Here is a 288358-nt window from a genome sequence, read left to right as displayed (position 1 = left end):
ATTTTTTTTTATTAATTTATCAATGTTTTGTTTTGAGAGAAGTTTCAAGGATATTGGGGGTTTCTTAACTTTATATATATATATATATATATATATATATATATATATATATATATATATATATATATATATATATATATATATACATATATATACATATATATACATATATATATATATATACATATATATATATATACATATATATATATATATACATATATATATATATATATATATATATATATATATATATATATATATATATATATATATATATATGCATAAAAAAGAAAACTGGTCACTGATTCAACATATTTTCTATCTAAGAAATAAAATAGCACTAAGTTTGGTGAACTGAACAATTTAAGTATAGTCTACAAAACTGGCAAGTTAAATGAACTTAAATAAGCACGCTTTGGGAGACTCCATTACTTAATTAAATTGAGGCAATGAGTTTACTCAATTAATTTAGTTCAGTCAACTTATTAGGGTTTTCAGTGTGTAATTTTAAAGTGAGGAGGTTTAATTTGCAGAGTAATAGCCCTGTTTTCCTTACAATATTGCAATGCACACGACTTTATGTGTAACATAACAGAGTTCAAAAGAGGACAAATGTTGATGTGCGTCTCGCTGGCACATCTGTGATCAAGAGAGCAAGTCTTTGTGATTATCAAGAACCAAAGTATTGATGGCATGGGTTTTTAAAGAATGTCCGCTCTAGACCATATGATGACCTTAGTGTCATCCCACTACAGAGCAAAACTGGAATAATATGCATGTCACTGATTTTTCTGTATGCCAAATGATTTGTTTCATCAGGATCTATCCAGCCAGGTCAGAGGTCATGTAGACCTCTTGAGTGGACTCTTGAAGTACTGGAAACAACTGTTTCCTGAGTTATTTGCCATTGTATTCGTTAAATCTTTTCAAGTTTATTCCTTTGTATGTAAGCTGCCAGTTTGGATGTAGAATGTACCAGTTTTTAACCAGTTTTGATAAGGCTGCTAAGAGTACACTCAGCCATGGGTAAGAAACAGGTTGTACTTTGTATGTGTGTGTGTTTTATAAATTTTTGGATTTGTTCACAGGTCTGGGGTGGCTGTCTGACTTTCGTATGCTCGAGATATTGTATACATGCACATGGAAATTTTTTAAGTATATCTGTGTTTTATTAAACTTCAACAGTTGAAGTCTGAATTATTAGCGCCCCTGAATTATTAGCCACCCTGTTAATTTTTTCCCCCGATTTCAGTTTAACGGAGAGATTTCTTTCAACATATTTCTGAACATAATATTTTTAATATCTAATTTCTAATAACTGATTTATTTTATCTTTGCCATGATGACAGTAAATAATATTTTTACTAGATATTTTTAAGACACTTCTATACAGCTTAAAGTGACATTTAGGAGCTTAACTAGCTTAATTAGGTTAACTAGGCAGATTAGGGTAATTAGGCAAATCAATGAATAACAGTGGTTTGCTCTGTAGAATATTAATAAAAAATATATATAGCTTAAAGGGGCTAATAATTTTGTTTTAATAAACCTTAATTTTTTTTTTTATTATTAAAAACTGCTTTTATTCTAGCCAAAATAATTCAAATAAGGCTTAAAAAGTATTATCAGACATACTGTGAAAATGTCCTTGCTCTGTTAAACATTATTTGGGAAATATTTAAAAAAGGAAAAAAAATTCAAAGGTTGCTAATAATTCTGACTTCAACTGTATAAATATGATCCAGTTAATGACGTTATGTAAGAGTACAACTGTTGTTTGAAGATTGTAAGCAGAGCGAGTGGGAGTGTTGCGAGTGTTGAAACTGGCTTCTGCTGATGAATCTGCAAACTATCTTCAGCAAACTTCCTTTTTGAATTGAATCTCTGACTCTGGCCCTCCTCATATGACAAACTGGTCATTTTTGGCTTAAAACTGTAAATTATCCCAACAGTATCCAGAGTAATGTCAGCATACCACCAATAAGGATGGACCACATACAACAGGAGTAACTGCACACAAAAGCAAGCTGTCTGAAAGGGATGTCCGGATGCTGTCTGGGTTGTATTAAAAAAAAAAAATAAATAAATAAAAAAAACACAGCTGCCTCTCTTGTTTCCACCAAAACTGTTTGTTGGAAACACCACAGGATCAGTATACATAGTCGGGCTGCTTCAGCTATAGCCAATTCTTTGGTCACCAGGGGAAATATTGGGCTGTGGATAAAATAGTGCATGTATTTTTTTTTTGTCCACTTTCACAGACCTTCCTACATCCAGAAGAGTTACAGTGTGGACAAGCCCCAAAGAAGTGTACCACCCAGACTTTTGCATGCCCAGAGTGATCAGTTATGGTTTTGGTTGCAATATCATAACATTCCAAAGGCCCAATACTTGTGTTAGATGTGTGCATCACTGCAAAGGACTACCCAACCATTCTGTAAGATCATGTGCACCCAATAGTTCATTAGTTCAAACATTGTATCCTGAAGGCAGTGCCATATAATCTACAATTAACCACACTGTAACAGTATCAAAGAACATCAAAATCACTGTATTTTAATCCTAATTAGTACTTTAATTCTAAACTTAATTCACATTCAGAATTATATCCTGCTTGTTGTTCATAATAAACTCGAATTCATTTTAAACTCAGGGGCTGAATTGGAATTTAAAAGCTTTTTAAGTCAGATTATGAAATCTCTCTCTCACACAGAGCATGTCTCTAACCTGTTTGAAAGATTAATGGCTGACTGCAGTTTAGCGGACATGCACAGAATAAAATAACTGATGTTGCAGGGATGATTTGCAAACTGTCCATATATGGGAGAGCATACATATCATACATATCTATATCTATATCTATATCTATATATATCTATATATATATATATATATATATATATATATATATATATATATATATATATATGTTTCCACATCAATCTATACCCATATCTACTGCATGTGTCAGTGTGTGTTTCCACAGACAGGGCCATCAAACTGTATAGGCATAATGTGTGTGTGTGTGTGTGTGTGTGTGTGTGTGTGTGTGTGTGTGTGTGTGTGTGTGTGTGTGTGTGTGTGTGTGTGTTCAATGTCCCGGGACTGTTGAGTTTCCTTGGCAACCACAGGGGATTAAATATGTGATAACACTTATCATTTAAGAAAAGCCTGTGCGGTGGTGGCAAACGTGGGATGAGAAATGAAAAAAAATAAATAAATAAAAAAGTGAGAAGGAAAGTGAGACCATATTGCCAATCCCATGAAACATACAGTGGACTGAATACAATAACAGCAGTTTAAAATAATGACTGTAAGACTTAGCTTTCACAGTCTTGTGAACGTGCAGAGTAGAACAGGAAGCAGAGAGCATTGGTAATTAAAACATGTATACTTTATATAAAATAATATTTTATTTTTCATTTTCTTTGTTTATTTTTTATAAATGAAAATGTTATGGTCCTTTATTTTGCTGAAGAAAATGGTCTACACTGAGCCTCTTTCCCTTATATTTTAAGGAAATAATCTAGAAAAGTTTTCCTCCATTACATGTCTTACTGTAAAACAAATATTAATAAAACATAAATACAATTTAGCAGTTTTTATTCTTAAAATATTAAAAGTATACTGTCATTTTTTTAAATTGATAATAATAAATAAATCACTCTTTTGGCAAAATAGAGTGGTCAAATTATTAAGACAATTATTATTTTTTTAAACAGTTCTGATACATAAAGATAGTTCACTCTTAAAAAAAAAAAAACAAGTAAGTTTCTTAAAGTGCTGACGTGCGATGCGCCTTCGCCGTTTGCAATGCAATCAGCGATGGTTTTTCAGCGGCAGCCGCACTTCTTTTTGGCTGCGGCTGGAAAACAATGTTTTAAAGAGCCCATATTATGGGTTTTTGAAAATTCCCCTCCATGTAGTGTGTAACACAGCTCTAAGTGAAGTGAAGTATCCAGCTAAGGCTTAAATCTGTTAGTGTACAGTGTTTAAAACTGTTGATTCATCTATAAAAGAGTCGACTCATAGTGCTTCAAACGAGTCGCCTTGATACCGATTCATTAGGTGTTTCGCCATGACGTATGAACGAAACCAAGTTATTCACGTGCACGCGCAAACCCGGGAGATTTGAAACCTGAGGCCCCGCCCTCTGACGCAGAAACCCACACACACACACACACACACACACACCCACAAACACACACACACACACACAAACATGCCGGTCGATCGAAGTCACACTGCAGATGGATATATTGAGTCTCTACCCAAAGATGAAACCTCAGCATTATAGCCAAGCAGTTGGAAACTACTGGAAACTTCTGGAAACTACATGCTACAAAGAATACTTCATCAGCGTTTGTTAAAGGAAGGATCAGTAAAGAGTAACTTACTGATGGACATCAGGATGGATTTTTCTTCCTCCATTTCTCAAGTGTAAGTACGTGCGATTAAAGTGGCCTCGTTGACTCTAGCTTGCAAATGTATTTAGTTGTGATTTGTTACTTGTAACCGCGTGTACTGTCTCAGGTTAACTCGCTATATTCTCTTATCGCGTGCAAAGCCACGTTAAAAACGCGACGCGTGCTGCTTTGTTAACGGAGCTCCGTGGACGAGGAGTAGTGTGTGTGTGTCTGTGTGTGCGTGTGCGCGCGCTGTCGTCTGGAGGTGTGTGTGCTTGTGTGTGTGTGTGTGTGCGCGCGCGCGTTGTCGTCCGGAGCAGGGTTAAGTGCGTGTGTGTGTGTGTGTGTGTGTGCAATATGTGTGTGTGTCTGTGAAAAGAGCAGAGTGAGAAGCTAGGAGATCTCCTCAACTGCTTTTGGAGTTTTTGCTCAATAAAATAGTTAGTCGTCTGAATTTTCAAGTCCATAGTCTGTATTTACATTGACCCACTGGCAGCTAAAATCCACGCCTTACACTATCGAGCGTGTATGAACTGTGATTACTTTTATATTGCTGATTAGCTGTTTGGCATTTCACTCTCTGACTGAAGGCAGTCGACCAATCGCAACAGACTGTCATTGGTCCAATCAGCGCAGATTAGCTTCGCGCTAAGGAGGGGTTTGGGAACAAATGAGTCACTGAACGATTCATACGGGAGTCGCTGGGATAATTAGGTAAAAATAAATGCAGATTATAAGACCACGAAAGTGTTTTTTGACCTTGCATGCATATTAAACTGTTGTTGGAGACCCTTACAACCAAGATATGACCCTATTTCATGTATAATATGGGCTCTTTAATGCATTGCAATTGGCGAAGGTGCATCGCACATCATTTCAGGAGGAGACGTGAATTATCCAGAGCATGATAATGTGTAAAATGGCCATAAATGAGGTTGGTGTTGTGATTTTATTCTTTTTAAGCGCATGCACATTAGCTTGGGCACCCTAAAAAAAGGCAGATTCTGTTTGATAAACACGGTTGTTTAATTTTACCGATGATTCCTAATTTGTAATGTATTCGTAAGCTTTGCTAACAGTTTTGAAGAATTTCATGCTTCCCCAATGAGAAAGAATGCCTGAGCATACTGCTCGAGAGGTGTTACAAAGATGGCCACCGAGTGAAATGACTTGCATTAAAGGGACTTTGTTATTACACTGAAATGAGACATACTGACCTAGAACGTAGCAACTTTTAATTTTCCGTTGGTGTTAGTACTTATTGTAACTGCAGAACAGTCAAGCATTAAAAAGGAAAAGTGATCAAATCTCTTATTAGTTTTTATTTTGAGATGCTAATGGTCTAATCCGATTTAATGATCTATGCTAAGCTAAGCTAAAAGTGCTTCTGCCAGACCCAGAAATCGTCTGAATGGCTTCAAAAATGGTAAAACTCGACTGTAAAACTTTATACGAGTTGAAAAATGTGCCTTTTTCTAAATAAAGTAGAGTGTTGATTTTAATAATGTGTAATCTAGTTTGGCTCAAAACAATGTTTTGTGTCTATTTTTTTTAATTTTGTGACTAGTTGCCATGCAATACTCAAAGGAATTTTAAAATGTTTCCAAAAACAGTGGAGGGTGGCTTTTAAGTATGAAAATATGAGCAAACAACTGATGAAAGACTAGAAGTTCCACTCGCTTACATTTAATTTAGCTGGACATCCTGAGGCTGAAATTGTCTGAAGGTCAAGCATTGTCCATTTACTGACTATTTGTTTAAAAAAAAAAAGAAAAAAGAAAGTTGGCCTCCTCTGTGAAATGTGCATTGACCACTTTATCTTTCTGAGAGAAAAAGAGAGTGAACAAGAGAGAGGGAGAGAGAAAGAGCGAGAGAGCTAAAGAATAAACAGAATACGTGGAAAGTGTAAAAAAAAAAAAGGGGATGAGAGCAAAGACGATATCAAAGTGGCTGCAGTAAAGTGAAGTGTAGGATTTAAGCTGGGACAGGAGAGGGAGAGAGAGAGAGAGAGAGAGAAGGAACAAGTTGAGAAATAAAAAAGTGGAAAAAAAATTCTGTGAAAAAAAAATTAGTGTAGAGAGTTGAGTTGGGCTCGCAGTAATGCAATGACCTGAGGCTGCATCAGACCTCAAAACCCTCACACACACACTCACACACAAACAGCGCTTGAGGACACAGTGTGTGTTGACTGCTGATATTACAACCCTGGTGAAGGCAAAAAAAGAAGAAAGGGTGAGGAAAAACTTTCCGGAACAAAGTGGAAAAATAAAAGGTTGAATCTGTTCTTAAGTTTTTGCTTCAGACTAGCATTTATATAAAAAGATGCTCTTGCTTAAAAAAAGTGACTTACCCATCAGCATGATTTTTTATTTTATGTATTTTTGATAGTGGAGGTCATGCAAGTGTTTTTCCAATTCCATTCAGTGCATAAATAACATGGCACAGCATTAAATTAAAACTAATTATTATTATTATTATTATTATTATTATTATTACTATTATTATTATTTTATTATTATTATTATTATTATTATTATCAATTTTCCTTCGGCTTAGTCTTTATTTCAGAGGTTACCACAGCAGATTGAACCGCCAACTATTCCAGCATATGTTTTATGCAGAGGATGCCCTTCCAACTGCAACTCATTACTTGGAAACACCCATACACACTCCTTCACACACACTCATACACTATAGACAATTTATTTAACCCAATTTACCAACATTCACCGGCCACTTCATTATGGACACCTGTCTAACAGCTCATTAACGCAATTTTGTAATCAGCCAATCACATAGCAGCAACTCAATGCGTTTAGGCATATAGACATGGTCAAGACAATCAGTTACAGTTCAAATCGAACATCAGAATGGGGAAGAAAAGATGATTTAAGTGACTTTGAACCTGGTATGGTTGTTGGTGACAAATGGGCAGATCTGAGTATTTCAGAAACCTCTGATCTACTGAGATTTTCAAGTCACAACCATCTCTAGGGTTTACAGAAAATGGTCAGAAAAAGAGAAAATATCCAGTGAGCGGCAGTTCTGTGAATGCAAATGCTTTGTTGATGCCAGAGGTCAGAGGAGAATGGCCAGACTGGTTCATGCTCATAGAAAAGCAACAGCAACTCAAATAAGCACTCGTTACAACCGGGGTATGCAGAAGAGCATCTCTGAACGCACAACACGTCCAACCTTGAGGCAGATAGGCTACAGCAGCAGAAGACCACACCGGGTGCCACTCCTGTCAGCTGAGAACAGGAAACTGAGGCAACAATTCACACAGGCTCACCAAAATTGGACAATAGCAGATTCGAAAAACTTGCTTGGTCTGATGAGTCTCGAATTCTGCTGTGACATTCTGATGGTAGGGTCAGAATTTGGCATCGACAATATGAAAGCATGGATTCAATTCAATTCAATTCAGCTTTATTGCGCCTTTACATTGTAGATTGTGTCAAAGCAGCTTCACATAAATGGTCATAGTAACTGGATCAGGGTAGTTCAGTTTTTAGTGTTTAAGTTCAGTTCAGTTTAGCTCAGTTCAGTGGGGTTTAAATCATTACTGAGAGTCCAAACACTGAAGAGCAAATTCATCGATGCGTAGCTCTACCGATCCTGAACCATGCAAGCCAGTGGCGACAGCGGAGAGGGAACAAAAACTTCTCTGATAGGATGGATTCATCTTGCCTTGTATCGACCGTTCAGGCTGGTGGTGTAATGGTGTGGGGGATATCTTCTTGGCACACTTTGGGCCCATTAATATTAATTAAGCATCGTGTCAACCCCACAGTCTACCTGAGTATTGTTGCTGACCATGTCCATTCCTTTATGACCTCAGTGTATTCTCCTTCTGATGGCTACTTCACGCAGGATAACCCACCATGTCATTAAGAACGAATCATCTCAGACTGGTTTCTTGAACATGACAATGAGTTCACTGTACTCAAATGACCTCCACAGTCACCCTATTAATTCAAGAGCACCTTTGGGATGTGGTGGAATGAGAGATTCACATCATAGATAGCCGACATATCTGCAGCAACTACGTTATGCCATCACGTCAATATGGACCAAAATCTCTGAGGAATATTTTCAGTACCTTGTTGAATCGATGCCTCACAGGATTAATGCAGTTCTGGAGGAAGAAGAGGGCCCAAACCGATACTAGTAAGGTGTACCTAATAAAGTGGCCGGTCAGTGTATAGCGCATGTCCTTAGGCTGTGGGGGGAAAACAGAGCACCCAGAGAAAACTCCACCAGCACAAAGAGAACATGCAAACTCCACTCAGAAATGCCAACTGATCCAGCCAGAACTTGAACCAGAGACCTTTCTTGCTGTGAGGCTTGCCACCGTGCCACCCCTATTATCATTATTTGCTTATTTATTTATTTATTTATTTATTTATTAACCCTAAGGCATCGTAACCACCTGGTCGACCTTTTCTCCATAGGCCATCATTATTATTTTAATTGCTTATTACATTTATCAGAGTTGTTCAGTATATTTATTCAGTATATTATCCAATGCAAGGGTGGGCCAAAAAAATGTCTTCACAGAGTGCACCTTAAAAGGTTAAAGAGAAAACTCGTAGGCCTCCTGTGAAATTGTAACACTTTTTCAAATACTTTCCAAATGCTGTCTAATGGAAATGTGTTTTACACTTCCCGGAGAAGAAAGAAATTCAAATAGGTTTGGAACACGTACAGGATGAGTAAATGACAGAATTTTTATTTCCGGATAAACCACCTCTTTAATAGGACGTATACTGAGCTGCATGAACTACTTTTATAGTGTTTTGTCATCTTTTTTAAGCGCGACAGATGGCCATCATCCCCTTTCATTTCTTTTCGCAGAATTTCATTTCAGTTTTCTCAGGAGAGTAAAACTGCCTTCAGTCGCATCGTCTAATGAAAGATGCAGAAGCATCATTGTTGTGCGTGTGTCATACAACGGTGATGCTTCTACATTTTTTATTAGATGTGTGTGTGTGTGTGTGTGTGTGTGTCTATCGACAGGCTGATTTTACCACTCTCTCTCAAACGCTGATTAGAATCTGGCCATGGAGGCGTTGCAGAAACACTCTGATGTAAGATAGGAGACAGAGGAATCCAGTGTGCATTTAAATGACAAACACACACACACACACACACACACTTTACATGCCCTAAACACACTCACAAACACCACACTTTTCTTCCGTTTCCTTGTTGTCTCTTTCCTCGTCTCAGTTTTTCATTTCCTTTTATTTCTTCCTCTTTATCCCCTTTTTCTTTGTTTTTTATTTGATTTCATTGTATTGTATTTGCTTTCATTGTAATTTCTGCTTCAATCGCTGTTTTCTTACCTTTCACTTCCTCATTTCTGTCATTTATTTTCCTTGATCTTCCTTCTTTCTTTCGATGGCACCCCATTTTTTTTCTTTACTCAATAATTGCTTTCTGCTCTCATCTTTTCTCCTTTATTTTTCATTTCATTTTCATTTCTCCCACTTTTACTTCTCCTTTCTCTTCACTTCTTCCTTCATTTGTGTTTCACTTACCCTTTTACTTCCTCTTTCCACATTAACCTTTTTTCATTTGTTTTTCTTTTGCCTTCTTGTCATTATCTTTTCACTTCCTCCATGTACCCATTCATGTGTTCATTTTCTGTTTTCAATCTCGTCCCTTTCCAAATTGTTTCAATTTGGATTCAATTCATACTTGCTTTATTAGTAGTATCACATATAATAGTTTATCATTGTATATTTTACCTGTCTCTTTTCTTCTGTTTTACTTCTACTTTTTACTAGCCTTTCGTTTCGTTATCTTTCCTTTTATAACATTTTACTGATGTTTTCTTTCTCTTTTCTGTATTTCAGACCTTTCTTTTGTCTTTAACCCTTTTGCTTTTATTTACTTTGTTTCTTTCTTTCTCTTCATTTGTTCTTCCTTTTTTCTTCCTTTCTCTTTCCTTTTTTAATCTCTACTCATATTTCTCAGTGTTTTAATCCAGTCTTTATTCATTTTCCTTTATTCGTTTTTCATTTCTCTTCCCTTCCCATCTCTTATATATTGCTTCCTTTTTTATTCTTAATTTCTCCTTTTCCTTTCAAAACTAAAAACAAACAACAACAACAACAACAATAATAATAATAATAATAATAATTCCTTGATTTTATGTAGAGTTCTGCTGGACATTCAAAGAACTTTACACATTTTTACGGAGGAAACTCCTCATCCACTACCAGTGTGCAGCATCCACCTGAATCACACAACAGCAGCCATATTGCACCAGACTGCACACCAGGAGACCGAGCGATAAGGTCAATTAGGATACGGGGGTGGTTAGGAGGCCATGATGGACAGAGGCCAGTGGGCAAATTTGGCCAGGATGCCGGGGTTAAACCCCTACTCTTTTTGGAAGGACATCATGGAATTTTTAAAGACCACAGAAAGTCGGGACCTCAGTTTAACATCTGAATGACGGCGCTCACTGAGCAGTATAGAGTCTATTACACTATGCACAAAATGGCAGGTTGACCGCCCCCGCTGGTCTCACTAACACCACCTCCAGCAGCAATCTAGCTTTCCCAGGCGGTCTCCCACCAGGTACTGACCGAGCGCAGCCCTGCTTAGCTTCAGTGGGCGACATTGTGAGGGTTGCAGGGAGCTAGCTTTCTTCATATCAGCATATTTCTTCATGTCTTTTTCTTTAATAATTTCCTTCCTCATCTCTTTCATTTCCAGTTTTTGTTTAATTTCTTTATAGCTGCATCATTTCTGTCCACTGTTTCCATTGTTCTTCCCCAGTCCCTTGCCTTTTTAAAAATCCTTCTTTTCCCTTGTTTTTGTTATGTTGTCTTTCTTTCTTTCTTTCTTTCTTTTTTTCTTTCTTTCTTTCTTTCTTTCTCTACCTTTCTTTCTCTCGTTCTCTTTCTTTCTCTAGGAATGTACATGCTTGACACAGTTGTTTGATATATTAAGCAGAGTTTTCCTTAAATGTGGAGAGAATTTTACTCAATGCAAGTTTATTCTGGGTGCTGGATATAGTCAGAAACAAAATGAAATGGCAGTTAATTAACTTTTTAGTTGGTCAAGCAAAACTTGCAATGCTTGTAACAAGAAGAAACAAAATAAATAATGTACATGGTCAAGAGATTTCGAATGCTTTTTTTTAAAGCATTTGTTGGGTCCAGAATTACAATAGATTTTAAGTATTACAAAGCCATAAATGATGTTTAAACCTTTGAACAACAGTGGTGTTATAAGGATGCTGTCTGTAATGTGGTGGAAAAAGAGTTGTTTTTTGATTTGCTGCGGAGTTAAAAATTTGTGAAATGAAAAATGGATGTAATTAAGTATTTTTGGTAAAAATAATAAAAAAAATCTGTGTCTCTTCTTTCTTTCTCACATTCTCTTTTTAACTTTCTTTTTCTTTCTTTCTTGTCTTTTATTTTTTCTTTTTCTTTTTTCTCTTTTTCTTTCTCTCTTTTTCTTTATTGTCTTTCCTTCTTTCTGTCTTTCTTTCTCTCTTTCCTTCTCCTCGATCCTTTCCCTTTCAAATCTCCACTCGTATTTATTCTCCCTTTATTTATTTCCATTCTCTTCCTTTTCAATTCCCTTTTTTGTTTGATTTCGATATTTTCTTAATATTTTCCCTCAACACTTTTTTACATTAACTTTCCCTAGTACCTTGGCTTTCAAAATCCTCCTTCTCCTCCTTTTCCTTTTCTCATTCTCTTCCTTTCTAACTTTCGTTTTTCTTTCCTCAACCCGTTCCCTTTTGAAATCTCTTCTCTTATTTATCTATGTCTTCTCTCTTTTTATTAATTCCCTTCCTCTTCCCTTTCATTTCCCTTTGTTTAATATCTTTATCTTTTCACTGTCCACTGTTTCCATTATCCTTCCCAGTCGCTTTCCTTTCAAAATCCTTTTCCTAATTATTTCTTCTTCTCTATTTTCTTTCTTTCTTTCTCTTTCTTTCTTTCTTTCTTTCTTTCTTTCTTTCTTTCTTTCTTTCTTTCTTTCTTTCTTTCTTTCTTTCTCTTCCATTGTTCCTTCCTGCCTTTATTTCTCTCCACTTCATTTGACTTCCCTCTTTGTCTCTTCCCTTAATCCTCTTCTTTCCAATCCCCATGTCCTATTTGTTCCACTTCCCTCTGCTTCTCCTCTGTGGTCTCAGTGCTGATGGAGAGTGTTGTTGATTGTTTGCCTCTCGACTCAAGAGGAACAGAGAGAGAGAGAAGGCCACACGCATCACAGCAGCCGCTGAGCCACATCTGCTATCAAAAAGCCACTCTCTCAACTTCTCAAACTCATAACAACTTGAAGAACTTTTAATTAGCTCCAGACTGCGTGTCGGAGGGTGTGGCAAATCATAAACGTGAGATGAGAGCACATGCAAACATAAAAACATGAACAAGAGGAGACAACAAAGAGATGAGCACCTTCAATTCACAACATCCATCCAATGCTTTTCACAATAGCCATGCTAGGAAAACAAAAGGAGGAACTAGATGAGTAACACACACTTTTATTGTTCCACGTAAATGCATGAGCAGTCATTGGAACTGTAATGGCTTGTGACTTCCATTCTCATTCACTTACATTGATTTTAAGCAAAAAATAAATAATTAAATTAAAATAAAAGCTTGTTATTGCCGATTGATGTTGCAAACTATACTTTCGGATAATACTATTATTAGTTTTTTTTCACAAATGCACTTGTTCGAGAGCAGATACTCTGACTGTTTATTGTCATTTGGTATTTGTAATAATTTCCTCCCATTGGTAAAGAAATTAAAATGTAAAAAAATTACAGAGATGAAAAAATGCTTTTTTTAAAGAAATGGTAGATATTTTTAGAGGCTAAATTCTAATCAATACAACCAAACTTCCTATACTACTTTAGAATTTTACATCTACATTAAAAATATTGTCAAAAGCATGAAATAAATACAGTTCATATTTCTCAAAACATAGTGGGTGCTCTTTGTAATACACAATGAAAACTGGATGTCACCTGATGGCAATATTTGGAACTGCGGCCAATCTAAATCTTTTTGAAAGCTTTTTTTTTTTTTGACATATCAAATTCAAATTTGGAATATAATTTGTTTAAATATTTAGCTTTGGTATTCTGTCAATTTCAGGCTAGGTTTTATAAAATACATATTTTACATTTAGTTTTATTTAACCGTTTAAATTTTAAAATTACACCAATCTCAAATCTATGCACCAAAGCCCTTAAGATATTCATTTAAGTTGTAAGTGTAATTTTTATGTCTGTGTTCAAAAAAGTGGGGGCAACATTTTAGGGGTTAAAAGAATGACATGACATGAAAGCAAATCAGCATTGTAAAATAATAATAAATCCTGTAGATTTTACAGTTAAAATACAATAGAAACTATAAAAAGAAATCCCTAAATTTACCACAAAACTATGAAACAACGCAATCTAAGTCACATTTGGAGAAAGGTCTGGCTGCAGAGTTGAACTTGCATCTTCAAGCTTGCACTCTCGAGCTTGAACGCTCAGGCACCCATGCTTCCTATGCAAGTGATGTTATTTACAATCGACGACAAACAGGTACACATCATGAACTTACAGCAATGATTCTTGAACGACTTGGAAAACTATTCTTTATAACTATTCTTGATAATTTTGCAGGTCTGCGCAGGAGTGCATCCATATGAACTCACAGTAGCAGCGCAGCTTTAACAGTCTCTACATGATCCCAGCCCAGTGTTATAGGTCCTCCACACATATTGTTAAGATCGACTTGATAAGCGAACGCATCGACTCGCTTTATGGAAAGAAAGTGACACAAATGATGTGTAACATTACTGCAGAGCTGTTGTAAGGCAAGCATTTGTAGTTTGTTACAATCTGTTTACGTACATATAGCGATTGTGGCGCTCGTCGCCGTATGTTGCCAGAAACCAAAATGAAACGCTTAAAAAAAGGGAACTTAAGTAAAGGTGACCGATAAGAAGTTTGTTGCAACGATCTTAATGAAATCCCTTACCTCAGAGATGTTTCCGCCTCAGGGACACCCTTAACTACCAAAGGACTTTCATGCAAGCGGACGCAGGTGGCAATTGTAAATGACGTCAATTGCAGAGAAAGTGCGGTTGCCTGAGCGTCCAAGTCCGAGAGTGCAAGCCTGGAGGTGCAAGTGCAAATCTGCAGCCAGACTCTTTTTCAAATTTGCCTCAACCTTCTCCATCATGCTCAAATCAAATCAAAGGTTACAGCGAGCCAACTTTGGACGCAGGCCCAAATTTAGGCATTTTTGCTCTAAACATTAAACTTTTCTTACCTAACATCTTCCTCTTGTATTCCCCCACATTCCACTCTTTTACATTTTTTAATGTTTGCATCCAGTGTTTGTTTACTATGGGTTGTTTAAAGACATCTCTGAAAGGGTTGTGAGGGTTGCAGAGAGCAAGCTGCTGGCATATTTTTTCATGTCTTCATGTATTTAAAAAAATACATATTTTATATTTTGTTTTATTGAACTGGTTGAACTTTAAAATGAAACCAAGATTAAATCTATGCACCAATGCTTGGAAGATTGATATTCGTTTAAGTTGTACATGTCATTTTTATGTCTGTGTTCAAAAAAGTTGGGGCGACAATTTAGGGGTTAAAAGAATGACGTGACATGAATGCAAGTCAGCACTCTAAAAAATTATAATAACACCTGTAAAATGTACAGTAAAAGCATTTTAAGTATTTTAAAAGAATTTTACAGTTGAAAATACAATAGAAACTGTAAAAATCCCTGAATTTACTACAAAACTACGATGCAATCTAAGTCACATAATGAGCCAAAGCTAATCACAAACAGCATTTCCACAAGCTAAGAAACAAACTTGTATATCTTTCACACAAATACTAAACAACATCATAATAACACAGATTACAGTATAGTAGGGGTGTTGAACTCTGTCGAGTTTCTGGGCTGCGGCTCTGCACAGTTTAGTTCCAACCCTGGTCCATCACACTTACATGTAGGTTTCAAACAAGCTTAAAGGACTCGGTTAGTTTGATCAGGTGTGTATAATTAGGTTTAGAACTAAACTGTGCAGAGCTGTGGCCCCTTCAGGAAATTGGTTTGACACCTCTGCAGTATAGTAATGCAATAAATATTATTATACAACAACAACAACAAAATAAAACATAAAAAAGAAATAAAAAAAATGTCATGCAATGAATTGTAAGTCAATTTACAGGTATTCACCATATAAACATACTGCTAACCTTGTTAACTAGTTGACTTGTGCTACAGTGTTTTACGGTTAAAATCATGACAATATTTACACGATAGTAACTGTTCTGTAATGCACTGGTAATTGGTGTTATATTCTTTTTGTACAGCATAACTGTGAAGTTGCATGCTTGTAATTTTCTTCTTGCACTCTATTAATAACAAAGTGATATCCAGCTGCAAAGCTGTACTTGAATATGCATTTAAAGAGCGTCAGTATGAGCTGTGGGTTATAGGAAAGCAGTTTTTTTTTTTTTTTTCTGAGGGAAGGCATATTTTATTTCTTAAACATAAATGAAATTAGCATCAGAAGAGTGACACGAACATACACTACCTGACAAAAGTCTTGTCGCCTATCTAAGTTTTAAGAACAACAAATAATAACTTGACTTCATTTGATCATTAGGTATCAGAAGTGGCTTATATCAAAGGCAAAGGACTCTAGATTATGCTAATTTTATCAAAATAAAATATGATCTTGATTTATTTTAATTATTAAATTAGGACAGTAAGGTCTGACTGTGCTTAGACAGAAGTCTTGTCTCTTAACAGAAACAATGTACAGTATAAAATATAATAGAATATAAAGTCATGGTGCAGTGGAGAAAGAATGAATATTGTCTATGACTCCATCATGAGCTTGGAAGACTGCATTCATACATCTCTGCAATGACTCAAATAACTTATCAATAAAGTCATCTGGAATGGCTAGGGTTCTTGCAGGACTCCCAAAGTTCATCAAAATTCTTTGGATTCAATGCCTCCTTAATCTTACCCCAGACATGCTCAATAATGTTTATATCTGGGATTGGGCTGGCCAATCCTGGAGCACCTTGACCTCCTTTGCTTTCACGAACTTCGATGTGGAGGCTGAAGTATGTGTAGGAGCGCTATCCTGCTGAAGAATCTGCCTTCTCCTGTGGTTTGTAATGTAATGGGCAGCACAAATGTCTTGATACCTCAGGCTCTTAAAGTTGCCATCCACTCTGCAGATCTCTCACACACCCCCATATTAAATGTAACCCCAAACCATGATTTTTCCTTCACCAAACCTGACTGATTTCTATGACAATCTTGGGTCCATGAGTTCCAATAGGTCTTCTGCAGTATTAGTGATTACCTTCTGCCACTTTTCCAAATGATCAACTAGAAATCAAGTTATTATTTGTTGCTCCTACAACTGGGATCACAGACAAGACTTTTATCAGATACTGTTTTGCTGGAATCATCTTATCTGACCGCTGATGCTAAATTAAGATGACATTTACTTAAACTGGGTCTGACAGAAGTGTCAACACCTTTAAAGCATCAATAAAACACTTCACACAACATTCATCCAATGCCATTCCTGTAAGGTTTGCAAGTAAAACACAGAAGAAACCAAAAGGCATGCCCTAGGAAAAGAGAAAGGGGAAACCAGTTTAGAAACTCACACTTTCAACCCTGGTCTTACCATTCATGTCACAAATTAAACACAGGGGCTTGCTCTGCTCAGACAGATAGCTAAAGCAGGCTTCAGCCGAGCTTATACAACACCCAGCTGTTGATCGGCCACAATAGATGTCTTTGTTCACCTCTATCTGTCAGGCTTTCTGGAATAAAGACGCTATTTCGAAGCTCATCGGATCGCTTCCACATGTGTTTTGAACTGTTAACAAAATAAACCGCTATTAATCAGCGGTTCTAATAGCACACGTAACTTAGGAATAATGCGGAGCGACCGCTTGTTGTAAACATTTGAATGTTGATTGATTCTTGGTCCATCCTCCTCCTGTTAAGCTTTTACACATGCCAGTATTCACTGTGTCTGTGGTGGGATGCTCGCTTCTATGAAAGCTATTCTGACACACATTCAAAATGCAATTCATTCATTAAGTAAATGCTGAACTGTTTCAACACAAACTTTGGTAAATCATAGTCAAACCCAACTGTCGAGTTGTTCTGTATCTTTTTTTTTATTTACCCAAATTAGAGTGTATAGAATAGGAATGCATCTGTAATTTGATGATTTTTTTTAGTTTTTTTTACAGCTGAACAAAAATCATGTTAACTGGTAGGCACCAATAGCCTAGTGGTTAGTGTGGCACTAAGTGTGGCACTAAGGTGCTCACGGCGACCCGAGTTTGATTGCCGGCTCGTGGTCTTTTGCCGATCCTTCCCCTATCTCTGCTCCCAACACTTTCCTGTCAGTAAAATCTCCACTGTCCTATCCCAATAAAGATGAAAACCCTAAAAAAAATAATATTAATAAAATAAAAAATCATATTACCTGTGTGGTTAAAAGAAAAAATAATAATATGTGCAACATTAAAAATCAACTTAAAATGGAAAAATACACTGCCATAAAAATATGATGATTATTATATAAGACACAATTAGTTTGATCAAGTGTGTTTAATTAGGATTTCCACATGAGATCAGGCTGTATATACTGTTTTTAACAACACATTATAACAACTGCCAACAAAACTTAACTTAATTTATGTATACCACATTTAAAATGTAAATTAATGCAGTTCTTTTTAACTTATATCACAAAGAAATGTTATGGTTTGCACAAAATAATCATGAAAAACTGTTTTGCTATTTTGGTAAAAAAAAAAAAAAAAAATATATATATATATATAATATATATATATATATATATATATATATATATATATATATAATAAAAATACAGTAAAATATTTGACCTTAGACCATTGCTGCCAATGTCACTTTGAAAAGCTGTAAAACATTTTTAGAATTTTGTTTGTAGTTTCTTTGCAGGTGTCTTGTTTTTTTCTGAACGCCACCTTAATGGACAAGTAGCTAAAAACTCTCATTCAGAGACGGGAACTGGCAGACGTGCAACAACATTAATCATATGGTAAACACAAAACAAAAGTTTTCATCTGGAGCTCCTTCACAGGAGTCGACACTTCTAAGCACTCATTCCATCGGGCGCTACCAAGCCGATCAATCACAGAACTTGCGCTATGCATCATTGCAACATGTAGTTACAATTTTTGAGAGTTTCACATCAGCGTTGACAAGGGCTATGTGACCGTGCAAAAGCTGCGATGGACCATTTACGCGTGCGCTTGGCGCAGAAGCATAAATCAGCCTTAAGTGTCTTTGTCTTGGAAGTTGAATCAATGAGTTGTGTTACGACAAAAAAAACACGTTATAACAACTGCCAACAAAACTAAACTTAATTTATGTTTATTGAGCATCCAACAGTGTGCACATTCAGTGCTACAATACACGATTGTTGTTTGGATTATCACATACTCAATAAGAAGTATATTATAGTGTCTTGAAATGAACTTTTACGCTTAGTTTACCCTGATACCTTTATGTTGTTCTTTTCAAAAACTGACTTGCATGTGAAATGTACGTACGTTCAAAATGCAGTCTCATTAATGCTTTTTTTCCTAATCACACAGATCTGTTTCTCCACCGTTCATTGGGCGCAGCAGTAATCTTGCTTCTGTTTTAAACACAAACGCACCTCAGCAATCAACTAACAATCAGTGAAATCTATGGAAGTGCTGCCAATCGTGGCGTCGTGAAGCTCTGGCACGGCTGTCTGTGTTTATCTTTACTGTGGGATCCTCCATTTCCAACATCTGTCTGCGTTTCACTCTACAAGTAGCTTGTTCCTAATATTTATTTTGCTCCTGGTGATGTTTAAGTTCTTTAGGTGATTTCTGAGCATTTCTTTACGAGCTGTTTCATTTCCTAGGATTTGTTATGGGGTACGAGGGTTCAGATGTGACCCTGTTGAGCCTCAGAAAGCTCATCCACAGAGCGATACAGTTAAAAAAAAGAAAATCTAGATCAGTGGTTCCCAAAGAGGCCGTCAGGACAATGAAAAGAGTTGCTTGTTGATTTCCAATTATTTTTTTTTCTTTTTAATAAACTATTAAGAATTTTAAATAATAGTTAATATTAATTACATTAAAAGAACAGCCTTTTGATTTTATTTTCCATTGTATTGCGACCCCTGAGATGATTACATTATATTAAAGATACAGCAATAGTGTCAGATGCAGCAGATTGATTTTATGGCACCAGGTTAAACTTTCTGACACCTTGAAGGCACTCACTTATATTAAAAAAAAAAAATAAATAAAAGAAGAATAGATTTTGGCCTATTGGTGTTTATGCACCATTTCATGTAAGGTTTGTATATTTATAACCATTTTAAAGATATTGGAGGTCGTGAGTCACTGACATTGTTATTTTGAGGCTCATAGGCAGAAAGGTTTGGTAACCCCTGATCTAGATTAGTGTACACAATAAATTTAGCTGCTTTTTCAAACAATACTTGCTTAAACGAGCTGAAACAACACAATTATTGTAATTTATTTAGACAATGTATTTGTTTCATCCTCAATCCATTTATTTACATTATATCTGTAAACATTAAGTTAACTGTTATGTGTTGGGATAAAAACATGAAAGGATTGTGTTGGTGTAACCACCTGGTTAGTGCATATGAATTTAGCTCGTGAGCTTTATTTGCCTAAATTAAGTTGAAATTTCATAATTCAAATAAGCTGAAATAACACAATTAATATGAGTTGTCATCGTTAAATTACTTTACACCAACAAATAATTTTCTGTGTATTGTGTGCTCATAGTTCCATGCACACTGCAAAAAATGCTTTTCTTACTTAGATTTTTTTGTCTTGGTACTAGTCCAAATATCTTAAAGTTCTTAAATCAAGAAGCATTTTCTTGAAAAGCAAAACATATTGTCGTGTTTTAAGAAATATTTTGCCAAAATGAAGTGAGTTTTTCCAAAATAATCTGCCAATGGGGTAAGCAAAATAATCTTATCACAAACTGAAAAACAAGATTATTTTGCTTGATTTAAGGAAAAACTCACTTCATTTAGGCATAATATTTCTTAAAACAAGACAATATGTTTTGCTTGTCTAGAAAATGCTTCTTGATTTAAGAATTTGTAGATATTTGGACTAAAAACAATACAAAAAAAATCTAAGTAAAAAAAGCATTTTTGCAGTGCATTACTTATTAAGTGGAGGCGATCACACATATAAATATTTTATAATTTAGTAAGATAAAATATAAATATACAGTGATAATTATACTCATAATTATAACTCAAGACTTATTATTAAAAAAAAAAATCTGTGAATGTATTAAACTCAAGTTTATTTGTATAGACCATTTTGAGGGATGTAAACAAAAACAATGGTCCCAACATATTTCCTGTTTTACATTTTTTACTTTTATAGCTTTTGAGAATACTAAAAGAGCCAGATACAGTATTGATAAATAATGTTATGATAGCTGTTTTAACATTGAGATAAGATTGAATCGCCTCTTGTGTTATAAAATAGTTTGATATGCAGGAAATATTCATGGGCCAATGACATGACCACATGGAAATGGTCTATAGCGCTTTTTACAATAATGGTCAATATGTTAAAGATTTTTTTTCAATATATTGTATTTTTCCGCTACTACTTCACATTCAGAGAAGCCAGATGAGCAGGCTCGGGCATCTTTTTCAGATGCCTCCCGGATGAGTAGTGTAACAGGCTTGTCCCACCGGGAGGAGGCCCAGGGAAAGGCCAAAGTTTCAGGTTTTCACTTCAAGTTAAATTATGTGTAAACAAAAAAATAATGTTTTAGGTTAGTCTAACTGCTGTAAATTGAGAAAAAAAAAGTAATTTGATTTCCTTAAAATAAAAAATAATTTGTAATCAATTTACTCTAATCAAAATTTTATGAAAAATTTTAAGTGAAATCCAGTGTGTGCCACTGCATTTGCATCAAAAGCTTTCACAGATCTTTTAAAATAAGTTGTAAATCACGAAAACCCTCTACAACCCACTCGAAACCTAAGCATTATAATTAACAAGTCCTTAACAACCAAAAACAACAATGGTGGGATACGGGACTTCAATTACAGGCCTCACAATCATAAAACAGCATTTCTGTATTGTTTTTACACATTTGTGCGAACAAGGATTGTTTTAAAGACGCTGCCATCTCTATGCAAAACTTTTAAATTCATTCAAGAGAAAACCAGTGTCAGATCGCTGGAGAACTACGGAGCTGCTACTTCACCGAACTACAAATCCCATCATGCCCAGCACTTACACACCAGTTCCAGATCACCACTTGATTTCACAGACACAGCTGCAGATCATCCTTACTGATCGCTTGGACTATTTGAGCACCACAGACACATGCTACGTCCCAATTCACATACTATCCATCCTAAATAGCATTCAAAAATAAAATGAGTACATCCCAAACTATGGTGTGTAAAAAAAAAAAAAAAGAAAGAAAAAAAAAGTATGCCAAAGAAAAAAAATTGAAAGCGTAGAAGCGTCCATACTCTAACCGCTAACATTGTCCACAATACAAGGCATGTTGGAAGTGAATTTGATTAGAACTACACAAACTCGGATAAAAAGTGTAAACAAACTACAAACATGGCGGATATATGAGACTGTCACAGTTAATCAATATCTAGCCGACTGGAAAATATTCAAACTGTGTTTTCAGTGTTATACTGTATTTCATCTGCAACAACAAAACTGAACTCATATAAAGACGTGTTTGGACATTAACGTCTGAATGCATAATCATTCAAAGACCTGAAAAAAATTTCTTTGCATGAAAGACTTGTGAGTAGCAGATTAACCTGCTGCTGTTTCTCCGATAAGGTAGGAATATAAATACGACAGAAATGTGGATAATTGACAGGGCTCATAACTAAGCAACACAACTAACTTTTAATGCAGAAGTAGCATGTCCCAAAGCCTGCATCCTCTGCTGTTACACACTCAAAAGTATGAACTTTTCCTTTAAAAAAAAAAAAAAAACTACATACCTTTAGAGCACTCAATTCCTGGAGGGCCGCAGCCCTGCACAGTTTAGTTCCAACCCTGCTCCAACACACTTACCTGTTGGTTTCAAACAAGCCTGAAGGACTCAATTAGTATGATTAGGTGTGTTTAATTAGGGTTGGAACTAAACTGTCCTTTTGGAACTGAGTTTGACACCTGTGCTTTAGAGTGTAGGATGAGTATGTGAATTGGGACATTCTTTGCTGAGTATTGTTCCTTGTTCCATGTTCTTGTTTCCCATGTTTTGCTCTGTCTGGCTTTTGATTCTCGGATTGTTTTTTGGATTGTGTTCATTTTCTGCCTGCCCTGACCTTTACCAGTCTCTTAGATTACTCTTTGGATTGCCTTTGCTATTAAAGTTTTGCTCCTGTTTTTGACCCCTGCCTGTTGACCGTTCTCTTAAAATAACGCTGCACGTGGAACTCCATATCTGTTGCCACCTGACCTATCATTACACAGCGCTATGATACCCTTAGTTTGAAAAAATAAATCGCTAAGAAGTCACAAGTAAGTTTAATAAATTAACACACATGCCATTTAGCCCTTTCAATTAAGTCTGACATGTTAAAGTCTGAAAGTCTGAAATAGGAGATGCATTAACACTACAATATAATTATGATAATTGTGAGATTATAGCTCGTAAAAAGCTTTCACGTCCACATAAAGCTTGTAATTACAGCTTACAAATGGAGATTTTCTCAGAGCTACAAGTTGTACCACTACACTTTTAGATGCTATATATTTAGCCACTATTTTTTTGCAAGAGAAAAGCATAATTCTGTGTTGTCACGTTGAAATTATGGTAATTATGACATGGTGCAAATGCAGCTGTTATTCCCTCAGAAAATCAACTGCAATCGTTTTTGACAAGACATTTTTGGTGTATTTGATATTGCTCACAAAAATATGTAGTTTTAACACAATGGTTAACTTCACCAGGTATACAGAATCATAATTTAGGAGGTTTGCCTGGATGGAAAACAAACAAATGACTGGATTTTCTCCAACCTTCAATATTTGTTCTTCCCTGTTTAATGTTAAAGATTTACTAAAAATAAATTGAATGCAGCATGAAAACACGTCTTCTAAAATGAGGATCTTCTATTCCTCAAAACCATTGTTTAAAGAAAATCTAAATATTAATTTGTACAAATCAATGAAACATATTTAATATAATTTCATTAGAAAATTTAACTACTTAAATATTTAACTACTTTTACGTGTTATTTTAAGATAATCAGCCTCTCAATGAACTACATTTATTTTTGTTTCATTTTTTTTATATTTACAATACCTTGATACATAAATGAATACATACAATTGTAAACCTAACATTACATTACTTTGGGATGGACTTGTACTGTAGTTTAGCATTTAATGTATTACATTTTATTCACTGGATAAAAAAATAAAGATTTTTATTTCATATTTAATTTAGTATCTTCCAATGTTTCATTGGATTACAGATAGAAATAAAAAAGAAGGTAGATCCAGCTTAAGTCAAAATTGTTCACCCTCCTATGATTTTTTTCGTCTTGTTTTTTGTTTTACAGAGCAAGGGTATTTTACACAGTATTTCCTATAATAAGTTTTCCTCTGGAGAAAGTCTTATTTCGGCAAGAATAAAAGCAGGTTTTATTTTTTTTATCAATTTAAGGTCAATTTTATTAGCCCCCTTAAGCAGTATTTATTTTTAATTGTCTACAGAACAAACCACTGTTATACAATGACTTGCCTAATTACACTCATTTAACCTAGTGAAACCTTTAAATGTCACTTTAAGCTGAATACTAGTGTCTTGAAAAAATCTAGTAAAACATTATGCACTGTCATCATGCCAAATACAAAATAAATCAGTTATTAGAAATAAGCTATTAAAACTATTATGTTTAGAAATGTGTATATATATATTTTATTTTCATTAAACAGGAATGGGGGGAAATAGAGAGGGCTAAACATTCAGGAGGGCTAATAATTCTGACTTCAACTGTAGAAACAATAGTAAATGCCATATTTTTAAACTTTTCACATATTTTGACTCATAATTTTTTAGATGCCATTTACTATATCATTTAGTTAAACAGATAAATCCCACCTGTAAATGACACTTTAAAATGCACCTATGATGAAAATCGAACAGAACTGTGTGCAGGTTTAGTGTGTCCACAGTCATATTGGTATATTTAGTATATTTTTAGGTATATTTAAAATAGTATCCAAATCCCAGTGATTTTGAGGCCCACCACAATGTTCCGACTCTCTTTGACCAGCTGCTTCTTAATAATTAGTTATATCAGTTTAAAACTGCATGTTTGTAATAAAGAGAGTAAAATTGCCATGTAATTCTTAACCGCTATAATCACCACGACCGCATGGCATGAGTAAATGTGTGTGTACTGCTAGCATTTGTGTGAGACTCATCATTTCAGAAAGGCTTGAATAAACTTCATCACAAATACATCAAATAAACTTAGTTTGTATTTTGACTAGTGACCATTTCAGCTTTATCCGTGTCCTTCTTGGTCACTGACTGCTGTTTATCTGATGTAACTCATGAGAAACAGACATGCACGTGGGAACGTGGGCGGGGAGAAGCAGCTCATTTGCTTTTAAAGCCACATAAACAGCTTTACTGTCTTCAGACACCAAAATGTGCAGACTCTACATTACATAATGAATAATCTGATGGGTATTTTAAGCTGAAACTTTACAGACACATTCTGAAGACACAAAAGTCTTATCTTACATCTTGTGAAAGAAGTAAAATATGTGCCCTTTCAAAAAAACTAAGCAGCTAAATTACTCTGAATGGTCCCTTACTCGTATCTTGTCTAATCTAGCAGCTGAACTTTATCTGATTGGATTACATAAAGTCTACTGAACAACAAAATGCATTTCTGCCTCTTTCTAAAAGTGTTTTTGTTACAGCATTTGAGGATGAGTGTGTCCTTTTTCCACCTCCCACTCCAGGTATACTGATTTCCTGCTACGGAGATGTTCATCAGCAGCTGTGCCGTATTACAGCACATTAAAGCGGCCGTTTGCTGCTCATTTCAATAAGAGCTCCTTTAATGAGGAAACATCGATTCTCTCTGGTCCGAGCGAGGTCGTAATGAAATCAGAGAGCGGGATGGAGAAGAGCTGGAAATGCTGATGAATGTGTCGACTCATTGGAGGTGACGTGCTGAAAAGGCACGAGCCCCCCTTGCCAATCAGCCCTCATTAGCGGTGACACAAACAACTTCATGCTGTTTTTCCTACAGGTCATCCGGAAATGAGCGATGACACAAATCTGTGCACTACGGGTCACCGGTGATTTTAACAACAGCCATCAACTCATCAGTGAGTCAAGTACAGCCGCAGGGGCTCTACTGCTGGTCTGCAGGTGGACTAGAGTCAATGCTGGGGTTCATGATTAGGACTTACTGAAAATTCTTGTAAATAGTGTTCAGTTTCTTGACTGATCATTTTCCTCAATGCATCATTGTGCAACAGGGTAGTGTTTCATTTAGGGCTGCACAATATATCGTTTCAGCTTTGTGTGCCTTGAAATATGTGTTTGATGGATAGTGCAGAGCTGTGTTTCTGTGAAGATTGTGACTTGTGAGATTTAAGAAATGTCTTGCTTTCCATTTGTGATTTTTGATCTACCGGCTAATTTGACACTTTTGCCTGTTTGACACTGATTCTTGGATTGTCCCTCAAATGTGGTACTAATAAATTGTGTTAAATGTTTATCCCTCAACAAACATTAAAGTCAAGAAATAGAAAAAAATGATAAAATAATATTTTAGATATACAGTGTAAAACCCAGAAGGTTAAGATAACTCAATCCATTCGAGGAAACCGATTACAACAAACCATTTAAGTTCATAAACAAATCCTAATGAGTACTGTGAACGAAACAATTTGAGAAATGAAGAGAACTCAAACCAACTGAGTACTGTAAAACTCAAGTTAAATCAACTCAAACCGTGAGGAAACCAACTGCTACAAACCATTTGAGTTAAAATAATCTATATGAGTACTATGAACTTACTCTATTTAAGTTATAGTAAGGAGATATTTATTTAACTCATTACCTCCAACACTGAATTCAAACTTTTCAAATGAGTAGAATTAATTTTCAGTCAATTTTGAGTTAGCTACACTCATTTCATTTGATCAGGTTGACTGTTGAGTTTTACAGTATATATACTGTACTGCCACTTTGTATAAATAGCAAATGAGTTGCGCTACTTTGTGGACTCTGGCTGTGCTGGTCTATAAAGGAGGTGTGTTGAGGCGCATTGTTGGTGGAACTGAAATAGACTGCGCAGTTGACCAGCTGAAAGCGTTTATTGTGTTTATTGTGTGCCTTAAACTCTTACACGTTGCTTAATACAAACAGGATGACAGCAATACAGAAATATATTTACGCATGAAGAAGAATTAAAGTCTTAAAATATTACATGAATGATTATTTTCTAAATAAATATAAAAACCACTACCTCAATGCCTCATCTCGGGGGGCTTTTTTTAAAGTTTATTCTTGACAATTTGCTTTGGATAATGTGATTATTTTCCACAGTATTATTTATTGTGTGCATATTTATATTTGTTTTAATAAAAACAAGTTTAGATTTGTCCATCTGTCTGGTTTTGGAAACGTCTGCCTCAACATAGGGCATAAGAACAGGACGTGCGTTTGGATATAACTCAATTGTTTGACCTCACTTCATTATTATTGTTCATTAATTAGTTTACTGGAAATTAAAACTGAAATTAGAAATATTTTTGAAACAAATAGTTGTGCTTAACAAACAAAATATGTAGGCTAATGGATGTCTTTAGTGCAGTGTGTACAACACCGTTTCCTTATCCACAAAAGTAAAAAAGTAAAGGTAAAAAGTAAAGGGTAAATAAAAAGTAAAGGGTAAAAGTTTCATCACATTTCTAATCATAAAAATTTTAATAATTAATTTCTATTAACTGATTTATTTGATCTTTGCCATGATGACAGTAAATAATATTTGACTAGATATTTTTCAAGACACTTCTATACAGCTTAAAGTGACATATAAAGGCTTAACTGGGTTAATCAGGTTAACTAGGCAGGTTAGGGTAATTAGGCAAGTTTTTGTATAATGAGGGTTTGTTCTGTAGACTATCGAAAAAATATATAGCTGAAAGGGGCTAATAATTTAGATTTAAAAAAAATAAAAAACGAAATAAAACATATAATAATTTCTCCAGAAGAAAAAAGTATTATCAGACATAATGTGAAAATGTCCTTACTTTCCTTATTACTTAAACATCATTTGGGAAATATTTAAAAAATAATAATAATAAAAGGGGGCTAATTATTCTGACTTCAACTTTATGTAAATAGCAAACGCACCAAGGTCACTGACTCTTAAAGGGAACGGGAGATGAGATTGATTGGTTAAATGCACGTAATGCTCAAAACACACCCAGAACTCATTCAGAGAATAAGCACAATCCTGTTAGACCATGCGCCAGGGCGCAGAGCATATTTGTCAGTCCTTAAAACAGCAAAAGTAGATTCAGACACACCCTTAATGCTTTTGCGCCATACGCTTTAGACTTTGTGCCTTGATCATTAAAATAGAATCCTAGAAGTCATAGGTCGAGTGAACCATAGTGCACAATGTAATTCACTCATTGTTCTCCTTTGTTAAATGCACATTGTAAGCAATAGTCGTTCAACATATTCTGTTCATGAAGAACATGTTTATTTACTCCACATAAATAACATCTGTTGGTCGTGCAATGATAACAACTGCAACCTGTCCTATGAGCCACCAAAGGATGATGGTGGACTTTAAGGAAAGGTCAGCGCTGTACTGAGAGTCAGATGAGGGCTGTGGAGGACTTTAAACTACAGCTTGTTCCCTTTGGCAACATGAGAGGCAATAAAAATCAAGGCAAAAACAAGATAAACAGCCTAAGATGTAGTAGCCTCCTCAGGCCACACACACACATACAACGTTTTCGAGGTAAATCAGGTCTGTTTAATGGCTGTGTGTCTCAGTGGGAAGACTGTGGTATATTTAATTTATCTCACAGATTTATCCTTCTATTCGTGAGTGTGAGTGAGAGAGAGATGACATCACCATTGACAATTTATCCCTCTATATATATATATATGTGCGTGTGTGTGTGTGTGTGTGTGTGTGTGTGTGTGTGTGTGTGTGTGTTAGAGGGAGAGAAAGAATGCAGAATGTACCGAATTTATACAGTTGTTTTTTTTAATAATTGTTAGTTGTTTGTATTTTGTGTATGTGATTAATTTTATGCATTATATAATCATTAATATTTAGTGTTTAATGTAATATCCAAAGCTTTGACAATACATGTCAGCAAGTCAATAAAGACAATTTCGATTTAATTGTGAATGAATGAATGCTGTAAGTTGAGGACTAGAAAAGTTAATTTGGTTAAACTACTAAATTAAGAGCAATAATGTTTTTTTTTCAGTGCAGCATTTCATTGCATGTGATTCCACACATTTACTTCAATATACAATTATTACAAATTCTTCAATACTGCTCAAAAAAGAATGTATTAGTTTTGTGTGAGTGTGAGCGTGTGTGTTTCCATGTGTATATATATAAATCAAGTGTGTGCCCAAATTTAGCCCTGCCCGTCTGCTACCAGATTCTTATCTTCAAGCTCATCTGTCATTATTGAAGTGTGTTTTGCACTGTTTATACATTTCAGTTAGAGAGAGAGGGGGGGGGGGGGTGAGAGAGAGAGAGTGAGTGTGTGCGTGCATGTGTGTCTATGAAGATAAAATACTAAAAGCAGACAATACTGACCTCCAGCTACAAGAGCTAAAAGACCAAACATGAAGCGCACACAGAAACACATCCTCCCTTCATTCGTGGGTGGAAAGAGGTTAAACATCTAAATTACCCACAAAGACTAATACTAAAATCTCTCTAAAATCAGCATGACCAGACTGTAATAGCAGAAATCCAGTAAGCTGACTATATGTTAGATTGTTCAGCAGTACTGTGTATGTGCATGTGTGTGTGTTCTCATTGTTCATTTGCCCACACATATGCTTGTCATCAAATGATGAAACTATTTGAAACTTTTTGCAAGAAACTCATTTAAACAATGCAGTTCATCAGCACATTTACCTTCTGCTTTAGCTTAAACTAAAAGACAAAAAAAGTTGTAATTATAATTCAGACAAAAATGATAAATAAGTTAAATTGTAAGCAATTAATGACAAAATGTTCAATTTTTGGGTAAACTATCCCAATGAAGAGCCATTTTTTAAAGAGGACATCAACAATACTGTTAAAAACCAACCTTCCTGCTTTTAACAGCACTCAAACAAGTAATTTCAGTGTACAGCTAAAAAATATCCCGCCTCTGCCAGATTATGCTTAAAAACAATTGCCAGTAAATGGGAACACAACACTGGCATGGGAGGCGGGCACTCTATCGCCTATGTGAGATTGACCCACATATAACTTATTAGCTGATCTCTGCAACACTGGGATATGTGTGAAGACAGGGAACAGCTTCAGAAGTCGAGATAAGTTCAAACTATTTAATTCACACGCTTGAACCAGCAACCTTCTTGCTGAGGTGACAGTGCTAACCACTGAGCCATTGTGTCGTCCAACTGATTTTGGTTGTAATGCAATAATGGGTCACACTTTACAATAAGATTCATTAGTTAATGTTAATTAATGCATTTACTAATGGGAACAAACAATGAACAATACATTTACTACTGTATTTGTTCATGTTAGTTAATGTTAGTTAATGAAAATACAGTAGTTCAATATTAGTTCATGTTAACTCATGGTGCATTAACTAATGTTAACAAGCATGGACTTAGATGTTAATAATGCATTAATAAATGTTCAATTATGATTATTAAATGCTGTACATGTGTTGTTTATGATTAGTTCATGTTAGTAAATGCATTAACTAATGAACCTTATTGTAAAGTGTTACCCAATAATGTGCACATTTTGAAAAGCTGTTTTTAAACAATAATTATTGTGAAAAGCGTTATACAAATACACTTGAATTGAATTGTAGGCATCATTATTGGTCAAGCTGGTAAAATTATCATTGCAACATAGCAATCATCGAAAAATGCTTTGAAAAGGGCATCACATTTATTAAAGAGAAATTATCCATTTGCCTTGTGTTTAAAGGAATAGTTCATCCAAAAAAAAAAATGCAGTTAAAGGGGTTGAAAATGTACTGACCATTATCTCAGTTGGTTTCATGAGGAATTCATAAGCAAAAAGGACTCAAGAGGTAATCAGGCACTTTGATTTCCATTTAACTCCATGAGTGGCAACAACTGTGAAAGCAATTATTGGTTTCAAATGGACAAAACAGTTTTAGTGAAAAAAATAGTCCACCCGATCTGTTAGCAGTTCACAAGAAAAACACATAGCAGCAGGGAACAGTGAATACATGGAAAAGTAAAGGTAGGATCTTTCTAACTATCCATCCATCCATCCATCCATCCATCCATCCATCCATCCATCCATCCATCCATCTATCTATCTATCTATCTATCTATCTATCTGTCCATTCGTTTGTCCTTCAATGCATCCAGCTATCTATCTGTCTATCTGTCTGTTTGTCCATCTATCCATCCATTCATCTGTTGGTCTGTCCATCCATCTATCCGTCCTTCAATGCATCCAGCTATCAATCTATTTATCTGTCCATCTGTCCATCCGTCTATCTATCTATCTATCTATCTATCTATCTATCTATCTGTCTGTCTGTCTGTCTGTCTGTCTGTCTGTCTGTCCGTCTGTCCGTCCGTCTGTCTGTCTATCCATCCATCCATCCATCCATCCGTTAGTCCATCCATCCATTTGTTAGTCTATCCATCTAACCATTCATCCTTCAATGTATCTATCAATAAACATTTTATTTATACAGTTGAAGTCGCAGTAGGTAGTGCTATCACCTCACAGCAAGAAGGTCGCTGGTTCGAGCCTAGGCTCAGTTGGTGTTTCGGTGTGGAGTTTGCATGTTCTCCCTGCGTTCGCGTGGGTTTCCTCCGGGTGCTCCAAGACCAGGCTGGAAATGGCTGGAAACCAGCTTGGAAATGGCCAAAAACCCTCTAAAACCAGGCTGGTCAACAAGCTAAAACCAGCCAACCAGCCTACACTGGTTTAAGCTGAATTTTTCAGCAGGGTTATCAAGAATAGTTCTAAAGAATAGTTTCCCAAGTTGTTCAAGAATCATTGCTGTAAGTCCATTGTAAGTCCATAATGTAAAAAAATATTCCCTACAAATGTATTTTTGTCGCATGTTAGCAGACCACGGTAATCCACGCGAGTCCATGTGTGCTTTCATAGCGGGGTAATGAAAACAAAACCTTTTTGCAGCACATTTCTAAATGCAACACAGACGACCCATGTCTCCAAACAATTCTTCTCCTTCCACTTGTTTTAATTACGCTTGGCAACACAACTTGGCATCTCTCTGCCATCTGAACATTGTAACAGGTAAAAACGAAACCATATCATGCATATTTATGAAGTTGCACCTTGTACACTATAAAGCGCGCTGATGGGTTTAAATCAAGTATGTCTCTTGAATTAATGCTGAAAGAAGTCATGCTGTACCCCATGGTACAGACAGCCAGTTTAAACATTAGAATTTACAAAAGTATCTAATCGCCCTGATGTAGCTTCAAAGTTTCTTTTAAAACTGAAAGAACAAATTTGCTCGAAATAACTCAAAAATTGTAATCATTTTAATAAAACAAATTTTCACTTTTTTGTGAAATACATGTGTTCTAATTGTGCTTTTAGCAGCGGGGGACACATATATGGCTGTCAACATCTCAAAAAATGTGTTTTGATGTTTCTTGACCCTTTAAACTTAAGTTAGATCTGTTCACCTCGCAGTTTTTAAACATTTCTTTTTTGTTGTTATAAATAAAAATAAAAATAAAAAAATGACAAGGAGGTAGTTTCCCATGATACAAATACGTAAGTCAGTGAAGGGGGTTGAATCTCTGGTGACACCAGAGATTCATATTGAATCTTTTTAAAGTGACATAAAATGTCAATTTTATTTATTTTAGTTAATTTCAGCTGTTTTTATTATAGTATTAAAATTATTAGATTTGAAAACATTTTTTAAATAATCCTGGTATATGGTAGGGAAAAAAAGAAAGACGCAACAGTTATTTATTATTCCTGTTTATATTTTTTCACAGCAAAACAACACAAGAAATTCTGAAAATTTGGAGTAAATCACCAGCAAAAATAGTAATTTTAGCCCATTCTTGAAGGACTAATAAAATTAGGAATTTTTTTGATTTAATAATAATCCAACCCCACTGATCAGTATTTCAAACCAAACCACTCAGATGAGACTGCAAGATTGAAGAGCAACAAACTATTTCACCACTTCAGCAATTCTACATTACCAGATGTCATCAGTTATGGAAACTTCACCTCTTTATGAAAGCACACCAACTCTAAACAGCGATGCTCCTCTAAGCTCAAACAATTACTCTGATTACGGTCAACGTAGAGAAAAGATCATACCTTTAATAATATTTACCATTGAGATCCCCGTTTTTCTATTTTTGCTGTTTGCGCACTCATCGTCAAATCTAAGTAAACTACACCAGTCTTTGTTATAAATCTACTAATTGCAGATCTCATTCAGATTGGTTTGACATTGATGCTTTTATTGAAGATGAACATTATCAAAGTGAAAACTTTCGCCATCATATATATTTGGCTTCATGTCACACATCTGTATTTCATGGTCTGTATTGCCGCAGAGAGATACATATTAATCAGGTTATCCAATTGGCAAAGATTTCATCACTCTGTTAAATACCATGTGTGTACTTCACTGATTGGTTGGATTATACCTATACTTATTGAATTTGACATGTATCTACCTTCTCTGGTACACGCGGTGCCCTTCATGCCCTATGTACTGATGAATGTGTCGTTTGTGTTAGCCTGCAGATTTTCTTCTGTTCAAAATCTCTCACTCTCTGTTCTTCTGTTCTTTATGCTGATGAGATACACTTTCCTCATCCTTCCACTGCAAATTTCATTTTATCTGAAAATACAATTTAACATATCCCTAGGATAATGGATGGCTCCAATGGATGAGTTCATTCGTACTCTATATCTGTTAAACCCGCTTGTGGACTGTTTGCTGTATGTGTTCATGAGGTCTGATGTGGAGAACATCATCACGACCCCATATTGCTGTTGCAACTCCAAGACAAACCTGAGTGAAACACAAAACTTGATGATAACTAATGATGAACAGAGAGATTTGCATGTGAGTGCTGATGCTGTTCATTCAAATAGCTCATCACAGCCTGTTTAACCAAATGAAAAGGTAATGACTTCTGTCGCATGGGCTATTTTTAGGAATGTCATCGAAATTTAAAAGCAAGACAGTGAAAACCTTTCTGCTCTATAGGGGTGTCAAAAGTACCAACTTCAGTACCAATTGGTAGAGCAATTTTAAAAACACAGGCACTGTAGCATTTGAAAGTTGTGTCTATCAGCTGATCCTTCAGTGGATCACTCATATACCTGCTCATCATCTGATAGACACGGCTTCAAACCCTTCAGTGTTCATGTCTCAGCATGAGTGTTCTGTGTATAGCAGTGAAGCAATGACCGCTGTAGCCAATCACATTCATATCTGTTGAGCCTGTGAACACAGCGGCCAATTAGAATTCGAATCCTCAGTCCAAGGCACTCAAAAAAAAGTTATTAAGCTTTGTGATTGTGTCATGTGAAATTATTTAAATGAACCAATTGTTGAGAATGTATATATGGTTACCCTGAAGAAGAGTTAGTCACAACAATTTGGTGCACATGCATGCTATTTTTAATAACATTTTGTTTTACTATTTTTCAATTGCCTTAAACTGTTGATTTGTTTGCCATTTAAAAATAATCCATCTTTCAAAAAGCACCAGTATAAATCTGTATGTCTTTTGAAGGTCTATCAGAAATCAGTACTTTTGACAACTCTACCCTATTGTACCAGGACAACGCATTACCATTGATGTGCAACTTTCAAATACTCCAGAGTGTTTCTTCGTTTGAGTGCTGTGATGATCATGCAGATTGTCTAGAGGTTTGCCAGGTTTTTGAAGAAAAAAAAAAAAGTAGCACAATAGGCAATCATAAGTACCTCAAATGGACCAAAATTTGAACTGCTTACAATTGTGGCTGTCTAAGGAGGATGAGGGAGCTCTCGGATTCATCTAAAATATCTTAAAGGTCCCCATAAAGGTCTATGGGGATTGGAGTTAAATTCATTTTTGGGTGAACTTTGAGTAAAATAATTTAACAAAACCATATATACATAATTGATGAAATAGTCAACCTTGAAATCTATGGAATAACTGGCAACCCTAATTGTGTGGTGTGACTCAATAAATAAATGACAAGATGCATGTTCTGTTAACGTGTGTGTTATTCTGCTTTTTCAGTACTTTTAATTGTTCATTGATAGATCAGCATGATAGTCGTACTTGAACATGAAGGATTTCTAAAACACAATTGTTTGTAGCAGAAAAACAGCCTTAAATGTATTATCTATGCATGAAAGGTGAGACAACCCTTAGAATGTACAATAGAATGTACAATAAATTAGGATTTAAACTCATTCATGTGTCTGTTATCATTATGCCTCTGTAATAGTTGACTACTGATCACTATTGGATTGTGGTTCATTTTCAGTTGGGGTTTAAATTTTGTCTAACTGTTGCAACAATGGAATGGGTGAAAAAATATATTTCTGAAAGGGAAAGTTCACCCCAAAAAAAGGTAAACATTGCTCACCATTTACTTACCATCAAGTGGTTCCAAACCTTTATGAGTAAATTTTTTCTGCCGATTGTAAAAGAAGATTAAAAAAAGGGCTGAAAACAACTGGCATACATTACATAGTAGGAAATCAAATTCTATGGAAGTCAATAGTTACAGGTTTCCAACATTCATCAAAAAAAAACCTTTATGTTCAGAACAAAAATTATAAATAAGTCAAATGGTGAGAAATTAATAAGATGTTGTTAATTTTTGGGTAAACTATCCCAATGAAGAGCCATTTTAAAGAGGACATCAACAGTCCTGATAAAAACCCTACCTGGCATTGGAATCTTTTTGGCTCTATACTTCTGGTCTCAGTCACTTCTATGGATTTTCAGACAGTAAAAACCAGTAGTTAAGCTACTTGCATAACAAATTGATCTTTTCCTCGTACATTACTCTACTTTTCTTATGCATAGTCAAATAGTTTGACCGTTTTGACCAAGTCATTTCTCCCATAGGTAACTGAATCGTAAGCTCTAAAATAAATGACAAAAACGAGCACACTTCTGCATTGCAAAATAAGAACAGTACCCAACTCCTTAATTATTTTGATTTTACTTGTAATGAAATAATAGGCCATTTTTTAAAGCTGCTTTGATACAATAATTATTATGAAAAGCGTTATACAAATACACTTGAATTGAATTGTAGGCATCACTATTGGTCAAGCTGGTAAAATTATTATGGCAACATAGCAGTCATTGAAAAATGCTTTGAAAAAAGGCATCACATTTATTAAAGAGAAATAATCCATTTGCCTTGTGTTTAAAGGAATAGTTCATTTTAAGTTCCATTTAACTCTATCTACTTGATGCATAAAGGAGTGGCAATAACGGTGAAAGCATTTAGTGGTTTCAAATGGATCACATCATCAACGAAAAAATCATCTCGATTACATTTTATGGAACTGCTAGTAGTTCAAAAAGACAAAAGCACGGCAGCAGGAAGGAACAGATGGACGAGTGAAGGTAGGATCTATCTATCTATCTATCTATCTATCTATCTATCTATGCTTACATCCATCTATTTAATTGTCCACCCATATGTATGTTGACTTCAATCTATCTAGCTGTCTACCCATATGCATGTTGACTTAAATCTGTCTATTCATCCATCCATTAATCAATCTGTCCATCTATTTATACGTTGGAATGTTCACCAGTCCATCTGTTTATGTATCCATCCATTTGTCTGTTGATCTTTCCATCCATCCATCCATTTATCCATCCATCCATGAGTCCTTCAATGCATCCTATCTATGCTTCCATGCATTAATTAATCTATCCATCCATTCATCTGTTGGTCTGTCCATCCATCGACTTATCTAGGCTTCCATCCATCCATCAATCTGTCCATCCATCCATATATCTGTCAGTCCATATGTCTTTTGGTCTGTCCATTTTTCTATCCATCCATTCATCTGTCTGTCTATCCGTCTATCAATCTATTTCATGTAAAGAATGTTGTTAATTAGTATTCCAAAAAAAAAGCAACTTTTTTTGGTATGCATGTTGTTTGTTTGTATGTGAAGAATTTCAGAGAAATAAGCTTTTTTTTTTTTTTTTGAATGAGTGGCGAAGTCAAAAAAGCCACATAAAATTAATTCACGAATGAATCGTTCCTATAGCAAATATTAATCTACGCAAAAGAAACAATCATCAAATATAAAGCTAAACCTTATGCACTATACTGCTGTCTTCAATGACTGATCTGAATATGTTGATTTTAGAGGATTCTACTGCCAGAAAAAAAAAGTTTCCAGATAATATAATACCTCATTATGAACTTAGCATCTATAACTGTAATTTAAACTAAATATTAGACCAAACCATGTGTTTTTATTTTAAACTTTCTAACTGTAGGTCTGGTGAAATTCAGTGCCGACAGGAATATAAGAGAGAGGTGAAGAAGATACTGCTCGAATCTACAAGTCCTTAATTTCATGGGTTCACAGATGGAAACTACAAAATCTTCATTATTGCCATCTGACAGTGATCTTTACAACAGCACAGATGAGCTCAAAACATCAAACGCTTCCAATCCAAACAGCATGGACAAAACTGGTGTCTACCCAGCCTTCCTGAATGGAGGGCAAGTCTACATATTCATTATCACTATAATTGAGGTCCCCATGATCTGTTTGGCTATTTCTGCTGTTTTCACTCTCATCAAATCAAATCAATCTACATCGGTTTTTGTCATAAATCTACTCACTGCGGATCTCATTCAGATCGTTGGTCTATTACTCCTCACTATTCCATCTAAATGGACATCAGCTATTTCCTATGGCACAACAATATGGATTGATTACACACGTTGTTATTTCATGACCTGCATAGCTGTTGAGAGATATATAATGATCGCTCATCCCGTTTGGCACAGGACTCATCGCTCTGTTAAATGTCTTGTGTGTACATCACTGACCGGTTGGCTTCTACCTTTAGCTTTAGTTCCAGTTAACATGATACATCCTATTGAATACATCATGCCCTTTATCCCCTTTGTAGTGATCATTGTGTGTTTTGCTCTAGTGTGCAGGTCTCTTTCCCGTTCAATCTCTCTCACTCCTCTGAAGAAGCAGTTAGTTTTGGCTCCTCTGTTTTTTGTGCTGATGAGTTACACCTTTCTTACCCTCTCTCCTACTATTTTTCCGCTATTGTTGCATTGGAGTAAGTCTTTACGTAGTCTGGTGACTTTTGTCGACTCTCTTTATCTGTTAAACCCACTTGTGGACAGTTTGCTGTATGTGTTCATGAGGTCTGATGCAGAAAACATCATTAGGATGCCTTGGTGCTGCTGCAGTTCGAAGAGAAGCCAGAGTAAAACCCAAAGTACAGTGATTACCGATGATGGGCAGACAGATTCACACCAAACTGCATGATGCTACAAAATGAAAGATTCACATATAGTACCTGAAAAATCTGGTACAAAATTGTAAGGTTTGGTGAAGGGGGGATTAGTCGTTTTTTAGGGGTTTGCCCTAGACCATGGGTGGGCAATCTCGATCCTGGAGGGCCGATGTCCTGCACAGTTTAGCTCCAACCCTATTCAAACAGACCTTCCTATAGAGTTCAAGTGATCTTGAAGACACTGATTAGTTTGTTTAGGTGTGTTTGACTAGTGTGAAAACAAAACTCTGCAGGGACACCGGCCCTCGAGGATCAAGTTTGCCCATCCCTGCCCTAGACCCTTAATTTCATTCAAGAGAACTCTTAATGCTTCAGAATACCAAGACATTTTGTGCAATTTTATGCCCCAACTTTGCGGGAATAGATTACAGATAGTGTGAACATGACTTAACAGCAAAAGATGAGTGGAGGAACTTGATTGGCCTGACTTCAACCCTACTGAACACCTTTGAAGTGAATCAGCGCGGAGACCACAAGCCAGGATTTCAAGTCCAAAATTAGTGGTTGATCTCGCAAATGTGTATCAAGAAGAATGGTCAAATATTCCCACAAACACAATCCTAAACATTGTGGAAATTCTACCCAGATAAGTGGAAGCTGATTTACCTCGTGCAAAAGGTGGGCCAGCTAACCCAATGGATTAAGAGTGGGGTGTCATTAAAGTTGATGTGTATGTAAAGGAAGATGTTCTATATATACGTGTATGCATGTATATATTAAATATATATTATTTGCATAGAAAAATTATGATTATGCTAAAGGAAAGGAAGGAATATTGGGAAAGACTGCCACTTTTTTCCAATAAACTCCATTTACTTGATGCATAAAGGAGTGGCAACAACTGTGGCAACAAATTAATGCTTCCAAATGGCTTTACTGAACAAAACTCAAACCTCTTATGCCAAGGCTTTTAGAACAGTCAAGACACGGACGAGTGAAGGTAGGACCAAGATTCTTTGTACATACAAAAATGCTTTATTAGCAAATGTATGCAGGATTTGTCTAGTCCAGATTCCTGGTTATTAATATTGTATGTGTATCATCTTGTTTTAATTATTTTGTTAATCCAAACATAATTTTATGTGCTCTTACATTCAATTTAAAGACTTAAAATAATTAGACAAAAAAGTTCACACGGCAAAACCAAGTGTGTTGAATATACTTGTTACAGTGTTTTCACAACCAAAGATTTGAAAGTTAATAAACAAATAGTAATAAACAAACAAATAAATAAATAAATAGTAATAAATGAAATATAAAGCAGGCAAAAATACACTTACAAGCAAACACTTAAAAGCAAAATAAACAGACCCTATATACACTCAAAAAAATAACTTATTGGGTGAGCTCGATTTAAATAAGGGCAGGATTTCCATCCAGTAAATTTGTTTAGCATCAAGTTAAAAAAAAAAAAATTTATTTACACAATTAAATGCAATTTAAATGCAATGCATGATTTTATCAAATAAAAGTGTAAATAGATTTGTCTTTTATTTAACTTAAACTCAAAGGTCTGGTAATATCATGCATATCTATTATGTGTTGTACATTTCACAGTCTCTTATTCATTACTCTTAGTTTACTTAGTTTAGAGTTATCCTAAATTAACTAAAGGAGTTAAATATAGAGTTAATTTAGACTGATCACAGAACCAATTCTAGGACAGTTACTGCTCCCCGAGCAAAGCAACAAACAGCAGTTTTGCTAATTAAGCTGCCAACACCCAAAGCAAGCGTGCTTCTGCAACATGGTGATCTCAAACTCAAAGCATTTCATGAAAATCTTTTTTTAAAATAATCCTCTAAATCTTCCAACTAATGTGAAAATTAAACTATTTTTTGATCAACTTTAAACACCTAAGATTACTTTGATTGTCAACATTTCCCTCTCTTAATTCAATCCCACGCAAAGCATGCCGGGATCTACAAATCCCCTAACTAGGTAGTTAGGCCAACACAATTTCTTTATGTTGTCCCAACCCAAAAAGGTTAGGTTAACTTAATCGTTTACAAATTTAAGTGGAATGCGCATAAAACAAAGAAATTTGCCAAAGAAATAATAAGAATGGTGTTGTTTCAGCTCATTTTAAACGGGTAGTTTGAACACACAGCAGAAATATTTTTTTTTTTGGAGTGTACCACCATCTTCACTGAAGAGACTGCTTTTTAATCTCACATTTCAACACAATATTTTGTGCATAGGCATAAAATTATATAATAAAAAATAAAACAAGGACACTAATGCCTAAGTATGAGCTTTTACTTCTAATACTTCATATTAAATCTTAATCGTGTGTCTTTATAACCTCAAATTGCAGATCTGGTGTTGACTATTGGTGGTGATAACAAAAAAAGAGGGGAAGGAGATACTGCTTAAATCCACCAGTCCTACAATTCACAGATGGAAACGACAAAACCTCCATTAATGCCATCTGGCATCAATCTTCAGACCACAAACGAGTCGAAAACCTCCAACGCTTCCAATCCAAACAGCTATTATGACTATAATGGCTTAAGGGTTGGAGATCTTGTCTACACTTCCATTATCACTATAGTTGAGGTCCCCATGATCTGTTTGGCTATTTCTGCTGTTTTCACTCTCATCAAATCAAACCAATCTACACCAGTTTTTGTCATAAATTTACTCATTGCCGATCTCATGCAGATCCTTTGTCTGATTCTCTACATCATACCTTCTGAATGGACATCAGCCACTTCCTATGGCACAACAAGGTGGCTTGCTTACACACGTTGTTATTTCATGACCTGCATAGCTGTTGAAAGATATATACTGATCGCTCATCCCGTTTGGCACAGGACTCATCGCTCTGTTAAATGCCTTGTTTGTGCTTCACTGTCTGGTTGGCTTCTACCTTTAATCGCTGTTCCACCCTGCATTTATATACCTCATCTGCAATACATCATGCCCTTCATCCCCTATGTAGTGATCATTGTGTGTTTTGCACTAGTGTGCAGGTCTCTTTCCCGTTCAATCTCTCTCACTCCTCTGAAGAAGCAGTTAGTTTTGGCTCCTCTGTTCTTTGTGCTGATGAGTTACACTTTTCTAAGCCTTCCTAGTAATATTCTTTTCATGTTGCTTGCATATAAAAATGTGGATACGTCTCTAATTCATCTGTGGATTTTCACTGAATATTTGTACATGTTAAACCCGCTTGTGGACTGTTTGCTGTATGTGTTCATGAGGTCTGATGCGGAGAACATCATCTGGACCCCTCACTGCTGCTGCAAACCCAAGAGAAGCAGGAATGAAACCCAAAGCATGATGGTGGTGACTGATTGAGAATGAGAGACTGTTGATGTCAGCAATGCATTAATGAATGAACAGAGACTCATCTTCGTTCTCATTACAGCATGTACTGTATGCATAAATGAATATGTGCTTGAGACATAAACTGTTTACTGTGATTTGATCATAAGAAGATGCATGTTCTGTAAAATGTGCTTGTATTGTTGTTATAGTGACAAAGTATTGTTCATAAATATGTCAGCATGCTTATTATACTAGTACTATGAACGAATGATCAGATTCACTCAATCCCTGCCAACAATAAAAACGTGAGATGACTTTGAGATTTGAATAGTAATATTTCTATTTTTTCCTTTCAATTTATTAGGTTGATTGCACTGTGTTTTTGACTCACCAGAAAGAATCAGTTCTCAGTTATTTGATTCAGCAAACTAAAATGAGTGACCTGCTTTTTTTCTTCTTCTTTTTTTTTGACTTTACAGAAAAAAAACAGCTTGTTATAGAGCAGAGATGCCCAAAGTAGGGCCAACAGGTCAAAGTTGGCCCATGGTAACTTTTGATTCGGCCTGCCATCTCATGTGAGGAAAGATTTAGAAGGTTGTGGCAAAAGCCTTCATCAGAGATTGTCTTTTTTTTTATTCAAAGAGCCCCTATTATGGTCTTTTGAAAATTACCTTCCATGCAGTGTGTAACTCAACTAGTGAATAAAAACATCCAGTTGAGGTTTAAAGGTTTAAAGTGCAGCATGTTTAAAACTTTTAATTCTTTAGCAAAATATTTGACTCAGAGTTAAAAAAAAAAAAAGAATCAAGTTGGGTTCAGATCTTTTGTTTGATCGCATCGATACGAAACATCACCAAATATGTACTTACAGTTCCGTTAAAATGTGCACGTGCTTTCCCAATACACACTAGTGCAGGATTAGGGGACTGATCATGACGCTAAGATAATGATTACTGACAAATAGAGATTCGGTTGCGGGGAATAAAGGGTTAAAGTTAATTTTCACAACAATACCACAATATAGCCAACCTAGTGCTGTGTTTGTTCCTGTCATTTTTCCGATTTTTGATAAAATTCCTACACTGCAACGGAGGGTTTGTTGATTGTTTGCTATCTAAGGAGCAGCAGAAACTATGGGACTTTGTCAGACTTTGACAGGGACTTTGTCAGTAACTTTTACAGTTCATATGGACCAGTTTCTTCTTCCTCCGGATCATAACATGTGTCATTAAAATTGTTGCCTCGTTTTGTGTAGTTTGCAAAATATGTGTTTAATTGTAAGGTATAAGTAAGTAATCGCATATCTATTCTAGATCAGTGCTTGTACTGTATCTCTAATGTTTAATCTGTTTGGGGCTTGTCACATATCGCGTCTAAAACCACGTTAAAAACGTGACGTGCTTCTTCCTTCATCAATTTTAGGTGCGTTTCTGAACTGGCGATCATCTGCTGTTTGCCTTTGCCATGGCCACCATCAGTCATTCCTACACACACACGGCATGGTCAATTTTTAGAAATAGAAATTTAATAGAAATTTGCCACTGTGCGGATTAACACTGAATGTGTGTCGCTGTTATTACTTGGGGTTAGGTTTAGGAGTAGAGTAATATGCTGGTGTTTAACTGCAGTGATTTATTGCATTCCTGCATTGGGCTCTCACATACTTTCTGGCTGCTCTTTCATAGCAGTGGTGGGCTTTTCTCTCTGTCTTGTGCTGAATGCAGTCGACCAACTGCAACAGACTGGGTCATCAGACCAATCAGTAACCAATCAGATTATGCTATTGCGCTAACAAGGGGTTTAGGAAAGATAAACACGTATTATAAGACAATGAAAGTGAACTTGCAGCATGTTGTTGGAGACCCTTTAAACCAACCTTTTAAACGTAACCTTTTGTTTGTTTTGTTTAATTGTTGAGCTACAAAAAAAGTCAACTAAAATGAAATGTTTCAATTAATTGTTGTGCATGAATCAAATTTTAAAAAAGTAAATACTGTCACTCGAAGATAGATGACAATACACAAGATATCGATGAGCAAATCAAGGCAAAGGTAGGTTCAGCTTGACTCATGTATATAACATTGAACACCATTGTGTTATAAATGTGTTTATATTTTTATTGTAAGAAGTTCATTTTAACATATCAAAAAGATAAAAGATTTAATATAATTGAAGCATTTTTTTTTTCAATTTATTTTTTAACATAAATTAATTAGGAAATTACCATGGCAGCTTTAGTGTAATAGTTTGGTATATTTACTTTGGGCCCACCCCATCAGGGTGATTTCACATCTGTAGTTCGTTTCATTTGGTCTGGAACAAGGGCAATAAATGATACATTGTTGCGTTTTCTGCTGTCTTTGGGTCGTTTTCACACACCACTGCAGGCTTTGGACTGAACCAGTTGAAATGAACCAAAATGCAGTCATCTGACAAAATCCACATCTCTCACTGGCCAAATGTTGTTGAACATAGTTTGTAAACTGCTTATCGATTGGTCATAATTCACCTGCAGTAAAACGCCAATGAACGACGCAAGTAAACAAACCGGCAGACACAAAATGTTGTTTTTACTATGGAGGGATGGCTGCGCTGACTGATCTTATCCCTGCTTCAGACAAACTATATATTTCGAGAATGAAGCACGGCTGCGGCTGGAAAACAATGTTTTAATGCATCGTACGTCACTTCAGGAGGAGGCGTGAATTCATTTATCTAAACTACGACCTGGTTGTCTTGCGGAAATACTACCAACGATCCACAAGGTAATGTTTTCCCCCTCTCTCTCTCCTAGTTGGTAAATCGCTGTCAACAAATATTTTTCCTCCATATCCCATAATGCACATCGCATCAGCCTACGGCAGCTGGATTAGTCCAAAAGGCACAGTACATTTTGCAGTTGGGTCTGTTTTAGTTCGGATCATATTCTCACCACAAACGAACCGCTCCAGGGTTTGTTTGAAAGTGGAACGAGACCACATCTTCAAGCAGGTCTCGGTACGCTTTTTTGGTCAGCTTTTGGTGTGCACTCGAGTATGATTGCTGCATTCTCACCTGCCTAAACTAACTGCACCAAGAGGAAAAACGAACTCTAGTGCAATTCAACCGAACTAAATAAGGCAAGTGTGAAAGCACCCTTAATCAAGTTTGGTTTTTGGTCCTTCACAAGAAAAAGTTTGGGCACCCCTGATTTATGTCAGTAAACTTGGCTGAACAAATAGTGCCGTGTTTTTTGTCTTAATAGACATAATCAGTTTACATTGAGTCATTTGAGGCAGACAAAAGTGAGCAATACTGATTGCATGCACACCAGATCTGCAGGCCTACATATCAGAGGTCAACAGATCGAAACTACAAAACCTCCATTAATGCGATCTGACAGAGGTCTTTACAACACCACAGATGAGCTCAAAACATCAAACACTTTCAATCCAAACTGCATGGATAACACTGGTGTCTACCAAGGCTTCTATAGTAGACAAAGTAAATCGTAAGATTTGGCGGCGGTGGATTAGGATGGGGAGCTGTTTTAGGGGTTGGGCTTGGACTCTTAGTTTCTATTAATGTTTCAGCATACCAAGACATTTTGAACAATTTTATGCCCCCAAGTTTATGGGAATAGTTTAGAGATGGTCCTTTCCTGTGAAAACATGACTCCACAGCACAAATTAAGGTCAACAAAGACATGGATGAATGATTTTAGTGTGAAGGATCTTGACTGGTCTGCACAGAGTCCCAACTTCAACCCCACTGAAAACTTTTGGGGAAAAAATTAGTGTGGAGACCACAAGCCAGAATTTCACATCCAACCATGGTGCTTTATCTTACAAATGTTTATCTAGAAGAATGGTCAAAAATGCAATCCTAAACATTGTGGAAAGTCTTTACAGAAGAGTTGAAGCTGATATACCTGCAGAGGGTGTGCCAGCTAACCCAAATGGATTAAGATTGGGGTGCCATTAAAGCAAAGAAAAATGATGAATATGTTAATCAAAAGAAAAGTAAGGAATATTCAGGAAGACTCGTAATTAAGCACTTTTATTTCCATTAAACTCAATTAACTTGATGCATAAAGGAGTGGCAACAAGTTAATGCTTCCGAATGGACAAAAAAAGCTTTACTGAACAAAACTCAAACCTCTCGCATATCAGTTACAAACACAAGGCTTTCAGAACAGCCAAGACACGGACGAGTGAAGGTAGGACCAAGATTCTTTGTACACACAAAAATACTTTATTAGCAAATTTATCCAGGATTTGTCTCATTGACACTTATTTTTTATAACATTTAATGTGTATTATCTTGTGTATGAAATTTTTTGTTAATCCAAACATAATTGTTTACATTGTAATAAAATGCAGGGTTACACATTATTAATTCATGTTGTCCCAACACATATTGATTAAGTTAACTTAACATTTTTAACAAATGTATGTGGCTTGAACATAAAAAAATAAGTTGTCCCAATGAAATCTTAAGAATTGTGTTGATTCGGCTTATTTTAAATAAGTAGTTTAAACAGCAAAAAAAAAAAAAAATTCTTTGAGTGTATGTGCTCTTACACTTAATTTGAAGACTAAAATGTACAATGTCACATAACAAAAAGTGTGTTCCTTAACATCCTTATGTTACAGTATTTTCACAAACAAAGGTTTGTGAGTTTATAAAAAAACAATGTAAAACAAAATGTAAAGTGGTCAAAATAGGCTGGAAAATTAAAATAAACATATAAGGCAGCTGCAATTTTCAGAAAGTGTACAGTCTGTTGTAAGTGCCGTGTTTTCAGAGACATTTACTGCAATAAAAAGCCAAGTCCTAGATAAAATTAAAAACTAACAGAATCTATTCAACCAGCAAATACTAATAAGCTAAACAAACAAGCATCTACAGAAAACTGAAGAGACTGTTTCCCTTAATGTCATGATTTAACAGAATAATTTGTGTGTATGGGCCTCAACTGACAAAAAATGTGTTCAAATATGAACATCTACAGTACAATATAGTTTTATCACTGTATATTAGACAAAACAGTATGTTTTTATCATCTCAAATTGCAGATCTAGTGTTGACTTTCAGTGGAGCTTAAGAGCGAGGTGAAGGAGATACTTCTTGAATTCACCAGTCCTACATTTCACACTTTCACAGATGGAAAAGATAAAACCTCTACTCATGCCATTTGACGTTGATCTTCACACCAGAAACGAGTCGAAAACTTCCAACTCTTCCAATCTGCACCACAATAATGGCTATTATGGCTTCATGGATGGAGGACAAGTCTACACATTCATTATCACTATAGTTGAGGTCCCCATGATCTGTTTGGCTATTTCTGCTGTTGTCACTCTAATCAAATCAAACCAATCTACACCAGTTTTTGTCATAAATCTACTCATTGCCGATCTCATGCAGATCGTTTGCCAGTTTCTCTTTACCATTCCTTCTGAATGGTTGGGAATCATTTCAGATTACACAACAACGTGGCTTGCTTACACACGTTGTTATTTCATGACCTGCATAGCTGTTGAGAGATATATACTGATCGCTCATCCCGTTTGGCACAGGACTCATCGCTCTGTTAAATGTCTTGTTTGTGCTTCACTGTCTGGTTGGCTTCTACCTTTAATCGCTGTTCCACCCTGCATTTATATACCTCATCTGCAATACATCATGCCCTTCATCCCCTATGTAGTGATCATTGTGTGTTTTGCACTAGTGTGCAGGTCTCTTTCCCATTCAATCTCTCTCACTCCTCTGAAGAAGCAGTTAGTTTTGGCTCCTCTGTTCTTTGTGCTGATGAGTTACACTTTTCTAAGCCTTCCTAGTAATATTCTTGTAATGTTGCTTGTATATACAAATATGGATAAGTCTCGAATTCATCTGTGGATTTTCACTGAATATCTGTACATGTTAAACCCGCTTGTGGACTGTTTGCTGTATGTGTTCATGAGGTCTGATGCGGAGAACATCATCTGGACCCCTCACTGCTGCTGCAAACCCAAGAGAAGCCAGAATGAAACCCAAATCACGATGGTGGTGACTGATTGAGAATGAGAGACTGTTGATGTCAGCAATGCATTAATGAATGCACAGAGATTCATCATTGTTTATGCTGTGTATGCATGGATGAAATGAGCTTAAGACATATACTGTTTACTGTGAGTTGATCATAAAAAGATGCATGTTCAGTAAAATGTGATTGTATTGTTGTTATAGTGACAAGGAATTGTTTACAAATGGTTACTATAAATGAATAAATGATTTAGTCATTAAAGGGACAAAACAAATTATTTCTCTGAGATTTATTTAATAACCAATACTAATCAGCCAATGTTAATGCATGAATTTCTTTTAGATTTAAATCTTAATTTTTAATTTTTTTTATGAATGGGATAGATTTTTTTCTGATTAATTAGGGTGATGTTTTTGACTCACTAGATAGAATTTTTATTTATTTATTTGACATGGACATCACAGTTGCACTGGACAACCAAACGCATTTGTTTCAGTGTTATAGCAAACTTGCTAATTCTTAAAATCTTTCCACAGGAGGCTTGACAAAATTGACAAAATGAAAATATAATAAAAACATATACACAACATAACTCTTTACATAAAATTACTGAAGGCAAAAGCAAAGGCGACATGATCCAACAAACTAACAGTAGACTATTTGTGCCAACACTGCTCTTTTGTTTTTAACCACTTTTTAAGAACACTACTAAAAAATTTTATATTACTTTCAGATTTTAGGCTAACAGGTAAAACATTTCACAATTTGGCTCCCTTTACAAAGAAGACAGATTGACCAAATGAGGTCTTACATTTTGGCGCTAGACAGTTACCATTAGCAGTTGCCCGTGTAACTCTGTGAGAGGTTTGATGCCTGCTGATTAGATCAGAAAACAGGACTGAAACATGATTATTTAAACATTTAAAAAACTATTTAATATAATTAAATTTAATAAAACTGTCAAAACTAAAAGGTTATGTTTAAATAAAACTTCACAATGATGCAATTGCATAGGCTTTAAGTGCATAATTTTAACTGCTTGTTTATATATTGAGTCAATAGGCTTCAATGTAGTTAAAGAGGCTTGTGACCAAGATGTAATGCAATACGTCAAGTGAGAGAATATCATTGTGTGCATGTATAATTTTGCAGTTTGATATGTTAAAAACCTTCTAATAAAACGAAAACAGTTTAGACTTGGCTTAAATTTCTTACTCATATTTTTAACATGACTATCAAACTTTAAATTAACGTCTAGAGTTATGCCAAGACGCTTAAATTTATTCACTTCTTTATTTTTAATCAGCAATTCAATTGTATCTAGTACAGGCCTATTTTGTATAGAGAAGCACATAGAAACTGTTTTCTTGACATTCAACGTTAAATAAGACAGCTCAAGCCATCTTGAAATGTGTTGTAAAGCCTGGGTCAGTTGCTCACCTGCCCGGCACGCTGTTTTAGCTGACACCTAGATAACTGTGTCATCTGCATATAACTGGCAGTTTACCCCTGGGCAGCAATCTGGAAGATCAGGTATGTACATTGTAAACAACAATAGGCCAAGAACAGACCCTTGAGGTACTCCAATATTGTTAGAACGCACAGATGACTTCAGCCCATTGACCCTCACACATTGCTGTCTCCCACCCAAAGAAGACCAAAACCACTTTAAGGCTTCTACAGTCATTTGAGTCATCAGCTGGGCTGAAATGAGTGACATGTTTTTGTTGTTGGTTTGTTTTTTGCTTCTTCACTCAACAGAAAAGAATTATTAATAATACAAATAAATAAATAAATAAATAGCTTCATATAGAGTAATTTAAGTCAACTAGACTGGGCTTGTGGTGTTGTGTGCTTTAGTTTTAATAGAATGAACCTGTTCAGAGAGTTATTTGAGTCTGGGCTATACTGATCACATGTTGTTGTTTTTTTTCCCTCAAACAAAATGAATCGCTTCACAAAGAGTCATTGGAGTGGGCTGCACTGATTGTGCTGTGTGTTGACTCACAAGAATCAATTCATAAAGAATTCTTTGAAACAATAGAACTAAGCCATGCATGTGGACTCGCATGTGTGGATTAGAGTGGTCTGCTAAAATGCGACAAAAATATGTTTGTAAGAATGTTTTTACCCGAGAGCTTTTCGCATCTGGAAATGGTAAAATTTGGATTTGCCACTTCAGTTCGGTTCCAGTTCGCGTTGATTGTCCTGTCTCTACAGATTTGGTACATTTGTGATCAGTGTTCTTTGGTTATGCTTAATCAGATGGCAGAGTTGGTTAGTATCATCAGCAATACTCTTTCAGTTTTTAAATACAGTCGAAATGATTTAGTTAATAAGTTTACAGTAATATAACTACAATACATGGTAAAAAGTGAAAACATAAACAAATTACTTTGACTTGTTACAATTAAACGAATTAAGTTTGACAAACTTAATATATAACAGTTTTCAGTAATAAATAAAGTAAATCAAGTTTTAGTAAATTATTTATGGCAAGTATAAGTATTTTTCAATATTAATAGTGAGCAATACTTGCACTTGTCACAAAACATAAAAGCATTATTATAATAATAATAATAATTATTATTATTATTATTATTTTAACATGAAGGAAATTATTTGTACTGTAATAAAAGTATTTTACCATTAATATTATTATATTAATATAATTATATCAAATTATTTGTGCTGTACTATATGTTTTGTTCCATTCTTGTTTTCTTAAATAAATTTATAAAACTTGTACACATAAAATAACTAACTTGTACTATTACTGAAAACTGTCATAAATTAAGTTTGTCAAACTTAATTCATTTAATTGTAACAAGTCAAAGTAATTTGTTTAAGCTTTTACTTTTTACTAGGGATGTAACGGTATCAGAATTTCACGGTACGGTAATACCTCGGTATGAATGTCACGGTACGGTATTTATTGAATCATTTACAGGAAAAAACAAAACTTATGAAAATACTCCAAAAAAGTGCCAAAAGTGTCAATGACATACAAATTAGCATCTATCTGTAAGCTTTGAAACAGGAACTTCAATTTTAATAACAAAAAATGATTAAACCATGTAAAAAAATAAAGTTTCAATTTAGTATTGTTGAAAACTCATCACATTCAACATTTAATCACACTCAGCCCATCTACCCAGATGAGAGCTCTGCTAGTCGGACTTCTCATCAAGCATCTCCCGCTGGATCTAATCTCACTATATTTATTAAACGGGATATTTCATTCATCTTGTTGTCTTTATCTAACGACATATTCCCTGACTTTGGGCATTGGAATCTATTACTTGTTCTCAGGTAACGTGTTTTGGCTGAGCGCAAAGATAAGTTAATGATTAATGTAACCACGTACATTCTGTATATTGACTGATCGCCTTTATTTCCTATAATGTAAAAACTTATTGTATGTTATACTTTTAAAATGGCCATTATCGATTCTTAAAACTGATACTCAGCAAAAGAGAGGCTGTGTTTTGTATTTTCACTGAAATTGAAAGGAGGCAGTTGTTATCGGCTCCGTTTTGTTATAATTATCCACACAGTGAAGATGACGCTCATGCAGCACGGCGCCTCAACATTTCTGCTGTCTAAGTTGCTAATATTAAAATGAAAATAGGCAGTTCCTTAAATCATGTTTACATTTTAAACGTCGCCCGGCGACGGCTCAGGACGCAGTTCATTTTTCAGCCGCGCCACAGAGCGCCATCTGATTAGTTTCATGTTAAATATCATTCGAATGTGCGCGTCTGGTGTGCGATACTTTAATCTGTCATGTACGCGCCGTGTCGCGGCGCCGAGCGGCGCTTCTGGTGTGCGACCTGCTTTAGAGTTTTCCAGCTCTTTTCATCCCCGCTTCTAGCAGCACACTCCATTTCCGCATTACTGGATCTGTAGCAACAACAGACCGCAAGGGATGATGGTCAAGCATGGGCTGATGGCAATTGTAGTTTTCGTTACCTTCCGTTCGCTTCATTCGCCTGAGCAAATTTTCTCAGAAGACCTATAGTTTTACCGAGTCATGCGACTTCGGTAATATCGAAAAAAATTTATATTGCGGTATGACGGTATTTACAATACCGTTACATCCCTACTTTTTACAGTTTATTATGGACTGAAAATCCACTATAAATGCTGCTTTCTGAATGTAAACACCTTAACTAAACTATTGCCGCCGTTTAAGATTTTGTGACAGGATAATCTATACGCACACGGCTGTTTGACACAATTTTCTGCACCTACCTAGTCTCTATATCAAGAAATGGGGAGGTTTTTTCTCCCATACACCGTGCGGTATCAAACATTCCATTAAAACTACACTCTTCCAGCAGTTCCTCGCATTTAATATCTCAATTGTCATGGGGTGCATGCATGAAATATTCCTGAATGAAAGTTAAAGTGCCAAACTACAGTTAAAGTCGATAAATTAAGAATAAAACACCCAAAATTACATAAAATTCTGGAGGAAATGTTGATAGCGTGGTGACGTAATACTGTTAATGGAATTATGTGCTATGACATGTAAAACTGGATAATGAAAGGAATATTCAGAAAGCAGCTCATGTAAAACACCTTATTCATATTATTGTCTTGTTCAGATTAAAGCAAATCATTTGAATACTGATGTCCATGTAAATGTAGTCACTGTCTATCTCCCCTGTGTCTGTGTTTGTTTTGTCTCTGTGTAAATCAGCGAGTGCTTGAACTGAAACTCCCCTTTTCATGCAAACCCTTCCCTCTTTCGCCACTCGATACTCCCACCTAAACAAAGCTGGACTCACTCACTTACCTCACTTTTTTTCTACTAAAGGTGTTAAAACACTGCTGAGAGGGGGGGGGGGGGGGGTGTTCATGGCCCTTTAAATATAGTATCTACTGTAAATAATTTCAGTTCAGTGCTAATACAAAAGCTCAGTATATTTGCTCAGTTAACCAAACTGAAAGATACAAACCGAGTGTGAGTTAGTGTACTTCTTCATCTCTTCTTGAGTACTCTCAGGCATTGTATAAAGCAAAATCCCTGCTCTTAGCATAAGTGCTTTTTACGCATTTAAAAGCACACACTTGTTGACCTCTAAACCCACCAGCGTGGTCTTTCAGGGTGTTATTATCATCAGGTTTAAATAATGAATCGGCTCACGGTGACAATCTAACAGGCGAAACACTGCAAGGCGTTTAATGAACCATTACGATAATACACACCTGACAAGCTGCTTTGAGACACGCTTTAATATTCCATGTGCACATGTGTGTGAGAAAGACAGGTTGCTTGACGCCCATCAATTATGAATGCAGACATGATTAATTAAGCAACTTTTGGAGGAGAGGAAGCTGAGGCAGAAAGGACCGGTATCTTGTGTCTTCTGTTTTTCATCAAAGCTGATGTATTGTCATGGTTTTCTGACACCGGCGGGTCTCTCAGGCTTTGAGGAAGAATAATATGATCCGGGCATCATTGGAAAATATTGAAGACACACACTCTATAGCAGGGGTGTCAAACTCAATTCCTGAAGGGCCGCAGCCCTGCACAGTTTAGTTCCAACCCCGCTCCAACACACTTACCTGTAGGTTTCAAACAAGCCTGAAGGACTCAATTAGTTTGATCAGGTGTGCTTAATTAGGGTTGGAACTAAACTGTGCAGGGCTGCGGCCCTTTTGGAACTGAGTTTGACACCTGTGCTCTATAGGCATGGACGTCTGCACAGCAGTAAAGCAGATAATGCTGTGAAGCCATTTATTTCAAAGGAGACGATGCTAATAAAACCAAGCTATGAAGTCATTGGGCTCAATGCAAATGGGTTATACTTGTTGGTCTGTCTGCTTCTGAACCACCAAAAAGAATCATTTTATATGGAGTCATTTGAAACAACAGAGCCAGACTATACTGATCTAACCATACCAAATCTGTTCTTTTGTCTCAGTGCAACTGTGGGCAATACTGATTTGTGTGTTTTAGAGTCATTTGATACACTAGAATCGGGCAATACTGATCTAACAGTATGTTTTAGATGTAAATGACACACACTCTATAGGTATGGATGTCTACAGTCAACAGTAAAGCATATAATGCTGTGAAGCCATTTATTTCAAAGGAGATGATGCTAAGCAAAGATGTAGAAAAAAATAGAAGACTTTGAGGAAGAGATGGTCTGTCCTACAACCAAAAAACTGCAATGACTGTTATCAAACACTTCCAGAATACAACATGTCCATCATGTTGACTTCTCAACTTCCAGAAATGATTAGATGTGCTCCAACATTAGGTACATTCAAATCAAGACTGAAAACACATCTGTTTAGCTGTGCCTTTACTCAATGGGCACTGTGCTACGTTTGAGAGATCACACTGTTATGTCTTTCTTTTCTTTTTCATTCATTTAAAACCTGTTTTAACACATTTTAATATCTTTTAATAATTTTAATTGCTTGTTGTTGTTTTTATTTTCTTATACTTGTTTCTTTTATTCCTGTTTATGCAAAGCACTTTTAATTACCGTTGCGTATGAAATGTGCTATAAATAAACTTGCCTTGTCTCACATTAAAATTGTGTGGTGACTTACATATGCCAAAGATTTTTCCTTCTAAAAATAATGTTTTTTTCATCAGCAATTTAATGAGTTTATTCGCAAAAAATAAAAATAAAATAAAAAGTGCACAAGAGCAAGCACATCACTCTAAAATATTTTCAAAAGGCAGCAATGGCAAACCTCAAAAACAAAAACAACCATTTCATAAATATAAAGCCTAACACAAAGCTATTTTTTTTTCTTTGAAAATCAGAACTTTTTTTCTCTGAATTTGACAATTTTACACATTTTATTTGAAAAATGTTTAAAATGTAATGTTTTGTTCTCAAAAAAAAAAAAATAAGGACTTTTTTGTCTACATTTAATGTTTATTCTAAACATTTCATTTTGAACGTTTGAGAATTTTGAGAATTTGAGGAAAGGTAAATAAATTAAGTTTTTTTTTATTGTTTATTCCCTTTTACATGTTTTTTTTTAACTTAAAGCTTCTTTTAATATATTCAATAAATGTGCTGTTATAGAGTACTGTAGAATTATATACAGTACAATAATGTAGCATACTGTAATTTACTGTAAAACCCATTCAGAAAAAAAACATGTTTATCGTATACATTTTTCATGTTAATATCGTCTGGAGATTACATCAGGTTTAAAATTTCAATTTTATTATTTCTCAGAATTGAATGATTTTATTTTCAACATTTTATTTCATTTTTTTCTAGAAATTAAATGTGTTTTTTTTCTTTAAAAATAACTTTACCCAAAATATAATGAGTTTATACTCAACATTTTGTTTTGACAATGAACAAATAACAAATATTAAAATAAGTTAGTTTTTGTTCTTACATTGGCTTTTTCCATTAGCATAGTTTTTGATTTTATTTATTTATGCATAAGCAAACTTTCATGTCCATCAATTGCCATTTGAAAATAGAAATATTCTAGTAATCAAGAAAGACATGAAAGAAATGAACACATGAAAACTGTACTGAAAAGCGTCCATGATGCAAAGTTTGCAGCATTCAGCTCACAGAGGTGTCATTGAGATGAATGGGAATGCTGAGGGACAGCTCTTCATGAGCAGGCTTATATTAAACCCTCTAGGCCACATCACAGATTCAAAGGGCAGATCCTTCAGAAATTCATTTCTATTTTCCTGATGGACAGATGAATTCAGAATCACTTCATGTTTTTTATATTCAGTGCGGTGGTCAGTTTACAACAGTGACAAAACTTTTCTTTTTTCACTCTTGTACTCAATATCTATTGCAGGAAAACATCATATCAATGTCTCATGTAACAAAATCATGTGATTTACATGAATCTGCTCACAGTATTACACTGTAAATAATGTAGGAATTGTAAAAAAATCAGTGCAACATGCAGAAAACAAATGTATTGTTAGAAAAAAAAAAAAAAAAACATTATTCTAAAAAATCTCATAAAAAAAAAAAACCTCTTAAATATAGAGCTTAGCACGGTTGCCTCACAGTAAGAAGGTCGCTGGTTCAATTTTGTATGCAAGAACAAAACCAGAGATCGGTTGATGAGTGCATGTGCATCTGATCACATATATACACAGAAGCTTTCTCTCCATATCTTGCATCTGTGCATCAACATTTTTTCTGAAATTGTATTGAAACTTTTTTTCTCACAGTTTATTCTAAACATTTTACTTTGACATTTTTTTTCTTTTTTTGAGTTTTGCTTTCAAAAAAATAAGTTTAATAGCGATATTTAATTAGTTTATTCTAATTTCGTAACATTTATTGAGTTCAATCTCAACATTTTAAAAATGTATCACCATGGTTTCCGCTACATTCATTCTTCCATGGACGTAAGTGAATTAAAACAGCGCAAACTTTTCTGTAACCGTAGTAGTGCCGTGCCTTATTTGTTTAACCCTTTAAGATTATGCTGACAGACTGACTGACTGACAGGTGCGTGATGCATGAGGCCAGTAAACATGACGTATAGCCAATTCACGTTACTTCAGGACGCATTAATGACGCTCTGTGGGTTTATTGAAGACATTCATAAATATTCCTAGCAAATCTAATAAATGTTGGAGACATACTTGTTACATAATCGCACTTCAGCCGCGGAAGGAGGAAAATAAGTGAATGAATTTTATTGAAATGAAATTAAATGAAAAAGATCAATATTTCTTAATTTTGTTAAAGTGAATACAGTATAGTGCGAAGCAGTGGCACAGTAGTTAGTGCTGTCGCCTCACAGCAAGAAGGTCGCTGGGTCGAGCCTCGGCTCAGTTGGTGTTTCTGTGTGGAGTTTGCATGTTCTCCCTGCTTTCGTGTGGGTTTCCTCCGGGTGCTGCGGTTTCCCCCACAGTCCAAAGACATGCGGTACAGGTGAAATGGGTAGGCTAAATTGCCTGTAGTGTATAAGTGTGTGTGAATGTTTGTGTGGATGTTTCCCAGAGATGGGTTGCGGCTGGAAGGTCATCCTCTGCGTAAAAACTTGCTGGATAAGTTGCCGGTTCATTCCGCTGTGGCGACCCCGGATTAATAAAGGGACTAAGCCGACAAGAAAATGAATGAATGAATGAATACAGTATACAGGTATACCTTAACCATTCTGTATTTTGTTCATGGGTGTTTAGTAGTCATTTGTTTTGCCTGAGCTCTGTCTTTGGTCTCTGGCTACTTTGTATTCCACTTAAATTACACAAATGCAGAAACAGACCAGTTCATGTCTATCTGATAAATCAAACACAGATGCTTTTTCTCTCTATGCCGTGCACCTTGCGCTTCCCATTTCCCTACATTATTGATTTATCCACATCCCTTCTGCATTCATTCTGCTATCTTCTTAGCTATAATCTTTGTGATTTGGTGTCTGGTTGCGAATCAGTTCCTATTTCCAGAGTCCATCCAGAGACTTGTGTGATCAGAGAGTTAAACAGCAAAACAGAGCACGTGACCGCCATACATTGGCCATTGATTTGGAGCCAAGGCGAGGTCCTTCAATTGATAGATTTTACCAGTAATGGAAATATCAGCACTATAAATAAAAGCAAACAATTTATATGGGCTGAATTTAAATGAACAAATTAAATTTAGCAATGTTCAACTTAATTTGTTTGTTTAAATTCAGCCCATATATACGGTGGCCGGGAAGTGCAAAACAACATTACAAAGTGTGAAACACTTTTAACGTTCTTTAACGTTTAACACTTTAACGTTCGAGACAAATTTACATTTTGGAAAATATTTTTACTTATCATCAGACACAATTACATAGGAAAAACTATTTTACCAAGGACAAAACAAATGTACATTTTCGAAAACAAATTAACAAGACGCAAAACACTTTTACAAATCCCGAAACAAATTTACATATACAGATTCCCTACGGAAAGGGCATGTACCACACACCGAAAGTGACGTGAATGTACCACACCGGGAGTGACGCGAGGGAAATTTGTTGTTGTTGGTGAGCGCGGTAAATTCGCGCTGTGGAGTACATGGTGTAAACAAGGTTTATGGTGACCGAACATGGTCAGCGGTCGAGGGTTGTTTTGCCCGTTTTGTGGCAAACACATGAGCAGCTTAACACAGTTTTGCTTTACGTGTGGTCGGTGTTTAGAGTTTATAAGGGACGCGGAGCAGACGGAAACATCAGACATACTGCATCAATGTGTTTAATATTTTAACGAGAGCCACTCGTACGCTGTAATCTGGGACATGATGTCAAGTCTACACGGTGTAAACCTCTGCTTGAGGACTCTTAACAATAAACTGAAGGAAGCCTGTGTTACGGTTTAACTGGTGTCCGTGTTAACTGAGGCCCCTTTTCAGATGTGAACTATTCACCTTTGCAGATTGGCAGATTCGTCACTTTTCAACGGCAACAAAACATGCCCATACCAAATAAAGATTCTTATTACTTGGTGTCAGTGTAAACATTATTGATTTTAATACCTGTGTAGCAGAACAGTATAAACCAAAATGAATGCAAAGAAATGATTTTAATTGACATGTCATCAACGGGATTCGAACCCAAGCCAAAAGGTTCTGCGTAAGTAACAACCAACCTATCTAACTGAGCTATTCGTGTCTACAGGTTAGGGTATGTTTTGATATCTTTATCAGTGACTTGTGCTGTGCTATGATTGTTTTTACACTCTCAAGCTGACATTTTCTCAGAATAGCTCTAATATGTTTTTATCGCAGTTGGTCAAACCGTGATTTTTATAGTTGTAGACTCGTAAAAACCTTGTGTGTCTACACAAGTCACACACGAGCTGGATATTATTGATATTTTCCAGTGTGTGTGGTACATTCACGTCACTTCTGGTGTGTGGTACATGCCCTTTCCGTAGGGAATCTGTAATTGTAAATTTGTTTCGGGATTTGTAAAAGTGTTTTGCGTCTTGTTAATTTGTTTTCTAAAATGTAAATTTGTTTTGTCCTTGGTAAAATAGTTTTTCCTCTGTAATTGTGTCTGATGATAAGTAAAAATGTTTTTCAAAATGTAAATTTGTCTCGAGCTTTGTAAAAGTGTTTCACACTTGTAATGTTGTTTTGCACTTCCCGGCCACCGTACATATAAACTGTTTGCAACCAAATACATAAAAAAAAAAATGTTGTTAATCCAATGACTATTTTTCAGTGCAGTGTAGCCACCATTACGGCTCATTGTTTTTTTGTCCGTCGGGTCTCCGCACAGTGACTGAAAACTCTCAGTGGCCGGCGTAATGCAAAAGGCAAATTAATCACACTCGTACCTGTTGGTAAAGCACTGGAGCGACAGAGAAAGCATTGATACACAACACAGCACTTATGCAAAACTTCAGCGCCAGTCTTTTCATCACAGTCACTCTTCCAATAAAAGAGGCCATTCATCAAGCAATAGAGCAGACAGCAGAATCCTTTAACCGTCTGTGTACTAAATAAGGATTGATCTCCTCGCATTCATCACAAGGTACCTCTGAGCCAAAAAAAAAGTGCGTTCGCGTCTTCGTTAAAAGATAAATGATAATCTGACACACTGGCGCAGCCGAGGAGTCTATAATAACCAGAGAAAGAGAGAGAGAGATGCATCCGTTATCATTTCCATTCATCAGAACCGCTGCGCCGAGCTGCCAGAAGACCCTCGAGGATTCAAAGTGCGATTCAAATTTGGTAGCCAATCAGAAGAGATGTTGATGACATGTGACTAATGGGATTAAAACTGCATGGTGATGATGTCATTTTGACATTTACATAAAGGGGACCTATTATGAATCTTTTTACATGATGTAAAATAAGTCTCTGATGTCCCTGGAGTGTGTATGTGAAGTTTCAGCTCAAAATACCACACGGATAATGTTTTATAACTTGTTAAAACTGTCCCTTTTAGGCTTTGATGCTAATTGTGCCGTTTTTTGGTGACTTTCACTCTAAATTCAAATGAGATTGTGCTCTTTTCAAAAAAGGGCGGAGCTACTAATGCCAGTGTTAGCAAAGTGTTAAATTTAAACCGGCTACTTTTAACTCAGTGCTGTTTATGCAATTGAGGGACAGATTTTTGTAAATGGGCAGGGCTTTTCCCCATCTGATGACATGTACGAAGGGAGAATGTCATTTTCAATAAAGTGTTTTGATGAAGTGTGATTATAAAAAAAAAAAAACTCCTTAGTTTTGACTTATTCTATGTATTATGTATTAGTATTAGTAATATTATGTATTAGTTATTTTAAAATGTCATTGTTTAATCTACAAGTTTGTTTTAAATTAACTGTTTTGTTTTGGGTTTATTATTTTATTTTAAAATATATTTTTTAGGGGGTTCATTTTATTATTAGTCAACTGCTTTAATGTGACTTATTATTATTATTATTATTATTATTATTATTTACATTCTCCATTATCTATGCTTTTTACATTTATATTTACTCCTTACATTATTATTAATTATTATTATTATATATTATTAACAACTTGGTTTTGTCTTTCAGATTTTTTATTGTTTTTTTTTTTATTTACATTGCTTTGTCTTTTTATTATAAATCTTAAATTAGCGGTTTTATTTTGTTGTTTACATGTATTGTTTTATTTTTGTATTATTTATTTCTATCAACAGACACATTTTGTTAGGTTAAATTAAACGTTGCATATGATCAATCAAAGTACGCATGAACATAAACCTGTTTAAAAACAGTCAGAATAAAGATATGAAAATGTATATCTAAACTTTAATGTTTGGTGCATAAAGTGAAATGGCTCAGTGCAATTTTTTAAAAACTGTTTTTAAATTCTACAGACATAAATTGATGAAATGCAATGAAAGAAAAACTTCCATTTGTAGTCAAACTAAAAAGGACCCAAATCTTATTACTGAAAGGTGAATGAAACAGTATTTTAGACAAAGAAAGGTCTAAATCACACAATCGAATGTTAAATGAAGTATTTTAGACAAAAAAAATTCCAAATTTCATAACTGAAAGGTAAATGAAACTGTATTTCAGACTAAAAATGACTGAATCTCATAATTGAAAGATGAATGAAATCATATTGTAGACTAAAAAGGCCCAAATCTCATGGTTAAAAGGTGAACGAAACCGTATTTTAGAATAAAAATGCCCAAATAAAACAACGAAAAGGTGAATGAAACAATATTTTATACAAAAAAAGGCCCAAATCTCACAATCGAAAGATGAATGAACCATATTTTGGACTAAACATTTCCAAATCTCACAATTTAAATGTAAATGAAAACATATTTTAGACTAAAAAGGCTCAAATCTCACAATGGAAAGGTGAATGAAACTGTATTTTAGACTAAAAAGGCAGAAATCTCACAATCGAAAAGTGAATGAAACCGTATTTTGGACTAAAATGCCCAAATCTAACAATGGAAAGGGGGTTGAAACCATATTTTGGAATAAAATTGCCCGAATCTAACAATGGAAAGGTAAATGAAACCATATTTTGGACTAAAATGACCAAATCTAACAATGGAAAGGTGAATGAAACCATGTATTAGCCTGTCTGTTTTTAACCTGTCTAAAGTGTGTTTCTGCTCATTCAGTGACGTCAGCAAGCTTTTCTGTGTCTCTGTCCGCGGTGCTGAATCCACTTAATCTCCAAAAGCAGCTTCAACATGTCAGATAGTAATTCTTGGCTCAAGTGACGGACATTCAGCCTCAGATTAAACAGAGAGGTCAGCGGTCAACGCTCTGCAGCTCAAGACTTAGTTAGCACTTAATTCACACAATCTAACATGACACTCTGTAAAGGGTAAAAAGGCCATTCTACTTAGTCTGCACTGACAGAACATAAAAAAGTCATGTCACACAGAGCTGTGCAAGGAGAAAGGAGTTTAGATTATGACTTTTATAAGCTGCATCTCTATATATATCATATATCATTGTGTATTACTGACTGTAACGGCGGGTTAACTATTTTTATATATTATATAATCTGTAACACGGAGGCTCAGTAACACTGCTGCCTCACAGTAAGAAGGTTGTTGGTTCGAGTCCCAGCTGTGTCAGTTGGCATTTCTGTGTGGAGTTTGCATGTTCTCACTGTGTTGGCGTGGGTTTCTTTCGGTGGATCCGGTTTCCCCCATACTCTAAAGACATGCGCTATAGGTGAATTGAATAAACTAAATTGGCCGAAGTGTATGTGTGTGTGCAAGTGAGAGTGTATGGATGTTTTCCAGCACTGGGCAGAAAACATGCTGAAAAAGTTGGTGGTTCATTCCGCAGTGGCAATTCCTGATGAATAAAGGGACTAAGCCAATGGAAAATGAACTAAACTATACAACCTGTACACAACTCCTTAATGTTCTAATTTGGATTGTATAATGTCATGTTATGCACCATTTGGTAAAGCTGCTTTGGAATGATAATTGTTGTGACAATTGCTATAGGCCTACATAACATCAGATGGAGAGAAAAATAGTCACAAATGTTAAGTCTGCAAAAATGATTTAACATCGAAATGTTTATTATTTACATTAACTCTTATGTTTTATGTAACTCTTATTTTTAAATTCTGTACTAGATAAATAAACATTGACATTTTAATAAGGTCAATTTATTATTATTTTAAATCAACTGCTTTGTTTTGTCCTTTAGATTTATTTTTAATTATTTATTTATTATGAATAAATTGCTTTGTCTTTCACTCTTATTATGGTTTTATTATTTTTAAATCCAATGGGTTTTGGCTTTTCCTTTTGTTTTTTAATTATAAATCTTAAACTAGCTGTTTTATATTGTTGTTTACATGTATCGCTTTGAACATCTGCGTATACACACACATTTGTACTTTTATTGTTTTATTATTTATTAACACTTATTACTATAAACAGCCTGATCTTATGTTTTTAAATAAATAAATAAAATGTATTAAATATTGTATATAATCAGTCAAAGTATGCATTAACATTACAGTGTTAGAAAAACAGTTTTCAGAATATAGATATGAATAAAACTGTATAATTTATTGTTTTATTATTTTTAAATTGACTTTGTTTTGACTTGTCCATTTCTTTTAATCTTGAATTAGCTGTTTCGTTTTGTTGTTTATATTTATGGTTTTGTTTATTTATTTATTAATTCCTATCAACAGAAAGAGTTTTGTTTTAGTAAATTAAATATTAAATTGGGGCCAAAGCAGTGGCGCAGTAGGTGGTGCTGTCGCCTTACAGCAAGAAGGTCGCTGGGTCGCTGGTTCGAGCCTAAGCCGACAAGAAAATGAAGGAATAAAAATATATTGAATCAATCAGTTTAGGGGGCGGCATGGTGGTGCAGTGGGTAGCACTGGTTCACAGCAAGAAAGTTGCTGGTTCGAACTCCAGCTTGGTCAGTTGGCATTTCTGTGTGGAGTTTGCATGTTCTTCCCGTGTTCATGCGGGTTTTCTACAGGTGCTCTGGTTTCCCCAACACATGTCCTATAGATGCATTGGGTAAGCTAAATTGTCCATAGTTAGTGTGTGTATGTCATGGTCATCCAGACTGGGAGTTAAGCATTGGGCTAAAGACCCACCTCGTAAAAATTAGATGTTCGGAAACACCAAGATTGTGCGGCTAAATATCCACTTTGATATAAATATATATTGATCAATATAGTCAATATATTGAATTTAAAATGTAAAAGTTATCTAATACACGTACATATTTTGTGTAAATATAATTTGATATACAGTGCTCAGCATATATAAGTACACCCCTCACAAATCGATCTTTTAAATTCATATTTTTAATAGGAAGCTATACAATACTATATTTGTGCATATACTTTAGATTAGTCAGTACTGAAGCCAAATCTGGAGTTTATCTAACAAAATAACTTACGACAATGGTCAAATAACTAGCACACCCACATTAATATGTTTTAGAAAAAAAAAATCAAGAAGCAAAAAATGTTTAAAAATTGTTTTAATTGTGTAGGTGCAATATTTTGCTTGAATTTAATTATACTATCTTTCAATTTCTAAAAATGCTCGGTGACTAAAATTGTTCTAATAAATATATCTGTTCAATAAACCTGTTTAAATGCACCAATATATATATATATATATATATATATATATATATATATATATATATATATATATATATATATATATATATATATATATATATATACATATATATATATATATATATCGTACAATCACTGAGAAATGGATAAAAATCAAAATGGTGTGTGTCTCTATGCTGAGCACTGTACATATATACACTTAATACTTATAGTTAAATATATTCAAAATGACACTGAATATTTTTATTTGTACGTAACATAAATTCATTCATTCATTTTCTTGTCGGCTTAGTCCTTTTATTAATTCCGGGTCGGAAATTTGTCGGAAACAGTGGAATAAACCGCAACTGCAACTTATCCAGCAAGTTTTTACGCAGCGGATGCCCTTCCAGCCACAACCCATCTCTGGGAAATATCCACACACTCATTCATACACATACTTATACTCTACAGACAATTTAGCCTACCCAAATCACCTGTACCGCATGTCTTTGGACTGTGGGGGAAACCAGAGTACCCAGAGGAAACCCACGCGAACGCAGGGAGAACATGCAAACTCCACACAGAAACGCCAACTGAGCCAAGCCGAGCTTCGAACCAGCAACCCAGCGACCTTCTTGCAATGAGGCGACAGCATTACAGACTGTGCCACTGCGTCGCTGCGTAACATAAATATATATACACATTTTAAAATTGTACCATTTTGTTTTTTATTTTCAAAAATGTATTTAACTAAAACTATTCTTGCTTTACTTTTTATTTACTACTCAAATATTATTGTTTTAGAACAACACAGTAACATCACTTGTTTATATATTTACAGTGTTTCTGTTGTTTGCTGTATAAACACACCTCTGCTGAGTCAGTATTGTGACAGATCTTGAGCCTTTAAGTAAAAAAAGGAACTCTTGGCATCTCAAAAGTAATTGAAAACACACACACACACACACACACACACACACACACACACACACACACACACACACACACACACACACACACACACACACACAAGGTAGGGTGGATGATGGTTACAGGACCATATCCAAGTCACTGAATATCCCGTGGAGGACAGTTCAATCAATAATTAACTCTGGCAGAGCTATAAGTCTATCTGGAGCAGCCCGTCCTCAAAAACTAGGAGAGAAAAAGAGCCAGGCCAACAAGACAGTGATGACAAGCTTAGAGCAGAAACGAGCTTTAATCTGCAGGCGAGATGATGATCTGATGAGACGACACACACCAGCAAAAACTTCCAAACAACCTTGAGCTTCTGAAACTCTAGACGATGCATGGATTATTTCTCTAAAGACAATCTAACAAGCAGGAGATTTAGTATCAATTTCCTCTACAATTAACCTCATTGCTGCACTTCCTTAATGATTCCATTAACGATTCTTTCATTAAGCCGACGTGAAGAATAGCTGAGCAACACTATATGCTTATTAAATGCGCTGAACAAAACAAAGCAGGCTTTTAAAGATCCGTTTACTGTACATCACAAAACACTTTCAGTTTCTTAATATCTGAAGAATTGGTTCAAATCTGCACTAGTCGATTTGAAATGTCAGCCACTTCGAATGTTATCAATCGATTGAATGGGTATTATCTGTGGTTCCCCTTCGGGGGGAACTTCAGCACTATAAGTGGATTTGATTTGTAAAATCCACGCATTGGGAGGATTCGGATCAGAAGCCGCTTGTCTGGAGAGTATTGAACGGGCCAATGAATGAAATTAATTGGCAGCGTAAGCTTGCGCAGGTGTGCGACATCTGCAATTATCTCAGCATATAAGCACACCTGAAGCCAGCAGACGCCATCCTTTTCGCTTCAGATCCTTTCTGAGTGAGTCGATGAGGGTTCCTCTTGCTGATCAGCACTTCAGAGCGAACGAGTGTGTCTCCCGGTCCAGAGTGGGTCTTCGCGGTGGCAGACGGTCGAGCTGGGTTACTCCCTTGCCTGCGGTTCTTTGGGTCCGGTCCTCCAGAGCGGTGCGTATAGTTGCAACTTTCCTAAAAGAGCAACACAGTCGTGCAGCACGTCCCTTTCAGGATGGCGCTCCGACTGTGCGTTTCTGGATGCGGGGGTTTCCTGTCTCCGGATGATGGACACGATCACTGCATTGCATGTTTGGGGGTCCAGCATGTTAATGCGGTGCTCGCGGGCGGTTCATGTCGTCATTGCGATGCCATGACCGTTGCACAGCTAAGATCGCGGCTAACTTTCGCAAGAGAGCGAGCCACCCCAGTTGCCTCCTGTTCTAAAAAAGCAGCGGGCGCTCGGGCAGATCTGAGGGTTTCAGCGGGAGCTAATCCGCCGCCCACGGGCTCGCGGACCTCTCGCTCCTCACGGCGCTCCATCCAAGCTTCGGGTGGTGAGAGTGATCCGTCTAACCAGATGGTAGCTCTCACACTCGCTGACACCGGAGATCAGATGTCCTCCGCGGCATCGGAGGGTGGGCTTTCACTGTCCGATGAAGATCCGGACCCGCTCGCCCCCTCCGGGCAGGTGAGCGCTGTCAAATCGGATCCTGAAGCGGACATGTTAGCCGTGCTTTCCCGGGCTGCTTCGGCCGTGGGGTTGGAGATGGTTTATCCCCCAGCTCCGCGGCCGGACCGACTAGATGGGTGCTACGTAGAGGACCAGAAGGCGAAGCCTTCGAAGCCTCTCGTCCCCTTCTTCCCGGAAGTGCACAGTAGGCTCACGCAGTCCTGGAGGGCACCTTTCTCTGCCCGTGCTGCGAGTGCCTCCGCCCTCACCGCCCTTGACGGCGGAGCTGCCAGGGGGTATGAGGCGATCCCGTCAGTGGAGCGCGCTATCGCGGTCAATCTTTGTCCGCGCGGCGCCTCTACGTGGCGGGGTTTGCCCCGCCTCCCGTCCAAAGCCTGTAGGTTGTCTGCCTCCCTCGGAGCCAGAGCTTATAAGGCTGCGGGCCAGGCTGCTTCTGCTTTGCACGCGATGGCCACCTACCAGCGCTACCAAGCGCAGGCGCTGGCCGAGCTGCACGAGGGCGGGTCCAACCCAAGCTTATTACATGAGCTGCGCACCGCGACCGACTATGCTCTTCGGACTACTAAGTCCGCCGTGTGTGCGCTGGGGAGGACGATGTCCACACTTGTGGTTCAGGAACGCCACCTCTGGCTAAACCTGGCCGATATGCGCGACGTTGACAAAGTTCGCTTTCTTGACTCGCCCATATCCCAGGCTGGCCTGTTCGGCGACACCGTCGGTGAATTCACCCAGGAATTCAAGGCGGTGAAAGAGCAGTCGGATGCGATGGGCAATGTCATCTATCGGCGTGGCCGTAAGCCCGCTCCGCCCGCCGAGCCATCCACCTCCGCTGTTCCTCGCCGAGGGCGCCCGCCAACGAGTGCTGCCCCGCCCCCGCCTGCGCCTACGGCCAAGCGGGCGTGGCGTTCACCTCGAAAGCAGGCAGCCCCTCCTGCCCAGGGCGCCGTTAAGTCCGGTAAACGGACCGCGAAGCGTCCCTGAGACAGGCCATCCGGAGAAGAGGAAACTTGCTCTTTCCCCGCTGGAGGGCGGGGCCCCGATAACAACGGTACTTTTCAGTGCCACCAAAACATCAGTAAAAGAGCACTTTTTCCCTTCCCCGGATGTGACTGCACGAGTTCTGCCAGTCCGGGACGCGCTGCCTTCCGGCTCGCAGACTCTACGTGCTTCGCCAGTGGCTCACGAGCGCTGGGGGGACGGTCTCCCTTCCCTCAGCCCTCCAGCCCCCTCTCCGGAGTCAGGGTGCGGAGCCAGAGCGAATCGCTCTCCTCCAGCTCTTCCGCGGGACCCTCGTGCTTCCCGGATCAGCACACCCACTCGGCGCTGCCCCACCGCTGGTACGTCAGCGATTGTAGCGATGACTCCATTAGCGAGGGCTCTGCCTGCCTGGTTAGCGCGGGCCAGCCCCTCGCGGTGGCTCATACGCACAATCAGACTCGGTTACGCGATTCAGTTCGCGAAACGGCCCCCCAAGTTTACGGGCGTGTATTTCTCCAGGGTCAACCCCCTGTCCGCCCCTGTCTTGCGAGAGGAGATTGCTGCCCTCCTGGCAAAGGGTGCAATCGAGCCGGTTCCTCCAGCCGAGATGGAGAGTGGGTTTTACAGCCCATACTTCATCGTACCCACGCTGTCTGCACAGGCTGCCGTTCAGAATGCTCACGCAGAGGCGCATTCTCCAATGCGTTCGTCCTCGGGATTGGTTTGCAGCCATAGACCTGAAGGACGCGTATTTCCATGTCTCCATTCTTCCACGCCACCGCCAATTTCTGCGGTTTGCGTTCGAGGGTCGAGCGTGGCAGTACAAGGTCCTCCCCTTCGGGCTCTCTCTGTCTCCGCGGGTCTTCACCAAACTCGCGGAGGGTGCCCTAGCGCCCCTTCGGCTCGCGGGCATTCGCATACTCAATTATCTCGACGACTGGCTGATTTTAGCCCACTCGCGGGAGCAATTGATTATGCACAGGGACAAGGTGCTTCGGCATCTCCGCCTACTGGGGCTTCAGGTCAACCGAGAAAAGAGCAAACTCGCCCCCGTGCAGAGGATTTCTTTTCTCGGGATGGAGCTGGACTCGATCACCATGGTAGCGCACCTCTCCGAGGAACGCGCTCGCCTGTTGCTGAACTGTCTGAGGGAGCTCGACAGCAAACTAGTGGTCCCACTGAAGTTCTTTCAGAGGCTCCTGGGGCATATGGCATCCGCAGCCGCCGTCACGCCGCTCGGGTTGCTCCATATGAGACCACTTCAGCACTGGCTTCATGATCGGGTCCCCAGACGCGCATGGCACGCGGGCACACACCGGGTCTCGGTTACTGCGCTGTGTCGCCGCGCCCTCAGCCCTTGGAACGACCCCTCGTTCCTACAGGCCGGTGTGCCTCTAGGACAGGCGTCCAGCCATGTTGTTGTTTCAACAGACGCTTCCAACACGGGTTGGGGGGCCGTGTGTCGCGGGCATGCGGCTGCGGGCCTCTGGAAGGGTGCCCAGCTGCATTGGCATATCAATCGCCTAGAGCTGTTGGCAGTGTTCCTCGCTCTCCACCGCTTTTTACCGGTGCTGGAGCGGCAATACGTGCTGGTCAGGACGGACAGCATGGCGGCGGCGGTGTATATCAACCGCATGGGGGGTATGCGCTCTCGCCGCATGTCTCAGCTCGCCCGCCGTCTGCTCCTCTGGAGTCACCCGCGGCTGAAATCGCTGCGCGCCATTCACGTCCCAGGCACGCTCAATCGTGCAGCCGATGCGCTCTCACGACAGCTGTTACACCCTGGAGAATGGAGACTCCACCCCGAGTCTGTTCAGCTGATATGGGCGCGATTCGGGGAGGCCCAGATCGATCTGTTTGCTTCCCCCGAGAACGCTCACTGCCAGTTGTTTTTTTCCCTGACCGAGGGCTCTCTCGGCACGGATGCACTGGCCCACAGCTGGCCTCGGGGCATGCGCAAGTATGCGTTTCCCCCAGTGAGCCTGCTCGCGCAGTTTCTGTGCAAGGTCAGGGAGGACGAGGAACAGGTTCTGCTAGTTGCGCCCCTTTGGCCCAACCGGACCTGGATATCAGAGCTCTCACTCCTCGCGACGGCCCTCCCCTGGCGGGTCCCTTTGAGAGAGGACCTACTCTCTCAGGGACAGGGCACCATCTGGCACCCTCGCCCCGATCTTTGGAACCTCCACGTGTGGTCCCTAGACGCGAGGAAGACTTAGGTAACCTACCGACTGCGGTGGTTAATACCATCACTCAGGCTAGAGCCCCCTCCACGAGGCGCGCCTACGCCCTGAAGTGGAGTCTATTCACTGAATGGTGCGTCTCTCGCAGAGAAGACCCCCGAAATTGCCAGATTAGTGTTGTGCTCTCTTTCCTTCAAGAGAAGTTGGACAGCAGGCTGTCGCCCTCCACTCTCAAGGTTTACGTGGACGCCATCTCCGCTTATCATAGCGCGGTAGCTGGCGGCACCGTGGGAAAGCATAACCTGGTCATCCAGTTCCTTAGGGGTGCTAGGCGAATTAATCCATCTCGCCCCCCTCTCATGCCCTCTTGGGATCTCGCCCTCGTTCTCACGAGTCTGCGATCCGATCCCTTTGAGCCACTCGAATCAGTATCTCTAAGATTTCTGTCCCTGAAGACAGCTCTGCTGGTTGCGTTGGCCTCCATCAAGAGGGTCGGGGACCTGGAGGCATTTTCGGTCAGTGACTCGTGCCTGGAATTCAGGCCGGATTACTCTCACGTCATCCTGAGACCCCGCCCCGGTTATGTGCCCAAGGTTCCTACCACCCCCTTTAGAGATCAGGTAGTGAACCTGCAAGCGCTGCCCCCGGAGGAGGCAGACCCAGCCCTTTCTTTAATTTGTCCAGTTCGCGCTCTGCGCATTTATGTGGACCGTACTCAGAATTTTAGATCATCTGAGCAGCTCTTTATCTGTTATGGCGGTCGGCAGCAGGGAAGTGCCGTATCAAAACAAAGATTATCCCACTGGATTGTGGATGCCATTTCACTCGCTTATTCGAGTCGAGGTCAGCCGTGTCCCCCGGGAGTTCGTGCACACTCCACTCGGAGCGTTGCATCCTCTTGGGCGCGTGCACGCGGCGCCTCTCTAACAGACATCTGTAGAGCTGCGGGCTGGGCGACACCCAACACATTTGCAAGGTTTTACAATCTGCGAGTGGAGCCGGTTTCCTCAAGGGTATTAGGTAACCCTTTGGTGATTGAGGAGACAACTCGGTAGGGTGTTGAAACACGCTTGCTGCGCCATTCTCCCTAACACGGAGGTACGTGCGCCTTTTTTATCTGTCAGTAAAGTTCCCCGTCAGGTGAGCCCTACAGATTCCTCCGTGGCCCCCAGCACTGACTCAGCGGAGGAGTCACTTGCTGGCCCACTACGTTGTAGGTCTGCCCGCTGGTCAGCCCGCGTTTTGGGTATAGGTGCCTGCTATGCGTGATCCCCACTAGGCGATCCCATATGCTTATTCCGCCACGGCTAAGTCCCCCCCCCTGGGCGGACCCGTGTCTTCCCTCTCCGCTAACCACTCTTTTGCTATGCGTACTCCCCCTTTTTAGGGCTAGTCCATATGTAAATTCTGCCATCTATCCCCCCCTTGGGTAACGGATGGCCTCCGCAGCGTCCTCCCTATCGGGATTGCACGCTTCCCAACGTACTGTCGTATTTCCTAGAATTATCTAGATGCTCACGACTTCCCAAAAAATATATCTAAATCCGTAAAACTTCTGTTGAAGTAGGATAAATTAGGGCCAGGGACACGTTGGAGGACCGCGCCCCCCATGATGTGGGTGCGTCACGCTTGCTTGACTATCTCCTCATCGGGGGTGTTGGTAAGGTGCAGTCATTATGGCGCTTTCAATGGGCTCCCAATGCGTGGATTTTACAAATCAAATCCACTTATAGTGCTGAAGTTCCCCCCGAAGGGGAACGTTCGAGGTTACTAAAGTAACCCTTCGTTCCCCGAGGAGGGGAACGGAAGCACTATACTCCGTCACCATAATGACTGTCCCTTAGCTGTTTGAAAGTCTCTTCAGCTTAAAAGGATGGCGTCTGCTGGCTTCAGGTGTGCTTATATGCTGAGATAATTGCAGATGTCGCACACCTGCGCAAGCTTACGCTGCCAATTAATTTCATTCATTGGCCCGTTCAATACTCTCCAGACAAGCGGCTTCTGATCCGAATCCTCCCAATGCGTGGATTTTACAAATCAAATCCACTTATAGTGCTTCCGTTCCCCTCCTCGGGGAACGAAGGGTTACTTTAGTAACCTCGAACGTTATCAGCGTACTGGTAGGTTCAGAAGGCTGTAATCATCCATCTACATAATTAATCAGCTGTAGATCACATAAGGTTGTGGCAGGAAGTTAATGAGAATTATTTATATTGGTTATTCAATTTCTCATTAATTGTATTTGTTACGTTCGCTTGGTTTGTATTTGGGCGTGTCGTTTCATGCGTGTGTTACAGATATTAATGGCATTGGAGGATCCGCATTTCATGTTGATGACGTTGGCTGCTAACGCTGGGTTTGCGCCATCAATCGCTGGTCGGCGTAGCGTTTAGAAGCGAAGCCCAAACCGTAATGGCGATCTCTCTCTCTCTACCTCTTTCCATCTCTCGCTCCTTCTCGCTCTTACTCTTTCTGTGGGTCTCTGTGAAGACAGTCTCTCTTGCGAGGGCTAGTCTGAGAGAATGTGTTTTGCTTGTGTTTAAGGCTCTTGTCTAACGTTTTGAGATTTGAAAGTGCAATGTGTTTGCTTGTGAACTTGTCCAGTTAACTGACATGTTTGAGAGTGATACCTCGGAGAGGGTGTAGGAGTGAGTAAGTCACACGATATACATATACAACACCAAGATTCATCTTTGTATTAGTTCATTAGGTTCAGGAGAATGTGCTGCTTTGTGTATGATCTGTTTTTTAGTTAGAGAGAAGTTTAGTTAAGACGTTTGGTACGTTGAAAATGTTTCTTTTCATGCTTTTCTTTTCAAATTTAGCTAAGGCCTAGTTCAGACTGCGTTATTTTAGCCCCGATTTTGGCTCGCCGACAGGTTTTGAGAAATCGCCGACAAATGCCTGAAATCACAGGCAAATCGGTGCTCGTGCACGTGATTGACAATCTCCAGATTGCTCCAGATTGCTAAATATCTGGAGCTGTCTGCGATTCAAATCATGCCGTGTGAATTGAGTTTTGACTGATAATAACATCAGCGATCGCCTACAGCCAATGAGAGAGCGGCATTCACTTGTGTGTTTGTGTGTGTATACCTGCTGCAGGCAAGCGGGAGGCTGGGGGAGAAGTTTGGACCCACGAAATGGAGGAAAAACTAGTGGAGGTTTGACAGGACTCAGCACCCGTGTATGTTTGACGTTTCATACAGAAAGAAATTAGTTTATTATCAACGTTGAGGAGAAATGGCTAATTCTCTTTAAAACCCCATTAAAGGCTTCTTTCTCATTATGTAGTTAATAACAAAAGATATACTACTGTGAGACGTGAAGTTGTCGGCGATTCTTCCTATAGTAAAGTCATGCAATGTGAATGTCCCTGTCGCCGATCCATCTTGCAGTGTAAACAAAGCTGCGACGAAACGCTAGCCCAGATAGTCATGCAGTGTGAAAACATCTGTGACACAATGACTTTAAAAATCATGCAGTCTGAACTCGGCATTAGTTTGTTGAAAACAGTTATTGAGTTGCGTTTTATTTATTGCTTTGATTTAAGGACATCTAACTACTTCCTCTCCCCCAGTTAATTTATTATTCATTTATTGTAAATATTTTTCTTTCACTGTACATTATATTTTCACTGGAAGGATGGACAATAAATAATTGCAGTGATATTTGGTTTTTAAGTCTTTTCTTTCTCCATCCGCTTGTTACACACACTAAACTATTGTATGTTATGTCACATACTCTTAGTTTAACATTAACATCTAAAAGGACGTAACAGTATTTTATTAACATCTATCCTTACCCCAACCCTAAAGCCAACCATCACAGTAATGTTAAAACAGATCTGAATTTGGAGTTTTCTCTATTAGTATAGCTGATTAACCATGTGGATGAATGATAACAGCCTTCTGAGTCTACTAGATAGCACAGACGATCCCTACTTGCCCATATCTATCAGCTGATAACTACTGATAACGCTCATTCAATTGAGTGATACCATTCAAAGCGGGTGAAAATGTAGCATAGCATTAGCAGTGATGTTGAATGTATACATCAAGAATCACTTCAATCTACTCTTGAGTTATTCATTCGTTTTGACCATTTGACTCATTGAGTCATTTGGTTGCAAGGCATTGTTAAACATACAATCAAAAAAAATGTAATAAATAAATACATTCAAATTTTGATGCCGTGCATTTGGTCTAAGATAAACTAGATCTCTGTATAGCTGATAAATGAGTATCACTATATATTTACTAATGAACTGAACAAAAATGCTGTTTTAGAATTTTAATTTAGGAATTCTTTTACAAAAAAATCACCAATATGTTATAAACAACAAGTTGCAGTCTCACAACATTCAAGTTCAACAAAATATTAACAGTTTATGGACAAGTATATAAAGAATCTTCAGTAGATTCAGCAAGTTATAAAACTAGTTACTTTTGATCATTAGAACGAAGTCATATGATTCACTAGGTAAGAGTGCAGTGTTAAAAAACAATAATCACGTTAATCAATTTAGTGAGTCATTAAACGTTTTAATTTTCACATTGAAATAGACTAAAGTGAATAATTTCTTTAGAATGTGGTGTTGTTTAACAACAAACAAACACAAATGTAAAAAAAATAAAATAAATATTCAAAACAGAACATCAAGAATCACTTTAATCGGTTCAGTGAATCATTGGGCAAATTCATTTTGACAATTAGAACTGACTCATATAAATGATTTATTTAAATTGTGGTGTGTTGTTTAACTGCCAACAAACACAAATATAAACAAATACATTACAATCAGAACATCAGGAATCAGTTTAATCAATTCAGTGAGTCATTGGGTTAAATCATTTTGAACATTAGAACTGACTTATATGAATCTGTTGTTTAGAGCTGGTGTTGTTTAACCACAAACAAACACAAATGAATCAAATATACCTAAGTAAGAATATACATATTCACTTTAATCAATTGATAGTCATTAGGCTAATTCATTTTCACCCTCAGAACTGACTCACTTGAATCATGTTTTAGTGTGTTTAACAATAAAGACAAACAAACTAATTATGAAATTAGACAGAAAGCACAATCAAAACAAAATAGTTCATTTGCTGTGCTGATTCAATGTTTAACAAACTAAATTTATAAGCCTAATAACTTCATAGGTTATATGAACAATGAGTAAAAAAATCTATTTTAACTCGTTTTCCAATCTAAATAAACAACCAGGTAGAGTCTGGACTGATACAAAATACTTTAATTCAACATACTGTAGTGCAAAATATATGTAATTATTTAAAAAATATAATTGCTTACAGTGTGCACTGGAAAACTCGCAAGTATATAGAATTAAATTGTGTTCACACAAAATTCATTGTTTTAAACTGTATTAAACAAATTACACAGTAAAAAATTATTGCTGCCTTAAATGTTTCACTTGAATTAAATGAACTTTTCTAGTCATCTCAACTTACATTAATCAAACCGACTAAAAATATTTAGTTAAACTTTGTACAACTGTAAAAAATTTTGCTGAAACCAGATTAACTTGTAACAAGTTACAACAACAAACATTTGTCATTGTACTTTTTACAGCGTATCAATAATAAATAAATAAATAAATAATAAATAAATAAATGAATATACTGAAAATCCATAAAATAAATTAATCAGTAAACGAATATCTTGTAGATTCCAAAATCTAATTACAAAAGGATCAAAGACAAAATTCTGAAATAAACACCATTATGAGACGGATCAAAAGAATAAACATTCTGATCCGGATCAAAACTGCTTTCAAAGAAGCAAATCAATAACAGATGCGCAGAGACTGAATATTAAGGTGAGAAAACATCACAAGGCTTCTGGAAAAGATGTGATTAATATTGAATGCCGGCTTGTTTGTACTTGTGCATTTTGTATCAAAGAAAATTTGCTTCCCATCCAATATCAACATTCCGCTGTCATTCCTCGCAGGAAACATGTTTATCATGCTCATTTAAAAGCACGTTTATCATGCTAAAAAACTGCAGGTTAACTTGGTTTATATATCATAATTTAGATTTGATTGTAACTTGGGTGGCATGGTGGCTCAGTGGGTAGCACTGTTGCCTCACAACAAGGTGGTCACTGGTTCGAGTTCAGGCTGGTCCAGTTGGCATTTCTGTGTGAAGTTTGCATGTTCTCCCCATGTTGACGTGGGTTTCCTCTGGGTGCTCCGGTTTCCCCCACAGTCCAAACACACGCACAAGGTGAATTGATCAAACTAAATTGGCCATAGTGGTGTATGAGTATATGTGTGAATAAGTGCATGGGTGTTTCCGAGTGCTGGGTTACAACTGGAAGGGCATCCACTATGTAAACATATGCAGGAATAGTTGGCGGTTCATTCCACTGTGGCAACCCCTGATAAAATAAGGACCAAGCTGAATAAAAATGAATGAATGAATGCAAGTTAGGCCCACACGGATTTCCGCAGATTTTTTGCTTATAACTGGTCTATTTATTCACTTGTAAATATGCGTTAATTCATTTTTATTCAATTTTTTTTATTAATTTCTGTAATATTATTAATTAATATGAAAACGTTCATATGGTTTGTTTGCAATACAGTTTGTATTGTAATAATTTCTGTCTTTTAGTAAATATATATTATATGAGAGACTTGCTTTATGTTTACTAAATAAGTGAATCTAATTGGATTTGCATTGTAAACTGTCATGTAAATTCTTGTTTTGGTGGCAGAATCCGGACACAAGTCATGTCTAGTCCTGTTGTGTTGTGTTCGGCTCGAGTTTTCTTGGGTCGAGTGCTTGTTTCTGTCATTGTGTGTGTCTCCGTGTGTGTGCGCGCCTTCGTGGGTGTGCGCAGAGCGTGCGCGCTCCAGCTTGATGCGGCCGTGCGGGCTCTGCGTGCCTCTGATGCATGCGATCTTGTACTAGTGTTTGTGTTTGTTCTGTCAGCATCGCGCTGCTTCATTCTCGGCGCCTCCATCTAGTTGGTTTCAGTTTTGATTGGCGCTAAGATGAAGCATGCGCGTTGCTTATGTGTGAGCGCACAGTAAGGTGTTTATCTATCGTGTGCTCGTGTTTTGCATCTCTTGTCAAAGCACATGGCTCTGTGTTTACATTGTGGTCAAATGCTTTTGTTGTGTGCTTCATTGTTGCTTGTGTTGTCATGTACACGCAGTTAATGAGTTCTCATTGGCTGCGTGTTCTAGTCTCGTTTCATGTGGGTGCATGGCTCGTGTTGTCTCTCTGTGTCATGCGCTCTCCCACCTATTGTCTAGTCCCACCCTCCTTGTTAACTCATTATTAGTTTGTCATGTTCACCTGTTTGTGTCAATTTACTTCTGCTTTATAATCCCCTCATGTTTTCTGTCCTGTGCCAGTTCATCGTCGAACTTTCCCTGTCCTGCTGTGTCCAGTCCTGCCTTGCCTTGCCTGCCCAGTCAAGTTTGTTTGTTTATTTGTTTTATTAGTGTTTTTCCCCCTCTGGGTTGTTTGTTTGGCCTTTTTGTTTTATTTGTATTTTATAATAAATCCTTATATGTCTGCAATTGGGTCCTCGCTCCCTTTTTTCCCCTCACCGAACGTGTCAGTAAACATTAAATAAAAAGTAAAAAAGTATTATATTTTATTTCACACTGTAAAAAATGGCCGTGATTTCAACGGTAAAAACTGTAAAAATGCTACAGTAAAAATCTGTAACCTGGTTAACAGTACGTTTTACGGCGAGTACCCGTAAATTGCCTTTCCCAGAATTCCCTGCATGACCCATCACTTTTTATACTTTTTGTTGACATAACTATGGATTGTTTTAGTTGTTTCCCCATCAGTTATGTACATTAGAGATTTATATTACATCTAATGTTAATAAATAATGTTTTTTTTGATAACTTAATTTTATGCGTGTTACCACACTGGTGTTAAGTAGCTGTGTGAATGACACTGAGCACCTTCTATACGCTGATACTATTTTTTGCTTGTGGAAAAAATGGTTTTGTGATGAGCATTGATTGTTTAAGTAACTTTCTCATCACCACCTGCATACAGCTGTGTTAACTTGTCCATCTGTGTAACAAAAGATGTGTAGAGTTTGGTGATTCAAAATACACACATTTTTAGTACATCTATAAATTATTGAAATACAGTAGTTTACTGTGAAAATGAGAAATTACTTTTACGGTTCGTACCATATTTTTAACGGTACAATACTGGCAACCACAGCTGCCACTTTTTTGCAGAAAATTTTACGGTGTTTTTTTTTTTTTTTTACAGTGCATACATTACATTTTTAGTTATGATTCTCCCAAAATTCTGTGAAAAAAAGCAAAAAGTACTTAAGCTCAATTTCTGTGATGCAGTAATTTTCTTAATAGGTCAAGATAATATTATAATATCACCCCAATTTTATCCTCCTTATACTGGCTGCCTGTAAGTTCCATATTGATTATAAAATATTGCTTTTTACGTATAAAGCTTCAAATAATGTAGCTCCTGTTTATAACTAACCTTCTGTCTCGCTACAATCCAACCCGCTCTCTAAGATTTCAAAACTCAGGGCTTCTGGTACTACCCAGAACAGCAAAGTCTTCTAAAGGAGGTTGAGCCTTCTCATTTATGGCTCCTAAACTCTGGATTAGGCTTCCTGATAAGGTGCGAGGCTCAAACTCACTTTCTCAATTCACAGCTAGAATAAAGATCTTTTTAGTAAAGCATACATTTAATGCATCACATGCAGGTGAGTGAGCTTGACAAACCACCTGTAGGCCACACTCCTCCTGTCTTAATGCGCCAGGTATTTTGTTAGAAATACTTATATTCTTTACATCAGGGGTCTCAAACTCAATGTGTTTATTTATAAATAAATAAATAAATAAATAAATAAATAAACATTGGACCGTAACACACTGCCTATATGTTATAAAATAGCAGGTTAATGATGTCTGCATATAATAATTTACATTTGATTGTAATTTTAACCTAATTTGCTTGTATGCAGTAATGTGCATCTTTTGTAAAGCTGCTCTAAAACAAAAACTATTGTAAAAAGTGCAATCAAATAAACTTGAATTGACATGAAATGAGAAACAGAAAGAGAGGGATGTAGAAAGCAGAAAGCATAATCAGGTGCGAGTCTTCATCATTTCATTTTTTTCCGGCTCGCTCAAGTCACGGTGATTAGCGCATGGCTAAATTTGATTAGCCTCTTTCTAGGCGCGCTAATTGAAAACGCTCTCACCGTGTATAATCAATATCACACAGTTTTTTTGCACGCTCAAAGACTGATTATGGACACCAGAACCTGCGGACACACTCTCGACAAGCACATTCAGATGCTTTTCCTTTATTAACTGCTCAACTTGAAGTCTCTAAATTAATGAGGCTGATATAGTGCACTTCAGAGTTTATGTGGGAATAACTTCAAGTACAGCATCTGCAATCCTCCTGGGATGCTCACACTTATAAGTCGTAATTATGATGCGATGGCTTTTCGAGTGATTTTGCCCTGTAATAAAACTGACGGATTGGGCAATTTCGAACTTCCGTAATGCACCTGCTGACAAACATAGGGGAAGTTTGTTTTTGGCACTGATGAAATAAGGAAGTGCACAAGGTGTGTAATGGATGTTTATTGGTGTATTTGATCATTTCGGAGCTGCTGAGATGTACAATGCTCAATAGAAGTGCAGACCTCAAAAATCTCTCATTTAGATTAGCATTGCCTATAGAAAGCTTTACAATGTTATATTTGTGCATATACAGTGTTGTAATGTATTGTATAGTATTATCAGTACTGAAGCCAAATCTGCAGCTAAAATAACAAAATAATGCATAATGATGATCAAATTAGTACACCCAAATGTATGTTAGGGAAAAATAATAAGAAAAATAATTGAAAAACTAAATTCAAGAGAAACAAACAAAACAATCATATAAAATGTTGATTAAATTTTGTAGATTTATTTTTTATTTCAGTAAAACTTTATTTTGATGGTCCCCCTTGCACATTTTGACTAGAAGGTTCCATTGCAACCACATGCCAACTACTTCTCATTTAAGTATTAGTAGACTGTCTGCTTAATATCTGCTGATACTGCTTCTTCAACACATTTAGCTGGCTATATGAAGCTGTGCATGCACGTCAGCTTAAACTAACCCAACCCCAACCTAACAGTCTTTTTATAATACACTGAGAATTAGTTGGTAGATGCAATGTAACCTAAATTCAACAAAATGTGTTAAAGGAACCATCGAAAGAAAGTGATGGCTTTTTTCCCAGTATTTTGCATTAATTTTAAATGTATGATCTTTCTATGTCTGAAGATGTTTGGTGACTGATATCTAATTATTTAAATAATTATTAAATATATTTTTTATAATTACTTTGTTATTGTTATAAATTAGTACACCCAAATTTATATATGTTAGGGAAAAATATTTAAAAATGATAATCAATAAATTCAAGAAAACACAAAAACACTCATGAAATATTGTTAAAATTTTGAAATTTATTTTCACTATTTTGCATGAATTTAAATGTATTATATTTCTATTCCTAAAGATGTTCAGTGACTAAAATATTTTATTATAAGAATTTGTTTATTTATTTTGAATTATTTAATAATTACTTTTAATTTTACTTTTTAATTTAGTACACCTAAATGTATATGTTAGGGGAAAATATCAAATAAATAAATAAATAAAAAGAGCAAAATTCAAGAGAAACTTAAAAATGTTGTTGAGATTTTTGCAGTTTGTAATATTTTGCATTAATTTAAATGTATAATCATCCTATTTTTAAAGATGTTTGGTGACTAAAATAATATTTTATTATTATTATTGTTTATAATTGCTTTATTATTTTTCATAAATTAGTACACCCAAATGTATTTGTTTGGGAAAAATATTAAATAAAAAATGTTTCTAAAAAGAGCAAAATTCAAGAGAAACGAACAAAAAAAATGTATAAAAAACTGTTGCTGAAATTTTGGAACTTAAATAATTTGCATTAATTGTGTTATCTTTCTTTATCTAAAAATGTTTGGTGTCTAATATATATATATATTTTTTTATAGTATTTATTATATTTTTTATAATTATTTTATTCTTTTTATAAATTTGCACACCCAAATTTATGTTAGAAAAAAAAAATTGAATAATAATCAAGATATAATCAAGAAAAACAAAAAATAAATTTAAAAAATGTAGAAATTTGAGGTTTATATATTTTTTTAATATTTCACGTGATTTTAAATGTATTATTTTCTTTATTATTTAACAAAAAAAATAATAATCTGTTTGATGAATTGGTTTTGTTTAAACAAACCAAAAATGTTTACCTTATTCACAAAGAAAAGGATAGGGTAATGGGGAATAAAAGTTACACAAAAAACATTTGCTTTCCAGGCTATAACAGCACATTCAGCATGCTGATGTTGATGGACCTGCAAAAAATCAGCTGATTTTGGATGCGTGTCTTGCGGTTAGGTCTAAATTTCTGTTTTTAAGTGCAGAAATTATTGAAGTGACTCTTTTTTTATGCGTCAAAGTTATGAACAATCTACACGTTATTTAGTGTTATAACACATCTTTAATTATGAAATGTCTGAGTTTTCCAGTTTAAAAGTAAATCAGCTTTAAACAGCAAAAGTTCCTGTGGGGACAAGTAACATTTATTTACGTCCCACTGCTAAAAGAAAAAAAAAGAACTTTTCCGCTTCCACATTAGTTTTCAGTATTTAATTCATATGTTTCCTAACATAAAATGTTATAATAATTAAGAATAAAAAAATGTTTTAAAATAATAGAAAATGTTGACATTTTGCATTTTTGGATTGCGTTTGAAACATTTGATGGAGGTGAAATACAAAATGAAAATCCTGTTTAATATAAAAATAAAAGACAAAATATGTTTGCAATGAACATTAACAAGGGCTTAGTCAGATATATTTAAAATATACAAGTTTAAGCCAGTAAATCTAGCAAATATTGTTGTTAATTTAGTCTCTACTGACAGAGTCAAATGTAACAATATGCAATTTAAGTTAGAAGTGAAATTATTTTTAAGTTGTACATCTTTTCAAAACACCACATGATATTGATAGACCACACTTATGAGTTAGTAAACAGAGCAAAAATATATTTCTGTCTAAAACACTATCTTTTAAAAAAAGGTTTTTATGAAAAATGTTACTTTCGTCACTGCTCTCCCCTACTCAATTGTGCTGAGCACTGTGGGTATTTCTGCTGAGATTTATTGCAGACGCATATTAAAGCGTACCGTCAGTTTAATTATGATCAATACCAATTTGCTTCCACAAGTCTTCAGATCGACACGGCCTCGAATGCAAAGGGCATCCTGGTAAATACAGCATTGCGGTGGCGTCCATGTTCGCTCATATCTCGTAAAATATAATTATTGCGACATGACCCTAAGGCAGCATATGCATTAGGATTATTATATTAGCATATGAGCGACAACTCAAAGCTTGTCTAGGAAACCAATAAATCAATAGTAGCTACACTTGCGGAGATGGTGAGATAACAGTGATGATAACGAGGTAAAATGAAAAATTATAATTTGCTGTGAGCTCACGGGAAAGACAAATCAGCACTGGGATTGTAGTTACATCAATGTAATGAGATCAAATGAAGAAGATATGGAGGCTTTTGGATTTGTTTCTTCTATAATATTTTCACAAATGACCTAGAATTATGCTATCCATAGCCAATTTTTTAAGTCATACAAAATATTGTGCAAATTAACATGACATTTTTGGTGGCACTTAAAAATAATTACAGTAAATAATTAGTTATTATAAATAACACAGCATAATTTTTCTTTCTCATTATTTTATAATAACTTGTATATACTTACACGTACATCCATACTTATATTTTTTAGCATGAAACTTTCTTATATATTTACGGTGTATATTTATATATATATACGGTGTATATATATATTTATATATATATATATACGGTGTATATATATATATATATATATATATATATATATATATATATATATATATATATATATATACACCGTATATATATATATATATAAATATATATATACACCGTATATATATATATATATATATATATATATATATATATATATATATATATATATATATATACACCGTATATATATATATATAAATATACACCGTAAATATATAAGAAAGTTTCATGCTAAAAAATATAAGTATGGATGTACGTGTAAGTATATATATATATATATATATATATATATAATTTTTTTTTTTTTTTTTTTTTTTTTTTTTTTTTTTTTTTTTGTAGCTCACTGGGGTCAAAAGCTGTCACTATTTAAAGTTAGGTGTAAAGCCGTGCTGGCTAGCATGTATAAAGTTTACAGCGTCTTAAAAAAAAAAAAAAAAAAAAAAAAAAAAAAAAAAAAGATTCAGATTGTTGCAACATCACAGCACCAAACCTAACATGCAATTCATTATCTCACTTAAAAATTTTCACATGTTAATGTATTTAATATTAATGAATAATAATATTCATTAACATTGAATAGTAATGTATATAATGTATGACATTAATGCAATCATGATTTCTGCAGGTTTCACCAAGTCAAATTTAAGAGTTTAAGACAATCAAGAATAGAGTTTTAGACTTGTATAGGGCTTAAAGCAAGGATTTTTTTTAATGGCCCAGCAGATTTTTTTTTTACCTGCCCCATCAAAAAATGAATTTTAATTAGTTATTTCTTAGCCACATATATAAAATAACGTTTGAAAACAAGTAGACACTTGTATACATACTAACTTAAAAAAAAACTTTAACTACATGATTGCACATGCTATAGCAGGGGTCACCAATCTCGGTCCTGGAGGGCCGGTGTCCCTGCAGGGTTTAGCTCCAACTTGCCTCAACACACCTGCCTGGATGTTTCAAGTATACCTAGTAAGACCTTGATTAGCTTGTTCAGGTGAGTTTGATTAGGGTTGGAGCTAAAATCTGCAAGACGCCGGCCCTTCAGGAACAAGTTTGGTGACCACTGTGCTATAGTGTTAAGTTGTATTGAGATATATTGTTGGTCATTGCAAATGTGTTGAATTGATTGGGTAGCCTAATATTGTGATGCCTAAAATTTAGTTTTCTAAATTTAAGACTTCAAGTCCTCACTAACTCCCTGTGCAATATTAATTGAAATGTTCTTTAACACATTTCCAGTAAGTCTCAATTTATTATCATTAGTTCATTAAACTAAATTGACAATAAAAAAGCTACTTGTAAATTATTTATGAGGTGATGTTAATTTGTTGATGTGTAAAAACGTATTTAAATAAATGTAGTAAACATTATTAAAGGGAGCTTGTAACTAATACAGTCCAGCTGTATTATTTAACTAAAATTAATATACGTTCTGTAACAAATGAAGCTATTTCTTTATATATTACTTTAAAATCCTTTTTGTATTTAATTCGCTTTAAACATTTGTTTGATCTGAACATATGTGCATAAACAATCCTTTTTGTTGCATTTTAAAGGTGCCCTATAAAGAAAATCTGGGTATACCAAGGCATAGTAGAATAATACCATCTCAGTATATGGAAATGGGCATATCACAAGCCTCAGTTTCCTCATTCTCATGTAAACTCCATTAGTGTAAAACCCTGGTGGACAACCCTCCTGGGCCATACCCTCGTTATTTGCATGTATGCCTACTTTAGGTCATTCATCCGGACATAACTGAAATCATTTGCACTGAAATCATTAATATGCACACCTCGGGTTGCGTTTGATAAGTCAAACATTTTTAGTGAGAAAACAATGATAGTTTCCCACCCTTAGTAGTATTTAAGCAGCTTATAGTTGACTTACAATGCATGTAGGACTATAATTTTGAAAATGTGAGCCCTAAAGTGTTTACTGTGTATTACTGGGCAGCAAAAGCACGTGTTCAAAATCAATTTACAATGCAAAATTTGCAGATTTTATATTCATTTATCTCCACTCTGAGAGGCATTAAGTATGTTTAATAGCATATTTTGTTAATTTGTGTTCAATTTAAAGCCTACGCTTTAACAAACACATTTAGATTGCTGAATCGTGTCAAATAACTCATGTAACAATATAAAAACTCAAATAACTCAATGACATCTGTTCATTCAAAGTCCCGGCTGTTTACTTTAACAATGTAGCTTCAAAATACAACACAATACATCTCTAACACTCTTTTGTCAAGTTTAATTATAATTTAGCCTTTATCCACAACACATCTGGTGAGCAAAACAGGTTACCGTCACTGTGATGGGTTTAATTTTGTATGTGTTCAGTGTATATCATGCTGTGTGTGTGTCTGTAAGAGCTGCACGTCAGAGCGGAACTCATTCATATTCATGACATAAAGCATATAAGGTCAATCATGAACCTCCTGATTGTAGGGATTTTTATGGAGTAATAAATGAACATATAAAAGCTTTTTTGGATATTTTTCTGAACTAGCTAAAAACATAAACCTACTATGTAGATACCAGAGAACAATTTAACCTATTAAACCAATGCAGCATACAGTATGGCACCTTTATTATCAAAATAATACTCTATATATGAAGAAAAATGTGATACTGTTGAATATGCCTAATGCTAACATCCATTGGTTTGTATTCTAGGTTTAGACTTTTACAAGGCATTAAAGACAAATTTGACTTCTCCAAGACTAAATGCTATACATCACACACTACGTTCTGTCTTTTTGAGGCTACATTGATGTGACCTTCATGTGACATGAGATTCATCATTTGATTTCTTCACTGACACGTTCTGAAAGGTCTTTCGAAAGTGTTCGATTGCTTTTATAGTGGTCAAATCTGTAATAAAAATGAGATGTGCCTGTTTTGACCTCACCTGTGAAACACTGACTACAATTTATCTTTTCTTACCAGCTCTGGGGCCTCATGTACGAAGACTTGCGTGGAAATCATACTAAAACATTGCGTACGCACAAAGCTGTAAATGTGCGTACGCAGAAAAAAATTCAGATGTATGAAACACTGCGTACACCGAATCCCACGCATATTCTTTTGTACATCTGAATTAACGTGAAACTGAGCGCAACATGCACGAGCATAAAACCCCTCCCTGCCTCCTCCCCCGTATGAATATGCTAATGACTCTAATTTGGCAAAACCCAATGAAAAAGCAAAGGCAAAATCAAGCAAAAAGAGAAACTTTGAACAGAATGGGAATTGTGCTGCTTTCGGAGGTAGACCGGAGAAAAGCGGTGTTATTTGCAAGTTTGTTCTCCGGAATTAACAACAAAAGAAAAAAATAGAGTGGGAAAGTTTAGCTGATGCGGTTAACACAGTTAGGTCTGAACATCGCACTGAGTGAATTAGAAAATAAATAGTTTAAAATTTTGCAGCATCTGTAACAGTCTCAGTTGCGCAGCTCATAAGACCCATGTCAACATGTTTTGACACGTTCGAGCATGAACTCTGTTCGAATCCAGCGTCTGATGAACTCTTTCTTCTTTTTTCCCCCGCTACATATCAGATTTTGCCAACTATTTATCACGAGAAATACAAGTAGGAATCAATAATAAGTTTGTGCATGATATTTTATTTGCACATTTATTGAATGGAAATGTTTCTGATTCAAGCATGCAAATTTATCTTCAGATAGTGTCTTTATAGCAATGTGCGTGCGGTAGATCGCTCAGATTACATTGGGAAAACAGGCGACGGCTGCAAATTGTGCTTTAAAGTTTAGCTGGTCAACTGTATGGTATGGAAACCTTATATACCTGCTAGATGAACCCGTCTCATACAGCTGCCATTGCAAGGCTCAGACACTTTGTAGAGTGCAATTTAACACAACTGCCTCTAGGAGTCGCCAATGGAAATAAAACAGACACGCTGCCGTGGAGCTGCGCACATTCACACGTTCAGTTCATCGTAAGTAAATCCAAACATGATCGATTCCAAGCGTGAAACCTGGCGTACGCAAAGTTTTTGTGCGTACGCAGCATTGATAAATGAGGCCCCTGGTGTTCCAATATCGGCTATATTCACAATTCAGCAGCAATAGTGTGAATATAAAAGGCATAAAAGCAACAATATTGGGTTTGTTAAGTTTTTGTAATGTTTTTAAAACTCTACCACTCTTATTAAAGGGATGTCTTCATTTACTCACTCTTATTAAAAACCTATTCAAGTTTCTTTCTGCTGACGACAAAGCAATCAGCCATTTTCCTTATATACAGTATACTGTATAAAAAAAGATTTCATTTTAAACACAAAATCCTGTATCCCAGAGATTGCATTTGAGCTTTCATGGTTAAAATCTACATTAAATGTTGTTTTTTACTTGTCTGTAGGTCAAGCAGATCCAAAAACATAGAAAGAAATTAACATCCTGGATAACATGGTGGTTATCACAATCCTGAGCGATCTAATCCTGGCAGATCGCTGGAAAACACTCAGTTCGCTAAACAACTACAAGATCCAGTCATGCACCGCTCACACACACCTGTTCCAGATTCTGCTATTGAACACACTCACAACCAAAGGATCATTATGGACTGATCACAAGGACTATATACAGACCACACACACACACACACAAGTCTTGTTATACTGCTTGTGAACATTACAACGTGTTTTCCTTGCCTTGTCCTGCTGTGTACCGATCTTTGCTTTGTTTATCGTTTACGCTGTTTACAGCCTGCCTATGATCATCCGTCTGTTTAGGGCCAAGTCTCTGGATTGCCTCATAGCATATACATTTGTTTGCTCCTGTGTAGATTGTTGCTCACCTGACTGTTCCTTATAAACCTGCATTTGGATCAGCACCTCCGTTGTCAGTGAACCACTCACATTACAAGGTTCAGTAAATTATCAGGAAATTTTTATTCTGTTATTAACTAAACTACACCTTTGAGGTAATAAAATTGTAAATAATGTTCAGTTTCTTGTCCAAGCAATTGTTTTGATTGCTGTTATTAACTAAACTACACCTTTAAGGTAATAACGTTGTAAATAATGTTCAGTTTCTTGTCCAAGCAAGAAACTAAACTACACCTTTAAGGTAATAACGTTGTAATTAATGTTCAGTTTCTTGTCCAAGGAATTGTTTTGCTTCATGATGATACATTGAGCTCCTATGAACTATGGATACACTACAAAACATGCTTTTCTTACTTAGAATGCTTGTTTTGTTTTTCGTCAAAATTTAAAAAAATTCTTAAGATCAACAAGCATTTTTTTCTAGACAAGCTAAAAATAATGTTCCATTTAAAAAAAAATTAATATGACAAAATTAAGGTTTTATTAACTTAATTTTAATCAAGTTTTCCTTAAAACAAGCAAAATTGTCTGCCAGTGGTGCAAGATTTTCTTAAGTTTTCCTTAAGATTTAATTTTGGCATATTAATTCGTATTATTGCTGTATAAACGTACTGGTGTAGATTGACATTTTTAAATCTTCAAGAATCTACGGCCAAAAATCTACTGTTAATCTTACAGTGTTGCAATGACTGAGAGAGTTGAAATGTACTTTAAGTAAAAGAGAAAAAAAACATATGAAAATAGAAAAACAATAACAAACTGACAACACAACCACAAGTAAATCCTCACAAAACATGCAAATAGAGAAGTGTGCAGCAACTAGCAGACCACAATGGAAATGTGTCAGGGGGCGCAAAAACTGGTTGCTTCCTGTTTAGAGTCAGCAGTTTTGTCATTTCATTTCATCAAACATTAATTGTGCAATTTGTCAGATTGTAGTGTTCCTTTAGCTTAGTCCTTGATTTATAATGTAGCAGTCACAACAAATTGTCAGACTATAAGGGCTAAATTACACAAGCAAAAAGGAACTGTTTGACCAGGACATTAAAAAAACAACTCTCCTCTCTGATCTGCGACAACATGACAACAAATTAAATTAAACAGCAAATTAATTGGTGAACTGTCCTTTTAACATGACACTTTAATAGTAAATAAGGTGCAAAGATGTTTCTACTGAAAACGTGACACCATTTGCACTTTTTTATTAGACTGTACAGTCTGAGAAATAGAAACCCTGCATTGTTCGCACATGCACACACACACACACCGTTTATTTTAGATTTCCAGCTGATTTGTCAGGCTGACCCCTCTCAAGTCTTCGAGAAGCGAAGTGAACTTGTTAGCTCACCGCAGGGTGCAAGCATCCGTGCGTTTCTGCAGTCAGCGGGAGGTGTGTATTATAGGTGTGTGTGTTCCTGTAGGATCGTTGCAGCATCTCTTTCTCTCTCTCGACAACCAGATGATGCAATTTCCCATCTAATTAAAGACCTCAATCAAGCAATTAAACCCTACAGTCAAACTACCCATCCAAACATCCCAAATCTGCCAAAATGCCACTTGCTTTTTTTCCCTCTTCAGAAGCAGTCAGACTAGAACTCACCTCCACACACACACACACAAGCTGCCAGGAACTACATCTACGGTGGAACAATTCATTGGCAATAATATCACAATATTTACAAAAGAAATTAAAATACAATAAAAAGATTTTAAAACCACTAAGGCTAAGAAAACATGATCACAAGACATGTAAGTGGATGGATGGATTTATAAATGCACATTCCCTTTTATTTGGACTTTCAATTTAATTATTTATCATTAAAACAATTAAAAGAAAAGCACATTCTTTCTAAATATCGTCTCTGTGATCATGACCTAGAAATAGAAAAAGGCAGACGTTTGAAAATCCTGATAGAAAATCCTGGACTCCTAAGGAAAAGAGAATATGGTAACAGTGTGACATAAACCAAATAGAGGATGAAACACACTTCCTTCTGTTTTGCCCTAAATACACCACGACTAGAGGATTATTTTCCCCCCAATTTGAAACATTGATCAGTTCTTTTTTTAATTTAAATGACTCAGAAAAACTTTACCATATACTCGGAGAGGACGAATTGACATTTAGAGTAGCTGCAAAATATGTATATACCCTACACACCATAAGAAATGGTTAATGTAAACTCATGTATCTTATTTAAATAATTTAAACTTTTTACAATTATTATTATTATTATATTTATCAAATGTGTTGTTGTTTTTTTGTGTGTGTGTGTGTGTGTCATTATATCTTATCTGTATTACTATTAATTGTCAATGGTTTTAATATGTTTCATATTTGAAGTGCTTTGGCAATACTGTACTTAATGTCATGCCAATAAAGCAACTTGAACTTGAACTTGGACTTTCAGTTTGAATGTGGTATCCCATTTTTAAATACACATATTGCTAAAAGGTATTGCTGATTTAATGTGGTGCTGATGGCATTTTAAAATCATAATTTATTACAGCATAAAAAAGCTTTGCACAAATTGCCAATCTGTTTGATAAAAAAATGATGTACTTTTACATTTTTCATTCAGCAGATGCTTTTATCCAAAGCAACTTGAGGAGTCAGGATAAATAAAAGCACTTTAAATCATCAGAGTTGCAGTATTTAATATGCTATGACAAGTCTAACTTAGATTAAAAATATATATTTTCTCTGATCATACGAAGACGCGAGTCAAGCTCACTCACCTGTGTAAAGCACACTCAGAACAGAAGCACAATCTTTTCCAAGTATGAGATGCTTATAAGTTGCAAGGTCGAGCCTCAGCTCAGCTGGCGTTTCTGTGTGGAGTTTGCATGTTCTCCCTGTTCGCGTGGGTTTCCTCCGGGTGCTCCGGTTTCCCCCACAGTCCAAAGACATGCTGTAATGGTAAATTGGGTAGGCTAAATTGTCCTGAGTGTGTGTGTGAATGTGTGTGTGGATGTTTCCCAGGGATGGGTTGCAGCTGTAAGGGCATCCGCTGCGTAAAAAACTTGCTGGATAAGTTGGCGGTTCATTCCGTTGTGGCGACCCCGGAATATTAAAGGGACTAAGCCGACAAGAAAATGAATGAATGAATGAATGATTGGATGAGATGCTTATAGGAAGGTGTCTGGTGCAATTGAAGAGATACAGAGTGTCTCTGTCACGATCACTAGCAATTTAGCCTGTGCAGATAGCTGGAGATCTACACATGTGTCACTGATATGAATTACTTAATCAACTTAAACACTAAACTGAACTACCCTGATCCAGTTACTATGACCATTTATGTGAAGCTGCTTTGACACAATCTACATTGTAAACCTTACACATTGTGTCCTCAGCGGTAAATACATGAAAAACTTTTAAACAAATGTTATTGTAGGAAAAATAATTAAAGCATCATGATAAATAGAGTTACAAAATACATTTTTAAATAAAACGTTTAAAGTTTTGTTGAGATGGATTGTTGGTGGTTGTATGGGTTTTGGCCAGATTGGGTAGCAATAAAAAAACAAAGGAAAATTAAGACCTGTTAAAAAAAAGATTTAAGACCTACAACACGGTATTTCAGTAAATGCAAGACTTTTTAAGGCATAAAATTTTGGATTTTGAGATTTAAGACATTAAGACTTTTTAAGACCCCACAGAAACCCTGCCAATATTTCCAGTAAGATGGATTGTTGATGAGAAAGTGTCAGGTGTATACGAAGAGAAGAGAGTGTGAGATAATGTAGAGGAGCATTCGGGTTAACTGCTAAAACTTTAAAACTAAAATAATTTGATATCTTGTTTTGTAATGAAAAGTGAAACTATTTATTTTAGGAACATTCAGTAGTTATTCATTAATAGTATCGCTAATATTGTGTTGATCACACTGTAATTAAAATTTAATTACTGCTTGTCCTTGTCGAGTCATGCAGAAGATGAAAAGATTGAAAAAAATAAATCCCGTATTAAATTACAGTCTCTATATTAGTCATAAATAGTGCAAGTGGATTATTTTCAAAAATCGTTCAGCCCTTCTCAGATCTAGCTTTATCTTTAGAAACAGCATCATCTGAGCGGCCATTTTAACCACACAACCGGGCATCATTACACAGCTCTGCGGTCAGCAAGGGAGCCGAAACGGAGGAGGATACATCCATTTTTCACCCAGCCGGTCTGAAGCACACGTATTTACGTATATATGTGTGCAAAGAGACTCTTTCTGTCCACACGCAGGCTCTCGCTGTCCCGTGGGGAGCTGTAATAGCCAGTTTAGCCAGTGAAGCTAAACCTGGTGCTGGCTTGAGGATTCGGGCCCATTACTCTTTCGTGCTGTGCTTTAATGGGACGATCTGTCACAGGGGCGACTGTTAAACCTAGCTAATGTTAAACCATGTTCGCTAGTCCATTACTCATTTCCTAACTTTTTTAAAATAAGTGATTTAGCCACTCAAGCTAAAGCTAATAGTATTTACTGTGTGCACTTGGAGAAAGACTACGTTTCCCTAAAGGTAATGATTAGTCATGGATCAGAAGGTGTCAAGCTAGATCAAGAAACCCCACTGGTTCCTTTAAGGCAATTGGACACTCACTCAGGCAGATTCAGCAGTGTAATTTTAGAACAACAGACATAATTTTTATTAATATTTGCTTTTTTTTGTATGAAAATTGTAATAATATTTTATTCCAGTTTCAGTGTTTATATTGCACAAATCAAATGAAGATTATATTATTTATTTTTATATGATATGTCATTACTTTTTTTTAATTTGGTTTAGGTGTCATTTCTGTAAAATAATTAGTATAACATAATAAATAAATACAATAGAAAATAAAACTATTATAAAATACATATAATATTATAACAACTATAATAAACATGCAATTAATATCTATTTATAGTTTTTTTTATTTTATTTTAGACTTTTTATTAATGAAATTTATATATTGTGTGCAACTATCTGAAAATTAAATAAATCAGGATTTAACATGTTAAGTCAATGTTAATTTTATTTAATAAACTTTATTTTTCTGTTTTTAAAAAGAAAAATATATATATATATATATATATATATATATATATATATATATATATATATATATATATATATATATATATATATATATATATATATATATATGATAGGAAAACTGCTATGATTAAACTGAAAATATATTTTTAAATGTGTCTATACAGGGTTTTTTCTCCCAGTTTTAGGGTTGTTTTAAACTAACAGTTAAAAGTAAAACCAAAACATATTGTGAAATATTAAGTTGGAAATTAGATACTTTTTGATTAGGAAGGAGCTAATATGTTGTGTACAATGCTTACCACAGGTTTGAAATATACTTGTGATGGTAGCCAGATTAAAACAGACCATATACCCATATCATATAAATAGCTATCTATACACTCTAAAAAACGCTGGGTTGGTTTTTTAACCCAAATGCTGGGTTGAGACTGCTGGGTAACAAAATTGGGTTGATTCAACCCAATTTGGGTTGAAAATCGATCTTTATCTATAACCCAGCAGTGCTGGGTTGGGAACGCGGACGTGAAAGAGAGCACGCACGTCACGTCAACATGCAGGGACATCAACGTGAGAAACCGCCATTTTCTTTGCGCTGTCTTTGAGGGGAAGCGAGTGAAATTCTGTGTGAGACGTAAGTTATTTAGTGTGTATTTAACAATTTTCATAAGAAATAACACACTTAGTTTACTTAGTATAATATACACGCGCTTTTTTTTCTGTTTCTCCGCCTGATGGCCAACTTGTTGCTCCGCCTCACGCTGACCTGTGCTCGCCTTATGGCTGAACTGTTGCTCCGAGTCCGCCTGACGAGCCACCTGTTTCTCCGGATCTGTTTCTCCGCCTAACGGCGACCTGTTTCTCCGAACCTGTTTCTCCGGACCTGTTTCTCCGCCTAACGGCGACCTGTTTCTCCGGACCTGTTTCTCCGCCTAACGCCCGAGCTGTTGCTCCGCCTAACGCCTGACCTGTGCTCGCCTCACGCCCAGCCTGTTGATCGGTGGACGGGTAAGCGCGCATGGCATCGGAAGGAGCTCGAAAAGTATAAGGTAACTAATGAAACTAACGTGAAGCATGTTTGATGACCACTTTATAAACACAACACCTAGGATAATTTAGGAGCTTTTTATTGTAATAAAATGCCTTTTGAATGACACAGATTTTTATGTTGGCTAGGTGATGACAGTAAGTAACGTTACTGTGATTTGTGATCTTTCTGGGGTGTTAACTGTAAAGCAGTAAGTAGTATTTTTACTCTTGTATTTCTTAAGTTTGTTCATGGATTTTTGTGACAATACTTTGATGCATAAGTGTTGAATTCAGCTTCTAACAATGTTTTTTTTTAATCAAAATATATACAATAATTGTCCTGCTCTGCATGTACATTTTGTTTAGCTGTACATCTGTACATTGAATAGCAAATGTTATTAATTTACTATGAGCATTTTACATTCTAGATGTGATTTGAGCTATCTTTAATTAATCCTGTATGTATGGGTCGTTTCATGCTAACGGAAATGTCTGAGCTAAGGCTAATTCCAACCTAATCATCTTCGACTGCAAAAAGAAAAAGTTTGACCACCGTTTTATGTGACACCCTGGATAATTATTATCATTTAGGAGTATTTTTGTGATATAGTGACTTTTGGCTAACATGATCTTTTTTTACTTAATTTTGCTTAAACGCTTTTATCTGTTATTCTTTTTCAGATGGATAATTGCGTGAAAATCAAACTAAAAGAATGCAATCTTGAGGAGTTAATCCCCACATTTGAAGGTATGTAATAATATTTTACTTGGTTCATTGTAATCATTAGGGCTGCCCTTGTCTAAACATTTGTCTGGTTGACTTGTGATGTTCATTTGAAGCATTAGTTGAATAATTACAGATTTATTAATAAACCATTTATTCATTAATTCATTTTCTTTTTGACTCAGTCCCTTTATTAATCTGGGGTCGCCACAGCGGAATGAACCGCCAACTTATCCAGCATATTTTTTACACAGCGGATTCATGCAGCATACATTGACTTTGCCAGTGTGGACTTTTTTTCTGCAACTAGTGGGTAGCACATTCGCCTCATAGCAACAAGGTCACTTGATCGATCCTTGGCTGGGTCAATAGGCCTTTCTGTGTGGAGTTTGCATGTTCTCCCCGTGTTCACGTGGGTTTCCTCCAGGTGCCCCGGTTTCCAAAGACGTGGTAAAGGTGAATTAAGTAGACTAAATTGTCAATGGTGTATGTGTGTGAATGAGTATTTGTTTCCCAGTGATGGGTTGCAGCTGAAAGGGCATTCGCTGCATAAAACTTATGCTGGATATGTTGGTGGTTCATTCCATTGTGGTTACCCCAGATTAATAAAGCGACAAAGCTAAAAAGAAAATGAATGAATGAATAATACATTTTTAGTTGACTAATGGTTATTCAATTATTAGGGGGCAGCCCTAGTAATCATTAGCCACTTCAACACTTTAAACTGAGAGATTGAACTCTAATGCCAATTTGTCTTTGTCTGGTTATTTTTAAAAATCTGCTGTTCATGCAACCAGTGACATTCTCTTGTTTTATTTTTAGCACAGGAGCGAACCTTTCCTCGTTTTTAGGTCAATTTGAATACAATTCAGAGGGTAAGGATTCAATTAAAGGTTTCTCGATGCATAATGATGCATTTAATGCATAATTATTGTCTTAGTTATTTTATTAACAATGAAAATGTTATTTTTATGTTTGTTATTAGGGTGGCATGGGGGCGCAGTGGGTAGTGCTGTCGCCTCACAGCAAGATGGTCGCTGGTTTGAGCCTTGGATGGGTTTCCCCTCCACAGTCCAATGACATGCGGTGTAGCTGAATTGGGTAAGCTGAATTGTCCATAGTGTGTGTGTAAATGAGAGTGTGATGGGTTGCAGTTGAAAGGGCATCTGCTGCGTAAAACATAAAAAGATGTCACCCAAGATGTTCATGTCATTCTTTCTTCAGTCAGAAAGATTTTTTTTTTTAGGAAAATATTTCAGCAATTTTATCCATCTTGAACTGAGATTGTGCCTCATTTTTGAAGTTTTTAAAGAAAATTTAAATGCGGCTTCAAATTATACAAATACGGTTGCAAACAGTCCCAGCTCAGGAAGAAGGGTCTTATCTATTCTCATTAAGAAAACACATTTAAATACTTAATAATTTCAAATGCTCATATTGCCTTACTATTACTTATTAAAAAAAGTTCCTTAGGCAAACCTGTTGTTGCATTGTCATCTTCACTCGGGCCAAAAAATTGCAGCATGGTGCCATGGTCAGTGGTTAACTAATGCCAACACTGGCTGATAGCTTGGTGTGTTATGGCCTTAATTGCTTCTAAAGGTATTTTAGGTGTTCTAAAGTTAACTCTAAAGATATTTAACTTTTACACTTTTGAGTTTTTAATAAATCTTACTTCTATTTATTTTTTCAGATTGGGACCAATATTGCTGAGTATCTTCATCCATTGAATTCAAGAATCTATTGAGTTTCCTCATGTTCTCATCCTTGGAGACCACCACTTCTTTCAAGCCTTTGCTCACGTGCTGTGCTATTTATTATTGCAAAGTACATTACTTGCCAAAGTGGACGTTTGCTATAAAGCATTCTACATCTTTGGTGTGAACTACCCCAAGCAGTGTTCCCTGGTGTGGCAGACTGTGGTTTATGGACATCCTGGGGAGGAGACACTAGCAGTAAGGGTTCTGCTAGCATTAATTTTTGCTGACAAACAGTAATCATTAATACTGTGACCTCACTGCTTCCTTGGATTCTGTGTTCTTTAACTTGTACTTTGGATTGTGGGGGAAAAGGAGCACCCAGAGAAAACCCACACGAACACGGGGAAAACATGCAAACTCCACACAGAAACACCAACTGACCCAGCTGAGGCTTAAACCACCGACCTTGTTGCTGTGAGGCAATCGTACTACCCACTGTGCCACCATGACACCCATTTCTAAAGAATAGTTTTAATAACTCATTTCTAATAACTGATTTCTTTTCTCTTTGCTATGATGACGGCACATAATAATGGACTAGATATTTTTTAAGACACTCTACACTGCAGTTACATTGCAACTAATGTTTCTTACAGACTCTTTTATATCTCAGGATTGATGTTTGCACATGATTGTTCGAGTAAAAGTTAAAAAAAGTTTTCCTATTTCAAATTTGTTTTAAAATGCTTCCATCCTCAGGTTTCATTTTAACTTTTATATCTGTTTTTTCTTCAAAACTGCATTTACATTGAACTTGATCATCCTTACTGATGATTGCTTTATAGCTCATATATTGATGTTTGCACATAATTGTTAAAGGGAAAGTTATAAAATGTTTTCTTATTTTTTCTTAATATAAAATTTGTATTTTCTTAGTTTTTATTGTTTGTTTTGTTTTTTCAAGCTGTTTGATGCCTTTTCATTATTACTTTCACATATTTTTTTCTGCATTGCAGTTGATGATTTATATGAGAATATGTTGATGTTTGTGCTCAAATTACTTTCTGACTTCAGTCATTTAGATGCATTTTCATTATTACTTCCTTATACTATTGTTTTTCTCTACTCTGTAATAACATTGCAATTGCCTTACTGATGATTCCTGATTTATAAATGATGCAAATGTTTTTGAATGTATTTCAAATATGCATTTTCTTAAGGTAATTTGTCTGATTTCAGTCTGATGCATTGTTACTGAACTTTAGTCAGTGTTTCTGTGATACAGTTTGATAAATTTTCACAGAAATCGTCTTAACCCTTTAACAACCCTTTCAAGAAAAAAAATTGGATTGCATTTCTCAACTGCTAATGTCGCTATTGAACACAATCAGTACATTTTAACACATGTTATAATTTCTAAAATATCAACCTCTACCAAATGATTGATATGTATGTTTATGGTAAAAGTACCAGAATTATGAAAAATCTGAAAAATTATGTGTAAGACCAATTAAAAAAAAATAATAATAATAAAAAAAAATAAAATATATATATATATATATATATATATATATATATATATATATATATATATATATATATATATATATATATATATTTAAAAGAAATATTTTGAACACTAAATCATCTTTTTTCTTATGACTTTAACAGTCATTATTTAAAACAGTAAAAACGAGGTCAACCATTTGGTAGAGCAGGCAGTCAAAGGGTTAATGCTGAGGTGCAGATGGGAAAAATCTCAAATTCATTTGGACACATTTTATCTTTTGTCATAAATAAAATTCCATTACTGAACAACTATGTATTGCTGTAGAATTGTTTTTATTTTAGTGATTTTAATCATCAGTTTCTAGATTAAATTTCTGACCCATTTTGGGTTACATTCAACCCAGCAGTGTAGTAATTTTTAACTAATAGTTGGGTTAAAATCACAACCCAGCATGCTGGGTTAAACTTGTAACCCAACTTGCTGGGTTAAAGTAACCCAGCGTTGGGTTTGTCCCTTTTTTACCCAGCGCTGGGTTACCAAAACAACCCAAATTGGGTTGTTTTCAACCCAGCAGTTTTTAGAGTGTATGCGACGATTTAATTTAACAATAATTTTATTTATTTCGACACTGTTATATACTGCTTTTTAAATGAGTTAAAGTAAAAAAAGAAAATCCACAAATTCTCTAATTTGTATGGTATTCAGGAGCCATGTGCACCCACTGACAGGTTAAATCTGGTTCTTTCTCTTTCAGGTTCAAAGCAAACTTAAATACCAAAGTATTTTAGATATGTGCATTAAAATATACAGAAAATGATAAATAAATGACAGAAAAGGGAATAAAGGCAGACAATATCTGTAAACAATTATAATAATTACAAGATTAAGGGGTGTAGATTTAAATAAGGCAAACGCATTGATAAACTATTACTAATGGTGTACATATATTTTGCAGCCAGTGTAGACCAGTCATTTACTCCTCACAGAGTATATAGTACAATTACTGACAGTTTTAGAAAGCGAAAGCAAAAGCCCAATTCCTGACATTTTAAGAGATTTATTGCCAAACAGACACGTCTCTGTTGGTTTGCAGAGCATGTGAGACTGTTTGTAGAAGTGTTGACAGATCTCTTGTGCACATATTGTAATAAGTAAACGACAACTACTTAATCAATCATGGATGTTTGGTTATTTTGGTCATAGGCCTGCATGGTATTAATGATATACAGTTGAAGTCAGAATTATTAGCTCCCTGAATAATTAGACCGCTTGTTTATTTTTTTCCCCCATTTCTGTTTAACGGAGAGAAGATTTTTTCAACACATTTATCAGTTTTAATAACTCATCTCTAATAACTGATTAATTTTATCTTTGTCATGATGACAGTAAATAATATTTGACTAGATATTTTTCAAGACGCTACTGTACAGCCTAAAGTGACATTTAAAGGCTTAACTAGGTTAATTAGGTGAACTAGGCAGGTTAGAGTAATTAGGGAAGTTATTGTATAATGATGGTTTGTTCTGTAGACTAATCGAGAAAAAGTATAGCTTAAAGGGGCTAATAATTTTGTCTCTAAAATGGTGTTTAAATAATTAAAAACTGCTTTTTATTGTAGCCGAAAAAAAATAAATAAGCCTTTCTCCAGAAGAAAAAAATATTATCAGACATACTGTAAAAATTTTCTTGCTGTATTATTCTGACTTCAACTGTATATTGGGATACGAAAATTATTTTACAATATGACTATTTTGAAAAAACAACAATTTTACATTGATTGTGATGACTGTAGAGTGTACATCTGCATAAAACAAAAACTATGCAAAAATACACAACATAATATCTCATAAAACACAGATGAAAACAATAGAACAAAGATACAAATAAAATAAACAATACTATGGTTTTCGGTGGAGTCAAACAGTACTGAGATTAGCATTGATATTAATAATCAAATGTAAAATAACACTGTATTTTTTTATACATATATAAATTATATATTTTTTTTTAATGTTATAGAATTTATATACTTTTCCTCTGTTTATAAACATATAAACCCAATCAATCGAATTTAATCTAATTGTTAAAGCAGAAAACGTTATAGAGTCTTCTATAATGTGTACAAATGGTTTAACTTAACTTGAAATCTCTTCAGATGCTGCTATGTGACTGTTACAGATTCACACACTGTCATAAGGATGCTAAAATGATATTTTGTGCAGCTCTAATTGGGCAGATGTATAAAAAAAAGTGTAAAAGGATGATAATAATAGTAAAATAAGTGTCACTAAGGGTGCTTTCACACCTGCCTTATTTAGTTCGATTGAATCGCACTAGAGTTCGTTTCCCATTTTGGTACGGTTCGTTTGGGCAGGTGAGAATGCAGCAATCGTACTCGAGTGAGCAACAAAAGCGAACCAAATAAGCGTACCGAGACCTGCTTGAAGAGGTGGTCTCGGTATGCTTTCAAACGAACCCTGGATCGGTTCGTTTGTGGTGAGAATATGATCCGTACTAAAACAGTTCCAACCGCAAAAAGTACTGCGCCTTTTGGACTAATCCAGTTGCCGTAGGCCCATTCGCTGTGCATTATAGGATATGGAGGAAAAATATTTGTTGATGAAGCTTTACCAACAGAGAAAGAGGGAAAAACATTACCTGATGGAAAAAATTCCGCAAGATGAGCATGATGCAGTTTAGGTAAATTAATTCACGCCTCCTCCTGAAGTGACGAGCGATGCATTAAACACTGTTTTCCAGCCGCGGCCGCGCTTTATTTTCGTAATGTATCGTTTGTCTAAAGCAGGGATACAATCAGCCAGCGCATTCGTCCCTCCAGAGTAAAAGGTTTTGATTATCTGCGGGAGTTCACTGGCATTTTCCCGCACGTAAATTCTGACCAATCAATAAGCAGTTTAGGAAATATGTTCAACAACATCTGGCCAATGAGAGATGTGGATTTTGTCAGATGACTGCATTTTGGTTCGTTTCAACTGGTTCAGACCAAAGCCAGCAGTGTGGTGTGAAAACGACCCAAAGACGGCAGAAAATGCAACAATGTATGATTTATTGCGCTTGGTCCGGATCAAATGAAGCGAACTGCAGATGTGAAAGCACCCTAAATGTATTTGGGCGGCCCACCCATGTAAAGTCTATGTGTGGAAGCACTGACATACATTTTATTTCAAACATCACGTTGCAAAATAAAAATACATGTTATTTTAGCAACAGGATGAAATATCATTAATGTTTTAATGATTTAACATTTATTTTTCCTGTTAATATTTATTTGAAGTAACATTTTTGTGTGTAATTCTATTAGTGTTGGTAAACTGTAACACTACTCTTATGATTAAGTGCTCTATATGTGTGTGAAAAGCATCCGTCTGTGTGAAACGACTGTGATATCAGAGTCAAAGCAGAGCACAGGTGAATTCTTCAGAGAGAAAGCCATGATGCTCCAGTGAGCTGGTGATGGACACTTACTATAAAGCAGCCCAGAACATCTTGTCCACAGTAACTCTGGCCATCAGTGTTTGAGTCCACCTGTCTGTCTGTCATGGATCTACACCAGGCGAGATGAGCTCCAGAAGCTGGCCAAACCCAGCGGAGATCTGCAAGAATCAGTGGATATATTATCATGACGTGTGCTTCACTGTGTCAGAATTTAATAGGAGATTGCAACAGACAGACAGCCCGGCCTCAAATGACACTCACACAGGGCACTTCAAAGGGAAGCCACGTCAGATTATTCACAAAGGAGAAGTGCACGAATTATTGCTTCAAATGGCCTTTCAGACTATCAAAACCTCAGTGGAAGCCATTGTTTGACGGAGACTGGAAATTACAGCAGTGACTCAATATAGATATTAGAATTCAGATTATGATTTATTTAGGTTTAAAGTCCATTTGATTGAACAAAAAAAAGAATATCTCCCTCAGCTAATGATGCAAATTACAAAGGGAACTGTTTAACGACTAAATCAAAAGGGCCAAAAGCTCTTTGTTGTGCAAATCTTTTTTTTTTTTTCCTTTTTTTTTTTTTTGGAGGGGTGCACAGAGTTTTGTGTAAATGATTCACTCATAAAGATAGTAATTTGGTTGATAAAAAAAGCATTTTTTCTTTTCTTTTTTTATTAGGTTCATCTTAGGTCAGACATTAAAATATACATAATATTGGTAAATATAGATATACACACTGATACAATTCACCAAACAAGACATTTTCAGGAAAACATTCATTCATTCATTCATTTTCTTGTCGGCTTAGTCCTTTAATAATCTGGGGTCGCCACAGCAGAATGAACCGCCAACTTATCCAGCAAGTTTTTACGCAGCGGATGCCCTTCCAGCCGCAACCCATCTCTGGGAAGCATCCACACAAACACACACACACACTCATACACTACGGACAATTTAGCCTACCCAATTCACCTGTACTGCATGTCTTTGGACTGTGGGGGAAACCGGAGCACCCGGAGGAAACCCACGCGAACGCAGGGAGAACATGCAAACTCCACACAGAAACGCCAACTGAGCCGAGGATCAAACCAGCAACCCAGCGACCTTGTTGCTGTGAGCCGAATGTGCTACCCACTGCGCTACTGCGTCGCCTCAGGAAAACATAATTATACATTAATATATAAATAAATGTATACAACAGTTCTGTCTAGTTCTCGAATCTGATAGCCGTGCGATATCCTGCAATATCAGAACTCCTACAGCCTCTTTACCCTTTGTGTATTACTCCACCCACATACAGACAGCAAAAAGCAGACATTACAGATCTAAAGTTTAAAAGATGCACGCTCAACTGTTTAACTGTCAGCTTATGATTTGAATCCGAAGAAAGTAGTTCCTCATACAAAAGGGTTTTTGAGACTCTCCATGTTTGATTTGGTTTTTATATACACAATTATGCCGTCTAACTGTTGTATAAACGCAATATCACACGAGTAGCAGTGCGATATGGCTATATATCGGCACTGGTGGGGGCATTAAGGCACTCGGTCTGCGCACTCGTGCCAACACACGCCTCCCACCAGTGCCGATATACAGCCATATCGCACTGCTACTCGTGTGATATTGCTCATATAACAAACCACATTTATACACAAAGATATACAAACATAAGATAACAAAAATAAAAGAATAAACAAATAAAAACAAATTAAAATAAATAATACAAAGAAAAGAAACATAGAAAGGAAATTAAGATATAGGTGTCTCTTTTAAAAAATGTAGAAAAGGGCTTTTGTTTTATTGCAAACCGAATCTTTTCCATCTGAAGAGCATGCAAGAAATCAAAAGCCCATTGACGATAAGAAGGGGGAGCTGCTGACTTCCAATTCATAAGAATAAGTCATCTAGCCAGTAAGGTTGCAAAGGCTACGCTTTCGGCCTGTAATTAATTTAATTCAGCATATTCTGGTAAGATTAAAAAAATTTTAATGACATTACTTGTGTAAACGATTCAATAATTCAATTTGGACTAGCGTTGGGTATTGTTTGGGATTATTTCGATACAAGTGCTAAATCGATACTTTTGAAACGGTACCAGTGCCAAAACAGTTACTGTTTGAGACAAAATTATTTGACATAAAATTTATATATTTTAATAATTTTTAATTGAACAATATAATTAAAATTTTAAGTTTAAATCAATTCACATTTTATATATTTGAAATGCATTAAAATATTTCATTTCATCATTTGTTTGTTAGCATGATTGCAATTTTTACGTTATCCAATTAACTCTACATTAGCACACCACTAACCTGTGAAAAGGCTTTCATGAAAATCATTGAACACCTTTTCTCTAGGGTTAAGGCTTGTGACTATGTTTACATGGACATCATTAATTCAATGACTTGCCTTATCTGAATAAGACAATAATATGATTAAGGTGTTTACATGAGTTGTTTTTTTAATACTCCTTTCATGAGCCCGTTTTACATGTTATAGCACATAGATCCATTAACAGTTGCGTCACCACGCCATACAACGATTCCTCGGAAGTTTAATCCACATAGCCAAGTTTAAGTCAATGATTCAGTGATTCATTCAAATGAACAGTAATTTGTTACATTAATTAATGCAAAAACAAAATAAATCGATTTATGCGAAAAAGTTTAGTATCCACCAACAAAAACTGATTTATAAATTAATTAGAATTAATAAATTATCTAATTTGCATAAAAGATTCAATGATTCACTATTAAAGACATTATTTGTGAGATTCAAGAAGTTGTCCGCGATGTGCTATCACACCCGTACCATTAGTTTTAAACACAAATCGCAGCCATACGCATCTCTTGGCACATATTTCACAGTTCTCAAATATATAGCCCTGGGCACAAATTAGAAATGAGCCTGTTTGCCGTAAATGCTATAATCTATTAATTAATCAACTAATTATCATCTCTAAATGATTCAATTCATCTATTAAATGATTCACTGATACAAACTGCTGAATCCAAAACCGTGAAAACAGGAATGCGTGTTATGAAAGTAAACAGGGCCACTTGTATTTGATATTTTCCAGTCTCAGCACTGAAAGGCAGAGGGCTGCTCTTTTAATGTGCTGTGCAAGCAGAGACCCATGACAGAGGAACTGTACTTAAAAGATAGTCAGCCTTGCAATTAAAGGCAAATGTAGTAGCAAGTCTCTCAACGCATGTCAGAATGCCAGCGCCTGTCTTTTATCTACAGGGAAAACAAAGCATCTTGAAGTTAATCCTGCAAACACAGTTTTGGACGGATTTCACTCGCTTCTGTCTTTTTTGCCAGCATCATTTTATGCACCACGGAAAGACTAGAGCGGTTTGGTACACCAAAGAAATTTCTTCCCATAAACCCTTATGACAGTTTCTGTAGTGTATAACACTCCCTATGTATATTAAAACAGATTTTAAGATTCTCTAAAGAAAATGAGAGCGGTGCTTGCCCATGCAAAACGCACAGCCCCATTTGACATTACATTCACATTTATGCGGTTGCCGGATGCTTTTATCCGAAACGACTTGCACTGCATTCAAAGTATACATTCTGTCGATTCACGCATTCAAGGCAGGCCAAAATCACCCAATCTGCACAAATTGAAATATCATTCATGTGTGTGCAACATAAACTGTGCGGGACGAGTTACATCTAAAAGTTAAAAATAACTGAGTCGAGGATGAGAGGTCTCATTTTGAGGTTCACATAAAAACAATTTTATAAGCCTAATATATACATTATATGCATAGAAAGTATCTGCTTTAATGTAGCAAATAAAATGTCAAGGTATGGGTGAAATAATATTCCATCATTTTGAGATCCAGAGATATATTTGTATGCACATTTTATACCTAAGGTATTGTTTATTTTTACATTTCAGACACATAATATCTACATATCTGATATATCTACGTATCTGTTTTGTGTGTTGTGTCTGCTAGGCTCTTTCAAATATTTACTGTGTATATTGCATATAATTGTGTATATTGTGAATGTTTATAATATTTGTAAAATATTTATGTCTAGATGGCATCTGTAGGTTGCTCCACTAGTTTCATTGTACATGTACAGTGACAAAGTACTTAATGTGGAAAACTACTACTTTATTAAAATATATAAAATACCAAAACTAAATATTACTCAATTTCTAATAAACAGTAAATGTCAAAACTAGTAAAGGTTCTGTTTTTAAAGGCTCTGTTTGTTCTTTTTTTGCAAATGTTGGCTTGTTTAGGCCCGTCTTTTCCTTGTCTTAATCAGTAATTTATTGACAAATTCATAAGATTTTTTCAAAACAGCTGATTCATTTAGACACTATTACATTTTTTTTATGAGTAGTATTGTCGAAATAAGTAAAACGTAGAGGTTTTAAGGGCTCTGTTTTTTATAGTTTTGCTAATCTTGGCTGGTTTAGGCTCGTCTTGTCCCTGTCTTAATCAGTAATTCATTGACAAATTCATACATTCATTAAAAACAGCTAATTAATTTAGAAACTACTATTTTTTTAATGAGTAAAAATGTCGAAATTTGTAAAACCTAGTGGTTTAAAGGGCTCTGTTTTTTCTTTTTTTCTTTTTTGGTAATCTTGGCTGGTGTAGGCCTGTCGTGTCCCTGTCTTAATCAGTAATTCATTGACAAATTTATATATTTCATTCAAAACAGCTGAATCCTTTAGAAACTATTACATTTTTAACGAGTTGTTGTCACGTCAAAATTCATAAATCCTAGTGATTTGACTGGCCTTGTTTCTTTTTTTTTTTTTTTTTTTGCTAATCTTGACTGGTTTAGGCCCATCATATCCCTGTCTTTTTTCAGTAATTCATTAATGAATTCATAAGATTCATTCAAAACAACTGATTCATTTAGAAGCTATTATATTTTTAACGCGTAGTAATGTGAAAATTTGTAAAAACCCAGTGGTTTGATGACATTGTTTTTTTTTTTTTTTTTTTTTTTTTTTTTTTTGCTAATATTGGCTGGTTTAGGCCCATAATGGCCCTGTCTTAAATAGTAATTCATTGATGAATTTATTCAAAATGGCTGATTCAATTACAAACTATTATAATTTTCAGTAATGTAAGAATTAATACAACCTAGTGGTTTGAAGGGCATTTTTTATTCTTTAGGCCTGTTGTTTTGCAGTCTAAATCAGTAGTGATTCATTCAAAACAGCTGATTACTTTGGAAACTATTACATTTTTAGCAAGTAATGTCAAAATTAGTAAAAACCTAGCTTTTTGATGACATTGTTGTTTTTTTTTTTTTTTTTGCTAATATTGGTTGGTTTAGACCAGGCATGTCCAAACTCGGTCCTGGAGGGCCGGTGTCCTGCAAAGTTTAGTCTTTGGTCCGACCTGGGCTAGCTAATCAAGAACTCACTAGAAACATCCCTGCAGGTGTGTTGAAGCAAGTTGGAGCAAAAATCTCCAGGAAACCGGCCCACCAGGACCTAGTTTGGACACCCCTGGTTTAGGTCCACCTCGTCCCTGTCTCAAATAGTAATTCATTGACTCGTTCATATGATTCATTTAAAACAGCTCATTCATTTGCAAACAATTATATTTTTGATGAGTAGTTATGTACGAATTTGTAAAACCCAGCGGTTAAAGGACATTTTTAATGATTTTTTGTTAATCTTAGCTGGTTTAGGCATGTCATGTTTATTGTCTTAATTGGTAATTCACTGACAAATCCATACGATTCATTCAAAACAGCTTATTCATTTATAAACTAAGCAAGTGACTCTTTTTGAATCAATCGATAAATCATCAACTTGCTTGATTAATTCATAAATAGATTTTGAAGGAAGAAAGGAAGGAAGGAGGGAGGGAGGGAAGGAAGGAAGGAAGGAAGGAAGGAAGGAAGGAAGGAGGGAAGGAAGGAAGGAAGGAGGGAAGGAAGGGTAGATGGATTTTTTTTTCTTCTGCAAATCATGGTAATAAATTCTGAAAACTGTTCAGAAAAAAATGAAAATCTTTATTGTTTCAATGCATGAAGCTCTTTTTGTCTTTAACACACATCCAGCAGTATGAGAAGGCTACTACCGAAACTAATAAAAAGAAAACTCTGTTTAGCAAACTCAGCAGTCCAGTTTTTCGCAGTGATAGACAAGCACAAGTGTGGAAGCCTGATTGATTAGGAGGTGTTTGTCTGAACGATCACATTATTTCACCGACACAGTGTGTCGGAAGAGATATTGTCACAATTCCACTGTCAGACGGCGGAAAAGTCTGAACAGCATCTCTATAAAGCAGCTGTTATTGTCTGTCACACCGTGGATAATTATCGTTCGCCATTGTGCAAACGCAGATACATTCATTCCTTCTCTCTGTCTAAATCTCTCTCACACACACAGTGGATTTGGGAGTCTGTCGCAGTGCATTTTTTTTTGACTGACTCAGTGATGTGGCATTGGGTCAATCCAGCGACACACATGCCAATCAAACACAAATCCGTATCAGCAATCCGCAGACTCGCTGTTCAAACACACTCGCTCTTTCTCTGTCTTTCTGGATGTCACGCAAGCCAACAGGAAAATATCTGTTCTCCCTCCTCTCCTCCTGAAGAAATCACTTCAGTTTTTTCACTACAAACAGATCAAACCGCTCCTCTGAGGTTAGTCACACCTTTCCCAATAAAAATTAGTGAGGAAGATTTTAATTAGTGCATCGATAGTTTTCATATTTACTGTAAATTGTAAAATAAAAGGCAAAAAAAAACATACTCTTCAGTATTTATTCTAGTTTTTCAGTAAGCATAAATAATGCATATAAAAATGCAGACTCTATTAGGTAATATTATTTAATCAATCTAATAACAAGCAACAACAAATCTGCCAGCGCAGTAAGACCAAAGACGCCTTTTCATTAGATATTCTGTGTAAACATAATTTACTTTTATATAATGAAATTTCTAGGATATTTTTTTATCTTTACCAGATAATTTTTTTTAAAAATAAAGAAAAAAGTATCCTCCAAGTGCATAATTACAAACAGTATTACTGTTAAGTAGAGTTCAAACAGTTTTCTAAATTATACAACTTCTGCACAGAGGACGAAAAAATATTGAATATTGAAATATATATATATATATATATATATATATATATATATATATATATATATATATATATATATATATATATATATATATATATGTATATATATATAAATAAATAAATAAATAAATAAATAAATAAATAAATAAATAAATAAATAAAATATATATATATATATATATATATATATATATATATATATATATATATATATATATATATATATATATATATATATATATATATATATATATATATGTTATTATTATTTATTTATTTTCCCTTGGCCTAGTCCATTTATTTATCAAGGGTCACCACATTGGAACGAACCACCAACTATTCCAGCATATGGTTTACATAGCAGATGCCCTTCCAGCTGCAACCCAGTACTGTGAAACATCCATTCACTGTGGCCAATTTAGTTTATTCAATTCACCTACAGCGCATATCATTGGACTTGTTAGGGAAACCGGAGCTCCCAGAGTTTGCGTCATTTATCCATCTACGAACATAATGACAGCTTTTCTGATATGGTCAGTTAGCTCACTTTGTATGGTGTTAAACTTGTTCAGTTTGAGTCTGGTAAAACACATTTAAACAAAAGAGATAAAAGCAATGTAAAATAAAGGTAAAACTATGTGGTCGCACTTTTCTTTTATGTTTGCTGTGTTGAAAACACTACTGGTTGGGTGTTTTGCTGGTCTATGAAGATCATTAATCATGATCTGTATGACTATGACTAGCTCGGAGAACATGCAAACTCCACACAGAAATGTCAATTGACCCAGCTGGGATTCGAAACAGCGACCTTCTTGCTTTAAGGGGACAGTTCTAACCACTGAGCCACCGTGTCGCCCATATTGTTATTATTATTTGAATAGTATCTATTTATTTTGTATGCTGATACTTTGGCTGATTTAAGCCTGTCATCAATGTAAAAAAAAGTCACTATAGCCCACCGCTCAACATTGGGATTTAAATATGGAACAAAAATTGGCTTCAAATTGAAGAATGCATAGCAAAAATGTGAAAATATTGAGAATAAAATAAAAGGTTTAGCCTATTAAAATCAATTGCCTTCACAGAAATTAAATTAAGTGATAAAACTGTTCTTTTTTCTCTGTATTTAAATATTAAATAATGTTACTATAGCCATTTTGTAAAGAGCAGCAAATAATTCTCTCATTTTGTTTTGTTTAATAACTAAAGTTTCACTGTAAGAAAGCACGTATATATAGGCTAATAAAAAGCATTCGATTTCTTAAGTAGCCTAACGGTTTATGCTCATTTAAGAGAAAATGAGTTGTGTTTAAAATAAAACATGCAGGATGGATATGTTTACTTATCATTAAGTGTTTTGATGCGTTTAAACACACACCCGAATCCCAAAGTGTCCACTCTTTAAATGGCAAGTGCAGAAGCTAATCTGGGAACAGTGTGTTTAGTCAGCACTGACACATGCATTGACGGATTCAGAGTTTAAAAAGAAAGGGCGACAATCATTTTTATATTCAATTCAACGTGCTTTCAAGCCAAAATAAAGTGAAAGCACAATTCTCTTGACCAACCCTTGCAGTTACATCACATCTGAGATCAGCTCTGTGTTGATTGTACTTTCACTTTTCATAAGAAATACTTAAATGGGATGATAGCGGGAAAGAATAGTAAAATATTTGAGAATCCCAGCTAAAACAGGAGTGTATGCTAAAGCCATGAGTAGTTCATGGAAAATTCCTTCAATTATTAATTCAAATAGTCAAAGCAGCAGAAGCAAAAAAATATATATTTTTATGCATTAATTTTTTTATGCAAGGATCAATCAATCAATGACACACCTGGATTCATTCAAAAACAAAACACTGCAGTGCTGCTCTAAAACACAAATATTCTGCTTTGTTTTTTTGATGGCACAAAAAAAAAAGACAACATTGTGTCGAAAATCACCAAACATTAACCTCTTGTTGAACTCTTGTATAAAATTAATTTCACATTTGCGGTCACGCTCACACACTGACATTAGAGAAAATGGCAGATAGCACTAAGGTGATATTATTTAACAGCTGTGCTGAAATCATGAGCAACGCATTGAAACCACTACAAATGTTTAAACTGCATAGCAGCATGTTAAAATAACAAACAACAATTTAACAAGCACATAACATGCTAAAATCACTGCGTTGCCCTTCATATGCCACCTCTGAATCAGCGAATGCATGTATAAGCGCTGACTAATGGACGTGCTCTATATGATAAACTGATTGCAGATCAGCTCCTGTACATGCCATTTAAAGGGGAGCGAAAGTGGACAGTTTGGGATTTGGGTGTTTAAACAGACAAATACACTTAATAATATGCAAACATGTCCGTCCTGCGAGTTTTATTTTAAACAAAACTAATTTTATCTTAAATCAACATAAACAGTTACTAAAGTAATCTAATGCTTTCATTATACACTCCCAGAAAAAAGGTACACGGTGATACAAATAATGTTCCTTGAGCAACAGTTTTGTACATTTGTAAAAATGGTACATTATATAGTACAGAAAAACCTCTTGTGATACTATTTTGTATACTATTTACTAGTCTTTTATGGTACAACTGAAATGAAGGTACACAATTGTTCCCATATAAAAAGGTACCTAAGTGTTGAACAACTTCTTTATTGCAATGTCTATGAAAATAAATATATAACTGGAAAGGCAAAGTGATTTATGAATAATTTCCATATAAAACAAGAATCATCATTTAAATGTGTTTAAATAAACTTTAAAACATTAATTATTAAGTTATATAATACAATATTACAAAATAACTGGTAAAACAAAACTATAGGTATTGTAAACTAAACATTTAAGGCATTTTTAATAAATGTTTGGTAAGCATTTTTGACTCTGCCAAGGTACAAAGTGTCTTGTCACTGTGGTGGTACCTTTATGGATCAGATTTGTACCTTGCACAAAAGGTACACTATTGTATCTGCAGGTTTTTAAAACAAAGGTACATTTTGGATTTCCATGGTACAAATAATGTCCTTAAAGGTGCAGTAGGTGGTCTGCCAAAATGCTAACCGCTTAGCATATGATCTTTGGACGGCGGGGTGGGACTGTGATTCAAAGCCACACCCCCTGAAAACACGAGCGCGCACCGCATCACAACAGCAGACAGACAACCCACTAGTTCATGTCATTCACCAGTTAGTTAGTGTTAAGCCAGTGGGCGTGCAGGACTTACATTTATTAATTAGCCCACTTAGATGCTATCTCAGAGCGAATATTCAGAGTAGCATGGTAAACAGTATAGGAAGGCTGTCATTGTTCAAAAATGACCCAATGTAAATATAAAAGCAACTTCAGCTCAATAAAGCAGGTTAGGCAGAATAGCGCTATTTACTGATGTTTTGTTGTTAAACTAAATATAAATCTACATTATTGATGCTGTAAAAGAACCTTATAAAACTGAAAATAGTCACATCATTCTTTCACCGGGAGATTTCAGTGGCTGAACAACAAGTCTGTGCATATAAGTCATTCATAACAACACAATCTAACATTAGCTTAGCCTGACTAAAATAGTTTCAAAACAGAACATTACCTGTCTAACAGTAACACTTCAGCCATGGTGTCGTCCTTCCTCCAGCGTGCTAAAGTAACTCCAATGTTGTTTGAGATTTTTAAAAGTTTCAATTCAGCATTTGATTTCTCCCGTTCTGTCTTGTGACAGTGCGGCGCTTCTGCAGATGGGCACGCGCGAATAGCGGATCTGTACCTTCTTTGCTACAACTTTGTACCATTTTTTCTAAGAGTGTAGAGCTGTGGATTTTTAAAGGGACACCTCTAATCAAACAAAACAAAATGAGAGATTCATTTGCTGCTCTTCACTTGTTTGACAGAGGTGTCACTTTAAATGGCGTGTACAGGTCGGCGCCAGTGGTGTAGTGGTTAATGTGTCGACACATGCACTCCGGTGCTTGCGGCGACCTGGGTTCGATTCCGCCTCACGGTCCTATGCCGATCCTTCCCCTCTCTCTGCTCCCCATGCTTTCCTGTCAATTCTCTGTACTGTCCTATCAAAAATAAATAAATTAATAAATGTACAGAAGCTTATCTGTGATCAGTTTATCATGTGGGGCGCATCTGTCAGTCAGCGCTTATACATGCATTCACTGATTCAGAGGTTGCATATGAAGGTCGATGATCGATCCACAGCTTTAGCGGAAAGAAAGTGAATGCAGACATTTTTGTATTAATTTCAAAGTGCTTTCAAGATTAAAATAGATAAGAAATATGGGAAAATATTGATTACAGTGAAAATACTGATGATAATGATAGGATGGTAAAATACGGGAGAATCCCGGCAAAAACGGGAGAGTTGACATGTATGTTTGCGGAAAAACAGTTTTGCGAGGGAACACAAAACATACAGTTCCTCGCAAAACATCTTTACAAACGCAAAATCTTGATAAAAAATATTTTTCTATCATTGTTTTTTTTCTACCACCCAGATTGTTTCCCCACCATCACGTCCCTTCCTGTTCTCCGAATATTTACAACACTGCAGTGCTGCTGTAAATAATTTTCTCAAATAAAGCACTAAATAAAACAATTACAATTAATAATAATATTAATTTGTTAATAATAACAAAACCACTCAGACAACCTAAGCAAGTTCTTAAAAAGACACTGAAACCACGCATTTTCAGTATGTTCTTGAGCAAAAATGTGAGATGTAGCTCATGTCAGCATCTAATTACGTTTACACAGATAAGTACATTTTCACAACCTCATCTTTACTCGCATAAATCCTACTCTCTCAGTATCCTCTGTCGTTGTCAATAGTTAGCGCTAATGGATATCTGTCAGGACGGACGCTCAGAGAGACTGATGGAAGCGCTCGCGGTTATGAAGATGAATGTATATGTGGTTGTATCACTTTATGAGCGACTACCTCATCTCCGCCATTAGCAGAGCAGATCTCTACACTCAGAGACCCTTCCTCACACTCACTAATGACATCTGCTCCTCACCGCAGGATGCCTTCTCAGAAACCAGCACAAACTTTTCATACTCCAGGTCACTGGAGAGCAAATTGTAATTAAACTTTTAGAACTATAATATATCACTATATGGAGCAGCTTGATGTAAGGCTGGACATGCAAATGTAACATGAATGTAAAATCTACAGTTTAGACTAAATTATTATACGGTGATATATTTTTATTTTTATATATTATATTATATAATCTTTTTTTTCTGACTACTGCATAAATGTTTTTTTCCTTGCTTCTTCAAACTACTCAAGCTGAAATGAGACAATTGTTAAATATTTTTGACAACTGAACTATTTAATGTTAAATCCACTTAAAATTTGTTAACTGAATCAATGTGTTAAAATAACAATTGTATTGTGCAAAATCGTGCATTTGTGACATAAATAAACCGTGTGTTTGACAGAGAAAACTTTTTAAACACATTTTTATACATAGTTTTAATAACTAATCTCTAATAGCTAATTTTTTTTGATGGCATGACGATATATAATATTTTCAACCCAGGGTTATTCTGACTACGTAACCCCTATATACATTTCTGGAGAGCGTCAAATATGTCCCCGGAGCAGTTTATGCTTTTTGAGATCTCAAATTTATCTCGTGAGTGCCATTCGCACCTGCTCTTCTCCTTCCCTAAACCCAACCGATAGTGTTTTCAAAAGCAATCCAGAAAAAGTCTTCGTGGAAGCCTGATTTTTTCTTATTTTACCATATTCTCATCTTGTTATTTACTTGTTTATTTTAATTTCAAATTTTTTTTTTTTGGCTAATTTTTGTCTTAACAACTTTCTAGTACCGTTCTTCGCCAGACTCAAACCCCACCATCGTGATCAGCTCCACGTCACAAGTCCGCCAACGTACGCGGCAAGCCACTGGACAAACTGGTAACAGCTGAAAAGCTGTCCATATCAAGGTAAGCGGTCAGCTAGTAAGCACGAAAAAAAATCGACATCATAGCACCCTGTAGCATTCCTTTCAAAGATGAAATTTAGCCATGCATACCTCTATAGCTACATAATTCACAATCTCCAGTAATGTATATAGGCGGTATGTTTTCAGAACTAGCCTATGTTGAATATTTTACTAGCTATTTTACAAGATACTAGTATTCAGATTAATGTTAGACTTAAAGGATCATAGTAGGCTAATAAGTCTTTGGACAATAGTGGTTGTTCTGTAGCAAATATAAAAATCATATACACACACACACACACACACAAAAATCACTATAATTAAACTGTACAAATAAGGAATTGAAGAATTTTGAAAATATATATAACAGTTTACAAAAGCCTAAATTTACTCAAAATATATTTATTTACTTTATACCACAGACACCAAGTACTAGAATAGTGTGTGTACTCATGTACACGTTAGATGCATGTATGTACACACATTAAAATAATGCTGAAATTTTTTAATGAGTACTTGTTTTCATGTTGTCTATTTAAAATAAGTCATTAGTTTTGGTTTTACTGTATTCAAATTTGCACTGCATGCAGCAGTAAAATTAAAATTTTCAATGTTAAAAGTATCATGAATCCTACACATATTGTACAGTATATGCACAAGAAAAAAAATTAGTGTTGTAATTTAATGAAGGTACACAATTGTTCCCATATAAAAAGGTACCTAAGTGTTGAACAACTTCTTTATTACAATGTCTATGAAAATAAATATATAACTGGATAGGCAAAGTGATTTATGAATAATTTCCATATAAAACAAGAATCATCATTTAAATGTGTTTAAATAAACTTTAAAACATTAATTATTAAGTTATATAATACAATATTATAAAACAACTGGTAAAAAAAACTATAGGAATTGTAAACTAAACATTTAAGGCATTTTTAATAAATATTTGGTAAGCATTTTTGACACTGCCAAAGTACAAAGTGTCTTGTCACTGTGGTGGTACCTTTATGGATCAGATTTGTACCTTTCATAAAGGTAGACTATTGTATCTGCAGGTTTTTAAAACAAAGGTACATTTTGGTTTTTCATGGTACAAATAATGTCCTTAAATGTGCAGTAGGTGGTCTGCACAAGAAATATGTACAGAAGAAAAAAAAATTGTGTTGTAATTTAAGTCATGTCAAAACTCTGATATCTGATTGACAATCCTGCTTAAGATTTTCATTCGACAATCCACAAAACTTCTTTGCATCTAAATGAGGAAGAAAAAATAACTTAATTTTTTTATTTAATTTTACTGAACTGAGTTCAAGCTCGACTCGCATATAGCAAAAGCCCCAGAATGCAAATCACAGACCCATCAAGTAAAACCCTGAAGGCTAATGGGCTTAGCTAAAACGCTCAGACAGATTGAAACCAGTGTCACCCAGCAATGCTAACACTTTACCTCCCAGCACGATAAACCTACCTAACCGCGATGAAAGGCTACGAGCAAGAAGCTAATGCTCTTTTTAGCAGCTGCTAGCAGTGTGAGCTACAATAAAGCCGCTAGCAGGACAGCTGCTTTTGGCTACAGTTCTGGCTCTAGTTGTGTTGTTTACTGTGATGATGAGTGAGCGTGGACTGCGGGTAGTTTAGATCCGAGTGTTTTAGTATCAGTACAGCCACAAAAGGGTTGGCTAGGAATTAAATGTAGTGTCGATTAAGAAGGCCAGTGGTCAGAGCACATGGCCGCTAGCCAGACTGAGCATGTGTGCCTGTGAACTCACTACAGCGTGGCGGACGCTAAACTGGGCCAGTTTCCAACACAAGGCTGGAAATCCGTGTTCAAACACCTCTCTGTTCATACCACTGCCAATGAAAGCTAAATTGAATAAAATTAAGAAAAAAAATGGTCACACTTTAGAATAATGACCCATTAGTTAATATTGTTAACTTTACGTCAGAATAATTTTGTATACCATTAATTAATTAATTGTAATTCAACTTACTTATGCATTATTAAAATCCAAGGTTGTGTTTTTTTAACATTAGTCAATGCACTAACATGAACAAACGTTATTTCACTTAACATGAACTAGCATTAACAAACATTTACAAATACAGTAATAAATATATTACTAATATTTTGTTTATATTAGTAAATGCATTAACTAACAATGAAATATTATTTTAAAGTGTTACCAATAAAATATAACATTTGAAAATGCAAATAAAATATTATGAAGATCAAATTATTAAAACTAATATTAAATTAAAAATTAATATTATTTAAAATATATTAAATAAATACATTTTCCCAAAGATGGGTTGCGGCTGGAAGGGCATCAGCTGCGTAAAAACGTGTTGGGTCAGTTGGCGATTCATTCCACTGTGGCGACCCCAGATTAATAAAGGGACTAAGCCGACAAAAAAATGAATGAATGAATAAATAAACAAATACAGTAAAAACGAATAGACATTACAAACACAACTACAAGAGAAACTGAATATATGAAAATAAAAGCTCAATTAAATTATTGCTAATTATAATCAAACAAATGTTTCTAAAATAAGACTTAAAAATTGCTTGAGGGGGTGGTCCACTACGATATCATATTTTAAACTTCAGTTGATGTGTAATGTAGCTGTGTGAACAGCTATCTCTAAATGTAATATGCTCAAAGTTCAATGCAAAGGAAGACACTGGCTTCCAGAGAGTTGATACATCAGGGGTAGTGAGATCACAAGCGGTTCAGGTTACATGCATTCATAACGCGCATACACCATGCAGCGAAGGGGTGTGGCCAGAAGTGCTGTAATGTTTAAGCAGAGAAAGCTAAAATGTCATCCAAACGCTGTTGTTTCCACAGAGCTTCTTCTGTTTTTGTATTTGGGCTTCCAAAATATATATATATATATATATATATATATATATATATATATATATATATATATATATATATATATATATATATATATAGCTAGCATTTAACAAAGGACAGCTTTTAGAATCTCTCCCAGTTTACTGCTGGATTCGGTTAAAACTCCTCTAACCGACGAAGCTGTGGATTGTGAGCCACAATCTGTAAGTATTTTTATTTGTTAATATTGATTATTGCATGCACAGTTTTTTAGCGTTAACAATATGTTGTAGCAAGGACGTAAACAAGGATAAAACGCAAACCAACTGGAAATGCTGTTTCTTTTAGCTCACCAATCAGAGCAAGCACATAATGTTAGCTGACCAATCAGGAACTAGGAAATATGACAGTTGTTTTCATATTAGCGGAGTAGTATATATTGAAAGTAAGATGTATGAAATAGGTGATATTCTAAAAGTGAAGCATGAGAACACATTACTTTGCATTTTATAAACACAACCAAGCACTAAAAATACACTCAGAACCACCCCTTTAAAATATATATGCTGTATATTATTAATTTGGATTATTTATTTAAAAATAAACTGTACAAAGTTAATGATTTTAGTATTCTAATTTTACTTTATTTAGACAAAACATAAAAAAGTACTTTTTTTTTCAAAATATTGAAAATAAAAAAGTCACTTACACAAAAGACTGCAAAAGATTTTTAGATGTACTTTTTTAAAAAATGTAATACTAATTAAATATGTGCTTTACCAAAAACATCACCAAAAATCTAAAATAAAACTAGAAATGTAAACAAAAGACATTTAACCGTTTACAGAAAATTTAAATTACCAAAAGTGAAATTTAAACAAAAGACAAAAAAAAAAAATATATATATATATATATATATATATATATATATATATATATATATATATATATATATATATATATATATATATATATATATATATATAAACCATGTTGTTATAACTTAATGGTTTCTGTTGTCTCGCTGTGCGTCCTGACCATTCGCTTGTTTTTGACTAGACATTGGATTACCTTCACTCCTGTTTGTCCCTGTTCTTAACTGACTATTCTTTATTAAGGTGCACTCCTTGAAAAATTCTTTGGCCCATGCTAAGCAATTAAAATAATAATGATAGCCTATGGATAAAAGGTCGACCAGGTGGTTACGATGCCTGTTAAAATAAACTGTACATGGATCCCCAACTCCATTGTCAGCACCTTTCCGTTACAGTTATGGTGCAGAAAATAAAAGACACACTTTTTTCAGAAATGTTTATCTGACAAAATGCATAAAAAATTAACAGAAAATATGCTAATGAAATCAAAAATATAATCTTGTCTGATCCACTATAATACATTTTAGAAAGTATCGAGCATAAACATTTAATTTTGCACATCAATTTAAAAACAAGGCCTATTTCTCTTAAGTAAATACTCTAAAATGACTTCAATTTCTGGTAATTTAACTAATTATAATAAGTCAATCAGGTTTCAACATTGCCTGATTCAAGTCTCAACACTGCCAATCAGGTCTCAACAAAAGATATACCAGAGTTAAACAACTTATTTTTGTCAACTTGCATCAGTCAAACACACTAAAAGTATTAAGGCAGCAAGTGTATTTTGCTTTACAGTGTCTCCTCAAGACGATAGCACCAAAAATAAACATGCCTTAGTATTTTCACTCTAACACAAGGCTGTAAATCCGTGTTCAAACACCTGGGTGTGAAATGCAACACTGCTGCGGGCCGACAGACAGAAAAAGAGTGGAAAAAAGGATCAACTCGCTCTGCGCTTCATGTCTAATGCAAGCTATTTACCTCACTTTCACAGTCTGCTCACATTTACACCATCAGCTTCCGTCTCTTACATGCATTAGTACAGGAGTGCATGATACTAATAATGATTTCATTTGCAGAGCAGGCGAGAATGAGTTGTATTGTGCAAAATATTTATGCAGACGCGCCCAGATTCAGCTTTTCGCATTCACTCGCTTATGTTCATGCCACTGCCAATGAATTAACCAAGCTAAATTCTTTATTAAAGCTGCTGAACCGTTATCAATGCAAATGTGACACAGCGATCAGGCTCTGTCTCTGTCTCTCTGCCAGAGGGAATATAAGGTCATTACGGCTCTAATTTAAATCTAAAATAGCGGCAGACAGCAGAACGCGTGTGTGAGGAGAATCACAAGAACAATATGAGGATTGCAGAGCCGGTCAACAGCGACAAACAAACTCTGATGCCTTTATGTATTGCAAATCATTCAACTTTGTCTTCTTTTCCTCCCCTCACTAGTGTCACACTTTTGTCTGAACCACTTTATGGATTTTATGGTAACAATTGGGCCTCTAGGACAGAACGACACTGGCAGACTGAGATATATAGAATGAGTGAGAAGAGCTATTTCAAGCTAATATATTCAGAGGGTTTTTTTTACCTTTTTTTTAAGAATTAGTCATTTAACATGTGCCATTTAAAACAGCTTCATACACATTTTAATTGATTAATAATAATAATGTATTTAGGGGAAGCATGGTGGCTCAGTGATCAGCACTGTCACCTCTCAGCAAGAAGGTCTCTGATTGCATTCCTGGCTGGGTCAGTTGGCATTTCCACTGTGTGGAGTTTGCATGTTCGCCCTTGTTGGAGTGGGTTTCCTTCGGGTTCTCCGGTTTCCCTCACAGTCCAAAGACATGCGCTATAGGTGAATTGATGAACTAAACTGGCCGTAGTGTATGAGTGTGTGTGTGTTTGTGTGTGTGTGTGTGTGTGTGTGTGTGTGTGTGTGTGTGTGTGTGTGTGTGTGTGTATGCAAGAGTGTATAAGTGCTGGGTACTGGGTTGCAGCTGGCATGTGCCGTGTAAAACATGTACTGGAATAGTTGGCGGTTCATTCCGCTGCGGTGACCCCTAATAAATAAGGGACTAAGCAGAAGGAAAATGAATGAATGAATGAATGAATGAATGAATGAATGAATGAATGAATTTTGGATTTGTTAACATTTTAGATTTTAGAAGTTATACTATTGAATGTATTCATTATTACTTCTTGTATAAATAATACAAATAATTGTGTACATTTACTTATATAATTTACATGTAATTACAAAAAAACTAAAAATATATGTTTATAATGAAATTACTAAAATTACTAAAAAAAAAATCTAAAGATTAAAATATTTAAAAATATATTAAAACTAAAATACTTTACAAACACATCATTGTATAAGAAAATTGAACACATTAAAATAAAAGCTAATTTAAATGATAACTAATAATGATCAAATAAATATTTGTAAATCTCCAAATGGCAAAATGAACATTTGTTTATGTTGTCGGTTAAAAATTTAATTTGCAAAGAGTTATTCAATTTTTGTGTTCTAGTTTTACAAAATTTAGAAAAAAAATTATGGACTATGAATAATATCTATAAAATTAATTATTATTAAAGTATGCTTCTTTCAATCCCATTCATTCATTCATTCATTTTTCTTCGGCTTAGTCTTTTTATTCATCAGGGGTCGCCACAGCTGAATGAACCACCAACTAATACAGTTGCAGTCAGAATAATTAAACCCCCTCTAAAGTTTTTTCTTTTTAAAAATTTCGCAAATTATGTTTATTAGAGCAAGTAAATTTTCACAGTATGTCTGATAATATTTTTTCTTCTGGAGAAAGTCTTTTGTTTTATTTCAGCTATAAAAGCAGTTTAAAATTTTTTAAAAACCATTTTGAGTTCAAAATTATTAGCCCATTTAAGCTGTTTTTTCGATAATCTACAGAACAAACCATCATTATACAATAACTTGCCTAATTATATCCTGCCTAGTTAAGCCTTTAAATGTCACTTTAAGCTGTATAGAAGTGTCTTGAAAAAAATCTAGTCAAATATTATTTACTGTCATCATGACAAAGATAAAATAAAGAAGTTATTATATTTAGATTACTTATTTAAACGATCATGTTTAAAAATGTGATGAAAAAATCTTCTCTCCGTTAAACAGAAATTGGGGGGGAAAAATAAACAGGAGGCTAATAAGCCAAGGGGGCTAATAATTCTGTCCTCAACTGTATGTCTTTGGACTGTGCAGAAGACCAAAGCACCTGGACAAAACCCAGGGAAACAGGAAAAACATGCAAACTACACACAGAATTGCCAAGTGACCCAGCCGAGACTCAAACCAGTGACCTTTTTTTCTGTGTTTATGTATTTATTGTGTGGTTTGACGGTCAGTGTTTGTTTGAAGCAGAATAACGTAAAACAGCAGTCCAAACTTTCTCGCGGAGGGCCGGTGTCCTGCTGAGTTTAACTTCAACTTGCTTTAACACACCTTCCGTGATGTTTCTAGTATATCTAGCAAGAGCTTGAGGTGTGTTTAATTAGGGTTTGAGCTAAACTCTCCAGGACACTGTCCCTCTAGAACTGAATGTGGACACTCCTGATGTAAGACTGTACTGTAGACTTTGCTCCGGTTGACACTGATAAACTAGAGAAGCTAAACATTCATTTATTTTCCCTTTTATTCACAGGGGTTGCCACAGCGGAATGAACTGCCAACTTATCCAGCACTGGGAAACACCCAAACACACTCATGCACTACCGCTAATTTAGTTTATTCAATTAACCTACAGCGCATGTCTGAAAAAAAAAAATGGAGCACCTGGAGGAAACCCACGCCAACACGAGGAGAACATGCAAACTCCACACAGAAATGCCAACTGACCCAGCCGGGACTCAAACCAACGACCTTCGTGCTGTAAGGCAACAGTGCTAACCACTGAGCCACCGTCTGGCCCTAAAACAGCAAATTTTAAAATAGTATTGAAATTAAAACAAATTTACAAATGCAAAACTAGAATAACCTTGGTCAGCACCACTACAACCCTAAAATAGACAATTCCACAAAAGCAGATGGCCTACAAGACCTCCAACATTCACTGACACATTTTGCATGAAGATTTATGTGAAAAAGCACCTGCGAGACCTTAAAATGCTGCAACTGTAGAGTGAGATATGAAGCCAGCTCCACTCTGTTTAGTAGTCCAGAAGTTTCTCTCTCACACACACACACAGATCATGCTGTGGACTTGACACTCTTTGATGGAAGTTCGGCTCAGAGCTGCAGAGGAACAGTAAGAGTGTCTGAGAAAGCAGAAACAGAAAGCAGAGATTTCCACTCTCCATCACACAAAGAAAAGAAAAAACCCACACAACACTTCTGTATTACTGCATCACTTCTACAGCAGCCTTTCTCAAGCTAACAGGGTACAAACTACACTTGTCACTATACTAAATTTGACAGTAGTGTGTGTGTGTGTGGTATATATAATCCAAAGCACAGAATGCAATTGAACAAAAACTGCTTTGATATGAATCTCTTAAAAGGGCACATATTTGGCTCCTTTTTCAAGATTTGTTATAAGTGTTTTGTGTCTCCATAATGTGCCTGTAACGTTTCAGCTTAAAAATACCCATCAGTTTATGTATCATATCTTTTTAAATCTAGGAAATTTGAGCTGTTACATTGCAGCTGTTTTCAATGTAAACGAGCTGGTTCTCCCCACATGCAGAGTCAGAGTCACAGAGATCTGTCTGATGCCTGTAGCCTTCACGTAGATAAACAGCAGAGTGACAGACAAGAATGAAGCAGACCTTACTACAGTATAACCTTGCCCTAGTGTTATTTGATTTTGTTGTCAAGTTAATTCAAGCCTTTCTGCAATGATGAGTCACACACAATGTCCTTATAAAGCCGGGATTAAAGCATCTTTTTATAATTGTACTGACATTATGCAACTGTGGTGATTAATTACAGAGCGATTTTACTGTACTTATTACAAACATGCACTGTTTTGAAAACATTTTAAACTTGTAAAACTCATTCCTGAGGTGCAGATGATCACAGAGAGCTGAACATATATTTTAATCGCGGTTGCTTTGCGCAGTCCTGTCTTGTGGATATGATTATACACGTTATTATGGAGACATGTTAATATACAGCTGTCAATCAATTTGGTGGGCGGGGAAACCTGTCACGTTGCGGTGCGCCTCAAAATGGCTATTTTAACATCAGGAAATTAAATTTAAAAAAAGAGACTTGAGGAGTTTCAATTACCCCAATATGACTGTGGACACACTACACCTGCACGCAGTTCTGTCAAAACAGCTTACAAAAGTTGATTTTTATCATAGGGGCCCTTTAAAGTTCTGTTATTAATGTGAAATTTATTAATTGTTTATTATTTGTAACAAGGTTAATGTTATTTCTTCTTATATATTAGCGTTTGTTATAAGTAAAATGACCTAACAACCAATTAATGTTCAGATTAATTGATATATCATTGCTGATCTTCATACTGATTCAAAACATGTTTGTTGAATGTTGCAAAATTAACAAATATTTTTGTTTCACTAAGATATTAGTGTCTGTTAAGAGGATAAATCAGTGCTTATTATAGTATAGAATATTTATTTCATTTATTCTGTCTGCTAAATGAGGAAATATTTATAACATTGAAATTTAATTTAACTTCATTTACAAAAAATAAAGTTGCATTAAACTAAAATGATAATAATAAACAAATTGATGAAAAAAAAAAAAAAAAATCAACCAAATTTACAAGGATTTGAGTTTACATATTTTTAATTTTTAGTTTAAGTTTTAGCAATTTTTTTGTTGCTATTTTTATTTATTCAATTAGCTTTTTTTTTTTTTAGGTTTCAACTATTTTATTTGTATCATACTTTTTTATTTTACAGTTATTTCAGTACATCAAGTTTAACAAAATATGAATAAGCATTTTCTGCCTTATTTATTGGCCATTTCTTGTGATTGATTGATTGATTGATTGATTGATTGATTGATTGATTGATTGATTGATTGATTGATTGATTGATTGATTGATTGATTGATTGATTGAAAAAAGTAAAAAAATATATATATTTAAAAATTTTTAAAACTATTAAGCTAGTTTAAAGATTGACAACTAACATTATTATTATTATTACTATTATTTAATGTTTTGTTATTAAAATGGTTTTATTAAATATCCCTACTAGCAAATGTTACTTTAAATGTACAGTATTTTTAAATTGGTTGTGAAACGTACAGAATCTTCTTATAATATATTGAAATGTGATTTCCACTGGCAAATTAATTAAAGCAACTGCACGCAGACATTCAAGAATGCCTAAAATAGAGTAAATATTGTGCATTCACTAATTACTCCAATAATAAAGAACAAAAGGAATAAATTAAGAGCAATCAGTGCTCGTCTCTTCATTGCAAATAATGTTGTTTGATTTATATAATATTTATCAACATAACAGACACTGGCAGGTCTATCAAGCAGCAAAGCCTATCGCACAGATCCCATATTTTGACACAAATCCAACTATTTTTTTCGTCCAGCCTGTTTACATTCACTTAAGACAAAATGTTTACATTGATGCTTCGCCAAGATGGGCATTTTGGCCAAGAAACCAATTCATAAACAGGCACATTAGCCTGCTTTACACTTTAAAATGAAGTGATGTCACTGCAGGCCTCACAGCATGTGTTCTGCGCGGTCAAACACCAAAAATGTACTGTATACTTAAAGTATAAAGTAGTAGTTCTTCAGTTTAGAAGGACATTTGTATTTTGCCAACATGGTGGCTCAGAGGTTAGTACTGCTGCCTCGCAGCAAAAAGGTCACTGGTTCGAGTTCTGCCTGGATCAGTGTGTGGAGTTTGCATGTTCTCCTCTTGTTCACGTGGGTTTCCTCCAGGTGCTCTGGTTACCCCTACAGCCCAAAGACATGCGGTATAGTTGAATTGGGGAAACAAACATTGGCCGTAGTGTAGGAGTGCGTGTGTGAATGCAAGAGTGTATGGGTGTTTCCCAGTACTGGGTTGCGGACGCAAGGGTGTCTGCTGCATAAAACATATGCCAGAATAGTTAATGGTTCATTCCGCCGTGCCGACCTTTGATAAAGAAAGGGACTAAGCCGAAGGAAAATGAATGAATGAACATACATCAACTCTGAAATCTGAACTTAGCAGATGTTAAGCTACACTCTCAATCTACATTGTAAAAAGCGCTGTATAAATAAACATACATGAATATTAAAGGTGTTAAATAAATTGTAAAGCTAATTGTAGGTTAATTGTTAAGACTAATGTTGGGTCAAATATTGACACTCAACGTTAGTTAAAAAATAGTTCATTTTAAATTGCTTTAACAAAATAAATGTCTTTGTCCATATTTGACCCAACATTGGGTTAAAACAACCCAGCATATTTATAGTGAGTTAAAATGTTCTCTGATATCTATATAGTAAGTATTTCGCTTAAGTGCGTTAAAAAATTGCAGAAAAGGTATTCCATAAAATACTCCTCAAGTACGAAACGTCCATATTAACCATATTTGGAATGGTCATGAATATTAATGAGCTCTCACACACACACACCTCTAATATAAACTCAGAGTAACATTAACCTATTTGCTTACAAGATCTGTTGTTAATAAAGGCTACATTATAATTAAACCAAAACTTTAAACACAGCTTAAAATCAACCTCTGCACAAAGAGATGCTGTTTAATAAGCTGCATTTATTTCACTCCGAATACAACCGTACATGATTCAGCAGTCTACATGTGTTTGTTAAAACATAAGTATCCAAACAGGATACATTAACAAAAGATACAATTTAAAACAGTATCTTATACCTATTTGGGGTGGCGCTGAATAAATGTTTAAATAAATACATTTTGCATCAGTCTTTTGTGTTCTGATTGGCCTTTTGTCCGGGGTTTTATACTCATGGAATTATCATGAAAATGAGGAAACAATGGTGTCTGAGGCTCACAATATGCCCATTTCCATATACTGATCTCTTAGTATTCAACTATGCCTAGATATACCCAGTATTATTTTATAGGGCACCTTTGATGTTTACACTTGAAATAAGTGGAAATATAGCAGTGTAAGAAAAAAATGTCTTCATATTCATGATGCAATAAACAAAAAAAGGTCTCCTATATGTCTCATCAAAATTGAAGTCAATGGTCTCTATTTTAACAATCTAGGCACAAAGACTAAAGCACATTAAGGGTGTGTCTGAATCCACTTTTGCTATTTTAAAGATGGGAAGATACGGTTTGCAGCCTGGCGCTGGTCTAACAGGGTTGTGCATATTCTCTTAATGAATTATGGGTGTGTTTAAAGCATAACGTGTGTTAAACCAATCAAAATCCCATCTCCCATTCCCTTTAAGAGTCAGTTGCGTCACACAATGGCGCATTTGTCATGTACATGGCGCACTTTGTAAGTGGAAAATTGAACGCTTCACTTGCGAGAAAACAGTTAAACAGACCATCTGCAGCGTGAGGACAAATAATGAGCCTCCTCCATTCGGCGCTTTACTTTCTCTTTACTCCTTTACATCTGCGGATAAGCGGTGTTGTACTCACTCCATTGACTCCACATATTATAAAAATAATAATTTTATTTGTGAGGTTTTAAATGACAAAATAAAGGAAAATGAAACTGAAGACATCTGTTAGCCTACAAATTTTATTTTGTTTGTTAAGCACAAAGATTTGTTCCAGAGATATTTCTAAATAATAAATGAACAATAATATAGTAGTGTGATCAAAAAACTGAGTTACATTCAGACACGTCCTATTCTTATGCCCCATATGGTGATGTATACGTTTCCAAAACCCAACAGGTGGACAAATCTAAACTTTTTTATTAAAACAAATATAAATATGCATATAATAAATAACGTTGTAGCTAATAATAATAATAAGAAGAAGAATAGCAACAACAACATACAAATGCAAATTGTCATGAATAAACTCAAAACAGTCCCCTAAGATGAGGCATGGAGGTACTGTTTTTTTTAAATATTTATGAAAATAAACAATTTTGTAACATTTTAACCCTTTATTTTTTTTTCATATGTAAAGATATCTGAGAATTGCTGTACATCCTGTGTGTATTAAGCAATTTGTAACCGTTTGAAACCACATAGTTGCATAACTAACACTGCACTGGACTTTAGAGCAGCTTTTAGTTGGTCAATGTCGCAGTATATTTCAGTTCTTTAAAATAGCAAAGCGCCAACGATGCGCCTTAACCCACCTCCTTTTTAGACCGGATCACCCATGAGACCACAAAGTAGCGCAAATGGATTTGCTATTTAAACAACGTGGCACAAAACGTGCAAACTAGGGTTGTACTGGTCTCAAAACGGCAACAAATCACGCTCCTCACATGTTGCGCCTTACTGCACCGGGTATATCAACCCTTTTCACATTTCCAGTTTTCTCAGTATAGTGGAAGTAGTCATAGTTGGGTACGCTTAGGGTAAAATTAATATAGTTCAACAAATATTGTTATTTGCTGAATTAATAAAAGAATGGTGTTCTCAAGATTTTCAAAAAAAAAAAGGACAAAAATAGCGTGAGACTGATAATGGCAGATAGAAGACGCTGCATTAAAAACACCTCGCATAAGCAGTCATTAAATTTTTAGTAGCAAAGATATAATACGTACGTAAATACATATAAATGTTCATGCAGTTTAAAATCAAATCTAAATATTAAAAACTTTCAAGGATTAAAGATGCTGATGACCATTAAACAGTTTTGTGAAATGGGTCTAATATACTACTACTATAAGGGGGCGCAGCAGTGGCGCAGAAGGTAGTGCTGTTGCATCACAGCAAGAAGGTCGCTGGTTTGAGCCTCGGCTTAGTTGGCATTTCTGTGTGGAGTTTGCATGTTCTCCCTGCATTTGCGTGGGTTTCCTCCGGGTGCTCCGGTTTCCCCCACAGTCCAAAGACATGCAGTACAGGGGAATTGGGTAGGCTAAATTGTCCGTAGTGAATGAGTGTGTGTGTGTGATTGTGGCTGGAAGGGCATCCGCTGCATAAAAACTTGCTGGATAAGTTGGCAGTTCATTCCATTGTGGCGACCCCGCATTAATAAAGGGACTAAGCTGACAAGAAAATGAATGAATGAATGCTACTATCAGTTTGGTTACACTCCTGATATTATTGTACTCCTGATAATCTGTTTGGAGATAAATGCAGCAAAGTGTACTGGCATCAAGTACTGGCAGTTTTCACATCCATAATACAAAACACATCACTTTCACGCAAACTCACAGGTGATTTTAAAGCAGCGCAGGTTACGCAGTCAGACACACACGCGGCAAGACAGATCAGGTGTAATAAAAGAACGGAAACGGGGGCGGATGAACAGCCTGAAACACAAAGACAGAGGTGTTCACTGCTAATCCTCTGTGTGAAGCAAAGAGCAGAGGCGATGAGCAATCCTGCAGTCCGTCAGCACAGCACAACCATTTATCTGCAGGCAAGAGTGTGTGTGACTGCGCGTGTGTGTGTGTGTGTGAGAACAACGTGTGCCTAAATTAGTTGGATGTTCAGTCACGTCTGTTCCCACGCAGCAGACTCGGCACCCTGTCGATCACCAATGACAGGTACACGTGTGCAGCTCACGCACCAAGCATAAACACACTCATTTGTTTTTGTGAATTGTGGGGACATTACATAGGATTCCATTGTTTTTATACAGTACAAATATACTGTGTGATATATAAGATTTGAGAAATGAGAACATCAATGTCCTAATATTTCACTGCCTTCTTGTAATACCAATGACATTTTACATATTTGTGTTCTGATGTGTCACAAAAACACATAATGTACACACACACTTACAGATACACATAAATAGACTTCTACACAAACAGATACATAGATAGATAGACAGACAGACAGACAGACAGACAGACAGACAGACAGACAGACAGACACACACACACACACACACACACACACACACACACACGTGTTTTGGTGGCTTATGAGGACTCTCTTTTGGCATAATGTATTTTTATACAGTGAAAAATGTTTATTACATAACCTTAACTATAACCCTTCTCTTATAAACAACCCTTAAAAGAAACTGTAGACATAATATAAAGTGTAACAATGGCTTCAGTTTAACTGCATCAGCTTTAGCCAGAGTTTTAGTGCTTGCCTTTGCAGAATATAAAATATCTTCTTTACAATAACACCAACAACAGACCAAAAACTTTTTGCATTGCAAACATTCATTCATTTTCTTGTCGGCTTAGTCCCTTTATTAATCCGGGGTCGCCACAGCGGAATGAACGTAACTGAATGGCGTAACCATTTCAGTAGTGTCATGTTATTTGTGTTCAGTATTACTCTGTGCCCCGCGTCTCGTCTCCAAACACGACCTTATTGCATGCCGGCATTGCCTTCTGAGGTGAAATTCATTTATTAAATGAGAAAAAGATTCACGCGGTTTCTCTCGCAGCAAAGTCTGTTTTAATGTTGATATTTGGTGCCAGTTAATCAGGAAGTGACAATTTTGTTCTCTTTAATTCGTCGGATGGAAATGCTGCTTTATTCGCACGTCATTTGTGATATTCCAGTTTTGCGCATAAAATGCACAATATATTGTTCAGCATTGATATTGCAATGTGCACATCTGCAAGTCACATCACAAGATATGCAGTTTGGAGTGTGAATTACAGTTGATCAGGAGTTAGAGATTTGTATTTAAATATCAATTTTTGATCAATTGAAAGTAATTATTAAGGGCAGGAGTGAACGCCACACGCAACAGTATTTATACAGAATTAATATATAATATAATATATATTATGATACAGAATGTATAACATTTATGCTAAAGAATAAGGTTTTCTCACATAGAATATTTGTTTTTACATTTCAAAACAAAACAAGAATATTTCACTTCCCCCACTGACATATAATTCTACTTGTCCTAGGGAACCTAAACCACGGATTGCCATAAAACTCGTCAATGGCAGGGAAGCTATTTCTCTCAAAATTGCAGGAAAAGAGTTAAACGAAATCATTTATCGATTTGACGCAGATCATAATATCAGCCACACATGTAAAGCACAATTTGGTCAATATCCTTCAATTCAGTCACGCCTAGCCGCCATCTTCCTTGAACCAATCTCAATCATTGTAAACTGCTTGCTTTTCTGCCTGTTCTATTGCTCCATTTGTTAGATGTTTGCTCCCACTTTCTTTTGCAGCCTAAAATTTGCGCCACAGGATGTCTAATCCCATCTTTGCATTGACTTTACATGTAAAGCACTAGGGCTTCGTCCGTATCTGCTTATACAGATTGCAAAACTATCCCCCTTTCATGTAATGTAATGATTGTGAGGGTGCAGGTGAGACATCACTTTTCAAGACGCACTCAAATACATCACGTGCGCTGCATATGCAACATCTATAAAACAGTTAATTGCAAACTGAAATAAATAGAATGCGATTATATGGAATGAAATTGGATGTTTTATGAGATTTAAACTTTTTTGTGATTATTTATTTAAAAATCTGCGACTATGTAAATTTTGCGTTGGATTCAGTGATCGCAAAATCGCAAAAAAATAGGGGGTCTGTTATTCAATTCACCTATACCGCATGTCTTTTGGGGAAACTGGAGCACCTGGAGGAAACCCAAACCAACAAGTAGAGAACATGCAAACTCCACATACAAACACCAACTGAGCCAGCTAGGACTCAAACCAGCAACTTTCTTACTTTGCAGCAACAGTGCTAACCACTGAGCCACCGTGATTTAATTTCTGTACCTTAATTCTGCATTTATATCGCAATAGTTATCGCAGAAAAATAAAATATCACAATATCAGATTTTTCCAATATCATGAAGCACTGGTCTGTTGGTTGATAAGCGCAGGTGAAATATTAATAACCCTGCATTGCTTTACACTGAACATATTTGACAACACAATGTAGTATTAACACTGTAAAAGCTATGAAGGAGTGTTTAATAACTACTGTACGTAAATAGTGACACTATCCCCACTTCTAAATGACAAGTGTGAAACGTTTACCCAGGGTTAAAAACAGTGTGAAAAGCTCTGAAGTGTTTTGCAGTGCTGGAGAAGATTTCTGGAAATACTTGACAGCTACCGCAGGAAGGAGCTGTATTTAAGAACAAGCAGAAAGTCTATTCATTTAAGTAACACACAGTCCCTTAACCGAGAGGAAATGCAGGAGCAAATAATGAACGATTAGCAAGACAGAACTTTTTTTGTTCAAATTGCAATTACATCGACATTCTCTTTAGGCAGAGATCCTATAGAGCACTAAATTACTAGCAGAGCAGTGGGCTAATACAAAATTAATCGGAAAGATTAAATGTCTGAAGTCTGGCGGAAATTATTTAAAAGCAAAACAAAACCCATACTTAGCATCTTGTGTTGAGAAATGATCATATATCAGAACAAACTTTTCACGTAGGACTTGATGAGAACTGAAATTTGTTTGCAAGCCAATTGCAAAACATTTACTACACACACACACAGTCTTTTTCATTGTCAATGAATGCAGCATATCTAGTGAGAGCGACGGCATTCTGTCCAAACAGTTTTAGTCTCTGCCTCAGATGGAACGTCCGAGTATTCACCGACCGCCTGATGCCACACTGCACAAAACGGGCACTTTCTCAACCTGGCAAACTCTAATCTGGTTGGCTAGCAAAACGCAGGCTTTCAACCAGACCTGTTTACAAGCTACCGGGCTGCTGCTGCTCTAAGAGCCTTTGAGTATGAACTAAACAGCCAGATTTGCAAGGTCAGTGGAATCAATATGTTTAAAAGTCATTTAGGTTTTTGAGTACTTTTTTTTTTAATTAAGTAAAATCTATTCTGTCATGCAACATATTTATTTTTAAGTGTATGGTAACCATATCCACACTGTCAAAAAAATCTGTCATTTTACGGTTTATTTTCAGCAGCTAGGGTGCCTGAAAAAAAGTAAAGTAACAGTTGTTAAATTACAGAAATTTACTGTAGAATAACAAATATTAAATTACAGACATTTACCAAAAATTTAAATTTAAGGAAATTTCTCTAATTTAACATTTGTTATTTTACGGTATATTTCTGAAATTTAAGAACCATTATTTTACTTTTTTTTCTTGCAACTCAACTGTCGAAAATAAACCAGAAAATTACAGATTTTTTTTTTTTTTACAGTGCATAAATTTCAATTTCCAGATTTGTAATTAAAATATATAATTATTCTCACTTACAATTTCAGCAAACATACTTATTTGTAGTTATCATACACGGTAAATTTAGCTTTATAAAACAGATTCAGTCCTTGATTCTGACTGGTTGAAATGCTCTTTCAGTTTTTTTACACTTTAGAAAATGTTTCTGATTTCAAAAGTAAAAAAAAAAAAAAAAAGATAATTAAATAAAATGAAGGCTGCCTTGCAATATTCAATTCAATAAAATTTATAGTCTATTCCACAGTGGTTAGAAAACTTGAGACATAGGCTCACACACAACAGCAAAACATAAATACACTTACACTAGGACTGGGCAATTTGCCCTAAAATCTAAATCTCGATTAATTGAAAATTAACACGATAACGATTAATGAACGAATAATGAATGAAATAAACTTTTTGCTAAAGGTACCGTCTGCCAGAAGTAATTTAAAAGGAACCATATAAAGGATGGGAAGGGTCTTCCACAATAGTGGAGGTTTTTCTTTTTGTTGCTGCTATAAATAAATCAGTGAGAGGCGTTTGTCTCTCACCATTTATTGTACTCGCTATGTTTACGAACTAAAAATTTTTTTTTTTTTTTTCTTTTAACAGAGAGGGAGTCAAACCAGAGGACAGATTCAAAAAGTGATTTATATATGACAATTAAATATCCATGTTTTGTTATTCTTCTATTTATATAACTAAATGAATACTATTTCACCAGATGGCTTGCATAGAAAAAAATTATAATAATTTAAATAAATTTTTGTAAAGTGGGAATCATGTATATAAAAAAGTAATAATACAATTGCAAGAATTACAGCAAAGAAAAAAGTAAAATAGACTGTTCTTTATGGTTTTCCAGATAGTCAAACAGTATACAGATATATAATAATGTAATGTAAAATAACACTGTACAGTCTTCATTGCATTAATAAATCAGTACATTTTTCTTCATTGAAAATACAAATGTTTCACATTATGGTGCCTGAATGCTTCACACTTTCATGAAATGCCTTTAAAACACATGCGAAGGATAAAGTTTCACTCTGTTATGGTTATACGTTATGGTTATAACATCCCAAATTAACATTGCATATCCTACAATGGGACTATTGCAGACACACACATTGCGATTATCAATTCAATTTGACCAAATATTCAATTTCTGTAGCACTTTTACAATGTAGATTGTGTCAAAACAGCTTCACGTAGAAGATTATAGTTATTTAAAACAGTGTCATTTCACTTTTCAGAGTTTATCGATATCGATGCTCAAACAATATATTGTGCAGCCCTAGTAAAAATGCAAGAATAAATATATATTTCCCAATATATAAATGGGGAAAACCATAAACATACTTTCCCAGAATTCCCTGCATGATGTTCATCATATGCGTATGGCTGTGTTACTGTTTGTGTAACAAAGCTAGTTTTGTAAATGTCATTACTTAAAAACAGTGAATTTATTACAACATTGTAAAAAAAAAAAAAGTAATATAAAATTATGACAACTTATGTTTTTTACGTTTCTTTAACTTAATTTAGAAAGTTAATTGGGTTTTAACTTATTTTTTAAGTTTAACAAATTGTAACTTGATGTTTTAAGTTGGCTTAGTTGATGCGAGTTAAAATGACTTGCAAAGTTAAATTGGTTCAACTTAAAATTTTAAATGTATAAGTTAATGAAATATGGTAATTCACCTTAAACCTATAAAAAATATATAATTTACAATCCTACCATTTGTACTCATTTATTTTTTACAGTGTAAATTTACTGTAAACACCGTTTCATTAGACATTTTAAGCAGCTCAAATATAATGTAAAAGCTGAATTCATAATGTTAATTTAAAAAATTACCAAAAAAATAAAGGATTATAGGTCACAAGAAATATTAGGAACCATAAACCCACACAAAGATCTCGACAGGTAGTACACAGATCACAATAACAGTACCAATCTATATGGCTCAATTTTGAACCCAGAGGAACCAAGTAACTCTAGTCAGTCATAAAATAAGTTATCAAACTTGACAGCAAAAACAACAGAGCAAATAAATGGAACAAGATTAATTGTGTACGCTGGGAACACTTGCTTTTGAAGTTAATTAGGATTTAATACTGCTGAAAACCTCTCAAATGAGGATAAATTGTGTGTGCTTTCTAATTTTCAATCAATAATGGAGAATTCTCAAAATAAAACAAGCAAACACCTCAGACTTTGATGTCTGGAAGCTTTAGTACAACTACAGAATATATGCTTGAACTGAACTGATGCATAAAACAACCTGGATTTATTCACTACAGAATGCTCAGTGAAGTACATGCAAATCTTTCCTGCATCAGCCTCAAGAATCACACATTTTACAGCTGTCAGCAACTGAATATTCGGTATTATGTCAAGTCTTTCACAGCACAAAAATACATTCATCAACTTAATATCCCCAAAGGCAATCATATATTTAATTTTATCTGAAAGAAACCACACATTTTCCAAAAAGGTCTTCAGGTTTTTCAGAACAGCGAGTCACAGTAACTGCTGTGCCATTATTTGAACAAGTTTTCAGGTTGGTCTATTATAATGGTCAGGGATTAGAAGCTGTTGGAGAAATGAATTCGAAAATGAATAAACTGTTTTGCTGAATGCGACCGAAATAGAGGAGAAAATCCCTTTCACAATTGTTCCAGACTGAAAAAAAAATGTTATTTGCAAATGCTGTAATCAGTTAATTTGCATTATTATTTTGCTCTGAGAATGTTTAATGAAACCACAGATTTATTTCACAGTAAACTTTCAAAAGCCAAAACAGTGCATTGATGTCCCCTACATTTTCAGCAGTGCAGGTAAAGAGGTATGGGATTTTAAAACCTAGCGACACGGAAGCTCAGTGGTTCGCAGCACTGTCGCCTCACAGCAAGGTTTTAGTCCCAGCTGGGCCAGTTGGCATTCTGTGTGGAGTTTGCATGTTCTCTCTGTGTTGCTGTGGGTTTTCTCCGGGTTCCCCCACAGTGGATGTGCAATTTATGTGTTTTTATTTTATTAAGATGTTATTAAGATTTTATGTATTTCTACATTTTTAATCAAACATTTTCCCCCAATATTTAAATAAAGTGGAAAATGATCACATATAAATAAGTAAATTGAGTATATACTTTAAAAATAAATAAATAAAAAAGATAGATGTACTCATTAATATGTGGTTAGCATATGTAAATAAACTTTTAATTGATTAAATTTGCAGAAATTGTACTATATTGTGAATATATCAAACACACAAGACATGTCACTCAGTTTTAAAGGGCACCTAGGTTACCCCCTTTTTTCAGATTTAATAGTCTTTTGCATCTCTAAAATGTGTATATAAAGTTTCAGCTCAAAACACCCATCAGATTTTTCATTATACCTTTTACAAGATGCTGTTTTATACTGATTTCCAGCAGAGGGTGGTTTTATTGTACTGTGCCTTTAAGGCGAGTTCTGCCCGCCTACTGTTTCTACGTGCCTTCCCGCGTGCTTTAATCTCCTCCCTCAGCTGCGTCAGACAACAGACAGACTTAAAGGAAGAAGGTCTCACGTAGCGTTTGTGAGAAATACTACAGTAAGAACTAATCTTTACTAATCCGTATTGTGAAGTTGCATTGATGAGTCACACACAATATGCACGTGCACGAACACACACACAAAGAGATACACACGCACACCGCAGCTGACACACACACACGCACGCACACGCACGCACGCACGCACGCACACATACACAAACACACACACACACACACACACACACACACACACACACACACACACACAGGCAGGCAGGCAGACAGACAGACAGAGCGCGCTTAGCTTAGCACTGTTTTTGCACTCAAATGTGACAGGATACAGGCTAACCTCCAGTACTGTGTGGATATGTGTTATGCTAATGTACAAAATAAACCTGATTTAACCTGCCTGGTCTTGTTGACATATACTGTACAGGTGACTACCAGAACATGTTAATGCGCGCAGCTGTCAACCAATTCGGTGGGCGGGGGGACCGCACTCCTACGTAAAGTTGCGGTCGGTCTGAAAACCGCTCTAATTGGTCCACCGTTTTTATGTTGTTAAATTGAAAAAAAAGGACTGGGTGTGTTTATATCACCCCAATATGATGGTCTATACAATATATATACACACATGTTTGTCCAAACATGTTGAAAAGTAGATTTTTCACCATAGGTGCCCTTTAAATGGGAAAATGTGTAACGGTCAATATGGCGATTGAAGACGCACCTTCTAGTAAAGAAGCCAATTATCGATTGATATAGACTGACGATTCTTTGGGGAAGGGTTTGGACTAAAGGTGAGTTTCTGCAGATTTTATGTAAAATGTTTAGAAGTGAAACTAAAGAGACAGATGGTGTTTAATTTCATTGATGATTCCTAATGTGAAATTTAATCATTAGTTTGGCAAGTAGTTTTGGAGAATTTGATGTTTCCCCATTCAAACAGAATGCCTGAGCATACTGCCCGAGAGGCGTTTCAAAGATGGCCACCGAGTGAAATGACTTGCCTTAAAGAGACTATAGCTGCGTCTCAAATGGCACACTATTCACTTACACACTCAATAGCATAGGATATGACTGTAGTGTCGTCCCAAATGGAGCACTAATGTTTTTTACTAAGCAGAAATGTTTCCCTGATTACGTTTGACGGTCGCCAAATCAGTGAAAAAAATGACCAAACTATTAAATAACACTTGCCATTAGTATAACCGCATTCATCATCGGGAGACGCTATAATCAATCTCATAGGAGAATTTTGCTTTGACCATCCACAATAAATAAAGTTATCCAACATGTAAAATAAAGTTATCCCCTTCCGCTACGTGAGCAAAGCAGCCATCGTTGAGTGCATAAAGTGTCCATCATTACACACTTCATTTTACCAGATGCATCAACCAGATAATTAAAGTGCACTTATTATTTTTTGAGTTTTCAGTGTGAACACACTACTTACACTATTTATACTACAAAATGGTGTAGAATAGTGCAGAAGTATGCGATTTGGGATGCAGCTTTTGACTATATTAACTTGCTTCATTTGAAGTATAACAAAAGACTGTGCAGCTAACTGCTTTGATAAAGGAAAGAACTCAATCTGACTGAATCTTTAGTGTCCTGATGTGTCAATGAGACTGTGTATGTGTGAAAAATAAAAATTAAATTATGCCTATGGAACATCTCAACAATTCCCAATAATAAACCTGTCTGTCTGTCAGTGCACGAGAGACAAAAACTCATCTCTCGCATTTGTACTTACATGACCATCAGTCGGCACACTGAAAAAATACACACTCACATAAACCTGCCTGCTGTGTGAAGTCAAGGAGAGGTTGATTGTGCCTTTCTCTACATGTCCTTCAACTGAAGCTGATATCCACACACACATACACACACACCAAAAACATCCAAGTAAGACTTACTACTACCCCTCATGCAATACAGATAAGTATTGTCTGTTTAGTTTATGCATTTGTTTGTGCCACTGATGACAGGAAAACACACACACACACACACACACACACACACACACACACACACACACACACACACACAGCTTTCAGTCAAGTCAAGAGTATTTGATGGTGTCACTTCTCCAGTTTAGCAATTCAAATTAATCCCAGTAGCGATGCTTTAGTACAGCTGGTGTGTCTGGATGAGTAGAGCTCAGGAAATCACTCATAAATACACGACTACATTAAAAATAATGGCATTTTAGAAAACATCATTTTAAACGTGCGCAATTAATCAAATTAGTCGTTACTTTGGCATCTCATTATGATAACATGACTATAACCTGGATTCTATTACAGATTTATGTGAAAGTTTTGCAGTATATTTATAATTTGGATAAAAATACTGTGCAATTATAGCTTTGATAATATGTGACTAAAATGTCATTTTTCCTCAAGCGGTAAGCCATGCCAAAAATCATAAGTACCAATGGATGTTGATAGCTTTAAGTATAGCACAGCCATATATTTACTCTTGTAAATCCTTCTGCATCAACCCCAACAGAGAGAGTTTCTTTAAATAAACACATTGCTCTATTCTCAAAAAATGATCATTTAGCTCTTATACACTCTAAAAAATATTGCTAAATAGAAATAAATGTGGTTCATTAAAATAGGGAAGCCTTTTAATATCTTTAAATGTGCTACAATATACAGCACCTATGACAAATTCTGCTAGTACGACAAGATGTTATGTTACACTACTCTGCTATGGTTTGGTATAAATGAGACCACCCCTTTAAAAAAAATGAAAACATAAAAGAGCAATTGTCTAATTACTACAACAAAGATTTATCATTTTGGTTTATAATTAAGTGCTAAGTTATTGTAATTATGAGATTTGTCAAGCAGCCAACATTATTCACTTTATAAACAATTTCTCCTTAAACTGAGGTTGCCTGATTTAACCAACTTTATGGGAACCTTTGTGTTTCTTTTCCCCCCAACACTATTTTAATTTTCTCCAACTTGGCAGGGTTCACCATACAATTATTAGCACAGAAAGAGCTAAAGAATGATAAAATGATTGATGATGAATGTATGCACATGCTCCACACAAAACACTAAACCAAATCAATATACAAAACAAAAACAAAGAAAGAAGCAGAGTCATCTAAACGAATATGCATGGTAATATCACATGTATCAAAATGATTTTTAAGATGAATATATACCCAGGGTGCGAATTACAGGGGGGTTATTAATGCTTAATTAATTAAGTCAAATTAGATGCATAATAACTTTGTAGTTTGATCAACAGTAACATTTGAAATAGCCAATCAGAGATTACTGTAGGTCCAAACACAATAACAATCCCTCAAAACACTGTGCACCAACTGTCTTTCAATACTGAAGCAGCTCTCTTCCAAAACCGAAAGTTTCTTTATCTGTCTGGCAATATTTCAGCTTTCAATCGAATGAAAACCAATCTGTGTAAAAAAAAAAACGTGAAGTGCAGCCACACATTGAATCTGAGGTCTCATCTCATGTCATCTCGCTCTCGCCGTAATCCAGACTTCGATACATAGACGCCACATAAAAGTCAAGTCGCAAAACTGAGGCCACTACCACCTGAAGCCCTTGCAAAATGTCAAAATACAGCACTGAAATGAACAGTTACTGTCTTTCTATCAGTATGATATCTGTAAAAATGCAATCAGAGCCAATGTTATGTAGAAGTAGTGTTGCCTAAACGGCTATTACATTTCTAATAAGATTAAAACCAAAATACAATTAATTGCAGTTTTCGTTTGATAAAAATATATGAAAACAATTAAAATCAAAAGATGGCTTGTTTGTAATTTGTTTTAATATTAATAAAAAAACATGCTTGGACTATTTAAGCTCAACGGCTATACGCTGCCAATAGGCCATTAATAAATATTTTCTTTACTGTGTAGGGGGTTATAATGTATAAAACAAAAAACTAAACATAGCACGTCTCACTGTCATTCAAAACACATAATTCATAACACATAAGAACTGTAGACCTGCAAGTCGGCGCCCATAGCCTAGTGATTAGTGCGTCGACACATACCACCCAGGTGCTCGCGGCGACCCGAGTTCGATTCCCGGCTTGATGTCCTTTGCCGATCTCTCCCCTCTCTCTGACCCCCACACTTTCCTGTCTGACAATCTCCACTGCCCTATAAATAAAGGTTTTGTTTAATAAGGAACACAAGAACAGAAACGAAAAAATATCAGTTCTGCTCTGAGTTAACTGTATGGATTTAAATTTTTTATTTTGAAGCCTTGCTATATATGGCGGCACATCCGATTTTTCTGAAAACTTTTGATCGTCCACGATCTTATATCGTGTTATCACACAGCCGTATAAGTAAGGACCACAGATTTTAATGAAATCACTAAAAAGTTTGCATATTTATGTTTTTTTTAAGTATAGATGAGTAAACAAACATCACACACACACACACACACACACACACACACACACACACTGATGCATCATTTAGCATCGAACTGTATAAGCAAAAGCTTTATAAGGAATCCCACCAATAATCAATTACATCTCCATTCCAGCTTTCTCTCTTTGTCCCATTCACTGTCTGTCTCTCTCTGTCTCTCTCTGTCTCTGTGTGTGTGTGTGTGTGTGTGTGTGTGTGTGTGTGTGTGTGTGTGTGTGTGTGTGTGTGTGTGTGTGTGTGTGTGTGTGTGTGTGTGTGTCTCCTGGCCGACTGCCAAGTTTGAAAATGCATTGGAAGACTGAACTGATGTTCTGTTTGTCCTCGGAGGAATCCGGGCTGCATTCCAACCGGTGCATGTTTATATGTATATTAGAGCAATTGTGACACTCTTTCACTTATACAAACGCCAAAACTCTCCATCGAGCAATGCACATGCCTGCTTATTTTTGCATGCATGCACAAACATGCAGATTTACCGTGTGCATGCCTGCGTTTTCTGGTGGCCAAATCCTCCAGATGGGTCCAGATGGCAGCTTGAATCGGTGAAGGTGTGGAACAGACTCAGTGTGAGCATTTTGTAATGCCCGAATGCAACACCGTCCCCTGAGATGCGCGTGTGTGTCTGAGCATTTGTGTGTGCGCGCATGAGGGAAAACATGCGCCGACTGTCTGGCTGTGGTTTTTACTTGCTTGCACTGTGTTTGTGTGCGAAATAAATGGAGTCGTGCGCTGTTCTACAACCCAGGTGTGTTTGAGTTAGTGTAAAACAGTTGCATTTGTCAGGCTGCAAAAGCCAATAAATAAGAAATGCCATTGCTAGGAAACAACTGCTTCCACCTGCTTCACACAGCACACACACACAGGTAAAATACACTTACTGCTGTTGTACAAGTCCTGGAAGTGTATATGATGGCTTCTTTTTTTATCTACTTGAAGTAAAATGGTTGAAACAACTGTGTCCTTGCACTCAACATGTTGCAATGTCATCCAGCTATCTTACAAATGTGGTTACATTTATAATCGAATGCAGTAGGTATTTTTTAAAGTCAACTTTGGGTGTCATCCAAAAGTTAAAAAGTAGGTATTTTTGCACACAATAAGGTCAATTTGAGTGCACTCCTTCATGATACTGTATAAAATGCAAAGTACTGCATTTCCTATAAACATACAAAAGCATGGTAAGTTTCCAAATGCAGATGTTTACCATGTCCAGCACACTTCAATAAATACTACATTTGTAAATAATCCACTCACACACTCCGTGTTTAATTCGTTTAATTTGAACAAAACATTTAAATGAAATAAATAGTTAAAATAAAACTAATCAAAGAGGTTTGGCATATTAACTATAGGATCAATACTGTATGACTTATATTTTATATTCCATTTATTTTTGTTAATAACATGTGCAGCTATCACTTAATGCAATTGATTATGAAGGAAATAATGTGCTAAAAGAAACAATTAATCATGGCCTCATCCCATATTTAAATTAAGTAAATAAGGCATGCTTTCTGCCTTTAGACAAATTCATGCTTGATTTATTATTTTTTTATTTTTTTATGGAGTCCTGAATTTGTTTTTCTTAGTATAATCTGGCTACATATATGCTATTAAATGCGGATGGATGGATGGATGGAACCAGATGGGTAGAACAAACAGACAGACAGACAGATAGATAGATAGATGGACAGATAAATAGATTGATTGTTGAATGCATTGAAGGACGGATAGATGGATGGACAGACCAACAGATAGATGGATGGATGGATGGATGGATGGATGGATGGATGGATGGATGGATGGATGGATGGATGGATGGATGGATGGATGGATGGATGGATGGATGGATGGATGGATGGATGGATGGATGGATAAAACGATAGAACGACAGATTAAAGGACAGACAGACAGACCGACAGGCAGACAGAATGACAAACAGACTGATAGATATCCATACAGGAAATCTTGTATTATTATTATTATTATTATTAATTAGTATTATTATTATATACGGGGAGGCAGTGGCGCAGTAGGTAGCTCACAGTAAGAAGGTCGCTGGGTCGAACCTCGGCTCAGTTGGCGTTTCTGTGTGGAGTTTGCATGTTCTCCCTGCCTTCGCGTGGTTTTCCTCCGGGTGCTCCGGTTTCCCCCAAAGTCCAAAGACATGCGGTACAGGTGAATTGGGTAGGCTAAATTGTCCGTAGTGTATGAGTGTGTGTGGATGTTTCCCAGATATGGGTTGAGGTTGGAAGGGTATCTGCTGCGTAAAAACTTGCTGGATAAGTTGGCGGTTCATTCCGCTGTGGCGACCCCAGATTAATAAAGGGACTAAGCCGACAAGAAAATTAATGAATGAATTAATTATTATATACACAGCTATGGGGGAAAAATAGAGACAACTTGAAACTGATCAGGTTATGCATTTAATACAAATGTAAATATGCTTTTTATCAATATCTGATAATATGCCACAAATTTATGTCTTTCTAATAAAATTGTTGTCTTTTAAAGCATTTTTGTGATAGCAGTTGGTCAAAATAACAAATGCTTTCATTTGTTGTGACTGTAAAATCAGGAATATTCCAGCAAATATTCATCTTCTGTCTGTAGATAAAAGAATATCGTGTTATATAAACTGGAGTTTAAACTAAAACATAAATGTCAGGCATAAATGGCCTATTGCATAAATATAATAGCATTTCTTACTATTATGACACATTGAACTTACAATTTACAGTATAATTTTTTGCTTTGATCTGCAAACTACTGATGAAATATATCCAGAATTTACAATGAGATGTTGTCATTAAAACATGAAGATAAATGATCAACATTAAAGCAAGATTATATTTTCCAGACATTTTTATATAGATATTGATCAAACTGATTGTTTTGCGTCTCATTTTTGTAGTGAGAAAAATGTCAGCAGGTTGTCTCTATGTGGGTGTATGAGTGTGTGCATATCTGTGTGTGCGTGTGAGTGTGTGTGTGTGTGTGTGTGTGTGTGTGTGCACGTGCATGTGTCATGGCATTGTGTCCGTGAGATGCAGAGATATACATTGCTTTGTGCGCGCATGTGTGAAGACGATTATTCTCATTCACTTTGAGCCGGTGCTGCAGCAGCATCTCAGCTTTGATAAATTAATAATCCTTTTGAAGTGCTAATCTCAAACACTCAGCGTGACTCATGCGATCCATACAACAAGTGTCTCTCTCAAAGACAGACACACTCCCTCAGCATGAAGCTAGATGAATATGGAGAAATACACAGATGGAAACACAAAGATTAATGTGCGTGTGTGTGAATTAGAGTATATGTTAGCTGTGGTTTCGTAATAAACCCTTCAGCATGGATATATTAAACTCTGCAAAAACTTCTTCGTATTCTTTTATTCCTTTTAACTGCTAAATACAATAGGATTGTTAAAAATTTATAGATATAAGGTTTAGGCTTTGTGTAACTACACGTAGTCCAACAAATGAACTGTACATGAGTGAATTTAGGCTTCGTCCACAGCTCCACCTAGTGTTGGGAACATGATCTGCTGAGGAGATCACCTACCATAGATAAATAAATACATGCTTGCCTGTGTTTTTCTCCAGTTTTACCTTCTGATTTTCTGATTTTTTAAATATTCTTTTAAAAACTGAAGGAGTGTTTTCACAAGACTTATTATACTATATATGGATCAAGTTGTATGAGAGTATTTTTTGTTGTTTGTAAGTTTAATGACAAAAATGATTTATCGGATGTATACTATTTAAGTGATTGCAAACAACTACTATGGGCTGAATTTAAACAAACAAATTACCTTAAACATTTATACATTTCATTTGTTTGTTTAAATTCAGCCCATATAAATTGTTTGCAACCGCTTACCTTAATAGTGTAAATCCATTTAATAATTTCTTCAGTGCTCCTACATCAATACTTTAAGGAATAATTGACAATTGGATGTTGGATTATTAGAATGATAATTCACTCCTCAGGTGGTGACTGCAGTTTTACTTTTCTTTAGGATAACATTCAAGTTTCCTAATCATAGCATAATTGGCTGTTTAAATTAATTTTAAATCAAAAAAAGCTTTTTGATATTGGAAAGGTGTCTGCAACTTTTGCAAAGCATCAAATCCAGCTAAGTGAATAATCTATACGAAGAATGGACCGCAGCCTGGAACTACTTTATAGCTGCGAGTTTGATTATAATTGCACGGCTTAGAATGTTCATCAGCCAATCAGAATTAAGCATTTAACAGCCCTGTAGTGTTATTAGAATACATATACTAGTTAACATTTGAAGTGGATCAAAACCAAAGTTATCCTGCTAAAACCAAAATGTGCACTGTACAAGAACCACCGTTCTTAAAGAACAACTTAAAAATGAACAAATAATGAAAATAATAATAATAATAATAATAATAATTATTATTATTATTATTATTATTATTATTATTATTATTATTATTATTATTATTATTATTATTATTATTATTAGTTTATTTTTAAGTTGTTAACTCTTGTTTTGATGGCAAAGTTCGGACACTAGTCCTGTCTTGTCTAGAATGTTGTTGGCTTGAGTTTTCTCAGGTCGAGCACTCATATTTCATGTCATTATCTGTCTTCGTCTTTGTATGAGCACTGTCTTGACCGCGCTTGGGCAGTGCTTGTGTTTGTTTTATCTGTAGCATGCTGTTTTTGTCAGTGCCTCATTCTAATTGGTTTTGATTGGCACCGGGATGGAACATACACGTCACGTGTGAGTGCACAGTAAGTGTTTCCATTTATGGCATATTTGTGTCTTTTGTTGTATAAACCATGTGGCCTGGTGTTTACATTGTGCTGTATGCTTTAGTGTTGCGTTGCGTGTGAACACAGCTAATGGGTTATTTGTCTTGTGTGTTCAAGTCCTGTTTTCTCATGAGCAAACGCCTTGTGCTGTCTGTTTGTGTGATTGTCTATCCCACCCTTCAGTCTATTGTCTGGTCTATTGTCTATCCCATCCTCCGGTCTATTGTCTATCCCACCCTCCTTGTTATCCTATTATTAGTTTATTCGGTTTACCTTTTTGTTTGTTAATTCTTTCTCTTTATAGTCTCCTCACATCTGCTGTCCTGTGCCAGTGCTTCTTTCCCTTTCCTGAAAACTTGACATTTGGGGGTTTAGTTTGTGAACATTTTTGTTCATAGTGTTCAGTGGGTCTTCTATTACAGTGGTTCTCAAAGTGGGGGTCGGGACCCCCCGAGGGGTCGCGGGGCAATGAAGGGGGGTCGCCTGGTGATTTCCAAAAATCTATTTATTTTTATTAAACCATAAGAATTAACATATTTTATCCATAACTATACTGAAAATAAAAATAGTCGTTTATAGTTACTATATACTATATAGTTACTATAGTACCTTATAGTTACTAGTTCTATTGGATTGCGCCCCTGGGGTAATTACATTATATTAAAGGCAGCAATAGCTTCAGATGCATTTTGATTTTATAACATCAGGTTATACTTTCTGGCACATTTAAAGCACTGACACAAATTTAATTGGTGTGTCTGCATCATTGCATGCAAGGTTTCTGTATTTATAACCACCTCAGAGGATATTGGGGGTCGCCAGTCACTGGCATTGTTATTTTGGGGGTCGCGGGCTGAAAAGTTTGGGAACCCCTGCTCTATTAGATACAGGTTCAGTTTTGTTCACTTTATTTAAGAGAAAAAAAAAGAGAGATAAATAAATGTACTGTACCCATCTCAAGGCTTCCTTGAAAACTTTTATTTGTTCCCTTGTATTTTTTATGCTATATGACCCCCAATACCAGGGTCATAGCTATACTTGTGGGGACATTTGGTCCCTACAACAGGAGGAATACAAAGCACACACACACACACACACAAACATTCACAAGTGCACACATAAAACCATCCCACTTCAACAGGAATGTGGACATCAGTATTCGGAAGCGATAGCGAGAACAGCTGCAGTGCTGGTAGCTTTTATTTTCCTGAAACCCTACAGGAAGACAAACTGACTGCTCCGCTAACAGCTTCTTGCTTTATCAGCAGTCAAACACCAGACACATCGAAAAAGAGACTGGCCTTCCAAGCTTTTCTCGCACTTGTTAAAAAGTGCAATGTGTGATAGCGGTCTGCATACACATTGCAGCACATTGACTCAAGGCTTTAATTGAAGAGGACCGTTTCGTTATTGATCCTGATCAATTAAGCAATTATCACGGCATCACAGTCCTTTAATAGTGGCATTCAAGCAATTATTGTGAGGATAACACAAGTCTGGATCAATTCCTTCAGTGACATTTAGTACAGGCTTACAGAGGCAACACTGAAACCAAAGCACAAGTTTCTGCAATACCTGGAGAAAGTCATCAATCGCATCAGCATTTATGCAAGTTGCTCAGCTGGTTGTGCATATTTTATATCAAAATATGTCAGAGATTTATAGAGGTTACATATATTTGATTAGGCAAGTGACATTTCATTTTATTTTTGTATATCGTATAATTTCAAAATTGATACAATAAAGACTATGAATGGGGTTTTTTCAACAGGTAATGTAACAAAAACAGAATTATAAAACTATAACTAAGATAAAAAAAGAAAGAAATTATGACAAGTCAGAATTATGAGACATATTGAAGCAGCATACTAAGTCGTGCCCAACTGAGTCTGGTTTCTCTCAAGCTTTTCTTTTCTTCACTTTCGCCAATCGGTGAAGTTTTTTTCCCTCTCCACTGTCACCTCTACCTTGCATGGTTTGGGATCGATAAAGCTACGCATCAATGTATTTGCTCTTCAGTAGTGATTTTTAAACCACACTGAACTGAGCTAAACTGAACTTATACACTAAAAAAAACTGAACTACACCGTTCCATTTTACTATGACCTTTTATGTGAAGCTGCTTTGACACAATCTACATTGTAAAAGCGCTATACAAACAAAGGTGAAGTGAATTAAACTGAGTCGAATCTGTGACTTAAATTCGAAACCATGGAATACAATCAACATTAACCATCATCATTATGAGATAATATGTCAAACCTTTGACACAGTCATCTTTAAAAATCAATTATAATTTTTTTGAGTTTATTTCATAATTAAAACATGAGTAGTAAATATCTTAGTGGTTCAGAATTATGACTTAAGCAAGTCATAAGTTGGACTATTACTTGAGACGAAATTGAGAAAGTTAAAAGTCTAAATTTACAATTATTACTAACAAAGTCATGAATAGGAGATAAAAAGTTTCAATTATAAAGTATGTCAAAAGTATACGACAAATTATCCTTTATTCATTCATTTTCTTGTCAGCTTAGTCCCTTTATTAAGCTGGGGTCGCCACAGCGGAATGAACCGCCAACTTATCCAGCAAGTTTTTACGCAGCGGATGCCCTTCCGGCCGCAACCCATCTCTGGGAAACATCCACACATACACACACACACACTACGGACAATTTAGCCTACCCAATTCACCTGTACCGCATGTCTTTGGACTGTGGGGGAAACCGGAGTACCCGGAGGAAACCCACGTGAACACCTAACTACCTTAACTTGCCTAATTAACCTAGTTAAGCCTTTAAATATCACTTTAAGCTAAAAACTATCTTGAAAAAAAAATTTAGTCAAATATTAGTCATCATGGCAAAGATTAAGAAATCAGTTAATAGAGATGAGTTATTAAAACTATTATGCTTAGAAATGTGTTGAAAAAAATCTATTCTCTGTTAAACAGATATCTACTACCGTATATGAAATGTGTACTACATAAAGTATGTTGCAAACGCACACAGTTTTACTCCACCAGCACTGCTGTGGAAAGGCTTTCTGTGTCAAAGATGTTTTTGTAGACAGATGGTGCAGATACAACATCGACTAGCAGCAGGTGCTAACCGGGTCACGCTAACCAGTCAAACTCTAACCTCTTGCTTACCCCTTTGCGAAAAAGTCTGCCTGCAGGTACAGAAAAGCTGTTGAAGCTCTTTAAATAATCATATGGCAGAGCTGGAGAGCTAACCAACGTTCCCGGTCTTGAACCCTCTGGAAACTACATTACCTTGGCCTTCATCTGCCTCGGGTCTCATTACTTACAGAAGAGTCTCGGCCCGGGTCTCGGCTTATGGTCTACTTAAAGCGCACTAATGGAGATTATTTAGAGTCGAGTCATGATCTCTTTGCTAAGGTGGTCTGGATCTGACAGCAATTTGCACAAGAAAGAACTCATCTGATCTCCTGAGACAATGTATAATTTATATTTGGAAAAGCAAGGAAATTGCACACTGCAAAAAAAATACAAATTGTAAAAATTATAAAAGGTTATTGGAATACATTTTACTAAATATTTATTTCATGCCAAAGTGCTGTGTAATACAGTGTGTTAAGTGACTTTAAAACAATGTAATGTGCAAAGTACACTACAAAAGTCTTGTAATCGATCTAAGTTCTAGAAACAACAAATAATAACTTGACTTCTAGTTGAACATTTGGTATCAGAAGTGGCTTATATGAAAGGCAAAGGCCTCTAGATTACACTAATTTTACCAAAATAAAATATAATCATGCCTTGATTTTTAATGATTTAAATAAGACAGTAAAGTCTGACTTTGCTCAGACAAAATTCTTGTCTTATAACAGAAATAATGTACAGTATATAAAGTCATGGTGCAGAGGAAAATTAAATTAATAATACTGTGTATGATTCCCATGAGCTTGGAGGACTGCATCCATATATATCTGCAACAACTCAAATAACTTTTATAAGTCATTTTGAATGGCAAAGAAAGCGTTCTTGCAGGACTCAGAGTTCATCCAGATTCTTTGGATTCATCTTCTATGACTCTTGCTTCATCTTACTCTGACATGCTCAATAGTCTTCATGTCTGGTGACTTGACTTGCCAATCCTGGAGCGCCTTGACCTTCTTTGCTTGTAGGAACTCTGATGTGGAGGCTGAAGTATGAGGAGTATGAGAAAAACTATCTTCTGCCACTTTTCCAAAAGATCAACTAGAAGTTATTATTTGTTGCTCTTTCAACTGGGATCGACGACAAGACTTTTGTCAGGTTGTGTGAATGTTAGAAATGTTACTGAATACTATTACAATGTATGAGGAAACAGAATAATAAAATTAAATAAAAAAGCATTAAGAAAAGAATCAAATAAAATGTGCAAGAAGCACATTGCAAGTGTATATATATAAAAAAAATGAATAATAACATTTTTACTTCCTCAACATTTCAATAATACTGTATTTTATATAATGCAAATTCAACATTAAGGAATTTTAATTAAAGTAATGAACAAAAAATATCAAAATTTTCTTAATATGATAAAATATGTAATATAATAAAATTTACAATTAAATGAAAAGGCAATCATTAAAATTAAATTTAATTAATTTCAATTTAATTCTAATATCAGTCAGCAGAGGGCCCTCTTTCTAAAAACTCATCACTGCAGCACATCTGTTCTCCATTTTCCACCAATTAAAGAGCTATTAAATACTCCCTTTGTTCTGTCCTACATCTTATTACTGTTACAGTAAATGTACTCCTTTGTGGTATGGACTCTTCGTGTTGCTCTTGGATTCAGTAGGCTTACACAAGTCTTGATGAATCTGGCTGTTATTATTAGTTTAGTTAGAGGAAATCTGACTTCTTTTGACAACTACTGCGGTTTATAACAGCACCATATTTAATAAATCTAAAAATGAACTGAAGTCAAACAACTAGAACACACTTTTCCATTCAACAGGGTTATTTTCACATGTTTTTTAATAGCTGCGTCTGAGATAGCGTACTTGCCTTCAATATTGAGAGCTTTATTGATCCTCTGAGACCGTAGGTGAATGTTCATGAATGCAGTGTACGAGAAATAAAATTCTAAAATAAAAACAAAACAACAAAGTACACAAGTATGTAACATGATAACAATTATACTAATTGAATATACTTGATTTTAGGGCTGTGGGTTTTTTTTTTGGGGGGGGGACATACATTGTGGTGTATATTTTGGTATTTTGGTGTGATATTTTGTTTGTCTGTGTTGTATATTGTGGTATAAATATAATATAAATATAATTTCACAAGATAATTTACCCAACTCTTTTTGGGAAGAATGTATAAGTTACATTAATAAGAAGTCCTTCAGCATAAATATAATAAAAACCAAGCAAAAATGAATACATTGTAATATTTTGTTTGTCTGTGTGGTATATTGTGGTATAATATAAATATAATTTCACAAGATAATTTACCCAACTCTTTTTAGGAAGAATGTATAAGTTACATTAATAAGAAGTCCTTCAGCATAAATATAATAAATAAAAAGCAAATATGAATTAAATAGAACAAAGACACAAATAAAATAAATGGTTCTTTATGCTTTTCTGAAAAGTCTAACAGCATAAATCAAATGTAACATAACCAGTTAAACTCTGCTGTTATTTTGGGATTTCCGCCTGGATTTTGCCAACCCAAATTTAAAAGCTTCACAAATCCACATGCAGAAGCGTAAATGCAAAAATTGGGTATCATTTTAAAGAAAATCATTTGAATTGTCATAAAACACTATTGAAACTGTTTAAACTAACTGTATATGTTGTCTGTATTATGATAAACACCTTAAAAAAAAAGAGGCGCTTTTTGTATTTGTTTTTATAAACTCAAATTTTAAAGTGTACCTTTCAGGTTCTGTGTGGTCTAGCGTGCTGTAATTGATTTTGGTGGTTCCTGCACATGTCTGTAATCATAGGAAAAAAGAAAAAATGTCTCTATCATAAACTATGCAAAAGTTATTGTATTCCAACTGATGAAAGGTGCTTTACAAGCCACAGGGATCAATCATTGTTTTCATATTTCACTATTCTTTTGTTTGATCAAACATAATTCACTGTGTTTGGACGACGTCAGACATATAAAAGGATTATTTATGTACATCACCTCAATAAAAGGAGAAATGGCCCTGAAGCACAGAGCATAAGGTGAGAGATGACAGCTGTCTTTGCTATCATGTTTTTCTCTTCTTCTTCATTCTTTTATATCACATTTTACCTGTTTTTATGTTTTGTTTTGACGCATTTTTATTATTTGTTTTTATTTTTATTTTACTTGTTTCTTTTATTCTTGTTTATGTAAAGCACTTTGAATTGCCACTGTGTATGAAATGTGCTATATAATTAAACTTGCCTTGCCTTGCCTTTTCTGGGGCTGCTTATTGATCATAAATGTATCGTTTTCACTTCTGCGCCATGGAAACACGGCGATTCATTCGGCAACTGTTTGATATGTGAATAACATTTAGTAAAAAGAACGGTAGAACCATATGAGCACCGGCAAGAGCTTTAATTTGAGCTATAAGTTGTACATGTGTCATATGAAAATGAACCAGTGAAAAATACCCAGCTCGGGTTTCCGAAATACTGTGTATTTAAGTGTAAATAACTTTTGTACAGTAGAATAAAAAACCAAAGTGATGCATATGTGCATAAAATATAGATTCTACACTTTCAAACGAAACCATTTAAGGGGGGTCTGGTGCAATGCTAGTCCTTTAAATCTTGAAGCGAATGTCGATGACGTCACAGACCCGGTACCGTGTCCACGGAGTTTAACTGGACAACAGTCAACAATTGAAGTGGACCAAAACTTTATCAAAATTGTCCTAAAACTATTCAAAAACACAGTTCGTTTGTCGTATAAGACAATTTTGAAAATGTTTTTTTTTATTCACTTCAAATGATTTTTGCTGCTTGTTCAAGCTACTTATTTCAAATGAGCTAAAATAACAATTCCAGAGTTTTTTGTAGGGGGGTGGGGGGATGGGGGGGTGACAACATTGTTTTATGTTCAATCCACGTAAATTTGTTAAAACTATTAAGTTAACTTAATCGGTTTGTGTTAAGACAACATGAAGGAATTGTGTGCAACCAATGCAATCTCATGGCAATTCATATACATTTTTTATTTAGTGGCTAATTTGTACAATCTAATTCATACAATTTAGTACAATATGCTCATCCCCCAATGATGGCTGGGTTTAGGGGCTGGACTTGGGCCTCATGAAATTTGCAAATATTTATATATGACTAACATGAGAAATACTCATGAGATAAGGGTGCAGCCTTGCATATTTAACAGTGTACTGTAGTCTTCATTGCATAAATTAAATACAATTAATCTTTGTTAAAGTTACAAATTTCATCATTTCTTGTGCTCGAATGGTTTAAATTCACTTAAATTCTTACACAGCCTTTAAAAGATCTTTCAATATATTAGGGTTAGACTTTGCATGTGTTCTGAATTTTGTTTTCTGCTTAATTATAATCCCACAGATCCTGCAATGTGACAATTACAGATTCACTCATTTCGATATCAATGCTGAAACAATAGCATGCACATCTCTACTTGATTACACTTGATTTTGCACCCTCAGTTCACTCTGTATGTAAACATCCCTATTATTGTAATCAAGTGGAGAAAAAAAATGCTGCTATGATTAACTGCTGTGATGTGAACTCTTATATCTGCAGGAATCAATACAGCATCTGCATTCTGGGAAATATAAGCATAGCTTTTTATATTACTGTAAAGGCTAATAGTGACTTTATGCTTTATTTAAATGCACTTTCTACAAAACAGTTAAAGCAGTCAAAGAAAATAATTTGAATTCATTTTATTTATATTTAACTAATAATCTTCAATAATTAAAATTCAATATATAATTAGATTACAATCATAGTCATACTGTAAATTAATTATAGATCAATGTGATTTCTAAAAGATTACATATGATGCATAAGTAGATTTCTCTCTTGTTGTCGCTGTGAGAATCAATACAGATGCCAAAAATGCTGCCTGTTATTGCTTGATCTCTACAGTACTGAATAATTGACTGTGATTTTGAGAGCTTTTCAGCAGCTTCAAGTTGTGGAAATTGCTTGTGTGAAATCCACAGGCTTGCCTTTAAGTTTCAACACTTACATACACCAACATTGCAACATGACAGTTTTCTTTTGCAATCTTGGTTTGCAAACCAAACAAAAATTTACATTTCAAGCAAATCATTCAGCAAGTAAATATTTACATATTTAAATAAGCATGTATTAAATACATGAAAGATTAAATCAATAAGTCAATAAGCTTCAGTAATACTGTGGAGTCTGATAATAGGAGGATATGATGAGTATCACCCAATATTAGTGACACTGTTTATGAAGAGTCTTTATTCACATCATAAAGCTGCTTTAGCCATTAATCAGCTTTGCTGAAGACAGTGTCATAATTCTGCTCAATTAAATTTAACTCAAACCAGCCGTGATTAACTGATATGAAAATGTTAGCCAATACTAATAAACAATATAAAAAAAAGTGTTAATTAAACATTATTTTTGTATTTGGAAGCAGATACTCGATTACAGAATGATAAATACAAATCTGGATATCAATTATTCTGAGCCAAATTGCAATAACTAAATGACAACAACAGGTCAGTTGTGTGATATAACGGGCTATATGCACACAGACTTTTAATTTCAGCCAGCCAGCCTCAGCAATCCCGGTGATCTGTCTTTCCATCATTAAATAGCCATGTTTAAAGTCTGATTTCTTTAAAAATCATTGTTATTCTCTGCCTGATAATATCGTACAAACACTGCATTAAATACCATTTTCCCCAGCCATGTCTTAACAATATGACAGATTATTTTACCCCAGTATTTTCAATGGAGTTTCTGTGCTAACCTGCTGATCCTGACGGCGCTAGCGGTTACATGGTCTTTCATCGCGTTTTAAGCTTGATCAATTAAATGAATGATTTAATTTATTTAACTGAATGTTTTATAATTGTGTAACAACATTGATGCTGTAAAAAGGAAGCTTATGAAATTGAAAACAGTCACATTAAGCTTTCACTGGAAGTTTATCATTGGCTAAAAACACTAGCTTTGCATGTAGCCCATTAGCAACTATTAAGTCTTTTCTTTCCATGTTGAAAAGCATTAAACTGAATGTAAACTTAATTTGAGTGTTTTGGTAGTGTTTTTCAAAGTGAGAAATTTCAATAATACTGTCTCTGTGTAAACACACTCAGTTTCAGAAAATCTTCACCCTGGCCGGAGTTTTCAGAGAGTTTTGATTTCAGTCTCCCAATAGTCTGTTTTCTTGTGAACAAACAGTAAAGCCATGTAGTTTTTAAAACATTAAAAAAATACCCATGTTAGTGTGGATAGGGCCTGAGGCATAACTTATTTATTCATTCATTTAGCTAAGTGCCTTATTTATCAGGGGTTGCCACAGCGGAATGAACTGCCAACAATTCCAGCATATGTTTTATGCAGCGGATGCCCTTCCAGCCACAACCCAGTACTGAGAAACACAATTTATTTATTTATTTATATTTAGCTCCAGTTTATCAGGTTCGATTACAGTACATTTAATTTGACTCATTGAAAGTAAACAATGTTTATTCAGAAATATTTTATGTGATATTACAGATTTGTGCATAAGTTTAATTCACATGTTTGAATGGAAAGATAGCAAAACAAAAAAAATTCTCTGTATTTTGTGCAATTGTAGCCTTAGAATTTAGTTGGGCATACATAACATAAAAGTTGACTTGAAGGCTACAGCTCAAGTAAAAAATAAAAGCAAAAATAACAAAATGGTTTGAGAAGGAATATATAACAGGTCAAACTAGCTTCATCGTGCTTTTATGTAGTCTTTCAAAACAACAGTTTACCTAAAGTTGCTCCATATTTGACTTGAAGGCTACAGCTTAGGTGGAAAAAAAGCAAAGATAACAAAGTACTGTCAGAACAAATATATAGCAGGTCAAACTGGGCTTCATCATGCATTAATGTAGTCTTTTTAAACAACAGTTCACATAAAATTGCTCAACTTAGAAGCTACACCTTAGTGAAACAACAAAAACAGAATAACAGATTGGTTTCAGAACAAATGTATCACAGTTCAAATGCTTTTATGCTGTCTTTTTTTTGAGAGTGTATGAAAATAAATGCATTTCCTTTCTTTCTTTTGTAAACTATGCCACTAAATAATAACCTTGCACAGTCTGTAATGATCCTTTCACTCCAGTCTCATGCTGTCTGACTAATGCTTGACTGTTATGGCTATACTTTCAGAACATTGCTACAATTCACTGTCACTTTTTCGGCATTGTTTCGATGCTGGATTGTCAGTCAGAATAATGTAGACGCATATGCTTTTCAGGTCTCATGATTCATGCTGAAACTCTGACTCTAATGACTATATTACTCCATATGGTGTGGGTGTTTTATAACAGCTCCTGCTTTCAGTTTAAGTCTGAGGATGAAGACGCTGTGGGAGGGTGAAATTTTGAACTGCTTGTAATTATGACAAATAAATAAGAAAAAATAATCTCACTACATTTTCGCTCTGTTAAACTTCTTTCTATCTTTCTTTCTTGGTCCTTGATGTTTCTGAGTATTATCCATGCAAATGTCAACTTTGTCATGAAAAAAATTAAAGTTTTTTTATTAAAATAGCAAAACTCTTTGCAAGATTGTGTAGTCTTATATTTTACAGTACAGTAAAAATACACAAAATGTATTGTCAATGTTTTCAATCAATTACATTTGATTTACCAAAGTCACACAAGACACAAGTGCCAATTTCACATCTGTCACATCCATAAAAAAGCTCTTACCTCATCAATGCAAAAACTCTTATACTTTTGGTTAGCATTTTATTAGCATTACTTTTTTGGTCACATCCATAACGCATGTAGATTTTTTCCACATTTGAAATATAAAAAAAAAAAAATTTGATTGACATTTTTTTGATCCCATAACTCTGTGGTTAGTAGTTTTGGAAAATATACTGGGCAATAAACATGGTATCAGCATTTATTTACCGTACACCACTGTCAATAATGATAAAAATGTTTAGTATGAAGTACTAAAGTTTTAATTAAAATGTGGCTGCTGAGCACGCACCTTGGAAGAAATGCCAATAAGCTTAGGGTGCAAGTTTGGCATTTCCAATGGAGGTGCACAAATTGTGGTACAAATAGGGACGTGACGCGCATATAAGGCTGAACGATATTGTCCAAAAAAAAATCATCACGATATCATGTTTCATATCATTTGTATCGATAATTACTGATTTTTTAATACATTTAGGATAATTAGGATTTTATTTAAGCACTTTATTTTAATTCACCAACATTACTAAAGGCAAATAGTGCTTATTGTCAAAAACAAATATTTAAACTTAATTTATGATATTTTTTAATTAAATAAACACAAGTGTTAAAGAAACTCTTAAACTTGATAAATAAAATGTTACAAAGTGTGCAAAATGTATACTGAACAATCAAAGCAAACTTTAAGGTAGATCAACATCTGTTAGGCGTGAATAATAATGATACAGTTAACATCAAACTGTCAACAACACAAATCATGATAATCAAATCTGAGCTTTCAAGTAAAGGAACCATTATTTAAATAAGTATTGCAACATTACAAGTTTTGATGTTGATTGACTTTATTACCCCTATGCTAAAAAAACTCAGCTAGTGGCTGGGATGCACATGAAAAGAAACCAAAAAGCACTCTGGCGACATCCTTACATCCTTTTTTATTTACAATCTCCTCACTGCTGCTTCACAGAACTCATTTTCACCTGTGATGTTTTTCCTGACCTGAAGAGACAAGAGCGAGCGTGTGGTTTCCTTGAGCATTTACAATGAGATTTGCTTTGCGCTCCCATAGTGTCTCTCGTAACAGACCATCCACTGTTTACTCAGAGGATGACAAACGAACAAACCATTGCTGCAGCTCCAATACAAGTTTATGGAGAAAAGTAAAAAGCGCTGCAGTGTTTGGATGTGCTGTGTTTGGCTCAACTTAACTAAATTTATTGCTGTTTGAATACAGTATATCAGTATAGATGTGGTGAATTTGCAGTAATCTCTCAGATGTAATAAACTCAGACAAGTTTTGAAACACTCACTAAAATATCTGTGATTGTGAACAAGAAAAGAATAAACTGTCAAATTAAATAGTTAAAATATAGGAGAAGCACTGCTGATGCTAAAGCATTTGATGTCTGTACAGAGAGGGGTGATCTGCTGTCAGGCTGAAGGTAGGAGAGACGGCTGTACGAGTACAGGGCCATCTGTCAGTGCTCTGCGGCGAGGTAGGGGACGGCAGCATCACCTGCAGCACGTTGAGAAGAGTAGAGATGGTTAAGTATAGACAAATAAGTCAATAAAAATCTCTGGTAACCAAAAAAAAAGTTGCTTTTTTTGATTTGTCACTAGTCGCTTTTTTGAAAAATTGTTGCTAAGGGGGTTTGAAAAGTCGCTAAATCTATTGACAGAGTCGATAAGTTGGCAACACTGTGCACGTGGTGCAAGTCGCGCACCTCTATACAAACTTGCTGGGTTATTGGCATTCCTTTCAGGGCGCGCGCCAGCAGCCATTTTTTAATTAAACTATAGTGCTTCATAGATTTTATAGTCAAATCTTTATTTATCGATATTGACGAGTGTTCGGTCAATAAATATTGATACCGATTTTAACGCCCAGCCCTACCTGCATTTCGAGGTACACCTAGCTGAAAAACATCTCAAATTTCCAGAACACACCATGATTCATGCAAGTAGAACTAACCAACCTGCTTCACACTTTGTATGGAATGTACACACTTAAATTACCACAGAGTCAGACAAACACAGCGCACCCAAACACTGTAGTGCTTTTTCATTTTCTCCATGAACAAGTATCAGAGCTGCAGCATTGGTTTATTCGTTTGTCATGCTCCAGGAAACGTTTGATGGTTGCCTAGTTAAAGAAAGATGGTAGGGAAACAGAGCTCAAAGTGCATTGAAAATGATAAAAGAAACAACGCGCTCGTGCTTTTCATGCATCATTGCCACTTCAGGTAAGAATAACAACACACCCGTAAATGAGTGCAGTGGCTAGCAGCACTGAGGAGAATGTAAATAAAAAAGGTTGTCGCCAGAATGGCTTTTTGTTTTTTGTTTTCTTGTGTGTCCAAGCCACAAGCACCCCATCTGATTTTTTTTAGTAATGTAGTTATACAAATTTACAATTCGTAATGTTGTTTTTATAAAGTTTAAGACTCTCTTTAACACTTATGTTTATTTTATTATAAAGAGTTTAGATATTTTTGTTTAAGTATTTTTGGTTTGACTATTAAAACTATTTGCCTTAGTAATGTTGGTAAAATAAAATCCTAATATTCCTAAACGGGCCGTTAAAAAAAAATTAATATTAATTATCAATCCTAAAAGATATGAAACATGATGTTGATGTTTCAATATAATGTTAACCTATACTTTCTCTGTTCCTATTTCTTTCTTCAGGCACACCGCATATTCTGTCACGACAAATCTACAGTGCACATAGAGTCAAAAATTACATCAGGCAACAATCCTCCACACACCTAAAAGATGCAAATCTCAAAAGACCAAGACTTTTTTAACACCTGTCTGTCAACCCAAAAATGCTCCAAAATAAAATATGTAAATATATCTGCAATCCTCTTCTCAACCTCCTGCAACATTATGATTATTACAACATCAGCCTTTCTTTTTGAATATGCATAATCAATTCCGTCTGTGCAAATTGTGGAATGATCAAAAGCAGAAACATGAAAGAATTTCACACTTTATGAAAGCAACTCAAATTTACATGGCAGGCATCTAGAAAATGCTGTTTGAAATGAAAGGTCATACTGCATTTTATATGCCAAAAAATCAATACTTATAAAGTTATTCACCAGTTTCCAACCAATCACCATTATAGATGACCATTAACTGTACATTAAAAGCCTGTGATGTGCATATTGATTGTTCCTGTGTATTTTTTACAATATACTATACATTCCTGTGAGTTATGTTTTATAAAAAAAGTCCAGAAACTTAAAAAAAAAAAGAACACACTGGTAAACATGTCAGGAAAACACCAGAATTATTTATAAAGTGTACAATTCTACAGTATATTCTCAAGCACTGTATATATGTATCATAAAAATATGTGAATAAACAAGAATTTTAGAAAATGTTACAATGTTTAATTAAAGAATTATCATTTCACATCACTCTCAGAAATAAAGGTACAATAGCTTTCACAGGGGTGGTCCCTTTTCAATAAGTATTCATTTGTAACTCAAGGGTCCTTCACAATACCTCAAGTAGGTCTGTCACAATAATCAATATATAAACTTAAAGCACAACACATGGACAAGACCTCAATCATTTTTGTTAATGCATCAAAACCAATTCTAGCAACATTTTAGCAGATTCAGCAACATCTCTATGTCTACTGGAGGTATCAGTGTCAGTATGGTTAAAAACACTATTGTATTTACTATAAATTACTATGGTATATTTACTTTGACAACTAAAAATAGATCTGGTAGCAGATACTGAAGCCTCTTATTTTGTCATTCTGGCATTATATAATGAGTGGCAAAAATGACAATAATATTGTTTATAACAATATACAGTATTTTAATGCAATATATAGTCCTATAACAAAAAAAATATCATGACAGACCTACACTCAAGGGTACATATTAGTACCTAAGAAGTATAGGTATGAAATATTTAGGTACTAACATATACCTTTGAGGTACCCTTTAAATACATATGCAAGCCCGTAGCCAGGTGAAAGAACCTGTGTGGTTCGAAAGAACACCAAGCACCGAAGCACCAAAAGCAGCCTATTAAAGTTATTTTTTAATACTAATTAGGCTGTGTATAAAAATCCAAAATCAAACAAAAAGATGTTATTAGGGGTAGCTCAAATAATGTGTCGGTGCTCTTTGTGTTAGGGATTCATCAGAATAAACATCAAAATCAGTCCAAGGCGCACAAAAAAGTGGAAAAACTCATAAAAAGCCTTTATTGACATGGCTGTTCCTTAAAACTGCGACTACATCAGGTTATTCTGATGAAGTCAGATGTTATCAAAACGTGTAGGCGCAGTTCTAAGAAATAGCTATGTCAGTAAAGACTTTTTAATATTTTTTTTCCCACATTTTTTAATGCCTTAGACTGACTATTGCTGTTTATATTGATTAGGTTGTTGTTGTTAGATTCATTTTCAAATGAAGCTAGTTGAAAATCGTGAAGCTCTTTTTTTATTTGTATATTATAAATCTTTATGAAATATTTTTGGTACAACAAGCTAATCCAGCTAAAAATAGTTCTTAAAATGCCATTCATTGGAGTATTTAAACATCATAATTGAATGCAAATGAGGTGAATAACTGCAAAAAAGTCCACATTTTGAGGAAAAAAAGAACCATTCCTTTCACCAGGCTGGCTCTGGGCATATGTACGTTTTGAAAGTACCATCCCAGTGAAAGCTCTCATCTTTATATCTGAGAGTGAAATGTCAATGACAACGATGGAACTGAATGTGTTATATTGATACCATTTTCAGATTTTCTTGACTGAATTATTAAGACAATGATTAAAAATCTATTTGTAAAAAAACACGTAGACGCAGCAGAGTAAACTCTCTTCTCTACTTGTATTGTGGCCTGTTTTCCCCCAACATTAGCCGAAATTATATGGTAGCCTATCCGTGTTTAACTACTTATCAATTATATAATTAGCTACTTACCAGCTCCAATCCTAATGATTCATCTCCGAAGGAAAAGAAAACCCTCCAGAAATCTTCAGCTGTTGTGTCGTTTGGAGAAAAGCCATGATCCTGAAGTAAATTAATTCAGCTGAAGTTCATCACGAACTGACTTTTAAATGTCTCCACAAGATGGCGACATTCATCCCCACAAACCATATATCTATGCCCACATACGAACGCCACCACACACACAAAAGTTCACTTATTATTTTCAGCAGTTACCCCACATGAAAAAAATATTGTAGTAATTTGTTGTAAAGAATATAGTTTTTTTTAATCTTTCGTTAATAAAGTGTATTATACTGTAGCCTATATATAACTCTTTAATTAATGCTAGTGCAAACTGTAGCTTTAAATTGGCTGATAAACTGTAACAAATAGTTTACACTACAGTAAACTGTGGTGTATTGTAGTATAACATACAATATAGTTGTAAAACACTAGTATTGTGTAATTTGTTTATATTAGGCCACTATAGTTGTTGTGTTAGTAACTATAGAATTATGCACATTTAAATGTGTACATATAATAGGCATCTATTTTTTGTTATTGTTGTTGTTGTTATTTGAAGACACTTTCTAGATCATTTAAAAGTATACAGCAACTAAAGAGTATATCGCTATCATAAGGACTAAGTTCTTAATTTAATAGTTCATATAAGAATATTTTTCACATCTTAATGCACATTACAATACAAAAAATATAACCCTAAGATATTGTTTTAGGTTATCAAAAAAATCTGTATAAAATCCTGGTAAAAGTGGTTAAAATAATGTAATATATTGAAACTTAATGGATCATTGTCAATAAATGTTTGCTATAGCTGTCTTCTTTGGCAGGAATAATGATTTTTAACTAGATATTTTAGTTTTTTGTGTGTGTTTGTACCTTTTTAAACATTTATACTGGCTGCTTTGAAATTTATCTGGTAACTGGCGACCTGAACTCAAATTTCTCCAAAAATCAAAAAAGCCTTTCATGTCTTACTGAATGCATCTGTTCGGCAAAAACGATGAAAGGCATCTTAGCAAAAAAAACTAACCTTCAAATACGTTTGCTCTTCGGCTTTTGGGCGAGTGACAAATCCACTGTTACACAAGACATGCGTCTGACTCTTAACTTACACCACAAAACTCATTCAACTAGAAAATATGTGACCACGAGGGCCAAGAGCACTTTCTTTATATTTAATGAAAACATACAGAAAACAGAACTAAGAGTCAAAGTATCGTCAGAGAATCATCTTTTATTAATAAATACAAAACAGTTGTGAATGCTGCACATATACAGTATATTGCTCTCTAACTTTAAAGCTAGCTTTAAAGACTTTGGTGCTGTCATGAGTAATGATCCAGGTCTGGTTTTTTAGAGTCTCTATAAGGCTGGTAGAGCTGGCAAACGGCGTTAGCCCTTAGCATTAGTCTGTTTCTTCACTGAGATGAACTGCTTGCTTCATTTAAAATGCTCTTAATGACGCATTCATTTTCCTGGCAGGTCTTTTATACGGCTGTACCAATAAATCCATCATAATACGGAACGTTTACATTAATTAGGTTCCAATTGTAAAAAGCTCCATTTAATATCTGGACACTTAAACCCACTTAAATAATAATGCCATTGTGTTACATAATAAAATACCAAAGAAAGATGGCCTAGGTTCACTGTGCAAACAAAGCATGGTGCGGGATGAAGTTTATAGATGAATAACAACAAACTTAATTTAACTACTTGGTCTCACTGCAATGTTTTAGACGTGAAAGTCATGTTTTGATAAAGCTGTAAATTCCCTAAATTATCATACTGTATGTGTGTTTGTGTGTGTGAATTTACATCTACCTGAGTTCACCAACATGTTGCTGGATTAACATATATGTTGATCCTGGAACATTCCAATCAGCCAATCAGAATTAAGGAATCCGTTTACAGTTTATGTTGAGTTTACGGTTAGGTTTATGCACTTCTACGTGATTGTTATCCAACTATTTCCCTGTGGTTTTGGGAATCATTTACAGTTGTGGTTGGGTTTAGGGGTAGGGAATAGGTATGGATTACATTTTCGAACAAAAATGATGTTCCAGGATCAACATAGATGTTAATCCAGGATCGCATTATACTTGGCAAAATCATAATGCACATGAATTTACTTCCAAATTTGCCATGAATGACATACAGTAATAACCACAGGAATGTTCTAGCTTATAGCATATTGACATCTATTATTTTTTACCAAAGTAATATTAAAGTGACAAAAGACTCTTCATGGTTAGTTTAACCAAACCACAATCAACAGAAAAGCCATATTTTCTCTTTGTTTTTACAAAAGTTGTGCTTAGAGATATCAAACTAGGGCCCGCTGACCAAAGCTGTCCCATGGTATCTTTTGATTTGGCTCGCCATCAAATTTGAGAAAAGAGGAGGAAGGTTGGGGCGAATGCTTTTAACAGAGATCATCATTTCTAATTTAACCTAACGTTTTGTTTCTTTCTTTCTTTCATAGTTAAGCAACAAAAAAGCAAGCTAAAGTTAAATGTTAGAATTAAATGTTGTGCATAAATCAGATTTTTAAAAATGTAAATACTGTCACTCAAACATAGAGAACAATGCACGAGACATTGACGAGCAAATCAATAAAAAGTTCCTTATACAGTAAAATGTAAAAAAAAAATATTTATTTAATTAATAATACGATTAAAGTATTTTTTGTATGTATTTTTAAATCTGAATAAATTAGGAAATTACCATGGCAACTTTAATGTAAAAGTTTGGTATATTTAATTTTGGCCCACCACCCTCAATCGAGTTTGGTTTTTGGTCCTTCATAAGAAAAAAGTTTGGGCACCCCTGGCTTACAGTGTTGCCATATCCACTTTTTTTCAGCACTTAAAAGGAAAGTTCTCCCAAAAGTGAACATTCTGCTATCATTTACTGACTCTTCACTTGTTACATGTTTGAGTGTTTGTTTGTTTTTTGCTTTTGAACTTAGAGGATTACAAAAAAAAGTTGAAAACCAGTAACCATTGACTTCCATGGTGTTTATATTCTATGGATGTCAATGTTTATCATTAAACGGTTAAATGATTAAATGGTTTTTAACATTAAGAAAGTTAATAATGTAGAGAGGTTGCTACTGTATGTTTTGGTATGTAGCGCGTTTATTTAAAACGTTTCCTTTTTTTAAAAAATGAGAGCTTAATTCTTATAATCATGCACAAAAAAAACTGAGCCAATGGGTTTACTTTTTAAAGTAAAATCTACTAATCGCTTTAAAAGCCACAGGTTTACTCATCTGTTTTAAGTTAAGTCAATTAATAATTTTACTAGGGCTGGGCAATTAATCCAAAAGTAATTGAAACCGACATGCAGAACCTATAATTGATCAAATTTTTCCAGGATGATTTTTTCAATTACTTTTTTCAATACCCTCGCTCTGTTAACGACTGAGGCTGATTTCTACTTCTGTGGCCACTTTGCAGCCGATCAAGTTTTACAATGGACTCATTCTTGAGCCTTACTTTGCACTACATTGATGATCATTGGAAGCTGCGCCAGAGATGCCTTTTAGACGGCATATAAAACTTGTCAGTGATCTATGAGGGCAAAAAATGAAATATATAAATAAAATAATTGTTAATTAATCAAGTTAAAATGTTTAATTAACCGAGATTTTGATTTTATGCCAAATCATCAAACCCTAATTTTTACAGTGCAAAAATCAGAGGGACTTGACTCATTTGTGTTGCCTGATCTTTCTATCAAATACAAGTTAATAAAAGCAAGCACATGCAAAACTTAAATGCAAACCAAAACACTGCAACATAAATGTGCTTACTTTGTTATGAACTATACTGCTTTATGAGTCAAGCACAGATATGCTAAATACAGTCATATATGTATAAGTGAACATGGCAACACTAAGTGTGTATTGAGAAAAGCAGTCACCCAAGAATAGCCATAAAAACAGAGACTGTTTTGACAGAGATTAGTTAAAAATCACTCAACAGAAAGAGTCATTAGTCTTGTCAAAAATACAACATCCCAGAACACTGATAAACTTGTTACTTCACAGTGATATCACATAAACTTGAGTTTATTTAATATAAGTTATATTCGAATGTGTTTGCAGACGTAATTTGCTTTGATATTTTATCTAACACAATACATTATTATTATTTTGTGGGGCTTTTACATTAATAGCACAGTAAAATTTACAATCAAAAGTAGGAGAGATGTGAAACTCAGGAATTGACCAAGGTCAGACTCAAACCTGAACCAACAGCTCATATTTGTCCTGAGAACAATATGCCACATCTTTGGCAAACTCATGCATTTTTAAGCTTGTGTCCTTAACCTTTAAGGAATACTTTCTGAGGCTACTGCATTTCTAGGACCATTCAGTAGAATCTGGAATGTTGCAGATAGCAAAAGAATGCAAGATATCCATTCAATGCATTCTGCATTAGGCTTTGATTCATGTGTTCACAATCAAGCAAACCAACTGAAAGTCCACAACAATAAATAGCTGATTGTTTAAAGTTTGTCCACATTATTTACAACAGTATAATAGGGTAATTTCCTATACCAGGGTAATTTCCAATAATCATTATAATGTTAAAATGGATCTGCAGTAGCCTCAGAAAGCATTTTTAGAGGCCAAACATATACTTTATCCTTGTTATATAAACTTCTGTCTCATTGGTAACCTGAACCATTTTTTTTTTTTTTTTTTTTGAGAAATAACAAAGCCATGTTTAGCCAGTGTGGTACAGAACAGCTGAACAGGCAAAATAAACCCCTTCTAGAGTAAAATGGATAGTCATTTTGAGAAACAAAAGCTGATTCATGTCAGAACAGAAAGTGCCAAACGAGACTTGTTTACTTAGTCTTCTAGCTTCTTAGCTTGATTATTACTGTTGTTTCAGAACAAATCAGCAACTTGTGATAGCTTTTTGCCAAAGGCTAAAACAGAATCACATTAATGGATGTAATTTAGTTGTAAAAATATTTTAATCAAAACTTAATTCATTTCACAGTTGAAACGATACTGACACAAGCGTTTGCTTTCTTTCAATATGGTCATCTCTAAAAATAATGATAATTTGCAGTTTAATAAGGAATTCAGCTGTCGATTTTGAACAGTTTATTGAAAGAAACAGCTCATTCATTTGGGAATCAAACTATGCTGGTAATGCTAATGCATTTGACTCACTAAAAAGATCCAGCTTGTGAGAGTCATGTGTTCAGAAATCAGACTATACTGGTGTCAAGTGTGTCATTTAATGTTTTAGATTTACTAAAATGAATCAATATCATGTGATCGGGAAACAAAATAGTATTGGTTATGCTTTTAATTGACAGGTATCAGCTAAAAAGAGTCATTGGTTTGTAAATAAGGCTGGTAGATCTATCATTTGATTTACTATTAAGAACCAGCTCTTAACTCACAAGTTTTTTATAGATTCAGACAACACTGTTGTTAACGTTAATGCTTTTGATTCATTTTAAAGAATCAAAGAATCATTTGTTCTGGAATAAAACTGCATTGGTTTTGTTTGCTTTTGATTCACTTAGAACCAGTCAACCGGAGCCAGTGATTCATGAAAAACATTGGTTGAGATATAGGTGTTTGATTCACTAAATCAGTTCTTAACTTAAATGTTTTTTTAAGAAATTCAGACAAAAATAGTGTTGTTGAAGTAAATGCTTTTGATTCACTAAAATGAACAATTAACCATATGTTCTGAAATCATAAGTCATGTTTGTGAATCAACTAATTGATTCATGAATCACATTGGTGGTGCTATGTTTATTCGATCCACTAAAAAGAACCAGCCCTTAGCTTAATACATTTTAAAGTGATTCAGACTTCACTGATGGTGTCTAGTGATTTTAATTTTCTAAAAAGAACCAAGAACCATCGTTCTATAATCAAAGTGCATTTGGTCATGTTTGCTTTACAGTTTTTTTCAGTCGCTTTGGTGCATTTCTCACAACACTATTTACATTTGCACAATAGTTAATGCATTTCTCAAAACAATTAGTCATTTGGGCACATCCTAGTAGCAGTTTATCTTTCCTTTCAACAAATTGCAGATGCTTTTGGACAAGCATCAATTGCTTTCATACAACTCTCTGCTATTTATAACATTATCATTTGCTTCTGTCATGTCAGTCAAAATGAACTAAACTTGTGAACGCTGAATAGTCATTCCATATAAAACGAATAGTCCTCATTTCATTACTTGAGTCATTACATACAAAAATGATGAACTGGTTGTCAAAATCTGTCAAGCAAATAAAAAATAAAAAAAATTAAATCATTATTTTCCTGAAAATGTCTTAAAAACTGAACAATTTGATGAATGATTTACAGACCTGTGTTTGTTGTAGGTTCAGTTCCAATATGTTCTGCAATATTGTTTACAGTTGTGCACAGCTCTACCCAAAGAAAGTTTATGTTTGTTGTAAACAAGGGTGTATTTATTGTTTTGCACAATGCTGTGAATAAATTAGAATATTGAACATATTCAGTGTCTTGTACTCAGATACCTCACTAAATGCAGTGATGTCTAACTTTACTGTAGTTTTCAAATGGCTGTGCAAATAGTATATAGTTCTGTCTTGAGCATTTTCAGGAAGTGTCAGCAACATCTGACTTTTTTGCATTGAAAAAACTTACAGAGTAAACTGTCATAATGAAAACATGACAGAGCCATTTGACTATCTTGTTCATAAACAATGGTGTCAGGACTTTTCATTTTGATGAAACTGACACTTTGATTGACATGAATACTTGCTTTTGAGGAATGAACTATACATTTTAAGCATGTGATGTGCTTTTGCAGGTTATCAGCTAGGTTTTGCAGTTTGTACTAATTGTTTTAAGAAATGCCATGAAGAAGAACCATGAACCATCTGTTCTGTAATCAGACTACATGGGTCATGTCTGCTTTTGATTCACTTAGATCCAGTTCATAAGAGTCATTGTTTCATAAATCAGATTGGCTGCACTATGGGCATTTGATTCAATAAATAGAACTAGCTCTTAACTTAATAGTTTTTTAAGAGATTTGCACAACACTAGTAAATGCATTTGTTTCACAAAAAAAAAAAAAAAACAAGAGCCATCTGTCCTGGAATCAAACCTGTCCATAAGAGTCATTGGTTCAAAAATCAGCATTAGATTCACTAAAATGAGCCAGTGCATAAGTGCAAAAGAAATCTGTGAGATCAGGACTTGAGGACTTTGCTCATGTTCAAGGTGATTACTTGACTCTGTCACGTTCAACAACAGAAAGCTTCTTGGTTTGGGAGTGTCTTCTTTGTGAGCCGTGCTTCGTATATCACAACACTATAGACAATACACCTTTTTATCTTCAGATCTCTTTAAAGCATTCTTTTCTGACAGCTCATTTGTATTATCACTGAACTCTGATTCATTCATTCGTTCATCTCAATAAAGCAGATTCTTGTGTTTGCTTGTGTACATGTGCCTTTATAAAGTGTTTTGGTGTTGTATGTTTATGCAAGTTTCTTTTCATTTCTTTATACTGTTTTGTTACACTGTGCACATCGAAATTGTCTTGTCTTACACTATGACCAATGGAATTAGCTAAAACATGTAAGCTATGTTCATCAGCTGTATTTGTATTGTTGTGTGAGGTATTGTTTGCCATTGCCGGATGCGCATTTGTCTCAATGTTGCGCTTAACAGCTCTGTGGGCTGCAATGTTTCTGGAGGCCGCAATCTTTTTAGCAGCAGCGGCTCGTGCGGCTGCAAGCTGAGGGAACTGCTTGGTGTACAGAGCCGAAGTGTACTGTAGTTCAGGTGTAATCAACCTCTGACAAAGCTGACGGGTGTCATTATCTAACCCCACCCGGAGGTTATAACCTTGAATAACTGCTGCGCCATACTGAAAGGGCTTCAGCGATGAATCCTGGACCTGCGCAGGATCTACAGCTCCTCCTCCCTGTAAACACATGCTCTCAAGCTCCTTCTTTTTTGCCCTCAAAAATTCGACTTCCTTTTGGAGCTCAGTCCGTCCGATGGTAGAGTCAATGCGTTTCCAGAAAGTGGCATTAAAGTGCTGGTACAATCGCCAGTCTAGTGAATTCCACTTTTTGACTCGCTCTGCCGTCTGTGGACTCAAAGGCCTGCGAGAGCGTTCACTGCGACTGTTGAGGCGGAAAGACGAAACATCATCCAGTGACCAGCAGAGGGCGTGTTTTAGAAGAACTAGCGATTCGTCGAAATACTCTGAGATGAGGATCAGCGGAAAGTCGCGCTCCACGGCAGCGATGATTTTGGAGGCATGCTTTTCCATCTCTATGTCATTCTCAGGGACCGTGTTGTCCAGGCCGAAGTCAAAGGTCAAAATGTTACGTGCATAGTGGTTATTAGGCAGAGAAGCATTGTAGCTCCGCCCATCCTGAATAAGAAACTCCTCCAGGTTTTTAAAAACACGGAATGCCGGAATGGCTTTGTAGTAAACAAACAGAGATTCCATCATCGCCACAGGATTCCGCAGAATGGAAAAATAGAACGTGTCTTTAGGCATCAGCTTCCTCACCTGAAAGTCAGAGACAAGACAATATGAACTTCTGAAAAAGATTTCCAAAACTAACTTACGAAAATCAAACGCAATGTCGACCTCTTGATCTTCAGCTCGGAATCATAAACATATCCCGCTTTGCTCAAGCGCCATCCCAAAATGCAATCTCAATGCAATCAGAGCAAATGTCCTCTAAATCAGTCGAATCTGAACCTGCCTGCTTCCATCTAGCACTGGGTGCTTTATCTTCCTCTTGAAAATTAAAACAGTCAGTTGTTTCCAGTGATTTATGTGCTTACTACGTGGTCTACATATATGCAGGATTTCAACACCAGTGAAAAGATCCTGCTTAACCAATGAAATACTAACAATAAAATCTATCTATCTATCTATCTATCTATCTATCTATCTATCTATCTATCTATCTATCTATCTATCTATCTATCTATCTATCTATCTATCTATCTATCTATCTATCTATCTATCTATCTATCGTTCTATCCATCGCTCCATCGTTCTATCTATCGTTCTATCCATCGTTCTATCTATCTATCTATCTATCTATCTATCTATCTATCTATCTATCTATCTATCTATCTATCTATCTATCTATCTATCTATCTATCTATCTATCTATCTATCTATCTATCGTTCTATCTATCTATCTATCTATCTATCTATCTATCTATCTATCTATCTATCTATCTATCTATCTATCTATCTATCTATCTATCTATCTATCGTTCTATCTATCGTTCTATCTATCGTTCTATCCATCTATCTATCCATCTATCTATGCCTTTATCTCTCTATCTATCCCTCTATCTATCCCTCTATCTATCTATCTATCTATCTATCTATCTATCTATCTATCTATCTATCTATCTATCTATCTATCTATCTATCTATCTATCTATCTATCTATAATAAAATATTATCATTATCATCATTCTGTGATTGTGATGTTATGAAATATGTATTTTATTTCTTTTCCACTCCATGCCATTTAAGGGCTTCTGTTAAAGCTCTTCACATAAATATTCAAAGAAATGACTCTATTAATTTTGCAGTGCATATTTTGGTACATCTCTCTCTCTTAAATCCTTAGAAAGGGTCGGGCCCTATTTTTCCGAAATAGCATTTTTTAAAATGACATTTAATGAAATTTCAAGAGTTCACACTCAGCTGATGATTGATTATAAAGTGTGTTTGGCATGCTGTCCCCGGAGAGAGCCCTGAACTTAAACGATTCTAAGTGAGGAGTAGGGGTAGAAGCGGGCATTTTTCAAGGCAAAGATAAGTGAGGTATGAAACTTATTCATAGTTATTCATAGTGACTTAGGAATAGTCTGATTGGTGAAGAGGGCTGGAGACTCGGTGCAGATGCAAACTGAGCTGCATCCAATGCTTTTTTAATGTGCTCACCTAACCCCACCCCTAACCCTACTCCTCACAATGACGTTACTCCATTGAGTGCATTGTTTGTGACATTGCATCTCTCAGTGATGCACTCTCAGCTTGGATCATAAAGGCTGCATCCAGATTCTATTGGAGACATGCGGGACCAGCCATGGTCCAATCATAAGCATGTGATCCAAGAAATTACTTTATAAATAAAATTCACTTAGATTTTTTGACTGTATTTTAATTTATTTAATTAATGTAATTTTAATTAATTAAAACTCTTACAACAAATTATTGTTTTTACAAAATTTAAGAACTTTTTTTAGAAACCCTATGAAATATGTTTTATTTTATTTTGAATTTCATGTTATTTCTGTCAAACTTGGATGAACGATTGTACAATTATTCTAAAATTTTTTATTTAATTTTTTGAGAATCACTTTTTACATAAAATGAATTTGACTCCCAGAGCAACATTAGACATATATTATTCATGTTTACTGCCCTCATGTATAATTTTTATAATATCTAAAAACATCACAAGCATTATGCATGACTGTGTATTGTGCGAATTAAACAAAAGCCATGCCATTCATTCAAACAGATGCACAAAACCTGTGGATTTGATATTTAATCAGTGTTTTGGCATATTCACAAACAAGATTTTGATTAGGTGCACAGAACATTCAATTAAATTACCCAATATTTGCCAGATTTGTTCATGTCATTGAGTAAATGTATATATATTCTGCAATTCTTTATCGAATCATCATAATGCTCTATTTGAGTGACGTGCTCTCAGACTGACCTCTGGTGAGCTGAATCTCATATGATTGCACAGGATGTGAAACTCTTTCACGCTGCGAGTCCTGACACCCTCCACAAAATGTGTAGCAAAGAATGCTGGGTAAAACAGCTGGCTGTGCATGTTCAGCGGCAAGGCAAAGGTCAGGTTATGACTGTCCCCATAACGATAGAGGATGTTCAGAATGGTGCTGCTTGCAGTCTTGTGCGTCTTCAGGAAGACAATATGATTTTTGGGTTGACACGTGACACTGTTGTCAGCACGTGATTTTACTGCAGGTTTATCAGTGCTGTCATCAGAGCGCGGTGGTTTTTTGGTGAAAACTGGCTTCTGTGGCTGGTTTGGAAAGTTTGTAGCCACCTCTTGGAGTTTTTGCACATTTATTGGTGGAGCTGCTTTGGTAGAGCTTGAAAGATTATTTTGGTCTGTTCCCTCTTCTTCCCTGTTGCCTCTGTTTTCTCTCTTCTGGATGAATGGATGCTGGTCTACAGGCTCCTCAACAATGACGGCTGAGACAGACCAGAGGTTTTCCCAGTCTTTGTGTTTCATGGGCCTGTGGATTTCAGCAGGCATTTGGACCAGCTGCTCGCCAACAAGTTTCAAAACTTTGGAGCTCCTGAAAGAGAAAGGGAAAATCTAAATTCTGAACTAGGATGAATGATTAGTAATTTATGGCCTATATATTACCTTGCAATATGAAAATATAGTCCAATGTAAAGTGTTTAATCTGATTTAGAAAAGTCTCCCTCCTTGACAGCCCTTTTTGGTATTTCAGAGAGAGTTTACTTGATTGTTGCCTCTTTTGCCAGGTTATTGCTTTTTCTACTCTTTTAGCTAGACAAGCCATTCTTATCAAATGGAAACATTTTACATTACCTGACTATATCAAAGGCTTACCCTGCTCGGTTGATATCAGTTCTAATACAGAGTAATTGGAAAGAGGAAATATTGACTTCTTAATGCGAAACTTTCAATATACAGTTGAAGTCAGAATTATTAGCCCCCCTGAATTATTAGCCCCCCCTGTTATTTTTTTCCCCAATTTCTGTTTAACAGAAATTTTTTTTCAACACATTTCTAAACATAACAGTTTTAATTACTCATCTGTAATAACTGATTTTTTTAAATCTTTGCCATGATGACAGTAAATAATATTTTACTAGATATTTTTCAAGACATTTCTATACAGCTTAAAGTGACATTTAAAGACTAAGTTTATTAGGTTAACTAGGCAGGTTAGGGTAATTAGGCAAGTCATGTCGAACAAGTTGATGATTTGTTCTGTAGACTATCAAATAAAATATAGCTTACAGGGGCTGATAATTTTGACCCTAAAAAGGGTTTTAAAATATTAAAAACTGTTTTTATTCCAGCCAAAATAAAACAAATAAGACTTTTCTCCAGAAGAAAAAATATTATCAGACATACTGTGAAAATTTCTTTGCTCTGGTAAACATCATCTGGTAATTATTTAATAAAAAAAATTTAAAAGGGGGGCCAATAATTCTGACTTCAACTGTGTGTGTGTATATATATATATATATATATATATATATATATATATATATATATATATATATATATATATATATATATATATATATATATATATATATATATATTTTATGTTTTTATTTTAATTTTTTCAATGTATTATTGTTATTTTGTCTTTCAGATGATATGTTTGCTTATAATTCATACATTTCATTTATTTTGAGGAGAGAGTGGGAAAATAAGAAAACTAAGACAGTCTGTAATTTTTCCTATATGTTGTATTGTATACTTCTATGTATGGTCTTGTTGAACACCAATAAAAAAATTTAAATATATAATAAATAAATAAATAAATAAATAAAGTCTACCTATGCATGTTTATTCAATATGAGTAAATCCAAAACTGCCTTGAAAATGTGGCCTAAATCTGTATAAGACATTTTTTGCATGACATGGTTTTTACAGCACAAACCATTTGGAATATGATTATTTCAATATTGGAATTCCCACTTCCATATGTGGTCCTAAATCCAATACAGGTCAAATGTTTTGCAATGCCACCGTAATAATAAACATATGTGACTTCACATCACTTTAAATCAACAATCTTCACAATCCTGCTCTGACAGAACTCACAAACATTTTACGTACTGGTAGTTGTTTGTTGGCCGCTGTGTGAATATGAGATTGTCAATAGAAGGACAGTGAGGAGTTGAACTCATAAATGTTACAGTGACAGCTTGTCTGCTCATCCTCATCTTTGACCTCCTTACATAAATTCGCCTTGAAAATAAAGATATAAACACTGACTTCAGTGGCCTCTGTGTTTATTTCCATATGACAACCTGGTTTGTGTCATCTTTTGTGCATGTGGGTCAGTAAGCGATGGAATATTTTGCACAAAAATGACTGTCAGAAAAACAGTATGAGAACTTTAACATCTATGCTCTCTCTGTATCATCTCAGTGAGATGTATGCATTTTATGCATTTGTAGTTTATTCATTCATTTTCTTGTCGGATTAGTCCCTCTATTAATCCGGGGTCGCCACAGCGGAATGAACCGCCAACTCATCCAGCAAGTTTTTACGCAGCGGATGCCCTTCCAGCCGCAACCCATCTCTGGGAAACATCCACATCCACACACACATACTCATACAAACACACTACGGACAATTTAGCCTACCCAATTCACCTGTACCACATTTCTTTGGACTGTGGGGGAAACCGGAGCACCTGGAAGAAACCCACGCGAAAACCAGGGAGAACATGCAAACTCCACACAGAAACGCCAACTGAGCCGAGGCTCGACCAAGCGACCATCTTGCTGTGAGGCAACAGCATTACCTACTGCGCCACTGCTTCGACCGCATTTGTAGTAGAAGACTTAAACGTGCAGCATGTAAGTTTGACACCCAGTTGATGATCTAGGTACAGGATGCCAGACTGTCAACATCAACAACAGTGTGCCTGACTATTGAGCTAAAGCCTGATTTAAGGCTGATTTAAACTGTTCTAAATAAAAGCAATGGCACGCGATAAAAGGATTATTTTCAGATTAAAAAGTGTTTTGTTCTAACCAACACCTGAAATTTCTATTTTAGAAACAGCTTCAATTTCTTGCTGCTGAACAACAGGATAGACTGACAATGATCACCTCAGGTACACCTCATGTGCTTTGTTCAGTGTTAAATGCTAATGATGTGAGTTTGAATGTCATTTTACATGACATTTATTGCCGTCCTACTGAAAGCAGCAGCAGATCACCTCAGATCTTAAAAAGAAAATAAATAAATTGAACTTTAGAACTGTGACTCAGTGCAAGCCAACACAATTCAGTGACTCGGCATGTACATTTAATAATGTGAAAAAGGTTTAATAAGTATTAATTAGATAATAAACCTTACCATTTAGTTGGCGTGCAGTGAGTGCACTATTCTGTGCTTCTGAATGGCTGTATTTAAATTTCTGTTGTGTTTCGTCTAGTGCAAACAGCCAAATTGCTTATCACTGCAAATCTCATTACATAGCGGGTTGTTAGAACACAGGGTAACAATGTAACCCGCTCACTTAATGTTTATGTTCATAATATTTATATTACGGCGAAGCAGTGGCACAGTAGGTAGTGCTGTCGCCTAACAGCAAGAAGGTCGCTTGGTCGCTGGTTCGAACTTCGGCTCAGTTGGCGTTTCTGTGTGGACTTGGATGTTCTGCCTGCGTTCGCGAGATGATGGAAGGGCATATTTTCCAGAGATGGAAGGGCATCCGTTGCGTAAAAACGTGCTGGGTAAGTTGGCGGTTCATTCCACTGTGGCTACCCCGGATTAATAAAGGGACTAAGCCGACAAGAAAATGAATGAATTAATATTTATATTATTTGATAATTAATAACCTCATGTGGAACTCTGAATCTGCTTCTCATTTTGAAGTCTGTTACTGTCCATTGGAGATCGCATTTCAGTCGCGGATGCATGCTTTGAGAGCCTTTCTGACTGAATAATTGAAATATGCTGTTTTCCACAAGGGCAACCTGAGGTGCTGCAATATAAATGGCTAAACTGGCATTAGGTGGGTTAAAGGTACCAAAACAAAGACAGCTTTCCGGCACGTAATGCACATTTTCAAAGCAGAATATCTGACTTCAGCATTGCTTTTCAGATAAACAAGTATGTTCACTTAACATGTTTCTTAAATATTTGCACACTTTATAGTATTGTATGCTTTACATAAGACAAATTACAAACAGCACATTTAAAGATGCTGTATGTAGGATCGACGTAGTGGTTGAACTAGATATTGTGGTCCAATATTAAAATGTCATACATGTAGGTTTTTTTTTTCACCCATTCAATCTCACATCAGTTCATAACTTTTTGATTTAGAGGGTAATTTGTAAGGATTTGTACAATCTAATTCCTAAATTTTAGTATGACTTGCTCATTCCTCAGAGGCAGTTATATTTAGGGGTGGGTTTGAAGGCATCCCTCCCTACTGAAAAATAAACAGCTTAAACCAGCCTAAATTGGTCGGCAGGGTTTAGCTTGTTGACCAGTCTGGTTTTAGAGAGGTTTTGGCCACTGCCAGGCTGGTTTCCAGTCATTTCCAGCCTGGTCTTAGCTGGTCAGGCTGGGAGATAACCAGCTAAAACCAGCTTGACCAGCCTAGCTATGCTGGGAGCCCAGCCAAAACCAGCTATGTCCAGCTTAAACCAGGCTGGAAATGGCTGGAAACCAGCCTGGAAGTGGCCAAAACCCCTCTAAAACCAGGCTGGTCAACCAGCTAAAACATGTTTTTTCAGCTAAAACAAGCAGTTTTTTTTCAGCAGGGCTTCTTTCAAAAATCATATATTCATGCAAAAACTAAATAATAAGAATTTGAATGAATTAGCCACTTTTATTGTTGAGATCTGGTCTGATTGATGACACCAACAGGAATGAGCGTGCCTAACAATCAAGACTTAAACAGTATACTTACTGTGTCAGCTATAGTTTAGTTAAGTAATGGCTTACTGATCGTCTAATGTTCAGAATGTTTGTAATATTTGTATGATTTGCAAGTTAAAATAGCATATATTGCTAATGTGCTATATATAAAGCAACAATGCCCTTCTGTCATCAAAAGTTTGTAAAGTGTCTTGAGGACCTTTCCCAATCCTATCCCTTTTCCAACTTCACCTTCTGTTTAGCTAGCTCTATAAAGGCAAAATAAACAGCAAAAAAAAAAAAAAAAAAAGTATCCAAATTTATGTAGATGCAGCCTAATTTACCATGCATTTCCAATAAAACATGCTTAACCTGGCCTGTCGGACCACTCCCAGCATCTGCAGAGCTACACAGAGGACAGTCAGAACCATCAGAGCAAACCACATGAACCGCAGGCGACTGCAACACGCCACTCTCACACACCTGTAAACAAACAGAAAAAATCAACCAATCTAAAACATACAAAAAGAAAAAGGGTTAACCTTTACAATCCCCTTTTAGACTTTCAGTTGACTGTGTAATTAACTTTGAGACTACAAACTCATTATAGTATTAGAACAGTATTAGTAGACCTATTAGGCCCTGTTTACAGTATCAGGAATTAAGTTGCACTTTCCCCAATCCGATCACAAGCTAAATACAGCTGTAAAGGAGGTGTAACATTTTGAGCGTGTCCATTTTTGAACACTTTCAGAGGTATTTGAACATCGGATTGCGTACATAATGTGGCTGAATTCATTCAAACAGATACAGAAGACCACACGCTTTCTTCCAATGACTTTTTTGATTATGTGCTTAAAAAACATATCAAAACTATGAATTAAAGGGATAGTTCACAAAAAAATATATTTATTCACCATTTACTTACACTCATTTGATTATAAACTTTAATAACAAAACAATATAAGATATTTTGAAGAATGTTTTACAAAAAAAGAAGCCATTGACATCCATAAGAATAAAAAAATACAATGACAGTCAAAGGTTTTCTGGAAGTGTTTTTTTTTTTTATCATTCCTCTGTATATCTTTTCTTTATATCTTTTGTTTTTAACAGAAGATAGAAACCCAGACAGGCTTGGAAATGAATCCATCCAGATCATGATTTGTGAAAAGATCACTGAAATTATTTGTTAACTTTCATAGTCTTTGACTTTGCTGATCATGCATAGCAAAAATACTACTTTTATGCAACAGAATGTCCAAAGGGGACCATTCCCCTCCAAAAAGTAAATGTAAGTGATATATGCAAATGCAGCTTAGCTGAACAGCCTTTTAACAAGATGATAAGGTCAAGTGTAATTGTGAGAATTTAAGTAGCGTGAGAGATCATTGAAAAACAGAGTGGAGTTGGGCAGTAGACTGCTTAACCATTGTGGTAAATGGAAAAAAAACACCATTATAAAAGCATTCCAGTAATCCATGTTATTAAGAAGCATATAACAATCGGGCCTTTGAGTATGGCATTTATCTAAGGGGTAAGTGAAGGAAGAGTTTTTTAGCATTTAGTGTAGTATAACAGTATGGTAAAGAGCATCTAAATGGCAAGGTAATGTAGAGACACCGTTTTAGTACGGGGTACACAAATTGTATTTTAGTTTCAGATCAAAAGTTGAGTTTTCTTAAGTCTTTTTGAATATGATGCCACAAGCTTGGCAAACCTGTCTTTGGACTCTCAAGTTCAAGCTCTATCAGGTTGGATGGGAAATGACGGTGTACAGCCATTTTCAGATCTCTCCAGATTATATAATTATGGTAGGAAATGTACAAAATGTCCTTATTGAATATAATCTTTAATTAATATTCTAATGATTTTTTGGCATGAAATAAAATCAACATATTACAATTATCATTGAAGAGTCGCAGAACAATGAAAATGTATTTTTGAGACGAATAAATAACATAAATTATGTGGATATAATATTTAATAAATATAATAATTTTCACAAATTTACACAAAGCTAAACTTTAGATGGCTTTCTCGCTGTAATTAAATTTTCTGTATGTTTAGGGTTAAAAAAAATTTTACATACACTCCCTGTGAAAAGTCTTGCCACCAATCCAATTTTTAGAAACAACAAATAATAACTTGACTTCTAGTTGATCATTTGGTATCAGAAGTGGCTTAAATTAAAGGCAAAGTCCTCTAGATTATGCTTATTTTACCAAAATAAAATATAATCATGCCTTGATTTTTTATTATTTAATAAAAAGAGTAAGGTCTGACTTTGCTTGGACAAAAGTCTTGTCTCTTAACAGAAATAATGTCCAGTATAGAATATAAAGTCATAGTGCGGTGGAAAAAGTATTAATATTGTGTCTGACACCCATGAGCTTAGAGAACTGCATCCATAAATCACTGCAATGACTCAAATAACTTAGTAATAAAGTCATCTGAAATGGCAAAGAAAGTATTCATGCAGGACTCCCAGAGTTCATCAAGATTCTTTGGATTCATCTTCAATGCCTCCATCTTACCCCAGACATACTCAATAATGTTCATGTCTGGTGACTGGGCTGGCCAATCCTGGAGCACATTGACCTTCTTTGCTTTCAGGAACTTTAATGTGGAAGCTTTAGTATGAGAAGGAGCGCTATCCAGCTCAAGAGTTTTGCTTGTCCTGTGGTTTGTAATGTAATGGGCAGCATAAAATTCCTGATACCTCAGTTGACATCAACTCTGCAGATCTCTTTCATGCCCCCATACTGAATGTAATCCCAAACCATGATTTTTCCTTCACCAATCTTGACTGAATTATGTGAGAATCTTGGGTCCAGGCGCGTTCCAATAGATCTTCTGCAGTATTTGTGATGAGTTGGATGCAGCTGAACAGATAAACCTTCTGCCACTTTTCCAAATGATCAACTAGAAGTCAAGTTATCATTTGTGGCTATTACAACTGGAATATATGACAAAACTTTTGTCAATAACTTCTGTCATGCTGTATATTAATAAATGTTATATTCTTTACATCTCAAAATTGATGTTTGTGTCGCAGTGGTTTCTCCTCTTCTTCAAACAGTGTCTCTAGGTTTGCATTTGCAATGGTTTCACCTTACAGGTAAGTGACTTTGAGAGTATTGGATTTCCATTGCGATTCATTTGGCATGCAAAATGGTAAAAGAATGGGTTCCTTAGAGGAAAGAGTTTAACAAATGCAATTCTCTTCTCCTTCTCTCCTTTATTGCCCAGTACTGTTTTTATTTGGTCAAAGCATAAATTGCTTGGTTTGAGTCATGTTACAGCATAAATGAATTACAGACAGTCATTTACCAAGTTAAAATTAGACTGCCGTTGTCACTGCCTGCACTTTCATTAAGTCACACACACACACATAGAATGTTTTGCCTCTAACCAAGGAAACCGCACTGGTGCTGAAACAGCAGTCTTCAAGTTCTAAAATCCAGCAAAACTGTTCAGGATCCAAAACAATTTATATAAAGACAGCCCAAATTAAAGTAAGGCAAGAGAACATTACAGACATTGACATTTTAATTTACACATTATACAATTTAACTGGCTGCTTTAGCAAATGACTACCTGGTTACTTTGTTTCTTCAAATCAATCCACAACACTTCAAGTTTGAAGACTTCTTGAAGAGACTGGAAGTGAATTTCTAAGGTTGCAATACATATGAAATATAAAAACAATGTGAAAACTAAAGTTTGAAGTGATTTCCTGCTATGAACATATGCATTTCATTTATCAGAAGATGAATGAAGCAAACATCTTTAAACAATTCTTTTGGCATGCTTCAATACTCTAATGAGAACAGTGTGTTTGTTTATTTCTCTAAAATATTATATGAACTCCTAAACAAGTGCATTGTTAAATGGCTGGCGAATAAAGGTTTATAGAGTTTTATAGTTCTATACAAGCATAAGCATGTTTATGCTGAACATAATCAGCATGTTTTGAGCATTAAAACTCTACAAAACAGTCATTAAGTCTTACATGATGGCGACGGCTGTGGTCATACAGACAAACACGTGCAAGCAGGAGGAAAAAATTAAAACTCTTTAACCAAACCTTGCACATTCCCCCAGGCCACAGAAACATCTGGAATGGGGAATTCAACCTCTTCTCTTGTCACATTAATCTAACATATGAACACAACACACACATGCATGCCAGTTTTCCTATATGAACTAATTACATAAGTTGGAAGGTGAATAAAATCAATCCGATGAGATGTGAAATGATGCATGGATGAATGAACGGTTCAAGTAGTTTCTTAACATGAACATCTGGTTGAGGTCTGTTGTTTCAACAGCCTTACATGCACAAACATTGCTTCTTCTGAAAGTCTAGAGTAGGCATGGGACGGTTTTCAAGTTATACAGCGGTTTGGAAAAGTCAAGTTTTTTTCAGAATTTTTTTGTAATACCGTTCCTAAGGTAGGCCTATGTTTAAGATTTTTTTATTTACATTTTTTTTTTTCATTTTTAGGACAACAGTATCTTCAACAGAAAAAATATCCAAAGATGCCATTTTAATTTGTAAAGAAATCTGTTTTTAAAACTAAAGAAGATAGCAGAAGTCAATTAATCATTTAAATTATTTAGCCTGACCTAATCACTGTCCCAAAATATTCTAAATGTTTCAAAAAATAAAATATATTGTATTCAAAGGGGGAAAATGTTTTAGTTTTTATCCAAATAAATAAAAATAATAGATTTTAGAGCAGTGGTCCCAATACCATGATCACTTGAAACCCTGATATTTTTATCCAAGATTATCATACAGTCAGAATCTTATACCGGCCCATGCCTAGTGCAGAGCGGAGAATCTGCATTTCATGAATAAATGAACAGTAAACAATAACTTAAAACACGTTTCATTACAGTTTCCATTTTAAGGAATAAGACAATTCAGTTCATGTAACATGAGATTTCTGGTAAACTTCCAGGTACATTTTGTAGCCTATCGTGTGTACATTTGGGGACCTCAAGGGCTATCGAATACCTTTCTTTCATGATGTGTATATATTGAGAAAACATTTGTTTATGTTTCTTTGTAGAACTATTTTCTTTATTTATTGTGATAAGAAACGTTAATAGGTGTCTCGGGTATCTTGTCAGCTTTAAAGTGTGTAGCCTGTAATACCCTTGCTAATGTACACTGGTCATCATCAGTAGTATGGTCTCTTTAATGTAAAGTGTGACCCGATGAAGTGAAATTGTTTTCTTTAAAGCAAACTCAAATTAAGTAAAACTATAAACAACTCCCGCACTTTTTGCCCAAAATGAAACAAACAATTTACCTCAATAGGCTTCATTACAGCAAATAAAAGGAAAATACTGTATGTTTTAAAAATGTTTTTATATTTGAAGTGTTAAAAATGTGACATTTAAAACCTGAATGTGACGGAATGCAATTCAACTCGGTTCTTTGAAAGCCAATAATCAGAGCGGTGAGGAATTTCAGGAGGAGCGCGGCAGCGCGCGCGCGGGAATAATTTATCACGCTCGTGCATGAGAGATGGAGAGAAACGACCGTTATTAATCTGCACATCCGGCGGGAACGCACTGTCGCTTTCAGACGAGCATTAAATGTCACTTAAACTCACAAAACACGGTAAGTAAGAGTGTTTCTGAGGGAAAACTTACAACAAAGCATCTGTATGGTGAAATCTTATGGGAGTTCACTTACGTGGTCCACGGTGAGGCGGTCCGCCAGTGAAACGCTCTTCTCTCGCGGCTCGAGATTCTCTGAGACGGGAGCATGTCGCTCGCTTTTACCGGAGTCGACAGCCCCGGTAAGCCCCCCGCCGGTCCCCGGACACTTCGGAGCCGTTAAACGCTGCCCCGAACTCGTGAAACCCTGCTATCCGTCCCTCAGGTCCACTGGTGGGACTCCTCCCGCTTACGACGGATTGGTTCTGAGGAAAAGACAGAGAAAAAGAGAGCGAGTGACATATAGAGAGCTTCCAGTGGCAGCTATGATAAATAATATACATTTTATGCAAGACCTTACATTGAAGTACGCTAAAAATGCGTCCGGAAGTTTGAGGAACTGTCCCAAAAGCTCCTTCAAAGTCTTTTTTTTTCGACACACGAGCAGTGATGTAAATACTAATGACAGCCGACGTAATCCATTCCTGTCTTACTGTGATCCTATAATACTGAGTTCATTACAGACTGAGGCTGAGCACACCTGTCTTCCCTCCCTCTCTCTTTCTCTCGTTCTGCTTGCCCCAGTGGCACTGGAGGAAAGCAAGAAGTATAATCCCTTCTATGTGCCCTTGTTGTTCTTCCCTGATGAGGGAACTTGATGCCGAAACTCTGAGCACTTTGTGACTGCTTGGAGCACAAAGATATCTTTGTGCCCTAATAAAAATACTGCACTAATACCAGGGGACAAGCAGGTAAAAAGTCGGGAGAAGCAAATAGCAGGATCATTGTAAAGAAAGTAATGCATGGAGGATTTTTGTGTAAACTTCAAAATTCGACTTGCAATTTGCAGGACTTTAAAATCAAGTTAGGTAATTATTATATTATCTAAAATTCAAATACCTACATCATATGAAAACAAATAAGAGATTACTGTCACATCCGTCTGTGACCACCTGAGGGCGCTGTAGCGCTCTAGGACTTGTAGGCGCTACAGTGCCCCAGGGAAAAAACTACATTCTCATACATCCCACGCGCATACACCGGAACACTTACACTGACCCGTCATCTCATCTGTTTTGTGTTACCGTTGATTATCTGGACTATATATTCTACCATTCCACCTATGTTTGTCATCGCGTCGTTGTCTACCTTGTCTGTCTTGATCCCAGTCGTGCAGTAAGTCTGATATTCTTAGTTGTTTTGTTCTTGATCGTGTTTTTGTATTTTTGCTTAGTCTAGTTTTTCGAGTTTTGTTTCCTGAGCCTTGTCTCTGTTTTGGTTTCTGATTTTGTGGTTTATTTGTACTTTGAACGCCTTGTTTTATGTTTTTTGCACTGTAAATAAATCTGCACTTGAATCCGCTATCTTTTTGTTCCTGTTTTGCTTTTGTTTTGATCACGCCTAACGTGACAGAACGACGCGATCACAAATGGATTCAGCAGATAGCCTTATAGTGCGTATAAAACAAGGTAATCGCTCAATTGAGCGATATATCAAGGAGTTTTTGGAGCTAGCCCCGAAGAGCTCTCATAGTGACTTATTGCTTATGATGTTTTTCCGGGGAGGACTTTTGGATCCAGTCCGTTCCCAAATGCCACCGTATGAGGAGGACTGGAACCTGTATCGGTTCATTGAGGCAGCCTTATTGATCTCTGGCTCCCCTCTCTCTGTTGCCCTGAAAGAGGAGAACCCTCAGGAGGGAGGCCTGAGTGAAGGGCAACAGAGAGGGATATTTTCGGGGCCAGCTGATTTGTCTAAGGGAAGGAGGAGAGAGGCTGGACTGGAGTTGCGGGCTTATCCGCGTCGGGCTGTTCGGAGACCACCCTTTTCGGAGCCTCTGGAGAGCCTGCTAGAACTGTGTGGAACGCCAGTGTCGGCTCCAGCCCCAGAATGCCCGCCAGTGTCGGCTCCAGCTCCAGAGCAAGATCCCTCTCCTGATCACAACACTCTCCCTTCTCAAACCACCAGACGAAGGAGGCACAGGAAGAGGACTGCCCATGTCCCAGAGCGCCCGCCAGTGTCGGCTCCAGCCCCAGAGCGCCCGCCAGTGTCGGCTCCAGCCCCAGAGCGCCCGCCAGTGTCGGCTCCAGCCCCAGAGCGCCCGCCAGTGTCGGCTCCAGCCCCAGAGCGCCCGCCAGTGTCGGCTCCAGCCCCAGAGCGCCCGCCAGTGTCGGCTCCAGCCCCAGAGCGCCCGCCAGTGTCGGCTCCAGCCCCAGAGCGCCCGCCAGTGTCGGCTCCAGCCCCAGAGCGCCCGCCAGTGTCGGCTCCAGCCCCAGAGCGCCCGCCAGTGTCGGCTCCAGCCCCAGAGCGCCCGCCAGTGTCGGCTCCAGCCCCAGAGCGCCCGCCAGTGTCGGCTCCAGCCCCAGAGCGCCCGCCAGTGTCGGCTCCAGCCCCAGAGCGCCCGCCAGTGTCGGCTCCAGCCCCAGAGCGCCCGCCAGTGTCGGCTCCAGCCCCAGAGCGCCCGCCAGTGTCGGCTCCAGCCCCAGAGCGCCCGCCAGTGTCGGCTCCAGCCCCAGAGCGCCCGCCAGTGTCGGCTCCAGCCCCAGAGCGCCCGCCAGTGTCGGCTCCAGCCCCAGAGCGCCCGCCAGTGTCGGCTCCAGCCCCAGAGCGCCCGCCAGTGTCGGCTCCAGCCCCAGAGCGCCCGCCAGTGTCGGCTCCAGCCCCAGAGCGCCCGCCAGTGTCGGCTCCAGCCCCAGAGCGCCCGCCAGTGTCGGCTCCAGCCCCAGAGCGCCCGCCAGTGTCGGCTCCAGCCCCAGAGCGCCCGCCAGTGTCGGCTCCAGCCCCAGAGCGCCCGCCAGTGTCGGCTCCAGCCCCAGAGCGCCCGCCAGTGTCGGCTCCAGCCCCAGAGCGCCCGCCAGTGTCGGCTCCAGCCCCAGAGCGCCCGCCAGTGTCGGCTCCAGCCCCAGAGCGCCCGCCAGTGTCGGCTCCAGCCCCAGAGCGCCCGCCAGTGTCGGCTCCAGCCCCAGAGCGCCCGCCAGTGTCGGCTCCAGCCCCAGAGCGCCCGCCAGTGTCGGCTCCAGCCCCAGAGCGCCCGCCAGTGTCGGCTCCAGCCCCAGAGCGCCCGCCAGTGTCGGCTCCAGCCCCAGAGCGCCCGCCAGTGTCGGCTCCAGCCCCAGAGCGCCCGCCAGTGTCGGCTCCAGCCCCAGAGCGCCCGCCAGTGTCGGCTCCAGCCCCAGAGCGCCCGCCAGTGTCGGCTCCAGCCCCAGAGCGCCCGCCAGTGTCGGCTCCAGCCCCAGAGCGCCCGCCAGTGTCGGCTCCAGCCCCAGAGCGCCCGCCAGTGTCGGCTCCAGCCCCAGAGCGCAGTCCAATGCCAGTTCCAGTCTGGCTTCTGGCCTTACCGGCGCCACCCAAGCTCCTCGCCCTGCCGGCGCCACCCAGGCTCCTCGCCCTGCCGGCGCCACCCAGGCTCCTCGCCCTGCCGGCGCCACCCAGGCTCCTCGCCCTGCCGGCGCCACCCAGGCTCCTCGGCCTGCCGGCGCCACCCAGGCTCCTCGGCCTGCCGGCGCCACCCAGGCTCCTCGGCCTGCCGGCGCCACCCAGGCTCCTCGGCCTGCCGGCGCCACCCAGGCTCCTCGGCCTGCCGGCGCCACCCAGGCTCCTCGGCCTGCCGGCGCCACCCAGGCTCCTCGGCCTGCCGGCGCCACCCAGGCTCCTCGGCCTGCCGGCGCCACCCAGGCTCCTCGGCCTGCCGGCGCCACCCAGGCTCCTCGGCCTGCCGGCGCCACCCAGGCTCCTCGGCCTGCCGGCGCCACCCAGGCTCCTCGGCCTGCCGGCGCCACCCAGGCTCCTCGGCCTGCCGGCGCCACCCAGGCTCCTCGCCCTGCCGGCGCCACCCAGGCTCCTCGCCCTGCCGGCGCCACCCAGGCTCCTCGCCCTGCCGGCGCCACCCAGGCTCCTCGCCCTGCCGGCGCCACCCAGGCTCCTCGCCCTGCCGGCGCCACCCAGGCTCCTCGCCCTGCCGGCGCCACCCAGGCTCCTCGCCCTGTCGGCTCCAGCCCCAGAGCGCAGTTCAATGCCGGTTCCAGTCCGGCTCCTGGCTTTACCGGCGCCACTCAAGCTCCTCGCCCTGCCGGCGCCACCCAGGCTCCTCGCCCTGCCGGCACCACCCAGACGTCTTGCCCTGCCGGTCCCAACCCGGCTCCTCGCCCTGCCGGTCCCAGCCCGGCTCCTGGCATTACCAACGCCATCCAGACGTCTTGCCCTGCCGGCACCTCCCAGACGTCTTGCCTTGCCGGTCCCAGTCCGGCTCCATGCCCTGCCGGCTCCAGTCCAGCTGCCTCCAGTCCCGCCGGCTCCAGTCCAGCTGCCTCCTGTCCCGCCGGCTCCAGTCCAGCTGCCTCCTGTCCCGCCGGCTCCAGTCCAGCTGCCTCCTGTCCCGCCGGCTCCAGTCCAGCTGCCTCCTGTCCCGCCGGCTCCAGTCCAGCTGCCTCCTGTCCCGCCGGCTCCAGTCCAGCTGCCTCCTGTCCCGCCGGCTCCAGTCCAGCTGCCTCCTGTCCCGCCGGCTCCAGTCCAGCTGCCTCCTGTCCCGCCGGCTCCAGTCCAGCTGCCTCCTGTCCCGCCGGCTCCAGTCCAGCTGCCTCCAGTTCCGCCGGCTCCAGTCCAGCTGCCTCCAGTCCCGCCGGCTCCTGCCCAGCTGCTTCCAGTCCCGCCGGCTCCTGCCCAGCTGCCTCCAGCCTCGCCGGTTCCTGCCCAGCTGCCTCCAGTCCCGCCGGCTCCTGCCCAGCTGCCTCCAGTTCCGCCTGCTCCAGTCCAGTTGCCTCTCCAGCCGGCTCTCCTAAAACCCCCTGCCTTGTGTCTCCTGCAGGATCATCCATGGGTCATCCCTCCCGACCCTCCCTGGTGGTCCTTCCCACTACTTGGGACAGATTCACCGGCCCCACCCTGGCTTCCTGCTGGGGTGCCTGACCCACTGCCTGACCCTGATCTGGCCCTCCCATCCCTCCCTTTGTTCCTGCTCCGCTCCGCCCCCCCTCTTGGAACCAGTCTGGGAGCGTCTGGAAGCCGCTCTTTAGAGGGGGGGTAATGTCACATCCGTCTGTGACCACCTGAGGGCGCTGTAGCGCTCTAGGACTTGTAGGCGCTACAGTGCCCCAGGGAAAAAACTACATTCTCATACATCCCACGCGCATACACCGGAACACTTACACTGACCCGTCATCTCATCTGTTTTGTGTTACCGTTGATTATCTGGACTATATATTCTACCATTCCACCTATGTTTGTCATCGCGTCGTTGTCTACCTTGTCTGTCTTGATCCCAGTCGTGCAGTAAGTCTGATATTCTTAGTTGTTTTGTTCTTGATCGTGTTTTTGTATTTTTGCTTAGTCTAGTTTTTCGAGTTTTGTTTCCTGAGCCTTGTCTCTGTTTTGGTTTCTGATTTTGTGGTTTATTTGTACTTTGAACGCCTTGTTTTATGTTTTTTGCACTGTAAATAAATCTGCACTTGAATCCGCTATCTTTTTGTTCCTGTTTTGCTTTTGTTTTGATCACGCCTAACGTGACAATTACTTGACAATTCTCAGTTCCTCGGGATTTATTATTCACAATTATGTGTTTGAGTAAAGTGTAATTTTGGTTTAGTTCTGAAAACCACTGAAGACATTTCATATTTTAAACAAAAACATAATTTAGAGCATTTGTAATTAATTAATTAATAAAAGAGTACCTAATTAAATCACAACATCAGTATTAAACTTTCACTTAAAGGAAATCAATATTAATATCTATTCATTTTTGGTGGAACAACAGTAATTTTCGGTCACCAAAAAACATTTGTTATTCAATTCAATTGCCATATTTTCCAGGCAAAAAGGCATTAATTTATTTTTTTTTTAAGTCTAAAAGAAATGTCCTCATGAATAACTAATAGAATAAACAAACATTTAGCTAAACCCATTGCCTAAAAAATCTAGAGAAGTGCAGAAAAATAAGCACACACAAAGTATCAACAGCTGATTAAAACCATTTCTCTTATTAAACCTTATTGTGCCGCATTGCTTAGCACTCCCTGCAGTCACTGTGCATTCACTTGCATAAGAAGAAAAGAAGCTTTCTATTTAGTTTCATTTCAGCCCACGGACAGATCAATAATGATGACATCATCAGTAAAAGCCTGCAGGCTGACACTTTTCCACCAATCGATCGGTCAGGCTCAGAGATGCCTGCCAAATCGCATGGGAAAGCTCTGCTGCCACAGCAACGGCTCCAACAGGAAGCATGACAACCAGCAAACCATACGACGCCCACATAGAATTCCATCACGTTGTTCATCTGTGCACATACAGTTTGTTATTACTATACTGTATAGCAAGGATTTCACATTAATGCAAAATGCAAACTAATATCGAGGACCTTTAAGGACAAGCACAAGATCAAGCTTTTCTTAAATACGTTTTTCACATTTGCCACATTAGTTCTGTCCTCGATATCTGATGAAACCCACTGCCACCGTTTTTTTTCTTCAGTGTGAAGCAGTGTTAAAAAAGTGCTGCTGGCATATCAGTGTAAAAAAATGCAGTACATACCTGCACATTTTAATCACTGTGAAACCAATCATTCATATAAAACAGATCCCACTGATTTAAAACACAAAGTACTGGCACAATTGTGACACTACATGTTAGATCACCATTAGTAAAAGTAGTCGGATACAAAATTCTGCCTTCAGCATATGTCTATAAATAGCTGAGAATGAGACAGGGGGCGTTCAATAATTCAATTATTCTACCACATTAAAAATGGGAGAGAGGGAGTGAGACAGAAGGTCACGTCTAAAAAAAATATATGCCACTCTGCTCCTCAGTCCATACCAGACGCACTAAAAAGACACAAAGATCGCTCACAGTTGTGCAATTCAGCGTCCTTTTAATAAGTATCTGGGTTGAAAAGGCAATTAAAAGATAATTTAACAATAAGATGAGTAAACAAAATGAAAAATAAACAATTTTAGAAAATGTGCACACTCAAAATCTACGAAAATATAAAGTCAGAAGTATCTGCACAATACTGTTTGTCATTTGCTGAGTGTTGAAGTGTGAATATGGCTTGGCGTTTAAAATTTAAAGTTTGACATATTAAACTTCTAAATTTGGGTGAGCAGAAGTCTTTTTCCAATGTGTGTGTGTGTTTGTGTGTGTTTTAACACAGTGATGTGGGAGTACAGCTGGATCTTGGTGTTTGCTAATCCAACAGTGGCGCTCAAATAGAAGCCAGACATTTCCCAGTCGAATCCTCCTTCCCCCTTCTCGAATTTACTTACCCTTTCACCTCACAAGTAAGTAATATATGTTTATTACCGTAATAAACAGCGTATCCTAGAATCCTCCTGTAATGTATATTGTATTTTTTTGTATTACGTGACACTGGAATGTAAAGTTCGACCTGGATTTACTGCTTAACTATTAGTAACAGAATAAATTGCTTATTTGTGCTGGTCTGTGAGCATATGCCGTAAGACCATCTTTTGCTGTAATATATGATCCAACATTATAAGTACTTGCCAGAAGTTCATAATGACATCCAGCAGACTGACCAAGCTTAGCCAAGTACTCCCCCAAGCGCTGTTAAATCACCACACACTCTCCCATTACAACTATAAAAGTCAAATATCACCTATAACATTCAGTGAACCAAAACACACACACACAAAGGCAGAGGACGCAGACTCTCGGTTCAGTATGTACGTGTGTGTCCTGTGGTTGAAGTGGTGAATAATGCAACACGCTCTTTAAAGTTTTATACAGAAAAAAAGAAGTCTGAGAAACCAGATCTGGATTTATACAGCAGCCCTTTCTCCCTCTTCTAACACTTAAGCATGCGTGGCCACTGACAAGAGGCGAAAACAATAAGAGATGCAGTTGAATTGTGTGAATTATAGAGACTTGAGCTAGAAAATCTATAAACCTTTGATTTTCTTAGAAAATAGGGTGGATAGCAAGAATGAGGTAAAAAGAAACAACACTTGAGTTGCATAAACGATGCAATCAAGATCTAAACTCTTCTCATCAAACAGCCAATGGCATAAAAAACAACATCTGAAAACGTAGCCCTATACTGTACATAACGCACACTACGGGGCGGTATGACGCCATTCGTTTTCGCGATTACCAGCTGACTGCTTACCTCCATGTGGACAGCTTTTCCGCTGTTACCAGTTTGTCCAGTGGCTTGACATGCATGTTGAGAAATTTGTGACATGGAGCAAAGTTGATCGCAATAATGGGGTTCAAGTCCAGCAATGAATGGTTCCAGAAAGCAGGTGAGACAAAAACAAAAGCCAAAAAATAAAATCAACAAGTATATAACAGGGTGAGAATGAGGTGAAATCTGAAAATGTGGTGAAAAGCAGGCTGCTGTGAGCTTTTCTTTTCCTGGATTGCTTTTGAAAACACTGTCGGTTACGTTTAACAAAGTGGGTGGGTGGCCGTATCAATTCCTGCTCTTTAAAACACTATCAGTTGGGTTTAGGGAAGGACAGGGCTTAAATTGCACATAATTTTACCAATTCCCCTCCTCAACCGTCCTCCTCCCCGTCCGCTGTTCATTTTCAATTTCTTCCGCGACTCAATCTTCAAATGTCACGGACAAAAGTAAAGAGGATTGCTCTTTACTTTCATCCGTGACATTTGAAGATTGAAATTTGATATCTCAAAAAGTGTACACAGCTGCCACTGGTGGATCCATGAAAACAAAAACTGCAAAAAAAAAAAAAAACGTACCTCCTGGGGCGTATTTGGTGCTCTGCAGAAACTTATATAGGGGTACGTTGCCAGTATGAACTTGGGTTGCATAAAAAAGTACTGAGAAATCAAACTCAAGTAAAAGTAGCATTACTTGAAAAAATTAAATGTATAATGCGAGTAAAAGGATCTATTCTGAAAAATGCCCATAAAGTGTAAGTAAAAAGTAGCCCTTCTAAATTATGCTGTGTAATATACAACCTTATACCCTGCTAATTAAAATTGTAGCCTACATCAGTACCAATTTTTAACAGTGTTTCTAAAAGTTAATTGATTTTCCATTCATGGACTATTAATTTAAAATGTGACATTCATTTAATGTGAGAACAAATTACATTAAAATATGCACTTATAATAATACGACAGAAAGGAGGTTGATGCATTTACATACTGAGCAAAATCTGTGCAACCTAAGGGGCATAAACCAAGATCGAGTTGTGTTGCACTGATAGAATACATGCATGGTTTTTCAAACATTCTGTAGTGCATTTAGTTATTTTTACTACCATTTTGTGATTTCTATCTTACAGATGGTGTCCTTCATCTTCTTATTGGTAACATGCAGTTTTAAAAGTCTTCTTCATAAACACTTTTAATATACAAATACACTTCATTGAACATGTACATGTACACATAGACATCACCTATACTATACACCTGCAGGTATGAACCCAGTTCTGGGAAACACTCATACACTCTCGCATTCACACACACTATAATACACTACGGCCAAATTAGTTCATCCAATTCACCTCATGTCTTTGGACTGTGGGGGGAAACCCACGCCAACACGGGGAGAACATGCAAACTCCACAGAAATGCCAACTGGCTAAGCTGGGACTTGAAACAGCTACTTTCATGCCATCCTCACTTTAAACAGCTTTAGCATGATCACTAAAATGACCTCTCAAAAATTCCACAGGAATAGTTGGAATAATCATGTTTTCATGTGCATGCCCAAAATGTGCAAAGCAATTCAAACTATTAAGACTCATGATGTGGCTAAGTGTAAATAAGCCATAAAAGTTCAGAGAAGTCAGTCCTTTTCTCTTTGTTCTGCATAACAGCAATCTGATGAAAAACATTTTTCAGCCTAGCAAAAAAAAAAGAAGAGAGTTGGCACGTTAGCACCATTCCCACTTCAACCACTTTGGAAACTATTCTATCACTTCCTTTCAGAGTCTTACTCATTTTCTCTTCGCAGCCAAAAATAAAACTCAATAGTGACTACATTACCCATAAGCTGCAGTGCTGAACTACACCAGTCTGCTCTCCATCAGAACCAGATGCTCTCTGTCCCTGTTTGACAAATTGCTGCAGCTTGGGCTCAGGAATGTCTAGCTCTCAGTTTTGGGGTTTTCACATTCCTAAACAAACGTAAACTGTTGCTTTTTTCTCTCTCTTTACATCTCCCATTCTTATTTACCCAACTCTCTTATCGCTGTTTCTCTTTTACAAACATTTTCACATACTGTACATGATTAAAATTTCTCAGAAGAAATCACAAGCAGCTCGATACAACAGGCCAATCCAGAGCCTATAAAGAGGGAGACAGAACAATAAACACCTTAAAATAAATTAGGAGGGGTAAATAAATAAATGGAGAACAGCGTGAGCTAATAAAATACTAAACTGTGACTAATGAGTGGTAAAAAACTAGAAAGAGCAGCAATGCATCAAATTCGCAATAATAAACACATTGTCAAATAATAAAAACATTATTTATAGCAAATGCAATTAAGGAATGTATATTCAAATAAGTAATACAATAATAGTGAGAAAAAATGAGTGAGCCTGTAGCAAAGATAAATGACAATGTCTTAAAAATGTTTCTGTTACACTGTATAAAATGTGACCTGTTGCCTTAACATTATTGCGTTGATGAACTTTGTTAATTCAACATAAAATTTCCAAGTTATATTGGGTTTACTCACTTTTTAGGTGCAGTCAACTTGTTGCTTAGAAGACAATAGGTCTACTCACTTTTTTTTTTTAAGTAAAGTATATAATCATTTTTAGGGGCAGCATGGTGGCCTAGTGGTTAGCACTGCTGCCTCACAGCAAGAAGGTCACTGGTTCGAGTCCCGGCTGGACCAATTGGCATTTCTGTGTGAAATCTGCATGTTCTCCCCATGTTGGCATTGGTTTCCTCTAGGTGCTCTGGTTTCCCCCACAGTGCAAAGACATGCGCTATAATGATTGCTATACCAGGGGTTCCCAAACTTTTCAGCACGCGACCCCTAAAATAACAATGCCAGTGACTCGCGACCCTCAATATCCTCTGAGGTGGTTATAAATACAGAAACCTTGCATGCAATGGCACACACACACCAATAGACCCAAGTCTATTCTTTGTTTAAATTTTTTTTAATGTATGTCAGTGCTGTAAATGGGCCAGAAAATCAATCTGCTGCATCTGATGCTATTGCTGTCTTTAATATAATGTATTTACCCCAGGGGTCGCAATCCAATAGAACTAGTAAATAAGCTACTATAAAGGACTGTTTTTTTTTCTCTTCAGTTGGTTATGGATAAAATATGGTAATTCTTATGGCCTAATAATAATAAGTAGATTTTTGGAAATCACCAGGCGACCCCCCTTCATTGTTTCGCGACCCCTCCAGGGGTCCCGACCCCCACTTTGAGAACCACTGCGCTATACTGTAGGTGAATTGGATGAACTAAATTGGTTGTATTGGCTGTATTGCTGACATAGTTGGCGCTGTGTCGACTCCTAATAAATAAGGGAAGCCGAAGGAAAATAATTGAATAATTGAGTACTATATTGTAAACGTTCCTCAATTTATTAAAGTTTGGACTGAAGATTCAAAGATTTTAATACAAACTCAAAAATTTCTCATTAAAGTAATTGAGACCAAAATATTTCAGTAATGCTGCACAGTGGCGAAGTGGGTAGCACATTCACTTCACAGCAAGAAGGCCGCTGGTTCGAGCCTTGGCTGGGTCAGTTGGTGTTTCTGTGTGAATTTTGCATGTTCTCCCTGTGTTGCCGTGGGTTTTCTCCGGGTGCTTCACAGTCCAAAGACATGCGGTGTAGGTGAATTGGGTAGGCCAAATTGTCTGTAGTGTATGTGAGTGAATGGGTGTGTATGGATGTTTCCCAGTGATGGGTTGAAGCAGGAAGGGCATCGGCTGCGTAAAACATATGCTGGATAAGTTGGCGGTTCATTCTGCTGTGGCGACCCCAGAATAATAAAGGGACTAAGCCAAAAAGAAAATGAATTAATTAATGAATATTTTAGTAATAGTCGCCACTCTATAGTTTCATTTGTTTACATTATCATTTAGCCTAAAGAACAAGAACAAGAACATTATCTGAGTAAGATAAAGACAAACCCAAACCTTGATCATTTTTTCAATGAATCTTAAATGACACTTTTTAACTCAATTGCATTTGTCGATATTTATATATTCAACAACAACAACACATTTTTTTGAGTGTATTCTAACCTCAGATAATCAGCTCTGCATTACAGCTGATCCCATTCACCCAATGCACAGCTTCTTCAGTCTGCTACTGTCAGGGAGCCTCCAGGCCCGGACCAACAGACTGAAGGACAGCTTTATTCATCAGGCTGTCAGGAAGCTCAACTCTCTCCCGGCTCTCCCACCACTCCCTTCTCCCTCCCCACGCACCTTTGAACTCTGACACAGATGTAAGTACACACACTTACACATCTGCATTGATTACTTTGTGTAACATTGGACTGCCAGTTACCTCATACTAACTCCCTGTATATTATTAAGACATTGTCATTTTATCATACTTACAAGCTTTGCACTACATTCAGTTTGCATCTGCACTTGTCTGGTTTGTACTCCTTGCCCTGTGCGAGGATAAAGGATGAGCCTCCTCTATTTACTTTCTTTTTAATCGTTTGAACCTGCAAAGGCGCATAACACGCTCTGCGCTAGACTTTAGACTGCACCAACAGAGCACCTTAACACATCTGCTTTTTAGACCAGCACACCCATGAGTCCACAAAATAGCACTCATGAATTAGCCATTTAAAAAATGTGGCGCAAAATGTGAATATTAGGGTTATGCTGGTCTGAAAATAGCAACAAATCACACAAAACAGATGTATCGACTTTTGTATTAATATTATCTGTTATGTACCTAGGTTTGAGAGTAACCCAATTTTGATTTTTCTGTACGTCCTGTGCATGTGGTTAAATTGACAATAAAGCTGACTTTGACTTTAATAATGTAATGTAATGTAACTTCAGATAATGTTGATGCTGAAATAAAACCCGTTTAAAGGTACATCATGATCTAATTTTGAGTTTTCCATGTGGGGATGCAATGGTGTTATTAATTTGTGGGTTAAAAACTAAGGTAATGACGCAAGTGTTCTATCTGGTGCTAATGAAAACAGAAAGAGACAGCGTTCAGTGCTGTACTGTCTACGTGTGGTAGATGACAGAATGACTAGTCAGACGCACTCAAGCAAAACAGAGTCCTTAAAAACTCCTTCTCTTTCTCTCTCCTTTCAATGTGCATGTGAAAGGAAACGAGCATCAGACTCACATTTTAACTGCAATGAAGTCAGAGGTTTTGTGTGTATGTGTGTGTGTTTGTCTATTTTGTGGTCTGTTATGGTTTTTCTTGATGATTCACTCCTTTTATTGAAAAGCTCAAACAATGCCAGCACTGTCTGGGCTTCGACACACACACACACACACACACACTCTCTTACAAATGAATTCTGTCTTGCTTCAAGGAAAATGTGTCCTTTACCAGATCTTTTTGATTTCTGTATATTCAGAACTTTTAGTACATCTCTGAATAAGTAGGATTAGTGATTTAAACCTGCATGAACCCAATAGAGGAATAATTACCCAACCCCTTCTTTTTTATCTCACCTTCTTCATCTGTCTATTTCCATCAGGTGAGTCAATTCATCATCAGAAAAAGTGTCAGTGGTCACTAAGGAGGCGGCGTTCCCATTTCGGTCCAATTGGGAATATCCTAACGTCTGGATTCCTATTAAAAGAACCTACTTTAGAGACCAGGCTCCTGCTTTGGCGGACAAAGTCCATCCAACCCAAACGATGCCAGAGACTCTTAATCATCAACACGTGAGTCATTCTGCCCCTCAAGACCAGACCTGAAAGTAAATGTTAAATAGTTTTTAAACATTACACAAACATGTCAGGATGTTTTCTGTTCAGGAGTGAGCAGAAGCATCTGAATTTGTCTTGTGATTAGCAAACACCACAAGACGTTTGGCACAAATGATGCTCTAAAGCAAAGTCAGACATGCTGACAAACAACTGACCTTCCCAAAAGGTTGCATACAACCAGAATTGGGAAAAAAAAAATGTTGCGTAAGACTGCTGAGACGACAAGAAAATCTGTGGTTTCAATCCTCTGTGCCTTCAAAAGTAGGAAAGAAGGACAGGAAAAAAACAGCATTCAGTGAGATATCACTGGAAAGTCTTTATTTGGTGTGCATGCTAAGCAAATGGGACTTTGAAGTCGACTTATCTCTGACATTCACATAGCGTTTTTGCATTTTGCCTCCATAGTTGCAGTCTCATGGAACTAATTTGTTGTGAAGCAGCAGTTACACTTTGCTTATTAATGAATGAATAATTAATGTACAATGCTGTTCAGACATTTACAGATCCCATGCAGAATAGGCTACAGTTTCATAATTGTTACAAACTTGACAAGTGTTTTATTCACACTTTATTTTAAGGTATATTCATTAATTTTCCTTCAGCTTAGTCCCTTGTTTCCACAGCAGAATGAACCGCCAATTATTAAAGGATGTGTTTTACAAAGCAGATGCCCTTCCAACCGCAACCCAGTTCTGGGAAACACCCATAAACCCTCACACACTAATACACTATGGCTACCTTAGCTTATCCAGATCACCTTTAGCGCATGTGTTTGGACTGTGAGGGAAACTGGAGCACCTGGAGGAAACCCACACGAAAACAGGCAAACTCCACACAGAAATGTCAACTGGCCCCGGCCGGGACTTGAACCAGCCACCTTTTTCCTGTGAGTTGACAGTGCTAAACACTGAGCCACCGTGCCACCCCTATTTTAAGGTACATGTGGTTATTAACTGCCTATTTACAAACTTTAGACTTTTTAATAAACTCTTTAATAATTTTAACACATTTGGCAATTCCTTCATTTACACTTTAGTTTAAACTACTATCTGGCTATTAACAAATCTTTAATTATGACTTTAGACTTTTAAATAAACTCTTTTAGGCATTGGGTGGGATTCTGAATGTAGAATGCAGAATATGTACTTTATAAGTACTAATAAACAGCCAATATCTTAACAATAGACAGGTAATAAGCCACTAGTTAATGAGGAGAGAAAATAAAATTTACAATTCTGCTCAGACAATTGCAAATTCCATGAAGAATACGCAACATTTTCATAATTTAATGTACAATTCTGGCTATTAACAAACCATTAACTATAACTTTTGCCTCAATAAAGTATTTTATGTATTGAGTAGGATTCTGGAAGTAGAATAAAATCATGCAGAATAGATACGATTATTTCACATAACAGATATTTGCATATATTGTACATTCATTCATTTATTCATTCATTTTGTTTTTCGCCGTTGACCCTTTATTAATCAGGGGTCACCACAGCAGAATGAACCGCCAACTTATCCAGCATATGTTTTACACAGCGGATGCCCTTCCAGCCGCAACCCAACACTGGGAAACATCCATACACTCTTGCATCCACACTCATACACTACGGCCAATTTAGTTTATTCAATTCACCTATAGCGCATGTCTTTGGACTGTGGGGGAAACCGGAGCACCCGGAGAAAACCCACATAAACTATATTGTACATACATTTATATTTTTGCTCATGCTTTTATCCAAATAGAGTCAATAAAAATACTGTAGAAGCAGTCAGACCAGCAATAGAAACAGAACAGTTTGCCTGTGATAACATTTCCTTGTTAATCTAGTAGTCTGAAATAAATAAGCACACAAAAAATGATTCTGCTGAAAGTGCTTGTAAAAACAGATTGAGGATTGGTGAGAAAGTTTCTTAAAAATGGCTAAAGACTCAACTGCTCGAGCTAAGATTAAGTCATTCCTCCAGCAAGGAACAGTCAATGACAAGGTCAATGAAAGTGATTTTGGGCTGTTTTAGGGTTGCACCACAATACATTGTTTACCCGCAGGATGAAAGCATTTACACCAAAAGTAAAAAGCAATATATTAAATGAACCCTTGATTTATAATAATGTGGGTCATTATGACCTGATGATTCACATATTCAAAACTTGCATATAAATATCTGTTATGTGAATTAGCCTTTTGTTTTTTTACATTTTTTCAAAAGAGTATTGTAAAATTAAGAGCATAACTGTGTATATTGCTAACAAATTCCACATTTTATTATAGATGGCAAATTCAAATAAGAATAAGGGTGTTCAAATATTATCTACATCATTAAAATACATCATGAATCAGATCTGAAAATCCCATAAATATATAAATTATATTCCACCCTCATTTGCAAATGAATAACCTACAGGTCTGATGAAGTAAAAAGGCAGGTTAAATACTGCTCAGATTTAAGGGTTTTGCAAGCAGCTGTTAAGTGAGGTGGGCTATTACTTGTAGAGCTGAAGTCTGTTATCTTCATCAAACTGAGGCGGATAATAAAAGGAGTAAAAAGTACCATAAATTTGCATTAAAGGAGAAACTTGAGACCGATTTATCAGTGAGCTGCTTTTCACTACAAAAGCAACCTTACAGAGCACCTAGCAACCACATACAGCAGCAACACCTTGGGTAAAACATGAAAAGGAGCTTATATACCAAAAAGATCTTGTCAGAAATTGATCCTGTTAGAACAGAATCACATGATGAGATATTTAAAAGAAGATTTTTTGGTCCCAAAAATACAAATTAAATTACATTTTATTTTTACATGATTTGTCGATATTCTTCAAACAACAGCACACTTCTCAGCTAGATTTGGTTTATTTAAGATTTAGCAAAGATTTGTATGATCACTCATTGTTTTATTTAAAAATTAAAATATTAAGCGAAAATTGGGACAGTTATTTGAATTAAGTAGACATTTAGCTTTTTTAAGTTACCAGCCACTGCAAGCATTTTTGATGATTTTCACCTTTCAATTTGTTGGCTATGAATATTCTGTATATTATATATCAATATAATGAGCCAAGACTCTTAAGAACTTTTAATCTTCAAGGGTTTATTACCACCTGAATGCAGATAAAGTTTTCATTAAAAATACAAAATGTTTGACAAAAAAAAGAAAGAAATGATCTGATTGCAACGGCCATTAAGCTGCTGTCTGTGATCATGTCCAAACAATGATCAAAGACCACAGAATTTAGCTTAAAAACACAGAAACCAAATCTTGGCTGAAATTGCAAAATGTGATCGGATCTACTTTTTATTTCATATACCTTGGAGTCTCTGAAATACTCATTTAATACCTACACTAAGGCCCCGTTTACACTAGTGCGTTTTAGTTTTAAAACGACGTTTTAGAATGAAAACGATCCGCGTCCACACTCGCGTTTTACCCAGCGTTTCTGAACTGCTCTCTGTCCACACCAAAACGCTGAAAACGCACATCATGTGACCACACAGACACTCTCGGGCAAGCGCTGCAGCCCATCTACCCAGATGAGAGCTGTGCTAGTCGGACTACTCATCAAGCATCTCCTGCTGAATCTAATCTCACTATATTTATTAAACGGGATATTTCATTCATCTTGTTGTCTTTATCTAACGACATATTCCCTGACTTTGGTCATTGGAATCTATTACTTGTTCTCAGGTAGCGTGTTTTGGCTGAGCGCAAAGATAAGTTAATGATTAATGTAACCACGTAGCCTATTCTGTATATTGACTGATCGCTTGCCTTTATTTTCTATAATGTATAAACTTATTGTATGTTATACTTTTATAATGGCCATTATCGATTATTAAAACTGATATTCAGCAAAAGAGAGGATGTGTTTCGTATTTTCACTGAAATTGAAAGGAGACAGTTGTTATCGGCTCCGTTTTGTTATAAATATCCACACAGTGAAGATGACGCTCATGCAGCACGACGCCTCAACATTTCTGCTGTCAGTTGTTAATATTAAAATGAAAATAGGCAGTTCCTTAAACCATGTTTACATTTTATTGTTGAGAAAGTAAAACAACGTAGCCAGGGTGATGTGAATGAAGTTATAAAGTACACCGTTCCCTTTGAAGATTGACGCGTGTCCTCTGTATAGTCTGCTTTTCCACATCAAACTGAGAAGAATAGACTGCAGCCTTAATCAAACTTGCGAAGTCTGAACTTACACGGAGAGAATGCAGGACTGAACTGTGTGTGTTAGGCTACTTAATATTCAGGAAAAGCCCCAATCAGAGAGGCAAATGTCTGCAGCCCCGCCTCCGTTTTCAGATGTCTCTGTTTTCCATCAACCTCACTGAGACGGAGCAGCAGCGTTTCAGGATGAAAACGGCCTCTCCAGCGTTTTCGAAACGCTCCGTTTTCGATGCTCGAGAACTCCGGCGTAGTGTGGACGGTTGGCGTAACCGTAGCAAAACTTAGTGTAAACGGGGCCTAAGGCTTCCCTCACTGTAATACACCTAAAATACAGATTGCTATAAAACTTGTTAAAGGTGGGAAATCTCTCTTAATGGTCCCGTAAAGCTTTAAAATGTGAATTTTTATTTGATGTTTGACGTAATGTCAACCGAAACACGAAGAGAGAATATAAGATGACATAGCATAGCTCCTCCCCTTTTTAAAAACAGCCAATAGCGTTTTGTTTTCTCACAACTCTGCCAGTGAGAGTGGTTGAGCTCAAGTGCATCAAACGAAAAGCACATGTGAAGTGTCTTGAAGTGGGCCGGGCATGTCAGATACTAGAGAGCATTTGATTGGTCAGAAGATTTGATGACAAACTGAAGTATGATGTGATGTGAATAAAACCGTTGATCTACTGACGTGAAAGTGACCTGCTACAAGCTTTACATGTTTATATCAGTTTTATATTTTCTAAACACAAATGTTGTCACTGTTTAGGAGCATAGTAGCTTATAGATATCTTTTCAAGAGTTCACACTTAGCTGATGATCCATCAAAGCTTGTTTGGAATGCTGTCCCGGAAGAGAGCCCCAAGCTCAAGGGATCCTCGAGCCCGGGGCTTCCCCCCATTCGCAGAGCTAGAGGGGAGCCTGAGCTCGCTGGATCTCAGAACTCCCCGGCTGCGATAGCTAAGGGAACACTTGAGAAGGGGGCTAAAAGAGTGCTTGATTCTTAAGCATGATGTATATCTTTAGACGGTTGGAGGAAACCGGAGAACCCGGGGAAAACCCACGCGGACACGGGGAGAACATACAAACTCCCCACAGAAACGCCCACCGGCTAGGCGAAACTAGGCCGGTAGTGTTTTTGCTGTGGGGCTCTCAGTGCTAACCACTGGGCCGTTGTGCCGCCCGATCAATGGTAAAGGAGGAGAATTGGGAGGAAGGGGGGTTTCTTCCAAACGAAGATAAAGTGGACGGAAACCTGTGGTTCTTTATAGTAGCTTACGGCTCATATGATTGGAAGATAATGATTAGCTAATACGAGACCGGCCGTGATAAATCATAAGCACATGATCCTCTAGTAATTAGTTTAAAAACAAACTTCACAAAAACTAACAATACTGATACTAACATCTAAAAAAAAAAAAAAAATATATATATATATATATATATATATATATATATATATATATATGTATGTATGTATATATATATATAATTTAATGGAACTTTAATTGACAAGATATCATCAATGGTAAGGAAGGATTTATCATCTATTTGTATATGGAAAGTGTGTATGGGAAAGTAATGCTCACATTTTGTCAAAAATCACTTATTTTGCATATTTTCTGTTGGTTTGCATTCCAGTTTTCATTTCTAATCTCGCTTTCCATCCTCTCTATGGCTCATTGACCATCTGTCGTTTTCCTCTACTTTTCCATTCCTTGATTCTCTCACATTCTCTTTTCCTTCATCTCAGTGTTTCTCGCTCTCGGTCGGACAGTGTTTCTTCTGTGTTGTGACCTGGTTTCACAGTAACAGTAGAAAGGAGCTAAAACAAAACCAGCCTCTTTATGTGTGTTTGGATAAGTCAGTGGATTACATTTTTTGTTTTCACTGCATTCAGGAATTTGTAATTGTTCTTGACAAGCATGTGCATATCTGAACCTCAGGAGGCCGGCAAATTATACTCAAATATTTTTGTGAATAACATCCTTATGCTAGTCCAAATACTGTTTTGTTGTGTTATCACTGAACAGTACAGTATTTTCAATTTCACACATAGCGCAAACAAAAACAATATTATTCCATTTTGGACACTGCATGACCACAGGAAGAAACAAACACAAATAAATATTTTAAATAAATGTGTTAAATGTTTATCAAAGACAACAACACAATTATATAAAGAGCAAATGAAGACTTTCACAAAAAAATATATCAAACTGGTTTGCTAAAATACCAAAGTCTGCAATCAAACCATACAATCCAAGAATCCAGGGATTAAAATAAAAATAGTCAAAAATTTAGCCAAGTGTTAGTATCGACATTAAAAAGACAGTTCTCCCCAAACAAGTTACTCACCTGTTATTCACTTTCAAGTTGTTAAACACCAAAAAAAGAATATTTCAAAGAATGTTGACAATCGCTAGTCAATTAGCGATTGATAGAAGTCAATGGCGACCAGTTTCTAACATTCTTCATTATATCTTTTTTGTGTTTAACAAAAGATAATCTCAACAGATTTATAACAAGTGCAGGATGAGCAAATGATGAAAGATTTCATTTTTGGCTGAATTACCGATTTATTTATTCTGGGTATAAACAGTTGTCTCAACAATAGAAAATGGTATAGTTTAAAAATAAATTCTATTATTTAAAGAATAATAATAACAATAAACAGAGTCAACACCATTATACTGATATCATTGTAATCGTATTAGGGCTACACGTTATTAGAAAAATTTAATATTGCTGCATTTTACTTTTCTGCAATAAATATTGCGATATAAATACAGTTTCACGAAATAGTTCAGATAGCTCTATTTGATTGTTTTCTGAGCAGACTAACAGCATTCAGGTATAGAAATTGAATAATCACAATGCTTTTCTTACTTTGCTTTGTCTCGTTTCCAGTCCAAATATCTACAAAAAAGTTCTTAGATCAGGAAACAATATGGTTTGTTTTAAAATTCAGATGAAATAAGGCAAAATTAAGAGTTTTTCTTTAAAACAATCAAAATTATCTGCCAGTGGGGGAAAGTAAATAATTTTGTTTTCACTTTAAAACTGTAGATATTTGAACTAGAAACAAAGACAAAAATTAAAAGTAATAAAAAAAAAATCAGGGTTCGTACGATCATGAAAAACCTGGAAAGGTAATGGAAGTTTGACATGGCATTTTTCAGATCTAGAAAATATTTGGAAAAACAGAAAAACTCACAAAGTTTTGGAAAAGTCATGGAAAACAAATATCTGTATTCTTGAATATAGGTTTAGTTGCTTGACTTCTATTCTGTCCTTGGCCAAACACATACTCACGTTAGTAGTGTGGTGTAAGCATTAGCTAAATCAATTTGACATTGATATAAATATAAATCAAAACTAAGTAGAATGTTGCGTGTTTTACGAGATGCTATAATAAATTTGAACATGCATTGTTTTTCTTTAACCTTGCATATGTATACATTGCATGAAACATTAGGCCATGAAAATTTACTTGAAAGTCTTGAAACAATCATGGTAAAGTCATGGAATTTTAGTAGTAAAGATGTGCATGAACCCTGTTTTTTGCATAGATCATATGAATTTTGAATAAATACAGTGATTAAATAAAAATCTGTAGTTCCTGATCAGCTATAATCCAGACTCAACAATGCATATATTTGCGATGTGATATTGCAGATATGCACATTGCAACATTGCGATGCTGAGACCATGTAGTGTACAGCGCTAAATCATATTCAAATTTTCAGGTTGATTAATTATAAATGGACTGACAGTCAGAATTCATTCTAATTTTCGAATTTGAGCATTTATAGAGGCAGAGGCTGAAACAGCTGAAAATGATCATTTCAGACAGCGTTGAAATGCCAAGCAGCAACAGAAAACTTTAACGTCAACATTTATGAAAAAAAATTACATGAGTTGACTAATTCAGTATATTTGCTCAGATTTGAATAATCATATTTTCTGTCAGACAGAATATTTTAGGATTTTCCTGCACAGAAATTTTGCACTAGAAATGTAAATATTTTTTTTTTGATTAATTGCATTAAATAAAATTGATAGGCATTTTAAACATATGAAAACACTGTTATAATTTGCCTACATATCAATTATGCTGCGGTCTATGTGCAATTGCAACATTACAAAATAGTGATTCAGTACACATAGTTTATTTTTTTAAAATAATTATATCAATTCTTTACATTTTAGGTGAGTCTGAATTAAATTAGTCTATTTTGCATAATTCTAGTACTCTACACGGATAAATTTCAAAAATGGCATTTAAATAGAAATAATTCCTCCATTTTGTGTCCATCCACTTCTCAAACCGTACATTCTCAAAGTTACATTCTTACTATTATCTGTTAATGTGGACACAAATATAGCTATAATATAATGTATAATTTCTCGTTTGAACAAGCCTCTTAATCCAGTGGTTCTCAAAGTGGGGGTCGGGATCCCCTGGGGGGTCACGGGACAATGAGAGGGGGTTGCTTGGTTACTTTCAAAAATCTAATAAATTTGAATAGACTTTTATGATTACCATTGTTAATCCATAACCTACAGAAGATTTTTAAAAAGTTAAATAAAAAATTTAAAATATCCAACCAAAAAAACATCAGCCTTTCATTTTTTTGTGTGTGTGTAATTTTGTAGTTTTGTTACATTGGATTGCAACCCCTAGGGTTTTTACATTAGGTTAACGACAGAGCAATAGCGTCATTTGCACCAGATTTCATGGCACTAGCTAAACATTCTGACACCTTTACAACACCTTTGAACATGGATGATGATCTTCAAGTGGCAGTTTCCAAAATTAAACCAAAAAAAGACTTGTGATGTACCTTAAATATTGTGCCCTCCAGACTTATTAGGTGAGGTTAATATTAAATAATAATAAAACATAACAAACTAAAACTTAGACTGTTGTACTTTTTTGTGTTGTCAATATGCTTGTGTTTATATAGGCCTATTGGTTTGTGTGAGTGTTGTGTGCAACATTTGTATGATTATAACCACTTCCGAAAATAGCGGGGGTCGCGAGTCATTGGCATTGTTATTTTGGGGGTCCCGGGCTGAAAAGTTTGAGAACCTCTGTCTTAAGCAATCCTTTTTCCTCTTTGTATAACACACACACACTCACACACACTTGAACAGCTATCTTTTTCAGAGCCTCCTACAGACATAATTATTTTTTACTGTATGAACTGTATATTCTATCCCCTTTCCCTTAAATCCAATCCTCACAGGAAACAATCAGCATTTTTACATTTACAAAATACTTCATTCTGTGTATTTGTGAGCCAATTTTCTCATGGGAACCAAAAAAGTTAAAAACTGACTGGTATTGCTACACTTGTGGGAACACATGCACACACACACACACACACACACACACACACACACACACACACACACACACACACACACACACACACACACACACACAATTTCAGAGGCCTGTGAATTTAGATGAGGAATGTGATGAGCAAATGGGTTTGATAAGCATGATATCTAAAGGCAAACACAAACTGGTACATGGACAGGAGTTTCACAACCGTAATCAGCTGCTTTACACCTCCAGCTACAGAATTTTCCAAATAGGAGTGAATACAGGAAATGTGAGTTTGAGTTATCTTGCCAAACAATGTCAACAAGTAATAAATCAAAACTAGCCCTAATTATTATTATTATTATTTGCTGTTAAAGCACATAACTACTGAAGTTTCCATCTGAGCACTTTGATTTATTGTAAATTACTAATTATAACAATTTTTAAGTTTTATACACATATTAAATCTTCTCATAGTTTTTGATTGGATGATATTAAATCATCAAATCCTTTAAATGTTCTAAATAACATTTTGAGTACATCTGTGAGTGCTAAATGTTACTGTATATCCAATTTCGTTCAGTATTTAGACTTCCTTGCTCACATCATCTCTATTCTGACAGTCTTTCATTGGTGTTTGTTTATATTCACACATTTGACTTTGATAAATTATGCAATATGTGCTTTAGAGCTTCTGTGAAACATTTGTTGTGTGGAGGTAATAAGTGACAGTGAAGAGAGAGTTCTTTGACCAAACTTCTTCCAGGACAGATTACAACAGGTGAGATTTTGTTTGTGGCTACAGGGCGCCATCTGCTGGTATTCAAAGAAACTCACTCATTTTTAATGAAGGTTTAAGTGAGAAACATACTTAAAAAGACCCTGAAATGAACAGCAATTTCTTGGTGTGATGTTTAGTTAGAATAATAATTTAAATTCTGCAAATTCTGTCTAATTTTAATTTCCTTTTGTTAAAATAATAATAATAATAAATTACTAACATCATTACATTTATTTCCAAAATATTTAATTCTGAATAATGTTGAAAAAAAGTCTAGTCTTCAGTTATAATAATAATAATATTCATTCATTTATATTTTGGCTTAGTCCCTTTATTAACCAGGGGTTGCCACAGCGGAATAAAACTGCCAACCCATCCAGGATACGTTTTACGCAGTGGATGCCCTTCCAGCTGCAACCCATCACCAGGAAACACCCACACACGCACATCAAACTAGAGACCTTCTTGCTGTGTGGCGATTGTGCTACCCACTATATGCCATCATGCTGACCATTAATAATAATAAAATTAATTGTTATTATTATTATTATCTTTATTACCAATATATAACTGAATAATTATAACTGAAATTTAAGTCTGGTTTTAATTTATTTTATCATAATAATAGTAAGAGTAATTCCATGCAAATGTTAACCATGCCATCAAAAATTTTTTAGTTTTCACCAAAATAGAGAAACCATTTCTACTGTGTGTGTGTGTGTGTGTGTGTGTGTGTGTGTGTGTGTGTGTGTGTGTGTGTGTGTGTGTGTGTGTGTGCGTAAGCAAGTATTTACAGTACTTCAAAAATACTCAAAATGTCTTTGTCAGTGTTTTCAAACTATTATGTTTGATTTACCAAAGTCACATAACCGGCAATTTCACATGTCACATCCATAACAGAAATGTGTCACATCCATAACAAAGCTTTTTCCTTATAAATGCACAAATGTCCAATAAAATAAAATTTACAATTTATTTTTACAAAGTATGTCATATACTGTAAACTCATGCTTTGTCACAATAAACCGACACAATAAACTAACATACTTTTTTTGTCACATCCATAATAACGCATGTTTATTTTCCTGATTTAAAATATAATAAATGTTTGCTGATATTTTTCTGATTCCATAACTCTGTGGTTAGTTGTTTTGGAAAATATAAACAGATGTTTCATTATAAAAGCAACAAATTTCTATTTGAATTTATGTTTTGGGTTTTTACTGCAAATGCCACATCCATAATGCTGGAACTGCTCGATAAAAATAAACTACTGTTCTCATCAAATTTATTACTCAAATATTAAATTTTAAACAATGTTGAAAAATGTCATTCTAGTTTTTATTTCCTTTAGTAGTTATAATAATAATAATAATAATAATTATTATTATTATTATATTTATAACCAAAATATTTAAAACTGAATAATGATGAATTTAAGTCTAGTTTTAAATTTCGTTTAGTAATAATTAAATAATAATAAACATATTGAAAATATTGTTTTCAAATTACCCAAATAATGAATAATTAAAAAATGTCATTCTAGTTTTTATTTCCTTTAGTTATAATAGGCAAATAATAATAACAACAACTATTGTTGTTGTAGTTATCATTATCATTTTTATTACCAAAATTTTTCAAACTGAATAACAACGAATATTGCTAAAAAATACAAGTCCTGTCAAAAATTACATTTAGTTATAATATTATTAATAAAATAATAATAATAATTAGTAGTAGTAGTATTATTTGTTCATATTATTATTGTTATATGACTGATATTATTAGTAGTGGAGGTAGTAGTATTAGTAGTGGTTATTATGATCATATTATCATCATCATCATCATCAAGTTGTCTCAGTGTTAAATGATCATAGTATAAATTATTTAGGTTTTTAAAAAGTACAAATTTAGTGCTCTTTCACTATAATGTCTCTGCATGTTTTATCATTACTTTTTTACAATGAATAATTTAATAATTTAATTTATTAGGAATTGTGGAATTGTGATTTCCATGATAATTGTTTATTAAATGCATTAAGTATATTAATTGATACATACATGTTAGCCTTACGAATACATGGATGTAGACAGTTCTTTATAAAAAATAAAAAAAAACAGCTTGATTGCCAAAAACTCAAAATGAAACAAAAACACCTACATCCCTCTGTTTTTTTTTCCTCCAAAATGAATTGGCAAAATAGCTACTACTAAACATGGCTGTTTCTCGTTTGATTCCCCACAGCTGATGAACAGATATCCATGAACAGTTCCTAGAATGAGCGTTAATGCTTATAAATTACAGTGGTTGACCAAAGAAACCTCTGGGTGGTGTAAGTTCTTTTTGTGCCTTGTATTCTCAGCACGTCTGATTTCTCCTCACAGTTCTCAAAGATGTTGAGGCCCTGCTTCGCCTCAGGACAATTGAGACACTGCGCTGCAATCAAAGGCAGCAGACGCTTATTGATGCTGGAGGAGGAAGCATGCGGTAGTACGTGAACTTTTGAACAACATAATTCATGCAATGATTTTGTTTTATTACATATACTGTAAAGATCTTTTTCTCTCCCTTAGGCCTTTGGAAGATCGACTCTTTCCTGAAAGACAGCAGAAGTTTTAAACGACTCAAAGGTGAGTTAAGATAAACATTTTTAAGACAAGAGCCTTTCATATTTGTTTCTCAATATTATTTTTCATGTAGTGTGTAATGCAGCTGTTTGTTTAACCTTTGTATGATGTTGGGGATGTTTTCATCCACTCTGGGTTGATATTGAGTCTTACTATGGCCACAACTTATTCTGTGTTGCAGCAAATGGAATAGTTTTTGGTGACAACTTATCTTGACACATATTTTGGGAAAATGCTTTGAAAATTTTCCAAAATTCAACAATACACTGTAAATTTACTACCCTTTCGTTTTGTTGGTGGCTGTTTTTGCCCCAATGACTTCTATTATAATGATATTTGATTGCAAAGTCATGACAACATATAAACATGCTTTCTTGATTGTTGCTGGTTTTCCCTGTTGGGAAGAAGTCATTTGTGTGTGTATGTAAGATACCTTTATGCATCTTGATATGTCAGAGAAAATCTAAATAAGCATCTTTACTTTCAGAAGTGTATTTATGCACACAATCTGCTGTTTTACTTCATAGAAGTCCACATACAAGTCAGAAACTTATTTACACAGACCTATCTAAAGGACTAACGCTACCAACGGATCATCAACAGTAAAATTGACACATTTTACACCTTCCCAACAGGGAGAACCACCAACATGAATGCATGAGTATATGGTGTCATGGTTTTGCAATCAAAAAACGTCATTATAATGAAAGTCAATTGAGCAAAAACAACCACCAACATAACACGAGGTTAGTAAATTGGAACTGTACACAACAGTAAGGCGACAGTGCTAACCACTAAGCCACCGCTGTCACCCATAATGTAATAGCATAAGGTAATATAAGTTTTTTGTTTTGTTTGACTTGGATGTATGTACTGTACAGTAATCTATATTGTAGGAGACCTCTGAAACCAAAATATGAACATTAACAAAATAGGGATATTTTAGTTATGAATAAATGTTGAGAAAAAAGACAATCCAACAAATACGTAAACAGTTTTAAGAGGAAACCACTGTTTGATTTCTAACTAAGTTAATTAATCTAGCTAGCTAGCTGTTAGCCATTACCTGTTATCTAGTTCACGATAAACAGCTTTGGATTTCTTATCATTGCACTGAGACCATCAGCTGTGTGATGCAACTATTCTGTATTCTAATGCCATAGCACAGAAAAATTATGAGCCTGTCTGGCCCAAGGAAGCTGTTCATAAATCACAATAAAAACAAAACACAACACACTGATTGTCTTTGATGATATTTTAAAGTATTTTGTTTATGTGGAAAACCCATTTTAAGTTTCCTATACGAGAAACAATTCTCATTTGCAAATATGACACTCAATCTCACACTGAAAACAAAAAATATTTTGTCCTGTTGTTTATTACAACTAAGTAAAGTCTTAAATCACCATACATTTATATGACATCAAAACAGACTTAAGATATTAAGTTTCATTCTCTTAAAACATGTATCGAGACAGAATGTAACAGCAAAAAATGTCTTTATCAGTACTTTCTTTACCTCATTGAATTGCTTAAAACAAGAAAAAAAGTTTAATAAATTAAATAAACAATCAGGAATATCTTAGATCTTTTAGCTTCTCAAGTAAATTTAAATTCAGGGCTCGACAATAAGGATTGCCCGCTGGTCTGTGCGAGACACTCGGGACAGTATACAGGATGGTTATTGGTCTGATCGGGCCAGTGCTGCCTTGTCACTAAAGATAAATTTGACTGACTATTTGTCGATTGCATGCAAATACAGGGTGCTTTAATGCCAAGACATTTGTTTCGGAACCGGTCTCGTTTGCCCAGTTAGCGCAGTCCGTCTTTCAAATGTGAAACACGCATGGAACTCACCCCAGTCACTGTCATTAGTTGTCATAACTCTGTTATCAATTTTTTTTAATCATTCATTCATTCATTCATTCATTTATTCTCTTTTCGGCTTAGTCGCTTTATTAATCTGGAGTCGCCACAGGGGAATGAACAACCAACATATCCAGCTTATGTTTTGGGAAACATCCATACAAACGCATTCACACTCATACACTACAGACAATTTAGCTTACCTAATTCAACTACAACACATGTTTTTGGACTTGTTGGGGAAATTGGAGCACCCAGAGAAAACCCATGCGAACACAGGGAGAACATGTAAACTCCACATAGAAATGCCAACTGACCAAGCCAGAGCTCGAACCAGTGACCTTCTTGCTGTGAGGCGATTGTGCTACCCACTGCACCATCGTGCTGCCCTTTTTAAAATCAATTTAAGTTAATATATACACATTTCATATATGCAGGATTTCATCTCTGTTATTCACAGACGATGTTGTTCGGTTAGCTTCATTGAACATGGACCTTCAGCATTTGCCGAAAGGCAAAGCTCTCAATGTACTGGTCAATCTTTGTTCCTACTCTCACCTATGGTCATGAGCTTTGGGTCATGATGACTCATGACCAAAAGGACAAGATCTTGGATACAAGTGGCCGAAATGAGTTTCCTTCGCATGGTGTCAGGGGGCAAAATACATACAGAAAATAAAATACAGACAGTGCAAATAAAATAACAGTGCAGAGAAAATACAGACAGTGCAAAATACAACAGCATACTCCTCAAAATTTTTTTTATAAATAACTGGACAATGTGAAATTAACAGCAATATGTACAATGAATAGGTGTCCACATAGTTGTAGGCAGTGTTGTTTTAAGTATGGATTGGTTAAAGTGCAGTGCATGCTACATATTGATGGTGTGCAGTGAGGGGTATGGAAGTGTCTGTGTGGGGTGCGTTAAGTGTTCATCAGTCTAATAATCTGAGGGAAGAAACTTTCCTTTAGCCGTCTAGTGCGTGACCAGATGCTGCGGAACCGTCTGCCTGAGGGTAGCAAAGAGAAAAGACTATGGCTTAGGTAGCTGGAGTTGCTGATAATTCTCTTGGCTTTCCTCACACACCGCCTGTTGTAAATGTCCTGGAGGGAGGGAAGCTCACCTCCTACTACGCGTACAGCAGTTCGCACAATCCTATGTAGGCCTTTGTGATTGCTGCTGGTGCTATTTCCATTCCAGGTGGTGATACAGCCAGTCAGGATACTCTCTAGAGTGCAGGTGTAGAACGAACGGAGGATGTGGGGGGCTCATTCCAAACCGCCTGAGTCGCCTGAGGAAGAAGAGGCGTTGTTCTGCCTTCCTCAACACTGCGTCTGTGTGAGCAGTCCATGTCAAATCCTTAGCGATGTGTACTCCAAGAAACTTGAAAGTGCTGACTCTCTCCACTGGTGTCCCGTTGATGGTGATGGGGGTGTGTTCTCTCTTCTCTCTCCTGAATCCACCACCAGCTCCTTGGTTTTGCTGATGTTGAGTGAGAGGTGGTTTTACACACCACTGCGTCAGAGTGTGCACCTCCTCTCTGTAGGCCATCTCATCCTTATCTGTGATTAGGCCCACCACCGTTGTGTCATCAGCCAATTTAACGATGACGTTGGAGCTGTGTTTGGCTGTACAGTCATGTGTGTACAGGGAGTACAGGAGTGGGCTGAGAACACAGCCCTGTGGAGCACCAGTGTTGAGGATCGGTTTGGATGATGTAATGTTGTTCATTCTGACCACCTGGCGTCTGCTTAACAGGAAGTCCAGGATCCAGTTGCACAGAGAGCTGTGTAGACCCAGATCCTGGAGCTTCACCACCAGCTTGGCAGGCACTATGGTGTTGAATGCTGAGCTGTAGTCCACAAACATCGTTCTCACATATGTGTTTTTGTTTTCCAGGTGAGACAGAGCAGTGTGCAAGGTGAAAGCAATTGCATCATCAGTGGAGCGATTATTCCTGTATGCAAATTGCAGAGGGTCAGTGTGAGCGGGCAGTACAGAGCAGATGTGCTTTTTAATCAACTTTTCAAAGCACTTGCTGAAGATGGGTGTCAAAGCAACTGGACGCCAGTCATTCAAGCATGTGGTTTTTGCTGATTTCGATATGGACACAGTAGTAGCTGTCTTAAAGCATGTGGGAACCACAGACCGAGAGAGCGAGAGGTTTAAGATGTCCGTGAAAACCCCCGCTAGCTGGTGTGCGCATGCTTAAAGTACACGTCCAGGTATGCCATCTGGGCCCATAGCTTTCCGGATGTTCACGCGACGGAAAGATTTTCTTACGTCCGCTACAGGAACAGAGTGCTGGCGGTTTCGGTTTCGGCCGCGGGAGCACGCAGTGTGTGGGCGCTGTCCTGGGCTTTAAAGCGGGTGTAGAACGAGTTAAGCTCGTCCGGGAGAGATGCAGCAAAGTTTACAGTGGCCGCGGTTTGTTACTTTTAAAGTCTGTGATGTAATTAAGTCCCTGCCACATGCGCCTTACATTATTGGTGTTAAGTTGACCCTCTTCCTTGTCTCTGTATTAAAGTTTTGCTGCTTTGATGATTTTCGTGAGGTTGTAATTTGCTTGTTTTTGTTCCTTAGCATTTCTGGATTTATAGGTGGAAGCTCGCACTGATAGGGCTGTTCGAACTTCGCCATTGATCCATGGATTTTTGGTTGGGGTAGATACGGACAGTTTTTGTTGGGACCACTACTTCTATGCATTTCCTGATGAAGCATGTGACGTTGTCTGAGTACACATCAATGTCATCATCACACACTGCCAGGAACATATCCCAGTCCACGTGATCAAAACAGTTTTGAAGTATGGAATCTGATTGGTCTGTCCAGCTCTGAAACGTCCTGAGGGTGGGTGGTACCCGTTTCAGTTTCTGCCTGTAAGCAGGCAAGAGCAGAACAGAAGAGTGATCTGATTTGCCAAACGGTGGGCGGGGGAGGGATTTGTATGCATCTGGGACGGGGAATAGCAATGGTCCAAAATCCGGTCACCACGCGTGTTTGTAATGTTGTGTTGATAGTATTTTGGAGCGATTTTCCTGAGATTGGTGTTGTTAAAGTCCCCTCTAACAATAAATGCTGCCTCCGGGTGAGCAGTTTCCTGCTCGCTTATGCTCCCGTACAGTTCCCTGAGCGCCTGCTCTGTGTTGGCTTGAGGGGGATGAAAACAGCCGTAATGAAAACCGGTATGAACTCCCTTGGTAGCCAGTATGGCCGACACCGAAGCATAAGATATTCCAGATCAGAAGAACAAAATGATCTAACTGGGTGTATGTTCCTCTCATCACACCATGAGTTGTTATTAAAGAAACAAACACCTCCTCCTTTGCTTTTCCCTGTGAGTTCTTTCGTTCCATCCGCTGTGCACAGAGAACCCCGAAAGTTCAGCCACTGTGTCTGGTACCTCTGCAGATAGCCAGGTTTCTGTAAGGCAGCTAATGCTGCAGTTTCTTGTTACACGTTGGAGGGAAATGTGCGCCCAAAGTTCGCAAAGTTTGTTGTCCAGTGACTGAACGGTAGCCAGCAGAATTTTGGGGAGCGGAGGTAGAAACCCACAGCGTCTCAGTCTGACGAAGACGCCAGCTCACTTTCCTCTTTTCCGGCTCTGGGTTTCCTTCGTCGCTTCAGTTGTGTGACCCAGACAAAGGGCTCTGTTGCTGTGTTTGTAAACAGAGCGTCATTAAAGAACTCAAAGTCCGGTCTTCAATGTGCAATGAGGAGCCAATTTCCCGTAGTGTGTGTCTCTGTCGTAGGTAATAAGAGTGTGTACATTCAGCACGAAAAACGACAAAAATACAAGTAAAACACACAAAATGCAACATTTTTGCTGGGAGCTCACAACACGGTGGCCATGCTCAGAGCTATCTTGATGACATATAGACAGGGTGAGGAGCTCTGTCACCCGGGAGGAACTCGGAGTACAGCTGCTTCTCCTACACATCGAGAGAAGTCAGCTGAAGTGGCTCAGACATCTGTTTCGGATGCCTCCAGGACACCTACCTAGGGAGGTGTTCCAGGCAAGTCCCACTAGGAGGAGGCCTCGAGGAAGACCTAGGAAAAGCTGGGGGGACTATGTCTCTCGGCTGGCCTGGGAACGTCTCGGGATCCCCCTAAGGGAGCTGGAGGAAGTGTCTGGGGCAAGGGAAGTCTGGAGTTCTCTCCTAAGACTGCTGGCCCTGCGACCCGGCCCGGAGAAGCAGATGATAATGACATGACATATACAGCAGGGGTGCATTTCTTGGCACAACACTGGTTCATCTGTTATTTCTCTATGTAATCCTATAATACATAATTCTAGCCAATGTTTTTTAACAGATTGATTAATTCAATAGATAGATTTTTATATATATAAAATGTCAGTTGTATTTAAAGAAAGGTTATGCTGAATAAAAACTGTTGGCAGGGCAAGTAAAAATTTTAACCACTGGCCAGATCAGGCCAGTAGAAAATATCCTTAGCGTTAAACCCTGATATTGATTTAATAATGTAAATTTATTTGTACTTCAAAACTGTTATATATCATTTAAAATACTTATTATTAGACATTTTGTATGATGTAAAGTGCAAACTTAGTTAATTAAAAGTATTAATTTCATGAATGCGTTCCAACCCAATGATAACCAAAAATCGCATAAGATCTTTTATTTATAATTGAGATCTCTTGATTAATATCTCTGTTGTTTCTCCTGGATGCTGATGAGATTAAATGAGATTTAAACTTCTCACATTTTACGCCAGAGAATGAAAACAAATCTCATTTAAAAAAAACACAACAAAGTCAGAGATCTCAATATGAACTCGAACATTCCTCATCAAACATTTCTGACAAGACCAAACAATCTGAGATATGCTGTGACGCAATTATGCGAAAGATCTGAAACAAACTAAAACATAACCTTAATTAAATGTGATCATGGAACTATCATCAGCAAAGTTTGCGACTGAAAAGTGTGACCCTTTAAATGAGACACATTATGTAATCGTTAACACATGCGCTCATGCAGAAAGAATCACGCTGACTAACAAAAACAGGACAAAACCTGCTTTCACTACACTTAGCCCTGAAACGGAAACAGTAATTGATAGAAGTTTAACAGAAAGAAAACGATGGGTAAGAAAGAAAAGTACTGTTCCTTTCATCATACACACATACACAAACACACACACAGAAGTGACTCTAGGTGTTCTCCTCCTCTCTCAAGCTTTCCTAATTGGCCACATGCTGAGTAATGTGACCAATGAGTTTCAGGGCCGGCTCTTTTCATTGCATGTGTGTGTGTTTGCAGGAGTTTCTTCAGTGCATCTGACTCTGGTGTCTCCTACTGAAGGATCTAGCTTGGTTTTACACTGTGACCGAGGATCTGCGGTTCCTCAAGATCTAGATCCTTCTTCAACATCCTAGAAGCTTTCACACTTCATTTGAGAACACTGAGGAATCACCTTTAAAAAGCCCAAAGAAAGAAATCGGGTGAGTAAATCTAGCTTTTTTATGGTCCGTTAGCAAGATTATTCGGTAATATTTATAGCTAGAAAATAAAAATCAGAGATATCTTGCATTGGGTGAGCATGACTAATCACAGTCTGAGCGGACAAACTCTCTATTGAAAACAAATCAGCACAGGGCAGTGTTTGTGTTTGCATGCATGTGTGTGTGTCCGTGAATCACTTTATTCATTAAGGATGCATTTCGTAACATTTTTGGATTTTTTTTCCCCCTCTCATTTTTTGCCTCAAAGCAATGGATCATCCTTTTGTGACCTTTTTTGTTGTTCACACAGACACTGTCGTCATTTAACAAGCTTCTTGCCTCTTCCAATATGACTCTTTGTTTTTTTTTCCTGGAACACAAAAGGTGACTTTATTGATAAACATTTGGGCTGAAAATGAAATTCAATGAGGACAGGGTCCGTCAAGCTGTATACTGACAAAACTTATCACCACCAACATGACTTTTGCACTGTATAAACACTAAAAAGGAAATAAAAAGTCAAAAACTAGTAATAATAATGATAACAAAACCTTTCATTAGGCCATATTCACCACATAAAAGTATAATACGGCTTCAGAATCATTTGAATTTAGAGTAAATAAGCAAATAATAAAAAATAATTATAACAATACAGTTTTAAGTAAGCTCTATTCATCAATAAACTGTGAAATAGGATTCCAGTATACTTTATGAGTCATATAAACTGATTTAATTTTAATATTATGATATTCTTGTCATTTTTCAGACCTAAAACATATTCCCTAAATCTTTTTCAAAGAAAAGCACTAATAAATAAATACACATCTATAAATTTAATTACTAAAAATAATAAACAAATTATGTTTATTTATTATGTACGTTTTTTTAGGGGGGGGATATATGTCCTTTAAATGTCCACATACCTATTCTCTTCTTTTCCTGACTTTCATCACACACACACACACACACACACACAAACACACTCAAAATAATCATTTACCCATGAGCACACCAGACTCATTTGCACTCTGACACATTGAACTGTGTGCAGTGGAGAATCACTCAGTTTTAATCAGACCAGATCTCTGGTTAAACTGGTAACTAAAATCACTGAAACAAAACGCATTTTTTTCCATTCTAGTCCATCCTGAAGTTCACATAAGTAAACCATGCACGACATGTGCTAAAGTTCAGCCAATACAGTACTTACAGTAACTGACAGCAGCCATCAAACACACTCTCTCTCTCTCACACACACACACACACACACACACACACACACACACACACACACACACACACACACACACAAAGGTCCAGGTTAATCTTACATCCAGGAATCAGCTACTCATTGTTTTGCTATTGTTTCTCATGTGTTGAAGTAAGCTTTCACAAGGTGAGGTGTCATTGAAGTAGCTTAATAATTGTAGAGCTCTGTGAGATGTCAATCAAAGATATGACTGATTAAAGGAGAAAAATAAGGAGAAAATAAAAAACAGCTAGAAATACAATGCTGAAATGTGATTTAATTTATTTAATAATCACCACATTTCTTTTTCAAACTTTCAAGTCATTTGTAAATTTTTACCTGGTCATTATAGGTGACAGAAATATATTGTTATATTTATGGAGGAAATTAAAAAGCGCCACAATGTTTAGCTGCTCTGCGTTTAGCTAAGGTAAATAGTCTACCGTTGTTACTGAAATGCATGTAACAATCCGTACAACGTGTGAAGCTGATCGGTTGGTTCTTCTGAAAAGTTGAGATCATTTTCAAATCGCTATGCTGTAGGCGAGAGCATACTTTTACTTTAGTTATCAAAGGAAGGCTCTGTCCAGTCTAGCCAAGCTTAACTGTCAAGCTATAAATGCTTTAAAATGCTGAAAACTGTATCTTTCTTTTATTCTGAACATGTAAATGCTTAAAGGAACACTCTTTTTTTAAATATGCCCTTGTGCCAGTTCATTTAGAGTTAAGCAGTTGAGTTTTACCACTTTTTAATTTGTTCAACCGATCCACGGGTCTGGCAGCAGCACTTTTAGCTTAGCTTAGCAAAAATCATTAAATCAAATTAGACCATTAGCATCTCACTTAAAATGACTAAAGGATTTAATCATTTTTATATTCAAAGCTTGAAACTTATGTTATTAAATCTTGTACTAGGCTGATATGGCTAGGAACTATACTCTCATTCCAGCGTAATAATTAATAGTATTTTGTGCCATACCATGGCTACAGCAGGCAAAATTATATTACACAGTGTCTGTAAATAGTCCCCAGCACCAAGCCCTAAACTTGCACCACCACAATCTGCATAATATCAAATTAATGACAATAAAAATCTGAAAAAGCAGGTGCAATGACATTACACAGACTCTAACTGGTGGTGCAGGGGTAGGGCTTGGTGCTGGGAACTGTTTACAAGCACTGCGTAATATAATTGGGTCTGCTGCAGCTATGGCATGGCACAATATTATTGTATTACTATGCCAGAGTAATATCGTATTTTATAGTATAGTTCCTATCCGTATCAGCCTAGTACATGATGTAATTACAGAAGAGTCAAGCTTTAAATATGAAAATTATTGAATCATTTGGTCATTTTTGAGCAAGATGCTAACTGTCTAATCTGTTTTATTGATTTATGCTAAGCTAAGCTAAATGTTCTTCTGCCAGATCCATAGATTGTCTAAATGGATTCGAAAAATGGTTACTGCTTAACTCTAAGGGACTTAGTAATGAGCCTGTAATCCAAAAAAGTGGAGGGTTCCTTAAAGAATGCAGGCTTTGGTACACGGCTTCATTGCTTCTTTGTCCTTATTTGTAAGTCGCTTTGGACAAAAGCGTCTGCTAAATGACTAAATGTAAATGTATCATCTGTATTAAAATACGTCAAATCAAATTATTATTAAATAAAAATTGTAAATAAATCATAGTGCAAGCTATATGCTAAAGAACATCAAAAGTTGAATTTGATCAATTTTAAAGCTAAATGATATTCCACGGTGCCTGTAAATAGTCCCCAGCACCAAAGTAATTTATTATTATGCCAGAATAATATAGTATAGTATAGTTTGTAGCTCTATCAACTTAGTATATGATGTAATTACAGAAGAGTTGAGCTTTAAACATGAAAATTACTGAATCATTTGGGCATTTTTGAGCGAGATACTAATGGTCCAATCTGATTTATTGATTTATGCTAAGCTAAGCTTAGCTAAATGTGCTTCCGGCAGATCCATAGATAGGCTAAATGTATTCAAAAAATGGTTACTGTTTAACTCTTTGGGACTCAGGAATGAGCTTATATTACAAAAAAAGTTGAGTGTTCCTTTAAGAATGCAGGCTTTGGTACATAGCTTCATCATGTGTATTGAAACTGCATTAAATTATATTAGCCTTAAAAATAAACAGTAAATAATTAATAGTGCAAGCTATATGCTAAAGCAGAGGTGTCCAAACTCGGTCCTGGAGGGCCGGTGTCTTGCAGATTTTAGTTCCAACTTGCATCAACACACCTGAAAGAATGTTTCTAGAAGGCCTAGCAAGAGTTTGATTAGCTAGCCCAGGTGTGTCTGATTGGGGTTAAAACTGAACTTTGCAATACAACGGCTCTCCAGGACCGAGTTTGGACACCTCTGCACTAAAAAAGCTTCATTTGTATAGCGCTTTTACAATGTCGATTGTGTCAAAGCAGCTTCACATAAATGGTCATAGTAACTGGAACAGTGTGGTTCAGGTTTTAGTGTTTAAGTTCAGTTCAGTTCAGTTTAGCTCAGTTCAGTGTGATTTAATCATTACTGAGAGTTCAAACACTGAAGAGAACATTCAAAAGTTGAATTAAATCAATTTTAAAGCTATAACAGCAAAACTTTCTAAATTATATTAACATATTATTGTTTTAAATATCATCCACGGGTCTGGTGGGAGCACTTTTAGCTTAGCTTAGCATAAATCATTAAATCGGATTAGACCATTAGCATCTTACTCAAAAATGACTGAAGAATTCAATAATTTTCATATTTAAAGCTTCAAACTTATTTTTGCATGATTAATTAAGATTAATAATATTATAAAGTATTATTCTGTTTCACTGATCGAGTGGTTTAATGATATAGATAAACTCCACCTATGTGTCACGTCAGCTCACCTGCTTACGCAAGGGCTTACAGGTGATGGGTGATCAGCTGGGAGGAGTAGCGGGGAAACAGATTTTTGACCGTGTTTGTTTGTAGCATTTGTAAGAAAATAAAGTTAATCTTGAGATATAAATGCTTGGACGCGTCATGAACATCACTGCTCCTGTCAAAACAGCTCCGTAATAACTAGAGGATGCTGGAGACCGTTATACTTATGTTGTTACATCTTGTACAAGACTGATATGGCTAGGAACTATAATCTTATTCCAGTGTAATATTAAATAGTATTTTGTGCCATACCATGGCTGCAGCAGGCAAAATGGTGCCTGTAAATAGTCACCAGCACCAAAGTAGTAAGGTGTTCCTTTAAGAATGCAGGCTTTGGTATATAGTTTAATTAACTGTATTGGAACTGTATTAAATTATATCAGCCTTAAATACAAACAGTAAATAGTTAATAGTACAAGCTATATGCTAAAGCAGAGGTGTCCAAACTCGGTCTTGGAGGGTTGGTGTCTTGCAGATTTTAGTTCCAACTTGCCTCAACACACCTGAAAGAATGTTTCTAGAAGGCCTAGCAAGAGCTTGATTAGCTAGCCCAGGTGTTAGGGTTGGAACTGAACTTTGCAGGACAACGACCCTCAAGGACCGAGTGTGGACATCCCTGTGCTAAAGAACATTCAGAAGTTGAATTTAATCAATTTTAATCCTATAACAACAAAACTTTCCTAAATTATATTAACATGTTCCTGTTTTAAATATCATGTACAATATCCCTTGATTAACATTTCTTAGGGTCATTATTAAAGCTTCTTATACCAGAATCAAAACTTGGTCAGATTACATATTATATAATGGGGATGTACGCTGGATGGAGGCCCCTCTGTGAAATTTTGAGCCCCTAGAATAGCCTCTGGACGAGGCCTAATGCATCAGTGTAAAAACCCCTTTTTAGTTCTTACTGGTTCCTTTGTTTTTAACAGTGTACCTACTCGTGAACATGGCTTTTCACACTAAATGAGATACGATTAGTTTCACTGATTAGTCAACAGAAACCCAAGCTAATGCAATCTACTATGAAGAAAAGCATTGGCAATGAATGATTATGTCAATAAAAGAAACGTGGCAGTGTTAGATCTGTTTAAATAACATTCGCCCATTTGAGGTTTCAGAGGTTGAGTGAATGCGGTGTTATAAACGCAGTGTTGACATTCCTTCAACACATCAAGAGTTAATCTGTGCTACAGAAGACATAAAGAGAGATGTGTTTTAATCAGCCTGTGGCCAGAAACGGTCACATGAAGAACATGCGCCACAAACACACACACAAACACACACACACAGCTACAGGACACACCTCAGTCCACCGTCAGTTCTCATGTGATGGACTCTCTCGTGTTTACATTAATCACAAATTTAAATCATGATATACTGGAAATGTTCACTACTTTGCCACATCTAAGGTGCAGAGAGGGACCAGAGGTTAAATAGGGACAGAAGGATCTGGAATGCATTGAAGAGGCATTTTGTTAATCTAATAACATGTGGAAGCAATTTCTGATCAAAATCATTAACTGTGGAAGCAGTAACTGTATTAAATACTTTATTAAAATGTATTAACTGCCTTTATGAGGCAACTTAATACTGTCAAATTTCAGTTAAGTAATACTTTCTATTCATTATATAAGGAAATAAAATGCAAAGTATATTCAACTGTTTTGCACACTGATAATTATGAAATGTGAGTAATAAATTATCAATACTAAATATTATTAATATTTAGAAATAATAGGCTATGTAATGTTTCATGTTCTATAAAAGGAAATAATATAATAAATATAAGCCTTTTGTATTGTAATAAATGTCTTTACTGTCATATTAGATCAATTGAAGGCATACATGCTGAAAATTAATGTATAATGTTACAAAAGTTTTCTATTACAGATATAAGCTGTTCTTTTGAACCTCATCCTTATCAAAACAAATCTAGAAAACAATATTCACGATTGTTTACAACATTTTTAATGATTTAATTGTTTCTTGACCATCTACCTTGCATATTAAAATGATCTCTGAAGAATCTTGCACCATTTAAAGTATACATTATCAACAAGGCATAAAAACATGTTTCCTGTTAATTTATGTTAATCATGTTGAAACTTTGGGGTGAAACTCAGTGATTAGCACTGTCACCTTAGAGCAAGAAGGTTGCTGGTTTGAGTCCCAGCTGTGCCAGTTGGCATTTCTGCAGGGAGTTTCATGTTTTTCTCGTGTTGGTGTGGGTGCTCCGGTTTCCCCCAACAGTCCAAAGACTTGCGCTATAGGTGAATTGAATAAACTAAATGGAATGAGATTGTATGGGTTTCTCCTAGTCATGGGTTGCAGCTAAAAGGGCATCCGCTGTGTAAAACATATGCTGGATAAGTTAGCGGTTCGATCCGCTGTGTCGACCCCTGATGAATAAAGGGACTGAGCTAAAGGAAAATAAATGAATGAATGTTTCAACCTTAGTGTGACACTTTGGCTTAGTGGTTAGCACTGTCGCCTCAAAGCAAAAAGGTTGCTGGTTCAAGTCCTGGTGGGATCAGTTGGCATTTCTATGCAGAGTTTGCATGTTCTCCCCGTTTTGGCTTGGGTTTTTGCTATGGTGACCTCTTATACATAAAGGGACTAAGCTGGAAGAAAATTAATGAATAAATGTTTAACTTCATTCTTCTAAATAATTTTCGCTGTTTTAAGTTAGCTTTACGAGTTTAATATAAAAAAGTAAAGATTTAGGGCAACTACTAATTTTATTTATTGTGACACTGAATACTGGAAAAAAGATGCTGATTATTATGCTTTGTCATTAAATAAATAGCTTTTTAACATAAACTCAAATAGAAAAATCATTTTTATTAGTAAAAATATAAAATCTAAAAATTGCAATGCATTTCTGTAAACTATCGAAAAAAAATATCGCTTATATATAGCTTATAGCTTTATTTAATGCCAACTGCCGATAAATAAACAGCTTTTTAAAATAAACTCAAATAGAAAAATCATTTTTATTAGTGAATATATAAAATCTAAAAATTGCAATGCATTTCTATAGACTATCGAGAGAAAAAAATAGCTTAAAGGGGTTAATAATTTGGACTTTAAAATGGTTTTTAAAAAATTATAAACTGTTTTTATTCTTGCCGAAATAAAACAAATAAGACATTCTTCTGAAGAAAAAAAATTATCAGACATACTGTGAAATGTCCTTGCTCTGTTAAACATAATTTGGGTAATATATTAAAAAAGAAAAAAAATCAAAGGGGAGCTAATAACTTCAACTGTACATAATAATTGAGCATATTCCAGCATTATGGATGTGACATTTGCAGTAAAATCTTAAAACATAAATTCACATAGAAAGGATATGTTAACATTATACTGAAACATCTGTTTATTATTTCCAAAACAACTAATCACAAAGTTACGGGAGCAGAAAAATTATCTGTAAACATTTTTTAAATATTTTGAATGACGGAAATTAACATGCTTTATGGATGTGACAAAAACAGTCTGCGAGTTTACAGTATACAACATACTTTGTAGAAATTCTGTGATTTAAACTGCTTAACCCAAAAGAAATAATGCTAATCAAAAGGGTAAGAGTTGGCTCTCTATAGAACAAAAATAATGAATTTTATTTTATTTGATATTTTTTACATTTTTGAGCAAAAAGCTATGTTATGGATGTGAATTATGTGATAATTTTTTTTTCATGGCAAGGTTGTCATTTGCATGAAAATGCTCATATTTAGTTTTATTATGTCAGAATTATTAACCCTCCTCCTCCAATTTCTGATTTTTTCAACACATTCATTCATTTATTCATTAATTTTCCTTCAGCCTTGTCTCTTTATTCATCAGGGGTCACTACAGCGGAATGAACCGCCAACTTATCCAGCATATGCTTTAATTTACACAGTGTATGCGCCTCCAGCTGCAAGCCAGAAGTAGGAGATTTTTCTAAACATTTCTAAACATAATATTTTAATAACTAGCTGATTTCTTTTATCTTTGCCATGATGACAGTGCATAATATTTTACTAATCACTTACTATTATATATTTCTATAATAGTCATTAGAAATACCACCAAATTGTAGGGATAATTTCCAAAATACCACTTTTGCATAAAAGAAAACAATGCAAAATTTGACTCATAATGTATTGTTGGCTATTGGCAAAAATATACCCCTGTAACTTAGGACTTAAGGTTTTGTGTTTCAGGGTGATATTTGTAAATGTTAAACATAGACAATACAGTAGACAGAACTTTGTGTAAAGAAAAATCCTGTTTGCTAATATGCATTCAGTGTAAAGATTCAAATTCTGCTTTGTCATTACATAAACAAATATGTTTTAAATATATATTCAAAAAGAAAACTGTAGTTTTACATATAAACATATTTTCACCATTTGGAGCAATATGAAATAGAAATACCACTGTAGGGAGGATTTCCAAAATCCTGCTGTAACCTCTGGCCGGAATCAAGGTCAGGTCAGGCTATGATATCCATCCAATCTAATTGTCAATTTGCAAGACTTTGGCAAGACCGAAAGCAGATTTACCCCATTAGGAAAACATCCTGAAGTGGAACATTCCCTCTCTCCTCACCCAGAGGGCAAGTTAACATTGGTTAAATAAAAATGTGACACTCTCTTCTTATTTACAGTTTAACCTCAAGCGCTGGCATCCAAACACTCTTGTGCTCATGCACTTTCACTTACCCTGTCTGCATAACATTTACTGACACTTTTCACTTGTTATACAAGGAGCTGCTACACCGCGTCTCTGTCACAAAATGTAATATCATTAAGCACTGTGACACGCTGAAAAAACATTGTGCTGCTGGAGCCCTTTTTTTCTTTTTGTTATTATTTCAGTGCTTGGCTTTTTAGTGTCAAACTAATTACTGCACTCGCAGTCGTCTGGTAGACAGTGAAGGAAAAGAAGAAAAACGGATTAAACACACATTCCTGCTGTCCTTTCTACACACACACCCCACTGAGAAACATTACCAATTAAATCAGTGTACAGAAATGCACACACACACACACACATCTCTGCCGTTCACAAGAATAACACAGGTGACTAATGTTCTTCACAATGTGGGTTAAAATTTTAAAGCAATAGTTCACCTGAAAGTATTCACTGTCATGCCTCATTTTCCATTATGAGCTGTCAAGAACTGAAAGAAAACAGGACTAAAAAATAATATGCATCTTAAAAATGGTCATTCAGCTCTTGAAGCATTATGGAAGCTTTGCGTGAACATAATTTTATTTTAGTATTTATTCATTAGAATGGTATTAATTCATATTTTGAAGTAAGTTTTATATTTTCAGTATTATTTTTTACAATTTATGAACCATGAGCCATTTGATTTTGTATTAATTATTTGGTAGCACTTTTTAAAATTGGTCCATTAGTTAATGTATTTACTAACATTAACTAAATTTAAAGAATCTTGCTAATCATTTATTAATCATATTTCAACATTAATTACTTATGCATTAATAAAATTCAAAGCTGTGATTGTCAACATTAATGCACACACTGAGTTAACATGAACTACACTCAATTCTTTTTGATGCTTGTTCAAACTATTTAAACTAAGCTGAATCAGCACAATTTTTGTTTAATCCACTTAAATTTGTAAAAAAAAAAAAAAAAAAAAAAAAAAAGTTAAGTTAACTTTTTGATTTTTGTTAAGACCACATGAAGGAATTGTGTGGAACCCAGTGTTTTTTACAGTGTAAACATGAGTTGGCATTACTTAACTTCAGAAAAATTAACCGATGTTAACAATAATGAATAAATACAGTAATAAATGTAGTAATAATTGTTTGTTTATCTTAGTAAACACATTAACTAATAGACTATTTATAGATAATTTTAAAGTGTTACCAATTATTTTCCTATGCAGTTTAATTTTTGCTCTGTCATGCTCAATCCCTTACCTTCTGCTCAGAGCTTTCCACCCCCATGTAAGTCTTGAATTAAAAATAAAAAAATTTTGGAGGTAGTTTTTTTGAAGCATCTTATGCCGAGTTCAGACTGCATAACTTTAGCCCCGTTTTTGACTCACTGACAGGTTTTGAGAACGCCCGTGAGATATTTGGCATGCTAAAAATCTGGAGCTGTCGGTGATTCAAATCATGAAATCATGCCATGTGAAATGTGTTTCGATTGAAAATAACATCGCCGATTACCTACAACCAATAAGAGAGCAGTATGCACTAGTGTGGGTACCTGCAGGCCAGCGGGATGATGGGGCAGAAGTTAAAAGCGCTTATTTTCATTTTATGTGGATCCAAGAAATGGAGGAAAAACTAGTGGAAATTCGGCAGGAGCACTCATGTCTGTTTGACGTGTCATATGAGCAATACCACAACTGGGTCGAAAATTAAAAAAGGTTGAGGAGAAATTGCAAATTTTCTTCAAAAGTCATGTGAGCAAAATAAGTAAATTTTCTCTATGGCTAAAGCCTTCTTTTTACATTATGTAGTTAATAACGAAAGATAGATTATGTGACCTCGCTTTGTTTCCATGTCACTTCTCACGTTTGTTTGGTTGTGAGATGAAGTTTGGACACAGTTGTCGGCGATTATTCTTATATTAAGGTCATGCAATATGAAACCCCCTGTCACCGATCCATCCTACAGTGTTAACAAAGCACCGACAGAGCTTTAACCCAGATAGTCATGCAGTGTGAAAACATCTTTGAATGTCTGAACTTGGCATTAAAGATGTTGCCAGAGTTCTTCTGCATTTAGTTTGTCTTAGTTTGTTCTGTTTCTTCATGTCATTCCAGACAGACTGGAAGATGATCAGGTCAGACCTTGTGCAGGCAATAATCTTACTTTTTATTTACAATTTAATGACAAAAATAATGTTTGGAAATGTAAATTGATATTTCAAACTAACATGATACAGAAAAGTATAAAAATAACTGACTTTAAACATTTTTTTAAAGTGGAAATACTGGTGACCTAAGACTTTTGCACAATACTGTATTGATGGTGTTTAGTCATGTGCTGGTAGGCTAAATCTATTCGTTCACTTCTGCTGCTTTGACTTCAATTCATACTTTAAATGCACTTAACCTGCAAATTAGATTAGAAACTGTATAAAAAGCACACAAACGCACTCACAGTTGTTGGTACCATAGATTGTTATGGGCAATGATGCTACCAAATCCATAAATTTCTCATTTCTGGCTGTTCTTTCTCTGAATTCTGTAGATTTGCAGCCCATGCATGTCTCCTTGTCGGTTACTAATGCAAAACCTTATTGCACAACAATTATAAATTTTTTTGGCTGAGAAAAAAAGAGAAACTATTCTTGCCGTGACTTGGTGGTCAGCAGGAGATCATGTTTTACCCATCATGATGGCGTACATTTTCCTAATGCTGTGACGACAAATGAAAACTATGAATATCTGACTGTGTTTTTTGCTCACCTTTCCAGATACCATCCACATGCCTACCACCATGACAAACACCACCGCTGACCAAAAGGCCTCCTGCCCTTTGATGGTCAAACCTCAGCGTCGCCGCCTGGTCAGCAAAGACGGCCGGAGCCAGACAAGAGGAAACACAAGAGGAGGCTCCAGAGAGACGTGTTTCAGTGCTCTGCGGGACTTGTGGGGCACATGGCTGGCGCTACGGTGGCGGTGGGTGGTTTTGGCTTTTTGTGGCTCATTCCTGCTTCACTGGCTGCTGTTTGCTGTATTATGGTACCTGCTGGCTCGGGTCAATGGAGACCTGGATGTCCTGGATCATGATTCTCCTCCTCCCGGTCATGTGCTGTGTGTTAAACATGTGAATGGGTTCACAGCCGCCTTCTCGTTCGCCCTGGAGACGCAACTCACTATTGGGTATGGCACAATGTACCCAAACGCAGACTGCCCCACTGCCATCGCGCTGCTTGCCCTGCAGATGCTTCTGGGACTCATGCTGGAGGCCTTCATCACTGGTAATCTTTCGTTTTACTGTGGAGATATTATGTGTAAAGTCTGTGTTAGAGATTTTATTTGAAAATGATTATTTCAGGGTGCTTTCACACTTTGGTCCACACCCAGGTTTGTTTGACATCAGAGCATGGTACATTTAGCTAATGTGAACGATGTCTTCTGAACTTGTGTGCGCACCCGGCAACCGTACCCAAGTCCACCTGAAAGAGGTGGTCTAGGGTACAGTTTGAGCTACTCTGGCTCATTTCAGTCCTGTTATGAATGCAATCATACCACATAACAAAATTAAACCAACAAACAACAAACTTTAGTTTTCATAACATTTATAATGTGTATCACCTAACTTTACCTTGGTAACAACTGGGACTGAGTTAAGGTAAACACAGTGATAATGTCTCCTTGCCTCTTCCAAAAACAACCTCTGCGGACATCGCGTTATGTTAAGAACGAACTCAGGAGACCGCGAGGGCAGAGAATGCGTCCTTTGAGAAATGGGATGCTGCGTTCTTCCTGATGGTCACATGACCTTCACGCTTTTTAAATATTAAATTATTTAAACATTACAGCATTCATACAACGATTTATTGTTTCCCCCCTCTTCAAAATATATACTTTGCATAAAAATATTATAAATATGCTCTGCACAATATAAATAAAACAGATTTTAATACGAATTTCAGCAAACAAACAACCCTTAATGTGTTTATTCCTTTATTAAGATGTCCATGTTAATGTTTACTTTCACCATTTCATTTAGGGAAACTCCTGAGGTAAATAAGTGATATCTCTGAACTTTAATAATAAATCTAAATAAAATGCTGCGCTTCCCACCTCCAGTCGCAATGACTTCTGGGACTTCCAGAGCGAGTTCGCTGCTCAAGTCTGCATCAGTGCGTCCTCGATATCAAGAACACATCCGGGAAGTTTCTTGCGTCCTCCGTACTTGCGGTCTTGAGTATTGGAACTGAACTTAGGCAGCTGATGATGACGTTGCTGGAGAACACGAGGACGCAAGACCGCTGAAGAATGCATATTGAGAAACAGCCAATGTGAACACAAACCAACCAGCCGGGAATGTAGCAAGTGGGGTCAATCAAACTTTGGTTCAGACCAGGCAATCAACCCAAGTGTGAAAGCACCCTCAAATTGGTCAAAATAGAAATGGTGTGATTTGAAGGATTATTCCAGGTTTGAAGTGCCCGCAAATTTATGTAAAATACTACATAATACTACATAAATAGTATAAAATACTATAAAAGCTACATTTTATTTTTAAAGCAAAGATCTTTAAATTGACAAAAATATTTTTTAAAGAAGTTGTTATATAATACAAAATGCATACTGATTTACTATTATTAAGTTTTTTTCTTAATCTATTGTTAAAACTTTAATAATTAAATATATAAAATAATTGGAAAAAGTGCTGGAAACGTATTACCTGGTGACCAACTCAGACAATATATTGTTTTAAACGACTAAAAATATTAAGCGGAGTTATAAAAGGACTCATTACCATTATGCAATTAAAACTATAAATAAACAGAAAAGCATTCAGCATTTTCTTGTATTTTAACTTAAAACTCAACAAAATAGGACTTACACACTACAGCTAATCACTAAATAAAACAAATCACTAGACGCAGATGATTTCTGCTTAAATATAGTGTCATACAACTGTTAATTAACAGAACTGTTCATTTTTTTTATGTGTGTGTAAAGCTATGTATAATGCAGTAAATGCAGTGGTTCAACCAATAGTGTGTAAGTGTAGAACACATGCCTACGGTACTGAAAATGCTTGGTACACAAACATGTACACTGGGTTGTGCTGGGTTGTATTAACCCAACGTTGGGTTCATTTTTTCACCATGATTTTAAATGACATTTTTTGTTTGTTGGTTAATATTTGACTCCACATTGGCCTAAAACAGCCCAGCCTTTTATTGAGGGAAAGTAGCTCCCTATAGTTTACCATGCTACTTTGAATATTCGGTCTGAAATCACATGCAAGTATGACTTCAAAACAACATTAGCACTATTTTTTGACTAAAGAATGTTGTACGATGTTGCAGTCATAAGCTGCTAATATGATTTTACTCTTTAGAATTTTCGTGTGGGTTTGCTCCGGGTGCTACGGTTTACCCCACAACTCCAAAGACATGTGCTTTAGGTGAAGTAGGTAAGCTAAATTGTCCGTAGTATATACGTGTATGTCCCGGTCCTCCAGGTTCGGGGTTGAGCATTGGGCTAACGACCCACTTAGTAAAAATTTTAAGTTACGAAACACCAACATGGTGTGGCTAAATATCAACTTCAATATAAACGGCCCTGGGGGTAAGTAAGAAACTATTTGGAATTTGCAAAGGATGCTTTTCTGAAATTAAATTATTAAGGATAAAGTCTGAATGTGTGAATATAAAACCAACTTTACCTCAGTCAGCCTTTTTAGAGTGTACAATACAATATCTCCCATTAAAAATTGACTAACCTTTGCGAAATATACATCATAACATTAACTTGCTGAAGCTAGAAGATTCCATTAAACACTTTTGAACAAATAAAACACCATATACAGTACACATACATCCCAGATTTCCATTAATGCTTAAATGAAGTATCATCAAACTGTTTACCTGCTGACTAATTCAGCACGTTCCCCTGTTTATAAGTGAACCAAACTGTAACTTAAAGACAGCATACATAATGAAAAACAACATTGTCACTTATTTACCTCATAATCTCACAAAGACTCAATACATATGCATGAGCAGGATGCAAGTTTGTTTCACATGCATTTCACATGGTTAAAGGTCAGAAAAACAGCCAGAAAGACTCTTTCAGAAATATACATTTAAAATAAAACTCATCACGAGTACTTTGCATATGATCTGTGAGGCAATGAATGTACATACACTACAATTCAGGCTTTATATTGAGCAGATAATCCTGACATTTAAATTGAACAATATAGCCTGGAATGAAATCAGGGGTACTTCCAGGGGTAAATCCAGCGTTATCTTATCATGGGGTTTGCACGTGTTGATATATCAACATATCTGCCAAACTGAAAGCTGTAACCACCACCATAAACACACAGCAAGTTAATCAACTAATGCAACAAACAGCAGGTTTACATAAAAATCACACCTGCAAAAATTGTTTTTGGTTCACTGAAAGCAGCTTAATTAGTGATTACCTTTTGGCTCATTCTTCTTCTTCTTCTTCTTCTTCTTCTTCTACTACTACTTTTTCTTCTTTTGATTTTATTGACGGCTGACAACCAGCTTTAAAGGTGTTTTACCGCCACCTACCTGACTGGAATGTAAAATTGTAGATGACAGAATCAGGAAAAATAATAATAATTATAATCTATCCATCAAACCTGTGTTTTATAGATATTTTATAAGATGCTTAACCATATTCTGGGCTCTTCCATCTAAGAGATTCTGAATATTAATATTACACTCATTCTCTATTTGAAACATTTCTCTTCTTTTCTTCTCATATTTTCCAATAATACATGTTATTGATTCCTTTACTTTACAGTTTTCACATAAGCCTGTTGGATGCTTGCCTATCATGTGTACTTTCTGATTCAGACAATTATGTTTCTTGATCTTCTTCTTCTGTGATTTTTGTGAACCAAATTCTAGAGTTTCATTTTATCTCAACTGCACTCATTTCTGAACGCAGGTTTGCAATCCAATCAGACCAGCTGCTGCTGTCACGTGACTAATCACTCAGCTAGAAAAACTATCCTGTGATTTTGACATCAAAGTTTTTTCAAATGGCACTAGTTTTAAATAATAAAAGATGTTTTCACAATCTACCAGAGACTTAGTGCTAAAGTAATCAAACTCCCAATTGAGAAAAAAAACAAAAGATTGTTTGCATTGTGGGAAATGCAAATAAATGTATTAAATTAAGTTCATATAAAATAATTACAAACATATATAAATAATATTTCAAACTGATTTTTATCTGTTAAGGATGTTTTTCTCATTTTGAATGCTAAGCCAAATATTATACATATTTGATATAGTTTATCTTTACAAATATTTTCTAAATTATTATGATTATTATCATTATTATTATTGTTGTTGTTGTTGTTGTTGTTGTTATTATTATCCTTGCTGTCTATATTATAATCACTTTTAATTTTATTTTCTAAATTATAAGTGTTGCAGTTTTGTTTAGTCTTTACTTATTTCAGTTTGTAGTTTTCCACTATTGTTATTTGCCTTATAGGCATCATGTTGGCACAGTGGGCAGCACAATTGCCTCACAGCAAAAAGGTCACTAGTTCAAGCCCCGGTTGGGGGCTATTTTTTCCTATTTTAAATGCCAAGCTATCATAACATGACATTGGTTTATGACAATTTGTTTCTAAATAATTTATTTTTATACATATTTGTTATAGTTTATCTTCACAAACAACTTGTAAATTATTATTATTATTATTATTATTATTATTATTATTATTATTATTATTATTATTATTATTATTATTATTATTATTATTATTGCTGTCTCTATCATTATCATTATTAACTTTATTTACTAAATTACAAGTTTTGCCATTTGTTTAGTCTTATTTCAGTTTCTATAATTTATCATTTAAAAAATATAGTAATTTACCACTATTGTAAAATTGCTTTATTATTATAGTAGTAGTAGTATAAATAATAACTTATGTCCACATTTTCCATTATTATTATTTAGCTTTAATACCAAAGTTCAATTACATACGAACTTTTCAATTACATTAATTCTCTAAATTCTAGTTTCTCACTTCTCATGTACATATGTGTCAAAATTATGGACTTTTTGTGCAGTATAAAACAGTATAAACCCCTTTCTTACATTTTAGCTCCATATTGTATAGTTTACCTACTTTACTGGATATAGTAAAGTAGGCATTTCATTCAGAAATATCAGGAAAAATGTTTTAAAAGAGTTATCACAACCTAACAGACTCCCCCTGCTCATCATGTCTGTTAAGTATATGCCAAATACTTTAGACCAGGGGTACCGCTTGCCGGTATGGGCCCTATGAAAGCATTTTCAAAGGGCGAAAGTGAAGAGCAGGGGTGTTCTGGTGGGCCCCTAATAGTATCTCTTGGGGCCCCAAAATGGTGTGGGCCCCTAAAATCATCCTAATTTCCTCTCCACCCCCCTGTCTCAGACAGACGTAATCTGAGAATTTAACTGAAAACAAACAGGAAGTTCATTTTCAGACTTCAATTAAAGATTACAAGAGCAAACATTATTGTTCACAGTGACATGCACAGATGAATGGTTTACCACAAAACTAGTAACGTTAACAAAATCAATATGGTTAGTTTTGCTTTCATGTGTGCTTTAAAACCCCAATTCTTTCTCTGCCCATCAGGTGCATTTGTAGCCAAGTTCTCTCGGCCTCAGAAGCGATGTGACGGGATCCTATTCAGCCCTCAGGCTGTGGTGTGTGAGCAGAAAGGCCAGCGCTGTCTAATGTTTCGAGTGTGTAACCTCCAGCCACAGCCGCTAGTGGACGTATCCGTGAGTGCTGTCCTCTACGAGGAGCGAGACGATCACGAACTCCACCAAACTGCTCTGGAGTTCAGCATCGACAACCTGGGCTCCAGATCTTGCCCTCTTTTCCTCTCCCCTCTGACCTTCTTTCACCCTTTAAATCCATCCACTCCTTTCATCAACAACCCAAGCAGTCAAACACACTTTGAGCTTGTAGTGTTTCTCACTGCGACTCAGGAAAGCACAGGGTCTGGTTACCACAAGAGGACGTCTTACCTGCCTGACGAGATCCAATATGGCTACTGCTTCTCCAAGGTGACGTCTGTACACCAGAACAAAACCCCAAACATGCGCTATTTTGACACGGTGCCCTGTCCCCTCACACTAGCCAACACACACACCACTGATACACCGGATAAAGAGCATGTGGTGGTTCAGCTGAATGGAGAAGGCAGCGACCGCGTGGAGTAGAAGAAGTGCTGTGTATTAATGCAAGGGTGTATGAATTCTCCATTCATAAAAAGGGCATTTCATTTCACAACACGACCTCCAGTGAATGACTTATTTATCCCAGAAGACAAGCTTAGCTAGCTATCATCTGACATGTCCGTTTGCCCTGTTAGGTACACTTCAAAATGCTGCTATGAATGCATTGATTCATGCGTTCATCTTGTAGTACTGCTGAACACGCACCATGACAGATGTTCAAGATTGTCTTCATCTGCGATAAGTGGAATGTACAATGTTTTATTGTATGAATCTTCACCCTGATTCCACTCACAACTCAAGACCCCAGACCAAACATCATGTTTGAGCCCTTACTTACTGCGTTAACTAAATTATTGAAGCGCTTTATGGAGAGATTACCTCTTCATCCATAAAGACATTTTTATCAAAATGAATTAATATTACTTTTAACGGGATTAGTTACTTTAAAAAGTGGGTAAACCCATTGTAACTTAGAAGTATGTTGACGTAAATTAATTTTTAAAATTATCCACAGTTCATTTACTTAATTTTAAGGCAACGTTCTTATTTTCTTAAGCAAGTCAAGGAGTTTACTCACTTTTTAAAGTCAACTAATCGCTTTTTACAGTGTAGAAATGAAGCGTAAACTTACTTTAATGATGTTTTTTTTTTTTCTATACTACAAGTGTATGGTCATTATTAAAGACCACATACACACTAATGATAAATTTATTTGTTGGTTCACGTTTTAGTACCTAATCCTGTCCTGTTCACATTGTTTAGCAGTTTACAGGAGTGACGACCACATCCAACAACCAGAAAAATGCTAAATGCAGATACTGTTAACGTTCACTGAGGCTACACTTTGTACTTTTTAGGTGCTTATATGGACTCTTTAGGTTTAAACGTGAACAATTCGAAAAGTTACAATCCTAGTAACAACTTTGTACCTTTATTTTAACAAGAGTGTTTGCAGAGCTAGATATCACAGGGAAAGTGATTCACGCCTTGACCAATTTGTGTTGCCAGATCTTGATAGAAAAAGCATTATAAACTGCAAATAAATGTATATACTTTTTATTTAAAATATTACACATTACTCCCATCTGCCCACCTTATTTTCTACAGTAATGGATACTTCCGGATATATACAGTCAAGCCTGAAATTATCCCTACCCCTGGCAAATTCTGACTTAAAGTTTTTTTTTTCATTCATTTATTTTCTTTAGGCTTAGTCCCTTATATATCAGGGTTCATCATAGTGGAATGAACTGATAACTATTCCAGAATGTGTTTTACGCAACGGATGGCCTTCCAACTGCAAACCATTACAAGGAAACACCCATACACCACCACATTCACACACACTACGGCCAATTTAGTTCATCCAATTCACCTATAGTGCATGTCTTTAGACTGTGGGGCAACCAGAGCACCCAGAGGAAACCCACGCCAACATTGTAGAACATGTAAACTCTACACAGAAATATTTCCTGGTCCAACCTGGACTCAAACTAGCAAATTCTTGCTGTAAGGTGACAGTGCTAACCACTGAGCCACAATGTCACCCCTAGTTTTCGTTCAAATGTAAATAATAACTTTCTTCTACATCTTCTTATTATCTTTGAGAGAAGCCTGTGTCATTTCCAATAAAAAAATATATATAATTCTGGTTGAATAGAAGTAACTTTAAGTCAGAATTTGCCATGGTTAAGAATAATTTCAGCTTGACTGATTTATTTCAATGATGTTTTAGAGCAGGGGTGTCCAAACTTGGTCCTGGAGAGCTTGTGTCCTGCATAGTTCAGCTCCAACTTACTTCAACACACCTCCCAAGAAAAAGCTTAATTAGCTGCTTCAAGTGTGTTTAACCGGTGTTGGAATTCAAATATGCAGGACACCGGCACACAGGACCGAGTTTTGACACCACTGTTTTAGAGATTTACCCACCAGTAATTGATTAAATTTGCTTTCATTTTTATGTTTTATGATGTTTTAAAGCCAAGTCTAAATGTGTATCGACCTGGTTGACCCTTTGTGGATAGGTTATCATTAATAGACAAAAAGTTGGTGGCACGGTAGCTCAGTGGTTAGCACATTTGCCTCACAGTAAGAAGATCGCTGGTTCGAGTCCTGGCTAGACCAGTTGGCATTTCTGTGTGGAGTTTGCATGTTCTCCCCGTGTTGGCATGGGTTTCCTTTGGGTGCTACGGTTTCCCCATAGTCCTAAGACATGCGCTATAGGTGAATTGAATAAACTAAATTGGCTGCAGTGTATGTGTGTGAATGTGAGAGTGTTTCCCAGTACTGGGTTGCAGCTGGAAGGACATCCACTGTGTAAAACATATGCCAGAATAGTTGGTGGTTCATTTCGCTGAGACGACCTCTTATACATAAGGGACTAAGCCAAAAGAAAATTAATGAATACTAAACAAAAAGCTCAAAATTCACTCTTAGTGATGTCAGGAACAAAATTTAACCAGAAGAAATTGGTCAAAATTCTTTATATAGTGAAAGTTAAATGGTTAAACTATGTGGGCATAAACAAAAAACATGAACAAAACACAACACTGACATCTGCTGTTTATCTTAAACTACAGAACACTGTACGAGTTTGGAGAATTTGTTATATTAAATTGGTCAAGAAAAGCTGATACACATGAGATGGCTGAAACACTATGGTAAGAGAGTGTCAGTCATGCTATTTCAGGAGAAGAGTGAGTTTTGTACATGGACTGAATGATAACTTTACTGTGTTAAATAACTTTTAAATGTCGTTGTCACTCCTGAAACTTTACAGTGTGTATGTGGACAGAGAGCATTTCAATGATGGTGTATTTTTGTTTGTTTCCCCCTTGATCAAAACCAATCAGATTTAGGATTAATGAAGAAAATAAGCTTAATGAACTACAAAAACTGCATCACCAACTTTAAATTGTCAAGTACCCAGACCTTAATGTCATCATTTACTCACCCTCATGTTTTCTCAAACTCTTAAGAAAACTGCTCATCTTTTGAGAAAAGATTACAGCACTAGTTCACCCAAACATAAACATTCTGTTATTAATGACTCACCATTGTCTTCTTTCAATCCTCTGAGACGTTCGATCATCTTCGAAACACAAATGAAGTTATTTAATGTGAAATCTGGACGCTCTCTCATCCACTAATCCAAGGGTGTCAAAATCAGTTCTTGGGCAGTTTTGTTCCCAACACACTTACCAGTAAGTTTTAAACCAGCCTGAAGGGCTTAGTTTGACCAGGTGTGTTTGATTAGAGTTGGATTTAAACTGCAAAGCTGTGGCCCTCCAGTGACACCTGTGCTCTAATCTGTATGATTACAGTTTGAACCACTGAAGACATGAGGGCTGTGTCTGAAATCACCTATATCACTCAGTAGGTACTGCATTTGAATTTAAATGTGCTATTCGATGTGCTGATAGAAATGTATGTTTTACAGTATGAATATCAGTAGTACATGGAACACGGACATAATACATCTGCCATTATTTCTTCATTACATGACCTACACTTCACTCCCATTTATGAATTCTCTCGCGGTGCATCAAGGGATAGCATTGGGTCCATTTGATGCACACTTCAGAATCTCACAGAAAGTTGTAGGTTATCAAGGTACTTCTCATATACTGTTTTTCAAATCCTATGAATTTAGATATACTACTCGGCTTACATACTCTCTTTAGCGTACTATATATTATGGAAGTATGCGATTTCCAAAATATTTTTGGTTCCCTTTTTTCTGGACTTCGAATACCTCAAGACTTTTGCTGTTTATGTTGGTCATAAGACTCAAACTCAATTCCTGGAGGGCCGCAGCACTGCACAGTTTTGCTTCAACCCCGATCAAACACAGCTGATCCAACTAATCGAAGTGTTCAAGACTGCTAGAGACTATTCAGCAGGTGTGAATTGGAGGTGGTTGAAGCTAAAATCCGCAGAGCTGTGGCCCTCCAGGAGTTGAGTTTGAGACAACTGATGTAGAATGAAAGAGCTAACTGATTTCAACTAAAATATCTGAATTTACAATCATCCGAAGATGAACGAAGGTCTCAGGTGATTGAAACAAAATGAGGGAGAGTAATTAAATAACAGAATTGTAATTTGTGGGCGAACTAAGATGTCTGTAACTCTGTTAAGAGACTCTGGTGCTTCAAAACATTCACGAAAATGCTAAAACCACAACAACAAAAAGGTTTACATTAGTCAACATTAGAAGTGGATAAAAATGTTTTTCAAAATTGTCCTAAGATGAATGTTCAACAGTTTTAGACAATTTTCATAATCTTTTTTGATCCGCTTCTAATGTTGACTTCTGTATAGGAATTAAGCAGTTTAATTCAAGCTTTCTGAATAGGCATAACCACTTTGTAAGATAAACAGATTTATTTAATCAGATTACAGTTTATAAACATATACCTTTCGGATAGAGTAAATGATGACCAGATTGTCCATTAAGCCTGTAAATGTCCAACAACTTTTTCCATCTTGGTCACACTTTATTTTGATGGTCCTTTTGTTGAATATAAGTTACATCGCATCTACATGTCAACTAATTCTCTTCAGATTATAAAATGACTGTTAGGTTGTGGTTAGTGTAAATTGACCTGTTCTTGCAAAGTTTCTTATAGTCAGTTAAATGTCTGTTGAAGGAGCAGTATCAACAGATATTAAGCAGAAAGTCTACTAATACTCAAACGGACCATCAAAATAAAGTGTTACCTCAGTCTTTATTTAAAAGCCTTTTCCTGAATGTTTAAGATTGAATAGTTTAGATTATAGAAAGTCTGACTATAAATAAAATTAGACCAAAAAAAGAAGGAAAATAATCCCATTGTAAACAAAACCAACATCTAGAAAAGCTGATTGGCTAAATTCGGAAATATATATTTTGTCTTTGTTTTGGTTGAACTTTATTTTTAAAGCATTCATTAAAGAGATAATTCTGTCAAAAAAACAATGTGAATATTATTTATTTAGTCACCCTTAACTTCACAAACCTGTTTGAGTTTCTTTTTGCTGACACGAAAAGAAGATATCTTGATAAATGTTGAATACCCGTAATCATTGACTTCTATAGTATTAGTTGCTTGGAAGTCAATGGTCACCAATGTTAACATTCTTCGAAATATCTTCATTTGTTTTAAAACTCATAAAGGTTTGGACGCACTTGAGGGTTGAGTAAATAGTGAGTAAATATTACATTTTGGTGTGAACTATCCCTTTAACAACCCTATTAAGTGCCTACTACTTCATTCCTCAAAAGCTTTGACTTTCACTGAACTTTTGGGTGGAGATATGAAACAGCTGAAAAGTAATGTAAATAATAACGTATATAGACAATAGATTACTTACTAGAATATATTTTGGAAGAAATTTTCAGTATTATCAGTGCAATGCAATCTATGCAATAAAACAACAAAAAAAATATTAGCACACTCACTTTGGTGGCACAACACTGTATGATTTTTACTGTAGCTGATTATATTGCACATGTACTGTCTGTCAATCAGGAAAGGCTGATTGCTTTCACTTTATTATGATGGTATGTATAAAGGATGATTGTTCATCTCTGGACTCTAAACAGGCCTCTAATCATGATTTTTATCGAGCTGCGTTGAGTGGCGACTGATCTGTAAAAGAAATGCCTTTATTTTGATAGGTGGAGCACGAAACTGGATTAAAATATCTGTGGAAATGTTGTGCTTGTGTTTTTATTGCTGCTCAAGCTCGCCCTTATACATTTTACGCCTCATTAGAATCATATAGCCAAGCAGTTTATGGCAGCAAACTGTTTAAAAGGAGATCTTATTTGCAAAAATCACTTTCCAAGAGTTCACACTTAGATATTGCTTGACAACTGTTAGCAGGTTTGGCATGCTGGCCTGGGAGAGAACCCTGAGCTTGGACATAGTTGAGCCCAGGGCTCCCACCAGGTCCATAGAGCATGTGAGGGGAGTACGAGATCAGGTGGTTCTCGAGAGCTCCCCTTTTGTAAAGGAGGAAAGGAGGAGAAAGGGGTGGAGGGGGGGTAAATCTAGCTAGGCTAGTAAATCTAGCTAGGCTACTCATAGTGAGTTAGGATAGATCTGATTGGCTAACTAATGAGTGTAGATGGGTGGCCAGCTGCAGTCAATTATATCACGTGCTCCTCTCTAAATTAGTTTGAAAAACTTCACTTATAAGGGGTTTAAACACATTTGTGTGGGAACAGTGTGTGAATATAACCAGCTTATAATGGTCAACATTTATTAATTACATTTTTTAATAATTGCACTTGATATAAACAGTTTGCAGAAAGCTTTGATTTAAATTCTCCCTGTGTATATGACATCAGAGGTGGAAAGCCCCGCCCACTAGCAGTGTTGGACACGTTCCTTTAAAAGAGTAATTATAGTTACTTCTCACAACTAGTATCTGAGTTATATTAGTATAAAAGTAACTAATTACCAGGGAAAGTGACTATTGCGTATCTTTAAAAAAATAGAATTTGCCAAATGACTTTAAAATTAATATAAAACATTATAAAAATAATAGTATCTAAAGATGTCGATCTTGGTGGGTTTTTTTTTTTCAAACACAAATGATTTTGTCCTAAATGAGTATAAACAGTTAGGAAAGCAATCGAATGCTTTCATTATCACGTTAGATGTGTGCATTTTAAAGTGACACCTGTTATTTAATGTAAACAAACGAACAAAACCATTCATTGCTTTTTAATCAGAATGTGTACGTTATACAGTGAAGAAACGGCTAACGGGATTTGATTCTATTTCATTTGATTTCATTTCATTAATAGCTATTAGGGCCTAATTTTAATAAGCTGAACTGTTTGCTAATTTGCTGCTAATGTATACTATTTATTTTTTCTTTTGTAAATGATAAAACATAATACTGATCATGGGCGAGGCAGTGGGGCAGTAGGTAGTGCTATCGCCTCACAGCAAGAAGGCCGCTGGGTGAAACCGCGGCTCATTTGGGTTTCTGTGTGGAGTTTGCATGTTCTCCCTGCCTTCGCTTGAGTTTCCTCCCGGTGCTCCGGTGCAGGTGAATTGGGTAGGCTAAATTGTCCGTAGTGTATGAATATGAGTGTGTGTGTGGATGTTTCCCAGAGATGGGTTGCGACTGGAAGGGCATCCGCTGCATAAAAAAACTTGCTGGATAAGTTGGCGGTTCATTCCGCTGTGGCGACCCCGGATTAATAAAGGGACTAAGCCGACAAGAAAATGAATGAATCAATTACTGATCATACTGAACTGTTTATTTACAACGAAACAGCTCCAAATGAGCATATTTAGTAATTTGGGGATTTTTTAAAAGGGGGTCGGGGGAATCCCTTATTATTATGGGCATATCCCTTATGTTTATGTAGCTCATAGGTCTCAAACTCAATTCCTGGAGGGCCGCAGCACTGCACAGTTTTGCTTCAACCCTGATCAAACACAGCTGATTCAACTAATCAAGGTGTTCAAGACTGCTAGAGACTATTAAGCAGGTGTGAGTTGGAGGTGGTTGAAGCTAAAATCTGCAGCGCTGTGGCCCTCCAGGAGTTTAGTTTGAGGCCACTGGTCTTGGATAAGGGTAATCTGGGCTTCTTTCCTGAGACTGCTGCCCCCGCGACAAGGCCCCGGAAAAGCGGAAGAAATGAATGAATGAATGACTGAACTTAACATTCACACTTTAGGACTGTGGTGCTTAACCCTGTTCCTAGAGATCTACCTTCCTGCAAAGCTCAGCTCCAACCCTCATCAAACACACCTGAACCAATTAATAAGGACCTGAACAGCACTTGATAATTACAAGCAAGTGTGTTTGATATGGGTTGCAACTGAAATCTGCAGGAAGGTTGATCTCCAGGAACAGGGTTGGTCACACCAGCTCTAGAGACATCAGACTTATTTTGCATCTTGTAAAAAAAGTGGCATAATAGGTCCCCTTTAATGTGAATATTTTTTTTATATTTATAATAACCACTCATTACAACAGAGGTAAGCTGAAAAGCATCTCTGAACGCACAACACGTCCAACCTTAAGGCGGATGTGCTACAGCAGCAGAAGACCACACCGGATGCCACTCCTGTTAGCTAACAACGGGAAACTGAGGCTACAATTCACACAGGCTCACCAAAATTGGACAATAGAGGATTATAAAAACATTGCCTGACCTAATAAGTCAGAATTTGGCATCAACTACATGAAAGCATGGATCCATCCTGTCTTGCATCAATGGTTCAGGCTTGTGGTGGTGGTGTAATGGTGTGGGGGATATTTTTTGGCACAATTTGGGCCCATTAGTACCAATTCAGCATTGTGTCAACGTCACAGCCTACTTTTTTTTTGTGTGCTCATTCATGTGCTGCCACCTGCTGGTATACAATACAACATTCAGAACAAGAAAAGAGCATTTTTGCACACAAAGCAGCTTATTTTTGTCTTAAAATACACAATAATACATATATTTTGAAAAATACTGTGATTTAATGAACTTATTGCAAATGGCAAAACAAGTTACAGGTAGATTTTATGAACATCAGATCAAATACAATTAATCAAAACTGAACAAACATATTTTTAAGTGACAAAAATGTAAAAAAAACAAAAATGTTAACAAAAGCAAACGTGTTTAAAATCTATAAAAAATAAAAATTCTTCTCGATTCAAATCTTGTCGATTGGTCATATTTAGTCCACCAACTCTGCATGTGATTACAATGATGATTAGCACAGAATGACTTTACAATAAACCTCTTTTGTTTCTAAAAATATAGCCTATAGTTGCTTAGATGATTAAAACAGAAGCGTAATCTAGTCTATTAGAGTTTAAGGCCTACTTTTACAAGTCTCCTGAAATTACACTCGCTCCTCCTTTTCTTTTCCACAGCCGTGAAACAAATTCCTCATCATGCATATTTCAGGACAGCTGTAAGCGGCAAATAACGCTGTCGGTTTCATTACAATAGAAGGTGTGAGGAACATTATAGGAGCGCTGTGTGCGTGTGTAAAAGGTGTGTATCTGTTGAATTATAAAGCTCTTTATGAACAGAATGTGGACTGCAGCTCTTTAAATGCAGCTCGCCGTTGTTTGCGCTCCAGTTCCAGTCTTTTCCTCTCTTCTTGTTCCTCTCGGAGTTCAGCCTCGAACTTACTGCGCACTGAAAGAGCCTGAGCCTGCACACACACAAATACACAGATGATAACGCACACATAATATATGAAGACAATGAATTTCAAATTAAGTGTGTGATATGCTTATAATATATACAGATGAAGGCTTTACTAATGCTGTTCTTCTGAAAAAAAATGCTTTTTAATACGATTTTTTGTTGTGCACACTTTCTAATTTGCAGTAATAAATATCTGATTGCCTCATTTTAAAAGCTGAAGACCATAAGATTTAAAAGTAAATAATGACCAAATTTCAATTTTACTAACCCTGTATATAACCAACAACTTTTTCAGTCCCTATTTAATTTATTTGTTCACGGTGGCTCAGTGGTTAGCACTGCCACCTCAAAGCAAGAAGGTCACTGGTTCGAGTCCCAGCTGGACCAGTTGGCATTTCTGTGTGGCGTTTGCATGTTCTGTGTAGTGGCCGTAGTGTATGAGCGTGTGTGAATTTAAGAGTGAATGGATGTTTCCCAGTAATGGGTTGAGGCTGGATGGGCATTTGCTGTGTAAAACATATGCTGGAATAGTTGGCAGTTCCTTCCGCTGTGGCAACCCCTGATGAATAAAAGGATTAAGCTAAAGGAAAATGAATGAGTGAATATCTGATTGTGTTAAACTTAAAGCTGAAGACTATGAGATTTAATTTATGTATATAAAATTAAAGCTCTTTAATAGTCAATCATGACAGAATTTTGTGTGAACTAACCCTTTATATTTCCAGCACCATTTTCACTCTTTATTAAAAATATCCTGACTGTTTTGTGTCAGACTAGTTTGCAAAATTCTGATTATAAATACAATGAGACTGAAAAGGAACAGTAAATATAAAGATTATAGCAATAAAGATTAAATATAGTAAAATATAAATATTAGACGAAAAGCTTCACTTAAAAAGAAATCCTGCCTTGCTGAAATCAACAATTACTAAAATTACTCAATGTTTTACAAGTAGCTGTTACAGGTATTTAAATATATTTTACTGCCGAATTTATTGTCCCTTACTCATTATTTGTGAAATAGTTTTCGGTAACAGTGAAGAATAATGGTCTATTAGTTAATGTTAGTTAATGTACACTCACTAGCCACTTTGTTAAGTAACTGGCAGATTCCAACTGCTCGTTAACGCAAATTTCTAATCAACCAATCACATGGCAGCAACTTAACGCATTTAGGCATGTAGACATGGTCAGGATGATCTGCTGCAGGTCAAACCGAGCATCAGAATGGGGATGTTGATGCCAGATGGCCTGGTCTGAGTATTTCAGAAACTGCTGATCTACTGGGATTTTCACGCGCAACCATCTCTGGGGTTTACAGAGAATGGTCAGAAAAAGAGAAAATGTCCAGTGAGCGGCAGTTCTGTGGGCGCAAATGCCTTGTTGATGCCAGAGGTCAGAGGAGAATAGCAAGACTGGCTCGAGCTGATAGAAAGGCAACAGTAACTCAAATAACCACTCGGTACAACCGAGGTCTGCAGAAGAGCATCTCTGAATGCACAGCATGCCAACCTTGAGGCAGATGGGCTACAGCAGCAGAAGACCACACCGGGTGCCACTCCTGTCAGCTGAGAACAGAAAACTGAGGCAACAATTCGCACAGGCTCACCAAGATTGAACAATAGAAGTTTGGAGAAACGTGGCCTGGTCTGAGGATTCTTGACATTCAGATGGTAGGGTCAGAATTTGGCATCAACAACATGAAAGCATGGACATATCCTGCCTTGTGTTAACGGTTCAGGTTGCTGGTGGTGGTGTAATGGTGTGGGGGATATTTTCTTGGCACACTTTGAGCCCATTAGTTCTAGTTGAGCATCTTGTCAACGCCACAGACTACCCGAGTATTGTTGCTGACCATGTTTATCCCTTTATGACCACAGTGACCACTTCTGATGGCTACTTCCAGCAGGATAACCTGGCATGTCATTAGGGGCGAATCATCTCAGACTGGTTTCTTGAACATGACAATGCGTTCACTGTACTCAAATGGCCTCCAGTCACCAGATCTCAATCTAATAGAGCACCTTTGGGATGTGGTGGAATGGGAAATTCACATCATGGATGTGCATCTGACAAATCTGCAGGAACTGCATGATGCTATCATGTCAATATGGACCAAAATCTCTGGGGAATATTTCCAGTATCTTGTTGAATCTATGCTATGAACGATTAAGGCTGTTCTTAAGGAAAAAGGGGGTCCAACACGGTACTAATAAAGTGTACCTAATAAAGTGACCAGTGAGTGTATTTTCTAACATCAACTAAGTATAAATAATCTTTTAAAGCATTTACTAATCATAGTTCCAAAAAAATCCAGATTCATGTTTGTCAGCAACTGAACTGACATTATTTAACTTATATAAAATTAACTAATGTCAAGACGTAATAAATGTATCACTAATTGTTGTTCATGTTAGTAAATACATGAACTAATGCACCACTGTTTTAAAGTTTGTTTTCTACTGTACATCCTTTATTCCTGCAGTAGGCTGCATTTAGTATAACCACATTTGCTGCAATTTCATTCTGTAACTTTCATGCGGTTACACAGTATGACCACAAGAGGGAAGACTAAGTCCAATAATACTCTTTCTGAAGCGCATGCGAGCAGTGTACGTCCATGCAGCAAAACTGGACAAACCTTGGCCTCAAAGAAGTCTCTGGCTCCCAGAACTCCTTCAGTGGACACGTCGATCTCTGACAGCCGAGCCAGAGCCATGAGTCCACTCTCCTCCTGCAGCTCACCGGCTGCGGCCCGCCGGAAAATCAGCAGAAACTGACACACACACACAAATACAAAAAATATGAACAACAATCTATAAAGATACAGGTTTAATTATGTTTGTTTCATCATTGATATCATTATTACACTAAATGTCAGAAAATATAATAGGCTACAAGTCTATTTTGGCAATTCCTAACTCACAAGCACACACATACACACACACACACACACACACACATACATACACATGCAACTTATGGCAGAAAAATGTTTAATGTACATTGTTGTGTGTGATCATTCGTGTGCTGCCACCTTCTGATATAAAATAGAAAATTCAGGGGAAATTGTGATGCATTTTCCACACAACTTGCCTTTAAAAACATCAAAATGTTACGTTTTTGAAAAAATACAGTGACTTATGCCTCATTCACACTAGCGGTGGCTTTGTAGCTGGCTGTTGCTCTGGATGGCGATCTGCTGCAACACAGGTCTGTGTAGGTCTACAGCTGGGGTGGCCAATCCTGTTCCTGGAGATCTACCTTCCTGCAGATTTCAGTTGCAACCCTTATCAAACACACCTGCCTGTAATTATCAAGTGGATTTCAGGTCCTAATTAATTGGTTCAGCTGGGTTTGATCAGGGTAGGAGCTAAACTGTACAGGAAGATAGATATCCAGAAACAGGATTGAGCACCCCTGGTCTACAGCATGGAGAATACAACTGGCCTCTGCAGGAGCTGAGAGAGGATCATGTGAGCTTTACTGCTGCTCTAAATTGGCTGTCACTTAAGAAAGTCGCTCTTCATTTACATAAAGTTGAATGTTTGCTCACTGTTGCTCGCATAGACGGAGGTCGTCGGAAGTCTCTCACACTTTGTTGAAATGAACACTTGTTGTTTTGCCCCTGTGAGTCGCTTGAAGTGTGATTGAGGCTTTAATGAGTTTATAAAGTTAGTTAGTTAGTTAGTTTCTCATCTTTTATACCATAGTTATAATAAATATCAAACATATACTGCAAAAAAGGCTTTTCTTGCTTAGATTTTTTGTCTTGTTTCTAGTCCAAATATCTAAAAATTCCTAAATAAAGAAGAATTTTCTAGACAAGCAAAACATATTTTCTTGTTTTGAGAAATAATATGCCAATATTAAGTGAGTTTTTTTTTTAAAACAAGCAAAATAATCTGCCAATGGGGTCAGCAAAACAATCGTACGTCAAAAGAAAAAACAAGATTATCTTGCTGACCCCATTGGCAGATTATTTTGCTTGTTTTAAGGAAAAACTCACTTAACATTGGCACATTATTTCTCAAAACAAGACAATATGTTTCACTTGTCTAGAAAATGTTTCTTCATTTAAAAATTTTAGATATTTAGACTAGAAACAAAACAAAAAATCTAAACAAGAAAAGCATTTTTTGCAGTGTGATACGAGTCAATTTCGATCAGTCTTAACTTACAAACTCACACACAATTTATAGCAGCAAAACACCCTAATGTGCATATTTTTTGTGTGTTCATTCATGTGCTGCCATCTTCTGGTGTAAAATAGAAAACAAAATTTTGCACACGACAAAGCTTATTTATAGCAGCAAACGCTTTGGGTGCACTCACACTATGCAATCCAAACCGTTCCCAGGCACATTTCCTAATTCGTTAAAGAAGTGTGAGTGCTCTTGTAGCAGGTGCAAAACAGAAAGGTAAAAATGGTTGTTATTTTGTGATTCCACTTGTCATGACCATATTTGGGGTTTCCTGTCTCCATGTTGATTTGGGTAGTGCGTGCGCTTTGCTTCTCCCCAGTCTGCATGAGATTCAGCAGCAGTAGGTCACACAAGTGTATGCAGTGACTTAACGAGTGTCATATTCTGTTTAACTAATGAATCCCGATGAATGTAATTGTATGATTGTGATCTAAGGCATGGTTGTGATGTATACACAGCGGCTAGGAGATTATTTCTCATTATTTTTTGTTCTGTTTGTTATTTTTCTCTCGTAGTGCGAGTGAATACATCACTACTCTGTTAGGCTGCACAAGTCCTCTTATATGTTCCTTCATGTTATCCAGAATAAACGAGGACGTGATATAAAGGCAAACATTCGTATGATGTGTCAGTGATTTTAACACAATGCAGAAAACATTACGATACACTCTGAATCGGGCTCAGGCGTGGTTCAGTTGGCCGCTTTGGTGCTCAGGTGCGGTGCGCTTGTAGTGTGAGTACAAAGTGTACCTGATTCTAAAACTGAAGACAAGACGAGACTTTTAAGGGGCTGTTTCATATGGATTCATTAATCATTCTTACTTTAATGAATGCAAACTGTCGTAGATTATTAAAGATGCAAACCCCTCACTGCACGACAGCTGCACCTTTAGCAAACCTCCTAATTCCTGCACTATGAGGACTTTATGGTAGTTTATGAGTCTCAAAACATTCTGATCTGTTCGGTGAAATATTTGACAGCGTGTCACAGCATCACAAACCACTAAAACAATATAAAGAAATCTTCACTGTGCTGAGTGAGAGCACTTCTGTTCTGTTAAACTGAACAGCGCATCATCGATGACGTTTTGGTCCCCATATCATAAGGAATACGAGATACACACACACACTCACACACACATACTCATACACGCACAGAGGCACGCACACACTTCAAGTGGCTGGAAGGTTATCAGCATTTCATAGGAGGAAGCTTTTCTATGCTCTTCTAAAAATAAACATTAAAGAATCAAAGTCTATGTCAGCACATAATCCATGAGTCGAGCTGTTTTTATTTACTGTGATATGTAGCAAACAGTAAAGTGTGTCTTTTATTTCACTTGTCTGTAGATCGTATGCAAACATGAGTGATTTCATTCAGAGGAAGGGAGAGGACAAACCAATGACCTCATATCAGGTTTCCCCTCATTTTCTGCACAATCGTGTGTGTGTGTGTGTGTGTGTGTGTGTGTGTGTGTGTGTGTGTGTGTGCGTAATCTTATCCATGTGGAATGTCTGTCCAATCACAGAGTCAGAGCCTCGTCTGACACACAACAGACTGACTGTATTGAACACAGCTGCACTGACACCTGTTTGTGCATCTGTGATTGTGTGTGTGTGTTTGTGTGTGTGTTTGTGTGTGTGTGTGTGTGTGTGTGTGTGTGTGTGTGTGTGTGTGTTTCTCCTCTTATGATGAGCTTCTTCCCCCCCAAAAAGGTCTAAATAATGTCTATTTTATATCTATATCTTTTACAAACCTTGAACTATTAGCTTCTAGTAACTGTAATAACATTTGTAGTTTCTCTATATTTATATTTTTATAATTTTCTATCAAATTTTTTTGGATAGGTAAATATTGTTTAAATTATGTATGAAAAAAAATTACGGCAAGTTCAAAATAGAGTATGCTAAAATGAAGTATGTTAATATTAGTAAATACACTCACTGGACACTTTATTAGAAACACCTTACAAGTACTGGGTTGGACCCCCTTTTGGCTTCAGAACTGCCTTAATTCTGTGTGGCATAGATTCAACAAGGCCCTGGAAACATTCCTCAGAGATTTTGGTCAACATTAATATGACAGCATCACACAGTTGCTGCAGATCTGTCAGCTGCACATCCATGATGTGAATCTCCTGTTCCACCACATCCCAAAGGTGCTCTATTGCAGTGTCTCTTAACTGGTGGGTCGTGACCCACTTCAGTGGGTCGCAGAGTTTGTGGTCAAAAAAACAAAAAAGTATAATTTTTAAATTATTTTTATTTTGAAATTATTTTGAAAAATCTATTTTGTAGATTGGTCTACCTCAATAAACACTGTCTCGGTTACAGTTGGTTCAGAATGCAGCTGCCAGATTGTTAACAGTAACTAAGAAAAGAGATCATATCTCCCCAATCCCTGCCTCATTGCACCGGCTTCCTATAAAACTCAGAGTTGATTTTAAGATCTTTCTTTACACATATACAGCATTGCACAATTCTGCCCCGGTTTATATCTGTGAACTTATTAGGCCGTATACAGCTTGTAGGCCATTAAGGTCCTATGATCAGTTTCTTCTGACTGTCCCTCGGTCTCACTGCAAGTCAAAAGGTCGGATCGAGTTCAAACACTATAGAATACACAACGTGTCACTCGTATAAGTAAGAATAGGGAAAAATGTAACGGTCAGTATAGCAAATGAAGCCTGCCTTCTAGTACAGGAGCCAATCAAGACACAGTTGTTTAATGTTATTGGTGATTCCTAACTTGAAATTCAATGGCTAGCTTGGCAAGCAATTTTGGAGAATTTGATGTTTCCCCATTCAGACAGAATGCCCGAGAAGATGGCCACAGAGTGAAATGACTTGCCTTAAAAGGACTTTGTCAAGTTTTCTGTGTTGTGGCCCCAATGCTCTGGAACAGTGGCTGCATCCGAAACTGCATACTTCTATATTATACAGTACGCTAAAATCAGTATGCGAGCCGAGTAGTGTGCTCATAGAATTCATAGAATCAGTACGCGAGAAGAACCCGGATGACTTACTACTTCCGGCGGGATTCTGAAGTGCGCATTTCATGCACGCTGCGCTATCCCATAATGCCCCGCAAGAGAATTCATGTATGGAAGTGAAGCGACGCATCTTACGCAGGTAGGTCACGTGACCATAACAAAATGGCGGATGTAGTACGTCCGTATTTCATTCATACTTTTCACATTCATACTGTATAGAACATACTTTTCTAACGGCCGAGTAGTATGTTTAAATTCAAATGCAGTACCTCCTGAGTAGTAGGCGGTTTCGGACGCAGCCAGTGTCCCTCTCAACATCAGGATTACTCCATTATTGGATACTTTTAAATCCAATTTAGAGACATATTTTACTACCTTGCCTTTAAGTGATGCATTCATGTTATTTTATATCTGTATTTCAGTTTATATATATTTTTCTTATATTTTAAATACAAGTCTATATTTTCTTTTAGATTTATTACTGCAAAGCACTCTGGATCAACTGCGGTTGTGTAAATTTGTGCTTTATAAATAAAGCTTGCCTTGCCGTGCCTTTGCCTATACTGTACAAGCAATTCTATCCACTTGCACCAACCCTCATAGGAAACAATCTGCATTTTGCATTTTAAAAATACCTCACACTAAATAATGTGTCTCATTATTTAAATACACACACATACATCAAATTTCTAACATATATATCACCACCCTTCTTATATACTAGTTGTCAACATGCATGTTAGTGGTCTCTTTGCTTTCCAAGTAAATCTGAACTCCAGTTTCATCCCATTTTATCATCCACCACGTGTAAATCAGCTTATGTGCCTAAATGTGATTGATTTTTCAGATTTCGCGTGAATCCCCATATCAGAGCTGTAATCAGAGCTGTAATCCCGTCAGAGATGTTATCTGGTACACAACTAACAGAACTGTGCTGTGAGAGGATCACTGGAGTCTAACGCAGTTCACAGAAAGGTAATCTCTCAAAAAGATTCAATCACTAGATTCAATCAGCATTCGAGGACTATGACAGATCGGGTTCAGCAAGAACACACACTAGGCATGGGATGATGGGAACAGGTTTCAAGGTTTACCACAGTTTGGAAAAGTCAAGGTTTTAAAACTGATAACATTGATAAAAGTTTCAAAGTATATGCAAGTTGCTGTTTTGTTGTCAAAGACTATTTCATTTTAATTTTTAGGGCAACACAGTATGTCCAGCAGCAAAGGAGCATCCAAATCAAGAGCTACTGCTCCAGCAAGCATCACAAGCATGCTATTGACCTTATTCTAAAATGCGGAAGTGCGCTGGTTTTCGCGATTGTCTTAGAACTTCCGTTTCAGTTGCCTATGGGAGAAATGACTAGAAATACTAAACGGCAAAAAACGATCAAACTACTTGCTCTACAAACAAATGCTTGCATGACTATACAGACCAAGTAGAATAATATAACAAGGAAATATCAGTTTGCAACATCAAACAGCGAAACGAGCAGTTTTTAACGTCTAAAAATGAATGGAAATGAATGAGACCGGAAGTCTTGTGCCAAAAAGATTGAAATGGCAGCGCCCACTTGTCCACGGAGAATAAGGTGAATACTGTACACTTGAACAGTACAATGGCTTTACTTTACATCCAAGGAAAAGAAGGATATCCAAAGAAGCCTTTTCGAGATGTAATGAAATCTGTGTTTTTGAAACTAATGAAGACAGCAGACGTTAATAATTTGAATTATTTAGCCTGACATGTTTACTGCTCCAAAATATTTAAATATTTTTTATCCAGACAATTAAAAGGAATATATTTTAGAGCAAACACACACACACACACACACACACGAGAGAGAGAGAGAGAGACATATAAACAGTTTGTTCATACCTCTCTGTAGCTGAGTTTGCCATCGTAATCTTCATCCACCTCCTTGATCATGTTTTTCAGGCCAAGGTGAGTCTGTGGAGCTCCGAGCTTCTCCATCATCAGCTTCAGCTCCATCAGGTCAATGAAACCGTCTTTACCAGAGTCAAATCTACACACAAGCATACACAAAAACTATCTTAGTACACTAAAAATATAGTTCTGTCATGGTTCACACTAGGGATGCCAGTGATTAATCAATGCTGATTCAGTTTTGATGATCTTTTTAAGATATGGGCAGCACAGTGGCTCTGTGGTTAGCACTGTGGCCTTACAGCAAGAAGGTTGCTGCTTTGAGTCCCAACTGGGCCAGTTGGCATTTCCGTGTATGTTTCTTCCCGTGTTGGCGTGGGTTTCCTCCAGGTGCTCTGGTTTACTCCACAGTCTAAGACTGCGCAATAGGTGAATAAGCTATAGGTGAATTAAACAAAGTAAATTGGCTGTTGTGTATGATTGTGTGTGAATGTGAGAGTGTATGGGTCTTTCCCAGTACTGGGTTGCAGTTGGAAGGGCATCCGCTGCGTAAAACAGGTGCTGGAATAATTGGCGGTTCATCACTTTTTTGTGTAAAGAGCTTAGAGAATTTAAGAATGATGATTAGCATGCATAAATCCTTGGATACATTTGGATACATTTTGCCAGTGATTAATCCATGCTGATTCAATTTTGATGATCATTTAAATCAATACGTCTAAATGATTTTAGATATTGTATGTTTTATCTATGTTTCATGTTTTATATGAAATGCTCTACTTTTATTGTTATACAAAATACGTTTTGCATCTGTATCTTTTTAGTGTAAAGTGCTTAGAGAATTAAGTTTTGAAAGGTGCTATAAAAAATACATGATCATTATTATTATTATTATTATTATTATTATTATAATTATTAAATGATGGTTGATTAAGAATGGTGATTAGCATGCATAGATCACTGGATAAAGACTCATTTATTGTTCACACTAGGGATGCAAGTCAATAATTCTTGCTGATTCAATTATCCTAATCGTAATCTAAATTATGGTTAATCAAGCACGATCATTAGTATGCATAAATCATTAGACGTCATTAGCATGTGCCGTTTTGAAATGCGCGAGAGCTCCATGCAAAATAAGTACAGCAAGTACAAGGGAAAAACTAAGTGAGCATTTTAAAAAATATTCTACTGTGTTTGGAGGGGGAAAAACTAAATTGTGTATCAGTTTACCTTCTAGGATTGTATTATTGTGTTATGCTGGCTGTGTTGCGTCTGCTGTTGACAACATTGTCAGATCATTAATAATCTGACATAAATTAGCTTATTAATCGATCTCAACTGGTACTTTTAGCTCATGTGGTATAGAAGTAATGGAATTTTGAGGTAGTAATCTAAAAAGTGATCAGAATGCATGATCTAAAATAAGTAACCTATTGATTACATTACTAAATACATTAATCAGCAATCAGTAACAGACAATGCAATCAAGAAAAGGTACAGTGAAACTGTAGATTGGCGTAATTATGCGGAAGTTTGCATAAACTGTATTTTAGAATATATTAAAACAGAAAAAAAAACGATCATTTAAATTGTAATAATATTTCAATATCAGTATTCTTGATCAAATAAATGCAGGTGATCATAAAGGCCCATGCACATTGGGATATTAGCTTGTGCTGATCGGCAATGTTACGACTAGACAAAGGATACTAATATGAACGTAATGGCTGGTATAAACAGGTCATAAGTTAAAAAATAATAATAAAACAAAACACCTCAAGTCTCTTTTTTCTATTTTGACACAATAAAAAGTGGTTGAACAATGAGAGTTACGCTTTTTCCTTTGATTTTCATGGCTTGTAACTTCTGCCCAAACAAATGGATAGGGGTTTTGGGCTCTGTAGTGGATGAGGTCAAACTGAAGTAAAAAAAAAAAAAAAAAAAAAAAAAAAAAGCTTAAAAGCTAAATACACATGGATAAAGCATGAGGACGACTATTGCAACAACCACAAGTTTTACATGTTCAATGTGCTTATCGCCAGTGAAAGCTTGGTTATGACGAAATAAATAGTGAAAAATGCTGTTGATAGCCATGAGCAAAAATCATTCCTTTAAATTACACCTGTCGCAATAATCAATATATTTGCTTGGTACACCATTTTTGGTGATGCAATGTGTAAAACCTATCACACAAAACCAAATGTTTTGCTAAAAACTACTGAAGGTTTGAAAGAACTCTGTCACCACTGGCTTGCTTGGTTTGGGTCTTGTGGAGCTGCGCATTGATGAATTTGCTCTTCAGTGTTTGGAGTTTCAGCAGTGAAAATTAAAACCACACTAAACTGAACGGAACTAAACTGAACTTCATCTCCGAAATCTGCACGGACACTGTTTCAATTTACTAAAACATCTACGTTAAGCTGCTCTAAAACAATCTACATTGTAAAAGTGCTATAGGAATAAACATGCATTGAACCCATCTTAATAAACAGTTTAAAAGCTGCAGTCAACTTCCATGACATTATAAAAATGGCAGAACTTCACGAATAACATTAAATAAAATTTTGACATAATAACACTTTACATTCTACATTAGGGGCTCTATTTTGACGGTCCATGCGCAGAGCGCAAAACGCAGGGCACAAACGCTTTTAGGGCGTGTCAGAACGCATTTTTGCTAATTTAAGGACGGGAAAACCTGCTTTGCACCAAGGCGCATGGGCTAAAAGGGTTGAGTTTATTTTCTTAATGAGTTATAGGTGTGTTTTGAGAATAAACCAATTAGAGTCTCATCTCCCATTACCTTTAAGAGCCAGCTTTGTCGCGCAAGTCTGAGTGGAAAAAAATGAGCATTTCACAAGCAAACTGTTAACAGTTAACAGTTTTTTAACAGAAAACTGTTAAACAGAGCATCTACTGTGTGAGAATGAAAGATAATGGAACTACTTTCACTTTCGCTCTTGGATAGAAAAACCTTTACGCACAGACATCAATTAGTCTATAAATAAATCATTTTATTTGTTAAGCGCAAATATTCGTTTCAAAAATATTTCTAAATTCAGTTATAATTTCCAGCAAACAAATAAATGAACAATAATCAGAGTTCAGAGTTATATCCTAAAACTGCTGTGACCCATATGGTCTAAAACCTGACAGGTGGGCAAATCTAAGCTTGTTTTTAATAAAACAAATATAAATATGGATATAATAAATAATACTGCTAATAATAATAACATTATACAAAATCAAATTGTTATGAATGAACTGAAAAAGCCTCCCGAGATGAAGAAGACATAAAAGCAGTGTTTTTCATATTTATGTAGGCTAGAAAATAATATGTTTTGTAATATTTTAATCCTTTATATTTATATTCTTTATCTATTCTTATTATATCCTATATATATCCTTAATATTTAAATTTTTTCATATGTAAAGATATTTGCCTATTGCTCTCTTGTGCGTATTAAGCAGTGTGTAAGCGAGGCGCAACTCTGCGCCGGAGTTTAGACCGGGTTAGTTTTAGTCTAATGAAAAATCTATTATAGTTTCTCAAAATAGCAACGCGCCAGCGGTCCGCCTCAGAACGCCTTCCTGTTTAGACCAGAACACCTATGGGCGCACAAATGAGCGCAAATGCATTTGCTCTTTAAACAGCGTAGAGCAACGCCTCAAAACGACTCTTGCGCCAAGCTGAAACTACCAAAAGACTATTGCGCCGCGCCTTGCACCACACTGCGCCGGGTGTATGATAGGGCCCTAGGTGTTAAAGTTTATATTAGGATATTTGAGTAATTTACATCAAATATCAGAATCTAAATAGCCTTCAGAATAAAAGGTTTTGGCTCTTGGCATGGTTTATCCCTATTTGCATTATTTAAAATGCTGTTGGATAACTAATATATATAATCAGCGACATCAAGTGGTCTTAAAATTACAACAACATCACTTATCACATTATTTTCTGTAACAAAATATTGCACAACTTTTTTATTATTATTATAAATGGCCTACTCTACATATTTAAAAAATAAACGATAAAAAAAATCTTACCAACGAAACATTTTGAACACTAGTGTGCTGCTTTGGATTAAATTATGAACGCATACTGCATTCCAGCATCGTTCAGCTCATATCAGTCAACTAGCAACACTTAACAGTGACTGCTGACATGGAGGTTTATCCAGAGGGAGGGCAGCAGATCAGCAGGAGGAGAGTGATGGAAGAAACAGCAGGAAAAAGAGCTTCTAACAGAGGAGAGTATTTATAGCGGCTCGCCAGCTGTTGCCACACCAACCCGCAGAAGAGAGAGAGAGAAGGTGAAAGAGAGAGAGAAGTGTTTGTCTGAGATTGCAGGAGCGGGCACGAGTTTCTATTTTAACTTGAGTGATGCTTTTAGAAAGTGCATGTTCTGCTTGTGCTTGAAGAAGTACAGGTGAGCATCTACTTCTCCTCATAAATCACCAATGAGATGCCATTTTATTCAGGAAAATGGAGAACGTCTAAGAGACTTCATCGATTTTTCTGCAGATGTAAAGGTTACCCTAATCTAGTGTGATCTCAGTTAAATCTCAAAATCTGTATATTTACACCTGGAAGAAAGGTTTCGGTCAATCAGATAACAAACAGATGAGAATAACACACTCCTGTTCACTGTATATATGTTCACTTGCACTTTAGTCACTTTATTGATTTTGAGTTCAAGTTAGACAAGTTTAAGTCAAGTTGCTTTATTGTCATTCCTCTACCTGTGTTGACATAAAGAGGAATGAAATGTCATGTCTTGCAGGACCATGGAGTTACATAAATAAACAATTATAAATATATAAAACAATGCCGGGGTGGCACGGTGGCTCAGTGGTTGCCATTGTCGTCTAAAAGCAAAAAGGTCGCTGGTTCGAGTACCGGTTGGACCAGCTGGCATTTCTGTGTGGAGTTTGCGTGTTCTCCCCATGTTGACATGTGTTTCCTCTGGGTGCTTCGGTTTCCCCCACAGTCCAAAGACTTCTGCTATAGGTGAATTGGATGGACTAAATTGGCCGTAGTGTATGAGTGTTTGTGAATGAGACTGTGTATGGGTGTTTCCCAGTACTGGGTTGCATCTGGATAGGCATTCCACTGCATAAAACATGCCGAAACAGTTGGCGGTTTATTCTACTGTGGCGAACCCTGATAATTCAGGGACTAAGCAAAAGGAAAATGAATGAATAAAAACAATGGCAGACATAAAAGACATTTTAAACATTACATAGCATAGGCGTAATCTACTATACACTGTATAAAACAAATACAGTAAAAATACGAAGAATGTACTGGCAGAAAATTACCGGCACATTTATGTTTTTTACAGAAATTTCCTTTTTCTAGTAAACAAATAATTCTGTAAAACTTCCGTAAAAAACAGAAAATATACTGGTAATTTTCTGCCAGTACATTCTCAGTTTTTTTTTAACGTAATTTCCTTCTTTAAAAAAAAAAACGGGAAGATTCCGTAAATTTACAGTAAATCCTCAGTAAAATTTACTTTTTTTCTGTTAAATAATTATACAGAAACTTCAGTAAACTTTAAATAGAAACATAAATTTGTAAAAACACTTTATCCCTAAAATTTTGCTAAATACATTAAAAGATCATTATAAGGCCAACAAACTATACATATACTATAAATACTTAACTTTAAACATGTACAAGCATGTTTAACATCAAACAGAACTATATTGCGCGATATATTGTGCAAAAGAGGTAAAGAAATTAAGTAGTGCAACATGATTGTGTGGTAATTTCACAGGTAAACATTGTTATCTTATTCAGTCCTTGTAACGTGGAGTTTAAGTAAAGTGTCTGGTGCATATGGAGAAAAGAGTTTTTTTCGAGGGGAAAGTCTATATGGTTGAGTGTATTTAGGAAATTTTCGGGGGCCTGTTCCATGATGGTGGCTGAACAAACTCAGGATTACAGGATAAGTTTCAAGTTTACTAAACCAAATCAGTGCAATCAGGCTTTGTGGATACCTTGATGCTGGTTAATAGCTTTCACTGTTAACTCAGGTATGATCCTGAGTTTGTGAGCGAATGTAGGCATAAAGACGGACATCAGAAGCAAACAGCCTTCAGCCAAGATACAAAAGATAAAAACAGCTGTCCATGAAAGAAAACAGCTTAATTAAAAATAGCTTAAATTAGCACAAGTGAAGTTGTCAAGTCTGAGTCGTGTGTTTGAAAAGTTACAAGCTTAGTGTCAGCCTTTTTAATTGAATAAATTAGCATTTTTGGAGCTTTTTAAATATGTAATTTGCACAAATACATTTGTTTGTTGATAATGTGTACTGAGTATACCAACACTGAGAAATCTAAGCTCATATGTAATCATTTTGAAAGCTTTATCTTCTGATTTAATAAAAGAACAGAAAATAAAGCTTTAAATTGCATCTGTATTTAAAAGAAGCGCATATTAATTTAAATTGTACATTTTTGTAGAATTAATCTTATTGGCAAACTAAAATTCTGCATGTCTAACTGATTACAGATATAATAATTAATAATTATAATAAATAATTATTGATGATTTGGTTTTTAAAGGGTTTTACTAAACAGTGACCTCTAATTTGAAGCAAAAGACATGAAAATGAGGCTTTATTGCATCAAAGATGTGTCAATATCCTCACAAGTGATTGTTTGAATATTAGTTTGCGATCATTAACACCCCAGAATGGTGTTAAAATTACAATAATATCACTTATCGCAATAATTACTGAGAAAATAAAATGCAAAACATCACTTTTTTTATGAATGGCATATATAAGAGGCTTCAACAGCACAAGAAATATTAATGAATTAAATCATCTTTCTTCAGCTTAGTCTCTAATTCAGAGGTCAGCAGAATGAACCACCTATTCCAGCATATGTTGTATGCAGCGGATGCCCACACCAACACCGGGAGAACACACAAACTACACACAGAAACGTCAACTGGCCCAACTGAGACTCTTCTGCAACCTTCTTGCTGTGAGACAACATTGCTAACCATGTTGCCCACAAAAAAAATGATCTATCACAAATTTTTGAATACTAATGTGCTGTATTTACTACTTTGGATGATTTCATCAATGCAAACGGCATTGCAGCACCTTAAAGCTCACCAAGTATTTTAAAATAACAATGAAATTGTTTTACACTTTGTATTTTAGTTGTAACATCAACATTAGCTCATGAGCTTTTTAGAAATACACTGTTAGTGCTTCTCAATCATTTCTGCATGTGCATGTTTTATTTCTCCTGTGGTATTTGAAGAGAAACCTCTGAAACAATGTAAACTTTTTATCAGTCTCTTTCATAACGTCACTCTGAATGGCCATCTAATCTCACCTCCTTTGCTCATTGTTTCTGAAAGGTCATTAACAGCTCAACCCTTACTGTTAATGTGCTGCATAAAGCCCTTCAATTTATTCACTCAGCATCCTTTTTTTCTTTCTCTGGCTACGTCTACAATAATCCAGAGTCTGCAAAGCAGGAATCAAAGCAATTTTTTTTTACTTTGAAAAACCTAGAATACGACATAATTCATTTTCACACTTTTTTGTTATGTATATAATTCTACATGTGTTAATTCATAGTTTTGATGCCTTCAGTGTGATTCTACAAATTTCATAATCATGAAAATAAAGTAAACTCTTCGAATGAGATGTGTCCAAACATTTGGTCTGTACTGTGTGTTTATTCACACACACACACACACACACACACACACACACACACACACACACACACACACACACACACACACACACACACACACACACACACACACACACACACACACACACACACAAACACACACAGGCCACTTTATTAGGTACACCTGACCAACTCCTTGTTAACGCAAATTTCTAATTAGCCAATCACATTGCAGAAACTCGATGCATTTAGGCATGTAGACATGGTCAAGACGATCTGCTCCAGTTCGAACCAAGCATCAGAATGGGGAAGAAAGGTGATTTAAGTGACTTTGAACATGGCATGGTTGTTGGTGCCAGATAGGCTAGTCTGAGTGTTTCAGAAACTGCTGATCTACTGGGATTTTCATGCAGAACCATCTCTAGAGTTTACATAGAATGGTCTGACAAAGAAAAATGATAATGTGAGCGGCAGTTCTGTGGGTGCAAATTTATAGAAAGGCAACTGTAACTCAATTAACACTTTTGTACTTTTTAGGTACTAATATGCACCCTTGAGGAATTAATATAGACCTTTTAGGTACAAATTTGTAACTTTCGAAAAGTTACCACCCCAGTGACAGCTCACGTAGATTTATTTCTGAGAGTGTTTCTAACTACAGCTCCAGAGGTGTAGTTGCAAGTGCACAAGTTTGCGCCACAGTTCGCAATTTGCGAATGTTCGTTGGAACGATGGATTTGGGAAACCTGAAATTAATGTATTATGTTTGTAACGAAAGAACTTGCGATCTTAGTTGGCCTCTTGGGATTAGCTAATCACAACATTTTAAATCACGATTGCAATTCGAATTCAAATAATCGCGCAGCCCTAAAAACGGCAAAATTTTTCAAAAGCCTCCATTTTCACAGTCCAGAATGCAAAAAAAAAAAATGTATGCAATATGGAAAGCATTAGGGATGCAAAGATTATAAGTTTTGGTTGTACGATTATAGTCAAAGCAATAATCTCGCTTCACGGTTATCATGATTTTTAGCATTCATTGATTTCAAAACCCCACTTGTTTAAAACTAAAATTATTTTAAATTTGGTTTTGTAGTTCGGGCCTAACTACATATTTGTTGCTTTTTTAAAAGCTAATTTGATTGACTATATAAAAATCAGTGGATATTATTGATGCATTTATTGGGTAAAATTGCTACTTTTTAGACCCAGTGCCAAAACTATCATGGCACTGCTGCTTCAGTGATGCTCACGCTGTTTCTGCATGCAGTATAAAAGCTCTAATCTGTTAACATGGACGCCAAAAAAAAAAAACATGCGCTGCTCACGCTTACGGTGTAAACAGGCTTGAGTCTGTTAATCTCGATTAATCTCAGCTGGCGGATCAACACTCGCCACATGATCACTCTCATCAGCCATTATTTGTTAGTGGGTTTGTAAACCCTTTGTACTTTACTTTGCTTCTTCCTTAAACTTCAGACGTATGCAGTTCCCGCGGTCACAAAAGCCCCATGTCATTTTAACTAGGTGCGCCTGAAAAGCGTGAATGCGTTACGTGTGTGTGCTTCCTTTGCAAATAACGAACTTGAACGAGCTTGCCTTAATTAATAGCCTTAGTCATAGTCAGTTCACTGTGCGTGGTTATTAGTCTCGGTGTACAAACTAGCTCACAGTTGGCATAACTTTGTCTAGTTGCTGCAGTTTTGTTTCGTGCAAAACCACAGGGTTGAAAAGCCTTCACGATAATTAACCGTGACGAATTAAATCAGGGTTAATAGTGAAACCGGTTAATCATCGCATCCCAAGACAGCGTTTTCAAAAATTAATTTCCTAAAAGCACTGTCTCAGTGTGGACTGAAAGCCGAAACGGAGAGGAACAAATACGCATTTTTAAAGTAAAGCATATTAGTGAGCACACGGCCTGTGAAGGATGCTTACCAAGACATGCTCACACTCGCCCCGTCCTGATTAAAAGACAACTGTGAATCTGCTGACCACAACAGCAACTGCTTTCAGCAACTGGCAACACACTCCTACACACCCGGCAGTGAAATGTGTGTGGATGCACGAAAACACAAACTGGCCTGACGTAATTGCGGGTGCGAGGCATGTGTTTGTGTGTGGACGTTCGCTTTGTCCTCTCTGGTTTCCTGCTGTGGTATTTATAGATGCCAAGGCTCGGGGCACAGATTCAGCTATAGAGCCTGGCATTCAGAGCACTGCAGTCCAGTACAAAGGCTGACCCTGGATCTGTCGTGAACTGCAGATACGCTTATGAGAAGCCTTTGTGAGCTACTGTACTTGAAGCGGCATGAAGGAGGTAAGGGTTAATAAAGCTGACCTGCTGTAGAAAAGAGAGAATAACAATCAGAAAGAGGAGGATGAGAGTGGCATGTGGGTTCTGCCGCATGAATGCCGGACACATTCCAGGTCAACACCCTCCCTGAGCTAAATCTGCACATTTGTACATAGAAATCATAGATTATATTTATATAGTAGCGTTCAGATGTTTGTGGTCAGATTGAATGCTTTATGACGGCTTGTTTAACTATATATAAAGTAGTTTTTCCCTGTGATGTGTGCAGCATCAGCATCATTGCACCAGTTTTCAGGGCTACAAAATCCTTCAGAATCATGCTGATTATCAACTCAATTCCTTATAATGTTGAAAACAGATGTGCTTAATATTTTGATGAAACTGTGATACGTCCGTTTATTCATTCATCCATCCATTTGTACATATGTGCTTCTATCTATCCAAACTTCCTATCCATGCTTCCATCCATCCATCCATCAATCTGTCCATCCATTCATCCGATGGTCTGTCTATCTGTCCATCCATCAATCCATCTATCTGTAAAATATCCATTTATCTTTCCATTCATCTATCCTGCAATGCCTCCAGCAATCTATCAATTTATTTGTCTATCTATCCATCCATTCATCAATCTGTCCGTCTATTCATCCATTAGTCTGTCCAACTATCCATCCATCTATGTTTATCTGTCCATTTATTCATCATCCATGTATGCATGCTTCCATCTATCCATCCATTCATCCAGTAGTCTGTCTGTCTGTCTGTCTATCAATCCATCTATTTGTATATTATCCATCCTTCTGTCCATCCATCCATCCATCCATCCATCCATTATTCAATGAGTCCTGCAATGCTTCAATCCATCCATCCATCCATCAATCTGTCTGTCTGTCCATTTATTTATTGGTCTGTCCAACTGCCCATCCATCTATATGTTTATCTGTCCATCCATCAATCCATCAATCTGTATATTATCCATCCATCGGCCAATATATCTTTTCATGAGTCCTGCAATGTGTCCAGCTATCCATCTATATATCTGTCCGTTCATCCATCTACGCTTCCATCTATCTATCCATCCATCCATCAATTTGTCTATCCATTCATCCATTGGTCTGTCCAACCATCGATCCATCTATATGTTAATCTTTCTATCCATTCATCCATCCATGTACCCATGCTTCCATCTATCCATCCATTCATCCAATGGTCTGTCTGTCTGTCCATTCATCAATCTATCTGTTAATTATCAATCTATCCGTCCATCCATCCATCTTTCCATGACTCCTGCAATGCGTCCATATATCCATCTATTTATCTGTCCATCTATCCATGCTTCCATCTATCTATCCATCCATCAATCTGTCCATCTATTTATTCATTGCTCTGTCCATTCATATGTTTATCTGTCCATCCATTCATCCATCCATCCATGTATCCATGCTTCCATATATCCCTCTATTCATCCAATGGTCTGTCTGTCTGTCTCCCCATCTATCTGTACATCAATCCATCCATCTTTCCATACATCTTTCCATGAGTTCTGCAATGCATCCAGCTATACATATTTATCTGTCCATCTATCCATGCTTTCACCTGTCCATTCATCCATCTTTATATGAGTCCTAAAATGCATTCAGCTATCCATTTTTTTTCTGTCCATCTATGTCTGCTGTTCTATCTATCTATCTATCTATCTATCTATCTATCTATCTATCTATCTATCTATCTATCTATCTATCTATCTATCTATCTATCTTACAATATGTCTATATATTCATCTTTTGGTCTGTCCATCCATCCATGAATATATCTATCTGCAGTGTGCTAATTCAGAAGTGTGTATGTGTGTGTTATGTTTATGAGTGTGTTAACTCTGCTTTTGACCCATTTTCCTCTAATACATGACATCTTTTTCCATCTCTGATGAAACTGGGTTGAACTGATGTGAAGTGGGCCAGAGTGTGCCCTTCTCTGGCTCAAACAGATACACCTAACGGTCCTGACGTACAAAGCCTCATGGGACATCCAGTTTGATAACCATTGTTTTAAACTAAATACTTTTTGAGATTGTTTTCTTTATACAGTTTATAATCTAACAGTTTTGATAAAGAGAGTGCTGATGATGCTTTAAAATTCTAACAGCCAAATGCTAAACCCATATATTATGTACAATAAGTCATGCGCTTGATCTTAAAGCTGATGTAGGACAAAATTAACATTGGGATCAGCTAAAAAAAGCCATGAACTCAGGTAAAACCGTGATCTGTCAGCAAAAGTTGATGTGCAGGGAGAAAAATTATGAGGTGGAATGCACATCCAGGAATTCTCCTCACACTAAACGGTGGATCATTTGTTATTTGTTTTTTTAGTTAGAAAACATAAATAAACTTTTTTAAACTTTAATCCATTTCACATCTCTGCATGAAACGAAAGAGACTTTCTCTCATCGTAGACTCCTCTGAGTCGCTGTAAACACACACACAAACAGACAAAGATGGCATTGTTGCACTTTGAGTGGGTTCCATGGGGACGTAGAGTTTGTGAGTGGACCCTTGTACTAAAATAATGAGGGAAAGCGGGACAATGGTTGTTCAGAGAGAGAGAGGGTGAGAGCGAGAGGGACCCTAGAGTAAAACATTATCTTGGCACGGTGAGAATGCTCAAAGAGGGAATTTGTGCTAATTTAATGTGAGAATTCTGTCTTATTAGTCTGTCCTGCTTTTATTGAGAGATTCTACTCATGCAGTACTTAAATAAAATAATCATAATAGTCAATTTGCATTAATAATGAATGAACGATATTGCAATGTGCATAGCACCAAAGCAGAGAGAAAGAGATTTTCTCCCATAATACTCAGATCACACACACACACACACACACACACAAAAAAATCAAGAATAATCAGGGATTTAATATGAGCATTAAAATTTCATCTCATCCAAGAACACAATGATCCCAAAACACTCTCACTCACTCTCTCGCTCGCTCTCCCTCTCTCACACACACACATACACAAACATAGGAATCTATTTTACTCCCACTCTAACTGCATTAATATTTAATATTTATATCACATTACCAACACTTACCATAAAAACTTTGAAATATAAAAAAAAAACTTATTTTTAATGTTAAATTCCTAAACTGTAAAAAAATATATGATCAATTAGTCATGACAGCATATGTTTTTAGTTCATTGTAACTTATTGAACTAAGTTAATCATGTTGTAAATTGATTGTTTTAGGTTGTTTAAAGGTTGTTTTGTTGGTGAGCTGTTTTAAGTCAGCTTAACATAAGTTCAATGTACTCAAAAATGTAATTTGATTCAGCTTAAAAATTTAAGGCAACCAGGATTTTTTGTCATCTATTCATTTTAAATAGTATTAAATAATATGAATTTTAATAAATTCATATTTTATTGTTACTATGCTAATAATGTCCACTTTTAATTTATGTAATATTTTATTTTAATAAAATTCTTAAAATTAATTAGAATTAAAAACATGCTTATAACATAACTAACTTAAGAAAAAAATGGATCAAAAATTGCAAAATGCCAAGGATAACAGTTTGAAGGTATAACCCTGACATCGTCTGCACGATCACCATATTGCCTGTGCCCATTGGTCACATATATATGTGTGACATTGTTGACCCATGTATAATGCTCTAGGAACTGAAGTGATAATGGTAGTTAAAAAAATTGTCTTTTTTTTCATTTTCATTTTTTTTCCTTTTTTCTTTTTAGTCTTTATAATTGTTGTTGCTTTTTGTATTGATTAAGGAAAATAAAAATAACATTTAAAAAAAATGGATCAAAAATGAGCTGAAAAGACTCATAAAGATTCCTTCTTACGCAGGAACACGGTGATCCCAAAACTCTCCCCCTCTCTTTCTCTGTCTACTACAAGCACACAAACTCAATATAACCCAAAATAATGTTCACCACAAGTCATATCAGCACATTACACACCTTCATTAACTCGATTAAATCTGTATGCATAGAGATAAATGTTTAAAACACCATACTCACCTTTTAAACATTGTCTCCATGTCTTTGATCTGTTTGCGTGAGAACTCTTTAAACTCGGTGTATGGGTTGAACACCTTCATCTGCTTGGGTTTCGCGGTGCCGTCGTGGATGTCCAGTCTGCGGTTGAGTTTCTCCGTCAGTTCAGAGGTTGTGTCGTCGCTCATGGTAGTGGCGGGTTTCACCGGCGTCTCCTCGTCCTGTGTACCGGGATTGGTGTCGGCGTCCAGCCTGCGCTGCAGCTTCCGTGCGAGCTCTTCGGATGACATTGCGGACTGTGATGATGCTCTGCTCGGGATCAGCTGTTTCTGAACAGTTGTGTGTGTGGAGTTTGATGGGAGGCGGGGCTGCAGAGCACTGAGTCATTACACGTGAGATTTCAAGCCCAGTGAGATTCAGAGCAGAAACAGCATGTTCGCCAGTGGGTATACTAGTAGACTCTATAATTGTCACGATTTGGATTGAAGTCAACATTGCGGCAGATTGATTTATAAAAGTATGTTGCGTTGGCCGGGAATCGAACCCGGGTCAACTGCTTGGAAGGCAGCTATGCTCACCACTATACCACCAACGCGATGAAACGATACGCTCGTAGAGTGAAGAAAAAAATAAGGAGAAGAGAAAGTAAGTCAAACAGCTTTTGAAAGAGTGATACAGGGTAGGCGAGTAAACGAGCATAGAATTATTCCGTTTTGGATGAACTATCGCTTTAAGGATTACGTGCATTCAAAGACGTTTTAACAAATATGTTATATGTTACTTTACAACTGCGCCGCCTGGTGGCAAGAGAAACTCAAGCATGCCAATTACACGGATTCTGTTAAACATGTTGCATTTTTTCTGATTCAGGTCTCTTGTATTTGCACTGTTATAGAGGCTTTGAATTAACTATCAAATGCTGATGTGAAAGCAAAGTCAAACAAAAAGTGCTCAGAGGTAGCTTAAATAACGTGTCGGTGCTCTTTTGGTAAGGGATTCATCAGAATAAACAGCAAATCTGTCCTAGACACTCAAAAAACGTGGGAAAAATGTTTAAAATTGTATATTTTTTCCACATTTTTGACTGCCTTGGACTGAATTTTTCTGTTTATTTAATGTTTATTTTATTTTACAAAGAGGGAAGGCCTATATTCTTTTTAAAAACATAAAAGTAAACCTTTACAGATCCTTTTCCTTTGTTATTCTCTATTAAACGAAAGCAATATAATCACATTACTTTCAGTACAATGAAATCATAGTTTCATAATATCATGCATTGTGACATGTTGTCGCCATCTGCTGGATAAGAGTAATTAATAAAAAGAAATGAGGAAATAACAGGTTTAGACACTAGATGGCAGCAGAGAGCATTTACTTAGACCAATTGAAAAGAAACTGAATAAGAGCGTAACAGTTCTGCATGTGTAGAAATTTAGAAACCATATACAATACAGTAATTACAGTGAAATATATTACAACAAAAATTATTTAACCATTAACAAGCAAATTACTGTCTCATAAAGGGATTGTTCACCGGAAAATGACAATTTTCTAAACCTTAATGAATTGTTGTTCTTCTGCTGAACAAAAACAAGTTATTATTAAAATATGATGGAAGTAAATGGCTACTGCTTTAGTGTTCAACAGAAGAAACTCAGGTTCTCTATTTGAACAATAAAACCAATCAATTTAATATTTCTGCTACTCCTCAAATGAAGAAAACTAAAGAAATAAACCACAAGAAACATGAGATTTATTGAAAACACAACTTAATTTGAACAAAAAAGTTGCTCTGTCATCCCATTTATTTCATAGTCCTGAGGCCTATATGGATTAGCTCTTGGCACTCCTAATAGCAACAGAGAGCATTGATTGAAAAGAAATTAAAAGATGGTGTTAAAGTTCTGCATGTGTATATTTAGAAACCATATACAATACAGTAATTACAGTGAAACTTATTACAACAAAAACTTATTTAACCCTTAACATGTGAGTTACTGGCTCTTAAAGGGACAGTTCACCCAAAAATGAAAAATTTCTCACAGTGGTTCTAAACCTTAATGAATGTCGTTCTTCTGTTGAACAAAAAAACAAGTTATTATAAATATTTTAGAAACAAGTGATATTAAAGGAACAAAAATACTATGGAAGTCAATGAATGCTGTATTTGAACATTCTTCAAAATATTTTATTTTGTGACCAACTGCAGAAAGAAACTCAGATTTGCAACAAGTGGAGGATAAGTAATGACAGATTATTAATTTGAGGTAAACTATCCCTTAACAACCCTCTTGAACATTTAATGATACTCATGCAGGTAGCATTAATTAAATAATGAACCTCAACCCTTAAAACCTGTTAACTAACAAGGACAAAACTCTTCAATTGGATTTTCTATATGAAAAATACAATTTAATACATTTATTATTTCGGTAACACTTTACAAAAACAGTACATGAATAATGATGTATTAAAATGTAAACTAAACATACTTTACTATGAAGTACTTTATCATAAACTAAGGATGAGTCATTATGTGCGCTAATCATGGACTAACTTTAAATACAACATGAGTCACATGAGTTCATATGTGAATATTGTCTACCTTAATTACTTGTTAGTACATGATTCTTAATTAATGTATTAATTAACATCTAAGTTTAAGATAAATATAACCAACATGAACTCATGAGCTGTTAATTTATAATTATGATGACTTTACTTGAAGGGGCACATCATCATTAACTCATCCTTAACTACTCATGAACTCCTGTGCTTAAACTGTTCGTGTTGATGTTGACAGAACACTTTTCTATTGTTATTCAGTGTAAACGCACTAGACGAACATATACAAGGAGTTCAAGAGTGAGTTAATGATGATGTGCCCCTCTAAGTAAAGTCATGATATAATTATGAACATATCATGAGTTCATTATGGTTAAATTAAGCATAAACATTAATTTACAAGCAATCATATACTAACAAGTAATTAAGGTAGCCGTTATTCACACATGAACTCATGTGACTCATGCTGTAGTTAAAGTTAAGTAATGTTTAGTTTGCATAACACATCATTACTCATGTACTGTTATTGTAGTTACCAGCATTTCTGCTACTCCTTAAGGAAAACAACTTTAAACACAAATTAATTGAACAAACAGTTGCTCTGGTCATCTTATTTGCTTCATATATCCATAGCATGCACAATGTGATGTTTTTTAAGGAGTCCTGAGGCCTAAGGATTAGCTCTTGTGTGAATTTGGCTGTGTTTGTTAAGGTGGCTTTTTTGTGTGAAGCTCTTTCCACAGTCAGTGCACGTGAACGGTCTTTCTCCAGTGTGAATGATCTGGTGACGTTTTAACTGGAAGGCTGTAATAAAGGTCTTGTCGCATTCAAAGCACATGTGATTTTTGGCAGCGGTGTGTGTTCTCTGGTGCTTTTTGCAGTTGTCCATTCGAGTAAAACTCTTTCCGCAGACAGAACACACATGAGGCTTCTTCTTCGTATGGGTTATTAGGTGAATGTTCAGATTTGATGATGAGCCGAACTGCTTTCCGCACTGATCACAGTGAAATGGCTTTTCTCCAGTGTGAACACGCATGTGACGAGTGAGATGTGACGTATCTGTGAAACTCCTTCCACATTGTTTGCAAGCGTGTGGTTTCTCTCCTGTGTGAATCGTTAAGTGCTTGTTGAGATCTCCATTTTGCCTGAAACTCTTTCCGCAGTGTGTGCAGATGTGTGGATTTTCTCCAGTGTGTATTTGTGTGTGCTTCTTAAGGTGGCCTGTTTCTGTGAAGGTTTTTCCACACTGAGAGCAGGTGTGAGGTTTCACTCCACTGTGAAGTTTTTGGTGTCTCTTTAAGCTGACGGATGTGATGAAGGTCTTCCCACACTGCAGGCAAACATGATCTCTTTCCCTGTTATGTATTTTTTGATGCTGTTTGCAGTTGTCCAGACGAGAAAAACTCTTTCCACATTTGGGGCAAGAGAAAGATGCTTTGGTTGTCAGTTTTCCTTTTTGCAAAAATGTTAAAGTGTTGTTATGATGTTCCTCTTCCATGGTCTTGTTGTTTTATCCACACTATATTAGAAATATTTAAGTATCAGAATCAGTTTAAAACCATCTAAAGGAACGTCAGATAAAAACAATTCAAGTCAATGCCACTGACTCTTAAAATATATGTTTGTATCAAGATTCTCTGTCATTTGACTATTCAATATAATCAATTGTAGATGACTGCTATAAAATGATACAATGATTGATAGGGATTTTTCATGCTTAAGAGAGCATGGACATTTTCACAGTATGTCTGATAATATTGTTTCGTCAGAACAAACCATCATTATATAATAACTTGCCTAATTACCCTAATCTGCCTAGTTAACCTAATAAACCTAGTTAAGTTTTTAAATGTCACTTTAAGCTGTATAGAAATGTCTTGAAAAATATCTAGTCAAATATTCTTTACTGTCATCATGGCAAAGATAAAATGAATCAGCTATTAGAGATGAGCTATTAAAACTATTATGTTTAGAAGTGTGTTGAGAAAAATCAGCTCTCCGTTAAACAGAAATTGGGGAAAAAATAAAGAGGGGGGCGAATAATTCAGAGGGGCTAATAATTCTGACTTCAACTGTGTGTTTGTGTGTGTGTGTCTATATATATATATATATATATATATATATATATATATATATATATATATATATATATATATATATATATATACAGAACTTTTCCAGGCGCAGAGCAAAATTGGAGTGGCCGTTTGCTGAAGTTTCCAGCGCCTTATGGACCTGAAGCCACAAAACTGGATGAGCTCTCAGATGTAGTGACAGGCCAAGCAGGGTACCCTGCATCACTTGTCTCACAGACCGACTCCAGTGAAAGGTTTAGACTGCAGTATATGGAGCCTGGTAGTCATCCTGTTCCTCTTGACTGTGACAAGCACAAGTTCCAATACAAGAAAGGAAGAGCATTGGGCCCCATTTACACAACATTTTAGTTTTAAAACGCATATCTTTTGCTTTCTCCAGAAAAACTCACATTTTTACAAGTGCAATACTCATATATTCTACAACAATGAGTTTATGCAATAAAAAACAAAGGCAAGCAGTCAGCCAAATGTGCAGAATCAGTCTACGTAATTACATAAATTAATATATTAACTTATCTTTGCACTTAGGTAAAACACGTTACCTAAGAACAAGTAGCAAATAGATTCAAATAATAAATAAGACCAAAGAGTCATTAAATATAGACAAGATGAATTTGATATCACTTTTAACTAAAATGAGATTAAATCCAGCAATATATACTTACTTAACTGTCTGTTGTGTGCTTCTTTTAAAGCACCTGCAGATTGTCTGGAGCTCAAACGTCCACACACGCTGAAGAGCATGCTAGAGTGTGTGTGGTCACGTGGTGTGTGTTTTCAGAGATGTAGTGCAGACGAGGAGCTTTTTTTAGAAATGCTAGATAAAATGCAAGTGTGGACATGGACCGAGGGGCGTCAAACAAAAGGTATTGCAAAAAAAGGAAAATAACCTAAAATATGAAAACGTACAAATATGTTTTATATTAGACATAACATTGATGATTGTATGTGCACCAGCTCTGCAATGCACATTCACAACTTCACGCATTGTGTTAAACCTAGGTTTTTCAGTCTCTGTGTTCAATCCATTACTTACTCTAAAAGCTAGTAAAACATGCCATTTTCTTAAAAATAATTTAATCAAGTTTGTTATATAAACAAAATAATGTTTACTTGACTGACTACTTCAACTTCACTTTAATGATTAAATGCATCTAAATATTATACAGAAAATATCAAAATATCTACAGTCGTACTGATTTACAACTCCACCGGTAAGGGGAACGGAAGCCTGCACAAATCAAACGCACAATAAACTTCCCTTTTCAGTAAAACAGGTAGGCCAACAATTCTGGTTCAGGTATTTGCATCATTACTTTTTAAACTGTTGTTTCCTACCTAACAGATTTTCAGATGCCTTGTTTTTTTACAGAATAATGAATGGGTACTCTTTCCTTTATTTTTATTTTTATTCATTATTTTAATGAAATTATTATAATCACATTACGTCCCTGCTAAAAAATCCAGCTTAAACCAGCCTAGGCTGGTTGGCTGGTTTTAGCTGGTCAACCAGGCTGGTTTTAGAGGGGTTTTGGCCACTTCCAGGCTGGTTTCCAGCTATTTCCAGCCTGGTCTTAGCTGGTTAGGCTGGGAGATGACCAGCTAAAACCAGCTTGACCAACTTAGCCAGGCTGGGAGCCCAGCCAAAACCAGCTATGTCCAGCTTAAACCAGGCTAAAATAAAATCATAAATTATCGTAAAATATACTGTTTTGTCACAGCAGCTATACGTACTTTTTAAAAAAAGAAATACCAAATTTATACGCCAGATGGCAACAGAGGGCATTTATTTAAAGCATAAGTTGAGCACATACTTACAACAAAACAAAGTTACAGTATCTTAAAGGGATTTACCCAAAAATGAAAACTTCCTCAGTGGTTCTAAAACAAGAATTACTTTCTTCAGTTGAAAAAGGTTATTTGGAAAAATGTTAGAAACAAAGCAGCCACGGAAAAAAATACTATGTAAGTCAATGGTTGCTGCTTTTCAGCATTCTTCAATATATTATTTTCAACAGAAGAAAGAAACACAGGTTTGCAACAAGTGGATAAAAGACAGAATGTTTTTTTTTTTTTTCTATCCCTCAAGCAGGCATAGTATTATGAACTTCCTACTGTTGACTAACAAGGACAAAAATCTTAAACCAAATTTTTTTTTTATGAGTAAAAAAAAGAAAACTACTGAATACTTCTGCTGAATACTCCTCAAAAACAAAAGAAATACATCACAAAAAACACGAGATTGAAAAAAAAAACTGCACAACCTAATTTTACATAACAGTTGCTGGCCATCTTATTTATCTTATAAATTTGTGAAATGCACAATATGAATTTTTTTTCTTTGTTTTTTTTCAAAAAAGTCTTGAGGTCTAATGTTTTGACGTTCAAACTTTTGTCCGACGCCATCTTCCTCTGCCTTTTGGGTGTCACCGCCGGTGCCGGTGCCGGTGCAGAAAGTTTAGTCGAGGGGAGAAAACTAGCAAACTTCTAGTGATCGAAAATGTATGTAAATTTAGCAAGCTTAACGCATTCTGTACTGTACAGGAGATACGTACAGGAGATACACGTCATTTTGTACTGTGTACGACACAGAGGAGATTTTTAGAGAAGATTTTTATTTTTTAGCAATTCAGGCTAAACTTCAGCTAGCATCATCACATGGCTTTATATGTTAGTAGTTCATCAACATGTATGATACAAGTTTTTCTACTTAAATAAATTTGCTTTGGCACAACAGTTGATTAAGTTGACGGCAAAAAAAAAAATACTTTTACATGCAAAAAACGTATAGTTGTGGAAAAAAAACATGCTTTCCACAGCACTAGGAATTCCTATTCTTCATGGTAGATGGGGATATGGTAGAAGCTTTAAAGCAAAATTGTTATAGAGTGATAAAATCCGTTGCCTACATACAGGGGGTGTCTCACATTACCCAATGTCTCACATTACCCCGTTCTTCCCTACCCAGTGGTTATTTGTAGCCTACACAAATTTGGTTCACATACTAAAAAGGGCTTACTCTGTTGAGTAAACACCTTACTTATGAATGTGATAAACAGCGTGTTTCAATTGTTACTTCGTCAGATAAAATGTAGCTACAATGCTTGATCCTTTAGTTTGTTACAAAACAAATTTGGGAGGTGCCTGAACTTCCCGAAGTCTGACCCCTCCCTTAGTTGATGTAACTTTTAAATATGGCAAGCCAACTTAGCTTTAATCATTCAGTGTTACTCATCGTAATTGCATTTTCTACTAATACGAATCAGTGCACTCCTGTTCAAATTATAACTCACACCAGTTACAGAGCTATGTTTTTTTTTTTGTATTCTTACCAGTAAAAATATATCCATGGCAAAACAGGTATATCACACCAACCGTCCATGCTATGTTCCAGCTACTGAGGGCTGTTTTTGAAAATAAAAACTCCGTGTGGTGGTTGGATATAAATGTAAAAATAAAAATAAAAAATAGAACACATACACATTTCACTAACTTTATTATAAAATTAAGAGTATCAATTTTATGTGCTTAGTTGTTCAATACATGTTTTGTAGTATATGATTGTGCTATATTTTTGTTATTCTAAAACATTATTTTTTTTAGACTTATAGTTAACTTACAGAGGACAACAGCTAGTATTTAACCATGCACAGCAGAGTGTAATGTTTTAAGATAGTACATCTATGATTATGCCAGTATGTTGACAAAAATATTTTAACACTTACTTTTTTATATAATTTAGTTTAATTGCTGTTGTTTATTCAGTTTCACTGTAACTGACCACTCATGCTGACAATTATTTGTACAAAATTCAATGAACCAATACAAAAGCTAGTTAATGCATAATATAGTGCTACAGTAATGTGAATTGATGAAAAGGAAGACTTAGCATGTCTTCCTTTCAGGCAGGACCGGATTAAGAACTCAGGGGCCACTGGGCAAACTGTCTTGTAAGGCCCCCTATAGTTGAATTTAGGAAATAAGAATAAAATAATGTTTTTTAAAGGAAATGGATCTATAATTTGTTGACCACATATTTAAATAAATTATATATATATATATATATATATATATATATATATATATATATATATATATATATATATATATATATATATATATATATATATATATATATATATATATACACACACACACACACACACACATACATACAGTTGAAGTCTTTATTAGCCTTTATTACAATTATTAGCCCCCCTGAATTATTCACCTCCCTGTTTTTTTCCCCCGTTTTCTGTTTAAAAAAGGAAATATTTTTCAACACATTTCTAATCATAATAGTTTTAATAACTCATCTCTAATAACTGATTAATTTTATCTTTGCCATGATAACAGTAAATAATAATGGACTGGATATTTTTAAAGACACTTTTATACAGCTTAAAGTGACATTTAAAGGCTTAACTGGGTTCATTAGGTTAATTTGGCAGGTTAGGGTCATTAGGCAAGATATTGTATATTGATGGTTTCCTGTCGGAAAAAAAATGAGCCTAAAGGGGCTAATAATTTTGTCCTTAAAATGGTGTTTAAAAAGTTAAAAACTGCTTTTACTCTAGCCGAAATAAAACAAATGAGACTTTCTCAAGAAATATAATATCAGACATACTGTAAAAATTTCCTTGCTCTGTTAATATAATTCGGGAAATATTTAAAAAAGAAAAAAATTCAAAGGGGGGCTAATAATTCTGACTTCAACTGTGTGTGTGTGTGTGTGTGTGTATATATATATATATATATATATATATATATATATATATATATATATATATATATATATATATATATAGTCTACAAAGATTTGCCTTATTTTTCATAGCATTGAAAAAATACTAATAAAACTAGTGAAAATTAATGCTTTTTATATTATACTTATTCAAGTTCACTGAAACAGTACTATATATAATATAGTGCTAATACACACACACACACACACACACACACACACACACACATTGTTTTTTTGTTGTTTTTTTTTAAGGCATATTTAAAGCATATTATTGGCATGGCATATAACACAATGCCTCCAGTCTGGATCTATGAATCTGAGTCTTTGATAATACACACACTTCTCTCCTCCTATTCATGTATTTTCTCGACTCTCCTCATGATGAAGAGTAGGCAAACAGCATAGATCAATTATATATAATAATATAAACCTTATGTTGCTAACATTTAACACCAGGTGGAAAATAACTGTTCATAGAATATAATCACTATTTAGATGCTGTAACACATATGAAAATATGCAAATATGAAATTTACGAGGTACGCCACTCATGCTGTAATCCTGCTTCTACTCATGTTGCCTCTGTCAATCACCGTGAATACCTTAGGAGCGCTATTTGCACTTAGCCTAAAAAGACACTCCGAAATTGGCTTTTTTTCCCTCCCCTCGCAAGGGCTCGAGTGCGCACGGGCCCCTGGGCCTGTGCCCATAAGGCTCATTGGTTAATCCGGCCCTGCTTTTAGGGGAGCACTGTCAAAACTGAATAAGGTGTTGTTGGATCTAACCTTTATCTTCTTTTCAGGATTGACAAAATTACATGCTTAGCATGGATGTAAATCCCAGATCCATTGTTGGGTGAAGGGTACATGAAAAATATATGTATGTATTCCTAAATAATTGTGTAAGTAGAAATAAAACAAATGCAAAAAAACATGCATTTAGAAACAGTTCAGTTTCCCCTCCCCTTCCTCACAGTTGTTTGGCCCACTGCCTGCCTTTTCCCCAGCTCATCTCACCTACTCTACACACACACACACACACACACACACACACACACACACACACACGAGCCAGGTGTGTGACTGCAAGTAATCCTGAACTCCAATATTTAATTCACTTTAAATGAAAAGATTCTCTTTAATGTAGTTGATGCAAATTCATTTATAAATTTGTTGCGGCAAAAATGCTAATTACCAATGTAATTTTCCATGAATCTGCTATATTACCGATTAAAATATTACTTAACGTTAATTGTTAAAAATTAACAATTAATTGTTTAAAATAGCTTGTGCATAGTGCATTGCAACTAACATGCCAAGGCCATTTCATATGCATTGCAATTACTAAATAAGCACTGTGCTACATCTAAATGGACCCCATTGTATTTTTTGTATTATCAACAATTTATGTGCTTAAGTGCCTTTATTATTTTAATTAACATGTTAAACCTTTTTTAATTCCTTGTTTTTACTGTTGGGATTTTTATGATAGTTTTACCTTCTTTATGTAAAGCACTTTGAATTACCATTGTGTGTGAAATGTGCTACAGTATAATTTTTTTACATAGAGAAGTTACTGAAAATTATTAATTTAATAACTGATTTTGTTAAAAACACTACTTATTTCATATATCTTTTTTACAACAGTCATGTTTAAATTTTATTTTATGTTGATTGCTTGACTGTAAACAACAATGCAATAAATAGTTTTTAAGAAAAATCTGCTTTGTCATTGAAGGAATGTCTGATGATTTTAACTTCATCCTATGCATTAATAAAATAATCTTCGCATTAATATTTTAATTCTGTTTTTAACTAATTACAGGAACTTATGCGGATGTGCTTAACCTCATTTAATTTTGCTCCATAACAGCTGTGCCTTTGTGACTGATAACCAAGAAGTTAACTCCTCTGTACTTTTTATCAACGGAATGTTACATTGTTTCTTCCAGAGTGTGCTCATTTACAGGAACAATAACGGACTGCAGGGGCTCAAGCTTACTCTCTTGCAGGCTCTGTTAAGTGTATGCATAACTTTGACTGTGTAGATTTGCTGTTCTGCCTAACAACTGATGATTGAACTAAACTAGAGGGAGGATCTTTTGTATTGGGGGGGGGGAAGGGAAATGGCGATATTTAGAGGGTTAGAGAGTGTGTTGGAATGCCCACATGTAAACCACTGCCTCACCTTACTTTAGAACATTATACATTATAAATTTTCATGTTTTTGTTTTTTAGCCTGCACATTATTAGAAGAACCCACAATACATTATAATAGAGTGAATTGATATGACTAACGCAGTGAGGATTTAAAGCTAATTTGAAAGCTAATTTGTTTTGACATTTAATCTATAGCCCATACTGGTATCTATTTTCATGTTACTAGTTCATTTGATACTACATGCTTATTCATTAGATATTAGTGCCTATTCTTTAGATAGTCCTTTATAAAAACACAGTAGTGCTCACTTTATTAGATACTAGTACCCATTCATTAGATACCTACTAAACAGATACTAGTACTTATTCATTACTAGTACTTATTAGATACTAGTTCTTATTACTATTTAATATGTAGTAGTGCTTATTCATTAGGTACTAGTACCTATTAAATTGATAGTTCTTATTTTAATAGTGATTAGTAACTATTCTGTTGTTACTATAGTAACACATTTAAAAAAATTTCTATTGATTTCTATGGGATCTGTCATTGAGATATCAACTGTTCAGTTTTGACTAGTGTGTATTCCAGCTGGGACTAGTACATATATTTTTGTACTAGTAGTTAATCATTAGATACTAGTACTTATTCATTAGGTACTAGTACTTAATCATTTAACACTAGTTTCTATTTAATAGGTACTTATTCATTAGATACTATTATCTATTTAATACATAGCTTACTAGTACTTATTAAATAGATACTGGCACCAATTCATTAGATGTGACTATTAAATAGATACTTGTAGTTATTCATTAGTACTAGAATTTATTTATTAGAGTATTTTTTATAACTATAACTAGTAACAATTCTTTTTTACTAGTCAGTGCCTTTTTACTCGTATTATGACTAGTCCAAACTAGAAACATTTCAAACAACCACTAGTATTTACTAATTGTGTACTAGTATCCTTAAAATAAGTTATAGTATCCATTTCTGGTATCTGGTGAATAAGCACTAGTATCTAAAATATAAGTACTAGAAACATACGGGTTATAGATTTAATGTTAAAACGGCTTGCCAATTTATGAGTGAGGCACAAGGAGAGAGAAGAATCGAAACTAAAAGTAGACCACAAGCCGTCGTTGATGTCGCCATTTTACACGTTTGTTCAGATATGATATTTTAAAAAGATACTAATTCTTTGTTGCAGTTGTGTACACGTAAAGGTATGTTCGACATTGTGAATTTGAACGGGATTTTTAACTTTCAGCGGATACATTTTCTACTGTAGGTAAGCTGTATTTCTTACTCATCTTTTATCAATACGCTATGATGGGGGAGGGGAAAAGTGCGCAATTCTCTGATGTTTATTTTTCTGCTTATAAAGGATAGCTAGCTTTTTTTTTTAACGAAGAAAGCCACAGTGCCGAAGCTACAATTTTTTTTACATTGGGTGGCCCCTGCTATTTTAGGGGGTCAACACACACACACACACACACACACACACAACACACACACACACACACACACACACACACACACACACACACACACACACACACACACACACTGTATTCAAATACAAAAATGCGCACACACATACACAATCACAATAAAAGTGTTTAGAAAACTCAAATCTCATAACCAACATATAAGTCAAAACTGCGAAAAAATAATAATATAGTCGTCATCTACTCACTTTGTTGAGTGTTAATAAGTAATGACAGAATTAGACTTTTTTATGTAACCTGAAATTCAGCTTAAATTCTAGCATTGGTAGGGGTGCCCCCAAAAGGTGGCCAGTGGTGGCCGCCCCAATATGATTTAGTTGTTGATTTTTTATTTTAATTTTTTTTTTTTTTTTGCAAAAAGTTTACATCACAAAACAGGGAACAATCAACATTGCAAGGCATATTTACTATTAAAATAAATAAAATATATTAAAATTGTTACAAAAGCAGCAAGGAGCAGTACAAAAGATCTACATCAAAGGAAAAAAAACATTATAACAATAAATATTCTGAAAATGAAGTACAGAGAGCTTCAGTTATTTTACTTTGATTTTGAGCAGGTTAGATTACCACAGTAACTGACTCTGAGTAAAAATTACATCTCTTTCAGAAACAGGCTTGACTTACCCTGCTTTCTCGAGTTTAACAATCCTGCCATTTTGAAACGGAAAAGCCAGAGTTTCTCTCATTTCAGGGTTAAAATACTCTGAGTTTTCACTTAACCTCATTTCTGAAACAGGGCCCATATCTTGATACTTCAATATTTTAAAAATGATGTAACACTGAAAAATGGGGCTTTATGCCACCAGAATTAATTAAATTTTAAAATACAATAAAATAAGTTATTTAATATTGTGATAACATTTCACAATGATTTTTTTACTGTATTTTATATTAAATAAATGCAGCATCTGTGAGCAGAATTAGTTTATTATAAAACATTAACATGTCTTACTGAATCTAAACTTTTGACTGGTAGTATAAATGTATACATTTGTAATTTCAATGGTTAAAAAAGGAAAAAAACATATATGGCATTTTTTTCCTATATTCTGAAATATATGTTGCATACATATATGACATTTTATATATGTGAAGTTCAAATATAAACTTTTATGTCATGTTTGAGTCATTTGTTTGTATTGCCATAAATCACAGTTATCATATAAATGGGTATCATGGATTAACATCTATGTTGATCCTGGAACATCATTTCTGTTTAAAAAATGTAATCTATACATATTCCCTACCCTTAAACCCAACCCTATCTGTAAAATATTCTCAACATCAGAGGGGAATAATAGTTGGATAATGATCATGTAGAAGCACGTAACTTTATCTGCAAGCTTAAGTTTAACAAACTATAAACTTATTTCTTAAATCTGATTGGGTTATTGGAATGTTGTTCCAAGATCAACATAGATATTGATCCAGGAATATGCACTTTGTAAAATAAAACTAACTCTATAGGTACAAACACACACACACACACACACACACACACACACACACACACACACACATAGTTTTGTTGAAAAGTTAGCAAAACTTTTACAGAATCTCTAAAATATAAATTATTTTACCAAAAGAAGATGGATCATACACAATTTGTATATATCAGAACAGGCAATTCACATAGAGTTTAATGTTTTTGAAACTGAGTATCTTATGAATGTCAAACATTAACTACAGTAGCTATGGTAATTTGTGTCTTACTTTGAAATGTTTGAATGTATAACATTTGTTATATAAGTCATGATGTGTGCAGATTTGTGAATACAGTAGGTGTACTATTTTGTTTTACATTATATGTGTTTGTGTAATCACAATATCAATTTTTAACAATCACAATATTATATACCTGAAGAAACAAAATCATTTTTGTCGATATAAGAAAAAAAGCCTGTGTTATTGATGTTTTTGTCTATATATTTCTTTGCCCTGGTTTGGAAATCTCCAACATTTGGATTATTGACAGTGACAAATATAACTTGCCAAACCAGTTCCTTTGTTTTGCACATAGAGACTAGACTTATCACTGGACAATAACTTGTTGTTATAGTGAGTCAGTTAAACATTGCTATTGAATTGAACGAGGCTTATTTGTCACAGAATTAAATATATTTAAAGAGTTTACACTTAGCTGATGATTGATAATTAAAGCTATTTGGCATAGTGTCCCGGGATATAGCCCTGAGCTTATTATCCTTGAGCCCTCTGCTTCCTCTGGTTTAAAAGGCGAGAGGGGAGTTTGAGCTCAGGTAGATCTCGATGACCCCCCCCCCCGCTTATTTGTAGCTTAGTGGATATAGATGAGTGAGAAGAGGTCTAATCACTTAAAGCTTGACTATGGTATACATTTTGTGTGTTCAATTTGCTTTGGGTGCTATTAGCGAATAGGGAACGCAGACGTGTGTCTGTATAAACAGACTTTGGGAGTGCTTTAGACGACCAATCATTTCTGAAGATATAAAAACAGGCCAATGAAATGCCAATTTATTTGGCGGAGCTTAGCTCCACAGCTGAAACTGATGAGCCAATTAGGGCTTTATCAGTCGGCTGTGTGAGTTAGCTCGTCAGAATTTTGCCAGCTGAAGAGCCGATCGCACAGCTACCTGGTGGAGACTCAGGTGCTGTGGCAGTGGTGACGTATGTAACCTGGACATTGCCCTTCATATGGGAACTACTATGTGTGTCTGTATAAACTGACTTTGGGAGACTGTATGGAAAGCGTCATAGCAACCAAGCCCGTCACGCTCCCGATGTGTAGTTTGCCAAGCCAAATCATGTGCGCACTGACATCACCAAGAGTGCAACCTTCCCCTAGGCCCAACATATCACCATACATGGGAATAAATGTTTAATGTTTAATCGGGGGTCGTAAGTGTGCTTTTACCTAGCTAATATAGACTAGGGATTTTTGAAATACAACAGTACGTTGGAAAAGAGTCGGTCCCCGCAGGGGGAGGACGTAGGGCTGCTCGATTTTGGGAAAAAATCATAATCACGATTATTTTAGTCATAATTGAAATCACGATTATTCAAAACGATTACTGTTAAAGTCAAAATTATTAGCGCTCCTTTTAAAAAATAAATATTTCCCAAATCATGTTTAACAGAGCAAGGAATTTTAACAGTATTTCCTCTTATATTTTTTCTTCTGGAGAAAGGCATTTTTATTTTGGCTAGAATAAAAGCAGGTTTAAATATTTTGAAACCCATTTTAAAGTCTATAATATTAGCCCCCTAAAGCAATATATTTTTGATTGTCTGCAGAAGAAAACTACTGTTATGCAATGACCTGCCTAATAACACTAATTAAGCCTTTAAATCGCACTTTGAATCTGAATGCATGTATTTAAAAAAAAAATCTTGTCAAATATTATGTGCTGTCATCATGACAAAGATAAAATAGATCAGTTATAAGAAAAGAGTTATTAAAACTATTATGTTCAGAAATCGTCTTTCCATTAAACAGAAATTGGGGGGGAAAGGGTTGCTAATATTCAGGAGGGCTAATAATTCTGACTTCAACTGTATACAGTTATTTTTCACACTGCAAATGAAAGAGAAATAAATACAACAGAATAAAAATATGTAACAAACTGTGCTTTAAGCATCTTCACTCTAAGAAACACTTTAGCTACAAAAGACCTTTAGTCAAGAGCAGAGGCATGTTCTCCATTTGTTGTTTGATTAATAATCATAAAAACAGGTGGCAGAAGGATTATCGCGCGCTGTCTCTTTAATAGTTTCTCTTTCGCTTTTGATTCTCAACTTGTTTGTTTATTACACAAATGATGGTTGATATGAATAATCACTAAACACCGCGTTTTGACACCTATTTGACCATTAAAGCGCTCACGTTAAGATGACTTTAGATGTGTGCGCTGACTGCGCTCTGCTCATCTCAGTGTGCGAGTGAGAGCGAATGCTGACTGCATGCTTCTGTTCTTTGTGTGCGCGGCACACAGAATCATGCGGTCTTTCGCGCTTTTAGCAACACGTGTACAACTGGAAAAGGGACGGTAAATAATGCAATAATCGTTTATCTCGATTATTCATTTTTTCATAATCACTAGAAGGCAAAATCAAAATCGAAATCAGATTTTCGATTAATTGCACAGCCCTAGGAGGACGCGGCGTAGACCACCTGCTACCCAGAAGGGGAGGCCTGATGGTAAGGAGGCATATGGACTAGCCCTAAAGAGTGCTACATATGATAAGCTGGTTAGCGGTTAGGAAAGACACGGGACCGCCTGATAAGGGGGAACACACCGTGGTAATAATGCATATGGCATCACCAAGTGGGGATGCACATAGCTGGCACCGATCCTCAATATGCGTGTAGACCAAATGAGCGTACCACACACTGAGCCATGCATTCGACTCCTCCGCTGAGTCGATGACGGGGGCCTTGGAGGAACTCTCTAGGGTTCGCCTGAGAAGGGAAACTTACTAGCAGAGTAGAATAAAGCGCACGCATCTCCGGGTTTGGGAGATCCCCCCCCCCTCCTCCCCAATTGATTGGGGTTACCCACTAACCGGGAGGAAACTGGCTCCACTCGAAGATTATGTGTTAGGTGTCGCCCAACCCGCAGCTCTGCAGATATCTGTGAGAGAGGCGCCGCGTGATAACGCCCTTGAGGAAGCGACACCTCTTGTAGAGTGCGCTCTCATGTTAGGAGGGCGTGGCTCGCCCTGGCATTGATAAGCGAAGGCGATGGCATCAACTAACCAGTGGGCCAACCTCTGTTTTGATACGGCACTTCCCTTCTGCCGACCACCGTAACAGACAAAGAGCTGTTCACATGATCTTACATTTTGCGTTTGTTCCACGTAAAGGCGCAAAGCACGAACAGAACAAAGCAGTGAGTGGGTTGAGCCTGCCTCCTCCGAAGGTTCACCACCTGATCTTTAAATGGGGTGGTAGTAACCTTGGGCAATAACCAGGCCAGGGTCTCAGGACAACGTGAGAGTAACCGGGCCCGAATTCAAGGCATGATTTGCTGACCGAAAATGCCTGCAGATCCCCAACTCTCTTGAATGACACCAATGCGATCAGCAGAGCTGTTTTTAATGACAGAATTTTAAGAGATACTGACTCGAGTGGCTCGAACGGATCTCTCTCTAGTCCTAACGGGTCTATCCAAGAACGTATGTTAGGGGGGCGGGACTGATTTAACCGCTGCGCGCCTCTGAGGAATGGGATAATTAGATCATGCTTCCCGAGTGTGTTGCCATCTACAGCGTCATGATGAGTGGAGATCGCAGCCACATAAACCTTCAGTGTGGAGGGTGACAGCCTGCACTCCAGCTTATCCTAAGGAAAGGATAACACAATGCTAATCTGGCAAGTTCGCGGGTCTTCTCGGCGGGAAGCTCACCACTCAGAGAAAAGACTCCACTTCAGGGTGTAGGCATGCCTCGTGGACGGTGCTCTAGCCTGAGGGATGGTGTTAAGTACCGCGGGCGGTAAGTCACTTAAGTCTTCCGCGCTACATCTATGGACCACACGTGGAGGTTCCAGAGATCTGGGCGTAGGTGCAGATGGTGCCTCATCCCTGAGAGAGGAGGTCCTCCCTTAGGGGAATGCGCCAAGGAGGGGCCGCTGCGAGGAGTGTGAGCTCCGAAACCCAGGTCCGGTTGGGCCAGAGAGACGCAACAAACAAGACCTGCTCCTCGTCCTCCCTGACTTTGCACAAAGTTTGTGCGATTAGGCTCACTGGGGAAAACGCATATTTGCACATGCCGGATGGCCAGCTGTGAGCCAGTGCATCTGTGCCAAGGGGGGCCTCGGTCAGGGAATAATACAGCTGGCAATGTGCATTCTCGGTGGAAGCAAACAGATTGATCTGGAATTCCCAGAAGTCTCCACTCTCCCCGAGACACTAGCTGCCGTGAGAGCGCATCGGCTGCACGGTTGAGCTTGCCCGGAATTATGGATGCTCATTTCGGTTAATTTAGCTAATCGACAACCGCCACTCGTTAATCGGTTATTAACGGTGAACTGGTCAGATTACTATTCATTTTATATTAAACAAATTGACGTGTCTATTTTGTGTCCGACACATTAAATATTGCATTTTTAAATACTGATTTATTTTTATATTCTAGCATATTAATAATAGAAGATAACAATAGCATTTTCACCCACCTGCAGTGTTTAGCACAGAAGAACAGAATAAACTAAATAAAATGAATAAAATAAATAGGACTGCCCTAAATTATTTCACTTAAATAATTAATTTATATTACAAAACGAAAATACTGACTGATTCTTTTTAATAACCGGCATAGGCTGTTTTTTTTTCCAATCATATGTTTTTATCTTCCGTCAAATAAAAATAGCTGACTTCCTCAAATTGCTCGCTCCACGGAAAATATGCATTTATTTAATGCCCCGCTGTTATTATTATAATCACAAAACCTTTTACATTTTTTAATCGAAATCATTATTTTAAAGATTATTACTTGCTATATGGTTTCCTCTCTCTCCCTTGCGGTTAAGTGCGCACGCTGCGTGATGAAAAGACAACAACAATGTGCGCATATGTTGACTTTTTGTAAACAGTTTTGTTGTTTAAATATGATATTGCATTAATGTGCATACATGCTTACATGCTTTATAAGCTGTAAAATAAAATGTAAAGCCTATTTGTTGCGTTTATGATGCAGATCCAGGTCAACATCAGCCGAAATGGCATCAGGGCTGAAAAGGCGCATCTCACTGCCTTTATGTTGACAAGGAAAAAAGAATAGAAGAAGCGCGGTCTTCTTATGAAACGACTGAATCAGCTGGGTATCGATTGTGCAAAAGTGTTGCTGTCCGTGTTGTTACAACTGTAATATTTAATACTATTGTGATATTCAAGATTTGTACATTCATACAGCTCTGGATAACTTAAAACAGCGATTAGACCTTCAGAGCGGCATTAATGCGTCCTGAAGTAAAGCGAAATGGCTATAAACTCCAGCAAGATAGAGTGATAATATGCAGAGCCATATACCTTTATCTATAAATAAAGTATAACTATAGAAACTGTGTTCATCTTAACTGAAAGCTTCGTCAAGTTTGCTGGCCTCACGCATCGCGCAGCTGTCAGTCAGTCAGTCAGCACGTAACGCCAACAGATAGCGCACAGCACTATATATGGTTACAGAAAAGTTTGCGCTGTTATAATTCACTTACCTTTTAATACATTTTGGTGCGATTTTAATCCTCTATTAAAAACAACAACAATGACTGAATGTTTTGAAAGGGTAATGTAGCCGTGGATGGATGCATTTTGGTTCCCGCCATTGAAGAATGAATGTAGCGGAAACCAAGCTCTTTAAAAGTTCTCTGTAGTTGTCTTGACAACACAAACTGCTGCTCTGGGATGAGCCGTGAGCAAAAGATGCCCCTCTTAATGCGAAGGCGCATTCAATCGGCCCCTTATGCAGCCAAACTACAAATATATAAAATAATATTTTTAATCGTTTAACTGATAGCATTAATCGGTTTCAAACGCACCCTCTCGGTTAACGGTTAATCGATTATTTTGAGCATCCCTACCCGGAATGTGGATGGCATGCAGCGATATCAGCCGCGTGTGACTCCAAAGGAGCAGATGACGAGCGAGCTGAGACATGCGGCAGGAGCGTATACCCCCGATACAGTTGATTAGAGCTAAGCGATATGGCAAAAAACATCACGATAATTTTTTTCATATTATTCGATATCGATATTTATCACGATAAATGTAAAATCGTTATATCTATCAATTATATAAGATTTTCAGCATGCCAATGGCCTTGAGCAGCTGATTTAACACATTTAGGGAAATTTTTTAGCTGTCTGACAATATAAATAATAAAATAATAAACAAAAGAACAATCTTTATTCAGCATTTACTTTTTCAAGTTTTCAACAACCAAAGACCCGATTTGAAACAACGTGTGATAATAGTCACAGAATTTTCAGTTTTGGATGAACTCTCCTTTTAATGGTGATTATGGTGAATTTAGGTTGAAATATACTTTAATGTATTTTATTTAGGGATGCTAATGATTACTTGATCTATTGATTGTCAATAACGCTTTAATTGATAGACCTTATCGATGACTGATTAAGCATGGACATGTAAAGGTTTAGTTATGCTTTGCGCTGAGACGCATCCATGCATTACATAATCAAGTGTGTGCAGTTTACCTTACTTATGCTGTCACCCTCTTGACATCCCATATTGCGGGTCGCACAAAACCTTGTTATGCGCATATCTTCGATATATCCGCGCATGTTTTTTAACCAAATTTGTCTGACAGACTAGCACGAATAGGCGTATGCAGACTCTCATTTTACAAATCGCGCATCACAGCGAAAACATGCGGGGAGCCAGCCGGGGAGCCTCTCCATTTACACAGCGAGCTCCTGAGCTCCATCCAAGTTTATTCTTCTGAGGTAACCCAAGAAATCTATCAGTGCTGCGAAAAGACTTTGCAGTTCATGCTGCTCAGACTGCGCTTAGTTAATGAACTAAAATGAAACCGTGAAAATAGTTTGATGGATTGTTTTGGCGCTAAAGCATATAGCGGGCTTGTGTTAAAGCGCTTTACCTCAGATGTTATACGTTCCTCTTGTTTATGCTGTAGATATCTGACCAACAAAATATACATTAAAATTAAACTACACATTATACAAAACGAAATTCGTTACTAAAAGATACATTTTCAAGGAAATATGTTTATATTTATTTAGTTCGTGTCCGCCTTAAACAACTGTGGGTGGATGATGCTTCGCTCCGTGGAAAAAAAAAGCTGTTGCAAACGTCTGTCATATATTTGCTGCATTTTTAGTATGTCATTGTTTTAAAGATTATGTCTTGAGCATCTGATTTCTCCTCTGTGATTATGTCCTTTAAATATTGTCACGAGGTAGAGATCACACGGACACAGAGAGGCGATATAAATCCTCGTAGGGTGTTTATTGAGGGAGTGGAGCAAAGGATACGTGTGCTAGGATGTGAAAATATGCGTTCTTCAGGTCTATGGCTGCAAACCAATCCTGTGGACGGACGCTCTGAATCAAGCGTTTCTGCGT

General features: G+C 36.4%; 5 protein-coding genes, 2 long non-coding RNA genes and 1 other non-coding gene across 24 annotated transcripts in view; 2 read left to right on the top strand and 6 right to left on the bottom strand.

Moving 5' to 3' along the window:
- Nucleotides 1–88893: 88893 nt before the first annotated feature.
- LOC141377911 (uncharacterized) lies at nucleotides 88894–160791 on the bottom strand. Of its 3 annotated transcripts, XR_012391030.1 has the most exons (4): nucleotides 160276–160427; nucleotides 121526–121660; nucleotides 100623–100750; nucleotides 88898–89071 (listed from the first exon to the last, which is right to left on the bottom strand). It is a non-coding gene; the product is annotated as an uncharacterized lncRNA (long non-coding RNA). The 3 variants fall into 3 exon arrangements; XR_012391031.1 differs by lacking the exons at nucleotides 121526–121660; nucleotides 160276–160427 and adding an exon at nucleotides 101571–101953 and having other exon boundaries at nucleotides 88894–89071; XR_012391029.1 differs by lacking the exon at nucleotides 121526–121660 and having other exon boundaries at nucleotides 160276–160791.
- A 3579-nt stretch (nucleotides 160792–164370) lies between these two features.
- gal3st2 (galactose-3-O-sulfotransferase 2) lies at nucleotides 164371–181844 on the bottom strand. 4 transcript variants are annotated; one of them, XR_012391028.1, is made up of 5 exons: nucleotides 181682–181844; nucleotides 176313–176451; nucleotides 171058–171670; nucleotides 167167–168863; nucleotides 165773–166173 (listed from the first exon to the last, which is right to left on the bottom strand). XR_012391028.1 is itself a non-coding variant. In XM_009291903.5 (4 exons), the coding sequence occupies exons 3-4, from the start codon at nucleotides 171625–171627 to the stop codon at nucleotides 167742–167744; spliced, it is 1692 nt and encodes a 563-aa protein (XP_009290178.1). In that variant the 5' UTR covers nucleotides 171628–171670; nucleotides 176313–176451; nucleotides 181682–181844; the 3' UTR covers nucleotides 164371–167741. The 4 variants fall into 4 exon arrangements, 2 of the variants coding, with proteins under 2 accessions (XP_009290178.1, XP_683950.6); XR_012391027.1 differs by having other exon boundaries at nucleotides 176341–176451; XM_009291903.5 differs by having other exon boundaries at nucleotides 164371–168863.
- kcnj13 (potassium inwardly rectifying channel subfamily J member 13) lies at nucleotides 181494–236009 on the top strand. 9 transcript variants are annotated; one of them, XM_009291899.5, is made up of 10 exons: nucleotides 186788–186912; nucleotides 188792–188918; nucleotides 190914–190937; nucleotides 193906–194060; nucleotides 195297–195486; nucleotides 208208–208313; nucleotides 208397–208453; nucleotides 215606–215787; nucleotides 227437–227943; nucleotides 233334–236009. In XM_009291899.5, the coding sequence occupies exons 9-10, from the start codon at nucleotides 227448–227450 to the stop codon at nucleotides 233924–233926; spliced, it is 1089 nt and encodes a 362-aa protein (XP_009290174.1). In that variant the 5' UTR covers nucleotides 186788–186912; nucleotides 188792–188918; nucleotides 190914–190937; nucleotides 193906–194060; nucleotides 195297–195486; nucleotides 208208–208313; nucleotides 208397–208453; nucleotides 215606–215787; nucleotides 227437–227447; the 3' UTR covers nucleotides 233927–236009. The 9 variants fall into 9 exon arrangements, 6 of the variants coding, with proteins under 6 accessions (XP_073779160.1, XP_009290174.1, XP_073779162.1 ...); XM_073923061.1 differs by lacking the exon at nucleotides 190914–190937 and having other exon boundaries at nucleotides 233334–235015; XM_073923060.1 differs by lacking the exon at nucleotides 190914–190937 and having other exon boundaries at nucleotides 193868–194060; nucleotides 233334–235015.
- On the bottom strand, nucleotides 225265–231172 carry LOC141377912 (uncharacterized). The gene is made up of 2 exons (XR_012391032.1): nucleotides 231138–231172; nucleotides 225265–227959 (listed from the first exon to the last, which is right to left on the bottom strand). It is a non-coding gene; the product is annotated as an uncharacterized lncRNA (long non-coding RNA).
- Nucleotides 236010–242395: 6386 nt separating the features above from the next.
- efhd1 (EF-hand domain family, member D1) lies at nucleotides 242396–266522 on the bottom strand. Its single transcript, NM_001305594.1, has 4 exons — nucleotides 266219–266522; nucleotides 252182–252329; nucleotides 245746–245880; nucleotides 242396–243108 (listed from the first exon to the last, which is right to left on the bottom strand). The coding sequence occupies exons 1-4, from the start codon at nucleotides 266482–266484 to the stop codon at nucleotides 242974–242976; spliced, it is 684 nt and encodes a 227-aa protein (NP_001292523.1). The 5' UTR covers nucleotides 266485–266522; the 3' UTR covers nucleotides 242396–242973.
- Nucleotides 266523–266602: 80 nt separating this feature from the next.
- The window catches only part of si:ch211-281l24.3, a 50702-nt gene continuing 28946 nt past the window's right edge, over nucleotides 266603–288358 (top strand). For 3 of the 4 annotated variants that reach the window (XR_012391026.1, XM_068213786.1, XM_001338864.9), the window contains exon 1: nucleotides 278889–279056. The gene's annotated coding sequence lies outside the window, so the exon portion shown is untranslated. Of the gene's footprint in view, nucleotides 266840–278888; nucleotides 279057–288358 lie in introns of those variants that run through there. The other variant, XM_073923984.1, reaches the window with a different exon arrangement.
- Nucleotides 266718–266789, bottom strand: trnag-ucc (transfer RNA glycine (anticodon UCC)). The gene has a single exon. It is a non-coding gene; the product is annotated as a tRNA-Gly (tRNA).
- LOC137487788 (uncharacterized) lies at nucleotides 269365–270260 on the bottom strand. Its single transcript, XM_068213787.2, has one exon. It carries the CDS (start codon nucleotides 270255–270257, stop codon nucleotides 269430–269432), a length of 828 nt encoding a protein of 275 aa, XP_068069888.1. The 5' UTR covers nucleotides 270258–270260; the 3' UTR covers nucleotides 269365–269429.

Source organism: Danio rerio, chromosome 15 (assembly GCF_049306965.1).
Source record: "Danio rerio strain Tuebingen ecotype United States chromosome 15, GRCz12tu, whole genome shotgun sequence".
Taxonomy (NCBI): domain Eukaryota; kingdom Metazoa; phylum Chordata; class Actinopteri; order Cypriniformes; family Danionidae; genus Danio; species Danio rerio.
This window is presented reverse-complemented; position numbering and strand designations above follow the sequence as displayed.

Coding starts and splice junctions, on each gene's coding strand:
- gal3st2 (XM_678858.11), bottom strand. CDS start 181,755: ATGCTCCCGTCTCAGAGAATCTCGAGCCGCGAGAGAAGAGCGTTTCAC. Junction 176,452..181,681: donor ACCGCCTCACCGTGGACCAC/GTAAGTGAACTC, acceptor GTTTGTTTACAG/GTGTGTGAGAGTGGCGTGTT. Junction 168,864..171,057: donor TGAGATTCAGCTCACCAGAG/GTCAGTCTGAGA, acceptor TCTGACTTTCAG/GTGAGGAAGCTGATGCCTAA.
- kcnj13 (XM_073923059.1), top strand. CDS start 183,074: ATGGATTCAGCAGATAGCCTTATAGTGCGTATAAAACAAGGTAATCGC.
- efhd1 (NM_001305594.1), bottom strand. CDS start 266,484: ATGTCATCCGAAGAGCTCGCACGGAAGCTGCAGCGCAGGCTGGACGCC. Junction 252,330..266,218: donor ATGGAGACAATGTTTAAAAG/GTGAGTATGGTG, acceptor GCTTGTGTGTAG/ATTTGACTCTGGTAAAGACG. Junction 243,109..245,745: donor GAGACTTCTTTGAGGCCAAG/GTTTGTCCAGTT, acceptor GTGTGTGTGCAG/GCTCAGGCTCTTTCAGTGCG.
- LOC137487788 (XM_068213787.2), bottom strand. CDS start 270,257: ATGGAAGAGGAACATCATAACAACACTTTAACATTTTTGCAAAAAGGA.